This window comes from Tachypleus tridentatus, chromosome 10 (assembly GCF_004210375.1).
Source record: "Tachypleus tridentatus isolate NWPU-2018 chromosome 10, ASM421037v1, whole genome shotgun sequence".
In the NCBI taxonomy this organism is placed as follows: Eukaryota; Metazoa; Arthropoda; class Merostomata; order Xiphosura; family Limulidae; genus Tachypleus; species Tachypleus tridentatus.
In genome coordinates, this window is record NC_134834.1 from 186682615 (window position 1) to 186969899 (window position 287285).

The 287285-nt window shown below is 35.2% G+C and overlaps 5 protein-coding genes, 1 long non-coding RNA gene, 1 other non-coding gene and 2 pseudogenes across 11 annotated transcripts; 5 read left to right on the plus strand and 4 right to left on the minus strand.

Moving 5' to 3' along the window:
* The first annotated feature begins 388 nt into the window (after window positions 1-388).
* On the plus strand, window positions 389-64825 carry LOC143231141 (uncharacterized). The gene is made up of 3 exons (XM_076465778.1): window positions 389-928; window positions 63303-63476; window positions 64270-64825. Exons 1-3 carry the CDS (start codon window positions 481-483, stop codon window positions 64311-64313), a joined length of 666 nt encoding a protein of 221 aa, XP_076321893.1. The 5' UTR covers window positions 389-480; the 3' UTR covers window positions 64314-64825.
* LOC143231201 (U6 spliceosomal RNA) lies at window positions 39225-39317 on the minus strand (annotated as a pseudogene).
* TRNAY-GUA (transfer RNA tyrosine (anticodon GUA)) lies at window positions 39330-39415 on the minus strand. Its single transcript is given in 2 exon segments — window positions 39330-39365; window positions 39379-39415. It is a non-coding gene; the product is annotated as a tRNA-Tyr (tRNA).
* A 9038-nt stretch (window positions 64826-73863) lies between the features above and the next one.
* Window positions 73864-105523, minus strand: LOC143231144 (adipocyte plasma membrane-associated protein-like). 4 transcript variants are annotated; one of them, XM_076465782.1, is made up of 10 exons: window positions 105397-105523; window positions 105093-105236; window positions 95692-95807; window positions 83548-83637; window positions 80154-80282; window positions 79324-79498; window positions 76644-76778; window positions 75465-75738; window positions 74990-75175; window positions 73864-73998 (listed from the first exon to the last, which is right to left on the minus strand). In XM_076465782.1, exons 1-10 carry the CDS (start codon window positions 105399-105401, stop codon window positions 73948-73950), a joined length of 1305 nt encoding a protein of 434 aa, XP_076321897.1. In that variant the 5' UTR covers window positions 105402-105523; the 3' UTR covers window positions 73864-73947. The 4 variants fall into 4 exon arrangements, with proteins under 4 accessions (XP_076321897.1, XP_076321896.1, XP_076321899.1 ...); XM_076465781.1 differs by having other exon boundaries at window positions 105385-105522; XM_076465784.1 differs by lacking the exon at window positions 76644-76778 and having other exon boundaries at window positions 105385-105523.
* LOC143231145 (uncharacterized) lies at window positions 81845-125528 on the plus strand. The gene is made up of 2 exons (XR_013016795.1): window positions 81845-82043; window positions 125151-125528. It is a non-coding gene; the product is annotated as an uncharacterized LOC143231145 (long non-coding RNA).
* On the minus strand, window positions 125119-227959 carry LOC143231143 (ribosomal protein S6 kinase alpha-5-like; annotated as a pseudogene). Its single transcript, XR_013016794.1, has 16 exons — window positions 227730-227959; window positions 225049-225127; window positions 159274-159342; window positions 151254-151472; window positions 149620-149735; window positions 148703-148813; window positions 143405-143488; window positions 139171-139274; window positions 138572-138721; window positions 137638-137799; window positions 136052-136171; window positions 135075-135151; window positions 133325-133469; window positions 130685-130855; window positions 127719-127940; window positions 125119-126447 (listed from the first exon to the last, which is right to left on the minus strand). The product of XR_013016794.1 is annotated as a ribosomal protein S6 kinase alpha-5-like (transcript).
* LOC143231142 (uncharacterized) lies at window positions 187101-187886 on the plus strand. Its single transcript, XM_076465779.1, has 2 exons — window positions 187101-187331; window positions 187572-187886. Exons 1-2 carry the CDS (start codon window positions 187110-187112, stop codon window positions 187788-187790), a joined length of 441 nt encoding a protein of 146 aa, XP_076321894.1. The 5' UTR covers window positions 187101-187109; the 3' UTR covers window positions 187791-187886.
* Window positions 227960-232795: 4836 nt separating the features above from the next.
* Window positions 232796-246521, plus strand: LOC143231146 (delta-like protein D). Its single transcript, XM_076465785.1, has 4 exons — window positions 232796-234610; window positions 243552-243857; window positions 244877-244943; window positions 246339-246521. Exons 1-4 carry the CDS (start codon window positions 234524-234526, stop codon window positions 246518-246520), a joined length of 642 nt encoding a protein of 213 aa, XP_076321900.1. The 5' UTR covers window positions 232796-234523; the 3' UTR covers window position 246521.
* LOC143231147 (uncharacterized) lies at window positions 246521-258305 on the plus strand. Its single transcript, XM_076465786.1, has 6 exons — window positions 246521-246795; window positions 251118-251178; window positions 253521-253651; window positions 255293-255353; window positions 255670-255800; window positions 258123-258305. Exons 1-6 carry the CDS (start codon window positions 246711-246713, stop codon window positions 258170-258172), a joined length of 519 nt encoding a protein of 172 aa, XP_076321901.1. The 5' UTR covers window positions 246521-246710; the 3' UTR covers window positions 258173-258305.
* Window positions 258306-287285: the final 28980 nt, after the last annotated feature.

Sequence of the window (287285 nt, forward strand, 5' to 3'; positions counted from 1 at the left end):
ATAATCTTCTTAATCGAACTAGCCGCTAGGTGACTCTTATCCACAATCTATTCTATGGCGAACCCTTTCCAGCAAGCTTTCTCTATTCTAGTTGACTGTTTGTTTTTTGAATTTCGCGCAAAGCTACACAAGGGCTATCTGCGCTATTCTAGTTGAATATACTGCTACACAAACTTTAAGGTAAAATAACCAGTGGTTAATTCTTTTCCTATGCTTTAGAAATGGTTCACAATGGAACCGTGCATATCCCGTCTACTGGTTTTATATTTAGTATTTTTGGTTCTCCTTTTTGTTTCCAAGTTCTAGACTGGTTTTCTGAATAACCAATGACACGTTAGGATTGCAAGACTTGCATGGGGCTTGCGCCAAGTTCGACTGAAAGCTCCAACATCGATTCTATGCTCGTATGCGGCAGGTAGTTCGAAACATACCTGTGGACAAAAGTGCTCAGCTAGGTGGGCACAGAGGAGACAGAGTAGAATGTCTTCAGAGTCAGACCACCGAAGTCAAACGACAGAAAAATCTGTCAAAGAAGCACCAGAGATGCTAGAAGAGAAGAGAGGAGGGGTGGAGGTGGATGAAGAACATCCAAACTGTAAAGAACGTGCAACAAATGAGGCACAGTCCGATCCCGAGCTGACAAACACAAATAGAAACACAAGAAATGAAGAGCAAAGAATCTCGCCGACTGAGACAAATGTTAACAGAGGAATCGTTAACCAGGAACATACTGCAAATAATTATAGCCCAGTTAATATATCCAACGAACAGTTCAAAGCTATGGTTGATTTCTACGGCGGAAAACCATTTATCAAATACGAAATATCCGTACGGGAAAAACACGGCGTGTTCCGTAAAGCGGTTCCCCTGATGCCGGTGTCCTTATCTCTCTTATTATGTATGCTGAACGTCCTAACCCCCGGAATTGGTAAGTACTTTAAACCATATTTCAACTTTGTTTTATTGTATTCAAACTTAACCTGATAAGAATGGATGTCGTTATTTTAGGACGCAAGTTTAAGTTATTATAAATTACAAACTCACGAATGAACTGTTTTAAACTTTTCAGATTACGCTGACATTGCATTGTTTTAAAATAGAAAGGTTGGCAAAAACTTAGAATTGTTTATACCTTCGCGAATCACTGAACGTATTATATTTTGTTGATATCAGCATAATTGACTTGGCGTCACCGTTTCGTGCTCTGTTCCGTACCCGCCGTCTTAAAGTATTGCTTCTTTATAATCAGATAGAATTTTCATGTTTATGTAACGTCTCTAAAACTAAATGCAACAAAAACATAGCTGTGGCTTTTAATGGATCAATGTTGAATTTAACGGCGTTTTTTAAAACTTAACGGTGGAGTTTAGAACTAATTTGTCTACATTATCGGTACACTGTAAAAGTATCGTTTGTTCTTGGTATAAAAATACCGGATGACACCTGTATTTTACAAACAAAATATACTTTCAGAGTTGTAGTGGTTATTGTACTTCAGGTCATTTATTTTCAGTTGAATATTCTTTTTTACATAAACGAATCTTCAGATTTACGTTAAATCTCTATACAAACATAAACGTACATTTTTCGTTTCAGATTTCGTGTATCGTTGAAATAATCTGTAAAAATCACAGCAACATGTTCTCTCCGTTAACGTAATTGTAATTTAAATAAATGTATTAACGTTTTAACCAGAATTTAAGTAAACAGTGTTTAACGAGCATACTAGAATTTGCAGTGCAAACTGAATAAATTTTGACATTTTGAAAATAAGAAACAGAAAAACGACCTTTAGTCTATATATAATAATAAAAGATTTTATTTCAACCAACGTTCGCCATTGCGGCCTCATCAGGGCTAGTTGTACAAATTTCGCCATTTCAGCTTGCTTCTTCGAGGCTATTACTCAAACTTTTGCCACTACGACGTCATTAGGGTTAGTGGTACAACGGTTTCATCAGGACAACTTTTATTCCAACTTTAGTGTCAAAAGGTGATTTAAACGCAGATTGTTAGACATAAGAGGCTTTTTACTTTTGAATTTCGCGCAAAACTACACAAGAGATATCTGCGCTAGCCTTCCCTAATTTAGCAGTGTAAAACTAGAGGGAAGGCAGCTAGTCATCACCGCCCATCGCCAGTTCTTGGGTTACTCTTTTTACCAACGAATAGTGGGTTTGCCCGTAACACTATAACGCTTCCACGGCTGAAAGGGTGAGCTTTTTTTTTTTTTTTGTGATGGGGATTCGAGCCCGCGACCCTCAAATTGCAAGTCGATTACCCTAACCCCCTGGCCATGCCGGGCCATTTGCGTTGGTAACAAACTGATAAAAGAAAAAAAAAACTTATTGGTTAAAATACGGGCGAATCTTCAAAATACTTTTATAAAAATATAACAAAACGTTTCAGTGAAAACTCTTCTGGGTTTCTCTGAATAGTGCATGATTTCTCCAGGAAATTATTATAATAACGAAAGCACGAAGAACATTACAAAATAGTCGAGTTTCCTAGCAACGCAAGTACGTGAGTTTCCATTTGGAAATAATCTGTGCGAATTAAAATACAATTATAATTACCCATTCACTATGTGGTTACACGGTACTCGTCAACTAGTACGGTAACTTTTATATCTTTCATCTTTCAAGTAAAATCTCTATTGTTTCCTGATGCGTCTGAGTAATTTTAATATCTAAATTTGATTACAGATTATTCCATATGTTACGTTAAAGGTCAAAGGTCAAGTTTGTATTTTTTTTATTACATTTTAATTCGAATGTAGTCTTCTGGTGGTAACTTTTAGTCTATTCCTAACTGGCTGGTTCATCAAATAAACTTATTCCATCGACAAAAAGGCAATAAATACGGAAAATTTTGAACCTTTTTTTTTTTTTTGTCGAATAATACGAGTGGACTTGCAAAAACAACAGAACCGTACTGGTTTAAATTTGTTTATTACAGAAATTCTAGATTTACAGTTAGATAATTATATAGATCCAGACCTGGATTAATGAGGTTCATGCTATTTTAAGTTGATCCACGCCTTATGCAACACGTGGACTAAACGCCAAATCACAGACTTCAAATTTCAGACATAGCCATCTCTAATTTATAACTGCTGACTGGAAAGAAATTAATTTGTGAGCGGCTGTCTCCACCAGACTATACAAGGTTGACTTTTACGGAGATGATGTACTTATAGATGAAAGTGCAGAGCGTGTTAAGTGAACCTAGGACATTTCAGACGCAGCCCGATACGTGTAATTAGTAGAATATTGTTTAAAGCATTTGAAAAGGTAATTTTAATTATAAATCATCACAACAGTTCAAAAACATATAAACTTTAACTTAAAACCCTACTGACTGATACTTACGAACTATCGCTTAGATCGAAAAGCTTAGAAGCACGCCTATATTAAAAATGTATATTTCGGATACTGAAAAAGCCTACATCTAGGCCTAAAACATTTCTTAGATGACCAGTTTCGTTACAATTACAAATAAAAATATGTATTGTTGAATAATCATAGTATATAAAATTTAGAAATGATTACACTACAATATTTCATCAACCGAATAGCTTCACTGTTAACAGAATTATCGATTATAATTAATATATGGTCAGATTAGATCATTTAGATTAGGCCTAGATCGCTTAACAATAATATGTGCTACTGTCAAATAGCTTTTCTCTGAGAATAAACAAGTCGTCGAATTAATAATTCATCATCTGGATAAATTTAACTAGAGTATTAAATCTAAAAATTAACAGTTACTACTCAAAACATTTATTATACTACTATCTAGTCTCCAGGACCGCGTGAACTATTGGGTAACGTGCTCGGTCTATGACTATGCAGATCCATTATTTGCGTGTTGTTGCCACGAAAACGTGTTTCGCGCTTTTAGGCCTTTGGTGAGTTATAAGAGTGCAAGGCAACTCCCATTGTTTGATCAGTTAAGAGTAGCCCAACATTCAACGGTGGTTCCTCTTGACTAGTTGCTCTCTCTACTCTGTCAGTCCAAATTTTAGAACTGCTGTGCACAGATAGCCCTTGTGTAGCTTTGTGCGGAAATTCTGAAAACAGCAAAATATCATTCCTCGAAAAGAACTAGTAACCAATAAATTTGACCGTTTCGAGATTAATGTTAATCGGTAATCACCAGGAAATATCGCAGAGCCTTCTGCAATCTTAAGAACTTATAAATGAAACTAAGGAAAAATGTAATTTTGTATTAACCATACTATGTGTCTTATATCTAGCGCCAGCGACCGTCTAATACCGGGATGGTCGAGATACTTTTTATATCACCAGTTACTTGAACAACATCCGATTGGGTGTGACCTATATTAAGTTGGTGAACTGTAGTTTATACCAGTTTTACTTAAATCTATTTATACATCAAAATTAGATCAGTACCAACCAAAACACACATTTCGCATTGATTCTAAGATCTTGTTCATGATTCTTATATAGCATGGCACATATAGCTGATTGTGGCGCTATTGTTTAAACACATAAAACCACAAAAGAAAACTAAAAAAAAACAGGAACACGTAACAATACTTTAAATCACATTTCCTTCGAAAATCCTATAATTTATTGGTAGGCATCTTTAAAATATACTGAATTTTTCCTGTTTAGATACACCAAGGAAAAAAGCAAGCAGTCTCTAATAGTCCTCCTTGGAATATCTTAAACATGACAGCCAAAACATAACACCTAGATATATTTTCAGTTATCTTGTAGTTGTGCTGTACGTAGAGTTAAAGAGCACAAGTGTAAGTGAAGTAGATACATTCAATATCATAGACAAGCGTTTTCTTGTCGAAATGCTTTCACTGTTCTCATTCTATAATGCACGCTTCTCTGTCTATTAAGTTGAGGTTAGAAACTCCATAAAGATAGACTGTTCAATGAACAGAGAATTATACGAGACTACACATGCGTGGAATCGCACTATACGCATACGTGGAAGTATATATCGTATGGATAAACGCATGATAGCAACAGTAGTTTGTCGTTAATTAACTAAAGATTTATAGCTCTCAGCGATTAGTAACTCGGTAATTTTCGGTGCTGAAACAATAGTTAGTAATTCTGAAGTATTTTTATGAAGTGCTGAGAATCGTTTCTTAATTTATTGCCCGACCCCAGTGGCAAAGCAGTATATCTGCTGAGTTACAACGCTAGAATCTGGATTTCGATACCCGTGATGGGCAGAGCAAAGATATCCCATTGTGTTGCTTTGGACTTCAATAATATTAGAACTGATCTATTGAAAATTGTTAAGTTAATCTATTAAGAATTATTAGCAAATACGTTAAAATTTTATTATCTTAATTTATTAAGAATTATTAGTTCAAAAATATTTACTAATGAGGTTACAATTATTTTTTCTAATTCATTGTGAAATATAATTTTAAATGTGTTGAAAATTATTTATTAACTTTTTTTTTTTAATTAAGCACAAAGCTACACAGTAGGCTATCGGTGTTCTGCCCTCCAGAGATATTGAAACCTGGTTTTTAGCGGTGTATGTCCGCAGACATACTGTGCCTTTGGAAGGTAGGGGGCGATTATGAAGGAGTTGAGAAATATTTGTGTTACCCTTTTAGGGTTATTTAATTATTAATTTAGGTTTAACTCTGAACTTGTGTTATTGGATGTTCATAAGGCTTTGTTACTTCGTTATTAAACGATAGTCTAATACATACAAATAAATAAACAAAGATATAAGAAAGTCTTATTTTTTCAAAATTGAGTTAATTTCAAGTGTCAATTTTTAGTTACTTTCAGAAATTGTGAATGCAACTCGGTAAAAATCTGAAATTTGTCACTTTAAAAAAAGGCTATTTTATAGTGCTGCAGGCTATATTTTCAATGTTTTATTTTAGGGGTTAGCTAGAGGACGCACCAAATTAAAATATTCTACATGGTATCGTGAAATCTTAGAAACTTTGAAAAATATCTAGAAATGAAATATCATATATAAACATGAGTGTACTGATCCAGGGGCGTAGATTTTTTACACCCGATAGGGGGATGATTTTTACAACCACTTATGTGGACTGTTCAATTTACAAATTGGTAATCTCTGATTACGTGAACCTGGAATCTGTAAACACGCAGTCACAGAGTAATCTTGTTGCCACGATACTTCAAGGTTTCCATGTAGGTTTGTATAAGTGAAGTGTTGTGAACAGTTTTCAAAATGTTCATAGAATAAAGACAAATGTGCCACAAATTAACTGCCACATGAATTTGTTTCTGCACACTGCACAGTATAAAAGATGACCATTATACTTGACAAGATTACTAATAACTTTCATTGCATGAATTACGTTTTCAAATATTAATAAAATTAGTAATTACCCTTGATAAGTTTATATCTACTGAAAAACTGTTCATGTTGTTTGATAAAAATAATTAAAATGTTTTTGTGAACTCTTGAAAATTACACATCAATACAATGTAGCACATAATTATTCATACTTTTCATTGAAGTAAGATTCATTTAGTCCTCTAGTCTACATGTTCCCAAATGTAGACCTCCTTTGTGATGATTTGTTTATGAATTATTTCATAAGCTCTTCTATATTTATCTTGTCGACCTCATCTTTGTGAGTGTGACAAACTGCCACATGGTTGAGGCGGCACTGAGACATAGTTGACCTTAACCACGTCTTCAACCGTCTTAATGCAGAAAAGCTGCTTTCCCATTCGCTGTTGGATACTGGACATACAAGTTAAATTTTCATGAGAAGAAACACTTCACTAAACATCTGCTGGCTTGTTTCATGCATTTTACAGTAAGCATCCTTCGTACCTTTTAGAGATACTGCTTTTGTTGTTCCTTTGAACATGGGCAACTGAAACTCAAGCCGTTGTGCAGATAGATCTGGATAGAAGTTTATTACCGAGTTGTCAATCTTGCCAGATGTGATCATGTTCTCAAGTGCCAGACATTGCCTCAAGTCATTGTTGTCTGCATTGAATCTAGTGGTCAGATGTTCTATGACTGTGTCCCCAAATTCAAAATATTGGCTCCTGTAGTAATCTCTAGCTGTTGCAGAATGGTGTGCTGAGCCATCACCTGTGATCCTTCTGGGGTGTCTGCGAATGCGTGGTAGTTCAATAGGCACCAGATCTAGGGACGTTACCTTTTTTCAGCTTCATCAAATATCTTGTTGTAATTTTCCTCTGTTCGCAATACCCGCAATTGCTCAACTGTCATTGCAGATGTTTAAATCATGCCAGATACTGTCGCTGATTTTACTTGGAATGCATGGTTTAGTTCCTTTAATGCAGCTAATGGATCCTGAGCCATCAAAAATAAACATGCTCGCCCTCCCAGCCGTGGGGACGTTATAATGTGACGGTCAATCCCACTATTCGTTGGTAAAAGAGTAGCCCAAGAGTTGGCGGTGGGTGGTGATGACTAGCTGCCTTCCCTCTAGTTTTACACTGCTAAATTAGGGACGACTAGCACAGTTAGCCCTCAAGTAGCTTTGTGCGAAATTCCAAAATAAACAAACAAACTCGAACACAATCACAAGCTTCAACTGCATGTTGTATTATTAAATTAACCTTGTGTGCTCCACAGTGAAAAAACAAAGCTGACGGTTGCTTCTCTTTTATTTTTGCCTGACATCCACTGTACGCACCACTCATGTTAGCGGCTCCATCATAAGTTTGTGCTCTTAATCCTGACAGTGGTAAATTGAGTCTCGTCAGTACATCAAGTATAGTCGAGGATATTGTTTCACCAGTTGTATTGGAAACGCTGTATAAACCAAGAAATGTCTCATGGATGTCAAGATTCACATCTACATATTGTACACATATTGCTTCCTGTCCGGCACCTGTAACATCTTGAGTGCCATCAACCATTAATGCAAAGATTTTACTTTGCTGCACTTCGTGTGCTATGTTCCTCAGTATTTGATGGCTGAACATCTCCATTATTTCATTCTGAGCCTGGGGTGATGTGAATGTGGTTTTCTTTGACAAGTAGGCCGTCAACTCAGGATCTTCCTCTTCCAGGAGCTTCATTAACTGCAGGAAGTTCCCCTCTGTATCTGTATGTCCACGTAATGCTAAATCTTGACGCAGTAAGAAACGTAAACTTCTGAATATTTTTGCTAAACTTCCTTTGTATTCTTCCTGCTGCTGCCTTTTTCCATCATGTAGCTGGACAGTCACTGGAGTTACATCAAGTGAACCTTCTGGAGATATAGCGAATCTGTGCTGAGAGGAGGATTGGTGTTCGTTGAATTTCTGTTTTGTTTTTTTCCAGTTGCAAAAACCGGTTGATATGAAGGTATACTCCACTGGCCTCTCCAATTTCCCTGTAAAAAGGCCTCTATTTTCCACCTTGGCACAATGAAAGCATGTGACTTTTTGATTCAGCCATGGGATCTCATCAAACCACTTGCCCTGGAAGTTGATATTTTGAGATTTTGCTTTCTGTCGTGGTATTAGTTGTGCGTCTGGATGATATGGCTTTCCACACTGTATCTGTGGAGTGTCAGATTTTTCATTACTGCACAAACTTGTTTCACAACTATCTGGTGGTTCATGATGTGCAATAGTTGGACAAGCATTTTCAGACTCGTCCTCTGATGAACACGGTATTTTCTCTATATGGCAAGTTTCTATTCCTTTGCTTCAGGTTGTTGGATTATCTACATCTACATTGTCACTTGTAGTACTAGTAACTGGCTTGTAGAACTGTCTAATATCGGAAAGTTTCAGACGCTTGCTTGTCATAATTGGAATCTGTTTCCCAGATGACGCAACAGGCTAAAATACAGTCTTTATTGAAAAACTCTAACGTACAACGAACGAAGATAGAACAGAATGGAAGTAGGACTGAACTGTACAATGTATTTAAGTCGAACGCGCGAACCTCACAGTGACTAGCGAGCCGACTGACCGCCTGGGCATCGCTGGGACAATAATGTGTGCTAGTTACAACACAAGTAATTGTTTCTCGAAAAATACTTAAACAATCACAAATATATTATATTCCTGTTAAAGCTCATCAAACACGTTGTGATATAATGTCTATAAGCATGTCTATTAAATAAAAACACCTAAACAATAACTAACAATACAATTCAAGTAGAGGCTTCAGGCTGTTAAAGTCGCTCCTTTTGTGTTCTGATTATACAAGAAAATACAATATTTTAACTATCTATGATAAGAGAATATATTGTTCTTTTACCATAAAGCACCAGTACTTTATTAGATGGCGGTGATAATCTGAAATTTCGTAGATTAATGAGGGCCACAAACACAGCTCTAATGAGCCCTGTTGTAAAATCGAGGCTCAGACTAAAGGGAGCGGAGGGGGTGATGTAGAGCGCATCTGGATCCGAGCGGCCCGAACCTGTCGTTAACTGTACACTAAACGTACACTATGGTCAGCGACTTCGGCAGCTAAGGAGAATAAGGCGTTTGACAATAAAACCGACTAGACATGCATAAGAACAAATGGCATAGGAAAACCGCACAATATACACATAAGATTGATGCAGCTACAAGCTACAAATTGCCTGCCAGATCTAGATCACAGGTGTTTACACTTGGGAGTAATATCTTTAAATTTCATGCTCTGTTTAATCTGTTGTGATGAAAATTTTACTTTATCTTACACTACGTACAAGACGTAGGTAGATTCTGTGATAGTGCTTGCAAGCCTTGCATGTATACCTAAGCCTACTGACTGATAATTACGAACCATTGCTTTGATCGGTGGCCTGGCATGGCGAAGCGCGTAAGGCGTGCGACTCGTAATCTGAGGGTCGCGGGTTCGCGCCCGCGTCGCGCTAAACATGCTCGCCCTCCCAGCCGTGGGGGCGTATAATGTTACGGTCAATCCCACTATTCGTTGGTAAAAGAGTATCCCAAGAGTTGGCGGTGGGTGGTGATGACTAGCTGCCTTCCCTCTAGTCTTACACTGCTAAATTAGGGACGGCTAGCACAGATAGCCCTCGAGTAGCTTTGTGCGAAATTATAAAAAACAAACAAAAACAAGCTTTGATCGAAAAGCTTAGAAGCATGCTTATATTAAAGATGTAGATTTCGGCTACTGAAAAAGCCTACATCTAAGCCTAATTATGTAATTCGATTGGTAAGAACACGAGAATCACAAGAACAAACACACAATTTGTAGGCCTGTGATGCAATAAAACAATTCAACAGACCAAACTGTAGGGGGGATGATTGTATGCACAATACCCCCACTTAAAATGAAGGGGATGTATCCCCAACCCCCCAGGATCTACGCCCCTGTACTAAACAATTAGTAAGCTAACAGTGAAGTATTTGGATCAGTGTTAGTTTACTTGATTTGAGTAGCAGTTAAATTGTACAAGTAAAGTTATTCTGATGTTAGTCGTAGTTCCTTTAGCGAGGTATTTCTCTTTGAAATGTATTTTGTAGACATAGGCCTACAAGTACAACTGCGTACAAATGATAAAGACATCAAGCAACGTTAAGGAAGAAATAATAAAAAAAAAATTGTTTTCGTTACGTGGTCTTGACTGGACCTCTCATTATCACTAAATAACTTAAAAGATCCCGCCCAAATAAAGATCAACGATATACCAACCTTTGTAATAATACTCAGTTTTTATTTGCAGGAAAATGCGGTCATATTTTATTACCTAAATGCGCGTGCGCCCGAACCTCATTTCAAGATATGAAAGTATAGTTTAGCAGAAATTTTGTATAACATGTCAAAAGCTTATCAACGTTTTTCAACAAGTCTGACATTAGGTCGCAGAATATAATTATAGGTTTATTTACTATTTATCACAAGTATTAAGTACTGAAAAGTTTAAACTTAATGAATCTAAAGCAAAAAACGGATACAAATTACAGTATTAATTTATCTTTTTATCAGATATAGCCGTACTTTAAAAGGCTTAATTAATATTAGGCCTAAGACAAGTGAACTTGTAGATTTCTGTGACTGCGATTAGAACTTTTTTTTTTTTGTATTTAAATAAGTAATACTACGATAAAGATATTAATTTGATCCGTTGCTGTAATTTTTGGATTATCTAACATATTGGTCAAAAAATAAAAGTTGTTTGGGCATTTACACAATATTTACCTACCATTCTTACTCTGTTGTTCGATACAGTTGCCGAACTGGTTTGTTTTACTTTAATTATACGCACTGAGTGTTTACAGTTGTAAATAATACACTATGTTTGGGTTTTAATTTTTCACCTTTCATAAATTCTATACTAGTTAATTTACTTTAATTATCACATATATCGTATGTACGTGATATTTAGTTATTAAAAACCAAAATCAGTTAAGTAACTTAGTGTTGTATGTAAGTTCTAATGAATTACATAATAAGTTTGTTTCTATACTAAAACCTTGTTAAGTAACATACTGTTGTAAGTGAGTTCTAATAAATTACATAGTTAAGTAACATACTGTTGTAAGAAAGTTCTAATAAATTACATGGTAGTACGTCCCTATATCAAAACCTAGTTAAGTTGGATGAGAGTGTAATTAATAATCTCAAATACGACCAACCTGTTAAAGTTGAAGAAACAGGAGACATATTATACAACCAACGATGGCCAATATTTTTTTTTTATTTACATAATAAGTAATTATGAAGAAGACAGGCCTATGTTCTGTGGAAACGTATGGTATATTACATCAAAATAAATCACTTAATTATGCTTATAAATAATCGTTTCTCGACTTAGCGTATTCTGCTAACACCTAACATTAATTGTAAGTAGCGTAACATGGTCAGGGAGTTGGGGCGCTCGACTTGTAATCTGTGGATTGGAGATTCGAATCCCTATCACACCAAACATGCTAGCTCTTTCAGCGTTTCAAAGTGTTTTTCAATCTCGCGCAAAGCTACACGAGAGCTATCTGCGCTAGCCGTCCCTAATTTAGCAGAGTAAAACTACAGGGAAGGCGGCTAGTCTTCACCATCCACCGTCAACTCTTGGGCTACTCTTTTACCAACAAATAGTGGAATTGACCGTCACATTATAACGCCCCCACGGCTGAAAGGACGAGCATGTTTGGTGCGACAGGGATTCGAACCTGCGACCCGAAAATTGCGAGTCGAGCGCCTTAACCACCTGGCCATACCAGACCGTTACTTAGATGTGTTCAAATACACTGCGTGGCGTGAAATGATGGGTGTCCATGGACGATATCAGAGGACACTTATTAAAAGAGGAATATCATTATACAGGGTAGCCCGTAAGTCCCTACCCATCCATATGTTATTATCTTATATTCAATTACGCATGTATTATAAATTTGTTTCTTTTTTTCAGAGAAATATGGCCGATGTAAGCCCATTTACACTTGAAGAGCGTATTGTGACAAGTACGTGGGTACATGAGCGTAAGAATACTGGTGACACCCTAGATACATAAGATATATGGATGGGTAGGGACTTACGGGCCACCCTGCACTTATAAAGCAGAAATGTCCACATGTCCACAGCAGTAACGGTACAACCGAAAAAAAATGTATTAGCGACTGTTGTTTGTCTTTGCCTAGAAACCTGTGGTCTATAGTGCCATGTCAGGGGTGATCTTTCGTTTCGCCAGAAACAAAATTCAAGCGTTAAAAAGAATTTACTGCAAAATTCTTCCAACTGTAAGAAAGATTTGTTGTTGTTTTTTATTTCGCGCAAAGCTCCACGAGGACTATCTGCGCTAGCTGTTCCTAATTTACCAATATAAGACTAAAGAGAAGGCAGCTAGTCATTACCACCCACCGTAAACTCTTGGGCTCCTCTTTTACCAACGAATAGTGGGATTGACCGTAACTTTATAACGCCCCCACGGCTGAAATGGTGACCATGTTCGGTGTGACGGGGATTCGAACCCGCGACCTTGACATTACGAGTCGAGTGCCTTAACCACCTGTAACCACCTGCCATGCCGGGCCCTGTACGAAAAGGGCTTGTGATTGGTGTAAATTCGAGAAAGCAAGTGAAATGAAATATTTTTCTGGATGATAAAATGGGATTAAAAGAGATTATGGGGCGAGACAAGCAACATTTAAAGAGAGGACTTGAAGAAAGGATACTTCTTATGAGGAAGACTGGCATCAGGAGATGCAAGTGAGGAACAAAAAGACCTTGTTTCGTATGTTGATGGCAAGTCATCTACTCGTACATTACAACCTAATACAATACATCGCTTTACTGCCATAGTTTTACACTGAACAACACGTTTCCATCAGTTTAGTTTCTTAGGTTCTTTTGACAAACATTAAAAGACACAAATGGGAGAGCTCGCGCTGCCGTCAAAAGCGGAATAGTCAAGTATTTGATGTTGTTGTTTTCAATACCGTGCGTTTCAATCTTCGTTGAATGTGTGGCTTTGCATAACTTGAGACGCCTATAATGTGAAGTGATACTATCAGTTTGGATTTTTCTTTAAGTTCTACGTAGAGGGTGTCTCTCGACCAATAATTGGTTGCAATTATTTTCCTAATCCTTGTGTCTCCACCCGCCAAAGATGGATCATATGTTTCACACATAAAAAGATACAGCTATACGATGTTTCTGTCATTAATAAAAGTGTGGTATAGTAACTGTAGTCCTGTATTAAGACTGATACATCTGGTGTTACTACAGTCAGTGGTGTGCTGTATGGTAATCATAGTACTGTATTAAGACCGATACATCTGATGTTACTGCAGTCAATGGTGGGCTATATAGTAATTATAGTACTGTATGAAGACCGATACATCTAGTGCTACTAAAACCAGTGGTGTGGTATAGTAATTATAGTCGTGTATTAAGACCGATACATCTGGTGCTACTACAACAAGTAGTGCGGTATAGTAATTATAGTCTTTTATTAAGACCGATACGTCTGGTGCAACTAAAACCAGTGGTATGGTGTAGAATTATTGTTGTATATTAACACCGATTCATTTGGTGCTACTACAAAATGTGGTGTGGTACAGTAAGTATAGTCGTGTATTAAGACCGATACATCTGGTGTTACTACAACCAGTGGTGTGGCATAGTAATTATAGTCGTGTATTAAGACCGATACATCTGGTGTTACTACAACCAGTGGTGTGGCATAGTAATTATAGTCGTGTATTAAGACCGATACATCTGGTGTTACTACAACCAGTGGTGTGGCATAGTAATTATAGTCGTGTATTAAGACCGATACATCTGGTGTTACTACAACCAGTGGTGTGGCATAGTAATTATAGTCGTGTATTAAGACCGATACATCTGGTGCTACTAAAACCAGTGGTGTGGTATAGTAATTATAGTCGTGTATTAAGACCGATTCATCTGGTGCTACTACAACCAGTGGTGTGGTATAGTAATTATAGTCCTGTATTAAGACCGATACATTTGGTGTTACTACAACCAGTGGTGTGGTATAGTAATTATAGTCCTGTATTAAGACCGATACATCTGGTGTTACTACAACCAGTGGTGTGGTATAGTAATTATAGTCCTGTATTAAGACCGATACATCTGGTGTTACTACAACCAGGGGTGTGGTATAGTAATTATAGTCCTGTATTAAGACCGATACATCTGGTGTTACTACAACCAGTGGTGTGGTATAGTAATTATAGTCGTGTATTAAGACCGATACATCTGGTGTTACTACAACCAGTGGTGTTGTATAGTAATTATAGTCGTGTATTAAGACAGATACATCTGGTGCTACTAAAACCAGTGGTGTGGTATAGTAATTATAGTCGTGTATTAAGACAGATACATCTGGTGCTACTAAAACCAGTGGTGTGGTATAGTAATTATAGTCGTGTATTAAAACCGATACATTTGGTGCTACTACAAACAGTGGTGTGGTATAGTAATTATAGTCGTGTATTAAGATCGATACTTCTGGTGATACTACAACCAGTGGTGTGGTATAGTAATTATAGTCGTGTATTAAGACCGATTCATCTGGTGCTACTACAACCAGTGGTGTGGTATAGTAATTATAGTCCTGTATTAAGACCGATACATCTGGTGTTACTACAACCAGTGGTGTGGTATAGTAATTATAGTCCTGTATTAAGACCGATACATCTGGTGTTACTGCAACCAGTGGTGTGGTATAGTAATTATAGTCCTGTATTAAGACCGATACATCTGGTGTTACTACAACCAGTGGTGTGGTATAGTAATTATAGTCCTGTATTAAGACCGATACATCTGGTGTTACTACAACCAGTGGTGTAGTATAGTAATTATAGTCCTGTATTAAGACCGATACATCTGGTGTTACTACAACCAGTGATGTGGTATAGTAATTATAGTCGTGTATTAAGACCGATACATCTGGTGTTACTACAACCAGTGATGTGGTATAGTAATTATAGTCGTGTATTAAGACCGATACATCTGGTGTTACTACAACCAGTAGTGTGGTATAGTAAGTATAGTCGTGTATTAAGACCGATACATTTGGTGCTACTACAACCAGTGGTGTGGTATAGTAATTATAGTCGTGTATTAAGACCGATACATCTGGTGTTACTACAACCAGAGGTGTTGTATAGTAATTATAGTCGTGTATTAAGACAGATACATCTGGTGCTACTAAAACCAGTGGTGTGGTATAGTAATTATAGTCGTGTATTAAGACAGATACATCTGGTGCTACTAAAACCAGTGGTGTGGTATAGTAATTATAGTCGTGTATTAAGACAGATACATCTGGTGCTACTAAAACCAGTGATGTGGTATAGTAATTATAGTCGTGTATTAAGACCGATACATCTGGTGCTACTACAACCAGTGGTGTGGTATAGTAATTATAGTCGTGTATTAAGATCGATACATCTGGTGATACTACAACCAGTGGTGTGGTATAGTAATTATAGTCGTGTATTAAGACCGATTCATCTGGTGCTACTACAACCAGTGGTGTGGTATAGTAATTATAGTCCTGTATTAAGACCGATATATCTGGTGTTACTACAACCAGTGGTGTGGTATAGTAATTATAGTCCTGTATTAAGACCGATACATCTGGTGTTACTACAACCAGTGGTGTGGTATAGTAATTATAGTCCTGTATTAAGACCGATACATCTGGTGTTACTACAACCAGTGGTGTGGTATAGTAATTATAGTCCTGTATTAAGACCGATACATCTAGTGTTACTACAACCAGTGGTGTGGTATAGTAATTATAGTCCTGTATTAAGACCGATACATCTGGTGTTACTACAACCAGTGATGTGGTATAGTAATTATAGTCGTGTATTAAGACCGATACATCTGGTGTTACTACAACCAGTAGTGTGGTATAGTAAGTATAGTCGTGTATTAAGACCGATACATTTGGTGCTACTACAACCAGTGGTGTGGTATAGTAATTATAGTCGTGTATTAAGACCGATACATCTGGTGTTACTACAACAGGTGGTGTGGCATAGTAATTATAGTCCTGTATTAAGACCGATACATCTGGTGGTACTACAACCATTGATATTGCCCATTCCGATTGATTTTGCACCAATTCTTTGTGATTGGTGTTAGTACCCCTTGCTGAACCTTCGTGAAGACACATCAGTGTATGAAACACGAGTCTTTTTGTTCAATCTAGTGATATTTTAAATGTAGAAAAACAGAACTTCCATATCGCCTTTACAAATTACCCTTTTTCGTGTTAGTGTTTCTGATTTTGAACCTCAAAGGAAAAGCCTGAGAGGTAACCCAGTGGCGCTCAGAAATTGTTTCTCTTCAGCCCCGCAAGCGTTCAGAGGTTAGACCTAATTGAAGAGGTTCAATCTTGGTTTTTTTGGATGGGAGATCCGCGAGTCAGGAAGATCTGGAAAGGAGAAGTCGTTGCTCCTGGTACAGCTACATTTTACCTTTTGTTTAGGGCTTCTAGTGATGAAACCAGTGATTGAGCAGAGAGATCTAATTATAGAATCTTGCAGATTATAAGCTACAGATAGATTAAATATTGTGTTACAATTATAGAATCTTACAGATTGTAACTTACAGATTAAATACTGTGTTATAATTATAGGATCTGACAGGTTTGATTCATTTTAACTTTGGTTTATAAGTTACAGATTAAATATTGTTTTATAATTTTAGGAGCAAGTAATATGAAATAGCTACTATGTTATTTTGTCTGAATTTATTTCCATACATGTACTAGCAATCTGTTTTGTTTTTTTTAACTTTCACGCAAAGCTAATCGGGAAACAATCACACTTGTCGCCCCCAACCTGGATTTGTTTGTTTTTGAGTTTCACCCAAATTTCCACGAAGACTACCTGCACTAGCCGTCCCTAATTTGGCAGTGTAAGACTAGAGGGAAGACAGCTAGTCATCACCGCCCATCGCCAGTTCTTGGGCTACTCTTTTACCAACGAATAGTGGGATTGGCCGTCACACTATAATGCCACCACGGCTGCAAGGGCGAGCATGTTTGGTGTAACGGGGATTCGAACCTGTGACCTTCAGATTACGAGTCGAGTGCCTTAACCACCTGACCTTGCCGGGCTCACCCAACTTAGAGGAGATAGAATAGGGAGAAGGCAGTTAATTAGCACCTCTCACCTCTCACTTCCCATTGGTAAAATAGTAACCCCAAAGAAAAGTAATATTGATTGTAACATTATAACATCCCCAATGCTGAAAGTCCGATTATTTTGGATACAAGATATAGTGATTAGTGAAATGCTTAAATTTTGGAGGAGCCAATTTGGCATTCGTAAGAATTTCAAAATTACACAAAAAATTACGTGTTAACACTAAAAGTTTAAAATGATTGATGAAAGGGTGACGCTAATTACTAGATGTAAAAAGTAAGTTTTTATTGGGAATTGATTTCAATTTTAACTACGCACAGTAGAAAAGTAACTCGTATCTCTCAGTATATTTGATCAATTAGAAGATGGATTAATGGTTCGCAACTCGTTCTCGCAAGAAAATAACACCAACTCTTCATGGTTGTGGGTGCGTTATGAGAGAGACAGCAAAACCAAACTGTTTGATCGTACAAGAAATTATGGTTGGTGTTGTCAAATATCTGCTTTCTCTCTAGTCTATCAGTTGAAATTTAGGCACGACTATGTACAGATGACACTCCTGTAGTCTTCTGGAGGTATTCAATAAATAGTTGTTTGTTGTTTTTTGCTTTTTTGCATCAGACTCATTTGAGATATAAATATCGTTTGTTTAAGGGTCAAATGCAAGATACCCCCCACTTCCTTTACCTGTATCCACTGTGATATAACGGTACTTAACATATGACCTTTGATATAAGGATTAGAAAGGATTGATAATTTCGTGTTGAAGAAGAATATTAATGTTGCAGAAATCCTCCGAGGATATACGAAATCTTTAGAAGAGGCTGGAATATTTTATTCTCTGAAGTAACTACATTACCAACAAAAGGTGGTGTTAGGTTATATTAAAACTACACAGTGGGCTACCTGTACTGTGTTTAACCACGATTTGTAACGTTATAAGCCTCCAGCCAGTAGGGTAACGGTGATGTACATGTAAATATTAAACTATATGCTAAACAGTTGGTCTAATCGCAAGCACTATCTGTCTATTTACTTTTCTGTCTATCTGTATATCCCCTTAAGCAGGTAGTCTTGTGTCTATTCAAGTGTGATTTTTCTACATATTCATTAAAACACTTATTCATTTATCTCATTTATCTTGTGTCTATTATTACCTACTAGTTAGAGTACATAATCTTCGTAGGTCGTGTGGACTGTAAGAGAGTGTCTGTCAGTCTTTCACGAGAAACGTACATAACATTTTAGTGGCCAGAATCACTATTGTTTTCAAGTCGATATTTGGTTCGAGACCAAGCGCAATGTGAAGTTCTGTAGTTACACTATCCATAAATAAAACATGTTACTGGTGTTGAACATGAATCCGAAATATACGTGTAGGTATACATGATCGATATCTCAGTGTTTTTTATGCTAGGTTTTCGTAAACTAACGTTATATAACGTTGGTAGTTTTGAATGAAAACGGAGACGAGAGAATTATTGTAGATATATCGAGCTCGGAATGCAAACTGTATCAGTGATATTACTACTAAATTAATGACGTGGTTTTGACGTCATTTTGTATACCATTAAGTAGGTAAATTGCAACAGTGCAGAGAAATCGACGACACAGAAACAATCTAAGACACCTACCTTTAACATCCTCAACTACTTTGCTTGTGTTAAAGTTTATGACACTGATATCCAGTGTGTAGAATATTCACTTTGTGGTACTTATAGATTAAACTTTACGTGTTTTAACGCACTGGTTATTGAACTTTATGATGGTAATAATACATACAGAAAGTACCAAGATATACTGCAATGGCGCATGCGCATGTTTTGATTAGTCATCGAGTTAAAAAAAAATTAAAAGTGTATATTAGGTTTGAAAGAATGGATCTTGGCTGAAACATACGTCGCCAATTGTTTGAAAGAATCAATCTTGGCTGAAACATACGTCGCCAATTGTTTGAAAGAATCAATCTTGGCTGAAACATACGTCGCCAATTGTTTGAAAGAATCAATCTTGGCTGAAACATACGTAGCCAATTGTTTGAAAGAATCAATCTTGGCTGAAACATACGTAGCCAATTGTTTGAAAGATAACCAAAATGGAAATATATATTTTTAATCATTCACTTCTCCATGTTTGACTGTTTGCCAGTTTATCTTTCTGTGTATGAATATTTATCTGTCTATCATTATTTTCGTTTGCATGTCTGTTTATCTTCTGTTTGTTTTTCTATCTGCCATCCCATCTAAATAACTGTCTGTCTGTCAGTCAATCTACCTACATATCCGTCTATTTCTCGAAACAAATATAATGATCAAAGTGCGGAGAAAAACGTTTTTCGAGAATAATCGATTTTTGTCTCGTGACACTCCTCATCCAATAAAACGCTCATGAGAACAGTTTTACGGGGAGATAAATATTTGGTACCCCCATCACTTCAACTTGACGCTACTCAGTGAGCCTCTCATTTGTTTGTTTTTCTTATAGCAAAGCCACATCGGGCTATTTGCTGAGCCCACCGAGGGGAATCGAACCTCTAATTGGAGCGTTGTAAATCCGTAGACATACTGCTATACTAGCGGGGGTCGAGCTTCTCGAGTTCTAACACTGAACTTCGGGGTTTCATATAACGCGTCAAGCAGTTCCATGCTAAAACTAACAACGTTTTATAGAAATCCAATTTATAAGCAATATCTTATATTTCTTCTCGTTTAACCGAGTTCATAAACGTTGTTGTTACGTTTTTACACTGTTATACATTTACAATAGCTAAATAATCTATACATATAGCTGTCTCTTCCAGTGAATCGGCGGTAAATTAACTCCCTTACAACGCTAAATTTCGGAGTTCGATTCTTGCGATGAACAGAGTGCGACAGTCCACTGTGTGCTTTTGAACTAGGAGAACAATAGTTTACGGCTGTATTTTAACAATGGAAAACACTAGACGTTTCGTCGTAAAGCGATATACGAATTCTTTAACCAAAACTATAAACTTTCTTTCCTGAAACATCAAACGATAAACTTTGTAAAACAAGTATTAAAATACAGCAATATCTGATGTAAAAAATCCCTTTCATCAGCATAATGACAGTAATGATAATAAAAACTTACCGAGAAATGTACTTATCATAAAACACAGGTGGCGCAGTTGTTCGGAGTTCTTTCATGTATCCGTAACTTTTCCATGAATAATCAAACTCAAAACTATTATCAATATTTGGACGACACTAATATACATTTTTACATAGATGTAATAATAACGTTTAATAGTGCACAATAAATAAATTTAAAAGAAAACTACTGAGAGACTGTCTTATACACTTCACACATTTTCACGTTTTACTGCGTGTCCACGTACCCACTCCTCGTGACAGCATAGTGAGACGTTGAAATGTGTGAAGAGTTTTAATCTTTAAGTAGAGAAATTATTAATTAGAACAGTGTTAGTTGTATTTTGAGACTGGAATTATTTACTGTGTGCTATTTTGTTTTGTTTAATTTTGCGAAGTCTATCTGTGTTAGCCGTCCCTAATTTAGCAACGTAAGACTACAGGGAATGTAGCTAATCATCACCACCCACCACCGACTCTTGGGCTACTCTTGTACCAATGAATGGTGGGATTGATCGTAACATTATAACGCCCTCATGGCTGATAGGCCGAGAATTTTTTGTTGCGATGGGGATTCGAACCCGCGACTCTCAGATTACGAGTCGATCGCCTTAACCCACTTGGCCATGTCGGGCCTACTGTGTGCTATGGGACATTAGCTCTATTTCTTTGATACATCTGTGTTAATTAAGTTAACATAACAATTTTTCCACCTTGATAAATTTTGGTCTAACTGTACACGTTTAATAATATAATTGGTCCCCCGTTAGTACAGCGGTAAGTCTACGGATTTACAACGCTAAAATCAGGGGTTCGATTTCTCTCGGTGGGCTCAGCAGATTGTTCGATGTGGCTTTGCTATAAGAAAAACACACAATAATATAATTGGAACAATGTACATTTTGACCTAATATTTTAAGCCTTAACTGCATCACTAGGACAAAGACTAGGCAAGGCACTCGACTCATAATCTGAGGGACCACGGCTTGAATCTCCCTTCACATCAAACATGCTTACACTTTCAGCTGTCGGGGAGTTATAAGTTACGGTCAATTCCACTATTATTTGGTAAAAGAGTAGCCCAAGAGTTAGGATGGGTGGTGATGACTAGCTGCCTTCTCTCTAGACTTACACTTCAAAATTAGGGACGGCTAGCGCAGATAGCCTTCGTGTAGCTTTGCGCGAAATTCAAAAACAAACATAGATTAAGCCTGTATTAGTGATATTTTCAAAATCAGCGAAACATCAAAAGTACAATCGCAGATTTACATGAACGGAAAGCTTCTCCAGACTGCTACATCTGCAAAATGTTTAGGATTAACTTTCGATTCAAAACTTACCTGGACAAAACATGTAAATAACATAAAAACTAAAATTGGGCGACGAATAAACTATGCTAAGAGTCTAACTAGAAAAATCATGGAACAAAACCTGAAAACATCCTTAAAATATACAAAATATAGACTGTAATAGATTGCAGCTCCTGCATGGATTAACGTAAGTAAAAAACAACTGAAAACCAAACTACAATCATTACAGAATACATTAATTACAATAGCATATAGAGTACCCAAAAACACTTCCTCAAAGTTCATGCACAAACACTCTAATACACAAACAATACCAGATAGACTTCTACATAGTACAATAAAATATTTCGATAAAAATTGGAGAAAAAATGAGTTGTTATGCGAACTAGACAGGTACTGCATATATGATGAAGAGAGACCTAAGTACCTCTCCCTGATTAATCTATATATTAGATCATTAAGTTAAAATTAAGTATTAAAAAACAATAAAAAACCAATAAATAATAATAATAAATAATAAAAATATACATATATACTAGTACTAAAATAAAATAGGCCACCTATGTTCTAGACTTAGAAAATCTGAAAGAACAATATACATGGACATTGCCCTGAAAAGAGCCTGAGTTATGTTCATCACTCTGGCCCTCATGTATTTACTTTAAATATACTAATAAGTCCATTCTAACAATGAAAAGGAAGGAGGAAAACGTCTAGTGTACCTGACCATCCCGGGTATACAAATTTATATACCCAAATACCTAGAGAGAGAGAGAGAGAAGTCTAGTGTACCTGACCCTCCCGGGTATACAAATTTATATACCAAACACCTAGAGAGAGAGAGAGAGAAGTCTAGTGTACCTCACCCTCCCAGGTATACAAATTTATATACCCAAACACCTAGAGAGAGAGAAGTCTAGTGTACCTGACCCTCCCGGGTATACAAATTTATATACCCAAACACCTAGAGAGAGAGAAGTCTAGTGTACCTGACCCTCCCGGGTATACAAATTTATGTACCAAACACCAAGAGAGAGAGAGACTAGGCATGCCTTAGACGTTATCGACCCGGATCATTAATTCATTTTTAAGCCGTTGATGCGTTATAAAGTGACAGTCAAATCCTACTGCTTGGTGAAAAAAATGTAACTCGAGACTCGGCGGTAGACACTTTTGATTGCTGCTTTCTTTGTTACCTGTCGGGGCAAAATTAGACCTTCTATGTGAAGACAGCAACGGTATAATTGTGATCACACGAAGCTGACATTCCCTCGCTGGTACGGTCGTAAGTCTAAGTATTTACAACACTAAAATCAGGTGTTCGATTCCCCTCGGTGGACTCAGCAGATAGCCTGATGTGGCTTTGTTATAAAAAAAAAACACGTACACACACACACGAGACTGATAAAAGAGAGCACACACCTGGCACGCGTTTTTTCTTAATTTCAGGATATGACCAGCGTCCTGTCCGTCCAGTCGTAATCAATATTTTCTTAGATCGTTGTCGATGCTTCCTTCAAGTGGCTTTTCCGTCCATCAGTGTTCATACATATCAGTGTGTTGTTTAAGCACATATTTGTAGAATGGGAATATTTGAACTGTGCTCACTACAAGGATCGAAACCCATATTTTAGTGCTGTAAGTCCTAAAACTCGCCGCAAAACCGTGGAATGTAGATAAATGATATGGAGGAATAGCATTAATTACAAGCCCGGCATGGACAAGCGTGTTAAGGCGTGCGACTCGTAATCCGAGGGTCGCGGGTTCGCATCCCCGTCGCGCCAAATATGCTCGCCCTTTCAGCCGTGGGGGCGTTATAATGTGACGGTCAATCCCACTATTCGTTGGTAAAAGAGTAACCCAAGAGCTGGCGGTGGGTGGTGATGACTAGCTGCCTTCCCTCTGGTCTTACACTGCTAAATTAGGGACGGCTACCACAGATAGCCCTCTAGTAGCTTTGTGCGAAATTAAAAAAAACACACAAAAAATATTAATTACCCTCAAAATAAGGTAGAGATTTCTTGTTATCACCCACTTTCCATCCACCGCTCAATAGAAATGTCATATTCAGTATCGAAGACGATTTTATTTGTTGGAAGGTAATGTGTGCGACAATGTCATACTAATTTATAAGAATCTGGAAAAAATAATTTATTTGGTACTTTAATATCGGCATTGTACATTGAATATACTGACGATACACTGCACTCACTACTACTGTATCCAGACGTGATGATTGTTAGATCTTATAATAACCATTAACCAATAAACAACAGTTGACCCGTAGGAACAGATACTAATATTTGTCTTAGTGCATTAATTGACTATTTTGCCAGAAGTGTGACTTAACAGAATATTTTTTATACTTCAGCAGAGAATACGAAACACCAGTACAGTTGTGACGTAGATTATTGGAAATAAATACACACCATTATTTTGGTTACCATGTACACTTATTATTTTATTAATTAAAAGGCTTAAACGATTGGTCGTTTTAACAGACGTCTCAATACGTAAGGATTGGCACTGTGGTAGAATCCTAGACTGCGTAGCTTGCAAGGCGAGATCGAATCCTTGCGATACCCCAAACTATTAACAGAGCCTTAAGATGTGTGCGCGTTATAAGTGTGACAGTCAGTCCTTTAGCATGAATGAGGAAGGTAGGTTCCTTTTAACTGGCTGTCATCTCTCTGGCTCCTAGTTCAAGTGTAGAGATAGTGATAAAAAGGCTTCGTAATGAATACAAAAAGTGAATACATGTGTATATGTGAGTAAACAATGATTTTAGCCCCCCCCCCTCCAACACATAGACTAGAAATGTAGCGAGGGTTTTCACACTGGCCGGCAAAGCACAAAATAATACTTTACAACTAAAAACAAAATTAAATCTTTTCATTTTCTTTTGTCTACTAAAACCTTTGCGCATGTCTATAGTTTTCTCGGTATTCTGTCAGATGACAGTTCCCTGAACACGAACGCACCATATTGTCGTTCAAGCCAACTTGTGTATTCGTTTTTGTCCAACTCACGGTTCAATTTAACTAGCACCGCGTCAGTGAAAAGCTGGCCATTCTAATACAACAAAGGGCTAGATATTCGTCAAAAAATTATATAAAGAAGAAAAAATATTTGACAGAACAGCTGTGTGTCTTCCTGAACGTTGCTTGAACATACAAAAAGAGATAGAGTTTAACTACGGTGTTCTGAAGTTTATTTTTCTTCTACAACAAAAACGAAAAAAAAAAAAAACCCAAAACTCAATGAATAATTATGCTTCTAAGAGGACCTCCTTTACACTGGCAGTCAAAATAGTTTTCAGTAACACGTAATTAATCACTTCGTATATAATCAAATGTCACGACAGGTGGCTACACGGGCCGAACTAGACTTCTCTCACGTGCAGCGCGTTATTATTGTTTTTCTTTCAAAGTTACGATATTTTCTACCAAAACTCGGTATCAAAAATCACGACGAATGTTATTACGGGCTCTCAACACTCTGACAAAAGTAAGCACTTGCTGGATTTTATGTATTGGAGAGGGGGTCTGGTCCTCCCGTTTCGATGACTGTTTTAAGTATGCTCAATTTATTGAATATCATGTTGAGAAAATAATAAAACTATCGAAATATATTGTGTAGGGGCCTGAAGAAAATACTGTTTTTTCTCCAATGAAAATGGGGTTTTGGTCCTCCTTTCTCACAGTGTACACTTAATGTGTACAGTTTATATAATATTTGTATATTTAAGGCCTAATTTTAGCAAGTATAGTATTTCATAATATACGACTGTTTATCATATTTTAAGTCCTGTTGTTTTGATTTCAAATAAACTTGTTTGATATTGAATTTCTCGCAAAGCTACATGAGAGCAATCTGTGCTAGCCGTTCATAATTTATCAGTGTAAGATTAGAGGGAAGGCAGCTAGTCATCACCACCCACCGCCAATTCTTGGGCTATTCTTTTACCAACCAATAGTTGGATTGACCGTGACGTTATAACGCCCCCACGGCTGAAAGGGCGAACATGTTTGGTGTGACTGGGATTCCAACCTGCAACCCTCGGGTTACGAGTCAAGTGTCTTAACCACCTGGCCATGCCGGGGCCTTTCTAGTGAAAGGAATAAGGATTTTGCTTTAAAAAGTCCCCGTAGTAAAAAGTGCTAAAACATTAAAGAACTGTTTTATATCTTTGACATAAAAGAAAACCGAAATATACAATAAGCGCTTCATCTTCAGAAACTTGACTAGCTTCACTACCACCTCGTGATTTCTTTGTTATTCTAAAGTGAAACAAGCGACGAAGCAGGCTTAATCACCGTGAATGTGAGAACAATAGAAATGGAAATAACTAGACTTTGCCCCATTTTAATAAACTAGAATGACGTCATGAAATAAACCATTAAAAAAACAATAATGGTTCGTCCAAATATGGAAGTGAAGATGCAATTTGATAAATACTTCTAAATTATTGTAAAATATTATCATATAATTAAAAACGAAGTTTGAAAAAAAATCACTCCCCCCCGAAGTTCTTTACAATTTACCAACGAATATAACCTCTTTCTGTGAATGTCTAATCCTTGCTCGTATGCAGAGATTGCGTGAATGCTTGAAAGGTCAAAAGAACAATTATTTTAGATTTTGAATTTCGTGCAAAGCTACATGAGGACTATCAGCACTAGCTGTCCCTAATTTAGCAATTTAAGATTAGAAAATAGGTAGCTAGTCCCAATTCTTGGGATACTCTTTTACCAATGAATAGTGGATTGACTGTCACTCTATAACACCCCCACCGCTGAAAGGGCGAGCAAAGTTTGGTCTGACGGAGATTCGAACCTGCTACCCTCACATTACGAGTCGAGCACCCTAACCACCTGGCCATGTGGTTCCTAATAGTTTATATATGACGTGGCGAATTTAAATACGTAATAAGACGTTTAATATACAGTTTAGTGAACAAGGTGCTTCACTTGTACTGAATTAGCATAGTTTAACTTATAAATCTTACTAAACAGTGGTTATATATTAACAGAGTTTAGCTTACTAGAGCTTCCTAACTGATAAATCTTACTAAACAATGGTTATAAATTAACACAGTTTAATTTACTGAAGCTCCCTAACTGATAAATCTTACTAAACAGTGGTTATAAATAAACACAGTTTAGTTTACTGGAACTCCCTAACTGATAAATCTTACTAAACAGTGGTTATAAATTAACACAGTTTAGTTTACTGAAGCTCCCTAACTGATAAATCTTACTAAACAGTGGTTATAAATTAACACAGTTTAGTTTTACTGGGTTATAAATTAACACAGTAACTCCCTAATAAATCTTACTAAACAGTGGTTATAAATTAACACAGTTTAGTTTACTGAAGCTCCCTAACTGATAAATCTTACTAAACAGTGGTTATAAATTAACACAGTTTAGTTTACTAGAGCTCCCTAACTGATAAATCTTACTAAAAGTGGTTATAAATTAACACAGTTTAGCTTACTGGAGCTCCCTAACTGATAAATCTTACTAAACAGTGGTTATAAATTAACACAGTTTAGCTTCCTAGAGCTCCCTAACTGATAAATCTCACTAAACAGTGGTTATAAATTAACACAGTTTAGTTTACTGGAGCTCCTTAACTGATAAATCTTACTAAACAGTGGTTATAAATTAACACAGTTTAGTTTACTGGAGCTCCAGTGGTTATAAATTAACATAGTAACTGATAAATCTTACTAAACAGTGGTTATAAATTAACACAGTTTAGATTATTGGAGCTCCCTAACTGATAAATCTTACTAAACAGTGGTTATAAATTAACACAGTTTAGCTTCCTAACTGATAAATCTCCTAACTGATAAATCTTACTAAACAGTGGTTATAAATTAACACAGTTTAGTTTACTGGAGCTCCTTAACTGATAAATCTTACTAAACAGTGGTTATAAATTAACACAGTTTAGTTTACTGGAGCTCCCTAACTGATAAATCTTACTAAACAGTGGTTATAAATTAAAGTTTAGTTTACTGGAGCTCCCTAACTGATAAATCTTACTAAACAGTTGTTATAAATTATCATAGTTTTGTTTACTGGAGCTCCCTAACTGATAAATCTTACTAAACAGTGGTTATAAATTAACATAGTTCAGTTTACTAGAGTTCCCTAACTGATAAATCTTACTAAAAAGTGGTTATAAATTAACACAGTTTAGCTTCCTAGAGCTCCCTAACTGATAAATCTTACTAAACAGTGGTTATAAATTAACACAGTTTAGCTTACTAGAGCTCCCTAACTGATAAATCTTACTAAACAGTGGTTATAAATTAACACAGTTTAGATTACTGGAGCTCCCTAACTGATAAATCTTACTAAACAGTGGTTATAAATTAACCTAGTTTAGATTACTGGAGCTCCCTTACTGATAAATCTTAGCTCCAGTAATTGATCAGTTTTACTAAAGAGTGGTTATAAATTAACCTAGTTTAGATTACTGGAGCCATAATTGATCAGTTTTACTAAAGAGTGGTTATAAAAAAATTGTCTCGCCTATAAACACTTTCCCTACTGTCACCACTTTAAGAAAGTAGGAGGTAGTTTTACGTGTTATTGTAAGAAAAAAAAAAAAAAAAAGAGAGAGAATATGCCTGTAGGATATTCGCAAGTACGCCTCTCGAATACGCTCCACAGATAACAGGAGGTTCGTTCAGGAATTGTATTGCAAATTATCTCTGAATTCCAACTTTTAGTTGAAAAAAACAATGGGTTGGATACAGTGTGATAAATTGAAAAATTTGTTTTATTTTTTCCAAAATTTCAGTCATATATACATATCCACAATACTGCCCACGAGCACACTGTGTAATAGGTCTAAACTTATTTGAAAGCCGTAGGTTAGTCTTTTGGTTGAGTGAGCCTAAAAAAATCTGTCTGAGATCTGTTACAGACTGAAAGCGCTTGGATTATGTACTCGTTTCAACAAATGACATCTCTCTTAGTGCGCATGCGCTAATTACGTCCGTTATTGACATTCCCATACAAAATTATGGATAATGTATCCTCAAGGCATCATCTTTATCACCAGTGAATAAGATCGATGCGCGTGATACCATAGGGAGATGGTTAAGAATAGCAGATAACTGGGGCCGCGTTACTTGACCAAAATTCTATTTTATAAACAACAAACATCGCTAAAATCATGAATGCATGAAAACTTTTAAAGATTCTAAAATAACTTGAAAACGTTCACCTTACTAACTAAAGAAAGTACGAAATATCTATTTGCATACCAAAACGGCAACACTTTTTGAAATTTGAAAAGAATGATTTGCCCAAATTTTTCGATTTAGTCGATCGCTCTAAAACTAATTTCAACGAACGGGAAAATTTTCATTTGAAGGGAGTGGTACAAATAATCCCCTACCAACTCCATTGAAGATATCCTGCAATTCATCTTACTATAGCTGGCGTAGCATGTATGTCAATATCTATGTATGTATCCAAAACTCCTTCGTCATCTGTTGAATGGCACCACAAACAAAAATCCATAAAGAATTCATAAACTTTGGGTTTTCAATATTCAGACAATAGAAAAATAAACAACTGTGGTATTTATAATTACCATTTCTTTAAAACAAAATAATTTTCAAAATAACAACTTTCACTACGACTGTACGTGAGGGTTTGATTATATATTTACTGGTGTAATTTTTAAATGTGGTACCGACAAGCTGGAGAACTTTAAAATATCATTATTATTTCATGTCACTTTTAATATATAAAAATGTATGATTGTACATATATTAATATATCATTCCGCATACGCTGACGTAACGTAGTGTATGATACTACACACGTTTACATAATATATAATTCTTCGTACACTGACTCATGAAAAACAAATAAACCTTTTCTTCTCCATCGTTGGTCACAAACCAATTTGTTTTAGAGTAAAGCCACATCTGTTATGTCTACCGCAGGGATCGCACCCCTCATTTTAGCGGTGTAAGTGCGTAAACCTACCGCTGTCCCAGCAGAGTACATTATAAACTAGATCAGTAGTTTATCGCTTGGAATTACGTTATATTACATTTTTCATATGTATACTAAAATAACAAAACTTAAAGAAACCTAAATATTAAGGCACGTGTTAAGAGCATGCGCTCATGGACAACATACAAGGATCAACTTCAGCAAGTTCTGAAAATTTTCAGAAAAAGTCTGTCCTAAAATATACAAGCTATACATAGAAATCGTGCGATTGCTCTGGCTCTTTTGCTTTTCTTCATCGTCCAAAATGCTCACCCTTTCAGCCATCTGGCGTTCTAATATAACAGTCAATTCCATCTTTCGTTGGTAAAAAGAGTATTCCAATAATTGGTGGTTGGTGGTGCTCCCTAGCTTCCTTCATCTGTCTAGTCTATCGGTACTAAATTAAGGACGGTTTACGCTGTTAGTCCTCGAGAAACTTTTTGCGAAATTCAAAAACAAACACTTTTCTTTTTGTTAGTGCTGTAATGGCGAATGTCACAAGGGACAAAAATATATGTTAACCTATTCAATGTAATACAATCTGAGAACCCCATCATTAACGAACGCTTTAGAAACAAGTCGGTAATTTGATGATTAAGCGTCCTAAGCGATTATCCGTTAGAAATAACCTTTTCAATAATAGTTTATTTCCCGGTTCTTACCAGTGTCTAAGAGCTTCAACCAAGTTAAGAATGGAATGAAAAGTATTCATTAAATAACTTGTTTTGTTGCTAAGATACAAAACGGGCTATCTCTTCCCGTCTTCCCCGGAGGGTATCGGTTAACGTTATAAGCCCTCAGACTCGCCGCTGAACCGTAAGATCATAATTGTTAAAAATAACCTATCAACGGCAGAAACTAGTGTTCACTGACTTTTAAGTGTGTAACACGTACATATGTAAACAAGTTACGGCCAGGCGTGGACTAGTCGTAATTGTGCCCTGGTTGGGAATCTATGAATTGATAGTTCGTGTCCCGCACTTTGGGGTCGTGGATCAAATCCACACTATCCGGGCAGGTAAAAAGTTTCCATGAGCTGGTGGTGGGTGTTTCTGAAAAGGTCCACTTCCCCAAGCTTATCAGTTCAAAATTAACAAACACAAAACAAAAACTGTCAAGGTTTGATTGATACATCAATAATTCGGTGCCCATAGTCGTTATCAATCTAACAAGGCTTCAGTGGTACAACGATATGTCTGCGGACGTATACTGCTAGAAACCGGATTTCGATACCGGAGGTGGGAAGAGTTTTGTGCTTAATAACAAAAATTCAAACGAAAATCAAATATTCATGAACTGAAAACGATCATGGAACATTTGAAGAAGGAAAACTGTTTCTGTATTAGTAACCTTGCATCACTCCATGATTAGTTAAATATAGTTAAAAAGAAGGGGAAAACCTAAGCATACTATTAAGGGTCATCACATTTTTCAAAGGACAACTGAGTGCGTCCTTTTCAACCCTAATGTAAACAGAACAAATACACCCGGACAGCTGGATTTACTAACCTCACCGTCACACCAAACATGCTCACCTTTCAGCCGTGGGGGCATTATAATGAGATGGACAATCCGACTATTCGTTGGTAAAAGAGTAGCCATAGAAGAGCTGCATTCCATCTAGTCTTACACTGCTAAATTAGGAACGGCTAGTGAAGATAGCCCTCGTGCAGCTTTGCTCGAAATTCAAAACAAAAAAACATTTACTAACCTTATGATACATGTTCACTCCTGTACTTTGTACGACGAATTTTACTTTTAATGAAGTTGCTTTAGTTGCTTATAACATGAAACTATGGTAGGTACAAATCTCCAATGAAACAAATCTGATGGATAGAATCATATGTAACACAAGTACTAAACAAGAACAAACTAGTGAAAAAATTTGTTCGTTTTTTTAATTTTCGCGCAAAGCTACACGAGGGCTATTTGCACTAGTCGTCCTCAATTTATCAGTGTAAGACAGAAGGACGACAGATAGTCATCACAACCCACCGCCAACTCTTGGGCTACTCTTTTACCAACGAATAGTGAGATTGGCCGTTACTTTATAACGCGTCCATCCACAGCTGAGAGGACGAGCATGTTTGGTGCGACGGGAATTCGAACCCGCGATATGATACACAGAACAAAATGAAGTTAATCAACACCGCTCACCGCCAACTTTTAGGTTACTCTTTTACCGACAAACAGTGAGATTAACCGTCAAATTATACCTGTTCCCCCATTTGTAAGGGCGATCATTGTCGATGTCGGGATTTGAACTCGTGGCCTGCAGATGCTGGAGAGAGAAATAAACATAATTGTTTTTATTGCTGTATTTTTAACTAGTTCTTACACGCGACAAGGAAATAGATGTGTGAACTTAAATTTATTTTATATTATATTATGGAAATATTTTTTTAAAAATACCAGTTCAAAAAACTAACTTTAAAATTGATACTCGTGTAGACTTGCGAGTTGTGCAGTTTTTACCTTTAGAGTCAGATATTCTATTGAGCGCCATTTTGTTTTCTTTAGATAAGGTTTATTGATAAACTTTAGTTTTTCTTTTACATTTTCCCTTTTCTCTCACGGACAGGTAGTTAAGGCACTCGACTCGTAATCCGAGGGTCGGGGGTTCGAATCCCCATCACACCAAACATGATCGTCTTTTCAGCCACGGGCGCGTTATAATGTGACGATCAATCGTTGGTAAAAGAGTAGCCCAAGAGTTGGCGATGGGTGGTGATGACTAGCTGCCTTCCCTCTAGTCTTACACTGCTAAATTAGGGACGGCTAGCGCAGATAGCCCTCGAGTAGCTTTGTGCGAAATTCAAAAACAAACAAATGTCTGCGGACTTACACCGCTAGAAACCAGGTTTCAATATCCCTGGAGGGCAGAACACCGATAGCCTACTGTGTAGCTTTGCGCGAAATTAAAAAATGAACAAATCCCTTTATCTTTTGACTGATTTCAAATATTACTTTAGTTTCTTTTATAATTTAACATTTATAATTAGTTGTCTTTGAGGTGTAAAATTTAAATGTATGTTGAAATACTTTTTTAAAATGTATTAAAACAAAAACTGAGGACTGCTTTTTTGACTATCTTTTCACTACAGAAATGCGCCATGTAGTGGAACTACGTTTTAAATGCTTGGCCGCCAGACGCGGTAGTAAATACACCAGTCTGATTAGAGAAGGTGTTATATTGTTTTTAATAAGGGGAGATTGGAATGTTTTGAAAGGGCGTCAGTAAGTAAAACCCAGGGGTATAGGTCATCATCAATGAGTCAAGATGTTGAAGATGAGGCTTTCAAACTGGATGAACTTCCGAATGAATCACCTTTAATAATCTCTAAAAATATAAAAAACTTCCCCTCGGTGGACTCAGCAGATAGCCCGATGTGGCTCTTCTATAAGAAAACACAAACACACAAAAATAACTTTGAAATGATTAACCTATCCAGTTGACCTTAATTAGAACGAAAAAGTATTGTGAACTCACTGGACATCATAATCAACGTTTCGCGGGGTCCGAGATTTTTTCTTTTCAATTTCTGAGTACGGTTTAGAATAATATAACTTATTTTCAAAATTGTTTGTAATGTCATTGATCTAACTTTATTAGTTTCATCACGTGAAGCTGTTGTTGGTCATTTATTCTCCAAGTTTCAATTTAAAAACTGTTTGTTCGTTTCAAACAAACCCACACTGGGGTAGCTGCGGTTTCCATCACGGGGAATAGAACCCCGGTTTTAATGCTGTAAGTACGTAAACTCACCGCTGGTCCATTGGGAAACTAGAAGGTTTTTCAGAAAAAAAAAACTCTTGCGAGTACCATATTTCAGGATATCACGATACGTGTGTAATTGTGATTGGTTGTTTTGCATTAAATAGGTTCGTGCGCATCGTTTGTTGCAACGTCTGTTGTTTCCCTTGTTAACATTAGCTGCTATTACTACGAGATAACGTGCCAAAGTATGAACCTTCGCTTAAGCCTGATGTGATTTTACAGATATAATTAATCTTAAGGTTTACAATAACAAAAATACTTGAGTAAAATTACAACACAGTTTTTATAACACAGCCGATAGCTGAGGAGATAAATGTAAATGTTTTATTCAAGCATATTATTAAGCCTGAATTACTTACGTGCCAGTGGTGGGTTGAAAGCTGTGCGGAACACAGTATCAAATTAACCAAGACATAATTGCAACGGAAAAGCATGTTATGAAAACAGACCACGACAAGATGTGTAATGTACGTTTTCCTCCTTTTTATTTCACTATCCAAAAGAGTGTTCGAGTACGAATTTTATATTTTTCTCTGTATTAAGCCACTTTAAAAATGACTGGTCATTTACATGAATACCATATTACAAATATAGAAGGTTGCGTTAACAAAAATATATATATGTATTTATATTTAATAAGATTAAACCTAATCGTTATAAAAGAGCACAAGCTGTTCTATAACTTCTACAAATTCGCCCCAGTGACACAGCGGTATGGCTGGGGAGTCGCACCGCTAGAAACCGGGTTTCGATACCCACAATGGGCAGAGCAAGATAGCCCATTGCGTAGCTTTGTGCTTAATTCCAAACAATAACTTCCACAAATTCGCCCTAAGTGGCACAGCGGTATGTCTGGGGATTCGAACCGCTAGAAACCGGGTTTCGATACCCACAATGGGCAGAGCACAGATAGCCCATTGCATAGCTTTGTGCTTAATTCCAAACAATAACTTCTACAAATTCAACTACCAAGCTCAGTATGTTAGACGCAAATCTTATACCTTTCCAAAATTGATTCACCGATGTATCTTTTGAAATCTGAATTTAACTGTCAGTTAAATAGTTAATATTCATATCAGAAATCATCACATGCGACGAGATTTATTAGTTAGTTAAGGTGCGAATCCATTCCAATCAATCGACTTATCGACTGGCTAACCAGCAGAGGGTTACGCCCTCTCTTCAGCCAGGTAATATAATAAAGTGAAAATGATGATTATTTGTAAAGCACATGTAAATTGTTTGTTTGTTTTTTAATTTCGTGCAAAGCTACACGAGGGCTATCTGCGCTAGCCGTCCCTAATTTAGCAGTGTAAGACTAGAGGGAAGGCAGCTAGTCATCACCACCCACCGCCAACTCTTGAGTTATTCTTTTACCAACAAATAGTGGGATTGACCGTTACATTATAACGCCCGCACGGCTGAAAGAGCGAGCATGTTTGGTGCGAAGAGGTTTCGAACCCGCGACCCTCGGATTACGAGTCGAACGCCTTAACCCACCTGGCCGTGCTGGGCCAGCACGTGCAGAAGACTAAATTATATATGGCAAGAGGGTCGACAATGAATATTTCTTTTGTGTATCAATTTGCGTCACGTGTGGCCGTTTATTGTTTCTCTTCGTACTATTTTCTTACGTTGTTTTTGTCATGGTATATATAATTGCTGTCATTTTAATTTAAAGCCCTTGAAATGTAACATTTCCAAGAAACATGCATGTTAACCCGCTTTATTTTACACATTTACATGCTGATGTTTAAGTAACACTGTTTTTTTACACTGAGACTTAGAACTGACGGGTAAGTACCAACGCGTAAATTCTGTATATTAGAAATGGTGTGATTTTTGACGAATTATTTTCCTCACTAAAATCCACTGTTAGATTTCCTTATATCTGTTATTCCATCGAGTTATATCTTCAAGTTGTATAAGTAGGCAACAGGTAATCTGTCCAATTGAACTCGCATTGTAACATATCTCTGTTCTGAAGGTCTTAGCTGACATTGTTGACCAAAAACACTGGTTGACAGCTAATAGTTTAGACGCAGTGATATAAGCCTACTTCCTGTATGGTAAACTATATACTTCAGAAAAGTTATGTACTACCACTGATTTATGATAAGCTTAAGATAAGCGGTGTATTCTCACTAATCTACGATAAAATATGTGTTTAAGAAAAGCTGTATACTCCCATTGATCTACGATAAACTATATATTTAAGATATGTACTCTCATTGCTGTATGGTAAAATACAAACTTAAGGTAAGCGATGTAGTTCCATTATTATATGATAAATTATAAATTCTGTAACTTGAACGTTGGTAGGTTTTGATTCTGCAACATCTTTTCGATTACCTATTTCACACTTAATCCAACAATCTTAATCGTCTGCATTGTTTTTATACTTAATCCAAAAATTTTCATTGTCTACCTTTGTTGTCTACTTAATCCAACAATCTTAATCGTCTGCATTGTTTTTATATTTATTCCAGTAATTTTCATTGTCTTCCTTTGTTGTCTACTTAATCCAACAATCTTAATCGTCTGCATTGTTTTTATACTTAATCCAAGAATTTCATTGTCTAACTTTGTTGTCTACTTAATCCAACAAGCTTAATCGTCTCCGTTGTTTTATACTTAATCCAACAATCTTAAAGGTCTGCTTTTGTTCATATTTTCTTTCATTTTACGGCGAATGCAAATTTAGTTTGATATGCGCATATTTTTCGTTCTTGTATTCAAATGAACTTAATGTAATTGCTTTTGAAATTTGTTTTTTTCCCTTTTACCCATTTTTAAAACACATTCGTCTTGATTTACCGTGTATATAACATAAAACATGTAATTTTGTGTTTTTTTATACCTCGTCTTTTGTTGTAAAGACAGCCCTCTCGCTTTCGGTACGTAGTTATAGTCGTAAGTAGATATATACATGTAAGACACTGATGTATTATCATTTGAATAAATATATATGATATACTTATAGAAAAGCTCTTTCTAGAAAAATCAAAATGAAAGTAATTTACTTTATTGAATCGTGTGAACGACGTAACAATGTCTGATACCTATTAATAATATAAAACCCGTCTTATAAGAACTGGAAAATACAATAATGCAAGCTGCCATTTTATTATTTTACACAAAGTGTGAAAACACAAGTTCTTTGAAACGATATAGATGTGCCGAAAATCGCTTTCAACTCCAAAGTTATATAAAAGCTCAATAACTTGAAATACAAATTCTGTTAATGTGATAATACATAAACTAGCAGAGACCCGCAAAACATTTGCGTTTAAATGGTATATTTATTACAATATTACTTCTTTAAGTATAGGATTTATAGAGTAATACAAAAGAATTGTAATCACAGACACCAAAATCTCTAAGTACATTTATTTTAGGTCTAACCATATCTACATTAAGTACGGCCTAAATTTCTTAAAAAGATAAGCTAACACTTGATTTACGTACGTTGTTTGCTTTAGTTTAATTAGGTTTAATTTTTACGGTACTTAATACTATCAATAAATAAACTTATGATGTTATTCTATGAACTAACGTTAGACGTTTTGAAAAATTCTGAAAAGTCTTTAATATGATGTTGTACAAGATATATACAAAAATAGTATTGCATCCGCTTTTTGTTTACGTACAATAATCGTTGAAATCAAGTGCGCACGTAAGGTGTTCGCGCATTTTAAAAATAGACCAAAACCGAGTATTATTGTAACATATAAATACCTTAATTATTTATGTACATTTAAGACATTTAACGTTGCTCCGATTTATTCAATAAAGTTTTCTTACGGTAGAGGATGTTTCAAAATTTCCACCGCAGTGTTTGAATTCGCTTCATCTCATTCTTTGTAAACGAGCTAAGCCTACTCGTACGTGTACGCGTTAATTTGTTTTAGAGCACAACCACATTGAGCTATCTGTTGTGTCCTCCGCAAGGAATCGAACCCGGCATATTATGAGCATACACTTCTCTCTAATTACTAATCTCGTAATACCCCAAAAGACGGATAAGATAATAAATTCAATTTCAGTTTGCGAATTTTACAACATCCTGTACCATGCCTAAGTTTTCTTGAATAAAACTTTTAACTCTAAGCGTGCCTCGCGTGAAATTTTATTACTCTAGGATGAATAGGTTTAAGAAATAATAACTTTAAATGTGTGACTTCCTTTAAAATTATTATATTTTTAAAACGATTATAAAATATGCACATTTTCGCCTCTGTGACACAACTTTGTCAGACATAATTATTGAAATTTATGAAAATAAATAGACGAAATCGTGATATAAACTACGTTTGAACTAGGAGGGGTTAAATGCTCTCGATGGATAAAACAATGAGGGTTATTACACGGTTCTTTCAGTTTATTTAGCCCCACTAGTCCAGCGGTATGTCTCCGGATTTGCAACGCTAAAATCAGGGGTTCGATTACCCTCGGTGGGCTGAGAAGATAACCCGATGTGGCTTTGCAATATATAAAAAAAACACAAACACACAGTTTATTTATTTTAAAATATTTTAATATGCTGGATGTTTATAAATTTCTCTTTTAAAACCAAGTGACAGCATTAAATACGACTGCACGGTCTTTCATGTATGCCATCTACCAACTCATCGGTATGTCTAACGGCTTATAACACTTTGTGGGTATGTTGAAAATTTTGGTACCCAGGAGGGTTAGGTGCAAATGACCTATTCCTCCATCCCCAACTTTCATTTCAGTTATTACTATGTTGTAGTTGTAATGCTTAAAGACTAGAGTAATCCACAGTATTCCGGCCCTTTTCAGGGCAATGTCCATATATTGTCTTGAGTTTCCCTTTCTATTTTTTTTAAATCTATTTGTATAAAAATATTTATGAATTATGAATATTATACTAATTCTAAACGTCTACCGCATGGTGGCCTGCTTGATTTCTATTTCTTAAATATACATTCATGGGAGAGAGGTAGTTAGGACCACGTTCATCATGTATATGGATCACATAATAAATCGTTTTCATGCCAATTTTTATTAAAATAATTTAGTGCGTTATGCAAGAGTCTATCAGATACTGTCTCTATGTTTGCATACTAGTGTATAAATGTTGGTGAAATACTGCGGGCACATTATATGCTGATGTCGTGATTGAATTTTGTATTTTTTGTGGTTTGTTAATTGTTTTTTGTGTTATGTTTAACCAGACTGGACGCAGATATTCTATAATGGGTCTAACGTGTGTCTTGTAGATTCTTATTATATTATCAGGAGATGCACCTTGATTTTTACCCGATAGAGTTCTTGCGTAATTTGCTATTTTCCTTATTCTAGTCAGGATATTGTTACTATGCTGTATCCACGTAAATTTGGTATTGCGAGTTAATCCAAAAAAATTTAGCTGAGGTAGTAGTCTGTAAAAGTGATCCGTTCATGGAAAACTTCGGTGGATTAAAAAAAGTGTGGAAAGCTTCAAGAATTTGCTTTTCATGCTTGTGCAGGAGCCATGTTAACTTTCTCTGTATAAAACTGTTTACCACGAGAAACAAATAAAAACTAATTCCGACGAGGCGGATTTGAACCACCGACCTATGGATAACTACTGCTCGACTACAGTCCACCGCTCTACCAACTGAGCTATCGTCGGTTATACAATTTGCTGTATAATAAATAATTATTTGTTGTTATACAACATGCAATTGTCGTGGTGCCTAATGTTTGTTTGAATATGTGTCAAAATCACGGGTTTAGAATGTGATAGTATGATACAAGTGAAATAATTTTAGTTCACTTCTGAAATATAATTATCTATACTGTGTATACTATTTCATACGAAACGTCCCAAATTATTCACTTCAAGAGCATTTGGCATTTTCAACCTTGAAAAAGAGCACGTGGAACTTACTAAAATATGAACTAGCTAGCGCAGATAGCCCTCGTGTAGCTTAGCGCGAAATTCAAAAACAAAACAAAAGCAAATCCTTGCCCGTTGAAGCAGTCTCCAAACTTTGACATGTTTATTGACAGAATTCTCGTTGTCGGTAATTCCATACGTGTTTCTCGACAGAATAATTATATATAGTCACAACAGCTACACGTGTTTGTTAATAGAACCTTATAATGTCAATAGCCATGTTTGATTGTTAGCAGAATGTTACATTGTCAGTAACTACTCACACATCTGTCGATAGAACACTACAGCATTAATGATGACTTTGGACTACGCTTAAGATGGCGTTAAAAAGTACACATTTTTTAGCAGGTTGTTTAATTTTCGAAATAAAACCTATGCTCGGTGCATATTTGTGCGAAGAGAACGCAGTGCTATTGGTTGTTTTCTCTATTTTTCGCGTGAAACAAAACTTACAACCATAAAATCATTACTTCATATTAGCTGGGCTACCCGTACCATGGATAAGCTATGTAAATTCATGATTAATGAAAGGTTATCTTTGGACATGAAAATTTGTTCCCTTTATGTATAATTAAATAAAAAAATGCCCATAAAAACAACAAAACACAAAATCCGAACCGTAAATTTTCATGTATCTCCTCATGGACCCAATAAACATTCGTGCCAAATTTGGTGATCCATCAACAGGGGCAAAGTAGTGGTTTAAAAAAAACAAACCTTACGTAAGAACGCTTACGAAGGAAGATATAATGCACTGGCGCCATCTATACAAATATAATAGTACTGTCTGTTGTATGTCCGTGTAAATACTTCGCAGGGTGTGAATAGATCTGTGTGTAACGTATTCATGACGTCATATTTGCACCCTGAGAATATGGAGAAAAATAAAGTTTTCCGTGACGAAAATCGTGACCCCTATTGGAAATCTACATGTACACTGGATAAATATTTCGCGAAGTTGGAGATTGCACATCGCACAATAAAAACGCAAAAGTTCCATTACAGTATGATATCACACAGAATCAAAATGACTCTTATCTTTAAATAAACACACACACACTGTAACACTTTAATGTTAAAAACTAAGTATGTGTGTGTTTTATTTTAGCAAAACCACTGCAGCCTATCTGATGAGTCCACCGAGGGCAACTTTACCCCAGATTTTAGCGTTTGTCAATCCGTAAACTTACCGCTGTACCAGCGAGGTACATCTAGGTACAACCCTATTAAAGGAATTTTGATATTTTCAATAACTGTGCACGGGTTTATTAACTGTTTACTGTAGGATATATAACACATGTTATAACAACAAAACCAGCTATCACAAGTTGAGCGTTTTTTCTAATTACTTTATAATTGTGTTGTGATATTTATTTTAATATACCTCCCTCTTGGTAGTGTAATGGCTTGCAAAGTCCCATGGAAACCCGTAACCGAACCTTATAATATCATATCTCAAACACAGACTTAAATTTATATATTTATATATATATATAAAAGCCTAACAACTTGTTTACACGTCATTGCTCATATCTTATAGAGGCTCGAGCTCTTCTCACGCGAAGTGAACTACCAAAAGATAAAGAAACTAAGGTGGTTGGAAAATGTTTCAGACAGCAGAGAGAAAATTACTTTTATAAATTAGATGGAGTAAAACATTTTCTTTTATCGAACGTAATTAAGGCACTCATCGTGATTACTCGTTACTGAAGCAAAGATTTGTGCTCAACATGTTATTGTACTAGTGAATTATTATGCAAGAAATAATGAAGATAAATTATGTCGGTGGGACCTCAAGAAGTGTTCCCTCTTTGTTTTGTTTTAAATTTCGCCCAAAGCTACACGAGAGCTATCTGCGCTAGCCGTCCCTAATATAGCAATGTAAGACAACTAGTCATCACCGCCAACTCTTGGGCTACTCTTTTACCAACGAATTGTGGGATTGATCGTCACATTATAACGCCCCCACAGCTGAAAGAGAGAGCATGTTTGGTGCGGAGGGAATTCGAACCCGCGACCCTCAGATTACGAGTCGAACGCTTATACCCATCGGGCCAGAAGTGTCCCCAACGAGGTTTTGGTAAGATCCATAAAATTATACCCATCGGGCCAAAAGTGTCCCCAACGAGGTTTTGGTAAGATCCATAAAATTATACCCATCGGGCCAGAAGTGTCCCCAACGAGGTTTTGGTAAGATCCATACAATTATACCCATCGGGCTAGAAGTGTCCTCAACGAGGTTTTGGTAGCAGGAAAGATCTCAATTATTTTTAAATATTGTTTTTGTATGGTATTCCCATTTTCTTGTTACAGTCCTCAAAGTTTTATGCCTGTCCCCCAGTGGAACAACGAAAAGTCTGCAGATTCACAATGCTAGAATCCGGGTTTCAATACCCGTGGTGGGCAGAGCACAGATAACCCTAATATTATGTAGACTTATGCATAATATTGTAAAACAAACAAAGTTTGATTTCAGTAGCCTTTATTCGTCTGTATCTGTTTTGACTGGATTATTTTCACGAAGATAATTAACGTCTATTACAATCTTTTTTTAGCTTCTTGTAATTGTTGTTATTTTGGTCCTTGTAGACTAGGGAGGGTCAGGTTCACTGGGACCCCTTCCTCATGTCTGAACCATGGCTTGCTTGCAGATGAACATTTATGATGAGGGTTGGAGTACAGTGGACTTGTTTTGACCCCTTCCAGGGCAAATGTCCATGTGGGTAGCCGGGTAAACATTCTTATGCTGAGTTTATCATGGTTAATATTCTTTCCCTAAACGAACAGTTCGGTACGTACAAACAACACGTTTTACTCGTTCTAATACAAGAACATTTTTACATACAGTACCCTTTTTTAAATGTTTCTATATTAGTCCTAATCTTTTGTGGTTTGTTTTTCTTTCAAATATAGTATATGATGGCCTAATTAAATGTCTATTTGCAAAATAAAATTTAACAGGCTACTTAGGCTATCTTTCACCATGTACGTAATAGCAAATAAGTTCACGAGACAAATCGTTCTGTTGTTACTTTTCCTCAAAGTAATATAGAGAATTATACAACAGTATATAGGTTATAGTTTGTATATTTGTGTGGTTGCGAATAAACTTTGATGATGCGCTACGGGGGATTTTGAATGTCCCAGTAATTAGAGTTTTGTATTGATTCTAATTGATTTGTTTATGGATACTATGTTTAACCATGCAGGGCATACATATTTTATGATAGGTCGTATATATGTTTTGTATATTTTATAATATTCTTTAGTGAGGTTTCTTGGCTTTTGCCGGTTAGACTTCTTGTATAATTTGAGTATTTCCCAATTTTTGTTAATATATTATTTGTGTATTTCACACATGCCAGCTTTGGGTCGAATGTAAAGCCAAGAAATTTTGCCGTTTTTTTTTTTTTTATAATGTCTGTTTCTTTGGTTTGAACATGGCGCAAAACTACTTTTATTTATTTACTTAAATTAGAAGCGACGAATAAGAGGGAAGGCGACTAGTCAACACCACCCATCGCCAACTCTTGGGCTACTTCTTACGAACAAGTAGAGAGATCGAACGAGATAGTATAACGCTCGCACAGCCGAAAGGGCGAGCATATTCGGGCGGCAAGTCAAGCGACCTAACTACAGTGGCCTCTTTTACGGTTTGTATACGTCAATCAATGCAAAGCCGATGGCAGACTGTATGTCGTGATGTGTTTCTTCAGGCGACAGAGACAAGTAAATTAACTTCCTGCTGGTTCAGTGAAACAATCGTCATTAGCAAGACACGGAAAGGACGTATATATTTGGATAAAGTATATTAGTCTTATCCAACTTGTAGTTTGTTTTTTCATTTTTATATAAACCCTGAGCTCGGTGTGTAAAGGCTGTGGTGCCTTATGTAAGAAACTAAATTGCACCATATAACTATCGTTACATAGATTTGAAAACTACAATTTCCTTTTTTTTAATTACGAGACACGTGATTATAAAACATTTTGTGTAAATGCGCACATAAATATAACGCACGTAACGACAAATTTATAAAGGAAGGGAAATATCCCTTAACCTTATTTTAAACAACAGAGGTTTCTATGTCAGCCAGTATTGTTGGGTTTCTTAGTTACTATATATTATCGTCTTAACATTGTTGCTGAGTTTCTGCGTGACAGAGGACAACCTTTGTAACACTAGGTTTCTTACGTGATAGAGGACAGCCTTCGAACATTGTTATTGGGTGACTCTGCGTGACAGACGACAACATTCGTAACCTTGTTTCTGGGTTCTTGCGTGACAGAGGGCAACATTCGTAACATTTTTGTTGGGTTTCTGCGTGACAGAGGAAGACATTCGTAAACTTGTTGCTGGGTTTTTGCGTCACAGAGGAAAACCTTCGTAACATTGTTCTGGGTTTTTGCGTGACAGAGGAAATCCTTCGTAGCCTTGTTCTGGGTTTTTGCGTGACAGAGGAAAACCTTCGAAATCTTGTTACTGGGTTTTTGCGTGACAGAGGAAAACTTTCGTAACCTTGTTCTAGGTTGTTGCGTGACAAAGGAAAACTTTCGTAACCTTGCTGCTGGGTTTTTGCGTGACAGAGGAAACCTTTTGTAACCTAGTTCTGCTTAGTCGTCTGCTTGGACTATGAAATTTTCATTACATCAGTATCTCTCTCTCTTATGCGATTCATTTCAAGTTGAAATGAATTTTCAAAAAGAGGGCACTGCAAGCTTCATGTATATCATATATATTACATATACATAAAATGTTTGGCTTCAAACTTGAAATTAGTTTTTTTTCTCTAAAGTTTTTCACTCTACTCACTAGAGCTTTCTTGGAACTGCCATCCCATGAACAGTCACACCACAGAGGGCCTCTGGTTTAGAATATAGTTATTTACAATCCATGTGTCCACGGATGGATCAGCGGAAAGTATACGGACTTGCAGTGCTAAATTCCAGGGTTCGAGCTCCCCGTTGGACAAAGCACAGATAGCTTATCCTGTAATTTTACAATGAAACAATTCGTTACAAACGACAATGTGATATGGATGCTACTAGACATGTTTTTGAATGTAGTTCATTGACCACTCACGTTTCTGGTCGAATCTGTTTAAATATTCGAATATTCTAGCTCTAGGTACTGAAAGCAAGTTTCACAGATACATGATTTATGTGAAGTTGTTCGATTGATATCAATTGTTGTCATGGTTACAAGCTTCTACGATAATCAGAGTCTACTTACTATAAGTTACTATTTACTTATTACTAAGATAACTGGAGTACCAATCCTCTGTATGGAAATTATGTAAATTCATGATTAACGAAAGGTTATCTTAGGATACGAGAAGTTTCCTCACTTATACGTATTTGTAAAAAGTGCAAAAATGTCCACAAAAACAACAAACATAAAATACGAAACTACAAATGTGCAATGTATCTCCATATATACCCAAGAAACCTTCATCCTAGTTTGGTGAACATCTATCTACAGACGGCAAAGTAGTACAAAAAAAAAAACCCAAGAAAAAAAACGCAACACTGAAGATTTGTTTCTCTCCATGAACCCGATGAACCTCCACACCAAATTTGGGTGAAGATCAGTCCACATCCTCCAAACATTCTCGTCCTCTCAGCCGTGTGGGCGTTATAATGTGACGGTCAATCCTATTATTCGTTGGTAAAAGAGAAGCCCAAAGGTTGGCGATGGATGATGATGACCAGCTGCCTTCCCTCTGGTCTTACACTACTAAATTAGGGATGGCTAGCGCAGATAGCCCTCGTGTAGCTTTGCGCGAAATTCAAAACAAACAAACAACAGTACTAATATATTTACGTAGATATCAATTCATTGCTATACTTGGATAATCGTATAAGTTACTCACCAATAAAACCAGAGATTGTAGTGTTTTATCACTGTATTTCAGGCAGAGCGCAGATAGCCCTCGGGTAGCTTTGCACGAAATAAAAAAAAAAAAACATAAAACAGTTCAGGCAGTTCCCACAAGATATTATACAGTTTTGTCACTGTAGTTCAGGCAGTTCCCACAAAATATTATACAGTTTTGTCACTGTAGTTCAGGCAGTTCCCACAAGATATTATACAGTTTTGTCACTGTAGTTCAGGCAGTTCCCACAATATATTATACAGTTTTGTCACTGTAGTTCAGGCAGTTCCCACAAGATATTATACAGTTTTGTCACTGTAGTTCAGGCAGTTCCCACAAGATATTATACAGTTTTGTCACTGTAGTTCAGGCAGTTCCCACAACATATTATACAGTTTTGTCATTGTAGTTCAGGCAGTTCCTACAAGAGCTTATAGTGTTTTGTTACAGTAGTTCAGGCAGTTATTTAAACCTATCTTTTATTAAAGTATTATATTGTCCTAGAAAAAAAGAAAGAAAATAAACCGTAATCATAAGCTCTGTGTGTGTGTAACACGTGCACTCAGACAGGTTTTATTATAATAATACGCAGTAGCTGCCTTGTTCGTTCTATCCAGGAAGCAGTTCACTAATTACACTAAGTACAGAACTCTGTTTTAGCTAAATATTAATTTATTTGCTTCTCTTCAGGGTTTAATCTAATACGACTCTTTCACTCGACTCGGCTTATTATAGAGATAAGAAAAATGTTATTAAACAGTGGTGACTCAACGGATGAAACATCCGTAAAAATTATAGAATATTCAGAATAACTTAGAGGATAATAAAAGTGAAATAATCACGAGGTAGGTACAAATACAAATATGTCTAAAAATAGCTAGTCATGGTTCTCGATTTCAGTTATCGTGTCCCTTGTTTTCTGTTCATTGCAAACGTGAAGGTCTGCAGTCTCTGGTGCGGTGTAAAACATTTACTGCGCATACTCGAGATTTATTTATTTAGTTTTGGTCTAAATATGCAAAATACGTGGGATTAGGATGGTGATTTATCTATATCGTCACGTTTATAGTGGAATCGACGTGTTTAAGAATAGTTTCAGGTACATGTGCGAGACAGTTTGAGATTTTCAAACACAGTTATTCTTGGATAACCTTTAAAACAACATGAAACAGAAATATATAATTCGACAACATGTTAATCGGTTATTTCGGACATAGAACTTGGATATTTTATTCTTCCGTTACTCTACTGTTTTAAACTCCGAAGTTTAGATTTCACTATTACATTACGGATTTCATAAAATGGCGTATTGCCGTATTGAGTGTTACATCTAAAAGTTGAAACCTGAGATTTAAATATGAATAGTTATATGTAAATACCTATATGATGTAGGTTAACTGGCTGTATGTTTACCAAAGAATGATGCATATTTTCTGATTAATATATATAAATATATCTTTTACCAACAGGTGGCCTTAGAAATAATTTTTGAAACGCCGTTAATTCGTCGAGATATACTTTTCTATAACTTCGTTTAGTCAGAAATAATATGTTATGATAGCGTAAAACGACCTTTCATTCGGGTGTAAGCGCCCCACAGTGGTATGTCTGCTGACTGACAGCACAATAAACCAACTTGCAATTCCCATGGTGGGCAGAGCACAGATAGTCCATGGTGTAGCTTTGTGCTCAACTTGTTTATTTAAAGTTTATTTAATGCCATGTTACACTGTCATTTGATTCGATTAGAATTTAATATCTCACGTGGGTAATAAGAATAGCAATGTAACATGACATTTGTTTGTTTTTTGAATTACGCACAAAGCTACTTGAGGACTAACTGTGCTAGCCGTCCCTAATTTATCAGTGTAAGACTAGAGGGAAGGCACTTGTCATAACCACCCACCGCCAACTCTTTGGCTACTCTTACCAACGAATAGTGGGATTGACCGTCAAACTATAACGTCCCCACGGCTGAAAGGGCGAGCATGTTTGGCGCGACGGGGATACGAACCCGCGACCCTCAGATTACGAGTCGCACACCTTAACACGCTTGGCCATGCCGGGCTCCCGCACCATAAACACCTTGAATGTTTCGTGTAGTTACTGTTGCACTATTGTCTTTTTTTTAAACTCGTAAAACATTATATGCCTAATGTGCTCCTCAGGCACATCTATCTTCATAAAGTTTATTTGATTAATGATCTAACAACGTGGAGTTGAGTTAGTTTATTTTCTTTGTCTGAACATTTTTATACACGTCCTAGTACATATTTTAGTCATTAAAGCCTTCTACAAAGACAGAAATGATGAAACACTTTCTGTATTAAATTTTCGAACATTACTTATGATATGAGACCTAATATATGTTGTATATATATTAACAAATAACATTTAAGCAGAAAATACGTTATAGGTAAACGTCTTTGTCCTCCAGGAAATATTTTCGTTGGATAGTTTGAAATCGCACTTTAATCGAAATTGATTAAAACTGTACAAAACGTAAAACTTACAAAAAACTGCAGTTATTTGAACACGAAATCAAGAACTATTCCTATCTTTTCAGTTATTCATAGACAATGTGTGAATACAACAGATTAGTTAATGACAATGTATGAATACAACAGATTAGTTAATAAACAGAAATTAATTCGTTTAAAACAATAAGACTTTGCCCCTCCCAATGGCTCAGCGGTAAGTCTGCGGACTTATAACGCTAAAACCCGATTTCGATACCCGTGGTGGGCAGAGCACAAATAGCCCATCATGTAGCTTTGTGCTCAATTCAAAACAACAACAACAGTAAGACTTCGGTTCTAAATCAAGCAAGGTCCGTATTTTAACTACGCATCCACCCCTCCGCGAACAGTTATACTGTAATCGGTTACCATGGTGCGTTGTTAACTACAAGATCAACACAGGTGATTGTTTTGTTTGTTTGTTTGTTTGTTTTCTACGTTCTTCCCGACTATTATTATTAAATATAACTATAGCCATGTTTGGGCATCGTACTCATAAATATATAACTAATTATTTCTGAGAAATATTTTAAGAATATCAGAACTGATATCCGATGTTTTTAAATTGGGTAACGACCACACCCACACCTGGCCGAGAACGATGGGTGTGTGTGTGGGGGTGGTAATCAGGATGTTGTGGGTGGGAACAGTTGAGTTGCTGCCTTTTTTTAAAAAAAAAAAAGTATATTTGGTCAATTACCTATTGTTTTTCCATTAGTTTTTCCACTTGAAATTTGGTGAATAATTAGAAATACTGAGTGTCTTAACGCTTTTTTGGGCACTTGTTACCGTATCTGTGTCTCTTTACTTGTTACCGTAGCTGTTTCTCCTCACTTGTCACCGTAGCTGTGTCTCCTCACTGTACTGTGGCGCTAGTTATTATTGCCTTCTAAAAGTTTTTTTTATATTGTTTCCTTGATGACCATGCCTGCCTGACATGACCTGCTGGGTGATGCGCTCGACACTCAATTTCAGTTTCATGGGCTAACAAGATCGCCCTTTCAGCCGTAGGGGGTGTTGTAATGGGACGGTCAATCCTACTATTCGTTGGTAGAAGAGTAGCCCTAGAGTTATCGGTGAGTGGTGTTGACTAGCTGTCTTCCCTCTACTCTATCACTGCTAAATTAGGGACGACTAGTGCAGACATCCCTCTTATTTCAAAAAACAAACCAAGCCAAATCCTGACGACCTCAATTCCAACTACTTTGGAATAGTAACAGTAGTACTAACAAGTACGGTAACAGTATCAATTCATGGATGTTTTTATACTCGGGTGGCTGACCCAGTCCGTAACCATATAGAACGATTGTGAGTCGAGTGTCCTAGCCACCAGTCCACGCTAAGCCCAAATATCTGTTGTAATTCTGTTTATTAAGTAGGCGTGGACTAGTCTTTCTAACTACTGGAAACATATTCTGTGAGCTGCCCTCTAGAAAAGTACCAAAAGTAGATTAACGCTCCGTCAGTCCAATAGAGAAATAATTATTTGTTTATTGTGATCATATGAACATTTAAACTGACACGTAAGTTCCACCAACATTACTGACAATCCAAAATGTTTTACAGCTTTCTGTTAAAGATTATTTCCTATCTTGTAAAGGACTTGACCATGTTCTCAAAACTATTGGTTGTGTGAAAGATGTACAATTGTTTTAACATTAAATTACATGCACTTCTTAAATATGTATATTTTATCTTCATGTTCAACCTGTGGCCCTTCCTCCAGCGTCCTTTCCCGGTACAAATTTTATTTGTTATATAATGCAAAGCCGTATCCAATGGATTACATATTCTTTGTCCGTTGCGGGTGTCGAGCCTTGAATCCTACCATTATAAGACCTCAAGCTGATCACTGAGTCGTCAGAAGGACGCCAGTGTCTAATCATCTTTTAAAAGATATGAAAGTACTGAAAGCCCCTAAGCAGAGAAATGTGGTTGTTCGTCTGCACGTATATTTATTTATAGACATTTTGAATCAGAGTTAGGCCTACAATAAGTAGAGTATGAAGCACCGTGTAGTTTGATTAATAAGAAACTGATGAGGCTAAAAAACAATCAATATATATGTAACTTTTTTGCAACAGATTTTCCATACGCACATAATATTAAACGAGAAACTAGCAAACAAAATAATTTTTCTTTGAAAGCTGATGCCAAAAATACACGATTTATACGTTGGACGTTTTTGTGTTTGTTTGTTTGTTTGTGTGTGTGTGTGCAGAAGTCTTCAAATAAAATAAATACACTCGTGACATTCCTCGTCTCCAGAACAGCAGGTGGCGCTTGCTGAAATTTCGGAACACGACGTAAATCAATCCGTTCTTTTTTTCTTCTACTGGTTATATCGTTTTCGAACGTAAGTGATAACGTAGGTTTCTTTTCGACAGGCTGTCAAAACGCACGAAAATGTTTCACGTCGACAGATACAAAACGATTATTAATTAAACGAGAACTGACTGTAGCCGACGTACATTTTTTGCTGTAATGTCGTGTGTATGTGATAGAGATACTCTAAACACTCGGGAACAAAATTTAAAAGTAACAGGTGTTCATATAAGACCTATAACACCCAAACAACTAAAAGGTGAGTTTCCTCTGTCCCTCTTTCTCTCTCATTCTGTCATATTTTTGTTTTCATTTGCTCTCAGCGAATCTGCTCATGTTTGTTTTATTTATATAATGGTTATCCGTGCTTTGTTCGAACTCAAAATTTTTGCTGAGCAATTGGGGAACCTTATTGAGTCAATATCGGAAAAGTAAGGGAGAGAAAAGCACGATAAATGTACAAAACTTGTTAATCAAAACACGATGTGTTCCAGGGTTAACATCTGTTGCCTTTATATGATTATTATTATTTGTCCGTTTAACCCACAAAGATAAAAGTAGTTATTATGCAATCTGTAGTTCTTTGTCAATAACCCAAAATCGTTTAACACTGATAACGACGTAAAAAAAATACTTGGTCGACTGTTTAATGTCGTGAAAGTGTACAAGTTTGGGAACGCTTTGACGTGATTGGATATTAGTTCGGGGATGGTGAATATAGTTATTCAGGTCAGAGGGCAGCTATACGGTCTCTTATATCTGATGAAGTGTGGACGTCTTCATGAGAAGTCCTGCGATTCAGTTGATCTTTTAATTTAAAAAAAAACAACAACAAATATTTTGTAGTCTAGCCTAGAATTTCGCTCCCTTGTTGTTAAGGTCATGGCTAATTTGAAAATTGAAATAAACGCCAGTTAAATAACAGAATATTTGATAATGATATTCACATTTCACCAGATATTAAACTGTAAAGTAGCTATCTGTGTTTACCATCCTGTTAACGCGTGAATCTACTTCTAAATATACTCATTTTGATTCGTGGTAATTAGCACGCTAAGCCTAGCTTCTGTAGAAAAACGTTACAACATTAGATCCCTTTCTTGTTCCCAGAGTAAAACTAATAAATTGATAGTTTGGTTTATCTATTTGAACTATCTATTGTGTCCACCGCAGGGAATCGAATCCAGAATTGTAGAGTTATAGGTCGATAAGCTTACCGGGAGATGATCTGAAAGTTAAACATTATCTGTCATTTACAGAAATTTAAAAGTTAAGTCCCACGTTGCTATTTCTTTGTTTCATTAAAAAAAACACAAATAAACGCTAACACTAAATATAACAATATTTGGTTGTGTACCTCTCTCTCACTTACACACAATCTTGCCTCGCCACGAGTGCCATTTTCACGTAATAACTAAGAATTATTGAAATCAATACAAGTAATTAGAACAGCAAAGCCGAACTAGTTAAAGCTCGCTATTATTTTTCGAGATACAAGTTTTACATGGATCTGGGGTGAGATGAAGATATAGTAGCTTCTTTGACTGGAGAGGGCGTAATATCATCCATTATATCTTAAAACTAACATTTACAACAAAAATACTGTTAGAGTTCTGAAGTCCCGATATATATCACTAATCACAGACACATTTCACAATATCACAGACAGAGATATATCACTAATCTGATACAGCGAACGTGTATACAAATATACGCTGTAAAAAGAAACGTACAACGTTTTCTGCACACACCCCAGTCCTTCACAAAATATCCATAAATATTTCTTTAATTAAAATGTGTCAGATTTCTAGCGCATTTATTATTCAGTTCATCTCTCGATTACTACACGTGAGTGCAGCGAGCCTTTCTGACATACCATTGTTCAGTTTTTTTAATTAAAACCGACAGGAAATGTATCATCTCGTGCTAAAGTTGTTTCCTCGTATAGATTTAAGGAATCGAAAAGTTCGTGACCAAAATCGTGATTATACGTTAAAGATTTCTGTAATATACACACCACTCGTACACTCAGGTGTTACACATAAAGGAACATATACACACAATCTATACACAGACACATGCAACAACATGTAATAGTCAGTTCACTACTCTAGTTGGTAACAATGTTTTCGGTCGTAAACATTATAATAACAACTTGCCTTGTACATTATGCCTTGTACGATGCTTTACTCGTGCTACATTATTAAATATTAATACGAATATCAGTTGATTGACATGTTTGTCTCTTTTACAACTGTGTTATGAAACACAACATGATTTGCATATAAATACGCTAAAATACATTGATCTATTCAATTATAATTCACTCTGGCCTTCATTGTTAAGCTACAATCAGGTGAGATCAACAAACTATCATTAATAATTTCAACGATGTTTAACTGATGCTAAAAGTAGTTTAGAGTACGTTTAAGTAATAATAGTTTTTGGCTTATTCTGTAATTTTTTATTCAGTTTATAAAAGCATTTCAGCCGTTATTTCTTCACGACAGTCAGAAACCCTCTCCATTATTTGCTTTGGTTAAACATGTTAATCTGCTAGAGTACGGTTTTCATCTCTGCATACCTGTGAGTGTTTGTTTGTTTTGAATTTCGTGTAAAGCTACACGAGGGCTATCTACGCTAGCCGTCCCTAATTCAGTAGTGTAAAACTAGAGAGAAGGCAGATGGTCATTACCACTCACTGCGAACTCTTGAGCTATTCTTTTATCAACGAATAGTGCGATTGACCGTAACATTATGCCACTTCCATGGTTAAAAAAGCGAGCATGTTTGTTGAAACGGGCATTTGAACCTCGTTATGACATGACAGTCAATCCCAATATTCACTGGTAATAGAGTAACCCAAAACACGGCTGTGGATGGTGGTCACTAGCTGCCTTCCCTCTAGACTTACACTAATAAATTAGGGACGGCTAGCTCAGATAGCCCTCGTGAAGCTTTGCATCGATAATTGTCGTTGTTTAATGATCTTACTATATTCGAGTGTTTTTAACTTCAACATCTTCCAATAAAACACGTTTCTAACAGTATTAGTTCTGTTCTCTGAGCGTTCTACTGATTATATACACACACACCCACACATGGATAAAAGTTTCCATATAATTTTACACGCACAACTATAAACAATTTAATTACAAGTTTTAAAATAGCTACTTACACGAGATTAATAATTCCTGTAACAAACCTTAACCAGGCACATAGGTGCGCGTTTTCTTTATTTATGTGACAGCTATGTTTCTGCACGAAATAATTATTTATAAAATGTGTATAGGAATATCAGATTGTTCAGAATACCAGATTATACAGAATATCCAAACGTCAGATAAGTGCTATTTCACTATTCAATGTTTCACGTAATAGAATAAACATTATTTTGATTGGTTTTTGCTAAAATACGAGCAAGAACAATAGATGTGGCAGGAACCGAAGTTGAAATGACACAAAAAAATACAGTCACAATGTCTGCCGGGTACGGTCACCAGCATCCGGCAGATAACATCGATAATACAGTCACAATGTCTGCCGGGTACGGTCACCAGCATCCGGCAGATAACATCAATAATACAGTCACAATGTCTGCCGGGTACAGTCACCAGCATCCGGCAGATAACGTCAATAATACAATCACAGTGTCTTCCGAGTACAATCAAAAACGTCCGAAAATACAGTCACACTAACCGCCTTGTACAGTCACTAACGTCTGGTAGATGGTTTAAACTTTAGGCACCAGTTGTTAACCATTTTGTCCACATATTTAAGTGTTTCGTGGTTCAATACATAAACATTCTTTCAGTAGCCATGATCACATGGAGTGTGGAGTATTCAGTCGTCATGGTTACATAAGTGTTTTAGAGCAGTGCTCATAAACCGCACGCGAGCAACTGTTGAGTCATGAGCGATCTCGTTTTCTGCAGATAAAATTCGTGAGCTATTTGTATTTTTGACCTGCACTAGAGTTTCGAAACGAACAAGGTAAACGTGCAAACAAAACGATTCTGTCTGTAGACGCGACTCTCTGAGAAATACCACTATTTTGTTAAAAATGTCCGTCTTTATCGACGAAAACACGGATACTTGTAAAGAGTATCCCAAGAGGTGGCGGTGGAAATTGATGACTAACTACCTTCCCTCTAGTCTTACACTGCTCAGATAGCCCTCGTGCAGCTTTGTGCGCAATTCGAAAACAAATAAACCGACGAAAAACCACGTGCGCATACTGATTCAGGGCAATGTAATCATTTTATGTTTTAGTTTTCCGGTGTATCGATCGACAGCGTGAAGCATTTGTAGTTGATATATTATGTTTCTTTTGATCTAAGTTTGTTTGTTTTTAGTAAACGATAATTATGGGCCATTTAATTCGTACTGAGACGTTCGTTTTTTATTCACAATACAGCATTTTGGTGGCGAAACGTGTCCAAGTATATAATAATTACGCTTAATGAAATTCCTAATCACGAAAGCTATTACACATAAGAACTTGTGTGCAGTGATATTAATTATGGCAAATGGAACCCCCCCCCTCCTTCACGTTAATCTCATTTAGATGTTTGCCTCTGCTTGACTTGAAACGCCCCCTGTCATGGTTTTCCTTAATTCTACTCTTAGTTTATGCAACTTAAGTTATAGGTTTTATTCTTTCCTACTTTTAAAATGCCTTAATGAATATTTCGCGTGTCAAAAATTTGTTACAAGTGGACTTTTTCGACACTTTTTATTCGACACATGAAATCGATTTCCCTGTCCCAAAAAATCAATCTGTTTCAAAGGTTTTATTTAATTGTCACCATAGCTACCAATTTCTCCTGTTTTTTTTCCAATGTGTGTATCACGAATGAGATTGAGTTTCTATTATTTAGATTTTCTACCTAACTTTTCGAGTTTTCTTCCTCTCGCAACTAACACGACGTAATGTAGCCAATCAGCAGTACTCCAACGTCTGTCATCCACGATAAAGGATTGGTTGTAACTCTGATAATTCACCCACAGCTTAAAGTCGATTAAACCGCAAGAATTCAAAGCCAGCTCATCAGCCCCGAAAGCTGGAGCTCTACAACAGGGCCGCGCTCACGATGTTGAACTCATTGAAGAAACTTGTGGGTTTAAATGACGAAAAATTTGGTTTATAAGCACTGATTTAATTCCAATAATTGATTTGATCTGAACTTGAATGAATTACATTCATGTTCACATCTACCCAACTTTTTCTTTTCGAGACAGGTCCCGACCTTTCCTTCTTTCCACTGCTACCTTTGCCTCCACCCAAAAGACCATTTAGTGAGACATTCCCCACCCAAAAAGTCAAGAATAATAACGATAATTAAATTATTAAAATAATAATAATAAAAAAAAAACCACCACTTAATCCTAATAACAATCCACGAAAGGGGACGAAGAGGAACTACAAAGTTCCTGAACACCCCAGTTGGAGAGAGAACTCTTCGGATTTCTCTCTCTCTAAACTAAACCCCTGCCACGTTAGTTTAGTTTAGTTTAATAATTGATTTATTTAAAGAGATGATTTTGGAATATCAATAACTTATTAAAATGGCGTGTAACCAGCGAAAACGAAAATCATAAAAAAAAATACCCATCATTCTCTTATCCATAAACAAATTACTCTTGCTAATAATGCGTTGTGCAGTGGGTCAGGCGACCTAGTGGTTTTTGCATATCGTATCGTATCGAAAGGTTCAAACATTCGTCTTTCATTTCCAGCAATAGGCAAAACTTACAAATGACTGTCAATCCAACCATTTGGTTTGAGGAAAACTAAGATAACTATACCAGGCCGTTTAGCTAACAAGTGTATAAGGTTTGTTTTTTTTTAATTTTGGGCAAAGCTACACGAGAGTTGTCTGCGCCAGCTGTCCCTAATTTAGCAATGCAGTGTAAGACTAGAAGGTTTATTTGTTTGTTTTGGAATTTCGCGCAAAGCTACACGAGGGCTATCTGCGCTAACCGTCCATAATATACCAGTGTAAGAATAGAAGGAAGGCAGGTAATCATCACCACCCACCGCCAATTCTTGAGCTACTCTTTTACCAATGAATAGTAGAACTGATCACCGTCACATTAGAACGCCTCCAAGGCTGAAAGGGCGAGCATATTTGGTGTAATGGGGATTCGAACCCACGACCCTCAGATTACGAGTCGAGCACCCTAACTACCTGTCCATGCCGAAGTGCATAAGGTTCGAGTTCAAAATTATCAATAAATGATTATATGCATGTATGTTGACATTCATAAATGTAGAAATCGTGACTTTTATATTGTTTTAAAATCTCTAATGTAAGCAATAATCATACATGTGGTTATTAAGAGTGCTAAGTTGTTTTTTGTTTGTTTGTTTGTTTTTGTTAAGCAAAAGCTACACGATTGACTGTGTTTATTGTGCTTCCAACGGGTATCGAAACCCGTCTTTTTAGCATTGAAAGCTTTCAGACTTAGTTTTATTGTAATGCCTTATTTCGCACACTGTTAAATCTTAAATTCTGACTTTAGGAAAACATGTTCCGACTTGTTTACACACACCGTTCAATAAAGTTGGAGCTTATGGTTGTATAATATCGAATAACTTTGTTTTTAACTACTGAAAACTCACTGTTAAAAAATAATCAAAATATATCACCTGAAGCTATTCATTGTCTACATAAAATATGTAAGAGATTCCAGTAGTAATTAGTGGATTAATCTCAACATTGATTGAATTAGTTTACATTTTTGTTTGATCGATATCTTGCGGGAAATCTGTAACGAACTGAGTTATAGAGCCACGAGCAGTACTTTGCAAAGCGGTTAAAAATGATCTAATTCTAGATTATTCTTCAAATACTTTAAGGTCTTTCTTTGCACTGTGTATGTGTGTGTGTGTGTGAGAGAGAGAGAAACAGAAAACCACTGAATTAACTACTGATCATAAAGAATGAATGACAGATAACCCGTATGTGTTATTCTGAATGCCTTGAATTATTCAGATGTATCATATATCATTCATTATTGGAAATACGTCGAGAAACATGCTGCAGTTGGGTTGATACACCAGCCATTCAATAAATGTGTTACAAGCGGAGTGAAGATATTCATAGTTTCTCTTCCTTACACGAACGGTAACTAAGTCTGCATTATCTTACAAACATTATAAAACTGTTTTTAATGATCTGAAAAGCACAACCTCGTCAATTTTTGTTAAAGTAATCAAATTTCATCCAGCGCCTAAGAACAACAGACAGACAACCCTGCCTTCTAAGAAGCGTGCTAACTCTGAAACATAAAAATGTCTCTATAGCAACGTTTTATTGTGTTAACGAGACGTAAATACTGCACCTACTGGTTAGACATAGCCTTGAATCAAATAAGAAGGAAAAATGTAGAATAATTAGGTAGATTAGATAATTAAATATAGAGGAATATTACGGATTTTAAAATGTTTGGTGAACACAATTCTAAACGTAATTACTTAACTGGTAAAACTTTATAAAAGCTTGGACCTGAATGATATATAACAAAAACAATAACTAGACACGGATATATACTATATACTTTATATATATATAAAACATTACAGAAAACTCGCATCTATAACTATTATATATGTATTAATTTATCGTTCAACACGAATAGCTACAATATAAAACTATAAATTGAATGTCATTAACTTCTGTATAAAAATGTAACAAAACTTTAACATAGATAATTACTTATAAAACATTATAGTGTCCTAGCTTCTATTACAGTTTGTATAGCTCCATAAATCTACACTGATAATTTATGTACAACTAATGGATATTTAATCCATCATAATTTTATGAATGAATGTAGACTATAGTACAACTACATACATGTATTGTTACAGTTTTTCACGAATGTATAAGGTTGGAGTTGGTAATTAGTTAGAATTACGTGTTCATCTGTACACAGTTAAACTATCCGAGTTTCTGTCTCATACATATACATCTATTAAGAAATTATCCTAGTTTCCATTTCATCTTTACATAATTAAACTATCCCACTTTACGTGTTCATTTCTACACAGTTAAACTATTCCACTTTACATGTTCATCTGTACACAGTTAAACTATCCCACTTTACGTGTTCATCCTTACACAGTTAAACTATCCGAGTTTCCGTTTCATACAAATGCATCTATTAAGAAACTATCCTAGTTTCCATTTCATCTCTACACAATTAAACTATCCCACTTTACATGTTCATCTGTACACAGTTAAACTATCCCACTTTACGTGTTCATCCTTACACAGTTAAACTATCCGAGTTTCCGTTTCATACAAATGTTATTAAGAAACTATCCTAGTTTCCATTTCATCTCTACACAATTAAACTATCCCACTTTACATGTTCATCTGTACACAGTTAAACTATCCCACTTTACGTGTTCATTTCTACACAGTTAAACTATCCCACTTTACGTGTTCATTTCTACACAGTTAAACTATCCCACTTTACGTGTTCATTTCTACACAGTTAAACTATCCCACTTTACATGTTCATCTGTACACAGTTAAACTATCCCACTTTACATATTCATCTGTACACAGTTAAACTATCCTACTTTACGTATTCATCTGTACACAGTTAAACTATCCCACTTTACATGTTCATCTGTACACAGTTAAACTATCCCACTTTACATATTCATCTGTACACAGTTAAACTATCCTACTTTACATATTCATCTGTACACAGTTAAACTATCCTACTTTACGTGTTCATCCTTACACAGTTAAACTATCCCACTTTACATGTTCATCTGTACACAGTTAAACTATCCCACTTTACGTGTTCATCCGTACACAGTTAAACTATCCTACTTTACCGTTTCATACAACTTTACATGTATCTATTAAGAAACTATCCTAGTTTCCATTTCATCTCTACACAATTAAACTATCCTACTTTACGTGTTCGTCTATACGCAGTTAAACTATCCTACTTTACGTGTTCGTCTATACGCAGTTAAACTATCCTACTTTACGTGTTCATCTGTACACAGTTAAACTATCCTACTTTACGTGTTCATCTGTACACAGTTAAACTATCCCACTTTACATATTCATCTGTACACAGTTAAACTATCCTACTTTACGTGTTCATCTGTACACAGTTAAACTATCCTACTTTACGTGTTCATCTATACACAGTTAAACTATCCTACTTTACGTGTTCATCTGTACACAGTTAAACTATCCTACTTTACGTGTTCATCTGTACACAGTTAAACTATCCTACTTTACGTGTTCATCTGTACACAGTTAAACTATCCTACTTTACGTGTTCGTCTATACGCAGTTAAACTATTACTGATTGTAACCTCTTATAGAAAAAAATATTTTATTAACCGTAGCGTTGGTGCCACTGGAGATGGATTCACAGAAATGAGTAAAAGTTGAATGTAAAAATTTCTGCCCTGAAGGGATGGCAAATAAAAGCTTATTGATGCATATTATCGTTATAAATATTAAAATGACCTTTCAAAACTAATTAGTTTATTTATATGTGACTCTTCTTCCCCCATAAAAAATAAATAAATAAATTTTCAGGAGGAATCCTTGCTGGAGAATCAGTTCAAATTAAATAACTCATTTTGTATGTCATTAAATTACTTTCCTTGTCCTCTAATAATACTTATTTTGAATTTACTTATGTTTTTAAAATACCCCTCGAGGAAAATGTCTTGTCCTGAAAAGAACCATAAATTAAACCTTAATGATGTACGTCTTTTCCTACGTTGGTTGGCCCGGCATGGCCAAGCGTGTTAAGGCGTGCGACTCGTAATCCGAGGGTCGCGGGTTCGCATCCCCGTCGCGCCAAACATGCTCGCCCTTTCAGCCGTGTGAGCGTTATAATGTGACGGTCAATCCCACTATTCGTTGGTAAAAGAGTAGCCCAAAAGTTGGCGGTGGGAGGTGATGACTAGCTGCCTTCTCTCTCGTCTTACATTGCTAAATTAGGGACGGCTAGCGCAGATAGCCCTCGAGTAGCTTTGCGCCAAATTCAAAAACAAACGACAACAAAACATTCTAAGAATCTTCTAAGTGTTTTGCATACAGAAGCTTTCGTTCAGCTTGTAACTGGGAACATGAAATTTACAAGGAATGTACATTTGCAACGAGAATGTGAACTGTAATATGTCAGAAGTTGTTTTTTTACAATAAAATTACACTCATTTATGTATGCTTTACAAATATGCAAAATTTATCAAAAATTTGTCAAAAGCACGAAAAGCCGTATATATATGTATAAGGCTTTTTACGCTTTTGACTAGGTTTTTGATACCTTTTTCCCGTTTTCTAAAATTTATGTTCTAAATGCACAGTTGGAAGAATATTTACAGTTCTAAAAAAATCCAGTGTGTTTGTGTGTGTTTAATTATAGCAAAACCACACAAGGCTACCTGCTGAGTCCACCGAGGGGAAAACATCTTGTGAGGTTGAAGTTTCTGATTTTAGAAATGAGTAATGTTATTCCAAATGTGGAATAATATGAGGTCTCGGTGGGACTGGGGTCATTTTTACGGTCTTAAACGCTAAAATCCGAGGTTCGACTCCTCGTGATGAACACAGCAGATGGCTTCGCTATTAAACATACCCGTACGATTAATATGATACAGAAAAAATTGACATAGTTTCAAGTTTACTACTGGTAGTAAGACATTTAGTTCTAAATGTCACATTGATATAATTAATAATCTTAAAATTTGGTGTAATAGAAATAATATAATGCTCACCCTCCAAGCCGTGGGGGCGTTATAATGTTACGGTCAATCCCACTATTTGTTGGTAAAAGAGTAGCCCAAGAGTTGGCGATGGGTGGTGATGACTAGCTGCCTTCCCTCTAGTCTTACACTGCTAAATTAGGGACGGCTAGCGCAGATAGCCCTCGAGTAGCTTTGCGTGAAATTAAAAAAACAGACAAACAAACAAACCGACGCTGTCCTGTAAATATTATACGTTCTTTTTGTAGAGAAAACAAACAAACATACTTGATTCCAAAATAACTATCTTAGAGAGGGTTGGGTACGTGAACATAATCTTGAATACGCAAATCATTTAACAGCCATGGTCGCTATAAAAAGGCAGACGTTAAACTGATTGACAGTATGCCCTATCGTCAGATATAGTAGGACCAAACGTGACGACATGGACTGTAACTCGAGTAGCTTTGCGTGAAATTCATAAACAAACAAACAAACCGACGTTGGCCTGTAAATATCATACGTTATTTTTGTACAGAAAAACAAACAAACATACTTGATTGGGTACGTGAAAATAATCTTGAATACGCAAATCACTTAACAGCCATGGTCGCTATAAAAAGGCAGACGTTAAATTGATTAACAAGATGCCCAATCGTCAGATACAGTAGGACCAAACGTGACGACATGGACTGTAACGACGTGGTGAGGCTTCAAAATCGTTTTAATACAACCTACTGAACCAAGATAATCGGTTAACACATAATGTGGTAGTTCCATCAAAATGTTCTGTAAGCCTGTGTTCCATAAGATTAATATTCATACACCAGAAACATCTTTAAATGAAACGTAACATAAAACGTTTCGTATTTGTCTGAAACAAGTCACATTGGGTTCAGTAAATGTAAGCGACTGTAACAGATATTTCTGTAACGACACGAGATTAAGACAAAAAATGGAAAGTGAGTGATGGGGAAGAAACTCCATTGGATATCATTGAATAATTTTGATAATTTCATGTCTTATATTATGATTTTCCTGTTGGTTGTTCCGTAGTTTCTCAAAGTTATGTCTGCACGCTCACAACGTTACAAATCAGGTTTCGATGTGTGGTGGTCAAAATACAGGAAGCTCGCTGCATAGGTTTGCATTTAACAACAACCTACATCAACTGATCAAACGATTCAATAGTTCGTTTGTTTTAGAGCAAAACTGCGTTGGGCAATATACTATGTTTACCACGGGGAATCAAACCCTGGATTTTAACGTGGCAACAATGTAATTTCCGCAGTGCTGTACCTCACGTTAATGAAAGTGAATTTAATATTTTTCACTAGAAGAATTAAAGAGAAAATAATGTGTTCTCTCCTGGTATATTTGTAATATAAAGGAAGTAGAATTTTTTTAAAAAAATCACGTGAAACAATGGAGTATTTTACGGTTCTTTTACAAAGTTAAATATCTCGTGACATGTCAGGTGACGTGTCACGCTGCTACATAATTACGCAAGCAGAGAAACATCTGTTTGTCCAGGTTTTGTGTGTGTTCAAACCCCTGAACTACGTAGAAAATGTCCTTTTCTACGACTGTTCATGGTAGTTGTATACTTTATACAATGACGTAAATGGAACAATACCTATCACGCGAAGGTTATGTATATTAAATAGACGTAAACAAAGAAGGAAATGTTATATAACTGACAGGGAAATAGCACCTTCTCAATTGTCAATATTGTATATAAATAAATATTTATTTATACACACACAGACCTGAGTTGCCCGCGTGTCTGGTATTATGATTGTTGTAAAGAGCTTTGCTGACTGAATCAATTTCAATGTGAAATTCGCTAGACTTTTTAAATCAATAATTAATTGGAGAAACACTTCGAGTCTGGCAGCCATTTTCTTTCTTTCTTCGTGGAACCCACGCTAAACGGAAGTGATGTTTAATGCCGTGCGTAGCACGGGAACTTTGGTGACTGTCTCTCATTCATCAGACGTGCAAGACGAGCGAGGCCCACGTGCACCATTCTAACATTCCGTGAAGACAAGGAAACGGTTGTTGCGCGAGAACATTTGATATTTTAACAGAAGTAGAAGTGAAGGTTGTTGCTGATAGTGTAAAATGAATAGCGACTGACAGTTGTTTTTCTTTGGTTTTTAACAGGTACACTGTTAGCCGGCTGTACAATTGTTTGTGGCTGTAAAACAGAACACTCCAGTCGAGTGAAAGCCATATTCTATAACGTCCTAGCAGCTATTCTCCAGTTAATTTTGGCTCCGATTGTGATTGGATGGGTTTGGAGCATAATGTGGGGAATTACGTTCGTAAACATCAGTGGTAAGTTTTAATAAATATTATATCTGTGACGTAAGAAGTGGAAATTATATATACATACAATGCAGTGCATTTTAAAAAATTTTTGTAAAACATTTCATGTTAATGAGCTTTGGTTTATGGTTTGATAATTTTATGATTATAATACACACACACAAGACATACGTGTTAGTGAGAATCATATATGTAAACATTACATATAAAATTCAACATTAATTATATTCATGATTTTTTTCTGATATGTGTCAATGATAATTATATGATTGAGCATTACAAATAAGTTTAGTTGAAACCATATCCGCAAAAATTAGCGAAATTTACATCCATGAATATTAAAAATAAATTTCAATGATCATGTTTTTGCATTTTTCGCTCATAGATATGGATGTATAACTAACCTAAACTTTTAGAATCGCTGAACCTCATGAGATATTATTGGATTTATGGCCGAAAATGTTAACAACGAAAGCATCCAACTGATGTATTCTATTCCTTAGAAACAAGAGTTTAATAAATTTAATTATCTATAAATCAATACCGTGGTTTATTTCTAGTTTTGCTCTGAGTAGGTAGCTTGCTATGATTGGAAATTAATATTAATAAAAGCTATGTTTTAGTCATACAAAACTACCTATTATATTTCACGTATTGAGTGAAAGAAACCCAACTTAATGACTGTCACTAATCTCTTAAACAATCTGTATTTCAGGTTAATTATTCTTATAACGCAGCTCGAGCTTTCGTTTCTATTTAAATTTAATCCACTTTCTAAATTATTCATTTGTTATTCTTACAGTGACGAAGGAACTACAAGAGCCAATAGTAGCAGCTCCAGTCTAAATATTCCAACAACGTCCGAAACACAGCAAACAAGCAAAATCAGTTTAAATAACTACCAGCACGACACCTGGTGTATAGAATATAATACATCGTTTCATGAGTTTCCCTTCTTCTTTTCCTTTTCTTCAATATTTATATAAACTACAAGTCCCTCTATATATATATAGCCATACTGCTTTTTACATCTATTTACAACTTCCACCTCGAGCTGTTGAAACGTATCTGTTTAATTCTGACGTCATATCATGAAGGCAACAGAGAAGGGTGTAAAAATATAAAAGAATTGAGTGAAATATCGTGATAAAAAATAAATTAAACATATTCGAGTATCTGATGTCTGGTTTACATGTTAACTGCGCGCACGTATGATAGAACGCGTACACAGGTAAACCGACAATCACGTATGCGAACGACTACTTTGTTGTTTTAAACATATTTAATTTTTTTTGGGGGAGTGGGAGGTACCTTGTACTTAACAGTTTACTGCATTAATAAAATCATTGTTTATTAGACTCTGGCTCAAATTAATTTCTTTGCAATAAAGTAACAGTTTAAAACACAGTAATTATTCAACGTGTTTGTTGTTTGTTAAATTTTCGGATGTTAACTTTATTTTGTTTAATCACAAATGGGGTAAAATGCATATAATAATTTCTGTGACTAAACAATACGTGTTACAGATAGTTCGAAGAAAAGTGACATTGTTGGTTAAGAGGATGATATTTACAATTATTTAATGTTATCAGTACAATACTTTACAATAGAATTATATTATTTCTATTACACCAAATTTTAAGATTATTAATTATATCAATGTGACATTTAGAACTAAATGTCTTACTACCAGTAGTAAACTTGAAACTATGTCAATTTTTTCTGTATCATATTAATCGTACGCGTATGTTTAATAGCGAAGCCATCTGCTGTGTTCATCACGAGGAGTCGAACCTCGGATTTTAGCGTTGTAAGACCGTAAAAATGACCCCAGTCCCACCGAGACCTCATATTATTCGACATTTGGAATAACATTACTCATTTCTAAAATCAGAAACTTCAACCTCACAAGATGTTTTCCCCTCGGTGGACTCAGCAGATAGCCTTGTGTGGTTTTGCTATAATTAAACACACACAAACACACTGGATTTTTTTAGAACTGTAAATATTCTTCCAACTGTGCATTTAGAACATAAATTTTAGAAAACTGGAAAAAGGTATCAAAAACCTAGTCAAAAGCGTAAAAAGCCTTATACATATATATACGACTTTTCGTGCTTTTGACTAATTTTTGATAAATTTTGCATATTTGTAAAGCATACATAAATGAGTGTAATTTTATTGTAAAAAAACAACTTCTGACATATTACAGTTCACATTCTCGTTGCAAATGTACATTCCTTGTAAATTTCATGTTCCCAGTTACAAGCTGAACGAAAGCTTCTGTATGCAAAACACTTAGAAGATTCTTAGAATGTTTTGTTGTCGTTTGTTTTTGAATTTGGCGCAAAGCTACTCGAGGGCTATCTGCGCTAGTCGTCCCTAATTTAGCAATGTAAGACTAGAGAGAAGGCAGCTAGTCATCACTACCCACCGCCAACTTTTGGGCTACTTTTTTTACCAACGAATAGTGGGATTGACCGTCACATTATAACACCCACACGGCTGAAAGGGCGAGCATGTTTGGCGCGACGGGGATGCGATCCCGCAACCCTCAGATTACGAGTCGCACGCCTCAACACGCTTGGCCATGCCGGACCGATTCTTTGAACAAAAACAAATGGTATGTTTTGAGGCACTTTTTAAACCTTGCAGAGTAAAGAATTACATTTTCTATTAACCAGTTTCCATCTTACTATAGCGAAGCAATGGCGTGGCCGTCTATCTATTTATTTATGCGACTGAAATAATTAATAAATAGTACCATCCGTTTCTCTGAAATACATCCCAATGCCAGAAATAGCAAGAAATGCTTGTGAAATGTATCGTTATCTATTGAATTATAAAACAAACAAACATCCATAAAAAAATCGCACACTGTACTTTTTAAGATAAAGACAATTATAAAAGTATCGTTCGTTTGTTGCTGCTTTTTAGCGCAAAACTACACGAGAACTATCTGCGTTAGCTGTCCCTAATTTAGCAGTTTAAGACTAAAAGAAAGGCAGCTAGTCATCACAACCCACCGCCAACGCTTAGGCTACTCTTTTACCAATAACTTATGGGATTGACAGTCACATCACAACGCCCCCACGGCTGGGCATGTTTGATGCGACGAGGGTTCGAACCCGCGACCCTCAGATTACGAATCAAAAGCCTGGCCATGCCGGGCCGATTTTAAAAGTTATTACAATTTATTTGAGTCCATAGGCACAATGTGGCTTTGCTTTTAAGAACAAAAAGTTACCTAACCTAGATGTTTTCCTTTATACCAAGCCTTTCCTCCCTTGCTCTAATTTCGTATCTACGCCTCTGGGCTAAAATTATTTTCATAACAATCTTTGCGTTTTCGTACATACTCTGAACAGGAGTAAGAAGAATCTTGATTCTAAAAAATTATAATAGATAGAGGGCAGTAAGAACATGTATTTTATTATAATAGATAGAGGGTAGTAGGAACACGTGTTTTATTATAATATATTATAAATTATAATAGATAGAGGGCAGTAGGAACATGTGTGTTAAAGATTTATCTAATTTATATCTTTCTATAATAAGAGAGATGTCGTGGCAGTCTATGTGAACAAAATAAATACTGTAGCACCATCTGTTGTGCTAAAATACAATATTTCAATACCAAAAATGTTGATTGAGGCTTATCAGATGTCACGCCATCTATTAAATTACGTATGCATTTGCTCTGGTATTTCACTGTTACTGGTAGTTCCTAAACATCAGCTAACCTAAACCATCCTGTTACCGCTTCAAAAGTGTAAAATCTCTCTCATGAAAACAACTTCCCGCTGACTCTCCAGATAACAGTTACTTCTGATTCAGAGTAAATCATGTCATAATGCACTTTTAACACTTCTGATTCAGAGTAAATCATGTCATAATGCACTTTTAACACTTCTGATTTAGCTGTGAATTATATTTAAAGGAAAACTATAATTCATTTGAAACATAAGTGGACGTTGATTGGTTTGTTAAGCTACTGGTTACATATATAAGGTCATCCCATAAGTAATGCCGTTTATAACACTACGATTTAAAAGGTAGAAAAAAAGAACTCAACAACTTTAATTATTCTTGTATTTTTCCATCACTTTAAACAACAATCTGTCAACATCTCAACAGACTTTCAATACCACGCTTACAAAAATCAGGTGGTTTTGAGACAAAAAGGTACAAAGGCTATTTTTTAACTCATCCATAGAAGTAAACTGTTTTTCATTCAGATGATGTTGCAAGCTTCTGAAAAGACGGTAATCTGAAGGAGCAAGATCAGGAGAGTAAGGGGGTGTGGGGAAGTTTCTCCTAGCCAAGCTCTTTTAGTTTTATGGAAGTGATCCTAGCGATGTGAGGACGTGCATTGTCATGGTGGAAAACAACTCCTTTACGATTCACCAAAGTAGGTCTCTTTCTTCTTTTTTTTTAGTGCAGTGTTCAATTGATCGAGTTGTTGACAGTATCTCTTACCAGTGACTGTTTGGTTTGGTTGTAACAACTCAAAGTCTATTACACTACCTTTATCCCACCAAACACTAAGCAAAACCTTCCTAGGGTGGAGGTTCGCTTTTGGCTGTGATGTAGCTGGTTCTCCTTCACTAACCCACTGTCGGCGGCGCTTAATATTTTGATAGAGTACCCATTTCTCATCTCCGGTCACTAGGCGGTTTACAAACAAAGCCTGAAGTTCACGAGAGTGAAGGGATGTGTAGATGTCTTCTCATTCTCTCAGATTATCAGTTGACAACTCATGTGGTATCCATGTTCTCAACTTTGAAACTCAAGTTGTTGAAAATGTCGATGGACAGTAAAAGGAGATGAACTAAGCTTCTGGACTAATTCTTCAACAGTCACAGCACATACCTCCTCAAGTGTTGCTAGAAACAGGTCATTATCAAAATCAACAAGGCAGCCAGTGCGAGCTGCACCTGTCAAACTGCAGTCACCAATTCTAAATATATTGAACCATCTTTGACACTTTCTCTCATTCCAAGCACCATCTCTTGGACCATTCTAATCGAACAGTGGGACTTGACAGTCACTCTTATAACGCACCCATAGTTCAAAGTGCGAAGCGCAATTCTGCGGCAACGGTATGGGAGCCATGTACTCTCAGGAAAAAAAAAATGGTGTGATGGAGATATCGGGTTCGATATCGAGCAGAGTAAAAAAAAAAAGAAGAATTATCAGAGAAACTGGTTCTAACGGTCTTCATATAGAGTCTGAGAACAGGCATCGTTTGGATGGGGGAAGATTGTAGTAGTTGGAGTTGTTAAAAAAAAAGCCTAAGTGACAAGTGCTAATGGGTTAACCTTCTAGCTCAGTTGATCAAGTGTTTATGTTGAGATCTGTCTCATGTCTAGCACTGCTCACGGAGAACACAAAAATGAATTAACATAAGAATTCCTAAATTTGACTCTCAGGTTTCCTTTGATAAGCGTAGAAAGTAAATATCTGTTGTTGTTTTACTATGAACAAACTTTAAGTGTCATTGCCTGTATCATTTAAAGTTCTGGTACAGTTAAATAAAGACTAAGATATTAAGGTATATATCCAAAATTATTTATCACTATCTTCAACTAAGCATGGTAGTACTTAGTATGTAGAAATGAGCCGGGATAAAATGGCTGCCGCATACAACGTATTACTCTAAGATGCTTACAAATAACTGATACAGTTAAGTTAAAGCCTTATTTTAGCAACTGACATTATCGAATGTTTTTCAGCTTGTGAGAGTCAATCTCATTAAAGTGTTGCTAAATTGAAGAACTGGGAACCAACTGAAGAGGCAAAGAGTTGATCTTTCATTTTTTTTTCCAATGCTAGCCCCAAAAAAAAAAAAAAAAAAAAAGAAGCGGTGTGGAGATTTGCAATGCCTTCAGTAAAACTAAAGAACATGTTAACACTAGTTGGGAACAATCCGACACAAAACACTTTAGAGATTAGAATAACCAAAGAAATATATAATTCTGGTATAAAAAGACCATATTTTTACCTCTTAAATTACTAGCCAATAATAAATGAACATTAGATTACTGTAGCATACTCAATGCTTTGTACACTATACAATCGGTGTCTTTAGGGAGCCAACCCCTACGAAAAAGTAATAAAAAAAATCAGCACACATAGTATTGAGTTTTATTTACACACACAAACACATTCATAGAACACTAACTTTCAGTCAGGGAAGGAAAAAACGCCACAAAACAATCACAAAAACATTAAATGTAAACTCATGTAGTGCCAAAAAGAATGCAAACATTAATATGGGAATGCTACAGCTATACATTTTTCATATGTTATTTCCTTACTGTAGGTTCTTCAACATTATAACCAGTGATGATAATTGACCTATTGTAGCCAATCGTATAATACAATATCTACGTATGTTCGTGGAGAGACTAACCAAAACTATTAGAGTAATAACAACAGATATTAACAAACTATACAAATAAAACAGATGTTCACTTTTCAAATTACTTCAACGAAATTGTGAGAAACAAGTAATAAAATAAGTTTTTAAAAATGTGCAAATCTTACTTTTGATATAGAGATGACAATACATAAACGTATAGAAACGAACACACAAAAGGGTTAAGGCGCACGTTTGATAATCTGAGGGTCGCGGGTTCGAATCCCCATCACAAACATGCTCGCCCTTTCAGCCGTGGGGGCGTTATAATCCGACGATCAATCCCATTATTCGTTGGTAAAAGAGTAGCCCAAGACTTGGCAGTGATGACTAACTGCCTTCCCTCTAGTCTTACACTGCTAAATTAGGGACGGCTAGCGCAGATAGCCCTCGAGTAGCTTCGAAATTCTAAACAAACCCCACAAAACCTTACAAAAATCCCTACATGAATAGCCAAATATTTCCAAAAATAAATTATCTACATCTAAATACCAAATTCATGTCAGCTGCACGAATTCAGGTTTGAATGAAAGCATTTAATACTGAATAGAGATATATAATATTACAGAAGTTAATAATCATAAAAGACTGTCAGTAGTTATAGGCTATTTATGTAGTTTTTATGGCTTTTTATATTCATCCCTTTCTTGTTTGTCTAATTTATGACACTGCCATCTCTATATCTGACTAATAAACGTCGCGTGTATGTCACTATGTATGTATGTTACCAAAACTATAGCAAAGTCTTTAAAAATCAACATAATAATATTCATGCAGACGTGAAATATTGATTGTTTAAAAGACTTTTCTGTATTCTTATGGTGCGATTTAAGCTTTAAAAGCATCCGAAGAAAACTATTCAAGATGAAAAGATCAAAACAGTATGAATATGTTGTTTGTTCTTTCGTCAAGATATTAACAGAAACAACGAAGCTGAACAGTCTCTCAAGCAAGACGACGATATACTGAGAAAAATGTCGCAAACTGTAGATGAAAAGAACTACAGAATCGGAGGACTGAGGAAGTGGTTCCACTACTGAGCACAAGGTGGCGTTTCTGATACTCGGAATTAATTTTTGCAAATTTGTTTTTTAAAATTCACACACACATTAATAGATGTTCATTTCATATAATTTAATATTTCTCTCAGTTAGCAAAGAACGTAGGTATATGGTCGTTCACAGTGTTCCAGAAGAAAATCTCGTTTTGTTATTGTTGTTTTAAAACGTATGTTTCTTTATGCACTTTTATTCTCTGGTTATTGTAATTCATCAAATAACTCTACTACGGATTTTCGTGGAGGATTAGTCAAGTAAAAATAAGTGAAAACCTATTTAATGGTCACGGACGTCTTCGTAATTATATCCTAGCTGGCGTTTTAACCTTCTTAGGTGGGTTGGCCGTGGCATGGTTTGTGTGGATTATAGGATCAGAAAGTCGAGACGAGACATCGTCGAACACGCTTCGAAGTTCAACTTCCGTTACGAATGCATTACAGTAGTACCAGTCAATCTCACTATTCGGTTTCTCCAAGGTTCTTGTAGGGGAGGTAATGCTATTCGGTTGCATTTTCTCTGTTCGTTGAATTAAAATTTAGAATCTTAAAAGGTTCTAATGTTCTATTCGTTCAATCCACGTGCTCCTCACCCAGAAAATTCAAATTCCGATTCGTACCCTTCGTATGCAACATATTTTGTTTTGATTACTATTTAGTAACATTTAAACTAATTCATAACGGAAAACGCCTGTGGTAATAGCACTCAAATTCATTAGGGATATCCCATCTATCAGACAATATCCTAGCGTTGATGTTAAACTAACCAGCTATCATAGAATATCAGTTGAGGTTATGGAACCGAGTGCTTACAGCTATAAAGTCTCAACTCTTACGCCTGTTTACTGTCTCCAGTCAGTTGTGGGAAGGAAGCGAATAAGTTACCCTTCAAACGTTGAAGTTCTTGAAGCATAAATGAAACAGCCCTAAAACTTAACATGTGAAACTGAGCCTCCGCCTTACAAAATATATTAAACAGAACTACATAGTTCATACGAGGCCAACGTCGTCCTTTTCTCTTTAAAATCTATTGAAACATTAGCAGAATTACCCAGCGTTACCAGAGTTTTCGAAAAGAAAACGACTTGCCATATCCGGTTTTGCTGTTCCATATTTCCATAACACATACCGTGTGAATTTATGACAAAACACAAAAAATACAAAGACTTTAGTTTTGAAAATAACTTCCGGGCTTTTCTTTAAATAAGTGCTTCCTTATGGACGATGTTTTATTTTTTTACCCCCTTTACTATCAATAATCAATAGGCCCACATTCAAGTTATTGTTCCCCATTCAAGCATCCAACATGGAGTCGTACATGCGAGAAACATGGTGAAACCAGCTCAGGTCTCACTACTTTCCAAGTTTTCGTGGTAGGCCTGCGTTTCGTTCAAGCTTAAATTTCACTTCACTTCTTCTTTATGGGTATGTCGAGAATTTTATACCCAGGAGGGTCAGATCTCAATCCCTAACTTCAATTCTCAGCTACTACTGGGTTGTAATTGCATTGCTTGAGGACCAGAGTAACCCACACGTACTCCGGCCCTTTTCAGAGAAATGTCCGTATATTGTCTAGAATCTTAATATCACTGGAAACTGCAGGTGTTTGAATTCGAAGGGGAGATCGGTTAGTATTAATTGCGTACGTGGGATGAAATAACGTTCTCTCTTGTCGCTCTCGCAGATAATTTTATATCATAGGCTAGGCCTACCGTTTGCTTTTTCAGGCCATTGTAATTGCGCGTACATTTCTTTTGTGTACGAGGTTAAACTTATAATACCTCATTGTCAGTAGGCGTATCTAAATTTGTAACTAAATAGCTCTATCTATTCTAATGCAAACTGAAACTTACTAAACCATGTCAAGTCTGCGTAGGTTCATGACCATGTAAAACGCGTTTACGATAAAATTACTGGTTTGGCTAACACTAACAGATGATAGTAGGCGCATACTTCATCCAAAAATTGCCGTGATGATAGCGTGTCCTGCGCAACGAACGAAGCGTACAAACAAACCAGCAGACAAACTAACACAGATTTGGAAACTTATATACAGATAACACAAACACTGGCAAGCAGGGGCAAACACATCCACCTACATTTAGATTTTACATGCTGGTATACTGAATAAAGTTACCTGCTTCTTGTAAACGTAACTAACGACCTCTAACGAATTCATGAAGTATTTTCTATAATCGAAAGTTTATTTTTAAAATACGTTCGTATTTATTACAAAGAGAAACAAACTGTATGTAACTTATTTAATTGTCACTCTTTATATGCATTATTTTTTTAGTTTATTTATGAATAATAAAACGCTATCCATAAAATAATTACTATTATTACAGATTATCAAATACAATTTTATCAGAGACATTTTTTTTTTAAATTTCGCGCAAAGCTACTCGATGGCTATCTGCGTTAGCCGTCCCTAATTTAGCAGTGTAAGACTAGAGGAAAGGCCAACTCTTGGGCTACTCTTTTACCAACGAATAGTGAAATTGACCGTCACATTATAACGCCCCCACGGCTGGGAGGGCGAGCAGGATTCGAACCCGCGACCAGGTCTAAGTAGTAAGATTAAATATAATATCAATGGCGTATTTCAATATTTTCTGTTGTTCTGGGGCCTTGAAACTATGTGATGGACTCGCATGTATTTTAGTGCCTAAACAGATAATAAAAATGTGTTTAAAAAGCAATAATTGAAGTGTTGAAAATGTACATATTGGGATGAGAAAATATTTAAACACAGAATTTTGTTGTTGTTTTTTCTTGATGTTGCTCTTGAGAAATTTGTATTGAACATCGCTATCATTTTATTTATGGAATAATGTATGTAATTAAACAGAAATGTCACAAATATTAGCCGTTATATAAAACAATCACAATTAAACTGTAACATAATACACCACAGAATATAGTTTTAAAACCTTGGTTTATCAAGCATGTGGAAGTTTATTATACATGACGTATGCATACATACATACATACATATTAGACATTTATCTGCCAACGTGAGGGCCTCCGGTAATGAAAGACAGGTGTGCTGGACTCTGGAATGTTGCGGGATAAAAAAAAAAATTGAAACTCGAAATGGAATAATCAAGAGTATAAAAATATAAAACATCTGTATTCAAGTAAAATTCTTTAAAAAAACACTTTTTCTAGAATATTTTATATAAAACACTAATAAGTAACCGTGCATTCAATCAGAGATGTCGCTAGTTACCGGAAAGATTCGAGTTATAGGCCTCAAGATGCAGCGACTACTCAAATTAATGAAAACATAATTGTGGTATAATACGTACCTGGAGCACGAGCTACGTGTGATGACGTAACTGGTTGCAATACATTAGTTTAATAAATTTTGACCTTGGTTCGCTTTTCCTCGAAAAGTAAATTGTTCACCACGGACTTTCACTGATTGGTTAAAAGGGTAACATCATCTGATATAGCTAATAAATAATTATAATCTATTTATAAAGTGGTTTCACTATAAACTACCAATACACATTAAATATGAATAATAAAAAAGGCCTAAGTTATAATAGACCAACATTATTAGAGCAAAAATTCCTTTTGATTTCAGTTTCATACACACACAATATGTATATATCTGCTATTTCAACAATAACTCGACAGTGGGTTACAACAAGGACTTGTGCGAACTTTTTATACACAGTAAAACTCACATGTGTTGTAAATAAAACTTAACCAAAACTAAGTTTATGAGTTCTAACTAAAACTATATTCTAAAAGACAAACTAAAATTATGTTTGGGATTGACCACTAATTATAACGCCCCCACGGCTGAAAGGGCGAGCAGTTTGGTGCAACGGGGGATTCGAACGCGCGACCCTAAGATCACGAGTCGAACACCTTAACCCACCTGGCTACGCCTGGCATAAATTTAACGGAATACACATCTTTAATATTATAAATCGAAAAGTGTTATTTTAAGTGTTGTTGTATTTTTATTATTACTAAGGGTATTTTATTATACAACGGTTGTAGATATAGCACACTGAGAACTTAAAGCTTTACTCTAGCTATAAAATCATTGAAGTATGATCCGACGTAAAGATGGCCGTTATTTTCGGAAGCCTCAGTGGGAATGGGGATCCTGCCATCTGGGGAATGGAGACTTCGGTTTATGTTCCCTTTCCCATCCACTTCTATCACTAAGCCATGGTGAGAGGCCCAGTGAAACATGTAATGTAAGTGACATAACTGTAATAGAGAACAAATAATAAAAGTTAACAGCTGAGAACACGAAATGGGGTTAGAAAAATTAGCAACACGTGCACATTGAACAATGACTATGAATTACAGGTTAGTTTTTATTTATATTTAAAACAACATTTTAGCTAATTTCTCATACTGACTTTGATTATAAATAACAAACCACAAGTATACGTCGATAAGACTTTTTTATACTAATTTTTATTAGGCTACGGTCAGGTGTTAGTGGTGAATGACAATACTAAATGTTGGCGTCACAAAGAAAACGAACACTTACATTTTCACCAGTTTTTATTAAAAACTCAAGTGGCCAGATACTATGGAGCTGTTCCAGTATAGAACCGAGGAGGTGAGATGTTCTCACCACTAATTTCCTGAGAAAAGGATATTCAGAACTGATATCAACCAATGAGGGGCGCCCTCTACTTCTTACTCCAGTTAATGTTATCCAATAACCTTTACTCGTACTTGGTCGGATATTGTCAGGTTCTCCTGGGAGATTTTCGATAAAGATCTTCAGTTCGCCTTTGAATTCTCCTTTAAGGTAGTACCTTAAACAGGAAATACGAAAAAAACACCTTATATGCCTGTATTAACACACTGTACACTGAATATACTGCGGGTACTTGAACGACAGTGTTTACGAAGACTACACTTCTTGGATGAAAGTTAAAATTACACAGAGTGAACAATAAAAAACTCGCTCAATACAAAACAACAATACCGTACGTTACACAGAGTGAACAATAAAAAACTCGCTCAATACAAAACAACAATACCGTACGTTACACAGAGTGAACAATAAAAAACTCGCTCAATACAAAACAACAATACCGTACGTTACACAGAGTGAACAATAAAAAACTCGCTCAATACAAAACAACAATACCGTACGTTACACAGAGTGAACAATAAAAATCACTTAATACTTAGCATAACAACAACACCATAATACAGGGATACGTATTAGATTTCCTCAAGCCTTTAGGTGAGTATGGCTTAGTTAAATAAAAGGGTTATATTACAGGTAACGCAAATGAGCCTTATAAACAGTAAGCCTATGACAAATAGCAACAATAAAGAAAAATTTATTGAAAAAAATCACTTCTCATTTGTTAGCTAATTCCGATCTATAAATTACTGTATTGTAATATGACAGGTACTCGGGCATTGTTTGTTAATTCTGCTTGTCCTCCAAACAAAATCAGTTTAAAAACTTATCACGCGTTAGAAAATGGGTGAAAATGAAATTGTACAGTGGATTAAGAAAAAAACAACTGAAACCTTTAGTTACTAAATTAACCGTCTGAAAATAGTCTTAACTTAAAGTTTGGTCCAAGCAAAACACAAAACCTGGGAATATGTAACATCAGATCGACAACTAAAATGACTTTTCCAAGTAAGTTTATATAGAACATCAAACGAAATAACAATAAATAATACTTAATTCACCTACTTCATTATCCTAAACTTGCTCCATTCAGAAATCAGTAGATAACTACCATCATGAGACAGCTGTATGCCATTGGGAAAGTACATATTGTCCGCAATTACCGACGCTTGGTTTGTTGTAAGGTTGAAAGCTATTACCCTGAGTGTAAAACGATCGTTAGTAAAAATGTCACGAAATGCATTTTATTAACAAAAATAATTTTAAATTGTCGTTGGTTTATATAAAACTTTTAGAAAGCAAACTTTGTTGTTCGGTTATTTTTTAATTAAGAATACACAGAGGTCGAGTATGTCATATTAAATCGATTTTGAAGCTTCATAAACGTCGTAACGTCCAAGTCCTCGCGTATGGTCCTGCTCTGTCTTTCGATCGTGCATACTGACAATAGTCGGATAGCATAATTTCCACTGCAGTAGGTTCCGTCGTAAAGTTGTCCAATGTTAAAGCCTTTCACTTTCAGTCAAGTGTACGAGGGCGATAGCTTACGGAGGTACGATTAGTGAACCTGTACCCTGTTGGTCTCGTGCCAATGTTGAGACCCTTCGTGATTATATTGTGTGCTGTCGAATGGGACACGTGAATGGCATTTGTGTTCACGAATTCATCTGTTACAAAGTATTGCATACCACAGCTGGCGTGCAACTTGTTAGCCTTTTTTCTTCTTCTTTTTTTTTTTTTAATAGGTAGTTTTGATACCCCAAGATGATTCATATTCTTTGTTTTCCAAGTCCATTAAGTACACGAGAGATTTAAATCTTGGAAGTTCTAAATACCCCATCATGACATATCTTTTATGATCAGAATATATGCATGAGCATCTTGCGTCGTACAAGGCCGTTACTAAACCTTTCCTAAAAGGTGGTCAAACAATTTCGTAATATATGTAATTCATATATTCACCGTTCCACTGCAATTTTATATCGCTTGTTGTCATGTGGTTTGCTGATTTACATGTTCAAAATCAAGTGAATATAGCACACTCAATCTTGTATATTATCCCTGAAATTAAAAGAGCTACCTTATAAAAAATCAAGTAAACAAGGTAAGTTAGGAGGTAGAACAGATGAGTATCTTACCAATTTTGATACAAGTTTTGTTTTGATAGCCCCTCCTGGTGATATATTCGGGGCATAGCATTTCAACCACATAATTATACAAGTAATTCCAATGAGCTGCCCAACCGCAAGGTGCCGCTTCTTTTTAGTTCGAGCCCTCTGGTGGCAATTAAATATTTAAATTATGTTAATAATATATTAAAATCATTATGGCCAACTCTTTCCACCTTTAACCTGATTTATGTTGAAAACTGACAATCATAATACTATTCATATCCCAGTATGAAAAAAGTTTTCGCAAAGCCAAAGCCTTATTTAAAAAATTGTTCTCAAATCTTGGTATACAATTTACGACGGACCCGGCGTGGCCAGGTGGTTAATGCACTCGACTTGTAATCCGAGAATCGCGGGTTCGAATCTGTTACATCAAACAGGCTCGCTCTTTCAGCCGTGGGGATATTATAATGTGATGGTCAATCCCACTGTTCGTTGGTAAAAGAGTAGCCCAGGAGTTGGCGGTGGGTGGTGATGACTAACTGCCTTCCCTCTAGTCTTACACTGCTAAATTAGGGGCGGCTAGCGCAGATAGCCCTCATGTAGCCTTGCGCGGAATTTAAAAACAAAAAACTTACGAGCGACTTAAGGTCGCAGAAAGAAGCTTACATTGGCGTGCACAGTGGCTGAGTGGGCAAAAGCCCCTGCCTTCCTCCTCTTATGTCACAAAAATACTCCCCCCCCCCCTCAGTCATAAAACATTACCTTCAACTATTAAATTACGCGCCTGATTCCACGTCTTGCTTGCTGAGAGTTTGGACACACAAAGTTTCAGATTTAAAATAAATGACACGTAAGGCCCTGTAGGTCTTTACAATAAAAAAATTAGTTGTCATATGCTATTAAGTGTTAATACACAAGAATAAAATGTTTAGTGTTAGATTTTAGAAGTGTTTATAACACTAACTAAATATGAATGAAATATAATTCATTTACTTTTAATGAGTTTCTACCTTACGAGTAAGAGACAGATAGTCCACAGTCCTAATAGTCTCTTCTTATAGTGGAGAGAGAAGAAGTGGGGGGGGGGGATCTTGTCAGCGAAAATGGGTGAGACAAAATGGTATTCCTGTGTATTATTTCTAGGTTTTAACCAATCATAAAAATGTTTTTCTGTTTGGCACGTTCCACCAGAGTGCAACATTAAACGGTTAGGCCATAGAGAAGAAACTCTTTCTTTGGAAACACGACTAGAAAACAAAGCCTAACAAGCTGAGCACTGTGGTTATATGAACCTCAAAGTACTGTGAAGATATGAATTATAAAACGTAAAGTGTGATACTGAAAATGAGTACGTCTACGCGCATGCGCTATTCTTTTTAGGACCTGTTCTCGAAGCAGTTTACCACGTGCTTTCGACAAAGGTTAAAAACTCAGGTTTATTGAAATAAATTATAATACGTAACCTTTATAAAACCTGGCAGTAGGTCCTACAGTTCGATTCAAAGAACTTGGCAAGGCTCTTTCTGACATTCCATTTCTGTTAATTATCTTTAAGACATCTTTAGATGAGTCAACTTAAGACTTAACAATTTTAACAACTCTAGTGATAAACTCTAACTTTAGGTTCTCACCTTCCTGAGTTTTCATGTTCCAGACAGATGAATACGAGATCCCGAAGCGACCACCTGGTGGTAGAATCTGTAAAATAGATAATTCCTCCTTGTTCGTCGATCGCCAAATCATCAGGCATACTGACCGCCTTACCCTCAACAACGGTCAGTATCGGAAGTAATTGTTCCACAGCTCCTGTAAAACAGTCAATCCTTCGGTGACATCTTAATATTATCTATTTATTTTCAAAATATTAAATCAGCAAAAATACACGAGAAATCTAGAATTATTTTTACCGTAAAAACCAGTTTACATAAGACAAAGTTTTACCAGTTAAAAATGATTACTTAATGTAATAGTGGCAGGTTAGTAACAGACAAAATAAACGTCTTGTTGGAAAATCTAGACTTCAATAAAGTAGTTGAAAATAAAAAACTAATTATATAAGTAATTCATCCACGAAAAGCTAAGAAAAAAAAGGTAAAACTGTTGCTTATACTAAACAGTGTTGAGTACAGATATTAATATCTTATCTGTTTATATTTCTATAGTGTTAAAACGGTAAATATCCAAATTTAATGTTTATACTGTCCAAACATTTATGAAACCTAAAATGTTTGAATCTTATGCTTTCAACTTCAATATTATATCAGCTCTTCCAATTTCAACTGTACATTAAAGTGTTAATAATCTAATTGTTTAGAATATGCGCGTGCGCGTGTTATATAACGGAAATAAAGACAGAATCCTGAAAAGAAACTATGTAATAAATAAAAAGAAACAGTTTTAATAATTTTCTATTTGTTAAGTGAGTTAGTATTTAAATGATCACCTATTTTCCGTGTCCTACCTGTGGTAACATCTACTTTCAGTAATCCACAGAAGGCATCTGCTACATAAAGGTTTCCCTTGCTGTCAAATTTTAGGCCTAAGGGTCTTCCTCTGGAGTTCCAGGTCTTTTTATTTCTGTCTCTTGCAGCTAAATGGCAAACAAAAGAATGGATACAATACTTATATATAAATGGACGGATATAATACTTAAATAAAAGGACGGATATAATATTTACACAAACGGTTTGGTTTGAATTTCGCGCAAAGCTACACGAGGGCTATCTGCGCTAGCCGTCCCTAACTTTGCAACGTAAGACCAACAAACACCACCCACCGCCAACTCTTGGGCTATTTTTTTAACCAACAAATAGTAGGATTGACCGTAACATTATAATGTCCCCATGACTGAAAGCTATCTCTCCATGCATCAACATATGACTTGTTGATCCTGCGTCTATTTAACACTGCTCTTTGTTTATCTAATATTTAATGTTATAATACTACGAGTTTGAGCTAAAATTCAAGTTTTTTTTCCCATCATCTTGTACGTTAGTTAGTTTTTACACATTAGGCTAAAGCTGATGTTCCTAGTTTATTATTATTTCTTATATAAATTTTATGGTGTTCAATCCGCATCTTAAATTTATTTGTTTGATATTCAATCTTGTAAATACAAGTTTTTCTTTTAATTCTATTTTTATCTCTAATCTTTCCGATCGTGTATCTTATTGGTTTAAAAAGATAGAATAAAAATTCCGATATTCCTGTTACAATACTTTATAATTAACTGACTCGTTAAATCTGGAACGTAAGTTTATTTTTGGTGTTTTTTTCATAAATAGATCTTAAATGTGGTATTTTTAACCATTGTTAAACTACGTAATGGCCTCATCTATTTTGTTTAGTTCAAATCCTCTATCAATAACTACAAATTAAATTAATAATAATTCGATACATCTTTCTGTGTTTAACACATTTTTAAAAGACCTGTAAACGTGTAAAATTCAGATATTTTTGTTTTTATACGACAGGATTCTTTGCAAGAACTAACCAACATACAATATCATGGGAAAATAAAAACTAATTGTAAATCAATCTCGTAATAATATAGTATTAAATACTAGAACAAAACAATAGAATAAATGAAATATACAAGAAAGAAGTGATAAATAGAGACGAAGGACCAGTAAATCAGTATGTTGATACATGGCGAGATATAGACCAAGGAAACAGACTAGTAACAGTGAAGCAATGTGAAGTGGATTATTCTCAGATAAAAGTTTCAGTAAGAACAGGTAACTTGACATTGTGGTTAGTTTATCCCGGTCTGTTGATACAATAAATATATTCAGAAAACTGTGATGAAAACTTGTACAAAAAAGGGAAAAAAGATTTAATTACAATTTTAAAAATATTATTTTATTATTTAAATCCTTCCTCAGATATAGGTTTGAGTCTCTCCGACAGATCGTATTAGAATACAAGGGTGAAATCGACCCTTTCTGATAGAGGTTATTAAAATACAGTGGTAAAGTCGACCAGTTCTGACATAACATAAAAAAACAGGCGTGAAGTCAACAAACAGCTGCTTTCGAAACGTTCTCTATATTTTTCGTTGTTTGTATGATGGTTTACTGATAAGATAACTATTAGTTGTTCAGTTTCTTGTGAACGGAAGCCTAAAACATGTACAGAAAGGCTAATGAATACAGATGTGAATAACGTCGTTTCAGGCGTGTTCGTGGTGCTAACATCACCAGTTGTGGTGAAGTATATAGCTAACAAACCGTGGGCCTAACTTCAGCGATTCAACTAACTGGCAGTTACTTTGATGAAAATTAATTATCTAGAAGAATAATTAAACACCACGAGGTTCTCGAAGACTGAATTCGTCCTCCTCGAAGATAAGGTAGGGGTATAGTCGTGGTTGTGAATTCATATCTCATGTGGTTTGACTTGTTTATGTAACTACTAAGCGAACAACCTTGGATATGTGGTCTTAGAAGTTTCTAGTTGCTGTTCTAGGAATAGCTCTAAGCTTCGAGTCAGGTAATAACGCGAAAGTGCTCATATTCTATGATATGACGTCATGGGAGGCGGGGCGAAAGAGGAAATAAATAATTAGACTGAATGATAGATTATGGCACTCACAAAACAACAACCAAGCAGTGGATTCGTTACTGGGAAACGAAAGTTTAATAATGAAGATGAAAACGATTGAACGTTTCGGAATAACTTATTCCATCTTGAGCAAAACGATTTTCAGGTTTCGCTGACGGTGAAGTAAGTCATCCCGAAATGTTTGGTCAATGAATGGTCTTCACCTATGTTGACCTTTTTCGCCATTGATGAAAACGAAACAAAGCATTTTAATTGATCAAAAAGTTATTGTAAGATTTATTATTTGAATATTTAGTTTTTTTTATTCCATAAATAATGGGAGAGATTTCAAAGAATCGGTGGCCTTCAATATGAATATTACTGGCCAGGTGCGTGCGGGTCCGTTATCTGTGCACAAAACCACGGCAACTTCTGAATTCGCTACCATTCGCTTCAAAAGTTCTGAAACTAAGATCATTGAACAAAGTGTAAATATTCAATGTAGTGAATATTTTGTTCGGTTGTTACATAGCAAAAGATGAGGGCCTGTCACTTTGGTCGGTAAGGCACTCGATTCGCAATCTACTGGTTGCGGGTTTCAGTCGCAGCACATAACATACTTGCCCATTTCAAGATTGGTGTTATAATGTCACGGTCAATCCTATCGTTAATTAACTAAAGATTAGCCCAAAAGTTGATGATGGGTGGTATTGATTAGTACTGCTTTCCCTCTAGTCTATCTGTCGCTTTAAAATTAGAAATAACGCTCGAGTGTTTATGGATGAAATTGAAAAAAATAAACCAGCAAAAGATGTGGAAATGCCTTTCATTTTACTTGCGTTTCATTTTGTGTACTTTCGGAATTTTCACACAGAGCTAAACAAATGACTTTCAGCACATATCAGTCCCTAACTTTGAACTAGACTATACTAAAAGGTTGAAAGAAGAGCGGAGCTCGTGAGAGGTATTTCGTTTTAAATTTATCTGACCCCAAAAAAAAAAAAAAAAAGAGAGAGAGAAAGATTACAATTTAGAAAGAAAATCAACTTTAAAAAAATGGATAAGAATTGGAAGATAAAATAAAATTAGACAACAACAATAGTATCAATATTAATTTGAAGCAAGAAAACAGATGGGTGGAACAAGAAGGTAGCAAGTGAATTAGATTGGACTCTAGTAATGCATCCAAATTACGTCAACCACCAAGCCGCACCCAACTCCTGACTTTTAAATTATCCATGCTTTGCGAGGTTTATTTTTTCATGCTCGAATAAAAACAACCGATAAAAATATTCAAGTTTAAATAAACTTACCACAGTTTTTGCCAGTCCAAGTAACAAATCTAACGCTGTTCTCGTGAATTTCGAGGATTTGGCCATCAGATGTCCCAGTATAAGCTTTACCTAGAGATTGGAGTAATAAAAACGCACTTACAAATGTTGTACAATTTTAGTCAACGGGAGAACTTATATCAAAACCTACTTACTTATGCATGAAACTAAGTACATTTATAACAGAACGCTTTCGAAAATCTGCCCATGAAATTGTTTTTTTTTTATTCTACTAATATAGAAATGACAGATTTGTTTGTTCGTTTTTGAATTTCGCGCAAAGTTACATGAGGGCTATCTGAGCAAGCCGTCCCTAATTTAGCACTGTAAGACTAGAGGGAAGGCAGCTAGTTATCACCACCCACCGCCAACTCTTGGGCTACTCTTACCAACGAATAGTGGGATTGATCGAAGCATTATAACGCCCCCCACGGCTGAAAGGGCGAGCATGTTTGGTACGACTGGGATTCGAACCCGCGACCCTCAGATTACGAGTAGAACGCCTTAACACACCTGGCCATGCCGGGCCGTGACAGATTAACATAAACATTCGAATAAAACCAAAAGAGACCAACACATACGGAAACATTTACTAAAAACGAAACAATAACAAAAATATCCAGTGGCACAACGGCACGTCTGAGGACTTAGTGCGCTAGAAACAGGGTTTCGATACTCGTGGTGAACAGAGCACAAATAACCTGTTGTGTCACCCCATACTTGAGTGTTCGCGTTTTCTGACGGCAAAGCCACATCGGGCTATCTGCTGAGTCCAAGCTCCATATTTAACTTCAAAGCAAGAGAATTAATGAAGACATTCTAATTAAACCCGAACGACAAATATTTCCCGAGACGTCAAGTCATGCTTTGAAGTGTCACATTTCACGATACTAGTAGGAGTACTGTTTTTCTTACAAAAAAAAAAAAAAACGTGAACTGTACGTTAAGTAAGTTTTCCAAAATGCCAACTGTCTGAGGTGGGTTTGGATTTACCGTAGGTCAGGTTGAAGCAGTCAACTTCGCAATTGCGCCTAGGTACATTCCAACCTTAGAAACTAAAATATGTTTCGAAGACCTAGCCAGGAGGCTTGTGATACTTTCCACAGAAAACAAAAACAGCCAACAGAAAGAAGACAACATCGATAATTTTACTAACATCCAACAACCAAACTTCCTAGAAAAAAATTTACAGATTTATATTTTCCAGAAACACCAAAGAACAACATCTTAAACCATTTTTTTTCCAAAGAATTTTCTCACAAAACCATCAACATAATTTCACGCTAACTTGTGTCAGGCTAACGGATCTACTGACAAGTCACGGCTGAATATCTTTGACAGAAATGCAATAAAGTCTTAAGCTTAAGAAAATAATCTGCATTGTTTTTTCTCTTCTCTTACAGCCAGGTTTTATCAGACTTATAAACAGAAATAAGACCCGGATTTGCTTTTATAAGATGGATTAAAAACAGCATTTTTCGTAGCATATTTTATTTTGTTTACTTCAACGTTTACTTGCGACATTCAACAGCAAGAAAAACATCAAAACTTGAATGGCATAGTTTGTTGTTCTTTTTTTCCCTTCATTTGTAGTCAATAGTTTAACCTGTTCAGTGCCGTAGACTAGATAACTCGTCCAAGCCGATCGGTAACAGTGCTACAGACGAGTTAATTCGTTCTCAATAATACCCAACTTCAGCGCTAGATGTCAGCACCATATATGCATTTGACCTACTTACAAATTGTTTCACTTTCGATCCAAAATGGCGTCACGAAAAAGTTACAAAATGAAGAAGCATTAGAGTTGTATTTTTAACTTGGTTCGGAGTTGCCGTAGCAGCTGAAATACTTGGCAGTCAACAGGTTAAAGTTAATACATGAATATACCATCCTAAAGAACACAAAGAAAATGGCACAAGATCGAACAACGTGGGAAACTTTCTAACAAAACATGTAACAATAACGATTTAAGTTGGCCTTATTAATCTATAAAGAATATTTAAAATGTTGTTTAACAATAAGGACAATATTGAAAACTACAAACATAATGTTACTTGCCTGTTAATAACGTGCTAGACAGAGCGATCCAGAGAAATAAACATTCAGAAGTTAGAAAGTGGGGAAATTGACCCAACTTTTCACTCTATCTCGTGGAAATCAAACATCAGTTTTATTGAGAAAAATAAAAACTGCAACATTGCAGAAGTCCTTGAAAAACTAGAGAGCCTGAAAACTTAAGAAGTTTAAAAGCGAACCTTGACAAAGTTCTAAATGACAAAACCAAATATCGTGTCTCACCCCACTTGCCTCAAAGTGAATGTCAAAGTTCCCAACAAGTTCTTTCATTAAAAACACATTTAAACAGTGTTTGAATATTATAATAAAGCCACATCGGGCTATCTGCAAAGTTCACCGAGGGAAATCGAATCCCTGATTTTAGCGTTGTAAATCCGTAGACTTACTGTTGTATCAGCGGGGGACATTTAAAAGCCAGTTCAATCCGTACCTCATGGTTCTATTTAAACCATGGCTATAATAAACGAAGGACGTTTAAAACGGTCAAAGTATTTTACTCTCTCCCCCCCCCCGTTCTGAATGAAGTGAACGTTTGGTATCTATCCAAACATCACATACAAGATACGATAAATCAATCCCTCTAATACCTTCTATGTTAACTATAATAACGTAACTTGGAATACGAAAACAACCATCTGGCTCTATTGGTAAAAACTGATTCGCTTCTATCTACTGTCATGGCCATATAGTGCCTATCAGAGTACCAACACTAAATGTCCGATTTATATCACGGTAATCTTCATATGTAGTCTACGTAAAGTTAGTTCACCTAAATTAATAGTAAGAAAGGGTATAATAAAGGGGCGTGTGTAATGCATGATCAAGTGAAATGCTGCATTACTAATTCACGCGCATGCGCAATTGTAAAGTGGTCGTCAATTCTGAGCAAACCATAGTTCGTATATGAAATAAGGGCTGTAATTTGAGAGTCGCGGATTCGAATCCCCGTTACAACAAACTGTGCTCGCCCTTTCAGCCGTGGGGGTGTTATTATGTAAAAATCAATCCCACTGTTTGTTAATAAAAAAGAGTAGCCCAAGAATTAGAGATGGACGGTGACGACTAGCTGCCTTCCCTCTAGTCTCACACTACTAAAGCAGGGACGGCCAGCGCAGTTAGCCCTCGTGTAGTTTTGCGAGAAATTCAAAAAACAAACAAATCGTATGGAATTAATTATTAGGTAACGAGCGATTAAGACAAGATAGAATAATAATAATATGGCCGACTAGAGTTCAAATATGAAACTGATCATCTAACAAAGTTAGCTCGTGAACTTTAATTTCCAAGATCGTTCAAGAAACTCCTATAAGACACAGAAAAGTCCAAGTTGTTTGGAGGCAGCTTGAAATGGTGGTGAAAGAAACTTTGTAACAAATGAGCATCATTGGATACAAGTAGCTTACATAGTCGCAGTAGAGGTTACAGTATAAAATAAAAAGTTCACATGATCGGATGTTGCTTAAATAGTGGTTTCTCGTCATCCAATCAAGTTTTTATTGATACTGAAGTCTGGTACTCAGCATCTGGTACTATATAACACTATGTAACAGAAATTTTGTTCCTGTTTACTACTAGTTATTTCTTAATTGCTTATGTTGTAAAAGTACAGAAAATGGCCATTATTCCCTTCAAACTTTGCTTTTGTGACCTGGATAATGAAATTTAGAAATTAACCTCTTTTCTATGTAAAAACGGGTAAATTTGTACATTTTCATTTACATATGGTCTGAATAAAACATATGAATCAAGATTTACATGTATTTATACCAAAGTTACACAAAAATGTTTAGAAGTGAGTAGTTTCTCGAGATTTGTGACTATAATGTAAATCACTTTCACGTATCAGTCCCCAAATGTAGTCTCCCATCATGTTTTCGTCGTACGCTCCCAGGTCACATAAGCAAATTTTGAAGAGAAAAATTAGTCTTTTCTATTTACTTTAGGTATAAGCAATTGGGAAATAACACTTTCTGTCCAGGAAAAAGTAAACATTTTATTATATAGTGTTATTTACCGAAGCTTGTCTCTCGATGTTTGCAAGGTATTTTCCTCTATTTTGGTAGAAAAAGCCAAAAGTCTACAATGTATTGTTAATTTGCATCAAAATTACCGTTTTACTCGGCTACATGCAAGGAAACTCGTTACAATGACCCCTCGTGACGACTACGGCATCTCGTTTCACAGTTCTTTTGTGGCCATATTTAAAGAATTTGAGAGTAGTGTCACGACGAACGTTAACAAAAAAGTTCAAACTGGTTTGTAACAACTGAAAGTCCCATACTGAGACTCATGTACGTATTATCAACAAGTTACTCTGGATAAAAGTCAGTTAAATGTTAAAATCTTGATTTTCAATAGTATCTTACCCAAAGCCGATTCCCAGTATGCGTCAACGCTGATTGGTGTTAAACTTTTTTAACCGAGATTCCACTAAACGATCATTTTTATACGCGAAAAGCAGTTGGTTATATCATAGAAAAATGAAAAACATTACCTACGACATAATACGAGTTTCCGTTTAATGTAACAAAATTTCGGAAAAAATGCAATATGTTTGTTAGTTGGTAAGAACAGTCTCACCTAAACGAAATTCAATCCTAGGAATTCATATCTTAAAGAACAATACACTCGTAACAGCTTTAAGAAATAAACTGGATAAAGTAACTTTAACACATTGTTTGTCTGTATTCTTAAAATAAAATCACCTGACTAGAAGAACTGTTGGAAACATTCAAGGTCAGATCTATAACCTACTTAAGATGACATGATGTTCCAAGTTATCGAGGTTACCTGTGGCGTCAGGGGTGCCATTCTGAGACTACCTTTTTGGCAAATTTCAGAATGGCACACTGAGGTGTTTGTCTTATTTTTTAAATCATAAACAATTATGTAGGCCTATATATTTAATATATAACTTAAAGTTATTAGGTCCAGCAAAGTAGGCCTACAGTCCTGTCATCAACATATAAATCATAGAGTTACTCAGGAGAGTACAAAATACATGTATAGCGTCTATAATCTGTATTCACATATAATGGACAGTGTATGTTAAGATTCCCTGAATTTCAAGAATTAACTTCACAAATAAAGAGTGGGTAGCACCGTAGCAGGCTGGCAGCACCGTGGCACTAACCTAATGCCATTGGCGCCATCTATAGTGAATGATTCACTATAGATGGCGCCAATGGTACTGTGAATGTGACGTAAACAAACAGAAGTTGCGATAAACAATCATTCACTATGTCAAGTCTGAAAAAGCAAAAGACATTGCAAGGGTTCTTTAAACCTATTCATGAGGCTGAACCTGGTCAATCTGCTGCAGCCAATCAGGTTGACTCAAAATTGTCAACTGAATTGCCAGAGTCATCACCGTGGCCTTCTACCAGTCCTGCCACTACCATCTCAGGTCCAGTCTGGGACATTGGAATTACATTTCTGATGATGTCAGCATTGGTAAACAGGTAAGTCGACTCCTCATTATATTAATTTTGTATTAAACTTCATGCAAACACTGATGAGTTTTAGACTGAATATTCATTGCTGCTAGTGATCGTAGGCCTACAGCCACAGGATGTTAGGCCCGATCTGTGAAGTACAGCTCTAAGCCTTTCTCTTCAAGGTTATTGTACTCTCATAACAAACTTTCCTATGTGCAAAATAACTTAATTAGAACTATATCTTTCTGTCTCTTTTAAATAGACGCTGAAACCAAAAAATGCCTCCTTGAGAATGCCTGGAAGCCAGGGAGATATGCTTTCCCCCAGTGTGGTCCAAGAAAGCTGCGTTTTCAGCATCGTTGGCTTTCATCGTTCGTTCAGTGGAGATGACTACTCTATAGTCAACATGCAAATGGTGCTTTCTGCAAGTACTGCTGTCTTTTTGCTCCTGATGGTACTGGTGTTGGAAGCCAGAAATTGGGACAACTAGTGAAATTTCCATACACAAACTGGAAGAAGGCTGTTGAAGACTTCAAGGCACATGAATTGAAACAGTACCACCAAGACAGCAAAGAAAAAAGCTAACAATTTTCTACAGGTCGTAAACACAAGTTCATCTATGCACTTGCAGCTTGATGCAACTTACAAGCAAGAACCGGCAATATTTAATGCCTCTTATTGATACTGTATAGCTGTGTGAGAGACAGGGTTTAGCTTTGAGAGGAAAATATGATTCTGGTCCAATGTTTGTTGGTGAAACTAATCAATAATGATGGGAATTTTCGGGCAATTTTTCGTTACAGAGCAAAGGGTGATATCAAGCTTTCAGCGACCCTTAAGAGTACAAAGAGAAATGCTATGTATCTGAGTCCTCAAATTCAAAATGAAATCATCAATGCCTGTAATACTCATGTTCTTGATGCTTTGGTCAACAGGGTTAATGCTGCAAAGTGTTTCTCAATATTAGCTGATGAAACAACAGATATTTCAGGCATTGAACAGTTTTCGCTGTGTGTTAAATATTTGCATGCCAATGACAACTCTGTTGCAATGAGAGAAGATTTTTTGCAATTTATACCTGTTTATGATGTGACAGGCAGAAACTTGGCTGATGTTATCATAAGCAATCTGACAAAAATATGGTATTGACATGGCTTACCTGCGAGGAGAAGGATACGACGGTGCTGCCTCTATGAGTGGGAAATTCAATGGTGTCCAGAGACACATAACTGATAAATTCCCACTTGCATACAATGTACACTGCAGTGCCCATTCCCTAAACTTGGCAATTTCTGATGCTTGTAAAGAAGTTTCTGTGCGAAATTGCATGGGAGTAATTTCTAGCATTGAAAACTTTCTAAATACAACCAAACGAAAGCACGTTTTGGCTCTTTCGGTGGAGAATAAAGCAACTGAATCGAAAAAAATGTTTGAAAGGTCTCTGCCCCACCCGGTGGGTTGAGAGGCATGACTCAGTCACTGTCTTTCTAGAATTAATCCATGCAGTTACAGATGCCCTTGAGACCATATCAGGTTGGCAAGACAGAGATTCTGCCATGCAAGCCAATCAATTGTTGTGTTCTATAACACAGCCAGAATTCATCATCACTCTACTTACCATTGCTAAATTGTTTTCCTTTAGTTTACCTCTGTGCAACTTACCGCAGCAACAGAACACTGATTTAGGTGCTGCGATGCATCACGCAGAAATAGTGGTAGATTTAATCAACTCAGAAATAATACTGTGAATGAATTTAACAACATTTTCTGTGAGGCTCAAACTCTGTGTAGTGAACTTCAAATTGACATCATAATGCCAAGGCAGGCTAAAAGACAGATGTACCGTGTTAACCCACAAACCACTAGCCCTGAGGAATACTTTCGTATTGTTGTATTTGTATCATTTGTTGATCACTTTCTTTCACAAATATGTGACCGTCTGTCCAGTCACAAAACTCTCCTTACAAACTTCATGTGTCTACTACCATCAGGATCTACCACAGAACGGTCAGAACCTACAGCACAACAATGTGACCAAATTAAAGAGTTGGTCAATATATACAAGGCTGATATTGACAGCACTTCACTAGCTACAGTAGGTGAACTTAGGGTTTGGTACAAATCACTTGCAAAAAACAGACCAAAAAAAATGTCAAAGATGCATATGCAATGTGCAATACAGAAATGTTTCCAGTCATGTCTCGTCTGTTGAAAGTATATGCTACACTGCTTGTGTCAACGAGCTCAGTGGAGCGTTCGTTTTCAACTCTCAGAAGACTCAAAACGTATTTGAGAAATATCACCACTGAAGATTGATTAAATGAACAGGCCTCATTATACATTCACCGTGATATTAAAGTTGAACCAAACTGTGTTGTAGATGTCCTGGCAAGAACGAACTGGCGTTTGAGCCTTTCATAGATATTCGATTGTATTTCTCTAGTTCTGAAAAAACTTGCTGTATTAAAAGTGTTCAATCAGAAATTTGTATTTGACCATTTGTTGTGTGTGAAATTATCTGTCATGCAATCACGGATCCTTATGAAACTTCATAGGTGGCAACTGAACTTGTCTAAAAAGTTAGGGTCCATGGGTGTTATCCCCCAAACCCCCTCTTGGCTACGCCCCTGTGGGGCGTTATGAGATATAACAGCCAGCAGGTGGTACTACGTCCTCAACAGGGGAACCTTCAGAAAGATAAAAACTTAGAGCAAGAAGAAAGGTTTAGATACGAATTTAGAACAAGGAAAAAAGATGATTATTTATTATAAAAACTTGCCAATGTCTCATTTCATTTCAGACCCCCTGGTGTAACAAGTGGGATACTAAAGAAACTATTATAATGCTCCAGAAAACATCATGTAGCAACAAACTACAATCATCTCAGAAAGAACCAACTTTACTCTCGCTTACAAGTTACCTGCACGGAATTTTAGGCTTAATTCGCATACACTTTCATTCATGTTAGTACTAACTGAGGCTATCAGCAGGCCACACAGATGTTAGAGCTCACCAGCCCCGTCAGTGAACTACTTTAAAACTCCAGTACTCTCAGCAGGGCACTTCGTGAGACGCCATAGCGTAGGCTGCTATTGTAACTGGACAAACAACTTTCCCATGAAACTTAGGTTTTAGTTTAAAATACTGTGCAGTTTTACAGACACTCTTAACTACTTTGTTCGACGCTTTTGTTCTACACGTTAGCTTTCTTCAATGTATGCAGAATAAACAAGGGTTGTGGCGTAACAAATCTTACTGGTTTTACGAGTCCCATTAATGTTTCCTTAAGTTACTTGTTCAGCCAAGACTTGACGTTTACCACACCATCTCTGAAGGTCACTAGGAAATACTAATTCTGAATAAATTATTTGGTAATAGATGCCACGGGAAGAAACGAGAAATAAATTATCGCTAGGTGACATCTCGTGAGGAAAGTTTGTTTCTTTGACTCTCTTGTTTCCGTTCTCTCTCTCTCTCTCGCAACAGAACTTTGCAGAGTCGATGTCATAAGAAGCGAGAACCACCATAGCTCAGCGGTAAAACTACGGGCTCATAATTGGTTTCGATACGCATGGTAAATGGATGCAGCATTGTCTACATTTGTGGCAACAAAGAAGCAAAAACTGAAGAATGATTTTCGTAGAGTACGGTCGATCAAGGAAGTGGAAAGTTTGCACTTTCAAATTTCGTAAAATAAGGCTGGTTTGATTTAAATTTATGACGTTTTCTAATTAGAGCATGAATTTAGGCATTTACTTTGAAAGAGAACTAAACTCGATTGATCTACAGTACATATATCAAGTCCGCCGTATTTTTTGCTTAAAGGATGTTGCAAGGCACTTGAACATTGGCAGGACAAAAAGAGTTACAAAGCATACACGTATGATAACACTGCATAACAATTTTTTTGAAAAGTTTTGCTTCCTGAAAAGTTTTTGCTGATTGTGACAGGTACCGGCGTTGGTAAAAGAGTAGCCCAAGAGTTGGCGGTGGGTGGTGATGACTAGCTGCCTTCCCTCTAGTCTTACACTGCTAAATTAGGGACGGCTGGCACAGATAGCCCTCGAGTAGCTTTGTGCGAAATTCCAAAACAAACAAACAAACAAGTGACAGGTACCTGGTGGGTATGCACAAATATAGTTTTGGTTTTGCTTCATGACGTAGGAACTCTGAGAAATAGACAGTTAACTGTTTACCAGCAATAACATATTTAATTGCGTTTATGTTTTTAATACACTATTAAGTTCAACATAATTAAAAGTATTTTGCTCCTGATTTTCGTTTGTATTCAATGTCCGGCGCACCACGTTGCAGTGTCCAACAGTAGTCAGCAAGCATTGACGGATTCCAGTTGCCCTGATATCATTTCTCCATTGTAGCAATGTCCTGGTGAAACTGAAGATTTCGATGAAACGATACGTGATGGGCAAATTTGGATGTGATTTTCGTGATCAGCAGCCAAATATCTATAAGGAACACCCAACAGTGTTCAAGAAGTAAAAACTTTGTTGTGCAGTGTAACTTACGACTAGATCTCAAATAATTCTTGGTTCACGTTAAGGAAAAAAAAAACGCAAGCTACTACTAATATCAACCAGTTTAACCAGTAATGTACGGTGTTTTAAGATGTCATTTATTTACACAATAATCGCGTATTTATAGACGAGTGTGAAGAATACAGAGTATCGACGCTATAAAATTTATTATTGATTATTCAATTAGTTCTTATATTACTATTATTATAAATATCACTGATTCACAAGTTTATAAAGATGTAACCATCGAATTTACCATAGTATTTCCGAAGCTTGTTTGTTTTTGAGCTACACGAGGACTATCTGCGCTAGCCGTCCCTAATTCAGCAATGTAAGACTAAAGGGGGCCTGGCATGGCCAAGCGCGTAAGGCGTGCGACTCGTAATCCGAGGGTCGCGGGTTCGCGCCCGCGTCGCGCTAAAAACATGCTCGCCCTCCAAGCCGTGGGGGCGTTATAATGTACGGTCAATCCCACTATTCGTTGGTAGAAGAGTATCCCAAGAGTTGGCGGTGGGTGGTGATGACTAGCTGCTTTCCCTCTAGTCTTACACTACTAAATTAGGGACGGCTCGGTGCAGCGGGCTAACAACCTACTCACTTAAATACCTGTTGAAGAATCAGCAAGCGATTGCGCCCCTATGTTCCTTGATGGTGATAACTATCTAACTAACTAAGACTAAAGGGAAGGTAACTAGTCATTACCACCCACCGCCAACTCTTAGGCTACTCTTTTACTAACAAATAGTGGGATTGGCCGTCACTTTAGAATGCCCCCACGGCTAAAAGAGCGAGCATGTTTGGTGTAACGGGGATTCGAATCACCGACCCTCGGATTTAGAGTCAAGTGCCTTAACCACCAGACCATGCCAGGACCTTGTACAGGATTTCTTACAGATTATTTCCAAATGTGTTAAGTTTGTTACCCGATTGCAGGAAAAAGGGGCTTCACCTAGAAAACAGCAACAAAAACATTACTTCAAATTCCCTTGATAAAAGTGCAATGCATACCAACTGGAATGCGGAATACCAGCTGCAAACACCCGATTCAGTATAGAAACAGGTACCTTACGGTTGTAGTAAGTCAAAATCAACTTATAACTGTCGTTGTTTGTTGCTAAGTACAAAGCTACACAATGAGCTAGCTATCAGTGCTGTGTCATCCGTGTTTATCAAATAAACCCTGATTTTTAAAATTATAAGCCCGCAGACTTGTCCACGGGCCACCGGGTCACGACTGCTGCGTCCAAGTGTCCAAGGAATTTAACGGTGATCCCAAAATGGAATTTCGTACTGTTCTTTTCGTTATCGTCTAGAACTAAACGAAAATAATGTAAAAATCCAGTTGTGACTATTAAGCCTTTTAGATATGTACAGTAAGAGTACCTTTTCGTTTGATTAATCTTATTTAATTATATTAATAATTTTTAATTATTCAATTATAATTCTTTGTTTTTTTTTGTTTTTTTTTGCTGAAGGTTCAGCAAGGGGTACTAACACCAATCGCAAAGAATTGGTGCAAAATCAATCCGAATGGGCAATATCAATGGTTGTAGTAGCACCAGACGTATCGGTCTTAATACACGACTATAATTACTATACCACACCACTGGTTGTAGTAGAACCAGATGTATCAGTGTTAATACACGACTATAATTACTATACCACACCACTGGTTGTAGTAGAACCAGATGTATCGGTCTTAATACACGACTATAATTACTATACCACACCACTGTTTGTAGTAGAACCAGATGTATCGGTCTTAATACACGACTATTGTTTTTGTTTGTTTTTGAATTTCGTGCAGAGCTACACGAGGACTATCTGCGCTAGCCGTCCCTAATTTAGTAGTGTAAGACTAGAAGGAAGGCAGCTAGTCATCACCACCCACCGCCAAGCTACTCTTTTACCAATAAATAATTGGATTGACTGACACATTATAACGCCTCCACGGCTGAAAGGGCGAGCATGTTTGGTGCGACGGGGATTCGAACCCGGGACCCTCAGATAACAAGTCGAATTAACACAATACATGTATCCACTAACTATTTAGAACTAATAATACACAATTCTTTTACCGTTATAGAAGGCTATCGATTCTGGTCCTTGCAGCTTTCCAGTAAACAAGTGTTCTGCTTCGCTGAGTTTTTCGTTAATCGCCAGGGGGCCCTCAAACGAAGTTGGTAAGTTAACACTAGAATATATAAGAATCAGTCAAACATGTGCTGATCATTTACTGATGACTTTCATGAGAAACAAAAAGTTATATTTATATAGGCTATACTTACGATACATATTTACTCGTTGAATTACTACCTTAACATGCAAATCGATTTCTTTATATTTCTGGGGTCCGTGGGGTAAACTTACATGTTTTAACTGTTGTTGGGATCCTCTTCACAGCCACCAAGAAGCTAGTGAGGCTTCAAGGACGCATGAACTTCATCCAACATAACATGAATCAAATGACATTACATAAAAATATACTTGAATGCAGTTTTACCTTTTTCTTGGTTAGAAATCCAACTATGCAACTAATGGTACATATAAATTCTATACATCTATTAGGTTGAGGAATAATTCGTGAGCGTTTTTAAATAATTTCATTCAAGCATTACATGCAAGACTATACAATACTTCAATGCATGAACACATTACACCCAAAACATATGATACTTTATTTCATGTAATACCTAGGTATATAGTATGCATTGTTGTAAACGAAATTGCAAGAAATTAAATGCGAAAAGCAGATGGTGTCGAAAATGCTCGATTTTGTCCTCTTGACATTCCATTTAATGAGCTGAAAATGAAAGCAAAAATTAAAGACATATGAAAATCAAACACACCATCTATTAGAGCAAAAAATTATCTACCAAATGACATGAAATAATTTGCGAAAGCGTTTCATTTATGAATATATTTTGTTCACTTGAAAAAAACGCTCACGAATTATTCCTCAACCCAATAGTAAAACATTATTTCTCGTTTAACAGTAGGGTCTTGTTTAAACATTCGAAATATTTTATTGAATAATAAGTTGCCGTACTAACTGTAATACGTAAATTAAGTACTTAAATTAAACTTACAAATTACGTTTTCCTCTTCTGGTAAGAATACTTGTTGTTGTTGTATTTGGAGTGCAAAACTACACAATTATAGCGTTGTAGATCCGTAAACCACCACAAGAATTATTTTTCGTCTCCCTGATAAACTGTATAGTTTAATAATTTCAACATTAGCACCAGTTGTTGTCAGAGGGGCGAGAGCCCGACATGGCCAGGTGGTTAAGGCATTCGACTCGTAATCCCAGGGTCGCAAGTTCGAATCCCCGTCACACCAAACATGCTCGCTCTTTTAGCCGTGGGGGCATTCTAAAGTTACGGTCAATCCCACTATTCGTTGGTAAAAGAGGTCCCCAAGAGTTGGCGGTGAGTGGTGATGACTACCCTCTAGTCTTACACTGCTAAATTAGGGACGGCTAGCGCAGAAAACCCTCGTGTAGCTTCATGCAAAATTAAAAAAACAAATAAACAGAACGGTGAGAACTTGAATTCATTTGTGCTTACGTGGGTGTGAAGATACAAATGAGAACAGCAAACCGAATAAATAAAATTACACTTAAATAAAACAAAGAAAACAGGAGATCAAAATTGTGCGTTCTTAATTTTAGAGTAAAAATATCTGAAAAAAGAAAAACCAGAGAAACATTTTAATCCACATCGTTACTGTAAGTCATTAAGGAAAAAACGTGATACAACACAAGTTTGTAACCATCACAGAAGAACGACGATACGACCAGTTCTGGAAAGGACTAGAAGATATAAACCAATCAACACAGTTTATATGCCCCCTTTTATTTGATCAAAACGTACATAAATCACTTCACACATCAGTAAAATAAGGCCACAGTAACATATCCTCTGTTTAGAGTAGTTTTTAACGGAGTAAGTTCAGAAACATAACCACCGATAACTGGTATTTTACAACTTATTAATAAACAAGCCATTCACCTGAGTACCAACTCATAAGAACAAGATCAAGACATAGAAATCTCACTCTGTGAAATACCACTAAAGATACACATCAAAATAAGGTCACCAAGATCTATGTTTTCACATCATGGTGTTCTTACTGGTCGAATCTTTTGGTTATCTTGAGCATAGCCTACCTAAGGTAGTAAAACCTTAGGCGTAACCTATACATGGTACGTTTTGCAGCCAACAATACTTTTGAACTAAATTATTGTTATGAATCATGCTCTCGTATGTGGCTTTAATCTATCCATAAATACCAAGTGTATTTTTAATTAATCCCCAGGAAATCTGTCTCCTGTTGATTGGAAACACACAGAATATTACAATGGAAGTGACTGAACATCATTATATGCGATTATTTTAATACAAATGTTTATTGTTGTAATAACAACGACTAGCGCTCAACCGTAGCTTGTTTACTCGAGTGATAACTGACAAAAGTTCAACCTTACACCCTTTTCCTTGGTCCAATACATGGAAACTATTAACGTGTTAGAATGACATTAAACAATTTCAGTAACTCGGTCAAATCTGGTTCAGTAAATGATAACTAGTATTATTAGAAAACCAAGCTTTCTGTACTAAACTTCACTGAAAGATATTTGACCAGTAACTCATCTCCCTATGCTAGCATTAGAACATGAGAATTACACCGGAACTCAGGTGGGTGTCACGAGCTTGAAATGTTTGGGAATATCTGTAGTAATTGACTGCTTCGGGTAAGGGTAAAACACAGTAACATTTGGTCAAGTTATTACGTATTAATGAGACATCCAGGAATTAACACATCTTGAATTATTTATATGCGATATAGTAACAACTTATATCTCCCACTGACTCCAGTCTTATTATAAAGACGTACTCATAGCTTAAAAGTGCACGCGTGTGTGGGAGGGGTTGGGGAGAGAATTTGTAATATCGCATGGATTCGGATCCGAGTTGACAGCTTCGAAATCTGTATTCTACTAGAGGGCCAATTCGTGCCCAAGCAGTTTCTAAAATGATATACCAGATTAGGCCTAACACTAAACATATTAACAACTCCAAACTCAGATATTTACAGTTTTTCATAAATCTATTTTTTGTTTATTTCAACGATTGTACGCTCAGTATATTAATTAGTAAATGTTGTAACTTTGTGGGTGAGGCAATATGAACTTTTATTGTCCTACTCTCATGCAGCGCTATCTGAATTTCGTTTTCAAAGACTTATCCTTTTATTTCAGTTTATTTATCGTTATTTTAAGAAATTATTTGATAGTTATAATATTTACAGAAGTTTAATTTCCCATACTCAACGTCTTAACTAGCATTCCAATGCAAGAATCCTTGTTAAGAACACTTAGCTAAATACTTATTACAATGTTTGTTATTGTGTAAAAACTGTAAGCCTGTTCATGTTGACAATGTAGTTTTCAAATTTATTTTTTGTTTAAAAAACTAGGCTGCGTCAAGATGGACAAGTTAATGGATTTATATGAAAATTATTTGTGTGTGTGTGTGTGTGTGTGTGTGTGTGTTATAGCAGAGCCACATCGGGCTATCTGCAGAGTCTTTATATTTTTTGTACAAACCTTATTTGTGTAGGATTGAAACAGGCATTGCAAGTTCTGATACACTTGAGTTCCTCAAATAAAAACTCACGATTACCTCGCTTAGTAACTAAACTGTCAATTACTAACAAGTGATAAATAGTTGTTGTTTGTTTTTTTTAATATTAGATTTGCACATTAAACAGAGCATCTTCGAGGTCTTCAACCTTAAATACTGCAACAGAATTTTCTACACGACTCGACCAACTTTTTCTCGGTCTCGAGCGTTATTTACTGAAATGTTAATGCATTCTCTACTAAAGAACACTACGAAGATATTACGTCTTTAAATTACATCGAAAACAACATCTTAAGTCTACTTTGAAAGCTGCCATTTAAACGTGGAAACTTGACGAACTACCGCTACACGATAGGCCTCAAAATTGAGGTTTCTTTGCAGTTAAGCACAAAGCCACATAATGGGGAAAACTGTGCTCTGCCCACCACGGGTATCGAAACACGGTTTCTAGAGTTATGAGTCCTCTGTTCCACTGGGGAGGGGGGGGGCTGTAGACTTAAACCTGAAATGCTCTCATCATGCACCTCCGATTTCGATCCGTAACAGGCAAATTCGTTTGTTTATTAATTTCGCGCAAGCCTACACGAGGGCTATCTGCGCTAGCAGACCCTAATTTAGCAGTGTAAGACACAAGAGAAGGCAGCTAGTTATCACCACCCACTGCCAAATCTTGGGCTACTCTTATCAACGAACAGTGGGATTGACCATAACATTATAATGTCCCTACAACTTAAAGGGCAAGCATATTTCATGTCACGGGGATTCGAACCCGCGACTCTCAGATTACGAGTCAGGGTCTTAACCACTTGGCCATTGCTACAAAAATTCGAATATTGGGTATAAAAATACTCTCACAAACGATATTAAAGATTGGGCGGAAGTGAATATTCTTTAATATCGAAAGATCACGAGAAACTTATTAACAAAGTTTTCACTGCCGCCGAACTTTGAAACGTTAAACTGCTTCAACTTAAATTTAATTCTATCATCGAAGATAGCCCGAGGTTAGAGACTTGTGTCTCTTCACTCTTCTTACAAATATCTGATATTGATTCCTTTAAAAGGAGTAAGTACAAGGTGAAGCAGGAATTACCAGCCACAAAAAACTTAAGTGCACGATGAAAGAGGAATGAGTAGATGAAAACTAGATATAAATACTCAATGCTTTGCACACTATGCAATCGGTATCTTTAGGGAGACAACTCTTATATTGTATGAAGTGAAGAAGTTAAAAAATCCATACACATAATATTATTTATATTACACATATTCATAGTTAAGTTACTTTGAAAAACACTAAGATCTATTTAAATCGATGCTTTATTTTCAAAAGCTGCTTTTCAACTGGTATAAAGTTTATAAATGCTTAGTAGATGTTGTGTCAGTCTAGGCATACATTTGTCAATTGCCACGAATTATATATAGAGAGAGCTTAAGTACACACAGACTATACTTACTGTACTGTCAAACAAATCTCCATGACAATTTCCAGCTGCAGTTTAACATTTCACATCTCGAACTAATGCGATCAAATAGCCCATAGATACAGTAAATCATCGTAACCGTATCAGCTAGATACTAGCCATGTTTATTATCATTATAATAAATTTAGGCCCCATATAAAATAATCGTTTGTCTGTAGTTATGTATAAAAAGCCAGAAAAGATAAATAAAAAACTGGGAATTTAAATCCTACAAATATGGATAATAAAGTGGTAAGTAAACAAAGCTGGAGATACTGTAGACATTATTTACTTCAGCCACAAATCCACATTTTGACTCCGCCAAACGTGATTATAGCTAGCAGCGTGAAACCAAAATAGAGGTTTGTAACTTGAGTAAATAATGTCTACAGTATCTCTAGCCTTGTTTACTTACTATTTTTATAATCCATATTTGCAATTTTAAATTCCTAATTTTTAACTATTTTTGTATATATGGATGTGTGATGTTAGCATATAGTAATTAAAATTAACACTAAAGTTAATTAAAAAAAATATTTAATTATTTTGATTATAATTGATATATAATATGATATAGTGGGAGTGAGCGACCTTGCAGACGAACACAGTCAACAATTAGCGAAAAGCGTGCTGGGAAATAGCGCATGTGCTGAATATCTTCGAAGCCAAATATGTTTTACAGTTTTGCAAGTTATGTCCCATGTAGAATTATTACAATTAAAAATACACACAGAGAAAGTCTAGGGCTACGTGTCACTGTTTTCATTTTAATGGAAATTAAATGCAACACGAGTGATTTTTCGAATGGCAACCAATATGGCGTCTGGCGAAGAGCAGTTGTTCGGACGTCAGGCTTAGGAATTACCTTATACTTCAGTGTCTGTTGTAGGATTGATTCCGCCGTCCTTCGCTGCGTTCGTAAGTACGCGATTTATTTCCACGTATGTAACTAGGAAACAACACACACAGGTATGATGTTTCATATCGTAAAGCTCTGCGCGTTCCAATCATCGAATTTTCCTTTATTTTTAAGTACATACGAAGTTGAAGTTGTTAGACAAGCCACACAAAACAGATGGATGTTACACGAAGCCTTTGATTTGGAAAGGGCGACATACAAGGTTATAAAGACAAAAAAGAAAAATCATTACCTTGGTAGTAAACAATTAATCTATTTCTAAAAACGACCAATACCAATTTGTGTATGCAAAAAAGTACACAAAGTTTATTGTCATACCTATAAAACTAAAAGATAAAACACGATTTTCCGAGTTGAACTTAAACTAGTTTTTAACTTCTTTGCGTGACAATAGGGTTTTTCTGACCTTTTTTTTTTGATCTTCCGTCTTTGTAATGCTGGTTCAACGTTTCTTAAAAAAAAACGCGTAAATGGTGCGTGCTCATTTCGATCCGAGGCAAATTGAAGGGGTGGGAAGCCGGCAATGCTCGCGGCTCATTTCTCGAAGGGGTCCTAAAACACATTAGCATTCAAGATTGGTTTACTTTGAATTTCGCGCAAAGCTACACGAGGGCTATCTGCGCTAACCGTCCCTAATTTAGCAGTGTAAGACTAGAAGGAAAGTAGCTAGTCATCACCACCACCAACTGCCAATTATTGAGGTACTCTTTTTACCAACGAATAGTGGGATTGACCGTCACATTATAACGCCCCCACGTCTGAAAGAACGAGCATGTTTGGTGCTACGGGGATTCAAACCCGCGACCCTCAAATTACGAGTCGAACGCCTTAACCCACCTGGCCATGCCAGGCCAACACTGAAGAGTACTTACCAATTGGGTTTACTAACTAATGACTTTTTAGATCAAATTTATTTCTCCCTTGAACTGAATCGGATACTATATCATTAAATAGAGGATTTTTATTCAACAGCATGGCTTAAATTTCATTGCTATATTAATCCTTCGTGAATAATAATATAAATAATAAAGACTAAAAAAAAATTGCTCAAAGTTGAGTCGGAACAAAACCAGGCTAATCTAGTTCAATAGATTTTCACAAAGCCACGATTTCGTGGGGAACCTGCGCTATCCGTCCTCAATTTTGAAGTGGTAGACCAGACTAGAGGGAAGATTGCCAACACCACCCACCGCCAACTCTTGGGTGGCTCTTGTTTTTATTTGTTTGAAATTAAGCGCAAAGCTACACAATTGGCTATCTGTGGTCTGCCCACCCCGGGTATCAAAACCCGGTTTCTAGCGGCGCAAGTTCGCAGACATACCGTTGCACCACTGGGGAGGACGTATTCTTGTCAAACCGAATAATGGAATTATATATACACACACACACACACACAAATCGCTGCCCTCACCTTAGAATCTCAAATCGATTTCAAAAGGCACAGAAGTGTTTGATTGCCTTAAGAACCTGAGAAATCTCTTTTCATTCCTGGATTAAATATAGAACTATCACTTTTAACACGCGTAATCACTAGAACATGATCCATACATGGCTTATATGTAAAGTTCCCTTTCGGTTATGTACCAAAAATTATGGGAAGACATGTCCTCCTCAAGATATTCCTAAAATATTTGTATTAAGCTTAACCCTGAGAGTTCAACAGCCATATACGGGAAACTCAGACATAAGATGATTGTTTTTTTCAGTATATACATAACAATAATTTTATTTTAGTTTCTAGTTGTTTTTCTCTATATATACATCGGAAAATTAATATCGCCAGGGGACGTTTAAGTTTCCTTCCTTCTTGACAAAGTTAGCAAGTAGAATAAGACGTGCAATGACACGTGTCTAAAGGAGAGTCCAGCGTTATTTCATTTTAATAGTACTAAATACTTGTAAAAACGTAAATGTTCGAGTGGGACAAAAGTTCAAACGTTCACGACGCAAACAAAGCTAGCTCAACAGTTTAACAGTACGAATGCATATCAAAAGTCATGGTACATGTTTAGGACAGGTAACTTGCGTGGCATTGCAAGTCACTGGAAAACTGATACGCATTTTTAACTAACTTTCCTTTGTGGGCCCTACATAAAGATTCACAACAAAAGAAAAATATAACATTTTGACATGACGCACACCACTGCTGACGACGCTTTTCACATAATAGCTTATTTGGTAAGGTCTAGTATTGTGCAAAAAGCTTAGCAAGTAATAACAGTTAATTGTTATTTTGAATTTCGCGCAAAGCTACACGAGGGCTATCTACGCTAGCCGTCCCTAATTTAGTGGTGTAAGACTAGAGGGAAGGCAGCTAGTCATCACCACCCACCGCCAACTCTTGGGCTACTCTTTTACAAACCAATAGAGGGACTGACCGTCACCGAGCATGTTTTGGTGCGACCGGGATTCGAACTCGTGACCCTCGGATTACGAGTCGAACGCGTTAACCAACCTGGCCATGCCGGGCACAGTAATAATAGAAAGATAAAGATATATATAACGGGCTCACGATAAAAAACGTCAAAATAGATTGAAAATACTGCCACTGTTACTACACCAACTTACTGTCACGTTATTCTCAACCAGATATGGCGTCTACAGACCCAATAATGTGCACTCGGTACACTTGCATAGCACCCTCTCTCTCAGGCGTCTCCTCCCCCTCATTTTTACCCTAACAGCGTGTTTCCTGCTGAGAATGATTTAAGCCTTTTAATAATAATAATACAAAATTTGATCTGTTATCTAAGGCTGCATAAATATACATATCCGTCTTAGCTTAAGGAAAAAGATAAATGTCCCATAGTGCAACGCGCCCCCAAATCCTTTAATTTGACAATGGGTATGTTTACTTTACTGTACAATATCTGGTTATCATTCACCTTAAGGAAACACACACACACACTGGTTTTAATTAAGTTGCATCAAACTTTGTCTACAAATGAAAAGAAAAACATATTCAAAACATAACAGAAAAAAACATTTACGGTTCGTTTTCTATAGCTATTCAGTTTCTGATCTCTACTGAACAAACACCTTGCACACAATATGGAATAAATTCCTTCTGCTAATATTATTCTGTTTACCGTTCTGTAATAACTCGCATGCTATGCTTTAATGTTAAATTAGTAACATCTTTTTAACATGATCTCAAATATTTTCAGAGATAGGCACTTGAAATCGACGATGTTGTAATCACAACAAAAAACAACAGCTTGATACTGCTGAAACAGGAGTGCTTTAGTACGAAATTATTTGTGTGTGTTTTTCTTATAGCAAAGCCATATCAACCTATCTGCTGAACCCACCGAGGGGAATCGAACCCCTGATTTTAGCGTTGTAAATCCATAGACTTACCGCTGTACTGGCGGTCTATACGAAATTAAACTTTACTTAATATTTTAATATCGTACGTCAAAACGCTAAGGTCATCTTTTGTGCCTTACCTGTACGGTTGAGGGTCAAATTCGACGAGACCGGGATGATAGCCGATAAACAAAATTAGCAACACAACCAAACTAGAAGCCGTAACTACATGACGTAGCACGCTTCCTTCTAAAATCCCATAAACATGAGGGTATTTGACATTTCTGAAAATAAATTAAAAATTGTACATTTTAATATTACTGAAATGGATCAATATTAAAGCAATAAATGGCTTTTAAAATCATAACTAATGTTTAGCACATTTTACTTAATCTAAGAAAGGTTGCTATATTTAACGAAAACAAAATTAACCTATTCACACACGACATTGCCTTCTTCTTGCTTCCTACTAACTTTAAACTAGTCTGAGAGCAGCTTCTGTGCCTGCTATTTATTCAGCAAAGGAACCATTGTCGTCATATTGACGTCATATATCCAAACCAATAAGAACACACCTAACATAGAAGCACGAGAGAAAAAAGCGTGAATTTGCGGAGATGAAACAATGAGTTATTTACTAACATATGCTTAATCAGCCAAAGTAACCCAATTAAGAAAAAAAAGAGATATTCTATCTCTTCCTGTCTTGTCCATAAAAAAATAAAATTTTCAATTTCTCTAGATAAACGCTGTTCATTGTCCCAAACACCCAAAAACATTTATAAATGAACTATCGGTATCAAGTTCAAACTGCAAACGGTAGACTAAAATTTTGTTGAACAAAATATACTGGGGTTACTTTTGATTATTTTTAGTTCAGATTAAAAACTGTAGTCGAAAATACACCACGAAAGATATGAGAAAAATGTGTTCGACTGGTTGAACCAAACCTGAACTTTCACGCACAGAAACTGGTTTTGAGGTTCCGTGCAAGGCTAAACTTAAAAATCTTCACAGTAATACGAATACAAGCAAGTGCAACTAGCCACCTCCCTCGGACGAATATGAAACTTAGCACTACCAGCCAAACTAAAATGGCATAGATGCTAGTTGGTACGTTGTTTGTAGTTAACCGCAAAGCTACACAATGGGCTTTTTGTGCTTTGCTTACCACGGGTATGGGAGCTCGGTTTCTAGCGTAATAAGTCGTCAGATTTTCTGCTGTGCTAACTGGGGGAGAGAGAATTTCACCTCTCGTTAAGAGGGTCGTTTCGTGTATCATCCATCAATATTTCATCAATATTGTATCATGTATCAATATTTTTAATTTCGCGCAAAGCTACACGAGGGCTGTCTGCGCTAGCCATCTCTAATTTAGCAGTGTAAGACTAGAAGGAAGGCACTTAGACATCACCACCCACCGCCAACTCTTGGGCTACTCTTTTAGCAACGAATAGTGGGATTGAACGTCACATTAAACGCTCCACGGCTGAAAGGGCGAGCATGTTTGGGGTGACGGGGATTCGAGCCTGCGATTCTCAGATTATGAATCAAGTGTCTTCACCACGTGGCCTTGCTGGGCCACGTTTACTGTGTCACAATAAAAAAGATAACAACAAAAATATTTATTTTAATACCAGCATAGCACCAGTTTGTTTTTTTCTTAAATATGAATAACGGTTTGTAGGACATTTACCTCAGTCTAAATTCGCTATATCAGAACTCGCCCAGTGTTCCACTCCGGATTTGTACAAGTCTCTCAGATGCGATGCTGTAGGTTTCTTATGAATCTCCAAAGTTTATTGCTTTATGTGAACGAACATTCCACTTTTTCAGAGAAAAAAAAAAATCCCTGTGACGTCAGAGTATCTCGTTTTCTACTACACTTCTCGTGCGTACCCTAACGAGCGTTACGTTGCTGTGATGCTACCTTGCTTACAATTAATTTTAAAAAATAGTCCTTAATTTCAGCAAATCCAGAATGTTTCGAGCGTTAGTTATATAATTCTATTTAACTTTAAACATGAATTTATTCATTAGTTATGTAGTTTCTGGTTGCTATTTAAACTCCAATATATTTTTTTTTCAAGTTTTAGTGGAACTGTGCCAGAATTATGCAAAGATCTAATTATGTTCGGTTCCCTAAACAGTAACTATTGTTTGTTTGTTTTTTTGAATTTCGCACAAAGCTACTCGAGGGCTATCTGTGCTAACCGTCCCTAATTTAGCAGTGTAAGACTAGAGGGAAGGCAGCTAGTCATCACCACCCACCGCCAACTCTTGAGCTACTCTTTTACCAACGAATAGTGGGATTGACCGTCAAATTATAATGCCCCCACGGCTGGGAGGGCGAGCATGTTTGGCGCGACGCGGATGCGAACCCGCGACCCTCAGATTACGAGTCGCACGCCTTAACGCGCTTGGCCATGCCGGGTCCAAAACAGTAATTAATAACAAGAAGAAATCACACTCCGACTGCTTCCAAAATATCCAGTGTTTTCTGTTCACATGTGAATCTGACTTAAGATTATCAGGAACTGCGTTTAGAAGTATTAGAGCATTATTGCTGATTTAGTTAGGGATTGGAGTTAAAACGGGTCATATGTGCTTACATATGTCTAGGTGGAGGTACGAAAAAAATAATAAAAATACTCTTTCTGGACAGCTTCAAACAAGAGTGTTACACTTCAATAAGCCAAAAACATGTGATAGAAATCACTTCAACTGTTAACGTTTTTCCCCCTTTTTAATTAGCCCGTTGTAACTACAAAATAAAAGGCATATAAAAATAGCATTTTAAATCTATCCTTCGTCTTCCACAAGCCATTTCCCGAAATGTTTTTCGTGCAATACCAGAAGCTATCAGTTGGGATGGGCGATGAGAGACAAAAGAATCTTTGAAATGTTATTGAAATATGCAAAATAATACTTTAAAAGTTGTGATTTAACAAAATAAAAACAGTTGTCTTGATATTTTCACATATTTTAGGCCTAATGGTTTCTAATGCTTTTGCCACCTCTCGGCGTTTTTGTGAACAGAATTTACGTATAAAATGAAATACACAAGCGCCGAAAAGGTTTATTGTTCAGATACACACGGCGTAGTTTGTTTTAGGGTAATACCTGGGCCGTCATTTTTGACAAGCTGCACACTAGTGGTCTAGTGTGAATCAAAATTTAATTTAAAAGTAAAATATGGCCACATTACACAAAAGTATTGTGAAACAAAAGAACAAATAATGGAATAAAACGGTTCTAGTGGCAAGAACACATGCCACGAATATACCCGCCAATTTGTTTCTCTGCTTTTACATACTTCCCGCTCCATGCAGCTCCTGCATGGATCAATGTAAGTGTAAAACAAATTCAAACCAAACTCCAAACATTACAGAATACACTAATTACATCAGGATACAGAGTGCCTAAAACCACTTCATCAAAGTTCATACACAATTACTCAAATACACAAACAATACCAGATAGACTTCTACATAGTACAATAAAATATTTTGATAAAAATTGGCGAAAAAATGAGTTGTTATGCGAACTAGACAGGTATTACATATATAATGAAGAGAGACCTAAACATCTTTCTCCGTTAAATCTATACATTAGATCGTTAAGACAAAATCATTTAAAATAATAATAGTAGCACGAGAATACAGATAAAATAAAACAGGCCACCTACGTTCTAGACTTATTAATTAAAAATAATAATAATAATAAATAAATCAAATAACAATATAAATGGACATTGTCCTGAAAAGGACCTGACTAAATTTATGATATCACTCCAGCCATTCTGTATTTAAATCGAAATATATATTAATCTGGCCACTCCAACAAAGTCATGGAAGGAGGAAGAGGTCGAGTGTACCTGACCCTCCTGGGTATACACATAAATATAACCAAATACCAGAGAGAGAGAGAGAGTTACATGCTCGACTTAACTGACCGACAGAAATATATAATTTCAACTTCAGAGCTCGATGGTGTCACACAGAGGTAGTTATTCCATGACAGTAAACGTGCTTGCACTGTCGATCCGAAGATTCGAGGTTCACGACTCGCTTCTACATAAACGCTTTCTGCGTCACTTTATCGGCTTTGGTGCGATGCAAAAGGGACAGTTGAATCGAATTACGCGATTGGCTAGGCACAGGCACACGGGGACCGTGCTCCAGTTTTGATTCACAATGACCCGAATCTCTAGTTAATGTCTTGAAAAATCAGAACATAAAAAAAAACCATGACTGGTATCATACTGAAATGCCGAAAATTCCATAGTCCATGGGCATGAGTCCCGAAACTTTAAAGCACACAATAGCCCCTTTGGATCAGACAAGACTAGTTTAGAAAGTTATAGCGAGTGCCACTTGATAGTTACCTTTCCTCTAGTCCCACGGTATGCAACATGGTCGCCATTCGCCACATGAGGCGAAGTGACTATTGACTTGTGGCGAATTGGCGCTCTAGTTCTACCATCTAGACCCGGCATGGCTAAGCGTGTTAAGGCGTGCGACTCGTAATCTGAGGGTCGCAGGTTCGCATCCCCGTCGCGCCAAACATTCTCGCCCTTTCAGCCGTGGGGGCGTTATAATGTTATGGTCAATTCCACTATTCGTTGGTAAAAGAGTAGCCCAAGAGTTGGCGGTGGGTGGTGATGACTAGCTGCCTTCCCTCTAGTCTTACACTGCTAAATTAGGGACGGCTAGCACAGATAGCCCTCGTGTAGCTTTGCGCAAAATTCAAAAACAAACAAAACAAACATCTACATCACCCCTCACTGCCTGCAGACAGTTGTGAGAAGGTGACTGCTCTCCGAAGTAAAGAAAATAATAATTGAAATATAAAAATAAGAATAAAAAAAAATATGGTACTACCATTTGTAGGTAAGTAAGTTAAAAACTTGCCTCTTGAAGTTAGCATTCCAGCCCCCGTTATGGTAGAAAGGCACTAATTGGTAGTCCAGTAAACGAATTATATTAGTGAGCAAGCAGTCAATCTTTCTGAAGTATTCAATAAAAAATAATAAAATTACCCTAATCTGCTTGTATATTATGTACTGTATTTTCTTACTTGCAAAATTTCGATTAGGTTCGTAAACGTCATGGATGACTAGGTCTTGAAGATTTGTTTGCCAGTCATTCTAAAACTTGTATACTATTTAGTGTTATATATTTCTTTGTAAGGTGTACCACTACTTAGTGTTTTATGTTCCCATATAACACTAAGTAACAGTACATCCATTCTGTTCACTTGATCCTTACCAACTGAACCATAAATTTCAAGTGTTTCAAGTGAAATTATAACACAGTAATTTGCATAACGTTCCTACACGTTATTTGATTGTTATGGATTGGTACAAGAAACCTGAAGAAAATAAGCTCCCGATAAAGACACTTATGTTTGTGTTTTTTTCTAATGTACAATATTATCGTGGAACACCAGTAGGTGCATGACGCTAAAAATCGGTCTTCGATCCTCTTGGTGGGTAGGAACACAGATTGCCCACTGTGTATCTTTGCGTTTAACAACCAAATCAAATATTTGGAACATGTCTTCAAACCTTGAAACAAAGTAAGCGAAACGTCGTACCTAAAATTAACTCACTTGAAGAAGTGTTGTTCGCTGTTAAAAGGATCTTCAATTTCCCTAAAAATAGTCCACTAAAGACCTCATAACAGAAGATGTGTTTGAAAGTAGGGCAGAACTTTTATATATATGAAATGTAACTTTCATGCGAAGTTTGCGTCGATGTGACTTTAAACAAAAGAACTAAAATTTAACGAGTTCTAACAACATGTTTTGGGAAGTTAGGGCGCACACGTGGTCGTTTTTTGTAGACGTGCGACTGGAAACTAACAAACCCTTTTGTTATATCCACTTATCTTAACTGTAGAAGAAAAATGAAACATGTTAGGTAGCAGCTATAACAAGTGGAGCTTAGCAACATTTGTTACATTCACCTTGAACTGGGGTTTTATGGTTACTGTTGTTTCTTTGTTTGTTATATCTAAAAAGTGTTAGCGTTATTACTACAGTAATTAATTTTAAAAATAGTAACATAACTTTGTGTTTATCCACCATACAAAATATATATCCTCAGCACTTATGAGTTAGAAGCCTATCTTGTTGATGTATCACGCCTGAGCAACATTTGAGACTTAGAAAAACCTTCTATTGATGTATCACATACAAGTAACATTTGAGACTTAGAAAAACCTTCTATTGATGTACCACATACAAGTAACATTTGGCAGATAAAAGAATATTCTCTTGATGTACCACCCACAAGTAACATTTGAGAGTTAAAAGAACATTCTCTTGATGTACCACAGACAAGTAACATTTGAGTTAAAAAATGAACATTCGGTTAATGTACCACACAGAAGTAACATTTGAGAGTTAAAAGAACATTCTTTTGATGTACTACAGACGAGTAACATTTGAGAGTTAAAAGATGAACATTCGGTTAATGTACCACACAGAAGTAACATTGGAGAGTTAAAAGAACATTCTGTTTGTCTATGACACTTTACCGCTGATATAGGAATGCTGCAATTGGTTGTTTCGTTTTAAGATCTGCTACACGTATAGAAATTGTATTATTGGATATTATAAAAGTAACCATTATCATGTCAAGAAACCTTGAACAAAATAATTACGTCTCAAAATTTGTGCCTTTGTAAATGTAAATCACAAAGTATCCACTCGCTATGTAATAATACCCATTTTATCGCGATAGATTATTCATTATTAATGAGATTATTTTAATGCAAATAATACTACATGAACCGATAAGCGAAACATTATTTGGAGGAAATCAGGTAATGAAACATTTTTACGCGGTGAAAAATAAATAAATAGAGGTTTTACATAAATTCATCATTGTGTGAAAGTCATTATTCATACGTTTTTTGTTTGCAACGATATAGCTAATTATTAATATATTAGCTGGAGTACACGTCTCTTGAACGGAAGTTATGTAAATTCATGATTAATGAAAGATTATTTTAGGGCATTAAAAGTTGTTTCATTTATATGTGCTTGTAAAAAAACGCCCGTAGAAACTACAAAACATAAAATGTGAAACAGCAGATTTGCATGTATCTCGCCATGGACCCTACAAACCACAGTACCAAATTGTGAAGGTCTATTACCATGATCTATTGATGTTGTTAGGCCAGCTGTTTATATTGAATACTTTGATATACATGTTGATTTGTTATAAAAGTTTGTTTTTTATTCTTTAACTTTTTGATAACTTCTGTGATATATCAGCAAAATAATTAATTCAGAAATTATTTAGATTTAGATTTTTTTTTTCATGAGAAGTTTTACTTACTTGGTCTTAATATAAGTTATTGCACGTCACGTCCGTATTTTAGGCTTAACTATAAAACAAATAGTACTTTTATGTTCTCTTGTCGCAATGTGATAAGTTAAATATCATTTCATTTACATTTTAGTTGTTCAATGATCATCTAAGTTTTTTTGTTTTTTTTTTACATTGAGTTGCAGACAAAAACGAAATAAAAATTACAAAGGATATCATTAAAGTAGTGTTTCAGTTAAGCCTTATCTTTACGTTTATGTATTAGGACTAATGCTTAAATTGGACTATAAAAGACTAATGCTTACCTACTATTATTAACGTTAAGAGTCAGATAATATTTTGTTACTTTTCTATAAGTGGAACGCGTAGTATTTAAACTACGGAACTAAAGAAATGTGAACTGTAATTATTTTATTGAAAAAGTTACGTTTTTCACTTCATATAGTCTTCCATTCGTTGCGATTAAATGACGAAATCCATCCATCGTTAAAACTGAACTGCTCTTTTGACGTTCAGATTATAATGTTCGATTAATGTTTCCCATTATTTTCGTCAAACATTCAAATATGTAAGCAATAAGTTAGTGTAGAATTAATTTCTTTGTTGTAATTAGTTCTTAAATTACAAAATAATTTGTAGTAATTTTGCTATTCCAAAACTATTAAATTACATGTCAGATTAAAATAATCCTTCAAATATGTTAAATTTTAAACGCATACTTTAAACAAGTGATTAAATTAATGAAAATACAATTAACTGTAGCATGTAAATCATATTAGCAGTTTCTTCATTTCAACGCAGGCCCGGCATGGCCAGGTGGATTAAGGCGTTCGAGTCGTAATGTAAGAATCGCGGGTTCGAATCCCGGTCGCACCAACCATGCTTGCCCTTTCAGCCGTGGGGGCGTTATAATGGGACCGTCAATCCCACTATTCTTTGGTAAAAAAGTTGGCGGTAATGACTAGTTGCCTTCCCTCTAGTCTTACATTGCAAAATTAGGGACGGCTAGCGCAGATAACCCTCGTGTAACTTTGCGCGAAATTAAAAAAAACAAACAAGAAACACGGTAAGAAAGATCGACGGCGTTTAGCCAAATTTACGTGGCCTTTCCCGATGAACTTTCAAGGAGAAAATTATTGATTCACAATTCCAAGGGAAATTCAAAAATACTGACGATAGTTACACTGCCAGTGTTGTGTGTGTATGTATGTATATATATATATATATATATATATAAAGTGATAAAAAGAAAAATGATATTTTAATGTGAATAAAATTGTTATTACTTGATGTACAGGAAGGAATATTTACAGAATTTCTAAACACCCCTCATTTATGAGAGGATATATACTAATTTTTAATAACAGTACCTTGTATGCAGTGAGTTTATGCAGCTAATTTTTGTGGTTTGGTTTGAATTTCGCGCAAAGCTAGACGAAGACGATCTGTCCCTAATTTAGCAGTGTAAGACTATAGGGAAGGCAGCACTACCCACCGCCAACTCTTTTATAAACATTTAGTGGGACTATTTAAAACGGCTGAACAGGCGAGCATGTTTAGTGTGACAGGGACTCGAACCCGCGATCCTCAGATTTCCAATCGAGCGCCCTAACCACATGGCCACGCCGGGACTGACGTGTATGCGCGTGCGTATGTGAAGGAGGACAGTCAGAAAACAAAGCTCCTTTGTTATTAATGGTGGGTTAATAATAATAATGTTTGTTAATACAGATGAGCAATTCGACGATATTTAATCAATGGTTTAATCAAAGACTGTATAAAGATAGAAATTAATAGATGCAGAAAAGTTCACAGATTTCATTTGTTTCGTTTTGTCTCAACATATATATCACGGTACTAGAAACAATATGAAAAATGATCTTGTTTCCTGCTCTGGGCTATCTATGGGTAATCGAACCTGGATTTTAGAGTTATAAGTGTTTACAATAACCGCTGTCCAACCGGACCTTGAAAACTGATGGTATGCTGTTTTGGCTGTGTAGCATTGGTGTGACATGTGATGCTTGAAACAGCTACATCTTAAAAGGTCATGATGTACTTACAAAATCGAGGCGGTTACTGCTCTGACGAAATATGGTACTTTTTCAAGGTAAACGAGTGAAATTGTTTTCTCAGTTGAGTGCCTCGGGCTACATCGAAGCATGAACTTGCGTTACTGTTAATATATATATAGATGGCTGTAACGTTTTACTTAAAGAGTAAATTAAACCATGTGTAAAGGCTATTTACTTTTAATAGTACGAAACAATAGACTAGAGTGAAGGTAGCTAGGCAGCAGCAGCACATACCGCCGGACCGGCATGGCCAGGTGGTTAAGGCACTCAACTCATAATCCGAGGGTTCGAATCCCCGTCACACCAAACACGCTTGCCCTTTCAGCCGTGAGGCATTATAATGCTACAGTCAATCCCACTATTCGTTGATAAAAGAGTAGCCCAATTGTTGACGGTGGGTGATGATGACTAGCTGCCTTCCTTATAGCCTTACACTGCTAAAGTAGGGACGGCTAGCGCAGATATCCCTCGTGTAGCTTTGCGCGAAATTCCAAAACAAACTATCCTCTACCAAAGAAAAATTTTTTTTTAGTGAATATCGCTCTAAGTTACTAAAAAAGCGTATAGAAAACAATACATAGATGTTTAACCGATACAACTATACAGTGAATGGTATTCGATTTCCCTCGTTATGATTAAAGAGAATAAATGCGACTGATAGTTAATAATTAGCATGCAACTTAGTTGTGCTATAAATAACTTTTACTAAACATTTTTAAATTGTGTTCAACTATTTCAGGAAGACCTGCTTATCACATGATTATGGGTATTTATACCAGCACGAGAAAGGTAACCCAAATTAATTGAGGTGTGTAATTTTACTTCTGCCACCATCTTGTTTGAATGTTTTGATTTAGGGTTACGAATTTATAGAATATCCGCTGTTCAACCGGGAGACATTATATTCTGTAAAACAATGATCTACAACAGTAATTGGTGCAAGATACATACAGATATTCTACAGAATAATTGGAAAAACAATGGTGCTGAATTTCGCTGGTAGACTGAAATCTCAGAATACATGTGAACAACACAAAATGGTGGATTAGGATTAAGAGAGAAAAACTGTCACTCTTATAACTCAATAACAAATTTAAAGTGGTTTGTGAGTACTTTGTTTTATTGCGCTGGTTACAGTTCGGCTCGCTAGTTTCAAAACCCAGTCGATATCTTTACAATGTTATATAAATCAAAGTCGGGTCTATATAAACCCGAAACATAGCCGGTAGGTTAAGTAATTTAACTGTAGTAGGTTTATTTTGAATTTCGCGCAAAGCTACACGAGGGCTATCTGCGCTAGCCATACCTAATTTAATAGCGCAAGACTACAGGGAAGGCAGCTAGTCGTCACCCCCCACCACGAACTCTCTGGCTACTCGTTTACCAACGAATAGTAGGACTGACCGTAACATTATAACGCCCCGGCGGCTGAAAGAGCGAGCATGTTAGGTGTGACGGGGATTCGAACTCGCGACCCTCAGATTACGAGTCGAGTGCCTTAACCACCTGTATTAGAAATACTATGTAACGGATTATTTTTTACAAGTTGCAGAACCATAATGTACTCGTATTAGTAAAACTGGTGATCCGATAAAGAAAAAAAAAAGTACCCATGTTGTTAATTAAAATGGTTAAAAGATAAAGACAGTCACAGTCTATACCTTGTCATTTACTGTACAAGAACTTGAAAATTAAAAAGTTGTCACCTACATTTCATATGTACATATATCATAAAGCCTGAGAGTCAAACTCAATCGACTGTCTCTTTTTCAGGTATTTTCATAATACGGTTTCATTTAAAATACACCTGTTAAATGTGACAGGTTCGTAACTGAAGAGAGAGTTGTATTTGTAAGATTACATTATATACGAATAAATAAAACCCCCAGTCACTGAAAACAATTTATTACATACACGTCTGTACACGAGAGCTATGCATTAAGCACAGAGATACTGCTAGAGTAAACCTTATTATAATATTAAATATTACCAAGGAAAGAATTACGTATACATATATATATTTCACTTCATAAATTTTTTAACCCACCTTTTCTTTAAAGTATTCTGATATATGGAATATTTTTCACAATATATTATGCATTATTGTACTCCGTGAAAATGTTCATTTTCTTGAAAGAATTGTCATACCTCAAAACTACCAGCTGTAGTCATCATATGGTAAATATGTTGAGCTCACTGGAGAGGATATGTACATTACAGAAATTTAATTTGGCAAGAAATCTCAGGTTTTACTGTTAAATAAAACCAAGTTTTATCAATACCCGCATTCTTGTAACTCAGTATAATATTTTAGATCGATTAAACTGTGTCCACACTAGTGACATTTTAATAAATACGTAAAATTTTATTAGTCGTCTAAATAGGGCCTTATGCGTACTTGAAACAAAATTTCACCACAACCCTTTTAGACTAGTATTAGCAAAACATGATAATTGCAGTTTACTTTAAATATTGAGTTTCTCATTCTAATTTCAGGAACGAAAGGCAAGAATATTCACAATTAACTTCATAATTATTCAATATCAAAACTGTTTATAAATTCAAAACGTTAGTTTTTTTTTTCGATTCTCTACTTGGACTTTCGTCCTAACGTATAAAAACTACTATCATTAATTTTTCTGGAAATTCTTTCAATTTGTTAATTAAATAATCATGGTAAACTCTACATACCTACAAGTTTTAATTGTACAGTTTTCACTTTTGTGTTCACATAAAATGTTCAAAAACAAAATTTAAAATAAATAAAAACAAGTGACAAGAAAACATTTGCTTTAAAAATTCTTGAAATTACTCAAGCATCAATGAAGACTATTTAAATACATTAATTCTTGTAAATGAATATGTTTCCAACAATTCTCGAAAAAATTTGATCTGTACAGTTAGGCCTAAATGTCTGCTACACATTCGTAAGGGGTAAGTTAACATCAACGGCTAGAAATTTCAAGCGTGATATTGCACTTAATAATAGTCTTAAATATTTAGTTGTCACTATTTCATTTTACACTCTTAAGACTATACCACAATATTACATTTACTAGCAAAATTTTTATTGACAACGTTAATTTGTGATCCTTTGAGAGAGAACTACTCTGGGAAACGAGGATAAAAACCTTCCAAAGTTTGAAGACATTCAGTCACCTAGGCACAGGCCTAACTATCACAGTTGCTAGGCTCACATTGAACTGTAAACATCGACACAAATATATTTCAAAACAAGCATTCAAACTACGTTTAACATTTTTGGAGCCTACAACAAACTCAAATATACGCGCATATCCAAAAGCAAAACAGCATAAAATATTCAGATTTGTCAAGTGCTAGCTTTACCACTCAACGTACAAAGTAGTAACACAATAATATGTAAAGAATAAAGGGACAGAATTGGTAATGTCCTTATTTACTATAAACGATAACACATAATACAGTACAACTAATTCCATGTTTCACTTAATAATACAAAACCTCAAACGTTATATATGTATCAGATGCATTTTATCAAGGTGGTAGATAACACAATTTATAGACTATAATCATAAATACCGTACTTCGTTGAGCACATGAAGCTGTACAAATGTACTTACATGGCTTAATATGCATTTTTTTAAATCGGGGTTATAAATTAGGCTATTTGTACAAATAAATCTCCGTATAATGGGCTAAAAAAACTGAAATGTTGGGCACATTATCCGACAGTAGTTCTTCAAGTATTTAAGGGTTTTTGGTTTTTCAAATCTCAGATACCAAAATGTTGAAAAATCTTGCAAGGTACCCCATATTTTATCAGACATGCATATCAAATTTAATATCAAAAAGAAGAAAAATAACTTTAAAAAAATCTGACTTGACTTTTCATTTCCAGAAAATGTTTTTTTCGTTATCTGTGCTAGTAATTTCTAACACGTTTGTGTTTTGATCACTTATTGCCCTTCACACATAACAAAAGTCAAAATAATCTGGAGGGAAAACACATTTATAAAGGGTTAAATATAGCCTGATTGTATTAATGTATATACAAGTTTAGTTTTATTATTTGGATAAAACCTACTATTATTACAAAGATTTGGTTATAATAAAATTAGCATTTTTTTCCCTACTAGTCATGCATCCACAACGTGTCTTAGCGTTCTTTTTTGTTTTTTATATCGGGATAATAAATTACTATTCGTATAAATAAATCTGTATACTGAACTGAAAAATTCAGTATAACATATGTTATGTGTAATCTTTGAATAGCTAATGAAATTTGTAGTAAGTCACCAACTTACGAATCTTGCTTGTTTTTTTCAGTCTAAGTAAACAATCCATAACCTATCTCATCACGCCAGAGCACCTTTCCTGCTAGACTAGAAGAAATATTCAGCAATCTGTCCTTTAGCCTACTTCTCACTAGTTATTACATACATATATAAAATACTGAAGAAAAAATCTGTTGGAATGCTTTAGGGTTCTTCATAGTAGTAACTTTGTCCGGTAGGTGACTTTTTCTTATGATTGATTCTATTAGTTGTGTAGAAGTTACACTATTAACTTAATTTTATTTCACAGCTATAAAAGTCAATCATAAAAAACGATAGCAGTGAAAATAATGAGCTGGACTGAGAAAATATTACAATGCCCCAAAATTTCATCCAGTTTAAGTTTGTACTTATCTAAGAAACAAAAAATACTGAACACAAAACTCATCTCCAGTAAAATACATCCATACATATCTCAATCTACAGCAATCATATTCATAGAATTACTATTAAAATGGCACAGAAATCTTATATAATTTATATACTGCTGATTATTAATGTACTAATAATATAACAGACTTATGAATAAATTATATTATTTGTTTACAGTTTTATTTCTTATGCTAAAGTAATAAAGATGCCACATTAGTAGCAACAGCTGTATCTTATTATTATGGAATGTTTTAAATACAACCAAAGAAAAGCTGCAGTCCTTTTAATATGTATCCATATTCATGTCTAGCCTTTCACATATCTGAAAAACTATTTGAAATTAATATTTTTCTATTAAAAACAACAAACAAAAACTATTATACAGTGCACAGCATATATGAAAACATAATACTCTGTGATAAATGACTACAAAAAATTATCATATGGTGTACTCCAGTAAAACAGTGTAAAGTTTCTATGAATTACACTAATAGTGATAGCTGTCATCTTTCTGGCATCTTGTATTTACACATTTGCAAAAGAGATAAATGTATATTCATTCACTTGATATGAAACATTTCACAGTTTCTTCAAGTATGTTTATAAATCTCTATATACACACAAAAATGACAATCAATGTGCAGAAAGGCCATGTTTGTTTTCGTTGTTAGAGAATTGCCTGATTTGATCAATTAGTATTAAGCATAGGCTTAGTTCCCAATTCAGCTTCATTTTAAGTAGCTTGAGCATTAGATTAAACACAAGGAATGCTCCTGGAAAAGTTCACAAAAAGATACTATACCAACTTACAAAATTCATGAATACTGACTGTACAAAGTACACTCACTGTACTTCTAATACACCACACCACTAAGAAACAGATATGGGTGATGAAAAAAACAAAACTAAGCAGTAAACTGGTTAGGAGAACAGAATACTAGATATTAAAATAGCCAAACTACAAACTAAAATATAAGATATTCTAAAAAATCTCCTAACTACAGATATCCAATTACTACATGAAATTAAAATAAAACTTCCAACAAAGTTGGTTAATAATACAGCCATAAATATTTCCCTACAATGGATGTGTATTGGGAAATTAAAGTTGAAACACCGATCAACAAACCAGCCACATCAGTACATACATACATCAAGTATCATAAGGTCACTTATGTTGCTAGGGTGATCAAAATATTCTTTGTTAATAGCCAATCAATTAATTTTTATATAATATTTTCAGTTTCAATGATTACAACTTAAACTCCAAGTGATGAAAGAAACCCATTTTTTCACATAATTTATCACACAATATCATGTATGACAGAAACACAGTTGTGCTTTATAAACCCCTCTGTAACATCAATACAAAATCTTATGCAAATTTTACCTCTCTCTCTCTAATTACATTAAACTTCAGATGATGATAAATCTCAAAATGTTGCGTACGAACACTGAAATTGTATTCCTGTACAAGGTCACAAAAGAAGTAATAATTAATAACTATGTTATCAACAAACAGTGCATAATAAGTTAAATATAACTCACAAACATTTTTTATTATCATACTCCCAGACAGATTAAAGCATTTCTTGTAAGGAAGAAATTAAAAATACAGCAAATGCACCAAAAGCTCACTTTATGACAAACGAGGAAAACAGCTTATAAAACTTGTTACCAACTATATGATTGACTTATTTCTGTTTCATGTTACTTAACAGAAACCAAGTACTATTAAAACATACAATTAATTTTCTGAATTTCTATTCATGAACATATAGAACGGTTTCTAATGACCATATTCTGAAAGAACATGTTAACGGCACAACGTAAAAAAACAAAGAGAACAACGTTTCAACCTTCCTAGGTCATCTTCAGCTTAACAAAAAGACTTAGGAAGGTCAAAACATTGTTCTCTACTTATCAATAAAAGTATTAGTTCCCATACTAGCCGTTCTGAGATATCTTTTTATTTCAAGTGAGTTTCTCATCACCAAAAAAAGTACACTGTTTTATGGACTTTTTTCTTAATTTGGAAGTTTGGTTCATTTGTACCTGGTGTGCTTACTATGCCTGGAAACAACAAAAAATTGTGATGGTAAATGCTGAAAAACATGTTATCATCTGAAACTAAAACATTTTTTCTACAGAGTTTAAATATTTTCATAAGATTTTTATGGTTATACGAAGCTAGTGTAGTTTGAATTATGAGGATAGCTTCATATTTTTCATGAATTCACATTTATATTTACTCACACCCTTCTTACACATTTAATAATTAGTTAAACACATCGTAAACAGCAATATTAAAACATTTGTTTTGAACAAGTTTTTGTTATATATAAAATTATTATGCAAATAATAATGTAAAAGTTAGAAGGGGACTGCATCTACTTAAACCTGAAATTAAAGTTTTATTAATACAATAAAACACAAAAATGCTAACATTTGAGCCTAAAACATATTCATATTTGAAAAACGACTACTGTTCATTGCGTGAAAAATATGCAAAACTATTTTATTTAACATTATAATAGCCATTCTGAAAAACAAACTTCTAGAAATTGTTTAAGACATGCTTTTATAACAGCCAACAGGCAGTACTTTGGGTTGAATTAAACAACAGGAAATAGTTGTTCACGATACTGAACTAAACATTACAACACATGTGACTCAACAGATGCTCTCTGCATCATACCAGTCATTAAAATATTTGGAGTGAAGTGATAATGTATTTTGGTAACAAAGAAATGATGGGTTATCTGTCATGTACATATCATTGAATTAAAGATGAAGGTATCAAGAAACTGGCATTAGTCAACTTAGGAATCAAATGACTATACTTAGGACTTAACTATAGCAGAAGCTGAAAACCTATAACTATAGCAGAAGATGAAAACCTATAACAATACTAGTGGTTTGAATGTAACAAGTGCTTCTGATCACATGTGAACCAACAATAACAAAATATCTTTGTTAACATTCAATGATGTGTAACCTTCTTCTAATATTTGCATGCAGAGTTTGTAAGTATATCATTCCCACAAATTTTCAGTTTGGGTTTTATAAATATTGGTATTACAACAACAAAAATGCTTAAAACTTTCCCACAACCTTCAATTACATGTGTGCTTTGAGGCTGTAGCTTTATTGCTCAAGTCTTGTGTCGGCAGCCCATGGTTTTTCACTACATGAAGCTGGCTCCTGTGCACTGCACCGTCAACATTTAACAGAAAGATTGCATTGTACATTAGAAAAACAGTCTGCATACATAAAAGTTCCATTTAAATTTTTAGAGAGAATAGCTGATCACATAACATGACTGGATTTTCTTGCATGTCATTCTTGGCATGTACCATCAGACAGATCCTGAGCTGGTCGGTTACTTAGGGTGCAGTGTACGTTTCACGGCTGCTTTATTTCTTAGTAATTTGTTGCAACCCCTCAAAATTTTCTTATTCTCTGAAAGACTGCAGACTTCCCTGAATTAACCCACTAGAGTTCAGGTTCTGAGCAGAAAACTTGCACATCTGGACATTTTCACATTAAGTTTATTTGTAGTTTTTACATGTTTTGGCCTAACATATATCGTTCTTTAACTTTTATTTTCATTTATTACAGTCAGTAGCCACACAAAAGTTAGATTTCCTGACCTGATAATATAAAATTGGATTACAAGTAAAACAGAATGTATTTCACTACAAAAACCCACTCATACTGCTACTACTGACATTCAGCGTACCCTACTAGACAATTCAAAATATATTATGGTATTACATCAGATACTACTGATATTGCAATTACATACCTTTAAAATAAGTTATATTCAAATTAGTGCTAGAAAATTCAACATTATCTCATTAACAAATGCCTATATGACTGGATACTCAACTTGGTAAATAGTTTTATTTTCATGTGGGTAATTCTAGTTGTTAGACACATTTAAAATAACCAATAACAACCTGTGAGTGAGTGGATTATTGCTGGTTGACTTTCTTATTCATCACCAAACATACATAGTACACTGCTTAAAATACAAAGGAAAAGGTTTGGTGTACAGTGACATTAAAGCAGGCACAGGAGAAGAACTTGGCTGAGTATTAACAACCCTTTATAATTAGCATGGGTGAAGAGCTTGGCCACATATTAACAATCCTTTCATAATTAGCATGGGTGAAGAGCTTGGCCACATATTAACAATCCTTTCATAATTAGCATGGGTGAAGAGCTTGGCCACATATTAACAATCCTTTCATAATTAGCATGGGTGAAGAGCTTGGCCACATATTAACAACCCTTTCATAATTAGCATGGGTGAAGAGCTTGGCCACATATTAACAACCCTTTCATAATTAGCACGGGTGAAGAACTTGGCTATGTGTTAACAACCCTTTGATAATTAGCACGGGTGAAGAACTTGGCCACATATTAACAACCCTTTCACAGCATAAATGAAGAGCTTGGCCACATATTAACAATCCTTCCATAATTAGCATGGGTGAAGAACTTGGCCACATATTAACAACCCTTTCATAATTAGCACAAGTGAACAACTTGGCTACGTGTTAACAACCCTTTGATAATTAGCACAAGAACCCACATATTAACAACCCTTTCACAGCATAAATGAAGAGCTTGGCCACATATTAACAATCCTTCCATAATTAGCATGGGTGAAGAACTTGGCCACATATTAACAACCCTTTCATAATTAGCACAAGTGAGGAACTTGGCTATGTGTTAACAACCCTTTCATAATTAGCACAAGTGAGGAACTTGGCTATGTGTTAACAACCCTTTCATAATTAGCACAAGTGAAGAACTTGGCTATGTGTTAACAACCCTTTGATAATTAGCACGGGTGAAGAGCTTGATGCAGTATCAACAACCGTTTGATACTCAGCGTAGCCTTACTAGTGGTCGGCTAAGTATTCATAACCTGCTCTTAATCAGCATTGTCATGCTAGAACTTCAGTTCCAGAAATTTATTTTGTACCTATCAGACAACGTAGTCACAAAAAGTAGACTAGATCAGATCTATCCCACCAGTAGTTATTTCAATACAAAAACATGGCTCTGAGAATCCTCAAATCCAAGCAGAAATTCAGTTAAATTTTTTCTTTCTTTCTTTATACTAAAACTATAAGAAATAAAATTTACAAAATTAATCATTTAACAACACTTTGGACTTATAAGCTCCTATTATTTCTATTTCGACTTCTAAGAAGTTATTTTTAATCATATATTATACTCTAATAGTTAATTCTCTTTGCTATTTTAAGTAAATAATTACGACTAGTTATTCATAAAATATAAATCTTTTTCCAACGTATACATTCCATTTTTAAGAATAAACCATGGAATTTTTGTTGCTCTAGAAAATGTTCTAGACATAAAATAACAGTATTTAACAGAAGGGTTACTACATGTATAAACTTTTCACTCAGAGATCAAAGTTATTATATATCTAATTTTCTATTAAATTAACTGGAATTTCTCTGCATAATTAAATATGTTTGTTCCTGAACTTAAGTACTGGTTCCAAAATTCAGCTGTATAAATCTTATAATACAGTCATGAAAAAACACAAAAACCTCTTATGTGATAAAATATTTTTAAGAACTTGAGTTTATTTGAAATATTCTGGCCACTGACTTGTTTATACTAATAACAGATCCTAAATCATATCTAATGGAGCATACAGTTGTATATCACATTAACATACTCTATGACTGAAGAGACCGACGCAACTGAAAAAACTCTTTGAGCATTTCAGGATTACTAATTAGACTGGATTTTGCCATGTATTATTTTCATTGAGCAGCAGCATTAAAGGACAGACCTTCATAAAATTAACCAGGAAAAAGTGCTTGTGAAAATAGGTGTAAACCAAAGACACGCACCTTTAACATCCCAAAAACGAATTTCTTATTTCTTAAACTACTACAATGTATCATTATGTACTCAAGAAAAAAACAAATTTAGATGTTTAAGTATAGTTTTGTGTGTTATGTCTTCAGTATAGCATGAAATTGGATATATAGAAAACATTGTACTATTATGAAACAAACAATAAAGCTTCATTTTATATTTCAGACTGAAGGAACACCAGCAGATCTTATAATCATTAATAAAATTGAAATTTTCAAAAGTACAAGCTTCTAGAAGAACCTAAGTGATCTCCGTATGCTTTGTGTGTTCTAGGCAGGCACTGTTCAACTAGTAATGTACGTCAGGCTAGCATAAACGTGTTTGTGTTTCATTCAGTGGAAATCATATTAAAGAGTTGCAAGCACCTCTTTGGTTTCACAACAACTTTGATCAAAACTATGGACCCTTTATGTATTGACAATATGCTAATTAAACATAGAAAGGCACAAGGTGTAAGAGAAGAATAGAATAATATCTTTCACATAAAAAAATCATTTTACCATGATAATATATTTCTTTATATATATATATATATATATATATTACAGTTAAATAGTAAACTATTCTAAATCTTACACTAATCTATAACAATAGTTTTAAGACGGGGTCGTTTTGGTTGCTTATGGCTTGTATCTGTTGAACAAGCTTCCTTTTCTTCAAGAACAATACAGTCATCTTCACTCACTCTCTTTTGAGATTTTGCTTTAGACCTGGTTATTGGTCCATGGTTATTTAACACAATAGATCTGTCTTCATGTTTGCAAGCCCTCTTGGTTGGTACAAACTGTTGACCAAGATCTATATTTGAGTCTGCTTTGAAGGAAAACTGAGAGAGGTAAGCTGTCACTTTGGATTCTGGGTAAGTAAAGACACTATCAATGATGTTGACAGAATTGTCTCTATGAGGAACGAACCCATAAGATATAGTAGAGTCTGCCATCTTTGGGGGGGTGGACATATGGGTAGAAGTAGAGCTAGCATGAGGGCCATTTGTAAGAGAACCTTGGCTAGAGCTACTACTCAAAGAGCTTGTATGAATGTCAGTGGAACTTTTCTTTTGTCTTCTCCTTTGAGCTAGGGGAGCTGCAGAAACATCCAACAGATGAAACTCTTTACGAGAAGTGACACGAAAGGCATCAAATGTTGCTTTAAGGGCAGTGTCTGCAACACATGGCAAAGGTAATGAACTGAGTATGCCAGGTGCCATTAGTGGAGTGTCGGTTACATTGCAACGATTCTGTCTTAGAACCCACGCGTGTGCCCGAAGTTCACTCATGGTGAGCCGTTGTTGAGGATCTATAGTGAGAAGTCCTTTTATCACGTCCTTAGCCTGTTGAGAAACCACATTCCAAACAGGATCAGAAAAGGAAAACTCTCCTTCTTGGATTCGTTGCATGACTGCTGCAGCGCTTGCTTCTCGACTGTAGGACTGGAAAGGTGCCTTACCTGACAACATTGTATACTAAATAAAGGAAAAACAAATTATGCACAACAGAAGAAGTAAACAAGAAACTTTTATACAATAAATAAATCTAATAGAAGATGGATTAAAGAATTAGAACCAGTTAGAATGACGACCGCGTATTTTTAAAAGCAGCAAAATGTTAGTAAACTGACAAGGTTTATTTCAATAAAAGTAATGTAAAATTGAAAAATCATATGTTCCATGTCTTTGTTGTGTTAGATTATTAGTGAGGAGCAAGATTTCTTTAGTGTTTTAGTAATCTCACTGACAATCTCATAGATTCATGATCTCACATTTTAGGAAAAGACATTATGTTACAACAAAATAGTAAGCCTTACAGTTTCTGCATACACATAAAAGGTTTGAGAAGTCTTCAGTGGGAGAGAAGGTTAAAAAACCATTTAAAAATTGATTTCGAATAGATTGCTTAAAATTAAGTTAAACTATGTTCCAAAGACAAATTTATTTTTCAAAAAAAAAATCAAAAAAATCGAGCATTTAAGTATGATAGGTGTTTTGACTGAGTTAAAAACTTGTTAAATGGCATGACAAGATTAACAGTTTTAATACACATGACAAAAATTGTAAATAAACATTCCCATCCACATCTAAGAAATCCATTAATATCTTCAAATGAGACACATGTAAGAATTAGATTTAACTTTTGTCTGCTACAATCCACCCCCCCCCCAAGAGGCTTTCTATTTATAATATCAAAAGCCAACAACTGGGCTGAAAATGATAACAGCCAAAAGTTTGTTTTAAAATTCTGTTTATAAGCAGTTTAAAAAGTTATTGTTAAACTTTCAGATGTGTAAACTTAAAAATGCAGCGAAAAGAACAGGTCTAATATTGTATAATTCATGCTAGTCTTCAAGCATTATTAGACAAGCTTCTTAATTAGTGCTCGACAGATTATAAATCAGGTTCAGATAAATACAACCTTTTGATTAAAATGTTACTATCTCCTGTTTGTCACAAATGCAGTCTAGCATTATTTTTTATTACAACTTTAGGACCATTGGATATTAAGTTATCAACTTTTCAGCATGCATCAATGAAGCACAGAGAAAGGGTTTAACTACTTGGGTAGACAACAATTTTCAGCATTTAACTAGGTTACTTATAGGAATCATTTAACTGGTCAAATGCCAAACAACTGTGTTAATAAGCTAAACAAAAACATACATACTCACATCACAACAGCTATGCATTTAACATTTATAAAAAATGTGCACATCTCTTACATATGTCTATAGAAAACTTACCAAAATGACTCCAAGACTCCACAGGTCACAAGATTCATCGTATCCTACTCCAGTGCCACTAGAAGCTGATACTGCATGTTTTAAAACTTCTGGAGCAGCATAATTTAAAGTGAAACAAGGTGTCTGCATTGGCTGGTCACTGGTCAGTGGCTTGAGACAGGAAAACCCAAAGTCCACAATCTTAATTTCTGACTCATCACTTTGACTGGCAAGTAAGAGATTCTGCATTGGGATAGAAAAATTAATGTTTGTTATTTAGTCTTTAAATTTCTCAACACAGGCTTAGTCAGTTCAACTGACCATATGACATTTTTGTACTTATTTAAAGTTTTTATAGATTTAATACTTCTAACTTTCAATAATGTGTAGATATCTTCACAAAATTTACAAATATACAAAATATTGTTTTGAATAATCTGTGTACCAATTAATTTTCATATTATGATTAAAAACACCTTTCTTCATCTCAAAAATCTCACATTTCCTTTGTGTAATCCCTAAAGCTTCCTAAATGTATTTAACATATTTTATCTGTTATTTTCTTTATCCTATCTCCATACATGATTGGCCAATTTAACCAACCTTGTAACCACCACACAAATAAAATTTCTAAATTACCCTTTTTTCTTGTTTCTAGGATTACTTCAAATTGTAATATTAAACTAACATTTGTCTATCTTTAGTATCTTTACGCTCGTAACAGTATACATTTATTTATAATTAAATTTCATTGTTTTATTGGTCTTTGAACCATGTCTAACTACTACTCACATCGTTATAAGATGTAAATCACTTGGGGAAGGTAAGTAAATTACATTATCAATGGCCTACTTGCATGCATGCCATGTGAAGCATTTCTATTATATTTTCACATAACCTTGAGTTTTTATTGGTTATAGGTAATATACAATTAAATGTAAGACAGCTATTACCAAATACTTAAAGAGAGGATGTGACAGGTGGGTTTGTTAGGGAGGGGTGGTTGGTGATCTTCTATATTTGATAGTACTGTAACAGAACAAAATTAAAGGCCTATATTTGATAGTACTGTAACAGAACAAAATTAAAGGCCTATATTTGATAGTACTGTAACAGAACAAAATTAAAGGCCTATATTTGATAGTACTGTAACAGAACAAAATTAAAGGCCTATATTTGATAGTACTGTAACAGAACAAAATTAAAGGCCTATATTTGATAGTACTGTAACAGAACAAAATTAAAGGCTATAAAAATTGTTTTTTTAAGGCGATGATTTTATAGCAAGTAATTTATGTTTAATTTTGTATTTTTTTAACATATATTGGATTTGGATAAATAGAGAAGACAAGAAGCACAGAGAAAATGTGTCACACAAGGGAAAATTCAGGATTTTTTAAACTACTGCCTTGTAGAATTAAGAACTTATAACTTGTATGCTATTAAAATATAGATTATTAGCTAAGATTTGTATACTATACTAATTGGTATAACACAAAGTAATTTCATAAAATTTTGAATGTAAGATATTAAACTTGTGTCATGTGCAGTGGAGAATACCTGTGGCAAGAGGGTTAAATCTATATTACACAGAGAAAAATACCACTTTATAAAATAAAGCATACTAGACCATTTATAAATGTCTAGTCAACTAAAAAATCTTGAATATGAATATCTGCTGTCTAAAGGATATGGGTGAATAAGGATAGAGTTTTTACTGAAACATTTCTACCATGTATGTACTAAATGATAAGGCTGTATATAAAACCCAATTGTAAAACATCTGCCTATTCAGTCAATAACACATTTTCATAGCAAATAATTTACTACAAAACTTTTTATAATTACTAATGGACATATCTGTTCTATGGATAATAATTTGACAGTGTAAGGGAAAACTGGGCACTGCAGAAATAAAACACAAAACAGAAGACTTTTATCTTTAATATATATTTCACTGCTATTACTATTTCCTGTTGGTCTGTCATTTATGTTCTAGCAATCATTAAGCCCATGCAGTGCATTTGATTACCCATGGAAGGTAATTCAAAAATCTAAGCCTGTTAGGAAACTCCTCAAGTCAAGTTTTTTATTCTGGGCAGTTTTAAGTGATTCTTGGAACAAAATGGTGGAAGGAAGTAATGAAAAGATAAAAACAGCAAGCACAATGTATATATAGTAAGAATGTTGTTCTATACAATGACTTAACATCATATTCTAGATTTATATTTTCTTAGGGAAGTTTTTTTATACATCTAACTCATTTGCTCTTACTTCATCTTTTAAGTAACTATTTATAAACTTTAGTGGTTCAGTTTTAAGTTCCAGGTTGGTTATTACAGAAACTTTATTGTAATAAACAATAAGAATAAGGAGGCAGATCAAGGATTCTAACTTTGGTCATTCCACCTTTAACTCTGACATTATGTCTATCATAACTGAGCTGCAGGTCAATTCTATGGAAACTGACCACTGAATTTACTTACCGTTACAGAAAAAAACAAGGAAGCTACCTTTTTTTACATTTATCAAGCATGTGATAGATTTGTTTATATAAAACTATTTCTCCAAAATTTGCAGGATGGCAAACACATGATAAAATCAGAAATGTTACTGAATGAAGAATATCTAAACATTGAAAAAACAAAACATTCACGTGTTATTATTATTATAATGTAAACAAAATAAAGAGAAGACAGAAATGACTTAAAAACTACTGAAAGAAACTAGGTAGTTTTACAAAATCAGAGTAAAAAATAGAAAAGTAAGTTATAACGCAGTATATGCTGAGGATTCTCTTATCTGGTTTAAATCAACCAGGTTAACCTACATTTGAAGATTGTACTGATGATACAATCTGAACTCTTACAATATATAACTGTGTTCATTCACACAGATGCAAACCATTTATGACTTGTGCCAAGAGAAAAAAATGGATGACCACAAACACTTACTGGAAAATGTGTTAAAAAGTCACTATGGATTACCTCTGGTTTAAGATCCCTGTGAACCACACCTCGAGAATGTATAAAATCAACTGCAGAGACTAGCTTTTGGAAAATGTGACCTGCTTCGTTTTCAGTGAGCCTGGCCTTTTGACGAATTCTTTCTAACAACTCACCTCCTTTCAACAACTCGAGCACTACGTAAGTATGAACCTGAAAACAAAGTATCAAAATGTAATACGTACCATTTCTAATGTACAGACGTAGAATATATCTGTAACAGCATTGTGTTTTATTTGCATACATTTACATGTTTAAAGTGCACAACATTTCAGTCTCTGTACCAAGGTCAACATCTGGTTGTTTTAGTCTTTGTGCTAAGACCAACTGTGAACAACTGATTATTTCATTCTTTATACTATGGTCAACAAAAGTATCTGATGAACATTTCATCTTGGAGACCAAAGTGTCTATTCTTAAACTCCAAGACAGTGCAATGTATAAAATATTCAATGTCAACATATGTATTTAAAAGTACGTCTAAAAGAAAACTTTCTTCAATTTTTCATTTGCTAATCTTTTAAAACAAGACATATAGCTTATATGTAACATTTGAAAGCAGAAAGAAAACATAAAAATACTAATTCAGAATATTTAAACTATGAAAACAAATGGAAAGCTTACAGTTTGACATCACTAAATTACAACAAAATATGAAACATAATTTGACTGAAATATGTTTAAATGGAAAGATAAATCACAGGAAACAGCAACGAGACCTCATCATGCAAAAACTAATTATAAAACTTAATTTTACAAGATATCAAAAAAAGAATGGAATTGTTTGCTTGTTTACTTTGAATTTCGTGCAAAGCTACATGAAGGCTATCTGCTCTAGCTGTCCCTAATTTAGCAGTATAAAACTAGAGGGAAGGCAGCTATTCATCACCACCCAACTCCTCGGCTACTCTTTTACCAACGAATATTGGGATTGACCATCACATTATAACATCCCCACGGCTGAAAGGGGCGAGCATGATTGGTGAGATGGGAATTCGTACCCACGACCCTCAGATTATGAGTCAAACCACCTTAATCCACCTGGCCATGCCGGGCCTATGTCAGAAATACACTACAAGATCTGCACTTTTCTTTCATTCCATTGTTTCTAAACCTCAGAAATATGCAAACTGTCCTACAATTTTTCTAATATTTCTCAATACTAGATACATAATGAAACATGTTTTGTATTTCTTCACTAACTATTCCTAAAAAACCATTATATTTCCTGTTCTTTCATTCCAATATTTTCAAAATTTGCATAACAGTATAGAATGCATCCTGTTCTTTCATAAAATTGTTCCTAAACAGTACAAGCGTACTACAGAACAATAAGAATTTCAAACAGTTAGATCATATGTATGAAGCAGGAACCCCCTGCTGAAAAGATTCACAATTGAGGCTTAATCTGTTCTTTCTTTAAGAGTAGCTTTCATCAACAGTTCTATTGGAAAGTCTAATACAGGTATTCTTATTAACGTTATTATGATATTATTATTAACGTTATTATGATATTATTATTAAGAATACTTTGTGTTGTTAGTTTGATGCGTAGATTTTCAAAACTACTGATTGTATGATTCACATGTATACAAGGTTTACTAGATTTTTTTTTATTTTGACTTGCTTTCATTTACAGCTGTGTTTGATTCATTTACTTATATCAAATTTTAATTCATTATTGTACATTTATTATAAAAAATATTTTACACTGTTTAGTTAGTATACATATTCAAAACCAACCTAAACTATCTAAAATTCCCAAACATCTTGATACATTGGGATTATGGCCAAAACTGCTGTTCACAACAAAGGTACTGAACTATACATGCAAAAACGGCTCGTTTGGGTTGAGAATATATCTTACATAGAAGGTCGAAACGTTGTTCGCTCTTCTATGTAAAATATTTTCTCAACCCAAACGAGCCGTTTTTGCATATATATTTCTCTACAAGTGGGTTTTCTCGACATCAAAGGTACTGAACTGTTAAAACAATGCATTAATACCTTGATGAATGAAAATTTGAGAATGGTATATTTGAACAAATATATTTATTGCCCTTTTGATCTGACTAGACAAGTTGATTTAGGCAGAATGTTATATTAATGTTTCATTTCTTCATTATTGCCATTGTAATACAGAATATTAACTATTTTTCATGTTACTAATGCATTACTTTTATTAACTAAGAATATTTGAAAAATAATCTAGGTTTTAACTGAAATTTCAATTTGAAACCTTCTAGATTTGAACTATACATCGTTACATATGTAGACAGAATCTAAACAAAATTTAACTTGAGTACTTGAATTTCAAAAAGTTTGTTATATCTGAAATTTTTTACATTTAATTTCACACTTGACACTTAAGCAAAGACAACTGTTTAAGACAAAATATTTAAATAACTACACACAACTTCCTTAACTGTTACTAATTCACACCTAGAGCCACAAACTAAAATGAAGATTTTTTTTTTTAATTACAGAAGCATTTCTTTTGCACAGATAAAAATACACACACCAGAAACATTACAAACAGATTATATAAACAAGGTATGGTTTTGAAAAAAAACCTTTGCTATATCTTCTAAAAATGTTTCCAAATGATAAAGAATTACTTACTTCATCATAATGAACTTCGTGAAATTTGACTATGTTTGGATGACCTTGGCAGTATTGGAGTAACCTCACCTCTCTTGTACTGTCAACTTTCCTGCTAATAATCTTCACAGCATATTCAACACCTGTCTGTTTGTGAATACATTTTCTGCCAAAGAATTATTATAATACAAACTTTTAATATTCTGAGGTAAACCAATGAAATTCAAACAGGTATAATTAATCCAGATGGTTTATTTACACTTTAACAGGTAATGAAATAAATCACTGGATTGATTAAGAGTTCCTTTATCGTACCCAGGAAGGTCTTTTAGGTTTCTGTGTAGCAATATAAGTAACAACTGTGTTTCCTCTACATGCCAGCATAAGAAAAAAAACAAAACAAAACAGAACATGACCTTAACCTATCAAATTTCAGTATCCTTTCTAACGCCATCACTGATCTGGAATAACTGATTAAAGAAACCATCCAGATCAAACAACTTTCACCAACACTGAACAACATTCAGGTTTCACTTAAATTGCACATTTTTCTAATACATATAGTATTTTTTGTTAATAATTCAATTTTTATATTGTTGTAGCTTTTGTTAAATTACTTTCATTATAGCAATTTAAGGAATGACATAATTTTGTTTTTATTTTGCTTAAGATTCTGAAGATGGAAGCTGCTAAATTCCAAAACGTCTATTTGCATCCCCTCATGTTGCCATTTATCTTATTGTGAAACTTTGTTTTCTTCCAACCATGTCAATTACAAATATCCTGATACAACAATATTGAAATGAATTGCTATATTGATACCATATCTGTAATAAATGGGACTTTAAAATTAAAAACAGTACACTCTAAAATTTACTTCCTTTTGGAATGCAATCTCTGATATGTAATTCAAAAGTTTCAACTTTATAAACTGTCAAACCAAATTTTGTCAGCTTTACTAGAAGAGACTACTGGACCAAGGACTTCAACTGTAACATCCACAGAACAGACAGCTTACTGAAAAATTCAACATGTACACTACAAAGCACCATTACCCATTTTGATTACACCCATCTAATAAACAAGTGTAACAAAAAAAAATTCCCCAACCTGAACATGTCCAAAACTTTGATCCTAATGGCCTGATATCCACCCTAAATAAGTCTTAACTTCTCTCTTACATCACATAAACTGAACTTTGCCAATTTTCTTCACCCACTCAAATTGCTATACAGAAACCTAAAAGAACTTTTTAAGTACAATAATGAAAACTCTTGGTCATCACAAAAACAACAAGCTTTGCTCTTTCTACTTTAACACTTAGTTATTGCTAGCAATACAGAGAAATAACACACTTATTTTTGCTTAGATAACAAAATCATAAGATTTTATTTTTCCATGATCTGTATTTTATGTGGAAATGTTCTAAGAATAGGCTGCTCTACATCCTGTCAAAACCGTATAACATCTTCCAATTAAAAACAGCACACTTATAGTATTCTATTAAAGCCTTGCAGTTCATATGACCTAAAGTTTTGGATGTCAAAACTGTGATTTATGAATCAGTAAAATAGGTCTTATGGACACAGATACTTTTGACATGACACCAATGAAATATAGTATTAAATACAGAGCAATTAAAATTAGTGAAGGCATATTTTATGTACATTATCATAACAGAATAAACACATCAAAGAATTCCTTAGTACTTTATTTAAAAAAAACACTAAAAAACTTCTCAAATAGTACCTTTATTTAGTGTGAAACTCACCTACATACAGAAAAGCTACCATCTCCAAGAAGGCCTTCCTTAATAACTAGTTCGTATTTTTGGAAGAAAGTGGAGTTCTGTGGAAATCAGGAAGAAAAAAAGACCTGTCAGTTGACTAAAATTCTCCATTTGCAAAATGCTACTAAAAATGTTTTTTCTTCTGATGGTTTGCCATCTCTGTCTGGTAGAATCCAACAAAAGTAGTGAAAAATACAGGTGGACAAATAACTGACACATTACCCATAAACTTGTATATTAAACATATTACAGTAGCATATCTTGAAATTATAATATTCTCACATTCAAGATATAAATAGTAAAAACACAATTATTCATGTGATTTGTTATTAGTGATCATAAAACTATCAAAACATTTCAAATGTTTCAAGCCAATATGAAGCCAAGACAATTATGGAGTTACTCCAGTAAAATTAGAAGTGTGATGAATATTTCATAAATTATGACACATTTATGTAAACACTGTGTACATGTGGTTCTAACTCATTCTACAGTAGATGAACATACAGGATAGAATATAACATTAATGATAAATATACCTAATTTTAATTATACAAGTAACTTCTTAAAAACATTAATTAAGGCAGTTCATATACCATTGTTTTTAAAATAATAACAATGACAAGAGATAAACCGTTCTTCTCTTCTATAATAGTATAGAACAAGTATTTCTTGTTTTAGAGCACACTTGCTTTGAAACAAACAAAAAAAAAAAGCTCTTTCTTAGAACATCAAAACTACCAGCTGGCTAACACTAAGTTTGTTCTTCTTACACACCATGTTCTTACCTTGAACTTTGAAGCTAAAAGCAAAGAGGCACTGGGTTTGTTTTCTGATAGTGTAAAAATTAGTTATTATTGACTGTATTCTTACCCAGAACATTGCAGCTTGGAGCAGGGAGGCACTAGGTTTGTTTGCTGTTGACATACAAAATAAGTCATTACTGATTGTATGCTTACCTTAAACTTTGCAGCTAAGAGCAAGGAGGCACTAAGTTTGTTTTCTGTTGGTGTACAAAATAAGTCATCACTGATCATATTCTCAGTAAACATCACAGATGGAGCAATATAAGAATAACCCTGCAAACAACACAAGATTTGTAACACCTAAATCAATTTTCTCTAGTTTAAAATGGATGTGTTTTGTGAGCAAAGTGTGTAGTAAATTTAGGAATGTTAATTAAGAAGACCAGAAATAAACAACAACTAATTATCTACTGACATTTCAAAAACAAAATATTCCTTAAATTGAAAATAAATATTTTATAAAAAAAAGATATTCTTAACTAATACACACAAATTACAAATGAGTAAATAATGTGAAATATATACACCGAGAGATACGATAAAATTAATACCATTTATGAAACATTAAGATGACAGGTATGGAAACAAAATGATAAAAGTACAGTAGTAAATAAATTCAAATATATGTCATACAAGATATGTAATATTGAAGGTGAATAAACCTAAAAAATATTAAAAACCTCTATTTTTGATAAATGCAATCAGTAATACAGTAAGTAAATTCTAAGTTAAGTGGTATCCAAAGATGTTATAATAAATAACTTCTCTAAAGAACAGAAAGTTGTAATAAAACTATCTGTAAACAGAAACAGTTTTTACTAAGTATATTTTATCAACTGTCTTTCTTTTGAGACATTGATATGTTTCTAAAGCAAAAAACTTATTACATACAGGTTAAAAATTATATAACATAGAGTTAATGCACATGTTATTATCAGTTAATTTCCAAACACAAAAGTAATATAAACAGATTTAAAGTATTAAGAGAATATTTAAAAAATTTGGGGAAATAGCAACTTGATTTGTAGTAGTGCAATAATGAATTATATGTTATGTGATATAAAATGACATTAAATTCAAAATAGCTATTAAGTACATAACTGATTAATATTTTTAACCCAAACTGACTTTACTGCTCTTTGGTTATGTTTTAAATTCTTCATAATATTTAAAAAATAAAGCATTTTGTTACTTCATCAAATATCTTAATATTGTTTTTTCTACCAATAGTAGGCCTGGAGAAATTTAAAATAAAAGGAACTTCAAAGTTTTCACGTGATCTCTGCTACTCTAGCTGATATTTTGTTGGCATATAGTTATCCCTAATTTTAAACTAATGAACTAGTAAGAAAACCTGTAGTCATCAAAACTCACAGGCAACCTTTGGGCTAATTTGTTTGACAGATTAGTATAGCTTGGTCATTACTTTCAAAGTCTACCCACAGCCCCAAATGCAGAACATATTACTGCCAAACAGATTGCAGACCGTGAACCCTAAAGTCCATATATCACAGAGAAATTACAAATGTTCTTATTAAGGTTTATCTCTTATGTATGTATGTATGTATATATATTCTGCCTAATCAATTTTGTACGTCGAACTAGTTGTCTGTAGCTCTAAGAAATAAGAAAGATGTTTTATACTATGCAACACCTGAAAAATTCTTACACTTGTTTAATACAACTTTAAAATGTAGTTAAAATGGAAAATACTATAGAGAAAAGTGCTACAAATATACCTTGAATATTTTTTCTTCATTTGGAGGTATTATTGCTGGGGAGTCGGCAGCAACCATCGAAGTGAACTCCTCGGCAAAATTACTCACATCAAGTTCTCCACATATCTTGGGAACAAAAGGAGCAGAAATTTGCTTCTTTGAAAGCTTGTCCCAGTTCAAAACCTGTGGAAACAGTTAATAATTACAGTGATGTATATTAAGGTTATTCCTAAAGCACAAGTGAAACCAGCCTGTGAATCTATACACCCAGTGTGTGCTTGTTCTATTTAATTCACAGATATTCTTCAACAATTTATTATTTTTAATTATAAAATCAATATTAATGTTTTCTGAAGATTTATATTCTTTTCATTACCAAGAAAAATCCTATCTAATAATAATAATAAAAAAAAAGATATTCAGGCTATTAGTATTTAGTCTTTAGGACATATAAATAACTCAAACATTTTTAACCCTAAATCTTCAGTAAATAAACAAGTTCAAAACAAAGTTTTTGCCACAATTCAACAGCCACAGACTCTGCTATTTTAGTTGCATTAATGTATATTTATCATATGCTTCTAAAGGCTTCTAGTTTTAACACTTATCTATGGGAAGATAACTAATTTATTAAGATATGTAATAAAAAATAAGGCTGTTAACCTATGAAAGTCAGTGATAAACAATTTAACTTCAAGAACAATTATACATAATACACCAATATTTCAAGTCTTGTACATCTTCATTGAGATACAACTGATCTAGAATTAGATTTATAAATATTATTTAATAGAATAACATCCTGAAACAATGCATCATAAGCATTAGGCTTAGGCTTTTGGGGAACATCTAAGTTCATAAACTTATTCTACAAACACAGCTTAAGACCATGACACAGCTTTACAAAAAAAAAAAAAAAACATATTACACTCATGCAAAGAAAACCTCAACTAACCCTGAAGAACTTGTGTCTTTTGAGCTCCAAAGCATCCTCTGGTCCCCCTCCAAGTCGTTTTCTTGGATTTTAATCAATGTACGATATATAAAATCTTTAGCAGCTGCAGAAGCATGATCAGGCTGAGGTGGTTGTGAATGAAGTATTCTTCTGTAGTTGAAGTGATAAAATAAAATTTTAACTTTATCTGGACTTCATCAAATTTTATAGGCAAGAAAGAAAAACATATATTAAGTAAAAATGTATATTTTTACTTATGTTTTTCTATTTTTTCTTTATGCAGACTTACAGTTTATTTGTGTAATTCTACCACACACACTAAAAAAACAACAACATACTTTTAATGTAAGAAAGATCTAGTTAATTTTACATCAAAGTAAAAATAGAAAAAGAAAAAATTCTGCAATTAGTAAAATTACTCATTTTTAAACTTTATGTACAAAATGGCCTGTGACCAAATGACAGCAACCAAGATCATGATGCCTAACTTTATACAATTAAAAAACTGGGATTTTCTTTCATCATATAACACAGATAACTAGAGAAGAAAAAGTTTTATTAATATTAATAACTGAATTAGAAATTAACAATTTTCATACTTAGATATTTCTGATTGTGAGTTCTTGTCTCCCTGAGGTGTGAATGGTGAATTTCCAGTCAGAAGTTCGTAGAATAACACACCAACACTCCACCAGTCTACACTCTAATAAAAGTCAAGATATCAAGATGGTCACATGCATATTAAAAACAGTTCCCATTAAAAACAATCACCTATATTTCAAGAAGTACAAACTTTTATGTAAATGAATACAGGTTAGTAAACATACAAAATAATGAAGTAAAATTAAAACATTAATATGCAGCATATTATTTTGATGCACAAGACAACCAACCTTTATACAACTACAAGAAAAGAAACAGGTAATGATGAAATTTTCAGAAGATAGGTGACATCTTTGTTCTTATGAATCAAACTGGGGTTGAAAAATATGTCTGCTATTAATTTATAAATTTAACATTTCAATGAAACTATATTTCTTCCTAGTCTTCACTATAAAAATTTTAACAATGTTAAAAATAAACAAAATAAGTATTTGACATTTTATCACAATTAAGTTTTCTAATCATTCTAATAAACAATTTTAGCAGCAATAAAAAAAAGGCTACTCAGAATGGAATGTTTCTAGCATTAACTTCTCGAGGAACCAAGGTCAAGGAAGCTTCCACTAGTGAAAAAGATCTACAGACCTTATATTTTGTCTATCAATTTGTTTATACTGTAATATAAAACTATTTATAGAATTAACATGAAAAGGCTACCCTTCACATAAATTGGCTGGATTCTTGAATGTAGAGTTTCTGTGAATTAAAAGGACACCAAATATAATTTTTTTAATCAGACAGAATATGGAGAATAGTATTATAAAATAATGTAGATCAGTGTAGCTTTCTGTATTAATATAATGTAACTGATGGCTTTGCCTTGAATAGATAATCCTAAGTCAGCCTTAGCAATGTTGTAGGACTGAATCAAGGTGTAAATACCACTTCTGGATGTTACTTCTTACAGATAAACATTCACTTTTGTTGGCACAATCCAAGACAATAAACACGCAAGTCTTCTAAAACGAAGTATAGAAACCTTTTCCACAAAATCAAGTATCTTAAACTTTTGTTGAATATACTTGACAGTAACTTGACAAAGAATAGGCACAAATGGTAAACACTTTCAAGCTTTATTAAATTTTCATTGTGCCCACATAGGACCCTGAAGCATTTTAGTCCACTGGACTTAAATCTGGTAGCCAGGTTTTTATAGGTACTTTTTACTTCTCTTTACACACCTGAGAAGTTTGTGGTCAGTCCTACGTAAATTAAATGTTAAATGTTATCATTTCCAGATATTTATCTTGTCTATTACTGCACTATGTCTAATAATCTAACTTTCCACAGGAACAGAAAACAGTAGATTTTACACCACAATACACACTTAGTACCAGCTAGCAAGGTGGGTAAGAAACATCATATGTATATAAGAATAAAGATTACATAATAACAAGTAACAAACAATATCCTAATACAATTATTCAAATAAAACAACCCAATAAAAACGAAAAGCATCACACATGAAAGACACAAATAAAACTAACAAAGAAGCAATTTACTTTATTAGGAGTGGTCACTTTGATACAACTGGCTAAAGACGAATAGTGGCATTTTTTAGGTCCTAAAAACTGTGAACTTTGGGGTCTCTATGTGCCCTTATTTTGAAAATTTATATAGGGTAAATAAACAGAATGTTGTGGGTTCAAAGCTGTTCTGAATGTAGTGTAGTCATTATGTCACCGAGTACAACAAAGTACTCAATTCTTCCTAAGTCTACTCCATAATAAAATGGAATGGCATACCTTCCACAATTAATATGTAAACATTATCATCCACTTGCCAAAGGAAACTGAAGCTAAGCATGGGTTTATAGTGCCTTTAAGACACAGAAATAATAAACGTCTTAAGTAAATGTAAAAAGTTTAAAAATACAAGTATCCCCACTACACAATTTCTTACTTTTGAACTCATGTTTTACTAACACTCAAATTTGTTTACATATCATTCATTGCAGGAAAGGTCCAAATACTGCATCATATTCAGTAATTTTATTAAATTTTTCTCTGTTGCAACACTTGTTATAAAAACTGACCAAACACTCTAGATGAAATTTCTTGTTTAGAATGTAAAATGCATAGGAAGTGCCAACAGTAATTGGTGGAGTTAACTGTTTGTTTAATAGAAAAACAACACTGAACTACTTGCTGTGTCCATTGCAAGGAATCAAAGCCCAGATTTTAGCATTGAAGTCCATAGACTTACTGGTTTCATCACAGAAAAAAATTAATTGTAATATTCATTGATTTTTTTATTTATACTTTGTATGGCTCACAAGTTATAAGGAATCCAGTAACCAAGAATTTCACACACCCACAAACAACTCAGTACTCAAATAATCCATAATAATGAATTTAAAAAGCCAGTGCAATTTATATGTCCCCCCCAATCAGTAACTATAGGGTTGAATCTAGTATCCTGTATTTGTTTTATATGTATGATTCTTTTAGTTTAGACCTTGATAACTGAGCAGTTTTATTACACACATACATGTACACAAAAACAAATAAAAAAAATGTAATTATCATCAAACTCATGGTGGTGTGTTGTGCAGTTAAAACGACCTGCAGGACACAATGTGCATTATTAACATAGTTCAGCAAGTTCCAGCTGTAGCTTGGACTGTAGTAAACTAAACTATCATATATTTTTTGTGAATATTCTACATTGGAAACTTACTTCACATATCAAATTTCAGGGGAATCAATTAAGAAGTACAAGAGATATAAAACCTCCCAATTTTAATTGAATTTTTTCCCCATTGTTTCTTTGCACTGAAAGCATGGAAACTTTTACTCGATAAAAAAAAACGTATGTAACTTTTATTGATTTTTTTTTCCAATTTTGTACATAGATACAATGCCTTGCCAAAGTATTCATCAACCCCCAACTCCAAAATTCCACATTTTGATGTCACTTGAGCTTGCAATCATGAAACTTTCAAATGGGACTTTACATCTAGAATCTATCAACTCTTACAAACTGCTCAAATAAGACCAAAATGTTTGCACACACGAGCTATCAGTCGGAAATTTTTACTGCAGCTTCACCTAAAAGTGGACCCTCTTTTGTTTTGTTTTTTGTCTTTCAGATTAAAGACAACTAATTTAGAGCAGCAAAACTATAGAACTAAGTTTCTAACTCAAATTTTCAAAAGAATCATGTGGGTGAACAATTATTATTCGTCATTCAATGCCACATTTTTAAGCAAAAATTTGCTAAATTTTATAAAATTATCTTAATTAAAGAGCATTTAGCATCACATGATATTAGTTAAAGTAATTTGTGTAAATAAAGATCCTTTATACAGCTGTACCAAGTGCATGAAGGTAATGACAAAACACTGTTAATCTAGATTCCATGGCATTACTATAAAGCTATTAACATTATTAGAGATGAAAAAAATTACCATAATTATTTAAAGGATCTGATTGGTTCTATAAAGTATAGGTCTGTTTCAAATAATAAGGTTGCAATCCTAAAGCAAATTGTTGCTATTGAGTGCCACTTTCATATTTTGTGTGTATTAACAAAACATCACAATAGCCAATCAAAAACACTTTGCTTGTGAAGAAAACGTGTGGCCAAAAAAGGACTGATCACACATCTTTGGAGTGCATCTTCTTCATCAGGATTCAGTCCATGTTTTGGACCAGAGAGAGTCAGGTTCAGTATAAACCTATGCAACGTACTTTACACCTAACATTATCACCATAACACACATGCAAGTTAAAGGAATGAAATCAAAATTGGCAGTCAAACTGGTAGCTACACTTATAGCATCGATAATGATTTTGCAACAGACATTCACTTGTTAGCTAGGCCTCGTGGTTTGTTTGACTCACCATCATGTCTCTAGTTGAACTTCTAGTCTGCTGTGAAATTCTTATCAATGCTAAATGTAGCTACCAGTTTGGTTACCAATTTTGATTTCGATCCTTAAAGTCATACATTCAGTCCATTTTCGACCACACCTTTATTTATTCACAAATAAGGTGTTTTTGATGAGATTATATTTACATAACATTTTAATTTATGTACATGTTTGATATATTTTATTATGAAATAGTACTTGGAGATTTGAGTCCATCGAATTTAATGGTGTTCTATGTTTTACTTAGTTAAAGACAAAAGTTAAGAAAATAAAAAGGAGGCAAGAGTTTTACTTACAAAGTCATGACCACATCTTCCACCTTTCACAACTTCTGGGGCCATGTATTCTATTGTACCACAATACGAGTATGTTCTGTGAATCTAAACAGAGGTTTACAATGAATTTTTTAGCAAAACATCACCATTTATAAAACATAATACATCAGTTTACTCCTATGTATAAGCAGAATAAATGTAATCTGTTCATATTCTGGCACTGTGTAATTTTAAGTTGTCAAAGGGTAATACAGTAAATTAAGTTGGGCAGAGGTATTAAGCACATGTGTTTTCTTATAGCAAAGTCATATAGGGCTAGCTGCCGAGTCCAGTGAAGGGAATCAAACCCGTGATTTTAGCATTGTAAATCCATAGACTTACCACTGTACCAACGGGGACAGGTAATAAGTACAAATGAGTCAAGCCACTACTTATCAGGAAATTTGCCAAGAATTTGAGTTGGAGGTTGTAGAGGGCACTCAAAAGAAATAAAATTAATAAACACTTTTAAATATTATTTTATGTTCACTTGTACTTACTGAGATGGTATTATGTCTTATCCCAAAATAGCATGAAATAGAGAAAACAATAAAGAAAAAAAATTATCACATTTGTATTTTTTGCCCAAGTTTTTTCATGACATGGTTTTTCAAAGTTGGCAGCTGAAAATTTAATTGCCCAAAGCCAGCCAGTTTTTACTCCCTAGCTATAATGAATTCCACTACAGAAGTATAATTTTGCAAGTCAATAATGAAAAAAAACTCAAGTTTCAGTCATTCAACCTGAATAGACTCTCTTACCAGAACTGAAACTACACTGCTGAGTTTACTCCCATAATAGTTCTAAAACAAAATGATTGAAAATATTTAACATATGATAAATATGAATAGTTGACACACACACACTTTTAAACAACTAATCTTTACTGACAGTTTTTCCTTGTTGGCTTTGAACTCATGCTGTCAATAAAGCACAAGACTAAAAATTTCTGAATGTCCTATACACATTATAGAGTACTCATCTGTCTTCAGTTTTTCCTTTAGGAGTTTCACCGACCTTCATGTGTTGCCCTCTTCCAATCATCTCAGTTCTTTACCAGGTCTTCTACAATCCATTTCTTGTCTTCCTTAATTCTGTCCTTCCAATAGTTTACTGGCCTTCCTTGTCTTCTTTTACAAACTACTGGCATTTCTAATGCTCTCCTTATTGCCTGTTTTTCTCCTTTCCTCTTCACGTGACCAAGCCTCCTCAGTCTTCTTACTCTTACCTCTTCCTCAATTACATAAAGTCCTTATTTCTTCTCTTTTTTTCAGTGACACCCCTAATAGTCATCTCAGCATTTTCGTTTCTGCTCTTATCAACAAACTTTCTTTTTCAGAATCAAGTCTTGGTTCTGGTGAGAAGCAACATTCTAATCTGTCTTACACATTTTAGCTTTCAGCATCCTTAGTAAAACTTCTGTTTCAGGTGATTGTGGCAATTTCATCCTATTTCTTCCAACCCAACAGGGCTCCATACCTTACAATTTTTCCAAGTCCTCCTTCAGTTTTGAGTGTACTTCCCAAGTATTTAAAGTTTCTTGCAGAGAATGCATCACCCAACCATAATTCTCAACTCTATTACCTTCTTGCAGAGAATGTATCACCTAACCATAATTCTCAACTCTATCACCTTCTTGCAGAGAATGTATCACCTAACCATAATTCTCAACTCTATCACCTTCTTGCAGAGAATGCATCACCTAACCATAATTCTCAACTCTATCACCTTCTTGCAGAAAATGCATCACCTAACCATAATTCTCAACTCTATCACCTTCTTGCAGAAAATGCATCACCTAACTATAATGCTCAACTCAAGATTTTGAGCATTTTTAATGCTCAAAAAATTTCAATGAATACACAAACATTATCCAAAATTTACAGAAAACCTACTTAAAGCCATGTTGAACATGAAATACAAAGAACTACGACTTACAAAAACGAAAAATGAACCAAGACCATCAACTGGCATGCTGCATCAAACCAGAGATTTACAGACTTATACAACGAAACATAAACCAAATCAACACTAGGAATGATAGAGACAAAAAGATCTGCCACAACAAAAAACTAGAAAACCTAAGATGCAAACAACAGAAAAGACACCAATAAGACAAACTGTTGACTAACCTCATAATTAACAGATCTGACCGACAATTAAACACAGACGAGATACATCTAGTTAACAAAGGACTCAACTTTGCAATAACACCAAGGTATATTCCAACCTTAGAAATCAAAATATGCTTAGAAGATCTAGCCAGGAGACTTGTGATACTTTCCACAGAAAACAAAAACAACTGAAAACAACCAACAGAAAGAAGACTACTTAGACAATTTTATTGACATCCAACAGCCAAACTTCCCAGGAAAAATTAAAAATTTATATTTTCCAGAAACACCTGAAAATAACATATTGAATGATTTTTTCAAATAATTTTTTCACAAAACCATCAACATATTTTCACAAAACAAAAAGCTAAAAAACAATCTTACAAAAAGAGACATTAATTCCATTGAAAACCTAAAACAAGACAAAAACAAAAATTCTGAAAGCAGATAAAGGAAACGCTATAGTCATAATGAATACGAATGAATACATCAAAAAAATGAAGAACATCCTATCAGACACTAACAAATTTAAACCAATACACACAAATCTAACAAAGACACACGAAACACAACTGAACAAATTACTACTACAAATGAAAAAAGCCAACACAATTTCACAAACACTTTATTCCTATCTACGCAAAACCGACTCACGCACACCGCAAATACATAGCATCCCCAAACCTCATAAACCAGATTATCCATTACAACCAATACTGTCCACATATGAATCGTTTAATTACAATCTTGGTAAATACACAGCATGAGCTTTCTCCAAATATGTAACATCAGCCAGCTCATTCAAAGATCCTTTAATTTCAAGTTTAATCTTAATCAACTTAATCATAAAGCCTTAATGGCCAGTTTTGATGTTATATCCCTCTTCACAGAAGTTCCAACTGCTGAAGCTTGCAAGACAGCCTTAGAATTCTATATGAGATACTAATCCATCTATAGACATTCCCAGCAACCAATTAGCAACCCTCATAGAATTCACCATGATGGAGACAAATTTCATGTTCAACAACCACAACTATATACAAACAAATGGCCTGAGCATGGGGAACCCAGTATCACCAGTTCTAACCAATATTTTTATGACACAAGTTGAAACACAAGCAATTAACACAGTATTACATCCACACACTTAATTTTTTCAATCAAATTAATGCTATACATCCCAACATCAACTTCATATGTGAACAAGAAAAAGCAATCAAATATCATTTCTTAACCTCAAAATTACAAGAACCAATACACAATTTAAAACAAAAATCCACCAAAAAATCACCCATACTGGACTATACATTCTTTGGGACTAGGCACATGAAACAAAACAAAAACTCAACATTCTATCAAACCAAATAAACACAGCCATAAAACTATGCTCACCAGATAAAATTAACGATGAATTAGACAAAATAAAACAATACTTCATTAACATCAATAAGTTTCCTCCACAAACCGTAGAAAACATTATATGCATATACCTAGACAGAAAGCAAAATCAACCAACAAAAGTAAATATTTCTCACGGATCAAAAAATCACGAAACCATATACTGCTGCATACCATTTATTCCCGACATCAGCAGAAAAATAACCAACATTTGGCAAAAACTAGAAACAAAATATGACAATCCAGTTAATACCAAATTTATTCAAAAACCAGGCACAAAACTGAGGTCTATACTATGTAAAAACTACACTGACAAACACGACGCCAACATTATTTATAAAATACAGTGTGATAACTGCCACGACTTCTATATTGGAGAAACAAGTAGAAAAATGGAAACCAGATACAAAGCACATAAAAAGTCACCTTCACACGTTTTCGAAAACTGCAAGTCAAATAAACACAACATAACCATAGAAAACACTCAAATACTAAATAAAGAAATAAACATAAACAAATGCAAAATTAAAGAAGCCTTACTTATATAACAACTCAAGCCCAAAATAAACCAATACAAAGAAACACCTTTATACCTATATTAAAAATAATAAATAATAATAAAATAAATAATACAAAATTATTTACAAATATCTAGAGAATGTATCACACTCAACCATCTTTCAAACATGTGGTCAACTCTATCACCTTCTTTCAGAGAATGTATCACCTTACCATAATTCTCCATTCTATCACCTTCTTTCAGAGAATGTATCACCTAACCATAATTCTCCATTCTATCACCTTCTTTCAGAAAATGTATCACCTAACCATAATTCTCCGTTCTATCACCTTCTTGCAGAGAATACATCACCTAAGCATTATGGGATCTTAAATTAACTTTACTTTATCACTGTAATTTCTAGTTTATTAAAAGTTGCAACCTTGATGAAAAGTCAGTTTTGAGACATGGGAAAAGAAGATATTCCAAAAGAAACTACCTGTTTGAAATTAATTCCAAGATGTAAAATTTACTCAAACAGGCTTTGCTCTGAAATAATAAAAGCCATAATACCAATACTCTAAATGTAAGTACTTTGCTACACAGCCTAATTGACAAAAGTATCAAAAGAGAAAAAGAAATGAGACCAGCATTAATATTGTTAGGTCTAGGGTTGGCACTGTAGCAAAGAAATTCAGTGCTTCAAGTACTTAGGCACAAACAATAACTGACCGTCATCAAAAACAAAAGAAAATGGCAAATGTCATGTAAATTAAGAACTCTCACAATATTTAAGCAAGTTAGGAAACATCATTATATGATGGATATGTGAAGTCAGAGCTGAAAATCATTGACAATTGTATCATAAATAAAAAAAGTATGCAAGTCTCCAATAATGACAGAAATAGTTGTATCAGAAAGAATGGTATAGCAAAGGTAACAACATGACCATCAACGAGAACATCTAAATTAGGGCATGAAAGTAGAGCATATGTAAGATATCTTGAGGTGTTGTAGCCACATGGAAGATGGGAGAGTAAGAAATTATGAGTGACTCATGCTCTACAATGTACAAAGGACATTTTGAAAGTTTTGGTCATGTTCTGTTGAGACCAACAAGATTTCAATATTTCATAATGTTTTATTCATTACCCATTCAATCCATTTCGTCTTTTACCTTTTGAAAACTAGCATGTTTGTTCTTTCAAAATATTCAACAAATGTGTATTTGTCAAAATGAAAGTACATTAACTGTAGTGAATCACTTACTGTTTCATGAGGCAGAAATTCTTTACTAAGACCAAAATCGGTCAACACAACATGTCCTTGAGCGTCAAGAAGAATATTTTCCAGTTTGATGTCCCTATATATGATGCCAAGCTTGAAAGAGAGGTAGATGTCTTTTTAATTTTTTTTACTCATAAAAAATAATAAGTTGTTTTTTAACTGTATCATCTTTAGCTAGCATAATTGTCACAAAGTTAACACATACTGAACAATATAATGTATTTATAATGATCAAGACTACAACAGTATAGGTTACTCTGAACATTAATATTTCTTTGGTCTTTTAAATACAATTCATTCTCTATTTACACATTTTCTGCATTTTTTTTAACAGAACTGACCTCTTTAATTTTATACTAGGGAGTATCTACATCTGTTTTATTTTTAAAATTAAATTTTTAATCACTTTCAGTTATACAATGATTTAAATTTTAAAAATGTTTAAAAACAAACAATGTATAGTAGTTATAGAAATTAGATAACAGCTACAATCCACAAGGAGCTTTTTATAAAAGAAAAATAAATAAATAAAATTGATTACTACTGTTGTTTAGCACAAAGTTAAACAATACGCTGTTTGTTTTCTGCTCACTACAAGTCTTTAAAAATTATTTTAATGTCATAAACCTGAAGACTTACTGTTAGGACATTGGGAACAGCAAAAAGAAAAGAAACTTAAGTTTAATTATATAACTGATAGAATAAATCCTAGAGAAATATAATCTTGGAATGATGTCTCATAGCATCCACAAAAACTATCTACTTACAAAACAGTATACACCAGTAGAAAGTTTCTACATACAATTATCACAGAACATATAACCTTAAATACAGACCAACAGTATTTCCTGTTCAAATTATTATTAATATCTACAGAAATAAGTCTTAACACAACTTACTTGATGAAGATGTTCCAAAGCTAAAATAATCTCTCCAATGTAAAACCTAACTTCAGCTTCTATAAAATGCTGCCTCTGATACAAATGTGTGAACAAGTCACCCCCGCTCACATAATCTGGAAGCCATACAAGTAACGTATTAATTTCAAATCACCTGAACGACTTTCTGAGGTTCAAAACAAGCTTTAGACTGAGTTTTAGCACAACTCTTCCCTTTCTGTAAGGAAAAATATCTTAATGCTGACTGTTTGAGAGCAAAACCACATTAAACCATTGGGGACACTTGAACCCACAAAACCACATTAAACCACTGGGGATATTCAAACCCATAAAACTACATTATGCCACTGGGAACACTTGAACCCAGATTTTAACATGATGAGTCTGTAAACTTACCACTCTCCCACTGGGGATATGGGTCTAGGAGGTTCCCAAACTTGTAAAAAGAGTATTTACTCACTAATTTCAAATTAGTCAAACAAAGGTATATTTTTCTCCCTTTAAATCCTATTCAAAAATAAAACATTCTGCTGGTATTTTTATAATAAATTTGTACTCAAAATCATCTTTCATAAGATGATGGTATATACCAAAAACTAACAGTAAATAAAAAACTATGTAACATCATAACACATTAAATAATCAAAATAAAAACACTGTTGTGAATGTTATATAAAATAAAAACAACATCTCAACAGTTAAATTAATTAAAATCACCATCAATGTTGTTCATGTTTCAAAGTTTACATTAAATGTAGGTTATAAGCTAGCAATTGCTATGTTAGCTTAATTTACTTTCAACAGAATACGCGTAACTTTCAAATACATCACACAGAAAATACCTTGTTCATTTCCAGATTTTTTTATACTATTGATTTATAAAATTCTTTACAAAATATCAACTTTTTTTACTTGTATGCTATTTTTTTTTTCAAAAATAAATATTTTACCCCATTGAGAAATTATATATAAACATTAAGATACTAAAATTAAGAAAAAGGTTTTTCCACTTGTGGAACTTTGTTCTATCTACAAGATTCACAAACTTTTTGTTATAGTAAATTCAGTGTGAGAGTACTACATTATCACAGTGAAAACTTCTGTAAAATATTTTTAATACTTAATAATATTCCAAATTCAAAGATGTAGATGACAAAATCACTGGGATAATTCAACATTTGGCACAATGGCTCTGTTCACCTACAAGCCTGGTTTCATCTTTATTTGTTTACAAATGCTGTACTTGTAATGATAATACAAGTAAAGATTAAAACACTACTTATCTAAGCTTACACATTCAACATAACTAGTAGAAAGCAATGAGCCACGGTTTCTAATGTAGGTCACAATAAAATTGTGGGTCACTGGAGTCTAGAATTAAGTTCACGCAGTATAAAATGAGAAAAAAAAACAAAAAACGACCTGAACTGAATTCCTAATATTCAGCAAATCCTGGGCTTGAGAAAAATTCATAGGCAAGAAAATATGTGAGAAAATAAGAAGAAATTAATGTTCTTTACAACTAAAAACTGACAACATAATTCTTATTCTCAATTTACACTATCAGATGAGCATCGACTTAAACCTAACGTCAATAAATAATTCTAAAAATCTCAAATATTTAGTTAGCATACCAAGTATAAGGTGAAGTTTTGCATCTGTTTGGAAGGCATAATGTAGCGTGACAAGAAACGGAGATTGACGAATGGACTCCAGTACCTGTCGTTCCGTTTTGGTGTGTTCGAGTGTCTTTTGTTTCTGAACTATGGCTGCTTTCTTCAACACTTTCATAGCATATAACTTTTTGTGATCTTGGCCTCCCACTTTTCTGACTAGGAAAACTTTTCCATATGCTGTAACAATGAGAATTAATAAACCTTCTCTGATAAACTGTAACAGCAAAAACATCCTTCATAAGCCTATATTTGAAAATCAGCAAACATTATAATATCCTATTTCTTTACAGCTGAATATTACACGTAATAATAAACAATTAGTTTACGATGAATACACATAACTAAATAACAATATAAAAAATCTGAAATAAAACTTTTAAAATAAATTTGTCTTAAACTCCTTTTATAGACTGTCTCAAGAATCATTAAATCATGAATATGAAAAAAATATCTTTGGCACACAAAGTTTAACACTCAGTTTAAACACCTACTTCCTGATAAAATAAAAAACTGAATTATCTGATATGTGTACACCTAGCAAAAACTGACTGTAAACACTGGTGTCATCTTACATTTGAAACATGTCAAAACAGTTAGTATTGAAGTATGCTCCATTCTTTTAACTCATTTTAGTCATTAAAAGTCTAAAATAACCCATAATTATGCATTCTACTTGAAATTCACAGTTCATGCTGGAGACACCACACATGCACAAAGATAGAAAAGATTCTGACAAAATAGGTCAAACTTTTTGGACTTTTTTTCAAACTTAAAATCTTTTGTCTTCCTACTGTTAAAAAAGAACACAATTGTATCATAATTAATTAATTTGCTTTTGTCCATTATCTATAGAATTCTGAATTACTTCTAAATTAAAAATTTCAGAGACACTGAGAAACAAACCTAATCATTTGGTAAGTTTTAATAATCCAGTATTTTAGTCCTTAACAAAAGAAGAATAAATGGAAAGCCAAATATATACAGAGATTTTAATTTAGTAAACAATTACTTTTGAAAATTTTTCTAAACGTGTTATTTAATATTTAACAGAGCAACACCCAACAATGTTGTTAATGTTAATTAAATAATACCATTTCTAAGAGTTTAAGTGATTGTCAAGACAAATGTGAAACAGTACATCAACCAAAACTGCATCCACTGTATCTAGTGCAAGGTGGCCTTTTGTCCAATACCAAGGCTCCTCAGACCAGGTGGGATACAACAGACATTGTAATAGTTTAGGTACTGTTTATGTCACTGATTTTCAGTCATGTGCAAGGTGGTTTTAACTCTTATTTTACTGAATGTCTTCCAGTTACATTCACAATCAACTGAAGAGATCAGAAAACTTAAAACAGTAATTTTTACATAACTGCTGACCCTCCCATAGTGAAGTTGTGATGATGCTGGTTGACTTGTATAAAATTCCTCTCCATTACCAGTAGTAAACCAAATCACTACTGGGTCCATGTTGGAAATAGGCTCAGCTGCCTTCAAAATCATGTTCACAGTTTCCATCATCCTGTAAGTTTTAAACTCTATACTTTGGATCCATATAATCTGTTAAGTGGATGGGGGTGAAGACTGAATATCTCAGCAACAGAAAAACAGCTGTTTACAAGATCAACTATCACATTACTCTCCAGCAACAGAAAAACAGCTGTTTACAAGATCAATTGTCACATTACTCTCCAGCAACAGAAAAACAGGTGTTTACAAGATCAATTGTCACATTATGCTCCAGCAACAGAAAAAAACATCTGTTTACAAGATTAACTGTCACATTATACTCCAGCAACAGAAAAACACCTGTTTACAAGATTAACATAATAAAACATCTCATACAGAAATAGTTATTGCCTTTATAATAGTATGCAACATCAGCTGTGGCAGGACCAGAGTAACACTTGCTTTCAGTTGTGGTTAACTGGACACCCTGTAGGTCCATGTATATCTCACAGGTATTTGTTGCAAGAATTTTGTTAGATGCTTCCTCATTGGAATAACAGGGTGGAAGTGAATTCATTTACAAAATGCACACTCGCTGATCACCTTACAATTCGACTTTCTTCTTGAACAATGTCAGATCCCTCCAAGTGACACTGCAGTTCTTATGAAAACTCAGTAAAAATAATGCTGGGTGATCAGAGGAATGTGATAACTAATTAACTGTTGGACTCATTAATAGACTACATTCAACTTGTATGCTATTCTCACATAAAAAATCATGTTCTGGTTACTTGGATTTTGGAATAACTAAAGATAACAGCACTAACAAGAAACACTAATTTAAATTAGTTGATTATTTTAGCAACATTAACCCATGTAATACTTTCTCATAATAATCAATTGTATTAATCCATCAAGTTAATTACACAGATTTAAATACAACAATACATGATTCTAAATTTGAATTCACTTGAGACAGGTTGGTGGTCAGTTATCTGAAGTACAACATAGCTGTACATTCATATATTTAAAGAAAGGTATACATTTTGTTTTACATTTTTCTAAGTAATCAGCATTCAATCGCAGAGATTTCAATTACATGTACTCTAGGCCTGTAGCAAATTTTAGAAACCTCCTTCCTAAGAACAATGAAGAATACCTAAATAAAAAAAATACACTGTATTTCTCTAAAGCAAAGCAACATATAATTCTCAAGTAGCCTTAAGGCAGTCACAAATAAACTTTCCACATGTTCTAGCCTGTTGGTTGATAACACACAAGCATAAAGCAAATTAGGAAACAGAATTGTTTGGCTCAATATTTCCAAAAGGACTTGACAAATAAAACTAAAGTAATTTCATGGAGACTCAAAAAGAGGTGAAGAATGGAACACAATTCATAAAATGGAAAGAACAAGTTTTTTTTTTAAATTCACCAAAGAAAGGGTTCAAACTGTTGATGTTGTAGAATAACCAATTGCTTCATTGAAAACAGTCTAATTTTTACTCAGTTATTTTACTGCAGAAAAATTACAGTTTTGAAAATTTATAGTTGCATAATTTAATTGATTTTATAGACAAATATTTATTTGTTGTCATAATTGAAATATTCATAGATTACAAATGCCTTCTGTGTAACTTGAAATTATTATTGCAGAATCCATAACTATATAAAAAAATGTTTAATTTGTTGTTAATATATGTTGAAGTGTTATTCACTTGTTGAAATAAAGAGTTTGTTACATTTTTATTCTCTTGACATGTGTTTCTATTAAGTGTATGTCACAGAACTTTCTAGTGTAGATTTTAACTCTGAATATATTGCAAGCAATTTTGAAATGTTTCATTAACTACATTTACCCAATGTGCTATAACAATTTAAAATCACTTAATCCTTAACTCAGAATAATCACGAATTACACCAGCAAGCTTCAGAATTTAAACCATATAATTATTTGTTTAATTGACATGGAACAACTGTTTCATGTGTACTTTTGTACACTGGTAGAAATGTTGGTAAATGCATTATTCATACATTTAAATTTAAGACTATTTACAAGAACTAATAAAGTAAGTCGCAAAACCAATTGTGTCTAAGTAATCAATGAATTCATAAAATTTACTTTATAAAACGTACATAAATGTGCCTAACATCAAATTATATAGCAACATGAATACTCAGCATTCTTTAACTCAATATTAAATACACTTCAAACACAGAATAATCAAATTATAGTACAAATACCAGAGGTTTGTAAAAGGAAAAGTTGTCAAATTTTTCTTGTTTGATAGAGATGAAAATTCCACCAACTTCATTTCAAATTAGGAATAAACCAAAATGTTTTCTCAGTGTTATATAAACCACCTAGTTTGTTATGAAGTCGTTCACAGGATAAAAGTTAGTATCTCACGGATGCAATTAAACTTAAAACAACATTACAAATGGGTCATTTAAAAAACAATTGTATCTATAAACACGCCCTTTTAACTTATAATGACTTCACATTTTGTGAAAATGGTGATTTTATAAACCAGTAACGGGAAGGTAACAACATTTGAAAAGACGTACAAATTAAAAGAAACGTGAATTATTATACCAGTAGCCTGTATAATGATTTTCACAGTTTATATGCATACATTTTTTTTTTAAATAAACTAGCCTGATCTAGTTAAATTTGGTTAAATTTTATACAAAACTAACCTGGTCTAGTTAGGTTTGATTCAATTTTGTGCAAAGTTATTTGAGGACTATCTGTGCTAGCCATCTCTGATTTTAAAGTGATGGAATATATGGAAGATAACTAGTCAACACAGCCCACAACCAACTTGTGGGTTACTATAATAAAATACTGGAATCTGGCTGTCACTATTTTGATGCACACAAGACCCCAGTGTACAGAGTATGAATTTTTTGGCAGCAATAGGGTGCAAACCATAGAAAATCAGATCTGCAGTCAGAAATAATAACTATGCATTTGGTCCTAGTCCAATAAAATAAAAAAAATTAAATTGTGAACAGAAGACGACTAATACGATAACACACTTTAAAATTATTCTTGTAGTTCGCTGCTAAACTTTACAAATAATAAACTACAGAAGGTTAAGACTAACAAGTCTGTCTACTGACATTTCCTCAAATGTAACTCTGTTGATTTGAAAACGTGCATTTCAATATTTTTTCTATGTCTTATTTTGTAAATGTAGTAACAGTAGTAATCATCAGCTGTAAGAGAACTAAGACTTTCCATGGAAAACAGAAATTATTATCGTGCATTAGTATCACAACAACGAAACTCATCTCGCATATTTTATGGATCATGCAACATTTTACAAGTTTTTCCAACTGATAACACTCGCTTACAATTTTCCATAAAACTGGCATAGGTGTAGGAAGTGAATTAAAAGTGGGGGTGGAGTCTAAGGTTTATTTGGCCAAGTAAAGTAAGGGAATGTGTGCCACAGGTGTACCAATTACAGCCATGATATGGAGCTCAACTTATGGTCATGGAAGCTCCAGGATTTTGGATTTAATTCTATGCACTCTCCTGTTTTTCCTCAGAATAATTTTGAAACATTTTTACTTGGACATATTAAAAGGTGTGGGGGTAATCCCCCCCAAAGTTTTGTAAATCTGTTATAGTTATGGATTAATTAAGTTCAGTTTCTATTCTGTATTTTTCCCTATCTGTTGCTTTATCAAAAATATTATACATACATACATACATACACACATAATAAACAAATTCACATAATAAACTTATAATTTTCAAAAACAGGGTTTAACTTTAAGTAGCACTCTGAGATTTTAACAGATTTTGGAAGCAGAATGAATAAAGTTCCAGAATGAGCCAGTTCATTCTAGATTTAAAAGTCTATGTTGTGAAATGTTGCAATTTTTTTTCATGGAGAAATTTTCCACAAAATATTTCCTGTTTTCAAGTAGTTGAAAAAATTCAAAGTTAGTGTAAGTTAGGGTTCATATGTACATATACTTAATGACAACTTTTAAAAAATGGCCTACTTAGTTTAGAAAATTCAAATATAACTGAACTATATTCAGTTGTTTGGTTGGTTGATTTAGTGTTTTATGGCACAAAGAAACTAGGCTATCTGCACCAAACATCCGGTAAAAAGTTAAAATTAAAGTAAAATTATTAAAATTCATAAAAGGAAATTACGGTAAAACAAAACAAAGTTTTAAAAAAAAACAGCATAAAACCAATGTTTACATCTAGTCTACAGCAGTAAGAGAAAAACTACAGTAATACAAGTTGTAAAGTACGTTCTGTAGCATAACTGTAATTATCATAACTCACCAGGAAGAACTACAGGGTGTTTGAAAAGTCACTGTACACTTATATATTTATTAACAGACAAAACTGCACAGTGACTTTCTGAACACCCTGTATTTCCAAACAAAATTATAAACCATGTCACTGTTTCTTTTAGTAAAGGAGCTCAAGATTTTTAGCTACAAAACATTCAGGCCAAGTGAATGACTAGTGCTGTAAAAACATGAGAACATAATATAGGTGTGTGTACAAAGTGGTCCAAGGGAACAAGGACCACCCAAATGAAAGAAAAATTAAAAACTAACAACAATCATGCATGATATATCACCTGAGAAAAGAATATTACAAGGAACATTACACACATTTTCCAAAACAATATAATATGGCCCACCCAAATCCTCAGCTACACACATGCCTATAGGCAGGAACCTTGTTGTGCCTTCTATGCCCACCAGAAGTTACTAATGGTGCTACATAAAGAAATGCACGAGGAGAGAACCTAATCCGCTATGCCCACCAGGAATTACCAGAGGTACTGCACAAAAACAAACACACATTGTATGAACCACATTTGCTATGATCATCAAAAGTTACTGATGGTACTAAACAATGACAAATATGAGATAAGAACCTCATCTGCTATGCCCACTAGGAATGACTAGTGACATTGTATAAACATAAATGTGAGATTAAAGCTTTATCTTGTCTGCTTTGCTAATCAAAAGTGACTATAAACTTTGTACAAAAAGAGGAAGAAGAAATTTTTATTTTTCTTATCATGTTTGCCATTGTTATCATTTTTGACTAGCAACATCATACAAATATATACATGAAATTAAGTTTCTGTATGAAATACTGACCAGAATGACACTATGCAGATAGACTTGAAGACTAAGTCTCATTTTTATTGCTGTGCAGACTAGAATGACTTATGGCACCATGAAGAAAGATTTAAAACAGAAGTTTTATCTTGTTTAATCGCAGTAACTCTCAGATGCTCAATACAATGAGTACGTTATTAACCTCTTGAATTAGGGTATTCAGTAAATTTCTTTGCAGAATGTGATATATTCAGTATCACCAGAAGTAAGAAATATTAAATGTATATGTTTTACACAGAAAGAAAAAAACAAAACACTTTTACAGACAAAGTCAGTAATCACATTTATACATGCAAATACATTTAAGGTAAACAGAATGGTTTTCATATATGTAAAAATATATCACTGAGAATGGTTTTCATTATCCGAGGTCAGATTAGCTATACTTGACAAGGACAAATCTAACCTTATAATTTCACAGGACAAGAATCATGCTGTACAACTAGCTTTGCTTAGAACTATACTGCAATTATATTCTTTATAAATCCATCAAAACATCCAAGAATGCCTTATTGTCCATGTCAGTAGGCAAGGCCCAGTAACAGAAAATGAAAAAAACATAGCTTGTGATTTGTTAATCTTCAAGTAAAAACTAATATGTTAAACAACTGATTGGAATTATATCAATCAATTATTCAACAATTAGGCCAGGTGCAAAATTAAACCCATTGTGGGCTTAGCCTCTGAATGTGTAGGATTTCATACATAAGGGCAACTTTCAAAGAGTCCAAGGTTTGGTGCATTCCACTTACCTAGAACTTAAAACTAAGTTTTAAAACCAATACTACCATTTTAAACTTTTGTGTGAAGACAGATATAAGTATATTCTATGTTACATCATATACAAAAGCAGTCATCCTGACACTATATAAAATTAAACACACAGCAGATGTTGAGACTAACATACTATAACAGGTCATTTTGCTATATGTACTCAATATAGATCCCAAATCTTGTCAGTGTGTGACACCAACCATAAGTGTTTAAAATAATTATTTCATTGTACCTAAAAATCTTAGATCCGTAAACCTGAAATTAAAAGATTTCAAAAAGCTATTTGTATGTAGAAATTAATAAAAACATGAAACTTTAGAGTAAACACATTTTTTCTTATCATTAATGTAAGATAACAGAAATCACATTTCATTATGCACAAAATATATATCAATCAGTAATAACAGTTTCAAATCAAATTATTAATCAACTTATTTTGGAATCACTTCAGTTTTACATTTCTAGTAGAGTGAGTAATGGAATATGGCATTTCTAAAGTTTATATACTTGGATAAAAAAAAATTCATTTCTCACAATTTAAAGGAAAGATAAATAAAACAATAATAAAAACTTTAACACTTACCACCTTTTCCTAAAACTTTAAGAAGCTCAAAACTGGAAATATCCACTCTGCTGCTACCGCTCAAGTTCACTGTAGGTGGTAAAATTATCTTGTTTATGAACTGAAAGAACTCATTCAAGCACTAAAATCAACACTACCCAATCTTAACAAAGAAAAATTGTTGACCTGGAAAAATAATTCATCCACAGTGTTTTGGTTTCTTATAAACAATAACTCAGAATACAAGGGCACACATACTTCAAGCTGACAGCAATTTTAAATTCATCGCAATCATGGTTACAGATGTTGTTTTGAATCTAATAGCAGTTGCTGTTCAATTTCATCATGCAATGAAGATGAAAACATTTTTCCGAGATAAGTATCATCATTACATGTGTATTGGAACTATTATATGAAATTGTAATGAAAACAAAAACAGCCACGAGGTCTCTACGTGGATGTGGTTACATTGTCAAAGATTTAAATGCATTTAAGTCTAAGGAACAGGTTTGGAAATACTTTTTCATATGTAATTTTAGAAGTTCAGATATACTCTTTCAATAAGAACTTCAACTCCCATATAAAAATTTGGTCAAATCAATCAAAATCAATCTTGAAATTTTTCATCAAAAACAAACAAAAACTCTTCATATTTAAAAGTTTAAAAAAAAAAAAAGTAGTAAGGTTTAAAGTAAATATAGAAATAAACATCCCATAGTAGTCTAGCAATATTCATATCATACCTTGCTTTAACCACTTTTCAAGTTATGGAAAGTTATTACAAAATGACTATTCATTTTTTCTCTTGTGAATGAACACAAGTCATTTTACAATAACCTCCAGGTTAGCAAGTTTTAAAAAATTAAATAGTTTAATTAACCTTCTAACAGAGAAGAATGAAATTTTGAAACAATAAGTGATACAATATACAATCAAAAATTTCATGAACTGACCTAATCAACAAAGAACATTACAGGCAATAAAAAGATGATATAAATTACACCCAGAGGTTCACGACTTAACCTTTTGATCACAGTATTAAAACAGCATGTAAAATCAAGAATCTTTGTTTGAGACTTAAAATTACAACTCAATTAAGTCATAACTTTACCATTTTTTATTAAATAACAATGTATTTGAGAAACAATGGACGACATGGTAGTAATATCCAATAATTTACATTCAATATTTTTGTCAAATATTAAAGTTTGTTTAATTTGGAAAATTCACAAAAAAATATTGTTTGACAGTTTTGTGTTCACTGAAGGCTGCCTACATCTTGTTTACTGCCTTAACTTAGCATTTGACAAATTAATTAACAAAGTTAGCCACTACATCTGTATCTAAAGCAGTTTCTATCCAACTCTTAAGTCACTTCATAATGATGGGCTGTTTATATGAAAAAACAAAACATACTCTCATATGTTTTTTTTGTTATTTACTGAATTTAGTAAAATATATATATTTCAGATCAAGGTATCACAACCATTAGTTAAAATCTACTAAACTAGCTGTTTAACAACATAATGAATGATCCTAATCTAAGCCACTTGTAATACACTGAAGGAACAAATACTAACCTTCAAAATCCTTAAAACTGTAAGAAATGATTTAAAAACATATCCCATAATGCTTTGTTTTTTTTAATTTCATGCAAAGGTACACCAGGGCTACTCTTTTACCAATGAATAGTGGGACGTCATATTATAATACCCCCACAGCTGAAAGTGAGAGCATGTTTGGTGTGATGGGAAATCAAACCTGTGACCTCAGTTATGAATCTAACACCCTAACCACCTGGCCATCCCATAATGCTTCAAGTGAATAATATCTTTCTCAATCCTAATACCATAGCTTTAACTGTACAATCTTTTATTTATTTTATAAATGCAGCCTGGTTCTAAGCAAATTATTGATAACATATAAAAGTCATGAAATGTGTTTTTGATTATTTATACATTACTTTTGACAATTCTATTGCCATGAAAAAAAAAATGTCTAAAATAAATTCTTCAATCTGTTTCATTTCCACCTAGAATGAAAACCAATTGCTTTAATGTATGTAAGTCTTGTAATTATGTACATTTTACAGACAGACATGCAGAATTAATGGATATGGAACAGATGAGCATCTACTTTCTGGAACCTCCCGAGTTACCACTTTTGTTTTAATTATTTTCAAACTGGATGTTATTGTGTCATGTGCTTTCCAACCATCAGAAACATTAAAGAATGTGAGTGTATAATCACCTTTGTACATCTAACTTTTATCTCTTCAATAAAAAAACAACAAAAAACCCTATCCTACCCTGATTCAGTAAACTAAGAAAATCTATAATGCAATGAATCATATTTTAATTTCTAAACTTGGAGAATGACACGTTTTTTTTATCGTGAGATCACCAGAAACAGTAATACTTATTTGCTCTTGTTTTTTCTTCCCTATGTTTGTACTTCGAAAAACTAATTGGCATACAAGAATGGCTCTCTCTAGCGTCCTGTACAGACTCCTTCATTTAGCTGTTTTAGTATGATCGATTTTAGTTTTGAATTATTTATTCAACAATTTATTGTTGATTTAAAGAGTTTTGTGTATCAACAAATACGGTATCTGTATGAAAACTTGATTCGGTTTTAATATTATAAAATGCATACTGTTTCATGCATTTGACCTACGCAGGCAATGACCTGACACCGGCCATTCACCTGAGAGTTTATCACTCATGCGTTATATCGCTCCAAACATCCGTTCCAGCTCAGGCCTAACAACCAGCCTAAAATTATCAAATAATTAAGCTTGCCGGATACTCGATTGCACTTGTGAAACACAACGAAAATGTTTGATGTTATTTTTCATGCCTACCAAAAATTATAAGATAGGTTGCTAGTAATTTTAACCTGTTTTAAATTATTACAATAAAACATACAACTAGTAAATGCAAAATTTCAAAATTAAAAAAAAAGGAAAGCACTGAGTAATTATAAACTACTTAAATATGCTATGGTATTCATGTGGGCCCTTGACTACTGACTAGTGTATCTGTTAGCATTTCTTTAACCTCGATTTTCTTAACAGATTACACAAGCTCTAACCGAAAATAGGTTACGGCAAAAGTAGAGGTAAAGCGAGAATGGTGGCCTGGAAAATATTGATCCGAGTCCTGTAATACTAGGTTCACGGTAAATTCAACATTCGATACGAAATGTTTTCCAATAAAACCGCAAGCTTAGGTTACTAGTGAGAAAAGTTGCATCTTGTTGAGAAGTGGAAACCAGGAAATGTTTCATAACAATTCTGGTAACTCAATGGACCAACAGATGTCGGGTGATACCCGCACCTAACGTAGGCAGTCCTACTGTACACTACAAGCTTTATATTACATTTTGGATATCAGTTTTCACACTTTCAGCAACTATTTTAAAATATTCTTACCTGCTTGAACCATATTTTCAGAATAAGTTAACTAAATCTTCCAACTTCCTTTAATTATGCAAACGGATGCATCACAAAAAAAAAAACATATATTAGGCAGAGAACTTCTCAAGTGCTCTGCTGCATGCTAGGTGAGAAGGCTGGAACAATTGCTGCCGAGTCAGCCAGTACCGCCACGTGAACGAGCCAGCTGGTTCGTGGGCACAGCAGCTGACATCATTTGGGCTAATGCCACGCGCGCGCGCACGTTAGATAAACTACACCACGAACAGGGAGAAAAAGAGATGCAGTCGTGACAATAACAAGCCGTCCCAAAGCTGACTTCTATCTGTCGTCTGATACTGTTTTAAGGGGAAATTTAGTTCTGGACAAACGTTCACTGAATCAAAGACATTTAAAATCTAACCTCGACAAACCATCAACAGATGCCACTTAACACAATACCATAACGCTTAGATTACCGTTAAATAAGTAAATATCCCACAAGACTCATCATCACAATAATGTAATGGTTGCATTTTCTAACATTGCGACACAATTTCTGTAAACCATACACAGTCAACAAAAAGTACTTTTTATTCATTGGACCTGAACAGATTTATTTAAATATAACTCGTATAAGCACTGAAAGGCCATTTGGATTACGAATAATAGGGTCGATTTTTTTAAATTTCAAAATAAACCAACAAATAAAACTTAGTAACCATCCGAAAGCAGTCAAGTACACAACTAATTAACACATGCTTTAGTGTTGGATTTTTATATTAGTTCAAAGAAAAACGAAACAGTTATTAATACGAAATAAAATAGTATTACAAACAAATTAAGTCTTTCAGACGAAAAAACGTTACACAATCGTAGGTTTTCAACGAAGCAACAAAATCAATCCTTGGGACAAAAAGCACAACAAACTATAATCCTTTAAAAGAAACAAAATAATATAATTCTTCACATCAAACAAAATAAAACAATATAATAATGAATATGAAACAAAGCAACATACTCGTTAAAATGAAAGAACGTGATATGAAATGAAACAGTATATTTCAATCAAACAGAATAATACAATTAACGAAATACAACAAAAAGAGTATAATCCTTTAAATGAAACACAGTATAATACAATCCTTCGCATAAAACATACCCGTGAAATAAAGTTCTAGAATCCTTATCGTGCATAAACGAACTCAATAAACGTCCCTAGCTCAGTTATACTACAACGTAATCATGTTTAAAAGGTCAAGGTGTTTGTCCAGAAGTGAGTAGCCACCAAAAATTTTATGAAATCGTTGTACCATTTAATTACTTGAAACCTATTTATTTTGTTCAACGTCCTACATGTAAGAGGGCCTTGTTTTGTTGGAAGTGGTCGTATGGTCGAATGTTTATAGTGTGAAAAATAAAACATCTCAGGAGTGCAGACACCCGTAAAACTTTGTAATTTCTCTCTACTACTTACCTTTCGTGCAATACATTAACCCGATAAACGAACAATCCATTATATCTGAAAAGTCACTTTTATAATTAATACATGGGACAATAATTTTGAAAGGTCATAATAACAAATAGATTTGCATATTTATAACTGTCGAGACAGGAATTGAACAGACCAAACTTTGTGATAATAATGGCTTTAACTGCAAGTGTTGTTTTCAGATTCATCCTGGTACTCCAATTTCAGATTCAAAAATCAAAGGTGTGAAAAACAGCAATCCAAAATATTTTATCTCAAATAAGTCACTGTCCAGGACGCCTTTGGTTAAAGTAACTCGTGAGAGAAAATAGACCAGAAATGTTATTAAATCACGATTCTACTTTTCAATTTGAAATAGACAAAGTAACGGAAACATGGGGAGAGGGGGGGAAATGCAGTTAACGTGAATTCATCAAAAGTTTTGTTGACAAAGTAATATATTATTGCGCTCGTTTTAAATAATATCTAGTACAGTACGGGTGTTGTTGTCATTGTAGAAAACAAAATACTTTGTTTTAACCAACACTAGTTATCTTAAGCCGCTAATGGCTTATTTTATCCTCTCGCATCCCCGCTGGCTGAACGCTAAGTCTGAGGGCTTACAAACTAAATATTGGTTTTCAATACTGGCAGTGGGCATAGCACAGATAGTCCATTGTATAGGTTTGTGTTCAACAAACATAGTAAGTATTGATTCTTAGCCACCACAGTTGTTCAGCCGACACAACAATTAGTTTAACACTGTAGTAATATTTAGTCATTTTAGTACTTATCAGTAGTTTTCATAACTCATTAATTCTGTTTTTTTTTCAAAAGAAGTTCAGTGGAGAACTGCATTTTGTAATTTAATATTATGATTTATAAAAAGTCATATATTATTAATATTTATATTTCGCAACGAATTTCAATATAAATTACTAAAATGATAAAAAAAACGTGCTTCAGTGGTTTATGGAAAATTAATGTTTATACAAAGTGTCTACAGAAGTTCAAACTCGACCCATGGTTATGCGCACAACTTTTACGCACGTTGTTCGAATCTCGCGACGCTTTAAAAATGGTTGCTGCGCGTTATTCTTTGGGTGCAGTATTTTATTACGATATTGTTTGTGTATTAAGCTACACAACGAACCATCCGAGCTACCGAACCCCAAGCTGTAGTTATATTTGTCTGAGTTGAACGTCGCGCAACACTACACGAGAACTAGCTGTCCCTAATTTAGCAGTGTAAGGCTAGAAACCGCCAACTCTTGAGCTACTCTTTTACCAACGAAACACTGACCGTCACATAAAAACGCTCCCACGGCTGAAAGGGTGAATATGTTTGTTGTGATAGGGATTCGAACCCGCAACCCGCATTATAAGTCGAGCTTTTTAATTTTTTTTTTTTTTAATTTTCGAATCCCTCCATACGAGGCCTCATAATCTCACTAACCACCTGACCATGCTGGGGTTGTTGCAGTTATAAGCCTTCAAATACTTACAGCTGAGCCACTAGCACGAGGAAAACTAACAACAGGAGTAAAATAAACTGTTTACAGAACATTTTCCTTCTATCGGTATGAAACAAGGCGCATTTCTAGTCCTTAAGACTGGGAACACAATGTTGTGACGTTTTTACAAATATCCGACAATAACAACATTGGCTACATCTTAAAACAATAATTAGCTGAGCAACAAAATTCGCGACATAAATATTACAACAGCGACCTTTCTGTTACACTTCTCAATAATTATTTATACGATGTAGTATTTCTTTGCCCGGCACAATGTGTAACAGTTTTCCGTTCACACAACGACCAGTGCCCGACGTTCGTTGCCCTGAACGTGTGTAAAGTTCGGTATATTTACCCAAAAACGTTCGACGTATTGCTAACCACAGCAATTACTGGAGAGCAAAAACGTGATTATCACTACACGTGTTTAGTCTTTAAGAAGAAACTTTAATATCAAATGCGAACATAATAAATAAAATCACCATTCGTCATGTTAGAAAAAAAATCGGAGGTCCAAGAAGTCTCGATAGAAATGAATAAAAACCATTGACCTTGAAGACGAAAGGTATAACTTTCGAAAGCGCTCGTGTTATAATTTTTATTCATTTTTTACATAAAATAACCAAATATCTTTATAGACCCTCCCAAAAAAAAAAGTTACATTTTACTATTTCAAACGGCCTGAAACCGTTAAATTTCAATTTAACTAAGAAGTTAATTAAATCTTCATGCTATCAAATTTATATTTGTCACCAAGATTGGTAGTTTTCTTTATTAACACAAATATATTTTAATATATAAAAATAACATTATTTATAATAACGGTTATTTCTAATAGTTATTACAAATAATGATTTATATACAAATGTTTTTTTCAATCTTACAAACAATATCGAGTGTTCTAATCCGCTCTGGAACTGAATGTTTTCTTGACGTCTATTTCGAGTTAATAATGATACAGCTGACCTAGTGGATAGCTAAGCTAACGTTTCACTTTACACACGCGAGTTGTTTGTTGTTGTTTTTTTTTCATTGCTTAAGTTATTTAATATTTTCGTAGAAAACACTAACGTCCAAGATAAGCCCTATTCATTTGGAAACGACAGACATATGACCAGGAAAGTTTATAAATCTAGAACATTACAAACAGTTTAATTTCAGTGGAGGTTAATCCACTGTCGTTTCCCAATTAATAAGGGTTTATCCCAGTTATAACTTCGGAATCTTATCAGCAAAGTAACTGTATCAAATCAGCAATGTCTTTCCGCGTGTTGCGATGGTTTTGTAATCGTTAGGCGAGGTTTTTGAAATTTCAGTTGGTAACAATAACGGCGATCATTTTTTATTTACAGACACACATAGTAGATAGATTGTTGATTCTTACTCTCGAGAATCGTATGCAACTTTAGTGAACAGGCAGAAATTTCGTAACACACATTTAAGTTACATGTACAAGTTACATGTATTTCTAAATATATAACAGTGCATCCATCACAACAATCTATAATACCTGTCACGTAGTTTTGTAGTTTTTTTATGTGCTAATATCATTATAATTAATCAAGATCCACGACGTGTAAACTGATTTACGATATAAAATATCCAACAAAGTTATCACTGCTTGCTATCAGAGTATACTGATAGAACATATATCGTAAATGCACAGAGGGCAAAATATAGAGCTTTGGAAATTCTGGTGTACTCAAATACGAAGATAGTTCTAAAGCATTGTGAAATTCATTTTCACATTTTCCCTAGTAGAAACGACAGAAATAGTTAGATTTAAGGAAATTGTAAGTTTCGTATTAGTTAGAAGCATTCAGTGTTTCTCAACCCGCCGTCCGCGCATGTCCATCACGACCACCTTGCTGGTTTGTGGGATTTCACGAAAAACAAACAAGAGCAACAACAAAAACTGACTGAGTATTAATAAATAATAATAAATAAATTGTTACGGACTTTCGTTGTTTGAATACTAACGGTTCGCTACAGTCTTGGAAAGCAGTGAGCCGACCCCTGGTGTCGAAAAATTTGAGAAACGCCGACTCAGAAACTCTCCACCTTTTTGTAAATTTCATGTCATAGAAGTGCTCTATAAACAATACCAGGTTTAAAAATTATCGTGTTTGAAAACTGGAAAATTGAACCAAGCACACGAGCTGACTATGAGCTTAATTAACACAATCGTTTGTGAACTAAACACATGCACGTAATTAACACAGTCGTTTCTGAACTAAACACATGCACGCAATTAACACAGTCGTTTCTGAACTAAACACATGCATGTAAATAATCGTTATCAACATTTCGTTTACTGGGGTTCTTTCTTTCAAGTTTCAAATACTTTTTTTTTGTTTAACTCTAAGTAAACAATCACATTATTTAATATTCCACGCGGCTGTAACAAGAGATATTTCGGTTTTAAAACCAGTACCTAAACTTAGAGACTATGCCTGCAAATAACATGAAAGCAACTGTGGGTCTCTTGAATTAAATTTTCACAACTTTTAGAAGTGAAGTAGGAATTGGTTCTGACCCTCACTTCAAGAAAACCTCATCTTGCCAACAAACAGAACGCGGTTACGAACATGTACAAGCAAGCGAAAAAAAAGGAACAGTCTGTATATAGACAAACACACAAACCTATATTTAAAATAAGAAAAACAAGAGAAATGTTCTTCACCCAAAACGGTCTCAGGTAAAATTAAATTGTTTTAGAATTTTCGCACAAAGCTACGCAAAGGGCTATATTTGCACCGACTGGCAGACAAGTTTCATTTTTTTAATTTCGCGTAAAGCTACACGAAGGCTATCTTGACCTAGCCGTCCCGAATTTAGCATTGTAACAATAGAGGGAATGCAGCTAGTCGTCATCACCCACCGCCAACTTTTGCGCTACTCTTTTACCAACGAATAGTGAGTGGGTTGACTGTAACTTTATAACGACCCACGGTTGAAATGGCGAGCATGTTTGGTGTAACGGGATTCGAACCAGCGACCTTTTGACCTTTTATATAGTCAACTGTGACCAATGGAACAAGAATCAAATTCTCCTACCGACAGAGTGTATGTACTTTCTATATATACCAATACATTTAGTACAAAGTTGAGTCTTACACTTGAGAATCTTCTACAACTTACGTTAGCGATGGCCGTCTCACGCAAAAAAATGTTAATTGCAACTACAGATGAAAATAATAATAATAAAAAAGGATTTACAACGTGGGTAAACTAATCAAGGATTGTCCTAGATCTGTTGGTGGAATTTCCAGTGATTCATACTTCTTATAAGCTCACACTTTTAAACAGATTACACCCCCTCTAACCGTGGCTGAGCAATAATTCTGAAGTCTTATAACTCTAAAAATCTAGTTTCAGTATCAGTGGTGGGCTCAACACAGATAAGATTATTGTGTGGCTTTTTCTTTAACAAAAGTTAAGGAAATAGGCCTAGAATATCGGACGCAGTTCCCTGTATTATTTGTTGCCTGAGGTATAGACAACCTATACCTTATAGCTTGGAGATAAGAAGCGAATACACCCTTGCATTCCAATATTTCGCATAATTGTGTAATGAAAATAAAAAAACAACAACTGGCATATGACTTGAAACACAGGGTGAATATAAACCAACTTCTCCAGAACCAACCGCATATCAGTGCATCGCGTTAATAGGTTTTTAAACAGTAAACCAATACCCGTTCAGACTATTACGTAAAACTTCCAGGGCGTGAATTAGTTATTACATGTGAATCGCGAACGAAAGACGCAAAGATCTTAAGACTGTGAAATCTGGAAGGTGAGGAAAGCAACAATATAAGCACGTGATGTCACTATTACACATAGAAGCACGGACAGAACAAGGATTAACAGTCTTACAAGCATTAGAAACTTTATTGAAAAATTCGAGGAATAAAAATGATCGATCTTGTGATTTGTCACACTAGTCGCCCGACACTTTTTATTCTGCTTGCTGACACTACAAAGAAGTTACCTTTTTTCTTTGACAAAGCTTAAGGGGTGAGCTGGTTGTTAGTTGCCACCTGCCCCAACTTATAGAATCTATCCAGCCCTGATGACTGGGGACATGGGCCGATATCATTTGTCTGTGAGCGATACTAATAAATGCACGAGATTTTATAAGTGCGATAGTATGCTTGACTAAACAAGGCCAAAATGCGCGTGTCTCGCAGACCCAGGTGCGAGATAAGAGCAACGAGTTAACCCTGCGCTACATATATGACACTTGTATGTTCATATCTTCAAGGATTATTTTACTGACCGCAAGATGCCTAGTGGTATTTTGAGTTCTAGGACCAGGCCTGGCGCCAGAGACTGAATGAACGGAAAACACACGATCACTACTGAAATATTTTGAACCTCACACGTTACTTTAATTTAACACATTATAGCGCAATATATGTGTAGAAGAGCATTAAAACACATCTCATCTAACATACACACTAAACTGACCAAACTTTTACCAGGAGGTTTGTTGAGGCCTGGAGAAGAACAAACTTTAGTATACACCCTCCACCCAACTCCCTTCCGTAGCAGCGTTCTCACCTTGGGTTTCTAATGATTTACAGAATTGTTTGTTTGTTTCTTTTGGAATTTCGCGCAAAGCTACACGAGGGCTATCTGCGCTAGCCGTCCCTAATTTAGCAGTGTAAGACTAGAGGGAAGGCAGCTAGTCATTACCACCCATCGCCAGCTCTTAGGCTACTCTTTTACCAACGAATAATGGGATTGACCGTCACATTATAACGTCCCCAAGGCTGAAAGAGCAAGCACGTTTGGTGTGACGGGTATTCGAACCCGCGACCCTCGGATTACAAGTCGAACGCCTTAACCCACCTGGCCACACGATTTACAGAAAAAATATCTTATGCGCTGAACGACAAGTTTAGAAACCTCATGATTTGGTACAGCCACTCTTAATTCAGAACTACTAAACAGAGGGAGGGAAACCAGTCAGCAACACCCGCCGCCTATAAAACCAGGCACTCTTAGCTGAGCGGTGGGATTTATTGTCGATGTTACAACGCTCCACAACTGAAAATATAAAGCGTTGGCTGAACCTTGGATCTTTCGATCCGTAGCCCAGTATGCAAACCCTTACGCCATCCAAATAATTATTGCCGTTGAAGTTGTACAATAAACTATAAACATTTAACTTTACTCACTGTACCTTCATATTAATTGAATCACTTCATGCAGAAACTGTTGGCGTAAAATTACAGTTAGAAATATCCTGTAAAACAGTGTTCATCGTTAAGTATAAAACTACACAATGGGCTATTTGTGCTGCGCCCATCACACGAATACGACATATGAATTTTGAAGTTCTAAAAGTTATGCTATGAATTTCGCACAAAGCTACACGTGGGCTATCTGCGCTAGCTGTTCCTAATTTAGCAGTGAACGACTAGAGGGAAGGCAGCTAGTCATCATTACCCACCTTCGGATACTCTTTTACCAACGAATAGTGCGATTTACCGTAACATTATAATACTCCCACGGGTGAAAGGGTGGGTATGTTTATATGACGGGGATTGGAACCCGCGACCCAATGCGAGTCGGGTACCTAACCGCCTGGCCATGCCGAGGCGCCTGCACAAGATGAACAAGTCGAATGAACGTTAAATAATCCATTTGGAAAAAGGTTTTTTTATACATTGTACCCGTTACTTTACGAACTAATGAAGAACGAGCGAGCAGTGTTAACAATTTAATTTATTCGTTCATTTGTTGTTAAGCGCAAAACTGCACAACTATCGACTTGTACCTAACCACATGGACGGAACACAGACTCAAGGGGTTATAAAACCCTCAGCCTTAGCCTGAGCCTCTTGGTGTCGTAACAATTTTGAAACGATACAGTTTCAACCATGTATGTGAACGAAAACATACTTTCTAACGCAAACGATCAGAATGTTCGTTCTTATACTACATATGATCTGTACAGTAACCATGAGAAAATCCGTTCCTAATATGTATATTATACTATACTAGAATTCTTGCTTATATGATACTGAAGGGGGGAAACAAATTACGCAATGTGCAACCCCAACTTCGCGAAATTTTTTATCCTGTGTGCATGCAGATTTGCAATAGGGTCACATTTTTCCAGTTTTGCCTCCGTTTCCCGTTACGGAGAACGATATTTTTCTCCATTCTCAGGGTACAGATATGATGTCATGCACTGGCGTCACAGGTAATCAGCTACTATACATATAATACAATTTTCAAAACGTATTCCTCTCTAATTGCAGACATCAAATAATTCATAAAATACACATACTAGTCTCGAAAATTCTATTCCTGGAATTGCCGACGGTTTTTTTTTCCAATCCATTTTTCTAAATTACTTACCATATGTACCAAATGTACTTGGGGCTCCATGACTCCGTTGGTTACAGTGCTCGTAGTAGCACAAGTGTCAAACAAGACAAACAAAAAGAACATCAGTATTGCATAATTCCAATATTTACCACAGGAGTTTAAATGTATCTCATGACGGCTGGTATGGGTGTAAATACTTTTACTAATAAAGCAGAGTACAACGTTTCGACCTTCTTAAGTCATCTTCAGGTTAACAAAGAGAGAGTTTGCAACTGTTTCTGCAAGCCATTTAGTTCTTTATATTTCTAGTTTAACATGGCTTTTAGTAGTTTTATCTGTAATTATGGATAATGTTTGTACACTGATTAAAATTATTGAAGAGTTTTATCTTCACAAAATCAGGGATTAGTTGTTTTCCTTTCGGCACTGTCGGATGCTGTTGCAAACTCTCTCTTTGTCAACCTGAAGATGCCTTAAGAAGGTCGAACCGTTGTTCTCTGCTTTATTAACAAAAGTATTAATTCCCATACCAGCAGTTCTGAGAAACGTTTTTACTTCAAGTGAGTTTCTCGTCATCACTAACCACAGGAGTTTGTTTGTTGTTGAGCACAAAGATACACAAGGGATATCGAAACTCGCTTTTGGCTCAGCTACTCCGAGAGGATGCTGCTGGAGTCTCCTATGTGTATTTTGCACAAAATTCTCCTTTCGGTCAGTTCTTTACATTAAATGTTGCAGCACAGAAAATTCTAAGCTACTCCATAGGATGCAGGTAAGGGGTAAGTTTATGGATTTATGAGGCTAAAATTCGAGGTTCGAATCTACACGGTGGGTACCGCAAAAGGATTTAAAACAAACATATCCTAAATAAGTTGGATCCCACCGGTACTGAAAGGTATAAAGGAAGTCAATAACTTGAGGTTTAATTCACGAACTCGTAATAAAACTTCATTGTTGTACAATACAAGGGCAGTACTTTCCAAATATGAAAGTATGTTTAAATTTGTTGTTTATAATCAGTAAGATCCAACGATAAAAAGGATCGGTTTACTTGAAAACATTCCTAAATAAAACACCTGCTCGCTAAGGTATTGGGTGTTTTTCACTCATGTAAGGAATCGTTAATTATGAAAATCAGAAATCAGACGTTTAAGTCAAGCATGTTTACCACTAAGATGTGTGAGTCTTGTTTAAAGTGATGTCGAAACATATTAAATCGCGCAGAACTCCCAATTATTTTTATGATAAACTTACAAGAATATAGAAATTAAAATAAACGAGGAATTTTCAGTTTCCAATGAAGGAACTTAAAAAAAATCCCCTTTCTGTATTTAAAAAGTAGAGATTTTCCACTAAGACTTTAGACAATTTGTAATGTACTAGAATTATTGAAGTGCATCACAAAAACGGAACCTGTGATAAGTAATATACAAAAAACTTACCCATTTTATCAAGACAGCGGCCTCCCCTCCTTTCATTACAGCCTTCCTGAATCTCCCTTTTAAAAAATAGTAATAACAATACAAACTGTCTGCCAGACTTTGATTAATTGAAAGTTTGAATACACTATTTGGAAACAACCAGTTTAATTCCAGCGCCCTCTTCTGTCTACCTTTTCTTTTATTTAAACAGTACATAGTCACTTACCAATGAAAGTTCCGTGTCGCCTCAGGGTACGACGTTAGAAAGAAGTAAGGCTTAAAATTACCGTTGATGGTGACAAATAGCATTATTTGTTTATCCATTTTTAAAACTCATTTTCGATTCTGGGAACTTTTCATCAAAACTTGCTTCCATATAAACTTACTGTTCTCTAACAGCGCCTCAAACTACTTTAGGTGATTAATAGTTTCATTTTGAGATTACTAAGCGCTTATAAGTATTATTTTATTACAAGGTACAGCTTTACCAGTAAGGAAAATTAGTTTTAAAAGAGATACACGAACGATCGAAACGTTGTATCTGTTTTAAAAATAATTGTCCCTCATCTTAACACAAGATTTTATTTTAACCGTCACATAAGTTTGAATCAAAGCACGTTATCAGGTTGTTTAACGTTGATTTAGATACAAAAGCCTTATTTACCGTTAAAACTTATGTGTTTGGGAGAAAGTAAAAACAAGAAGGAATTTTCAATAGCCGCCGCACTTCAAATTATTTAAGGTAGGATTAAAGTAAATTAATCTACACCTTTTTCTCGTTTTAATTAGATATACTTTTGTGGGGCGCATGTATACCCCCAGTTACATTTTATTACTCATCAAGATATCTACCATCCAACCACCAAATTGAAATTCTATTACGCGTGATTAAAATAAATTAACCTATGAGACCTAGGATGTGTTCAAATACATCAATCGAATCCAAAACTGTAATTAGATCTCAAATTTATGAAATCGTTGAAATGAGCTAAAAGTTTGTACTTGGAAAAAAACAAGTGTACTCAGAGATTCTATGAGCCGTTATGCCGCGGCTGAAAAAAAAAAACCTTAAGTAAAGAATACGAAATAGTTTTAGGTGAAAGAAAAAGTGAAAAACCTACTTCCAGGAAAGATGATGTAAACAAGTACTTCACGCTAAATACATTTTGTTTTGTTTCTTCGTTCAATTTCGCGCAAAGCTACTCGAGAGCTATCTGCGCTATCCGTCCTTCCTTAATTTCGCAGTGTAAAACTAGAGGGAAGGCAGCTAGTCATCACCACCAACTGCTAACTCTTGGGTTACTCTTTTATCAACGAATAGTGGGATTGACTGTAACATCATAACGCCCAAATAAATAGTAGATTCTTTAGATATAGTGGGGTCACACAATTTCATTCTGTGTTCTTCATTATCATAAGAAATGAAAAAACATATCCTGAAATTATGTATTCTAAAGACGACCGGTATGGGTATTAAAACTTTAACTAAAATAAACTAGAGAGTAACGTTTCGGCCTTCTTGGGTCATATTCAGGTTAACATAGATAGTTTACAACAAGTTAACCTGAAAGTGACCTAAGAAGGTGGACACGTTGTTCTGTACTTTAATTAAAATGTTAATACCCATACCAGCCGTCTTGAGAGTACATTTTTACTTCATGTGGGTTTCTCGTGATCATGATTATCCCGAAATAAGTAATTTACACGTTTTAAATTCAATCAGTTCATCGGACCTACTACAAACTTAAACAAATTATGTATTGAAGTAAAATTCTGGGTCGTTAATTAAAAAACTTCAATGCAATTTCTATCATGAATGAAACTTTGTAGAATGAACGACAGCATTTTTAATCTGGAATACTCTGCCTAATCAATCTATCAAATAATTTCTATCCTGTTGTCTGTCCGTTAAGACACTCGACTCGTAATCCGAGGGTTCCAGGTTCGAATCCCCGTACCACCAAACATGCTCGCCTTTTCAGCCGTGGTGGCGTTATAATGTGACAGTCGTTCGTAAAAGAGTAGCTCAAGAGTTTTCGGTGGGTGGTGGTGATGACTAGCTGCTTTCCCTCTAGTCTTACACTGCTAAATTAGGAACGGCTAGTGCTGATAGCCCTCGTGTAGCTTTGCGCAAAATTCAAAACAAACAATCTATCCTGTCGTCATGTTGAGGGTCACCTTATTTTCAGCATTGCCAAGGTAGACACGTGGTGTCACAGTTCGTCTTATTACACCACACCCAAAACCAACAAGGTTAAGGTGACCTTGAACCTTTTATGTGCAAGAACGATATATTTTACAGCCTGTATTGTCACAACGATCGTATTTACTAACAAACGAACACAAAGGGGGATTTGGAAAAACTTCTGAGATAACGCAGCTTTTCCAGTGTTTCTTGTCGTTCGTTAGCATCATTCTTATCACGTAGAATTAAAAAATCAAACTAGGGCTGTTCAGATAAGACCTGAAAAGTGTAATTGTTCTTAGACTTACGAACCAAATAATTCATACTCGTGCAAGGACCGAGTTCAAATTTATAAAACATTACAGTAATATCCCCATACAAGTTAAGTAAATATTATATACAGTTATGTCTAATTTTTTACCCGAATTTTACGCGTAAATGCATCCAATGGAGCACGCCATTATGGAGTCAAAAATGAGCTTAACATGATTTGGCAGACGTTTATCACGTGACGTCTAATCACAACATACATGACAAACGTGGATATATTGTTCGACCAGTTTTCTTTCCTTTTTTTAAAAGAAATAACAACATACTATGATGAATTACTAAATCATGTTATGTCCAAGTACATAATGAACGGTTGTTTGTTTGTTTTTAATAAAAACGAAAATTTAATAAAACTTAGTAGCCTAAATGAAATAAATGATCAGACTGAAGTAATATCACCTGTATCAAATATTATTGTTCAGCTACGATTCTTGACCAAATATTATTACTCGGATATAAAAAAACTTCGACGGAATATTATTACTCGGATATAAAACTTCGACGGAATATTAACACTCGGATATAAAAAAAAAACTTCGACGGAATAGTACTCAGACATGATATTTACATAAAATATATACGAAACAGGTGTAATAGTTGAACTGGGCTATTTTTGCTACGCCCAGATGCGAAACTAAATTCAGATTTTGGCGCTGTCGAATAGAGGGGGGGGGGACTTTAACAATAGCTGCTCTTGATCCGAAAAAAACAAACAAACACCAAAAATACATGGGAATTTAACCCCAACTTTAGTATTGTTAAGTTGGGGAGGGGGGACTTTCTTGATCCCAAGCATGATTGCATTCTCGGTGTTTGGGTACGATATGTTCGTACCCTGGAGGGTCAGGTTCTCTTCGACCTCTTCCTCCTCCCCGTACTTATGTGGTCTTGCAGTATTTGATATTGATAGTTGCTTCATTTTTGGGTCAGAGTGAACTGAATATTTCTTCGACCCTTTTCAGTGCAATGTTCATGTATTGTGATACATATATGGGTATTATCAATGTCCATGTATTGTGATACATATATGGGTATTATCAATGTCCATGTATTGTGATACATATATGGGTATTATCAATGTCCATGTATTGTGATACATATATGGGTATTATCAATGTCCATGTATTGTGATACATATATGGGTATTATCAATGTCCATGTATTGTGATACATATATGGGTATTATTTTGCCCTATCAGCAAGATGTCAAAATTGTTGGTGGCACTTTTTTTTTAAATTCGTTATATATATACATTTTTTAATTATATATTTATTATTTATTCATTTATACATTTTTATTTATTTATGTTTTATTTTTCTATGTTTAAAATATATATTGAGGAGAGATGTTTAGGACTAACTTATTCATGTATGAGGTACCTATCTAGTAATTCGTTTTTCATCCAATTTTTATCGAAGTACGTTATTGTACTATGTAGGAGTTTATCTGGTATGGTTGGTATGTTCGAATATTTCATGATTGCACTGTTCTTGTACTATATACAAGTTTGAATTGATATTTTTAATGCAATATTATTTACATCCATGCAAACACTTGTCCAAGATGAATGCACACTACACAGGACTATGGGCAATATATTAAGATCCCCACACACTCACCGACACTCGTAATGCAGAATATGCGTCATTTATTTGCATGGGCAAAATACATTGATCAGGTGATGTGTAAAATAACAAATTATCGTAGAGACGTAATTATATCGTGTAAAAATACGAGTAAGAGCAACGACTTCTTGGACTCTCAAAGGGGCATGATAGTCAATGACTGTCTGGTAAGAACTTCGTCGTTTTTAACTTGCTGTTCAAAACCATTCATTTGCTTTCATAGTCTCTCAACAGTAGCATTTAGTGGAGTTTACGTGTATTACTAGGAAACATTATGAACATCAACCACTGGTAACCGACTGAAGAAATGGTGGTTTGCACAAGCTGATACGTGAAACACTAGCTATAGTTCGTATATGAATAGCATAACAAATCCGTTATAAACCCAAACCCGTTCAGAAATCACCCACCTCTGTTGTAAACCAAACACTGTACTTAACACTACTTACTGTGTTCAGTGGTATAAAGGCGTGGACAGGCCCGGATTAATCTCTCGAGGTGGGGAGAGCAAAGGTAAGATAAGGCAAGTGCCCCTATACATATATATAGTTATATGTCCATATGTGTTAGAGAACTACAGAAAGAGAAACAATACCTGCAAGTTGAACATTCCAAGTAGGAGCTAAGCCTTTTTTAATCGTGTGGAATGGCGAATAACATCGAGATTACGTTTGAACATTGTCGCCAATGAAAAGTACTTAACAATACACGAATAACTCTGGACTGAGAGAAACGCGTCGTCGGCAATTCATATGGTGAGTTTGTTTGTTGAAATTCTTGATGAGAAGAAACCCACTTGAAATAAAATTGTATCGACCTTCAGGTTGACCTGAAGATGACCTAGGAAGGCCGAAACGTTGTTCTCTGATTATCAGTGAAAGAGATAATTCCCATACCAGCCGTTCTGATTGTTGAACTATTATTACTCTACAGTACCTTCGTGCTTGAAAATCCCTTAGAACGTAGATTCACATTGTAGTGTTAAAATATAATAAGCCTAGCGTAACGTCTTATGAAAGTATAGTTAATTATAACGATGCCTCGCCAGCTGTAAATCAACAATAACAACAAAAAAGGTATTCACACCATAACAACTGTTATATTATCATTCTGTTGGACAAGAAATATTCTACAACAATCCAGCATGCTCGCATGGACTTCAGCCTCTTTTTGGGCTCATCACAGTCGCTAGATCTCAACCTAATTCAACAGTTACGTGACAAACTATGGCCGCATTCTTTAATATAACCCACAGAAGACCATAACCCACGACATGTGGGTTATAATAGATCAATGTTCAATTTTTATGTTTGTGGTCTGTGACTTGTCGAGATGTGAGGGCGTTAATTTTCATTAAGCACGTGACTTCAGCCAAGCAAAAGTCGTCTGGAAAGCAAAATGTTTCACTGAGGCTCATTTCAGACGTTTATCAAAACATCAGAATTAGTGTCATGTACAGGAGGGCTTGTAACAGGAATTACTGAGATAAGTTTTGTTAATAACAAGTGCTTGATTCCTGATGGATCACCCCTCTATCCCAAAGATTCGAGATTACAGTCCGGTTTTGTATTTCGTTTTTTATGTTGGTTTTCTAAAGCTGGAAACATCATAATCAACTATGATAGCGTCTCGCGCGAATGTCTTGAGAATTAGTTTTTGACCAATGAAGTCAACAACACTGATCCCCTTTAGCTCCAACAGAGCCCACGGTAATATTTATGATTTTACCTTCAGAACATCACGTCTAACACCTTCCCCCACATCATGGATTTTTTTATTCTAGAAGTTAAATTCTGTCAACAATAATGACGATGGTAGCAGCCGTCATGTAAACAAAGTGCCGAGTAACGTTTCTCTACTATACACCGTAAGAACACTTAGCGATAAGAGAAACAAAAAACCGAGAGGGCAAACGCAACTCCGTTAGTCATATCTGATAACAGTACAAAATGCAAGAGATAACCTCGAAAACTAAAAACACACTGTGACAGAATGAAGTGATAACATATAACTTACCAGTAATCCGTTACCTCATACGTAATTCTGTATGGAAACCGAAACATGTCAAATGGTGCATGCGTAGTATGATCTCGTGACGTCAGTAACTAGATGCACATAATACATCAGTATCCATATTATGTACTAACAAGTGCGTACATTTCGCTAAGCGCCAGGTTATAAGAGCTTATACGGCCTGGCATGGCCAAGCGCGTAAGGCGTGCGACTCGTAATCCGAGGACCGCGGGTTCGGGCCCGCGTCGCGCTAAAAATGCTCGCCCTCCCAGCCGTGGGGGTGTATAATGTGAGGGTCAATCCCACTATTCGTTGGTAAAAGAGTAGCCCAAGAGTTGGCGGTGGGTGGTGATGACTAGCTGCCTTCCCTCTAGTCTTACACTGCTAAATTAGGGACGGCTAGCACAGATAGCCCTCGAGTAGCTTTGTGCGAAATTCCAAAACAAACAAACAATAGCTTATGTTAACTCTTACGTGGACACGTATGTATCAATACTGTACACAAGGCAACACACACGTCTTCGTTATAGTAATGTAGAGAAGGAAGACACGTGACTGTACATGGGAATAACGTGACAGTACTACAAAGGGGGACAACATGAAGGTATTCGTGGTAGTACCGTGAGAGATACCGTACAAAATATATGTATTCGTGACAGTACTGTAAAAGGAAAAAAACATTTGTGTGTCTTAGACAGTACTGTACGGGGGAACAACATAAGCGTGTTCGTGACAGTACTCTAGAAGGGGGACACGTATGTGCCCGTAGCACGACCTACAAGGGGAGATACAAATGTGCCCATGGCACTTCTCTGTTGGGAACTGGACATGCACATACGCCCATGGTGTTGCTTCAGTAAGTTCATTCACCACACTTCAACGCCCATATTTTGAGTTGCAGTGTATTTTTATTATAAAGTATTTCAATACAAAAGTTAAACGTATTTTTATGTTAGTTCGTAATATATTACCGTGTTTCTCCGATAATAAGACCTACCCATAAAATAAGACCTAGTGTGATTTTTGGGGATAGTTTTAATATAAGCCCTACCCTTAAAATAAGCCCTAGTTAAGAGTGGCAGGAAGAGGAAAGAAATAAAAAAAATTAATTTATTAATTAGTTTAATAGTTAGTTAATTAGTTTGTTTAAGTATTAATCAGTTAGTTTAATAATAGTTTATTTTAAATGGTTAGTTTAATAGTTTTACTTTGTAACTTCATTTTTTTAATATATCAAAATAAGACATCCCCCGAAAATAAGCCCTAGTGTCATATTTTGGAGTGAAAATTAATATAAGCCCTGTCTTATTTTCGTAGAAACACGGTATATATAAGTGTATAATTATGAGTGGTAACAATGACAGAAAACAGTGTTCGTTCAGTACGTCAACAAACACTTGTCATCAGTTCAAATTAGTTTTATCAACAACTGTACGCCACTTTGCATAATACACAAGGTTAAAAAACACGAGTTCCCCACGAATTACCAAACAAGAACGTGCGTACAGTTGTTTTTCTTCCAGCATTTCCAGACAACAGTAAATTACGTAATCGACATCAGATGTTACGGGGTATCGTCTATCTACTAAGTTTTATGTAGTATGATACGGTAATAAAATAAAACTAAACAAGTAAGTTTATACTTCGAACGAAATTATTTCAGTGACGTGTTGACTGCATATATTAGTTTTTTTTTCTTTCTTTCTGTCGTTACAACACGAGCGGTTACGTCTTCACAAATTAAAAACAAGGGACTTGCGTAATACAGACAGTTGTTTTGAACGGAGTTTATAAAAACGCAAACATACTTTCCATTGCATCTAGAATAAAAGTCAGAAACTGGTCCTACAGACGTCTTTATCAGCTCTCACTGTGATATATATACACACACAGACGCATAAATACATATTTTTATTACAATGGAAAGTTATGCACAAATCTTTTAAGGCAATTGTTCATATTCATTCTTTGTTTCATACTAGAAAATTACACCCGGGAGTGCTAAGCCTAATATTTATCATGATAATAGAAAGTATTTATTAAACGTTTAAAAAATCATCAAAATTACATCAGTAACCTACACGTATAAACAAACAAGTAATTACTCGTTAATTTTTATATTTATCGTATTTCTGTTGTAATTATAAATACTGTTTGTTTTGAACATATAGATTAGCGATGGACAAGTTTTGATTATTCCGAGATGTTTAATAACTACTTTCTGTCATACGTACGTGTTGTGCTCCATCATAAAGTTACGTTTTCCGAAGAAAAAAAGAGTCGATTACTCATTATGACGAGAAACTTGAAGTAAAAATGAATTCTCAAGACGGCTGGTATGAGTATTAAAACTTTAATTAAAATAAAGTACAAAACAACGTTTCATCTTTAGGTTAACAAAGAGAATTTGAAACTGGGCACGTCTTATGTGAAAGAGTACAATATTGAAGGGGTCGTTGCAGTTAGATGTTAATTTATTAATTAATATACGTATAAAGGTGTTCATTTATATTGGTTAAATTTTGGTCGAAGGTCGAAACGTTGTTCTGTTCTTTATCTTAATTAACATTTTAATACCAACACTACCGATTCGATTACTATTATTCATCGATTGCCAACCTATCAATCAAAGCGAGCGTTAAACCAAATACTCCAAGACACATCAGCCCGGCATGGCTTAAGGTGGTTAAGGCATTCGACTCATAATCCGAGAGTCACGATTTCGAATCCTCGTCACACCAAACATGCTCGTCCTTTCAGCCATGGGGGCGTTATAATGGTCGATTAATCCTACTATTCGTTGGTAAAAAGATTAGCCCAAGAGCTGGTGGTGGGTGGCAATGACTAGTTACCTTCCCTCTAGCCTTACATTGCTAAATTAAGGACGGCTAGCGCAGATAGCCGTCGTGTAGCTTTGCGCGAAATTCAAAAACAAACCAATCTTAACACATCATTTTAAAAACTTAACTTTTTTCTTTATGGTTGATTATCTTTCAAACGATGCCTTCTTCAGGTCTGCACCTTTTAAAGTTACATGAAAAAAAAAAAAAAGATTAGAATAAAATCGCTCTCAACCTATTTTTATCTTCTAGCAGGTAACATTTACAAGCACGAAATTCAATGTCCGAATGACGGAGGTCGTTAGGAAATGTTCTTTCATGGGCACTATTTGTCAAAGGAAACGTGTTTGTTGTGTGTCTCTTCGTAGCTACCAAGTTGTCGTAATTACAATCATTAATACTTTCTGAAGGAATATAAGCCATTTAAAAAAAGAGAAATACAAAGTTACCAAAACGTTAATGAAGGCAATTTCGTGCAACAAATTGTCTAGACAAGTTTCCCAACGCTTTATACTGTCATTAAGCGATTACAATTTATATTTGAACGTTCTATTTGTTTTCGTGAACTCCCATGGATTGGGGCTGGTGGTTGAAAAAAGGTGGTACAGAAGCACTGACTGCACTTCTTCGATATACAACACCTGTAAAGAATCGTTAATGGGTGTCATTGTTGTTAACACGAAGGTTGGACAACTTAGCAAACTTTGTCAGCCCTAAACACATCACCAAGATGACTTTACAAAAGTCCTCATAAGTGAAAAAAAAATCTCCATATAGTCCAGCATTATAACCGATAATATTAATGAACTATAGAATATGGACTAGCTTATATTACTTAAGAGATTTTATGTAGAAAGCAATTAGCGATATATTATTAAATGTATCGAGCTGCAACACGTTTTACACGAATATATCTAGGGTACAACTATATCACATTTCCTACATTTCACTTCTGGGCCCGGTGGTTAAGGCACTCGACTCGTAATCTGAGGGTCGCGGGTTCGAATCCCCGTAACACCACACATGCTCACCCTTTCAGCCGTGGGGCGTTATAATGTGACGGTCAATCCCACTATTCGTTGGTAAGAGTAGCCCAAGAGTTCGCGGTGGGTAGTGATGACTAGCTGACTTCCCTCTAGTCTTACGCTGCTAAATTAGGGACGGCTAGAGCAGATAGCCCTCGTGTAGCTTTGCGCGAAATTAAAAAAACAACAACAACAACAATAATCCTACATATGTCATCCAAGTTTAGCGTAATTTAAATTACTGAATGCACAACACATTAAAACACATTTCACATGCATGTATCAGGACATAACTGATATGATAATACGCGTTTCTATATTTCACTTCCAAGATCAACGTGAATAAACAGTTACTTACATTTGTAGTTTATTTGGTTAAAACACCTACAGAAGAGAAACACCTAATTTACATCAACAAATAGTTCACTATAAAATAATGATTCTTTCTCTCGTTCTTCTGTTTTATTTATTATTGCAAATATATCAGCACGATTTTCGTTTAAAAAATGTCTCGGTAAGATAAACTAAAAATACAAGGCACATTTATCAAGAAAAGGTAAAAATGTATCGGTGATGGATTTCCATCCCGCGAGTCGATATTGAAAACTTGTTTGCTTTGTTTTTCCAATATTTAATTGATTAGTAATTTTTAGAACATGAACTGTTACGTATTATAATTTATCTCAGATTAGTCTCCGATTTATTATGTTATGTATGTTGCGCATTACGATTCCAAATAGCTGGAAATTTGGATTTAGAAAATCATTAAATGTTGATATGTTTCAAATTTATGATATTTGCCGACAAGATTGATACAAACAATTTTCTTTCTTAACATAAATATATTTTAATATACAAATAATAATACTATTGATAATAACGGTTATTTACAAATATTGGTTTATATACAAGAGTTTTACAAGCAAACTATACCAGGTCTTCTATCCAGTCTAGAACTGAATATTTCATCGACGGTTCAGGTCCACGAAGAGCAAGTTAACTGTGAGTTGATACTGCTACTCCTCGTTTAAGCTAGCTAGCTTGGTTGGCGTCACACCGATTACAAGCTTACTTTTTGTCGACGAAGATGTTTAATGTCCTCGTGGAAATAATAGCGTTCGAAGTTAATTCACTGAAGTTAAAAGGTTTGTAACGTTCGAAATCTATAAAGTTCCTGATCAAATTCTGTAGTTTTTTTAGAATTATAGTACACTGGCTGTAGCTAACTAATAATAATGTTTCTCGATGCGTCGGTTTTAAATACCAATCACGCGAGATTCTCGAACTTTCAACAATATTCGAAAACACGCAAGCGTTTTCGTAAAACATATATTGTTGATTTTTATTCTCAAGAATCTTCTACAAAGTTAGAGAACAGGCGGGACTTGCGCAATACACATCAGACGCATTGAGTTGAAACACACGAAGATATTAAAATAAATGCATAACAGTAAATTCGTTACAGAGCAAAAAAATGTGAAATGGGCAACGACTTTCTAATACAGCGTGACATTTGTGGAGAAAATCTTGGAAAAGTACATATACAAAAATAGTATAGTTGTAAAAGGTCAACCAGGCAGTTGCTGCCCATTTCACCTTTTTTTGTGAATCACGAAAGCTCTGCCTAAGACATCTACAAAAGAATTTATACAAATTACCTTAATTTGCGAAGCAATAAGTTTCCAGAGCATGGAAATGGCATCAGACGATTAAAGTTTTTTGTTTATTTTTTAGTAATCATAAAGCTACTCCCTAGGCTATCTGTGCTCTGCCCACCGCTGGCATCGAAACAAGAATTTAGCATTTTGTGATCGCAGGCTTATTACTTAGTCATCGAGGGATAGAAGATTCAATAAACCTCTTACAGGATGTTTCATTACATCCAAAATTTCATTAACACTAGGAAATAACCTATTTTTCAGGAAGTACGAAACACGTGATATCTGATAGAGTTGACGGCACGCCCCTCTCGTTCCAACACAAATTCACTGTAAGAGAGTGACAAAGATCCTGAATGACAACTTGTATTAACACAATACTTCATTCCTCTTCAACCTACTAACATTACTGAATGTGTAAACATTTTCGCGAACCGCTACGACGGCTTATTGTAAAATATTAACTGTTAGAGATAAATCTAGATCTCACCGGTTCGTACAAGTACAACCAAAAACATGCGCAGTGGCAGCTTTAATCCTCCCCCCCCCAAAAAAAAGAAGCAAACACTGTTATCGTAACTGAACGAGGAGGGGGGTCATTCCACTTTACTTTTTCCAAAGTCATGAACCGTGAATAAAATTTCGAATAGGTACGAAATTGTACAAAATAAAATTGAATAACGAAACAAAGTACTCAAACCGTTAAAAAATATTGTGTACACGACTCAAAAAATCAAGAAAATTACCCATTCAAAATGCAACCAAAACTATATTTTAAAACAGTAACTATACTTCAGATTTCAGTTAGCGAATGTGTGTGTGTGTGTGTTTTCTTATAGCAAAGCCACATCGTGGCTATCTGTTGAGACCACCACTTAGTAAACGAATTATTTCATTCGAAATATTCAAGATTATAATATCCGTACTGTAAAAGGGTGGATTTCATATCCACATTTCTTAACATGAACCTCATCTAATAATCATAACAATTGACATCTTTAACTGAACTCTTAAAAGAATACAATGACATCATTACAATAATTTACAACCATTAAAATACTAATAAGCTAAGCCTTGTTTCACATTACCACACAAACTTATAACCACAAAGCGTACTAATCACGTGAGAATATACCGACAGTTTTGTAAGTAATTTGCCAATAATCTGCTGTGACAGCATTATATAGTGCTGCAGTTAGGAAGATCCAAGGTTCAACTCGCGAAGCACCACTGAATACGCTCCCCGTACTTCTTTCATTTCTCGGCGTGCTATAAAAGCTATAATTAATTTCTCCATCATATTAAGAGATGCTTAACAGGCGGCGGGTGGTGTTGTGTATTCAACTTCTTGCTGGTCAGACGTTCTATTACAAGAATATGATTCAAGTGTCTGTACCAGACCTATTCTGTAGGAGAGTGATAAATATCCTGAATCAGGGGTGCAGCCAGAAATGGCCATGGGAGGGTTAGTTTGAGTGCTTGATGCAAGTGCCACTGGCGCGAAGCCATGCTAGGGGTGTCGGGAGCATGCCCCCTCTGGGAAATTGTTTAATAAAAACATAAAATAAAAGCCTGAATTAAGCATTCTGAGACCACCTTTTTGCAAGTTTCAGAATGGCACACTGAGGTGTTTGTCTCATTTTTTAAATCATAAACAAATATGTAGGCCTATATATTTAATATATAACTTAAAGTTATCAGGCCCAGAAAAGTAGGCCTACAGTCCTGTCACCAACATACAAATTATAGTCACTCAGGAGAGTACAAAATATATGTATTGTGTCTATAATCTGTATTCAAATATCATGGACAGTGTATGTTCAGATTCCCTGGATTTCAAGAATTAACTTCACAAATAAACAGTAGGTGGCACCGTGGCAGGCTGACAGCACCATTGTACTAACCTAGTACCATTGGCGCGATCTATAGTGAATGATTCACTATAGATGGCGCCAATTGTACTGTGAATGTGACGTAAACAAACAGAAGTTGCGATAAACAATCATTCACTATGTCAAGTCTGAAAAAGCAAAAGATATTGCAAGGGTTCTTTAAACCCATTCATGACGCTGAACCTGGTCAATCTGCTGCAGCCAATCAGGTTGAATCAGAATTGTCAACTGAATTGTCAGAGTCATCACCGTGGTCTTCTACCAGTGCTGCCACTACCACCTCAGGTCCAGTCTGGGACATTGGAAATTACATTTCTGATGATGTCAGCATTGGTAAACAGGTAAGTCGACTCCTCATTATATTAATTTTGTATTAAAATTCATGCAAACACTCTGATGAGTTTTAGACTGAATATTCATTGCTGCTAGTGATCGTAGGCCTACAGCCACAGGATGTTAGGCCCGCTCTGTGAAGTACAGCTCTAAGCCTTTCTCTTCAAGGTTATTGTACTCTCATAACAAACTTTCCTATGTGCAAAATAACTTAATTAGAACTATGTCTTTCTGTCTCTTTTAAATAGACGCTGAAACCAAAAAATGCCTCCTTGAGAATGCCTGGAAGCCAGGGAGATATGCTTTCCCCCAGTGTGGTCCAAGAAAGCTGCGTTTTCAGCATCGTTGGCTTTCAGAGTGGAGATGACTACTCTACAGTCAACATGCAAATGGTGCTTTCTGTAAGTACTGCTGTCTTTTTGCTCCTGATGGTACTGGTGTTGGAAGCCAGAAATTGGGACAACTAGTGAAATTTCCATACACAAACTGGAAGAAGGCTGTTGAAGACTTCAAGGCACATTAATTGAAACAGTACCACCAAGACAGCAAAGAAAAAGCTAACAATTTTCTACAGGTCGTAAACACAAGTTAATCTGTGCACTTGCAGCTTGATGCAACTTACAAGCAAGAACCGGCAATATGTAATGCCTATTATTGATACTGTATTGCTGTGTGAGAGACAGGGTTCAGCTTTGAGAGGAAAATATGATTCTGGTCCAATGTTTGTTGGTGAAACTAATGAGGAGCCCATCAATAATGATGAGAATTTTCGGGCAATTTTGCGCTACAGGCAAAGGGTAATGTCAAGCTTTCAGTAAACCTTAAGAGTACAAAGAGGAATGCTACGTATCTGAGTCCTCAAATTCAAAATGAAATCATCAATGTCTGTATACTCATGTTCTTGATGCTTTGGTCAACAGGGTTAGTGCTGCAAAGTGTTTCTCAATATTAGTTGATGAAACAGATATTTCAGGCATTGAACAGTTTTCGCTGTGTTAGATATTTGCCAGCCAATGACAACTCTGTTGCAATGAGAGAAGAGTTTTTACAATTTATACCTGTTTATGATGTGACAGGCAGAAACTTGGCTGATGTTATCATAACCAATCTGACATGGCTTACCTGCGAGGACAAGGGTACGACGGTGCTGCCTCTATGAGTGAGAAATTCATTGGTACCCAGAGACACATAACTGATAAATTCCCACTTGCACCCCATGTACACTGCAGTGCCCATTCCCTAAACTTGGCAATTTCTGATGCTTATAAAGAAGTTTCTGTGCGAAATTACATGGGAGTAATTTCCAGCATTGAAAACTTTCTCAATACACCCAAACGAAAGCACGTTTTGGCTATTTCGGTGAAGAATAAAGCACCTGAATCGAAAAAAGTTTGAAAGGTATCTGTCCCACCCGGTGGGTTGAGAGGCATGACTCAGTCATTGTCTTTCTAGAATTAATCCATGCAGTTGCAGATGCCCTTGAGACCATATCAAGTTGGCAAGACAGATATTCTGCCACGCAAGCCAATCAGTTGTTATGTTCTATAACACAGCCAGAATTCATCATCACTCTACTTACCATTGCTAAATTGTTCTCCTTTAGTTTACCTCTGTGTAACTTACTGCAGCAACAAAACATTGATTTAGGTGCTGCGATGCATCATGCAGAAATAGTGGAAGATTTAATCCACTCAGAAATAATACTGTGAATGAATTTAACAACATTTTCTGTGAGGCTCAAACTCTGTGTAGTGAGCTTCAAATTGACATCATTATGCCAAGGTAGGCTAAAAGACAGATGTATCGTGCTAACCCACAAATCACTAGCCCTGAGGAGTACTTTAGTATTGTTCTATTTGTACCATTTGTTGATCACTTTCTTTCACAAATATGTGACCGTCCGTCCAGTCACAAAACTCTCCTTACAAACTTCATGTGTCTACTACCATCAGGATCTATCACAGAACGGTCAGAACCTACAGCACAACAATGTGACCAAATTAAAGAGTTGGTCAATATATACAAGGCTGATATTGACAACACTTCACTAGCTACAGTAGGTGAACTTAGGGTTTGGTTCAAATCACTTGCGAACAACAGACCAAAAAATGTCATAGATGCATATGCAATGTGCAATACAGAAATGTTTCCAGTCATGTCTCGTCTGTTAAAAGTATTTGCTACACTGCTTGTGTCAACGAGCTCAGTGGAGCGTTCGTTTTCAACTCTCAGAAGACTCAAAACGTATTTGAGAAATACCACCACTGAAGATTGATTGAATGAACAGGCCTCATTATACATTCACCGAGATATTAAAGTTGAACCAAACTGTGTTGTAGATGTCCTGGCAAGAACGAACTGGCGTTTGAGCCTTTCATAGATATTCGATTGTATTTCTCTAGTTCTGAAACAACTTGCTGTATTAAAAGTGTTCAATCAGAAATATGTATTTGACCATTTGTTGTGTGTGAAATTATCTGTCATGCAATCACGGATCCTTATGAAACTTCATAGGTGGCAACTGAACTTGTCTAAAAAGTTTGGGTCCATGGGGGGGGGGGTTAACATCCAACCCTCCACCCTTTGGCTACGACTCGGTCCTGAATGTCAGCTTGCATCCGCACAGTACTTAAACCCATTATAATTACTGAACATATACACAATTTTAGGAACTAATAATGCGACCGATAGCAAAATATTAACCATTAAATCAGAGTTGCCTGACTTCTTGCTAATAGAAGATCACGTGATATTTTAAGTGCAAGCTCACGAGCTGAACACCAGTCATCCATGAAAACAAACAAGAACGTACAATGGTTATATTTAACTTTATTGGTACATAACAACAGATTAGTGCAGTGATAGGTAACGAACGTTAAAGAGCTAAGCCTCTTATAACAGAGCTAAAAACAAGCAATATTTTTAGCTACACTTTTATTCATTTATTTTTAACTGGTGGCGGGTGGGTCGATCGGAGCTGTCTGAGTTTCCTGTTAAATGTTACCACGTTGAGGAGTAGGAAGGGAGAACAGACTTACTTGCGTCTCTGCAATACACTAATTTTTTAACAGAATTTGTTTTTCTGAACTAGACATTATTTCACGGAAGAAGAAAAATGTGTATATGTTATACAAGCCGTGATATGAGGCTCAATTTAACACAAACGTACTATTGTTAGCCTTCAGTACGTATACGTACCTGTCAACCGATCAGAATGTTATATTAGTTTTTTCTAAAGTTTGGTTTCATTTTCACCAACACACTAAACGGCCTTGAGAAGGTGAAACATTTCAATCAGTGTTTTATGTCGCGAATATTACTGGTGCCATTTATCAGTTATTAAATCAATAGTCCAGAATGAAGGAAAAGTCGAAAATGCACCTTGACCTCATCAACGACCTAAAAACTCGGTACAAAAAATATACCCTAATTTCTCGATACACACATTAAAGTTTCAATTACGTCTGACAAAAAGAGACAGACCATTCAATTAGTGTGTAAATATCAAATATTTCACCCTATGTTTGTTTACATACTGTCCTCCAGTGGGATAGAGGTAGGTTTTCGGATTTATAACACTAAAATCAGGGGTTCGATTTTCTTCGGTGGACACAGAAGACAGTCCGATGTGGTTTTGCAATGATAAAATATACACAATGTGTTTGTTTTCAAAAGCAAACCCAGATTGGAATATCCATTATATCCACCGTTTGGGAATAGAACCCTGGATTTCAGCGTTGTAAATCCGTAAGCTTACCATCATCCCTCTTCCACTGAAGGACATGTCAGCAGTACAAGAAAACGTTAAGATATATTTTGTTTTTGAATTTCGCGAGGGCCATCTGCGCTAGCCGTCCCTAATTTATCAGTGTTAGGCTAGAGGGAAGGCAGCTTGTCATCACCACCTATCGCCAACTCTTGGGCTACTCTTTTATCAACGAATAGTGAGATTGACCGTAACATTATAACGCCCCGCACGAATGAAAAGGCGAGCATGTTTGGTGCGACGGGGATTCGAACCCGCAACCCTCAGATTACGCTCTAACCACCTGGCCATGCCGGGCCTAGGCTACTTTAAACTAGTCATTTCATTTCTGTCAGACTTTAATATCGTGTTATAATAAAGGCGTGCAGTAATAATTATATGTTCAAGTTTTATCTTCCTAGCTGACAAAGTATTTTATTTATCCGGAGATATGACACAAAAATAGATTTATCAACGATTTAGAGGGGGTCTCACCTTGTTTCTGTCAAAGCCAATGTATTATGTTTTGTAACACCTGTTCCATATTTAAATATGACGTTGTATATATAAATAGCCCTTAGTCACACTTAAGTTTATTGTATTCATCAACACGATGTATAACTTTTGACGGTTTCCTGGTTTCCTCGTTTATTGTCGGCTTAGTGATATTTCCCATAAGAGACCATACGATACAATAACTTTCATTTCTGTGAGCATAAAAAAGTGTGTATTTATAGAGAATTAAGAAAGCTATTTACCAGCGTTCCTAATTTTCAAATTAATGACTATAAGTATCACAACCAGTTAACAGATTCCTATCACCCACCATCCACGTTAAGGAATTGACTGCCACTCTCATAACGCAGTCACGGCTTAAAGTCTCTCTCTCTCTCCAAAGAAGCTAACAAACTGATTTCTTTCATAACGTTTATCCTATACTTATCTATGCTGTGTTTATTTGTTCGCAAACTCCTACAGTTTTAGAGCTAGCCTTGGCAGACAATCTCCGAATGAATGCTTTGGGGGTTGTCTTATCTGTATGACATAGGGAATGTGACACCAGTACCAAGGGGAGACAAAACTCACCTGGAAGAACACACAAGTATACTGTTAGTTTTCATGATCACCGAGATCGAATTTTGTGTTTCTGGCTCCCACTGGTGGTGTTATGTTTGAAACTGCGTTCATACTCCCCCCTTCACCTTCACAAGCTAATGGGTCTAATCGTGGGTGTCTTAACCGGATACGGATGGATACGGATCCTGTTGGGGTAGCTACAGAATAACTTTGGATAATATATCAATACACTGAAGCTTCTGCGAATCGTGAGGGGGTTTGTGAACCCCCGCAGCGGAACGAGTAATTATATGCTCATAACTGTAACACGATACACTTTAATTGCGTATATAGTGTTTGAACGACCCTTCGCAATGCACAACTACAACAGTGGTGCGACACGTAGAAGACGATACCAGGACATATTGTTATTTCGCTAAGCACGTTGAATATTGGCGTCCCGTTGCCTCAAAAACTTGCCCACAACCCCAGAGTTGGAGCACTGATCAGCTACTTCCCTTGACTTATAAACTCTGTTATTACAGTTTTGACAAATTCACATATTCTGAAAACTGTTTTATTCTTTCAAAATTTCAAAGAATAGTTCAACGTTTTGTAAGGCTTTAAAAAAGTACCATAACTTTCACATCATCGTTTCGTCACAGGACCTCAGGTCATTGTGTAGACCTGGGAAGGTCAGGTATTATTTCGACTTCGTCTTCCCTCCTGAACTATTATTTTTTAGACTCAATACATAAATTTGGTGATTTCACATTTCATTTGTTGTTTCTGGTACTTTTTCCTTTTGAGGGTCATGTTCATGAATTTCGTTATTTCTAGTGTTAGATAGTCTTGGGTTTTAGACCTACGTAGTTTTGGTTTTCAGGGTTTGTAGTATTGGGTTTACTAATAGCTGTATCATATATGGTACTAATGGTGTAGGGTCTTTTTTTGGTCATTTTGATTTTGTCACTTTTTATATTGAGTGATAAATTTAAAGAAAGGTTTTTCTGACTGCGTCTGTAATTAGGTTAACTGCTTGGTTATGACTTGTTTGGATTGAAATTGTATTTGCTTCATTTGTTTTGTGTTTCTTGATTTCCTGTTTGTGTGCATGCTGCCTGTGCGTATGTATAAGTTGTCGTCTATATATCTTAGTGGTACAGTAAGTAGTACGGGTGTTTTTCTCGAATTCTTGGTTCGTGTTTCACGTGGGTTTGAAATGCATCGTGTGTCACGATTCTGGTTTGGTTGGAATTTTGTGCGAAGCAACACCAGGGTTATTAGCACTAGCCGTCCCTAGTCTATCAGTGACATACTCAAGGGAATGCAACTAATCAACCCCATCCACCGCCAACTCTTTTATTGACGAATAGTGGAATTGACCGATACATTTTAATAACCCCACAGGATTCAAACCCGCGATTTCCAAATTACAAGTAGAGCACCTTAACTTACCAGGTCATGCCAGGTCTTCAATGCACGAATCAGAAAATCTTAACCCCAAACAACAAACTTTTCAATTACAACGAAATGCTGATATGTTCATTTGATCAAAAGTTAGTAAACACAAGACAAAACAAATTAAAGGGTTCCTCTTGGCATAAAATCCTGGGATCGCATATTCAAAATTGAGGATAAGTTACATTAAATATCCGCTAGATGGCAATTGGTTTTTTTTGAATGAGTAAAGTAGTCCATAACACAGCTGAGCCAATCATGTTCTTCTATTCTCAGAAAAAACAAATGCGTTCGTAAAAAAACAATTGCGTGTTATTATAACTTAAAACATCTCCTGGTGGCTAAAACTGATTTTTGAAATGCTAAAATTTAGGATTTAGACACAGAACAAGTTGTGTTTTGTTTTGTTTTGGAATTTCGCACAAAGCAACTCGAGGGCTATCTGTGCTAGCCGTCCCTAATTTAGCAGTGTAAGACTAGAGGGAAGGCAGCTAGTCATCACCACCCACCGCCAACTCTTGGGATACTCTTTTACCAACGAATAGTGGGATTGACCGTCACATTATAACGCCCCCACGGCTGGGAGGGCGAGCATGTTTTGGCGCGACTCGGGCGCGAACCCGCGACCCTCAGATTACGAAGCGCACGCCTTAACGCGCTAGGCCATGCCAGGCCCTAACAAGTTGTGTAAAACACACAAATAAACAAACATTACCTCAATATTAAGTGAGGATTTAAAAAGCGTTTATGTAAAACCGAAGGCAATATAATCGCAGGTCTGAAAGGGTTAACATATGATAAATTTCAATCAAGGACAAGGTATAAACATCACTACAGAACGAGTTTTATCTCACTGTAAAAAACAAGTGCAAGTTTCAAAAGAAAACATTTCAGAAAACAAAAGAAACACTGCCCTAGAATGGTGTATTAATTAGTACATGAAATATCTAATCATAATTTATAAAAAGGATACATTACATAAACAGGAGACAATGGTAGTTCATGTTTGTTCTGAATTAAACACAAAGCTACACAATGGACTATCTGTGCTCTGCCTACCACGGGTATCGAAACCCGGTTTCTAGCGTTGCGAGTCCGCAGACATACCGTTGTGCTACTGTAGAGTGATAAGTTATGAGAGACATTTGTCATCAAGTCTGATTCACATACTTGGTTTAACTGATCATACAAGGCTCAGGATTATCAGTATTTTGATTCGCGCAGTTTCTGAACCTACGTAGTGTCACATGGAAGAAACCAACGGACGTCCTTCACTTATCTATGTTCTAGTCGCATGCGACCTGCTTCATTAACATACAGACCTAAAAAGGCATACAATTTTTCAGATGTTTAATAATTTGACTGTAGACTCGTAGGTTCTGTTAACTTCATGTGTTTAACCATATGACTTTGGACTAGTAGGACCTGTTAAAATTCACATAAAATAAAACTGCTGTTGGTGAAGATAGGCAGCGCATACTATTGCGCAGCTCGGCATGACTCAGTGGTTAGTGTAACGCACTACGCTGCTTATCTGAAGGTCCAAGGTTTAAGATGCGATATGACATTCAAACACTTTTAGTCCTAAGAGCGTTATAACCGTCAATTCTATTATCCGGTTAATATCGACAGAAACAAAAAAAAAAAGCGGATGTTGGTTACTTATTACCCCTTCCCCTCTGGGTCACCAGTTGTAACTAAGGTCTAGCCAACACTGAATATTTTGGGGTCTTTTGGCTTAAGAGTTGCACGAAATGAAGTTCAGGCTTAAAATGGATTGTAATTAAAAGAGCAAGTAAAATAGTGTACAAGTTCACGAGCTCCTTAGAACCGCGCTCACCAAAAAGTGGATCTTGGGGGTCCACCATCCATGTCAGATCTAACAAATAAAAGTCACACTTTGGGGACATTATAAAAGAGACTCAAATTCGACTACTTGGTCTGACAATAATATATAAAGAGCTGACCTTAAATTCTGTTGACTAGCTGGTTTTGATTAAAATCGAGGGCGGTTAGCGTTGACAGCCCTTGGGTAGGTTCGAGCGAATATTCGAGAAACACACCCACAGAAACACAAACTATCTAGCTGAGAAAGAGAAAGTGGGACATATTTTTATGCTCCAATATTTTGAAAGTCATATGTAACTTTGGAATTAAAAAACCACGTGGAAGTGAACAATTATATCAATAAAACACATGATAATTACAGACAGTCTTAAATAAACTACATATCAAATACAATATTTTAACAACAGATTTTATGTGTTTGTGTATGTGTTTTTCTTACAGCAAAGTCACATCGGGCTACCACTTTGTTCACCAAGGGAAATCAAACCTGTGATTTTAGCGTTATAAATCCTTATACTTACCGCTGTTCCAGCATGAGGCTCACAGATTCTCTCTTACCGTCACTGTATCGGACAGCGGTAACTCTATGAACTTAAAACAGTAAAGTTCGGGATTCGATTTCCCGCGGTAGGCACAGCAGATAGCCTTGGTAACAATCGTGACTTTATTTAATATAGGACAGCTGGATGGAATTTGAAGTTCAAGTCCAGTTCTGTCATCTCACCCCAATAAGACTTTTTATTTTCAACTTTAACTTACGGATGTAGAGATCACTAAATGATAATTGTTTGGTTCGTTTATTGAATTTCGCGCAAAGCTACACGAGAGCTATCTGCGCTCGCCGTCCCTAATATAGCAGTGTAAGACTAGAGGTAAGGCAGCTAGTCATCCTCACCCACCGCCAACTCTCGGGCTACTCTTTTACCAACAAATAATGGGATTGACCGTAACATTATAACGCCCCCACGGCAGAAAGAGCGAGCATGTTTAGTGTGACGGGGATCCGAACCAGCGACCCTAGAGTTACGAGTCAAGTATCTTAACCACCTGGCCATGCCGGACCTCTGATGATAAATAAGTCTAAATATTGCGAACGAAAATTCAACCTTCAATAAAAATTCAAATTCATTCTTTTATTCAAATAGTCCGTTTAAAAACAACAACAAAATTGAATGTTCTATCATTTCCTAATACTATTCATTTTATTTGAAAATTAGTAATTATACCAAAGGTTGTTCAATTGTGTTATTTTTATACATTCGTTGAAGATGCAGTATATGAGACTCCAAAAAATAATATATTCAATAACACCATGTAATACAATTTTTACTTCTTCTTGTTCCTGGACAGAAAGTGTTATTTCCCAGTTGCTTATGTCTAAAGTAAATAGAAAAGACCTATGTTTCTCTTCAAACTTTGCTTTTGTGACCTGTGAACGTATAACGAAAACATGATAGAAGACTATATTTGGGGGCTGATACGTGAAACTGATATACGTTACAGTCGCAAATATCGAAAAACTACTCGCTTCTAAACATTTTTGTATAACTTTAGTATAAATGCATGCTAATCTTGATTCATATGTTGTTTTATTTAGACCTTATGTAAATGAAAGTGTGCAAATTTGCCCGTTTATACATAGAAAATAGGTTAATTTCTAAACTTCATTATCCAGGTCACAAAAGCAAAGTTTGAAGGGAATAATGGCCATTTTGTGTACTTTTACAACACAAGCAATTAAGAAATAACACGCACTATCCAAGAACAAAATTTGTGTTGCATAGTGGTATAGTCATGATTGACAGATGGTCCTATATGGCTTTGATACACATATGTATATGAATTGTTCACACGGTGTGAATACGCGTACAAACGACAACAGTTTGGCGTTACAGATCAGAACGATATTACCTCGCGCTGCGTAATATATATTTATAAACCTTATACCTGTTACAGGTAATGATTATGTAAGATTAGACTCTCTTTAAAAATACGCACACACGGAAGTAGGTTAAAAGAAGGTCTGAGGTTTTTCGTTGTTATTTAAAATTGAGATATTTACAGTAAAGTAGACCCAGGTTGAAAGACACAGATTATCTCATTGCGTGTACGAGTTGTAATGCCATCTTCTGTCACTTTTTTAAAAATATGTTTAGCTCGGAAACAAAACAAGGACAAACAGAAAAGAAAACTAAACGCATGGTTGCGATTTTCTCGATTGATATTTTAAAATACACAGCTCGTGGCAGTACAACTGAAGAATACAGATGGTGATACGAACAAAAGACAGATCTGAAACACACTTCGTTACACCCCTCCGGTTCGATACACATAACGAACTAAACAATACGAAAATGAAAATAATCTTCACTCGAGCGTTATTTATAATTCCCACGTTAGGCCTAAACAGCGTTATTAGTTCGCTAACTCAGGCGTTTTTTACACAATGTAATATAGCTCTTTTAATTGTAGTGTATCAAAAATAAGAAAAAATTAACTTTTATACGTGCTTATACAATGTAATAATGTTCTTTTAATTGTAGTGCATCAGAAAATAAGAAAAAATTAACTTTTATACTTACTTTTGTCTGCCATAACACAAACGAGCTGAAGGATTCTTGCACTTTTTAAAAACAATGCCTTCGTGAATGATGTATAGAAAATAAGCGCTGTTTAGACAGGAGTAAATTTTAAAAGGTTTATGGGAGAAAAAAACTGACAATTAACGTAATTTTAATTGTTTTTCTTAATACCATTTGGGACTCCATAGCAAAATAAATACACAGTATTTGTTGTTCATTTTGACGAAGTTAATGATTTCCTGATTAAAATTATTTATTTAACACTTCTCTAAACTGTTTTCATGGCTGTGGATAAGGGTAGTAAGGATCTAGGAGAGTCAATCAAACACGCCACCAATCACATAACAAAACCCTATCGCTCTCTCTCTTGTATGGATATTTGGGTATTGATATTTATCTACCCAAGAGGGTCAGGTTTCGTTAACCTCTTCCTCTTTCCTTTAAAGTTTGGTTTTGCAAATGTCAAGTGTATTTATATATGGAACACGAGGGCCAGAGTAACCCGCAATAACGAGGGCCCATTTCTTCTTTTTTTTTTAAATGTCGTGCAAAGTTATCCGCGCTAGCCGTCCTTAATTTAGCAGTGCAAGACTAGAAGAAAGGCAGCTAGTCATCACCACCCGCCGCCAACTCTTGGGCTACTCTTTTAGCAACGAATAGTGGGATTGACCGTAACTTTATAACGCCCCCACGGCTGAAAGGGCGAGCATGTTTGGTGCGACCGGGATCCGAACCCGCGACCCTCGGATTACGAGTCGAACGCCTTAACCCACCTGGCTACGCCCCTTTCAGGGCAATGCCCATACATTATTTACACATGCACTCGGTGCAAATAAAACATTTTCTCTTATAGTTTCATAGATTATTTGCATTTTCATTAGTTAGGTATTAATTATACAGCATTTACATAAAAAAACCCTTTCAATGTTTAGTAATTAACCCCTAAACTAATGTGGATTCTAGTCTATAGGTGGCCTGTTTTAAATTTATTTATTTAGAAAATATATATTCACTGGTGAAAGTTGTTTAGGTCTATCATCATTATGTATACAGTACCGGTCAAGTTCGCTCACTAGTTCATTTTTTACCAATTTTTGTCAAAATAATTTATTGTACAATATAGGAGTCTATCTGCTGTTGTTTCCATGTGTGCGTATTTATACATGAATTCAGATGATGTTGTTCTGGGTATAAGCTGTTGTGAGTATTGTATTTTGTATTGTTTGTAGTTTTGTTTGTACTAGTTTTTTGCTTACATTTATCTATGCAGGGGCTGCATATTCAATTACAGGTCTAATATACGTTTTATATATTTTTATGATGTTATCTGCTGTTGTTCCATTGTTTTCACCAGTTAGACTCCTAACATAGTTTGTTCTTCGCCAAATTTTGTTCTAATATTATTTATGTAAGTTTTGAATCAAACGTAACTCCTGAGAATTTTGCAGATGTAGCAGTCTGGAATAGTTCTCTATTCATATAGATCTCTGGTTGTGCTTTTTTATGTTTAGTTAACTTTGTGAATACTACAAGTTGTGTTTATTTTGATTCTGTATATTTTACAATATTCACTTATTCTGTTTAATTGTGGTTGTATGTTTGTGGCTGCTATCACTGGTGTTGGTGCACTTTTCCAGATTGCTACATCGTCTGCGAACTGTGATGATGAATATAATAGGGCTAACTACCCCTCCTTAAGGGGCACCAGCTTCTGGAGTGAAACACTCTGAAAAGGTCCCTTCAACATTAAATCTACATATTCTGTTTTCCAGAAAGTTAGATACCCAGCGATTAGTTCCCCGCGGTAGTCCCATTTTTGCATTAGGAACGGGAGACCGTAATGCCATAAAGTGTCGAATGCCTTCTCAATATGGAGAAAGCAAGCGACAGTGCATTCTCGTTTATTAAAACTATCAACAATTGCTTCGGTTAATCTGACTAAGTGGTCTGTTGTTTGTCTGAATTTTCTGAAACCATTTTGTTCTTCTGGTAATTTTGATGTTGTCTCCAGGAATGTGGAGAGTGTTACTGATTATTCTCTCTAGAATTTTGCCAACACAGCTGGTCAGGCTGATTGGTCGGTAGTTATTTAGGTTATTGGCGGGCTTTCCTTCTTTATGTAACATTAATATATTTTGTATGTTTCCAAGAAACCGGGATGTAACCAGAATATATTGACAGATTAAAAATTGCTGTGAGATGTTCAAATAATTTCAAAGTGATTTTTTTGACAGTATCTTGTCCCGGAGATTTATTTTTTCGTGTTAGTTATTGCTTCTACGAGTTCTTGTGCGGAAATTGTCTTTGTTAGCTTTGTGTATTCGTCTGTGTTGTTGATTTGATAGTTATTTGTTATGAAGTTGTTTACTTTGTTATAAAAGTAACGTTCATGTCTGGGTCGTCGTGTGTTGTAAACGTATTTTGAAGTTTTGATTGAATGTTTTGGTATTTTCTTTATTTATATGTGCTGTGGTATTATTGTGTTCTGGTGGCGAGTATTTTCTTGTTACTGTGTCTCTATTTGCGAGTCTTTTTAGGTGTGTGTGTTTTTTCATTAAGTTTGGTGCAGAAATCATCCAATTTTTCTTGTTTTAATAATTTAACTTCTGCTCTAATTTGGTTTCTTAGTTGGTTTATTTGTGTTTTTAATTCGCTATATCTTGTCTCCATGTATTGTCTTCCTAATTGGCGTCTGTGCTTAATTAGTGTTAACAGTTGTTTATGTGGTTTCCATGCATTATTTATAGTTTTATGTTGTTGTTTAGGTATTGTCTGATTTGCTGCGGTTTGAAGGCATTCCGTGATTATTTGACAGTAATTATCAATATATATTTTATTTTTAGCTGTTGTTATAATTTTGTTTGGTAATCGATGGTCTAATTGTTTTTATTATTCCTTCCAATTTGCTTTCTTGTAATCTAATTTTTCTTTTCTATATATTGTATTTTTATGGAGGGTGAGATCAAATACACACCGTATAGGTAAAGGATCGCTGCCTACATCTTTTCCCACATGAAATTTAACTAATTCTTGGCTCATGTTATACGAGCTTAGGCATACGTCTAGTATGTCACTGGTGTTGGTGGCGCGTGTCGTCATTCAGGAAGGCTTGTTGTGTTCATCTATGAATTGGAGAAGTCTTCCATTTGCTATTGTTGAATTGTATCCAAGGTCGATGTGTTTACTGTTTAAATTGCATTTTTATTGTAGGAAAAGATATTAATTAAATTTAAGTCTAATTGTTTCGTGGGTGAACAATAAATTCCTGCTATTGTGACGGTAGAACAATTATTTAACGGGATATCGGTTGTAATATGTTCGTTGTTGCTACTGATTTGAATTTCAGTAACTGAAAACCCTATCCTTACACATATTTATATCTAGGCCCGGCATGGCCAGGTGGGATAAGGCGTAAAACTCGTAATCTGAGAGTCGCGGGTTCGCATCCCCGTCGCACCAAACATGCTCGCCTTTTCAGCCGTGGGGGCGTTATAATGTGACGGTCAATCCCAGTATTCGTTGGTAAAAGAGTAGCCCAAGAGTTGGCGGTGGGTGGTGATGACTAGCTGCCTTCCCTCTAGTCTTACACTGCAAAATTAGGGACGGCTAGCGCAGATAGCCCTCGAGTAGCTTTGCACGAAATTAAAAAAAAAAACATATTTATATCGTTTGAAATTACCGCCGTAACCTTGAAAGTGTACGAGAGATAATCTTAGAAGATTTATTGGTTTGTTTTGAATTTCGCGCAAAGCTACACGAGGGCTGTCCGCGCTAGCTATCACTAATTTAGCAGTGTAAGACTAAAGGGAAGGCAGCTAGCTGATCATCACCACCCACCGCCAACTCTTGGGTCAATATTTTACCAACGAATAGTGGGATTGACCGTTACATTATAACACCCCCACGGCTGAAAGGGCGAGCATGTTTGGTGTAACGGGATTCAAACCCGCGACCCTCAGATTACGGGGATTCGGAAGATGTATTGACTGTTCGTTTGTTGTTAAGCGCAAAGCTACGCAAAGAGGCTATGCTGAATTCACCACGGGTATCTGAAAACGGGTTTTAGCGTTATGAGCCTTCAGAGTTGCCCCTAAGCTACTGGGAGTCAATATGTTGCCACTCGTAAACATAAGCGTTTATGGGATGGAGCCGAGAAATACCTCCCCAACCCCGCAATTTCAGAAGAAAATTTATTTGAATAATTTATTTTAAGAGCGTATTAGAAAATAATCCTATTTAAATGTAAAAGACAAAGAATTACACAAATAAGCCGTAATCAGTCCGAGCAACGCATTTAAACTACCAGGTGCACAGCCTGCAACGGTTGTCTCCACCTGGAATAAATTCTTCGGACGCTCACAGTAATAAAAACAATGATATATCTTTGTGAAGATTGGCTGTTATAAATATCCTGAGTAACTTGTTCTAGACTTTCACAACTGTTCTTGTTTTCTTTAGTTATAGCAAAAGGAAATAGTTGATTTTAAAAAAGTTCAAATAACGTTGCACGCTAGAAACGAGTTTTATTACATAACGTTTCCGCAATGTCAGATATTTCCAACAAAACAAAAATTGATGGACTGGGCAACAATGTACAAACTAGGTCGGGACCTCCTAACCCTATTACGCTCACGATAACAAATTGGCAATATAGGCCAATAACGTTTCTATATAGTAAAAGGTTCGGAACACAAACCGATGGTCCCACACGAAAGATTACTGAATACAGTTCAGATTTAATATAAAATTTGTAAAATATTGTGTTAACGAACATAGATGTAGCTTCTTTTCGTGATCCACTTCATCATTCGAATCAGGAGACCAAAACACAAAATGAAACACCGTTCCGGACTGTTCTGCCCCAGGTTAACCCCTGACGATGCTTCACAAACAGAGGAGTGAACATTACTTACTAATTCATGTTACCAATAACCACCCTACAATTCAGTTCACCAATGAAATTGGACTTTAACTTCTTACTTTCGTGGACATTAAATTCAAAGAAAAAAAAAAAGAAAGTTCATTACCAATGTTTATAGACGATACTTTAACACTTCCACCAGATGAGATTATATTCAACAATTCTAGAAAACAAACTATATTAAAACGTCTCCTTCATTATAACATTGAAATTATCTAATAAATGCCAAACTATTGAATTCATGAAAGGCTCAGCATGGCCAGATGGTTAGGGCGCTAGACTCACCCTGAGGGTCGCAGGTTCGAATCCCAGCCACACCAAACATGCTCGACCTTTCAACCTTGGGGGAGTTGTAATGTTACATTCAATCCCACTCTCCGTTGGTAAAAGAGTAGCCCAAGAGTTTGCGGTGGGTGGTGATGCCTAGCTGCCTTCCCTTACACTGCTAAATTATGGACAGCTAGCGCAGATAGTACTCGTGTAGCTTTGCGCGAAATTCACAAACAAAGAAATTCACAGAAAATCCTGATTACACTAACAATTTACTAAACTATTTTTACAAAGATCCTACACACGAAACACTACTTGAAGCCTGCATTTTCTAATTGTTAGCAGTGGTTTCACAGATTTTCAACTAGCGTTGCATCATCAAATTACAAAATTATATATGTACTATTCAGTTAATGTTAGCTTTAGTAATACATAGAGTAAAAATAATTTGTTATTATTAAAGTAAAATAGTTATTTATGGGACGGTTTATTTAAAATCATATGCGTTTACTGTTCGACATATGACACCAAAGCAGAAGATGATCGTTAGATATTAGGCTACAGTGATATTAGAAATTTCTTTATCGTGCTTACAAAAACTTTATAATTATAAAGAAAACGCAGATCCACTAGGTAATAAATAGACGTAATAAACGTTAATGCTTAAACGTGATACTCTTAAAACAAATTTGTTTTTTAAATTTCGTGCAAAGCTACTCTCAGGAGACTGCCTCCGATTTTGAAGTGATAGTAATGAAAAAGTCGACAATCAACGCCACCTACAGCCAACTCTTTTATCAATGAATAGTGAGACTGACCAAACGTTGTAACGACCTCCTGGTTGAAAAGTTTGGTAATAAGACTCGAATTCATAATTTGTAGGTTGCGAACCGAATACCCAAATCTCCAGACCTTCCATAATATAAAATAATTACACCTATACGTATTGTATTTTTCTCCACTAGGTACTGAAGTTTAATAACCACTAAAGATTCCTTCTCTACCATTACGGTGCACCTAATAATGGGTTCACTGTAGGACCAAAACTTTGTTATAGTACTTGAAATCAGAGCAACGTTTTCGTTAGAATACTTTCTATTTTTCACATTTTCTGCTAATAAAGTAGCCTTTCTTTACTACCATGATCTGAAATTGTAGCTTTATAAAATCTTATAACATATCAATGTTGCCATTGAATTTTATATTTTTTTTTACTTGTACTATGTTTACTTCTTATTGCACTCTATGTCAGCAAAACAGATGTGCGTTTTTGTCTTTAGTTACGAGCTTTCAAAGAAACTAAATTAAACATCAATCACGAGTAAGATCAGGTAATCTAGCTACCTACAAGACTGTATCGCAAATATTCGTTAGGCCTAGTAATTATGATAACATTTGTGTGTGGCTGCGTACGTTTTTGCCATATTTCTCATTATTAATCCACTGTAAATGTGGTACATTTATACACTGAAGTCTTACAGTTACAAGTATCCGTCATATAATAGTACCGGAATGTTGTGCGGTGAATAATGATAAATTCGACGGTAATTGAAGCATTAAAAAAAAAAAAAAACAGATGTAGAAATAAAAGAAAAATATTTATTAATACAACAACGTATGTAAATTACTGGGCATTGAACGGTTTTGGGAATTTTCAGTATAACTTTGAATAAAAGGGAATCCTCAATAGCCGTGGCACAACTCGAAATTCGTTTAGGCTGGATTATAGTAAATTAATCAATGAAACCTTTTTTTAATTTTTATTACCTATATTTTCGTGTGCCACCAACACCAAGCATGGGACGCGCGTATACCCGATTCAATTTTAACACTCATCAGGATCTCTACCAACCTACCCTTAAATTCACAGTCTTTTAAGCAGAATTAGATTATTGTGCGAGAAGTTAGACGTGGTTAAATATATCTATCAAAATGAGTTGACCTCCTGAGTCAGCTCAAGAACAGGATAAATAATAATGAAATAGTACTCCATGAAATTATACCAAGTTACACAATCTTTAAGTTTATACCAACGCCAACGATCATTCCCAATAAACAGCTCTTCTCACCTAAACTTGTATAGCTCGCTCCTTAAAATGAGCAAACCTCACACCAAGAAGAAGACACAGATAAAGGATTAAACAGTTATAATCTCTATGGAGTAATTATTATAGTACGTAAAGTTTAAAGCAAGTTTACGACTTTTGTTTACCAGGAAGACACCAACTTCACGTAAAACAGCTGCACGAAAGTTTAAGAAATCAAAAAAACCTGAACAAAGGTATGTTACATGTGAGTAATGTAAGGTTGGAATAAGTAATTATTTCAATATTGCGACACGAATTTCAAAAGAATGTTGTGTAAGAGAACACTTCATTAGGCCTAGCAAATTTCAGTTTCTCTATTGAATCACTTGTTCGAATTCAAGTTTTAACATTTTATGGCCTTAACTCAAAATCAATACAATGCTAAATAATTTTCATAAGTATAATTAACAGAGCAATTGACACCTAGAATTTTTACTAAAGCAATGTTGTTGTGTTTTTTTTTCCCACTAAAACAGTTAGTGGACAAAGTAGCGCATGCGTGTTATCCAGTAATAAAAATATATCGTGCCTGTGTACCTTTTCTAATATGATGTTTGTGCTAAGTAGTAATCGCAATAAATACGTATACATATATAAACATATATATATATATATATATATATATATTCCTGATAAAATATACGCCTGTATTATGACATACCGACTAACACAGCGGCGTTTTCAGCTCTTTACTTCAAAACATTCTCAACATTGTATGCAAAGTTGAAACACCTTAAAAACAAAAGCACTGAAACAAATAGTAAAGGAAACATAACAGATATTCAATACAACAAATAAATTATGGGCAAAATTTTTAAAATCATACAATTTACTAATAAAAAATATAAATAGTATAAAACATAACTCGGGAGTGTAGCGTATGGAAATATCTTCTCTCGCTCTAACCTAACAGTGTAAGAATAGAGGGAAAGCAACTAGTCATCACTATCTGCCGCAAACCCTTGGATTACTTTTTTTTAACCAACGAATTGTGTTACCTTATATTTATGTGGTGTTTTATCTAAGTTACGTACGTTATCCTGAAGGCCAGTATTTCAAACATGCACAAATAGGATAAATAACATAATAAGGTACGAATAAAACTAGTTAGGAAAACTAATTGAGAAATTATATTTTATAAACAATTTTCGCACACTATCATCTTATACTCAGCTCCGACGGTTTTGGTTTCGTTTTATTAATTAGTCCTAACAGGTCGATAAACAATCTAACAAATCACAATTACGTAGTTTCAGACAAGCAGTTTCTTGTCAGCGATATATAAAAATCCTGACTTTTTCTGAAGTAGCATTTATAAAATGTTAGATAATATGCATAATAAATTTTATAAAATGTTAGATAATATGTATAATAACATTTATAAAATGTTAGATAATATGTATAAATTTTATAAAATGTTAGATAATATGTATAATAAATTTTATAAAATGTTAAATAATATGTATAATAACATTTATAAAATGTTAGATATGTATAATAAATTTTATAAAATGTTAGATAATATGTATAATAACATTTATAAAATGTTAGATATGTATAATAAATTTTATAAAATGTTAGATATGTATAATAAATTTTATAAAATGTTAGATAATATGTATAATAAATTTTATAAAATGTTAGATAATATGTATAATAACATTTATAAAATGTTAGATATGTATAATAACATTTATAAAATGTTAGATATGTATAATAAATTTTATAAAATGTTAGATATGTATAATAAATTTTATAAAATGTTAGATAATATGTATAATAAATTTTATAAAATAATATGTTAGTTATAGATAATATGTATAATAAATTTTATTTTATAAAATGTTAGATAATATGTATAATAATAATTTTTATAAAATGTTAGATAATATGTATAATAGATAATATGTATAATAAATTTTATAAAATGTTAGATAATGTATAATAAATTTTATAAAATGTTAGATATGTATAATAAATTTTAAAATGTTAGATATATGTAATAAATTTTATAAAATGTTAGATATGTATAATAAATTTTATAAAATGTTAGATAATATATATAAAATGTTAGATATAATAAATTTTATAAAATGTTAGATATGTATATAAATTTTATAAAATGTTATAATATGTATAATAAATTTATAAAATGTTAGATAATATGTATAATAAATTTTATAAAATGTTAGATATGTATAATAAATTTTATAAAATGTTAGATATGTATAATAAATTTTATAAAATGTTAGATATATGTATAAAATGTTATAAAATGTTAGATAATATGTATAATAAATTGTATAAAATGTTAGATAATATGTATAATAAATTTTATAAAATGTTAGATAATATGTATAATAAATTTTATAAAATGTTAGATAATATGTATAATAAATTTTATAAAATGTTAGATAATATGTATAATAAATTTTATAAAATGTTAGATAATATGTATAATAAATTTTATAAAATGTTAGATATGTATAATAAATTTTATAAAATGTTAGATAATATGTATAATTCTTTTTTTAAGAATGCGTTTTTTATCTTATTTTGATATGCACATCGTCAACTATAATGTTACTTTACATTTAGTACATAAAATAATTGATACAGTTACATTCAATATTCCTACACCCTTGTTAGATATTATAAAATAATTTATACAGTTACATTCAATATTCCTAAACCCCTGTTAGAGATTATAAAATAATTGATACAGTTACATTCAATATTCCTACACCCCTGTTAGAGATTATAAAATGCTTTTTGGAAAATATTCTTTCTTTTTTTTTTTTACGACAGATTACACTATAAACACAATTCATTAAATGCTAACACTTGGATACAACAGGTGACTTCTGATTTCACGGTCTGCTGTCATCTAACGTACACCCACTCGTGACCTGTCATCCCACTGGACGAGACAATGAATCACCTGGAGGTAATATTTAACGGACAGCTTAGCCTTTCCGGCCACATGAACGTAGTGGAACAGGCATGCAATTGCGGTGGCGTGTTGGGAGAGATGGGGGCGAATCAGCTAGAATCGTAACTACAATTATAGGGGCATAATTGTAGGGAGCCACGTTATTTTTCATGGGGGGGGGGAGCGATATCTTTTGTACTTAAACCACTGCACGAACTCCATTAGAAGTTTCACGAGGAAGTAACGTCAGCTGTATAGGCACGAGAGCTACACATCTAGACAAGACTGGAAAAATACAACACACCCGTTGTATCATGGGAGATACTTAGCTATCCACATCAAAGGCCTATTCCACCTCCCAAACGTACAGCTACCTCATTAGGAAACGCTGGTGACTTGATAACATTACACCTGATTTTAGGTTATATATAAAAAAATAAAACTAAACCCAGAAGTCTGAGTGATTTTCTATGTTAACAATCTGCAGAAGAACCATTGTCTGTTGTATATGAATAATATAAATATATATATTTTTTCATGGTTTATTAAGCGCTGACTTTTCAGGATGTTACGTAAAGGCGCACACTGAACAGCTAGTGTTAAACGTAAGGCACTGCTGGCACTGAACGGAAGCAAACAAACAATCGCTCACTTTTCCTTTGCCAGTTTCAAGTAAGCACAAAGCTACACAATGAGTTCTCTGTGCCCTGCTGACTACGGGTATCAAAACCCGCTCTCTAGTGTTGTAAGTCCGCAGACATACCACTGTGCCACTGGGGAGGGGGCTCCTTTGCCAGATTACAGATTAATAATGTAATGCATACACATTAGGGTAAATATGATTTACTTTTTTATTGTCCATAGACTGTTTGGGACTGTTAAATTTTATACATCTATGGACGTTTTGCTTCTGTTTTACTTCACCGTGTAGCAACCTGAAGAAATTTAGGTAAGTGAATAATGTTATGAACATGAGTGTTTGTAGAATATATTCCAGATGGAGCAACCATCGCAGTGTACAGACCATTTGCCTTAAAGTCTTAATGCGATACCCTGGCTAATTATGGCTCGTTTAGGTAAGCCTAATTTCTTTATTTATGTTTAAGCAGTATTATTTTCAACTGCAATTACGGGTGGGTGGGTGGGTGGGTGGGGGGGCACACCACCAGTGCCTCATCATGCGGATGCCCGTTGTTGTGACATTTTGTCAAATTCATTATTCGATTCGTATCGCGTACAAACTATTTGATGATATTATGCATACGCATAAATGTACACAATCATTATATCTGAGACAGTTGAAAGTCCAACTTTTAAAAATTACACTAATCACGGCTATGGCACCCATCAGGGTCAAAACACTGATCCAACGCATAGATACACAATCCAATCGTAATATAATTTCAATCACTCAGCCCAAGTAACAATTATCGACTACGCAATGAACCAATGCATTACAGATCGTTAGCCAACTGGGCCATAACGGAGACACCCACACCAATAATCTGACACACTCTCCTGTAGTATTATTATTACAGTTTGCTTTATTCTTTTTATAGGCCCGGCATGGCCAGGTGGGTTAAAACGTTCGGTTCTTAACCCGAGGGTCGCGGGTTCGAATCTCCGTTGCACCACAAATGTATACGCCCTTTCAGCCGTGGGGGCATTATAATATTACGGTCAATCCTACTATTCGTTGGTCAAAGAGTAACCCAAGAGTTGGCGGTGGGTGGTGATGACTAGCTGCCTTCCCTCTAGCCTTACACTGCTAAATTAGGGGCGGCTAGCGCAGATAGCCCTAGTGTAGCTTTGCGCGAAATTAAAAACAAACTTTACTTTGATTATAACTGCAAACATATGAAAACCAATTTACATAAACCACTCCAAATTACTTATTTTCAGATAGCATTTGTTTTTTAATGATTTAGAATCTAAGAATATTATACAGTACTATCAGCACCATCATTGAGAAATATAAATCCTTCAAGACAGTTTGTAATTTTGTATGATGTATGGCTACGTTAAGTTTTTCAATATTTTACATTTTTCAATATAAGCACATTCAAGAGTAATTTCATTTTTAGACATCTTGAGAATTTTAAACAATATTTCAAAATTTAAGATATGTCAGATACTTGATTGAAGGAAATATATCTACTGGTGCAAAATTCAGCGCTTCGGTTTTATTCATATGACGTTTGTTTGTTCAACTGTAACATGTAAACATTATTTATTCAGACAATTATTCAGTAGTAACGTGCACAGAAAGTCTGACTGTCATATGTGCTTATAATGTTGTTACTGAGAGATGTTGAATATTTTATCAACTATAATATAACTATTACATACATGCTAATGTGGTAATCACCGAGCATATTTTTAACATTTGGGACTATACTGCACAGAAACGTGATGCTTGTGATAGGGTGGGCAGGGTTGGATTGGTTGGTTGGTTGGTTTGGTATTTGAAGACGTAGAGCAACTAGGCTATATGCGCCAAACATCTGTTAAAAAAGTTAAAGTAAAATTATTAAAATTCATAAAAGGAAATTAAGTAAAAACAAAACAAAGTTTAATTGTTCAATTAAAAACATAAATAACATTAAATGCAATTTTTACATCTAGTTTAGAGCAGTAAGAGAAAAACTACAGTAATATGAGTTGTAAAGTACTTTCTGTAGCATAATTGTAATTATCATAACTCTCCAGGATGACTAATGGGTAAGTTTAAAAATCAGCGTTAGTCACCTGGTAAGAGAAAAACTACAGTAATATAAGTTGTAAAGTACTTTCTGTAGCATAACTGTATTTATCATAACTCTCCAGGATGACTAATGGGTAAGTTTAAAAATCAGCGTTAGTCACCTGAAGTTGGTCTTTCCAGTCCTGATTTCGAGTTATTTGACGTTATGGCCATTTTCTAATTCCAAATTTAACTAAATGTACTTTGACTCTTAAAGAGAAACCACATTAAAAAGTTCTAATTTTTAAATTAAAAACTTAAATAATTAACGACCTTTAAAAAACTAAAAAACATTTCTAAGGTGGACAGTGTCACCATCACCAATAACTGTCTAACGTTATGGATAAACCTTGGGATAGAACATGTTTAAAATGGTGCCGTCGTTGAGAGTCGTAACGACGGCAAGACAGTAAAGTGTGGCTTACCGTGATCTGTGTGTTACATAGACAACACATTAGTACATCAGTCCCAGATAAAAGAAAACGATGAAAGCATCTTCAAGGCCGAGATCCTGGTAGAGCCATAGACCAGTGACCCATAGTCTAGTTTCGATCGAATAAGAGCACGATTTATCTTTAGCGTAGAGCATCGATCTGTTCCCAGATTGTTGGATGATAGGACACGGAAAATGACCAGTGCTCTTTTACATTTGACCCATAGCTACTTGATTGTGGTATAAAGGTCAGCTTACAGTCAAAGATGAGCCCCAAGGACTTTGTCTCAGGGACCACAGGCAGCATAACTTCACTAATACGGAGATCAGGATCAGGGTGAATACCCCGTTGGTGGCAAAAGTGCATGCAAAGTGTTTTAGAGAGAGAGAAGTTAAAGCCGTTTGCTGTGGTATACTTAATTAAATAGTTGAGGGCAGTCTGTAGCTGCCTCTCAATATACCGCATGTTCGACAACTGACACGAAATGTGAAAGTTGTTGACAAAGAGCCAGTTTGCAATAGTGAGAGGTAGTTGTTCAGTGATGGCATTAATCTTTATAATGAAAAGTGTGACACTCAAAACACAGCTCTGATGGACTCCAAATTTCTATAGAAAAGAACGGGAAAGTGTCGAACCCACAAACTTGGAATCGCCTGTCCATTAAAATAGTTTTACTAAAATTGGGCAAATGACCACGTGACCCATATAAATGGAGGTCTCGCAAAATGCCATACCTCCATGTTGTATCACAAGCCTTCTCAATGTCAAAGAATATTGATACTAGATGTTGTCATTTGAGAAATGCTTTTCTGATTGACGTTTCAAGTCGAATCAGGTGGTCCACCCTGGAGCGCTGTCGTCGGAACCCACACTGGGTTGTTTGATTCGAGGAACCAAACAAGACGAGCATTAACCATCCTCTCTAAGGTCTTACAGAGACAGATTGTCAAAGCAATTAGACGGTAGTTTAAAGAGCTCTTGGGATCCTTCCCAGGCTTAGAGAAAGACAGGACAATAGCCCAGCTCCAGGCATAAGGAAAAACATTCTTCTGCCAGATTCGGTTAAAAATAATTAGAAGAATAGCAAGAGAAGCAGGAGACAGATGGCGCAGCATGTCATAGTGTACATCATAAGGTCCAACAGATGTACTGTCAGACCGATAAAGGGCTAGTTTGAGTTCTACCAGTGTAAAGGGACGATTATTGTTAGAGACAATGAGCTCGAAGGGAAAGAGGTGATCGCTCTGCCAGTCTTGATGGCTTAGAAGGTGTGGAGCAAGAAGCAAAAGTGCTAGATATTCGGCAAAAGCTTTCACCTAGAGTATCGGTGATGCTCCGGGTATCAGCGACTTCCTGGCCATCAGAGAAAAAGATCGAGAGGGGGACAACATTATATTGCCCACTCACCTTTCGAATCATGTCCAGTATGATTTTGGAACTGGTGATAGAAGATATACCAGTTGTGAACTTAATCCAAGGTTCCTTCTGGCTTTGACGTCTTACCTACTGAGCATGTACACGGGCCTGCTGGAAGGCAAAGCAGTGCGAGAGTGTGTGATACCTACGAAAAGTATCCCAGGCCCGTTTTAGAGGCTTCCATGTCATGTGGCAGGCAGGATACTACTACGGAAGAGGATATCGTGGGAAAAGTATCGAGGTTTTAGGAATACATTGAGTAGCTGCTTGTACAATACAGTTAGTTACTGCTGTCACGCAGTCGTCTATTAATGGCTTACAGTCAATGGCAAAATCAAGTTCTGTAAGAACGGTGAAAGAGAGCCAGTTTGCTTGATCCAGCTTCCATCTGGACACGCGAGTTGGGTGGCATCGACAATGGCCAGTCCCTCTAAAAATTATAAGAAAATTATCACTGCCTCCTAGGTTATTGTCAACTCTCTATGAAAAATGGGAGAATAGTGAAGAGGAGCAAATTGAGAGATCAATATGAGTAAAGGACTGACTCGGTGCATGAAAATAAGTAGAACCAGCACTGAAAAGTGAAAGGTTGTGATCAGAAAGCATATGCTCTATAGAGTGACCTCTCCCATCAATATCAGCACTTCTCCAGAGGAGATGATGACCATTAAGGCCCCAAGATTAAAAAGGGAGACAGCAAATATTCAACGAGAGCATCAAGGTCTGATTGATCATATGTCTCTCCAGGCAGAGAGAACAAACAATGATGGTATGACCCAAGAAAACATGGATGCCTACGGCCTCCAAGGATATGTCGAGTGGCAAAGACAGGGTGGGCACATGCTGATCAAACAACAGTGCTACCCCTCTATGCACACGTCAATCACACAGCCTGTCATTTCGGTAGAAAGAAAACCGCCGAAAGGTGACTGTATCGGCAGGTTTCAAAAATGTTTCCTATAAGGAAAGACATACAGGATGGTAGGAAGCAATCAGTGCTTTGATGTCATCCAGATTAGAACGTAAACCTCGGCAGTTCCACTGTATAAAAGTGGCCATTTGTATTTATGTGTAGGTGAAATGGGTGGAGAGCCCTTCTGTTTACGTCCAAGTCTTTTTTTCTTTATTGTCTTTATTAAAGGGAGGTGTGTCGACCTTCATGGATCCTGCCCTGGATAGATTTGACAGGTCTTTGATGTTGGAAGAGGATTCCAGTGACTGAGGACGTGAATGAATGATAGTTTTGCATCTTGGGGTGGGAGAAGAAGATGTACCCGAGGAAATGCCTGTACCTGGAACTAAAGGAAATTGATCTTGGGGTTTGCTGGAATGAATGTTAGGGGCAGAGATGGTTATTGACAATGATTCAACTTTTTTAACCACTGAGGTCAAAAGACTTTTCATATGGTTTGAGAACGATTCTGTTGGAGGCACAGAGAGATCTGTCTGCACTCCCACTGTAGTAGTGGAATCAAGTGCAGCAGCATACATCCAAGATGAAGTGGTGGACAGCAATTTTCGAGCCTCAGGGTAAGTAATGTTTTGAACCGTCTTCAAATGCTGCACCTTTTTTTCTTCCAACCATTCAGGGCAAGAACGAAAGTAGGTCGGGTGAGAGCCATCGCAATTGATGCAATGAAGGTCTGTTTCACACTCAGAGGCATCATGGTCCTTGCCACTGCAATGAGCACACATCAAAAAGCCATGTGACATGTTCAAGTGACTGAACCGCTGACACTTGAAACATCTGAAAGGGTTTGGAATGTATGGCCATACCTTACAATTAAGATAACCTGCCTTGATGGTGGCAGGTGGACGTGGTGACGTAAATGTTAAAATGAGGACATTGCTCGGCATTATAATTCCATCTTTGCGAGTGGAGATACGCCTCACTGCAGGAACTCCTTGGGTGGAGAAACCAGCGAGAATCTCTGACTTGGGGATGTTCTTCAAATCCCTCTCGACAATAACTCCTCGTGACGAATTCAAAATAGCACAGGGAATAATCTCAATAAGTATATCCCCAATCGCCTTTGAATGAAAGAGGAGTTCCCTGTGTTGAGATGTGGATGTTTCCACCAATATGTCACCAGAACAAAGCTCTTTGACTCACTTTGGAGAGCTAGCAAGTCCTTGTAGTCCCCCTTCTGAATAAAAAAGGGAGACATTTGCCCTAAAGGTTTAGATCCCAGAGGAGGTAAACTGAAAGAACAGAACCTTCCCTGGGAGGTCCCCTCACCATGTACAGGAATCTACACCGAGGGGAAGAGTTGGAACAATATCTTGTTGTACCTAAATGGTAATAAAAACCAGGATTGCCATTGAAAATGATTGATGTGTATTATCAATTAAATCAGTAACAAGTCTGGAACAGAATCTTGTGTGGTAAAGAACTCCAATCACCACCATCACAAAGAGTAGAAAGATTGTTTGTTTGTTTGTTTTGGAATTTCGCACAAAGCTACTCGAGGGCTATCTGTACTAGCTGTCCCTAATTTAGCAGAGTAAGACTAGAGGGAAGGCAGCTAGTCATCACCACCCACCGCCAACTCTTGGGCTACTCTTTTACCAACGAATAGTGGGATTGACCGTAACATTATAACGCCCCCACGGCTGGGAGGGCGAGCATGTTTGGCGCGACTTGGGCGCGAACCTGCGACCCTCAGATTACAAAGCGGACGCCTTAACGCGCTAGGCCATGCCGAGCCAAGAGTAGAAAGAACAAAACAGTTTACTGACAACAAAATAACTCTTATGAAGAGAGCTACAGTTAAATATTTTCAGTATTGTGTCAGATAGTTCAATGCTTGAGCTTGGATGCCTTGACTTATGTAGTCCTAGAGATGAATGACCATAAACCCAAATAAGAACTCTGAGATCAAAAGAATTTATTGGTCACAGATAACTTAGAGCACAGATATAGGTTTTAATATATAAAAAAGAAAGTATGAAATCTGAAGTATTTAATGAAGTAGCATCCAATCACATAACTATGTTTCCCTGTTGTTGCTGAAAAAGAAAGGTCCACCTTTCGAAAGCCCTTGGTTTGAAGAGTTTTGTATTTTTGACTCTAAAAGTAAAATAGAGGGAAGATTGAAAATATTACACAAACCAAAAACTGCTCACAGTGATTAGAAAATTACAGATATTTCAAATGTTAAATAAACAATTATAAAAATAAACATTACAGAAACCAAAAGATATTTTCTACAATAATTAGAAACTTATAGCCATAAACAATGTATAATGTAATTAAAAGAAAAAGAAACATAACTTACACCACACATGTAATGAACCAGTGTAAGTGTAGATATCTTACATAGAGCCTTGCATGAAGGAAGGTTGGTTAGTTGTTTGGCATTTACTGGCACAAAGCAACTAGGCTATCTGTGCCATACAACTGGCAAAAAATAAAAGTAATGTTATGAAAGTACATACAAAGAAATCACGTTAAAACAAAACAAAGTATAATTTTTAAATAAAAAACTTAAGAGTTAAAAAGGACAACGTTCCTTAAAAAAAAACTGAGGTAGAGGGTGCCACCATCGCCAATGACACTGACCAACTTCATGGGTGAACCCAGGGTAAAAGATTGTCTAAAATGGTGCAGTTGTTCACAGTCATAATGATGGCATAACAGTAAAATGTGGGCTATTGTGACTTGAGCCCCACTAACTCTTCTTTCAATTTTTAAGAGAAAACAAATCAATGACAACTCAAAGATCATTTCCTTCCGTAACACTTTTCAGAATATTCTCATGTGCATTACCTTGTATTTATTATAATCAAAGGCCATCTGCCACTTATTTACCAAACTCACCAAATCCTTTTGTAAGGCAGTAGCATCCTCACAGCCAACAATGCCCAAGATCTTAAAGCACAACAAATATAATTTATTGACTATTCATTCATCTATATCACTGACGTAAATCAGAAAGAGCAAAGGTCCCAAGAGTGAGCCCTGAGGTACCACATTTATAACATTAATAAAGTTTGACTGAACTCCCATTTGTAACAACCCTCTGCTTTCTTTCATCTAGCCACTCTTCTTCCCAAATTGCTAACTTTATCCTGACACCTATAGATAATCTTTTACATGTCACCTAAATCATAATTTATACAATACGAAGGTATGATAAAATTGAATGTACAATTTGAGAAAATTAAGAAATTAGACTTAAATAAAAAAAAGATTATATAATAAATAACATATATAGGAGTGCCATTAATAACTTTCACAAATTCATACATTAATCCCTTTGTGTTGTGCCTAGTTTAAAGATAATTGTATTGAATATTTTACAAAAGGAAACAGTCAAAAATTGTTTCATAATTGAGGAAAACAAAGACAGCACTAACTTTCACATTTATTTCACTTATTATGATCATGGTGTCATCCAAACAGGCAACATTAGGTGCAATCATGATTATAATAAATGAAATATTTGTGAAATGTACTTTTGAACATATAATTCTGTAATTACAGTTTCACCACATACAAACATTAAGTGTATAAAAAACTGGTTTCTCATCTTTTATGCCAAACCAGGATAAGGGAAAATTCCCAATCCATTAGACCTTCAAACAACTGAAATCATCCTATGTTCAATAATAACAGTTATAAACAAATATATATTTATGGATTTCTTCAAACTTAAGAGGTGGGAATTTTCACAGTTGCACAACATGTGTTCTCTTCAAGAGTGATATTATAAACTTTCACAGTTGCACAACATGTGTTCTCTTCAAGAGTGATATTATAAACTTTCACTTATTTATGGTTTTTGTTAAGCCTATCTAAAACAGAGGTTTGATAGAATGCTGATTAATCATGGGTGCATAAATTGCATTATCACAAGGTAAAGAAATACAAGTGACCACAAAAATCCTTTCAGAAAAATCCAGAACATGACTTAATGGAAAATGAAAAAAAGTGAATTTACAGTTAAGACCTCTGATTAATGGAGTCTTATATTTTCTTCCTGAATTGTCTATATATTGACACCTTCAGTACGGCCCAACCTGAAACTAAGTCACATGAAAGTCCTAGTCCAGTATTCTACAACCCTAGATCATTTACATTAAATAATAATACCACACTTTCAAGTCACATGAATACATATATCAACAAATTGCCACCGCTATACGTATTAAGGTAAATCACCTCCAGAGCATACTAACTGGTGCAATTCTTTGTTCCACCCATTGAAGTGAGTATGACTTCACTCTAGGAGGAACTGACTCAGAATCACAATCAAGCCAGTATATGATATATTTGATAATCCTTGTAATACATAACCTCAATCTTGACTAGAGGATTAGCAGAAGTTCACTATCTACATCCTGTTCACAAAGATGCCAACTGAATACATGCAGGATTCCTGCAGGAAAAAAAAAAAGACAAAACACATGCACGTAAGTAAGGATATCTTTTTTTCAGTACTTGCAGAAAGGCAAAAAATGGAAGTTTTGTTTTCTTCTATCATACAGATTAGAGCTGGGCAATTAGGGATACTTTCTAATCAACTAACCAACATCTCCATTAAATCAACTACATTCAATTAATCAGTTAGTAGTGTTCCTGAAATTGTGATATGTACGAACAGGAAAGAAAATTGGAAGCAATTGGTTAAAAAAAAATGCTTTCCTGATAGTAAAGAGTCGAAAAATTAAAAATTAGAAATTAGAGGCTGGTGGCAAATGCTGTGAAACAGTTGCCTTATCTCTAGTCAACAGTTCATGAGGAAAAAAAATATGCCAGCAGATGTTCTGCCATGCAACCTTCCCTTTATACAGCTGTTTAAAATTAGTACCTCACATAGTTTTGTGCTTAGAAAACAGAAAATGATAATAACAATATTTCAATTACATGGACAGGTGGAATACTGAAAAACAGTGATTTTGATCAGTTTATTATTTTCATAACATTTGAATTAATTATAATTTTAATTAATTGATTGTTGGAATAATCTAAAACACTATCTACAAGGTTTCAAGTGCTTTTTAATTCACTATACAGTGGCATAAATTAATTTAGATATGTGGTTAACATTATGACATTGTGCCTGATTCATTATTCAGAGTTATCAAGTGAACCAACTGTTTAATAATTACATATATGTGCGCATTAAATATTTATTTTCTTTCTCGTTAGAAGTGAAATTGGAAAGAGAATCTGTGAGATTCTAATACAGAAAAAGAAAAAAACTTTAACATATACAATCTAAATCAGTAATAATCAGAAATGGTATCTGTGATTAATCAATTAGCTTATGTGACTCTAACTGACATAATCACTTTCCACACATAATTAAATTACACAGCTTTACTACAGATACACATAGTAAATGAATAAAAAAAAAAATTTAACATTACCAAGCTGAGAAAGCTTTCTTAGCTTTCAAACAGTCAAGACGCACATGTTGTTATTAAAGTTAAACCATTAGTCATAGCTGGAAACTATGGAATTTGGATTGTCGTGTAAGTTTATAAAAACATTACATTGTACACTGCTCACCCTCATATTGATTAAATAAATCAAACCACCCAAAAATTCACACCAAGCCCAATCACAAATTTATCTCACAATAGCCCATATGATGGTCAACAATGAGTATGGCAGTGAAAGGGGTGCAGTCCTGTAATTTCACAAATCTCAACAACAATAATGTTGTCATGGCAATGAAGTTCATTGGTTTATATGATGTAAGTGAGGGTATCATTTTCTTAAAACACTTGATCCACTCTTCAAAAATCCTTTTAAAGGAAATATATATCTGTATGAGTTCTGTTAGTACTCATTAAAATTTGCACATCAAAATTCAGGAGTTTTAATGTATGGCTCAATGGAAAGAAGTTAGAAAAACAAAATGATACATGCATACAGTCTTTCTAGAGCTCACCCACCCCCACCCAAGGCTCAGCAGTAGGTGTGAGAGCTTATAAGGCTAAACATTTGGTTTTAATACTCACAGTGGACACAGCACAGATATCTCTGTGTAGATTTGTATTTGAAATCAAATAAACAAGCAGTCTTTTTAGTGGTGTATAACTCTTCTCAATTTTTTTATAACAGAAATTAAACTGTATACATATGTAATTAAGAATTAGAAAGACTTGTGCTACACATTTATACACTACTAATGGTTCCACATTATTCAAGTACTCTGCAGTTTCTATTCAAGTACTCTGCAGTTTCTATTCAAGTACTCTACAGTTTCTATTCAAGTACTCTACAGTTTCAGTTTCTTTATGCACTCCACAGTTTTGGTTTCATTATGAACTCAACAGTTTCAATGTCTTTATACAGTTCAGTTTAAGTAACACATTCTTATCATTTCTTTATGCACTCCAGAGTTTTGGTTTCATTATGAACTCAACAGTTTCAATGTCTTTATACAGTTCAGTTTAAGTAACACATTCTTATCATTTCTTTATGCACTCCACAGTTTTGGTTTCATTATGAACTCAACAGTTTCAATGTCTTTATACAGTTCAGTTTAAGTAACACATTCTTATTATTTCTTTATGCACTCCACAGTTTTGGTTTCATTATGAACTCAACAGTTTCAATGTCTTTATACAGTTCAGTTTAAGTAACACATTCTTATCATTTCTTTATGCACTCCACAGTTTTGGTTTCATTATGAACTCAACAGTTTCAATGTCTTTATACAGTTCAGTTTAAGTAACACATTCACTGGCAGTGATAAAATATTACATTCTAATCTTTATAAATAACAACACAAAGAAAATACATTTAATTAACTATACACATTACCAGAAGTATTTCACTTTCGTTCTGTGTAGGTAACTTGCTTTAATTTGAAGTTGGTATTAACTTCTTTATATATTCCACAGTTTCAACTTCTTTATATACACAGTAGCTTCAGACTATTCACATACTCCACAGTTTAAGTTTCTTTTTACACATAATGCCTTCAGACTATTCATATACTTTACAGTTTAAGTTTCTTTTTACACATAATACCTTCAGACTATTCATATACTTTACAGTTTAAGTTTCTTTTTACACATAATACCTTCAGACTATTCACATACTTTACAGTTTAAGTTTCTTTTTACACATAATACCTTCAGACTATTCATATACTTTACAGTTTAAGTTTCTTTTTACACATAATACCTTCAGACTATTCACATACTTTACAGTTTAAGTTTCTTTTTACACATAATACCTTCAGACTATTCATATACTTTACAGTTTAAGTTTCTTTTTACATATAATACCTTTAGATTATTCACATACTCCACAGTTTAAGTTTCTTTTTACACATAATACCTTCAGACTATTCATATACTTTACAGTTTAAGTTTCTTTTTACATATAATACCTTTAGATTATTCACATACTCCACAGTTTAAGTTTCTTTTTACACAATACCTTCAGACTATTCACATACTTTACAGTTTAAGTTTCTTTTTACACATAATACCTTCAGACTATTCACATACTCCACAGTTTAAGTTTCTTTTTACACATAATACCTTCAGACTATTCACATACTCCACAGTTTAAGTTTCTTTTTACACATAATACCTTCAGACTATTCACATACTTTACAGTTTAAGTTTCTTTTTACACATAATACCTTCAGACTATTCATATACTTTACAGTTTAAGTTTCTTTTTACACATAATACCTTCAGACTATTCATATACTTTACAGTTTAAGTTTCTTTTTACACATAATACCTTCAGACTATTCATATACTTTACAGTTTAAGTTTCTTTTTACACATAATACCTTCAGACTATTCACATACTTTACAGTTTAAGTTTCTTTTTACATATAATACCTTTAGATTATTTACATACTCCACAGTTTAAGTTTCTTTTTACATATAATACCTTCAGACTATTCACATACTTTACAGTTTAAGTTTCTTTTTACATATAATACCTTTAGATTATTTACATACTTTACAGTTTAAGTTTCTTTTTACACATAATACCTTCAGACTATTCACATACTTTACAGTTTAAGTTTCTTTTTACATATAATACCTTCAGATTATTTACATACTCCACAGTTTAAGTTTCTTTTTACACATAATATCTTCAGACTATTCATATACTTTACAGTTTAAGTTTCTTTTTACATATAATACCTTTAGATTATTCAAATACTCCACAGTTTAAGTTTCTTTTTACACATAATACCTTCAGACTATTCATATACTTTACAGTTTAAGTTTCTTTTTACATATAATACCTTTAGATTATTCACATACTCCACAGTTTAAGTTTCTTTTTACACATAATACCTTCAGACTATTCACATACTCCACAGTTTAAGTTTCTTTTTACATATAATACCTTCAGATTATTTACATACTCCACAGTTTAAGTTTCTTTTTACATATAATACCTTCAGACTATTCACATACTTTACAGTTTAAGTTTCTTTTTACATATAATACCTTTAGATTATTTACATACTCCACAGTTTAAGTTTCTTTTTACATATAATACCTTTAGATTATTTACATACTCCACAGTTTAAGTTTCTTTTTACATATAATACCTTCAGACTATTCACATACTTTACAGTTTAAGTTTCTTTTTACATATAATACCTTTAGATTATTTACATACTCCACAGTTTAAGTTTCTTTTTACATATAATACCTTCAGACTATTCACATACTCCACAGTTTAAGTTTCTTTTTACATATAATACCTTCAGACTATTCACATACTTTACAGTTTAAGTTTCTTTTTACATATAATACCTTTAGACTATTCACATACTCCACAGTTTAAGTTTCTTTTTACACATAATACCTTCAGACTATTCACATACTCCACAGTTTAAGTTTCTTTTTACATATAATACCTTCAGACTATTCACATACTTTACAGTTTAAGTTTCTTTTTACATATAATACCTTTAGATTATTTACATACTCCACAGTTTAAGTTTCTTTTTACATATAATACCTTTAGATTATTTACATACTCCACAGTTTAAGTTTCTTTTTACATATAATACCTTCAGACTATTCACATACTTTACAGTTTAAGTTTCTTTTTACATATAATACCTTTAGATTATTTACATACTCCACAGTTTAAGTTTCTTTTTACATATAATACCTTCAGACTATTCACATACTTTACAGTTTAAGTTTCTTTTTACATATAATACCTTCAGACTATTCACATACTTTACAGTTTAAGTTTCTTTTTACAAATAATACCTTTAGATTATTTACATACTTTACAGTTTAAGTTTCTTTTTACACATAATACCTTCAGACTATTCACATACTTTACAGTTTAAGTTTCTTTTTACATATAATACCTTTAGATTATTTACATACTCCACAGTTTAAGTTTCTTTTTACATATAATACCTTCAGACTATTTACATACTCCACAGTTTAAGTTTCTTTTTACATATAATACCTTCAGACTATTCACATACTTTACAGTTTAAGTTTCTTTTTTCATATAATACCTTCAGACTATTCACATACTTTACAGTTTAAGTTTCTTTTTACATATAATACCTTCAGACTATTCACATACTTTACAGTTTAAGTTTCTTTTTACATATAATGCCTTCAGACTATTCACATACTTTACAGTTTAAGTTTCTTTTTACATATAATGCCTTCAGACTATTCACATACTTTACAGTTTAAGTTTCTTTTTACATATAATGCCTTCAGACTATTCACATACTTTACAGTTTAAGTTTCTTTTTACATATAATGCCTTCAGACTATTCACATACTTTACAGTTTAAGTTTCTTTTTACATACATATAATACCTTCAGACTATTCACATACTTCAGACTATTCACAGTTTAAGTTTCTTTTTTTACAGACTATAATACCTTCAGACTATTCACAGACTATCACAGTTTACAGTTTAAGTTTCTTTTTACACACACATAATACCTTCAGACTATTCATATACTACTCCACAGTTTAAGTTTCTTTTACACATAATACCTTCAGACTATTCACATACTCCACAGTTTAAGTTTCTTTTTACACATAATACCTTCAGACTATTCACATACTTTACAGTTTAAGTTTCTTTTTACATATAATACCTTTAGACTATTCACATACTCCACAGTTTAAGTTTCTTTTTACACATAATACCTTCAGACTATTCACATACTCCACAGTTTAAGTTTCTTTTTACATATAATACCTTCAGACTATTCACATACTCCACAGTTTAAGTTTCTTTTTACACATAATACCTTCAGACTATTCACATACTCCACAGTTTAAGTTTCTTTTTACATATAATACCTTCAGACTATTCACATACTCCACAGTTTAAGTTTCTTTTTACATATAATACCTTCAGACTATTCACATACTCCACAGTTTAAGTTTCTTTTTACACATAATACCTTCAGACTATTTACATACTCCACAGTTTAAGTTTCTTTTTACACATAATACCTTCAGACTATTCACATACTCCACAGTTTAAGTGTGATCTGAAATATTATTCTCCACATATTAAAAAAATCAAACTTTTTTTCATCTTTCATAGCCTGCCTCGAGACAACAACGTTAGTGATTTATCCGTGGTTAACTCATGATAGCCAAAAGCTGGTGGTTTTTCCAGCTATTTATGAACATCAGGAGTTGCATCTATATATTGCTGTTAAAACCAGCTGGGACTTCAAACATTGGTGGAAAAAAATTAAAACATCATACAATATGGGGAACAGTGAAAGTGTTAACAGTTTTACTTAGACAGAAAGGCTATCTTTAAAGAAGGTCAAAACGTTGTTCTTTGCTTTATTAGTAAAAGTGTTAATACCCGTACCAGCTGACCTGAGACATATTTTTACTTGAAGTAGGCTTCTTGTCATCACAGAGGTTAAGTTTCTTTACACTTCTATAAACTTTCAAAGGTTTAGAGTTTCTGCCATATTACCTATTTTACATCTTGATGTTTTTTCTAAATGGCAATATAACTGTGAAACCATATCACACAACCATTTTTATTCATCCTTCAACAAACAACTTCTCAAACTGTGAGCTCTTTGTTTTCCTAAGTACTATATAGAAACAAGAAACATTTTACAATATATGCAAAACTAAAGAAACATGAAATAACTAAGTAACATACCCACCACACATTGTGTTAAGATTTATATATCATTTTCTGATTACATTTAAACCCAATAATAATATTCAACTGTGAAATACAGAAGACAGATTGACATACCTGTATCATGCATGACTGAAATTAGTATCTTCCTTCTTTCTGTCGTTCTTTTGATCCTGCCAAACATCACAGCTGTCCTCTAAAACCATTATTTTTCATTGCTAAAATATGTGATAAACATTTCTCTTTCAGTATCCTAGATCATTCTTTACACATTTCACACAGATTTACTTAAATAATGTGATAAACATTTCTCTTTCAGTATCCTAGATCATTGTTTACGCATTTCACACTGTTCTACTTAACACTCCTACGAAAAGTGGGGCCTAATAGGCCCCAGAGCAACTTGAAAGGTTATTAATATTAGGCTAATAATTTTGTATTTAAATGAAACTGCCATTTAAATCCATAAATGAATGGATTAACGAGATTCCCACTGTCCCTATCTACTATCTAGCGAAACCACAGCCAGGGGAACGGGCTTGGAGAAATCAGGACTAGAAACGTCTTTTCGTAGGAGTGTTAACCAGTAGAACCATGTATCAAGTGCCATACAGTTCATAATGTTCATAAAACAAGCATAATAACCTAGAGATAAGTATCTTTATTCAATTTTATTATTTCACCTCTAGTTCATGTTGTAAAGAATACTTGTTAGCAAAACACACCATCAGTTACAGATATTTAACACTGTCACAGCTAGAGGAAGGAAGAGGATAGATTTTAAGGAAGAAATTGAGAGAAAACAAATACAGTTATTTTGACTATATAAACACTGTGCAGTGAAACTTTGGTGAAATTAACACCCAGAACGTAATAGATTCATCCTCTGTCTCTTTAATAATGAAAGATATTGTAACTACACATTTGTTTCCTTTGCTAATGAGCCTTTTATATGGGCACTTACTAACCACTAGGACAACAGCCTTCACCAATGTATGGACTACACAGTCCTTCTTTATGTATACAACATAGCATGAATTATTCCTAACAATAAATAATGACCCTTAATCAAAATTCCCTTTGTTTTAATAATAGTTTTATGTAATGACCTATTGTTAGTGCCAGTCTTAAGTTTGTCTGTTTTTGAATTTTGTGCAAAGCTACTTGAGGGCTATCTGTATTAGTCATCCCTAATTTAGCAATATAAGATTAGAGGAAAGGAAGCTAGTCATCACCACCCACCACCAACACTTGGGCTACTCTTTTATCAACAAATAATGGGATTGACCGTCACTTTGCAATAACCCCATGGCTGAAGGGTTGAGCATGTTTGGTGTGACAGGGATTTGAACCTGCGACCTTCAGATTACAAATCGAGTGTCTTAACCACCTGACCATGCCAGGCCTTGTATTAAGTGGTCTACCCTTTCTAGTTCTAGTTTTATATAGTTTACATTCCTAGTTTTGTGTAGTTTATCCTTGTTTTTAGTTTTATGTTGTCTTCATTTCTTTCAGTTCTGATTTTATATATATTAAACAATGAAGCTGAATGAAAGACATGGGGATTAGGAGCAAACCAAAAGAAACTTAAAACAGTAGTGCATATAAATCAAAACATTATTACATATTTTTGTTTATTAAAATTCTCATTGTCAGCAGGAAAAGAATCATAATGGATATGAAAATATAAAACTACACCAATGTGGACTTTATTAAGGTATATATAACTACATCAATGTGGACTTCATTAAGGCATATATAACTACATCAATGTGGACTTCATCAAGGTATATAAAACTACAAGAAGCATGGCCCAATCCTATAGCACAGCTGAAGAGCACATGTAAGATAACTCATGTTGTGAATCACTCAGAAAGAGCTGTACTTACTTGAGGAGCATGTTTAATACAAACCCTGAATCACTCAAAGTGAGCAAAAGTGTAAAGCTTTTGGGATCTATCCTAAAACTTATTAGTTTATATAATGAGATGGCATGGCTTTAATTAACTGATATCTTTAAAGTTACAGGACACAATTAAAATTCCTGGTCATAATGATACTGGAAAATTACAGGCTCATAAATTTTATTTCTACTTTTAAAAAAGTGGTATAACCACTGTCATAGATCAATAAAAATATTGTGAATGTTAACTTTTGATAATTCACAACATCTTTTTTCCAGAGAGATCTTCCTCCCTCAATTTCTTCTGAGGATTCATTTCTTCATTATTTTAGATTAGGACACTTAACTTCCATTTCATAAAGTGTCTATCAAATTAGTTTTTCAAAATGCCTTTTATTAAATATCAAAAAATATATCTTAGAAGGTTTTAAAGGAAGTTATAAAAATTAGAGAGTTAATATGAAGTCTTCATACTACATTCTACAGTAAGAAACAAAATCTAGTTATATACTAGAGGAGTTTTAAGTTTAAGAACTGACCACACCAAGTTGACACATATCAGTACAGTTGATAAATATGAAAACTTGTGTTATATATAATTAGTTCTGATATGAACTTGCAACTGTCGAGATTAATATAAATAATTAACAACGTTTTAATTTACATATTGTATTTAATCTCACTATTTAAAACTTTGTTTCGCTTCCGTTTCAACTATACACATTTTTCACGAGGATAAGTCGAATTACAAATAAACGAATGATCAGTATAACTAGTATAGTATACGTAATTATAAAAAAGGCTATTATGAGTATCATTATCATGTGTAAATTAATGTAATCTGGAAAAATTTTGTTGGCAGCTCCAAAGAATTGTACAACTTTAATTTAATTACCATTTTTAACACATGCGTCACCATTTGAAGTTCATTCCAGTTTCTACAAGATGTTACAGATGATATCATAGACTTCTGTTAAATATATACATTCAACTTCGTTACTTGGAATTATTCTGATTAAAATATAATTCGAAGAAACTTTCTACTAAGAACTAAATAATATATTACATATTCTGACTAGTTGATTTGAACAAGTATTGGCAATGTCTTGCAACATCTGTCTAGACGTATTTGCCTACTTCTCCATCTGGTGGTTAATAGTCGAACATATTATATAAAAACCATGTAAAAATAAATACATTCTCACTTGAACATCACCTCCAAGAAAAAATAAACAATACAAGAAAGAAAAATATCCATTTAGACTTCCAGCATGCAAGTATCGCTTTATTAATTATATATTTTCTGTTATTCGACACTTTTATATGTCATGAAAAACAGTTTGTAACGTTAAAACTCAGAAAGAAAGATGATATAATACGTAAAGACAGACTAACACGTTTACATTTTAGAACTTGAAATAAGATAATTGGTATTTAAATTCATCGTTTTATTTACAAATTAAAGCTCTTTATACTATCGTATTTATATGTGTATTTAAGTATTTATACAGAGCTGTATCATTCGTTTTAATTTCCCTTTTTCTAAAGGAAAAAAACTCAGGTACTTTTGGATTTAAAATTATGTTGGATGGAAAGTTTTTCTTTGTTTTGAATTTCGCGCAAAGCTACTCAAGGGCTATCTGCACTAGCCGTCCCTAATTTAGCAGTGTAAAGCTAAAGGGAAGGGAGCTAGTCATCACCACCCACCGCTAACTCTTGGGCTACTCTTTTACCAACGGATAGTGGGACTGACCGTCACAGTATAACGCTGAAAGGGCGAGCATATTTGGCGTGACGGGGATTCGAACCCGTAACCTTCAGATTATGAGTCGAATGCCTTAATCACCTGGCCATGCCGGACCCTGGATGGTAAAAAATAGTGTCGTTGCTTCAGAGCTTAAATTTAGAACAGTCGTCAAGAAGAGACGAGGTGTCACCCAGTGGCACATCGGTATGTCTGCCAAATTACAACGCTAGAAACTAGGTTTCAATACCCATGGTGGCCAGAGCACGGATAGCCTGCATTTTATTCAAATAGTCTTTTTTTCATTGAGAACAACAATTGCACCTACTTTATCCTGGTGGTATATAACATAAATATGCAGTCTGTTTTTTGACACCTCTACTAAATTTAAACAAGAAACAACATTGCATTAAATATCCGTAAGAAATAATTTTGTCACCAGCACTGTAGATAAAAATACATATAAATATTCTTTGTGTTCGCGCGGTTTATGGATATTACTAAAAATATACTATAAACTTCATATGTTCATTACGTAAGTTTTTCAATCTGATAATTACTTAAATCATATAACCCTAACTTCACGTTCGCATTCCTTGATCTACTGCCTTAGAAAACATGTTGTCAGAGGCAGATCAGCTTGTTTCTGAATCTGATCATATCCATCCCTATTTTTGAAGTAGGCTACCTCGATTGATGGGCTTTGATATTTCTCTTGTAACATACCCACGGCTTCAAAGTACTGAAGGCGTTTTCTCAGCAACAAGTTGCGATCATGATTATTTGTGTTCGCTAAGCCAGTCCCACTATTGAATGAGAATTGATAGTTGATGTCATTTCATATATTTTTATTATAACTCATGAGCTATTCTGAGTAATCATAAATTGGTGAGGTGATTGTGCTGACGATCTGATTTCCAAATAATTATCAACATGATTTTCTGCAGAAGGATTGCACTACATGGCCAGAAGTATGTGAACACCCCTTCTAATTAGTGGGTTCGGCTATTTCAGCCACAAACATTGTTAACAGGTGCATAAAATCAAGCATACAACCATGAAATCTCCATAGTCAAACACTGGCAGTAGAGTGGGTCGTATTGAAGAGCTCAGTGACTTTCAACATGGCACTGTCACAGGATGCCACCTTTCCAATAAGTCAGTCCGTCACATTTCTGCCCTGGTAGAGCTGCTCCGGTCAACTGTAAGTGCTGTTATTGTGAAGTGGAAACGTCTAAGAGCAACAACAGTTCAGCCACGAAGCGATAGGCTGCACAAGCTCACAGAACGAGACCGCCAAGTGCTGAAGCGCGTAAAAGCACTTGTTCACAGTTGCAACACTCATTACCGAGTTTCAAACTGCCTCTGGAAGCAACGTCAGCACAAGAACTGTTCATCGGGGGCTTCACGAAACGGGTTTTTATGGCCAAGCAGCCGCACACAAGCCTAAGACCACCATGCACAATGCCAAGAGTCGGCTGGAGTGGTGTAATGTACACCGCCATTGGACTCTGGAGCAGTGGAAACGCGTTCTCTGGAGTGATAAATCACGCTTCACTATCTGGCAGTCTGACGGTATTGCGGATGCCAAGAGAACGCTTCCTGCCTGAATACATAGTACTAACTGTAAAGTTTTGTGGAGGAGGAATAATAGTCTGGGACTGTTTTTCATGGTTTGGACTAGGATCTTTATTTACAGTGAAGAGAAATCTTAATGATACAGCATACAATGACATTCTAGAAAATTGTGTGCTTCCAACAGTTTGGAGAAGGCCCTTTTTTGTTTGATGTTGGTGTGGAATAACTTGACTGGTTTGCACAGAGCTCTGACATTAACCCCATCGAACACCTTTGGGGTGAATTGGAACGCCGACTGCGAGCCAGACATTTCCTCCCGACATCAGTGCCCAACCTCACTGATGCACTTGTGGCTGAATAGGAGCGAATCCCCGCAGTCATGTTTCAAAGTCTGGTGACAAGTCTTCCTAGAAGAATGGAGGCTGTTATAGCAGCAAAGGGGGACCAACTCCATATTAATGCCCATGGTTTTGGAAAGAGATGTTCAACAAGCACATAAAGGTATGATGGTCAGTTGTCCACATACTTTTGGCCATGTAGTATATGCTACATATTGTGCTGATTTGTGATTCTGCCAATAAAACAACTACTGAAGATATAGATTAATATCACTGTCTTCTGTTTGCTTGACGAGGCGCAAATAGCCTAGTTTCTTTGCGCCATAGAACGCCAAACCAACCAACCAATCGTTTGATGAGCACAGGTGAACAAATTGAGAAGAAATGTGTTCCACTGTAGTGGAATTGATTATAGTTGCGTATGTAGATAGGGGCTAGAGGGGCTCAGCCCCAGGGCTCACACAACCTTAAATCTGCAACTAATTGATTATTAACACAGAAATCGTCTAGAGAAGAAGTTTATGTTTTCTTATATCTGTATCAAATACATTTCTCGAAAAACTTTACTAGCGACACCTATACCTAACTACAAATATATTTTTTGTCATAATGTTCCTCAATCCTGGTGGTTCAGAGCTATATTTACAGGCTTCTAATGATGAAATTCAGTCATCCATTCGTCGTGGTAGACAAAGTGCAGACAACCCATCATTAAGTTTAGCTCTAAAACAACAACGTACTTTTAAGACAAGTTATATATTACTCTGTTTTAAACGGGATATTTTTATAAAGGTTTCTCAGTATATGTAATTAAACATAAGACTATTCAATTGAATATAAACAAATAACTTTTTCGAAAAAACAAATGGACCAACCATGAACATTTTCCACTCTTATGTCCAGAAAGCTGTTATCGGCGCACTGTGAAAACAAATTGATTTATAAATCGACAAACTTTTTAAATAACTGTTACCAAGGACTTTTGGCCCAGCATGGCCAGGTGTGTTAAGGCGTTCGACTCGTAATCTGAGGGTCGCGGGTTCGAATCCTCGTCGCACCACACATGCTCGCCCTTTCAGCCGTGGGAGCATTATAATGTGACGCTCAATCCAACTATTTGTTGGTAAAAGAGTAGCCAAAGAGTTGGCGGTGGGTGGTGATGACTACCTGCCTTCCCTCTAGCCTTACACTGCTAAATTAGGGACGGCTAGCACAGATAGCTCTCGTGTAGTTTTGCGCGAAATTAAAAAAAAAAACTCCTTTTTTTTCAGTTACTCAACCAAGTTCCTCAGCTGCAACATTTTAACATAAGTAACAATTCTCACCAACATTATACGAAATGTTTCTTTGTGTTTAAGCTTCACAATGTACCCACCTTTGAGATTAAACCTACAATTTTAGCGTTATAACTCATCAAACTCACCCAAAAATTCACAGGGTGGTGGAGTCTATATTTGTTTCGTGCATTTATGGCAAAACAACTGAGTCTATTTGTAGCGTACTTCATTTTGAACTACTAAACTACAGCGCACTACCAAACTATCACCACCAACGCTAAAGAAGTGATTGACACTTATATGTATGGTCAGTTAGAAGGGGATAGCAGGTGGGTCATTTGATCCAGGCTTCGTGCTCTAAAAAGGTCTCAAATTTGAACACTTGTTCTTTGTTGTTCGCGTTTGTTAAGTTTCGCGACTCGTTAATTGATATTAATAATATATGTTAAATAAACAATAATATTTTCATTATGTTTCACTCTTCTTTTGACCAAATGACTGTTTTATTTTGTTTATTATGCCATTATTTTTTAAATTACTGATTGTAGCCAGGGGTCTCAGAAGACAAAAGAGGATCGGGTCTCTCTGAACCCCTGAGAGGGTCTGCTTATAACACACCCACAGCTTAAAGTTTGATAGAGGACGAGATATTCTATGGTACCACACGGATTTTAAAAATCATACAATACGGGGGTGACGTGATATTAGACATATGACATAACGTACACTGTTTACAGTACTGGTAATATCAGCGTATTTGTAGTTCAGTGATTATCTTGGTACTTTTATTTTATTGACTTCAAAATCTAAAAAAAATAATAGCAATACGATGCAAAGACAAGCTGCCACATTCAAGGTTTGAAATAGAATAATTGTTATTATTCGTAAGTTCATTACATAAACATCTTTAGGCTGGTCATTATTTTAGTCAAATAGCACTAACGTTAAATTCGTGCAAATAAACATATCGTTTTACAAGTTATTTTGTGAGTAACGGATTTGTTTGTTGTTTCAGAATTTTCACTGGAAGCTACAAAAAGGGCCGCCTGCACACAACTATCATCTAGTTTTGAAGTTGTAGACCATGACGAAGAAGAGATAATCAGGTCAAATATTTCACAAGTAAAGAAGTGGTTCTCAGATAAACTATATTACAAGTAAAGAAGTGGTTCTCAGATAAACTATACCACAAGTAAATAAGTGGTTCTCAGATAAACTATACCACAAGTAAAGAAGTGGTTCTCAGATAATCTATACCACAAGTAAAGAAGTGGTTCTCAGATAAACTATACCACAAGTAAAGAAGTGGTTCTCAGATAATCTATACCACAAGCAAAGAAGTGCTTCTCAGATAATCTATACCACAAGTAAAGAAGTGGTTCTCAGATAAACTATACCACAAGTAAAGAAGTGGTTCTCAGATAATCTATACCACAAGTAAAGAAGTGGTTCTTGGATAAACTACACCACAAATAAAGAAGTGGTTCTCAGATAATCTATACCACAAGTAAAGAAGTGGTTCTTGGATAAACTACACCACAAATAAAGAAGTGGTTCTCAGATAAACTACACCACAAGTGAAGTAGTGGTTCTTGGATAAACTACACCAAAATAAAGAAGTGGTTCTCAGATAAACTACACCACAAGTGAAGTAGTTTTCAGTAAAAAGTGGTTCTCAGATAAACTATTAAACAAATAAATAAGTGGTTCTCAGGTAAAACATTCTATAAGTGAAGAAGCGGTTTTCAGATAAACTATTCCATGAATGAAAAAATGGTTCTCAGGTGAACTATTGCAATGAAGAAGTGGCCATCAGGAAGACGTTTGCACTATTTATAATCTTAATGAAGACTTGAAAGTTTTTGAGGAACTCTATATACCAATACTAATTCAGTCACAGCTCAGTTAAATTACATAATAATTTAATCAGAGGCCGGCTAAACCACACTATAAACCAGTAAGAAACCAATAAAATTCCATTGTAAACCAACCAGAAACAGTATTTTTCTATATGCAAAGTAACTGTTTTTCATAAAGTAAAAAAAGAAAAGACAATAAAAATACGGTCGTTGGCACGAGAAACACTCCACACAAACAGTTGAACGTGCTCTTAAAAACCATGTCCAGGAGGTGTTCGACCTGGACCTTGAAGGAGGAAATAATAAACCACCTTTATCTTCCACAGTTCGTTGAGCGCTTAAGATCGCTTCAGGCCCATTTAGGTCATTCTCAAAAACCTGATTCACTTAAGACAACTCTCCGTTTATCTCCAGCCTACAGGGGGCATCATAGGTGTTTTTTTTTTTAAGAAAACGTGTTGAAATCAGCTGGGGTAACCAGTTTCCAAACTAGTTTTATGTGGAATATTTTAACCTTAAAATCGCTAGCTATAATAATAAATAACGAAACTCTAAGTATATTTCTTATGAAGGATAATTAAAAATAAACGGATAAGAAGAACCGTGATAAAAGAATACTGCAACGGTCCCCGAGGCTTTTCTTAGAGTCTTTTGCCAGTTCTCGGTGTGAACCAATGAGATTAGTTTGCGTGTTAGAACGACTTTGTGTATGGCATGTTTTCTTATAACTTCAAGTTCTAAAAGCATTAAGCTTGCATTTTGTGACAAAGGGAAGTTGCTATAGAAACGATTTTGAAATTAGGGTAAGGCCAAGTGCGCGCAAACATCCTGTGCTTACTTCTAAGCCCTCTTGTGGTAAAATATAGCATATTGTGATTGATCCTTCAAGAAAAATGAAAAAATTTAAAAGCATCAAAGTGACATCTGTTAATAACAGAATGGTAACAGCTTTATTTATCGTCGGACTTCAGATATTTTTCGTAAGTGTTGATTTTGACGTATGTTCAATAACAGTTCCAATAAGTGAAGATTGTACAGAATTCAATTATATGATACGATAAGTTCCAAAACAAGATCCATGAATATATAATATGTCAGACTAGAAGTGTGTGTTTATACCTTTCGAAAGCAGAAGAATGGTATATATTTAACACTCATTATTTTGTGTTTATTGCAAACCCACTAAGGCTATATATCGCTGTCCCTAAATTTTAGCTACTGACCAGCCCTACCACAGAGGATTAACTGCCACACTTATAACGCATCCACAGCTTTAAGTGCGGGAAATATTTCGTGGTATCGCACGGATTCGAAAAGAAATTCAGAGCTCTAGCAGATGCCCAATTGCGCCCTCATGTCTTAACAAACGTGAATGTCATTTTGTACTGAAGATATGTGAAATTTTGAAGGTTACGGCTATTCTTTTAAGAACAGCGAGTTGTTGGTAAGTGTGGAATAGTTCCCCTCCGTCTTTTCTCTCCTATAGGCAACTCTGAGAAACTGAAATTAATAACTGTTTTATTTTGATAAATTTAATCAAGTTAGAACAGCGACTGGTTATAAAGTTATAACATAAAGAAACACAAGTGGTTTCAGGTACATTGTAGTTTGTTTAAGGAAAGTTTTAGTTTTAAAACACTGCTACGTTCTTTATATTATCCCATAGTGGTACAACGATATTTCCGGGGACTTACAACGCTAGAAACCGGGTTTTGATACACGAGGAGGGAAAAGCACATATAGCCTCTTGTGTAGCTTTGTGCTTAACTTCCAACAAACAAAATAACACGATATTTAACACTGCTCTCTCCATAACTTACTGTTATCTCGTAAAACAAACCTAACCAAATAATTATTTCGCTGTCCATAAAAATTCAAAACAGAGACATAATTATTGACGCTGCATTGTTAACAGTGATCGCTGAAGACCAGAAGAACGTAACCATTTTACTTTTAAGATAAATAGTACCAATTCTCACCACTACACTAGATGCCCTAGCCTCGCGTACAGCGTGTGTTCTTAGTGAAATACTGTTTAGACGTTTATAACGATTAAATAAACTCTCTAGCCAATAGAACACCGATTAAACCAAACCATGTGATAATATTACAACATATTTCAAGTTGAAGAAAAGACCAGATTTTCAGCTATTACACAACATTAAAGGTCACCAAAGAAACTTGTGATTCATCTAGGCTGTCCTATTTACTGAACTTAAAAAAAAAAACACGTGCTTCAAGACTAGCTTTTATCATTAAAATAATTATAAAGTTTTCCCTTAACTCCCTTAGATTAACTACATCCATCACTTCTTAAAGCAACTCATTCCAAAGGCCATCCACTCCGTTAGAAAAATAAAGCTATCTTAGCTGAAGATGACACGTACCTTGCCAGAATTTATATTTTTATCCCCTAATCTACCATTTTCAAGTATGAAAAACGATGATGCATCAATACTAGTAATTTTCTTAATAGTTTTAAACACCTCTGTCAGATATCCTCTAACTCTTCTTTTATCAAGATAAAACAAATTCAGACATCTGGACCCATTCTCACCTGATGATACCTCTTGTAGCTTTGCGCAAGATTCAAAACAAACAAACAAACGCTGCATACTTTTTCCATTCCAGGTATTACCCTACAACCCCTCCTCTGAACCTTTCCAACAGTCCAGCTTGTTATTTTAAAGCAAAACCCCACTGAGCTCTCTTCTGTGTTCACCGCGAGGAATCGAACCCCGGATTTTAGCTTTACCAGTTTGTAGATTTACAGCTGTCCCACCAGGCGACACAATTCTGAGATAAAAAGTCCAAAACTCGGCACGATAGCGAAGGATATTTTTTGGAAGCTGCTTGAAAAAAAACAACTTAGTATGCTTAGTATTTTTTTATTTATCTTTGAGAAACTATGTGATTTTTTATTTTAAAATCTACGAATATTCTGTTTTGGTGATCGCTCACGTGAGGTCGCAGCATTTGTTACTCAGTGCAGAACGAATATTTAAGAATGCCAAGTGAAAAATATAAAATACTTTGTATTCATATTTTTTGTTTGATAACGTAAGCCTTACGTATAACTTAGGGTTATAACAAACACTTCTCTTGATTTATACTTAGTCAAAAAAATCCAACACAATGAGATTTTGTGAGCGTGACAGTTATTATAAAGTTTTTTTTACAGTGGTTAAGGCGTGACTGAAAACACAGCATGAACTAGCTTTAATTTTTATCGAACACGAAATGTTGTGTAACATCCTTAACAGAATCTGTGTCTGGTACACAATGAGTTGTGTAATGTCTTTAACATAATCTACATCTGGTATACAATGTATTGTGTAATGACTTCAACAGAATCTACATCTGGTATACAATGTGTTGTGTAATGATCAGTGATGTCGATAAACAATTGTTGTGTAATATATTCAACATAATCTCATCTGGTATTGAAAAATATTTTACTTCACATAGAAGAGAATCTACATCTGTTTACAATGTTCTTCGGTCATCAACAGATTCACATACAATGTGTTGTGTAATGATCAGTGATGCGATGAACCACATGTTTGAAAGGGGTATGTGTAACGGCTGTGTGTTGAAATGTATTTTACGGTAGATGTTTGAATATACGTTTTTATTTATTTTATTGTATTAATATAGGTATAAAGTCGTTCCTTTATATTGGTTTATTTTGTGTTTAAGTTGTTGTATAAGTTGTAGATGTTTGAATATATAATTTTATTTATTTTATTGTATTAATATAGGTATAAAGTCGTTCCTTTATATTGGTTTATTTTGTGTTTAAGTTGTTGTATAAGTAAGGCTTCTTTAATTTTGCGTTTGTTTATGTTTGTTTCTTTATTTAGTATTTGAGGGTTTTCTATGGTTATGTTGTGTTTATTTGACTTGCAGTGTTCGAAAACGTGTGAAGGTGACTTTTTATGTTCTTTGAATCTGGTTTCCATTTTTCTACTTGTTTCTCCAATATAGAAGTCGTGGCAGTTATCACATTGTATTTTATAAATAATGTTAGTGTGGTGTTTGTCAGTGTAGTTTTTACATAGTATAGACCTCAGCTTTGTGCCTGGTTTTTGAATAAATTTGGTATTAACTGAAATGTCATATTTTGTTACTAATTTTTGCCAAATGTTGGTTATTTGTTTGCTGATGTCAGGAATATATGGTATACAGCAGTATATGGTTTCGTGGTTTTTTGATTCGTGAGCTGTATTTACTTTAGTTGGTTGATTTTGCTTTCTGTCTAGGTGTGTGCGTATAATGTTTTCTACGGTTTGTGGAGGAAACTTATTGATGTTGATGAAGTATTGTTTTATTTTGTCTAATTCATCGTTAATTTTATCTGGTGAGCATAGTTTTATGGCTGTGTTTATTTGGTTTCTTAGTATGTTGAGTTTTTGTTTTGTTTCATGTGCTGAGTCCCAAGGAATGTATAGTCCAGTATGGGTGATTTTTCGGTGGATTTCTGTTTTGAATTGTGTGTCAGTTCTTGTAATTTTGAGGTTAAGAAATGATATTTGATTGCTTTCTTCCTGTTCACATGTGAAGTTAATGTTGGGATGTACAGAGTTAATGTGATTGAAAAAATTAAGTATGTGTTCTGTAGATTTGAATCCCGCAACCGTGTCATCTACATATCTGTACCAGTATAGTGGTGGATGTAATGCTGTGTTAATTGCTTGTGTTTCAACTTGTGTCATAAAAATATTGGCTAGAACTGGTGATACTGGGTTGCCCATGCTTAGGCCATTTGTTTGTATATAGTTTTGGTTGTTGAACATGAAGTTTGTCTTTATCGTGGTGAATTCTATGAGGGTTGCTAACTGGTTACTGGGAATTTCTATAGTTGGGTTAGGGTCTCGGATATAGAGTTCTAAGGCTATCTTGCAGGCTTCAGTGGTTGGAACTTCTGTAAAGAGGGATATAACATTGAAACTGGCCATTAAGGCTTTATGATTAAGTTGATTAAGATTAAACTTGAAATTAAAGGATCTTTGAATGAGCTGGCTGATGTTACATATTTGGAGAATGCCCATGCTATGTATTTACCAAGATTGTAATTAAACGATTCATATGTGGACATTATTGGTCGTAATGGACAATCTGGTTTATGAGGTTTAGGGATGCCGTATATTTGCGGTGTGCGTGAGTCGGTTTTTCGTAGGTAGGAATAAAGTGTTTGTGAAATTGTGTTGGCTTTTTCATTTGTAGTAGTAATTTGTTCAGTTGTGTCTCGTGTGTCTTTGTTGGATTTGTGTGTATTGGTTTAAATTTGTTCGTGTCTGATAGGATGCTATTCATTTCTTGGATGTATTCATTCGTGTTCATTATGACTATAGCGTTACCTTTATCTGCTTTTAGAATTTTTATGTTTTTGTCTTGTTTTAGGTTTTTAATGGAATTAATGTCTCTTTTTGTAAGATTGTTTTTTAGTTTTCTGTTTTGTGAAATTATGTTGATGGTTTTGTGAGAAAATTCTTTAAAAAATCGTTTAAGATGTTTTTTAGGTGTTTCTGGAAAATATAAATTTGTAATTTTTCCTGGGAAGTTTGGCTGTTGGATGTCAATAAAATTATCTAAGTTATCTTCTTTCTGTTGGTTGTTTCCTTGTTTTTCTTCTCCGTAGAAAGTATCACAAGTCTCCTGGCTAGGTCTTCTAAACATGTTTTGATTTCTATGGTTGGAATGTACCTAGGTGCTATTGCGAAGTTTGAGTCCTTTGTTAAGTAGAGGTATCTCGTCTGTGTTTAATTGACGGTCGGATCTGTTAATTATGACGTTAGTCAACGGTTTGTCGTTTTGGTGTCTTTTTTGTTGTTTGCATCTTAGTTTTTCTAGTTTTTTGTTGCGGCAGATCGTTTTGTCTCTGTCGTTCTTAGTATTGATTTGGTTTATGTTTCGTTGTATAAGTCCGTAAATCTCTGGTTTAATGCAACATGCCAGTTGATGGTCTAGGTTCATTTATTGTTTTTGTAAGTCATGTAGTTCTTTGTATTTTGTGTTCAACATGGCTTTAAGTAGTTTTTTCTGTAAATTTTGGATAATGTTTGTGTATGTATTAAAATTTTTTGAAAGTTTTACCTTTACAAAATTAGGGGTTAGTTGTTCTTTTCTACATTGTTGAATAAATTAATTATTCAAATAAATAAAATAATTATATATTCAAACATCTAATACCGCCCTATGCATTTCGACACACAGTTACACAACCCCTTTCAAACATGTGGTCAGCTTCCGGTCAGTTACCTCTTTCTTTGTGAACCTGACGATGACCGAAGAAGGTCGAAACGTTGTTCGCTCTTCTATGTAAAATATTTTCTCAATCCAAACGAGCCGTTTTTGCATATAAAAATGTTGTGTAATGACTTTAACATAATCTATCTGCTATACAATCTGTTGTGTAACGTCTTTAACAGAATCTATGTCTGCTATACAATATGTTGTGTACTGTCTTTAACAGAATCTATGTCTGGTACACAATGAGTTGTGTAACGTCTTTAACATAATCTATCTGATATACAATGTATTGTGTAATGTCTTCAACATAATCTATGTGTGCTATACATTGTGTTGTGTAACGTCTTTAACATAATCTATGTGTGCTATACAATGTGTTGTGTGACGTCTTTAACATAATCTATGTGTGCTATACAATGTGTTGTGTAACGTCTTTAACAGAATCTATGTCTGCTATACACTCTGTTGTGTACTATCTTTAACATAATCTATCTGGTACACAATGTGTTGTGTAATGACTTTAACATAATCTGTGTCTGCCATACAATGTGTTGTGTAACGTCTTAACATAATCTAAGACTGATATACAATGTGTTGTGTAACGTCTTTAACATAATCTAAGACTGATATACAGTGTGTTGTGTAACGTCTTTAACATAATCTAAGACTGATATACAGTTATTACAATTATGTTAACATTGTTAACAGGTGCATAAAATCAAGCTTACAGCCATGCGATATTCACAGACAAACATTGGCATTAGAATGGGTCGTACTGAAGAGTTCAGTGACTTTCAATGTGGCACTGTCATAAGATGCCAACTTTCCAACAAGTCAGTCCGTCACATTTCTTCCCTGCTAGAGTTGCTCCGGTCAACTGTAAGTGTTGTTATTGTGAAGTGGAAACGTCTAAGAACAACAACAGCTCAGCTACGAAGCGGTAGGCCACATAGGCTCCCAGAACGGAACCGCCGAATGCTGAAGCGCGTAAAAATCGTCTACTTACAGTTGCAACACTCACTACCGAGTTTCAAACTGCCTCTTTAAGCAATGTTAGCACAAGAACTATTTGTCAGGAACTTCGTGAAATGGGTTTCCATGGCCAACCAACCGTACACAAGTCTAAGATCACTACGCGCAATGTCAAGCGTCGGCTGGAGTGGTGTGATATATATCGCCATTGAACTCTGGAGTAGTGGAAACACGTTCTCTGGAGTGATGAATCACACTTTACTATCTGGCAGCCTGACAGTTTGGCAGATGCCAGGAGAACGCTACTTGCCTGAATGCACAGTGCCAAGTGTAAAGTTTTGTGAAGGAGGAATAATGGTTTGGGCTAGGATCTTTAGTTCCAGTGAAGGGAAATTTTAATGCTACAGCATACAATGACATTCTAGAGAATTGTGTTTCCAACTTTGTGGCAACAGTTTGGGAAAGGCCCTTTTTTGTTTCAGCATCACAATTCCCCCGTGCACAAAGCGAGGTCCATAAAGACATGGTTTGCCGAGGTTGGTGTGGAAGAACTTGACTGACCTGCACAGAGTCCTGACCTCAATCCCATCGAACACCTTTTTGATGAACCAGAACGCCGACTGCGAGTCAGTCATCAGTGCCCAATCTCACTGATGCTCTTGTGGCTGAATAGGAGTGAATCCCCGCACCCATGTTCCAAAGTCTAGTAAAAAGCTTTCCCAGAAGAGTGGAGGCTGTTATAGAAGCAAAGGAGGGACCAACTTCGTATCAATGCCTATGGTTTTGGAATGAAATGTTCAACAAGCACATATGAGTGTGATGGTCGGTTGTCCATATACTTTTGGCCACGTAGTGTATATGTACTTTAATGATGGGTCTTGTTTGACCTTCAGTTTAAGTATAGAATAACTTCACTCTCTCACCTAGAACTTTGAAAGAAACGTTCAGGACGTTTAACCGTCGATTGATAGCGTAAAATTTTCAACTACTGGCACCAGGTTGTGAGAGATCTAAGTGAACCCACACTATCGTTTAAGGGTTATATTCTGACTGTTTTCAACAAAACTTTTGAATGCGCTTATCTACCTGCTAGATACAACTACCCGAGAAAGATTATACAACATTACGTTAAACAGCTGTCGATTTAGATTTCTTTCTTTTTTTCTCGAGCACAAAACCTCAGAATGAATTATCTCCGCGGTGTCAAACATGAGTATCGTAACTCTTCATATGCCTTCAGACTTATCTCTGAACCACCAAAGGGCTGTGTTTAGATGACACGCCCTCTTTTTTGTGGAGTCAAACTATTTTATCTTTCGTCAGACAATTTCTTTAACCACTGTTTGACAAGAGTAGCTCACGAGCTCGCGATGGGTGGTATAATATATATTTTATTCAGCTCATGAAGTTAAATGTAGGAACGGGTAGAGCATATAGGTAGCCCTTATTCAGCCCATGAAGTTAAATGTAGGAACGGCTAGAGCAGATAGGTAGCCCTTGATTAACGCTACACGAATATCCAAAACTACCACTCGATGTATTCAGAGGACATTGTTTAGATAAAACGAACAGCTCTTGTGACGTTCAATGAATGGTTGGTCATTCATCAGAGGAGATAAAAAATAAACAGTACTTTGTATTTAACTAGTTTTTATATTTACCTATGAAAACCACTTCATTTGTTTTAAGGATAAATAATCATAGACCATTGCAGTAATAATAATTTAATATTAAAATGTAAATTACGATTTGAATAACTGTTTTAAATTTTTATTAAAGTGTTTTGATTTATCATGTTATAATATGTATTTATTGAGAGTTGTATGAAACGATTTAGTTTGAACTTTGTCAGAACGTACTAACTGTCACAACGAAGAATAATCTCACTCACATCAGTACAGCAGTCAGACTGTACAATAAAATACATTACTACAGCAGTCAGACTGTACAATAAAATACATTACTACAGCAGTCAGACTGTACAATAAAATACATTACTACAGCAGTCAGACTGTACTATAAAATACATTACTACAGCAGTCAGACTATACAATAAAATACATTACTACAGCAGTCAGACTATACAATCAGATGCATTAGGTTCTATACACAAATATTGTTACAGCAGTCAGACTGTACAATGAGATGCATTAGGTTCTATACACAAATATTGTTACAGCAGTCAGACTGTACAATCAAATACATTAGGTTCTATACACAAATATTATTACAGCAGTCAGACTGTACAATCAGATGCATTAGGTTCTATACACAAATATTATTACAGCAGTCAGACTGTACAATCAGATGCATTAGGTTCTATACACAAATATTATTACAGCAGTCAGACTGTACAATCAGATGCATTAGGTTCTATACACAAATATTATTACAGCAGTCAGACTGTACAATCAAATATGTAGGTTCTATACACATATATTATTACAGCAGTCAGACTGTACAATCAAATATGTAGGTTCTATATACATATATTATTACAGCAGTCAGACTGTATCATCAAATACATTAGGTTACATACACAACGATCACTTCAACAGTCAGACTGTACGATACGAATACACTAGGTTTTTATATCGAACGGTTGTAAGAAAGTCAAAACGTAAAACATAAATTCATTACTTGAACGTTCGACAACTGTTTTTGAATGTTTGTGAATTCATTACCTTCGGAATACAGGTTGAAGCACCGGGAGTGTTTGTGTTAAGATTTACCAGCTTCTCCAATCCCGACCACACAGCTGCTGATGGTGAATGTTGTGGAGATCGCCTGGGAAACAAATGTGAAGCTGACTGTAACACGTTCTTTCGGGTCTGTGTGACACACGTGTCAAGAAAAATTCCCAGTTACGAATCTTCACGTCGGCTTGATTTCAACACGCCGTGCACTATTGGTGTGTCAGTTACTGATATTATACACAGAAGTGGCTCAGATATGGAATACCATCTTCCTGTGTTAAACTTTACTTTTGATTTTTCCTGGCCGGTAGGTAAAGTTTTTATACTAAAAGAAAAATACAAAAGGTCAAAAGGAGACAGAAACAACTGAATAATTACACTTTGGAACATGAGAAATCTGAATTTTTTTTCCCATTGCTGGATGATCTTTGACACTAGTGGTTAGAAGTTCATGTCTATTTTAAATGTTCTAGTTATCTGTTTAAATGTTTGTTGGTAGATTTTAATCACATTAGCGTACATTACCGACGCGAATGTTTAATCTTTTGTTATTGTTTTCCAAGAGATTTGCTTATTGGTTTACGTAACATAATGTAGCTAGTATCTTGTAACAGCAGCGAATCATACATATCTGTTAAGACGTTGGTGTTTATATCAGCATATTTAATCCGGTAGGAAACGCCTTTGACGTTAGAGTTGAAAACCTTGTTATGACTTGTATATCAGGACGGCTGGTATGGGTATTAACACTTTTACTATTAAAGCAGAGAACAACGTGTCGACCTTCTTAGGTCATCTTTAGGTTAACAAAGAGAGAGTTTGCAATGGTCGGTTGAAGATGACCTAAGAAGGTCGAAACGTCATTCTCTGCTTTAATAGTAAAAGTGTTAATACCCATACCAGCTGTTCTGAGATATATTTTTACTTCAAGTGGGTTTCTTGCCATTACAACTGCCATGTCTTGTTCAACTCTGATATGGTAATGTTAGTATTTATTATATTGTGTTCAACTTTGAGGTATTTAAGGTGATATTTCCACACCTTGTTCTTGCCTGATCTAGTTATGGTTATATTTCCATTGAAATAACAAACTTTTGTACATTTCAGGACTAGTTTTCATTGAAACAACCATGTACTTTTCGTATGTTTCAGGGTCAGTTTTCTGAAACAATCACGTAGCTCTTGTATATTTCAGGGTCAGTTTTCTGAAAGAATCTTGTACCTTTCGTATGTTTCAGGGTCAGTTTTTATTGAAACAACCATGTAACTTTTTTATATTTTAAGACCAGTTTTCTGAAACAATCACGTAGCTTTTGTATATTTCAGGGCCAGTTTACATTGATTGTCGAAGCTTGGCACTCTACAAACAGCACAAGTCCACTAGCAGAAGAAGGTAAAAGTGTTGGATTCTTTGATAAGCTGAGCTTGATTCATTATGTGTTCACATTTGTAAAAATGCTGACGTTAAAAAAGCAACGTATTAGTATCATTTAAAGGTGATATCGGCTTACAGTAGTTGTTTTTGTGGTATACACCTCAATCTAAGGTTAGTTTGTGTTACGTCTACGGACTTACAAGGTTCAAATGAGAGGATTCGATTCCCCTCGAATGACATAGCAGATAGCTCAATGTGGTTTTGCTCTAAATACAAACACTTATTAAAAAGCTTAAAAGTAACTTAGAATCAGGTTTTCGCTAGATCTTGTAGTGGAAACGGATAGGGACACAGGGGACATATGTTCACAACATTTGAAACAGTAATTAAATGCCCCCTTTAAATGAAGAATAGACACTGTTTGAAAACTCCAATTCATATTTGTGCTCCTCCGCGCGTGATTAAAGGAGAAATTTACGCTGGTGGGAAAAGCAGGAAAACAGAATATGTTCTGAGAAGACTAAGAGAAAACGTAGCCTTGTTTGTGACAGTTAAAGATATATTAAGGTATTTCATATTTTGGTGTTAGTTATAAGCTGATGAAAAGTTTACGATTATTTTAAACTAAATCAGTATTATATAGAAACTATTCTACACAAACATATCCTCGGCACCTACAATTTCCGTGTTCTTATGTCAGTGTAAATCACCATTTTAAGTTTATATTGGTCTTGATTGGCTTGAATGTCGCGCAAAGCTACACGAGAGCTATCTGCGCTAGCCGTCCCCAATTTAGCAGTGTAAGACGAGATGGAAGGCATCTAGACATTACCACCCATCGCCAACTCTTGGGCTACTCTTTTTGCCAACAAATAGTGGGATTGATCGTCACATTTATAACGCCCCCACAGTTGAAAGGGCAAGCATGTTTGGTGCGAAGGGGACTCAAACCCGAGACTCTCATATTACGAGTCGAGCGCCTTAACCGCCTGGCCATGCCGGGCCTAATAGTTATGAATTACTGTTATCGGATTAGTTAAGAATCATCTGATTAGCTACACATTACCTATTATCTGAATTGGTTATATTGGTTACAGGCTAATAACAGAATTGCATTGGTTACTCTGTTTATTATTATTTACAAATTATATATTCTCTGATTTACTATATTTTTCATAGAGCGGTTTATTCGGGTTTTTCAATTTATTGTTGGATTAATTTTCATTTACAATAATATATAATTTACAAATTATATACTCTCTGATTTACTATATTTTTCATAGAGCGGTTTATTCGGGTTTTTCAATTTATTGTTGGATTTAGTTATCTTGTGACAAAACTAAAGTGATTGCGCTATATTCCACATTATACGATTTAGGCTCTGATATATAAACATTTTTCATGTATTTGTAGCCATTGGTAGTGGACGAATCATCATGCGTCATGAGAAACAACGCCATCTAGAAATAGGAGACGACTGGCAGGATGAACAAATGACATCTGAAAGAGGGACTCTTCTTAAATATTCCTATCGAGTTAGATGCGCAGAAGGATTTGCGGGGAACAACTGCACAGTTCGCTGCACCAGTCCCTAACCATACGGAAGCTAGGTTCGACTGTTTACCTTCAGGCAGAATAAAATGTCGGAAAGGGTGGGTTGGCGAGAGGTGTAATACTCCTCTATGTCTTGATGGGTGTCACCCAACCCACGGGTACTGTGAGAAGCCCGGTGAGTGTCACTGTCGACTAGGGTGGACTGGTGACACGTGCTCAACGTGTGTCCCGATGTTTGGCTGTTTACATGGTAATTGCAACCAATCTTTCGAATGTAACTGTGAAGAAGGATGGGACGGATTCTTCTGTGACCAGCGTGAGTCTTTTGTTGATCCGCTAGATACATTGACAATATTTCATACTCGTGGAGAAGCACGTATTCGAACCCAGCTCCTAAACCCAAAGTTCTACAACAGGGCCAACCCGCTTCCTTACATGGGGGTAATATTTTTGCTGAGACAAATTTAGACTGTGTACCATTTTAAGTGTGGCTGGTCAAAAATTTCTGTAGTACTCAGAGATCTGAGTCACAGTCCAAAGTAAAGGAAGGTATTAACCTTAATTTTTAACTTTACATTTTCACAGGAAGGGGGCTTCGAAAATTTTAAAACGTATTGATAAAATAAGATTTAAAAAGCACTGTTGGACTCATTAAATAACTAGCCATCGTTCACGTGAAAACACGAAGAATTATTTGTGAATACGTTACTACAGCGGACTTATACTGCTAGAAACCGGGTTTCGATAGCCGTGGTGAGCAGAGCACAGATAGTCCTTTATGTAGCTTTATGCTTAAATACAAACAAACAAGCACATGGTGGTGAACGAGAAATCCGACAGCAATATCTTATTTATTTCATTTTTAATTAACCCTTTCATTCCATTTCTGAAAGAAATGTATCAGCTCATAGCTCCCCATTAGGGTGCGTCGGCGGATAAAGGATAAAAATTAAAATGTCCCAATTTTTTTGCTCAGTTGCTCAGTTGTGCCACTGCATGAGAAAAGAACATAGACAAAGTTTCATTTCAATCGCGAAGTATTTAGGGGTCGCGCATTCCTCGCAAAGTTCACTATTTTCCTTAAATTTACCCTACATTACATTGTTAATGGTAATTAAATTATTTAAAGAAATTATTTAATATTTATTGATTATACAATTAGCAAAAATATAAAAACTTGAAAGAAAAATTTATTTAAATAAAGTTTTATCTTGCCTGCCCCCTGCCCCCTTCGCATTATGTTCGCCGATGTTCTTCTGCCACCTGAATCATATACTGAAATTGATCTTCGTTCTTGGTGCGGCCCTTTGATGTAAACTGTTGAATTAAAGCCACTCCTCTTTCAGCTGCGTCATTTGTCACAAAAAGTTTCTTTACTCTGTCCTTTCCTTGTTTGTACTCTTCGGAGGCGCTCCACTCTTTCGGTGGTAATGATAAAAATGCGCAACTAATATCCAGATGGTAGAAATTTTTCTTCGTTGCCGAGGTAAAAAAATCTGGAAGTTTTCTGGAAACAGCATTGCTTGCAGCATCAACTGTTAAACGTGGAGTTGGCCCAGGAGATCCTCTCACGGTATTCATATTTGAAACCATCTTGAGTTTGTCGCTATTCGTTACACCGTCATCAAAGAGCGCAAGCCCAACTGCAACCTCAGATAAATACCATAAATGCCGATTCATTGCCTTTGTACCAACTTCCTTAATCATATGATTTTCATGCAATGCAAGTTCCTTGAGTAGTGTAAGGTCCCTTCGAGCTGCCACGGAAGCATCCTTAGCTGTAAACCATGAGAGCAAGTAATGTTTAGTTATAAAGACACACAAATCGCCAAGTTTGCTGCAGAAATGTGCGTCAAATGAAACACGAGATGAAGCAGGCCGTGGTTGCAGTCTACCAAACTCCTCTTGGAACATCCAAATTTTTAGAGAATATATTGCTCGAGCCATCCATCGTGCACGATGTACAGCACCAGAAGTACGGAAAGAAACTGAAGAACGTCCGTGTGGAAGAGATCCAAGAAAAATGACAGCTAATTCCAAGAGCTCTTTATAATCGTCCCGTGGTTGATGAGATTGAAGGAGATTCTGACAAAATTGAATAATATCATCCTTCCAAGGCTGTATTCGGAGTGGCATTGCTTCTACTGCTGTTATGTACTTAGTTTTATTAATTTTAGGCCAACAATCTCTAAAGTTTAAAAACAAAGTAATATCTGGACTTTTTGATGTCTCTATCACGAGAGTAGAGAATACAGCGCTCAGAAGAATCTCCAAAATGTGATGTCTACAGGTAAGATGCAAGAGCTCACGTTCAAGTAACATTTCAATCCTCAGACAGACGCCAGATTTGGATCCTGTATTGGTCGCCGTGGTGTCAAAGCAAAGCGATCTAATTCTGTCTTTTACATTCCATTCTACTAAAACTGATCCGATCTCAGAAGCTACTGAATTTGCATCCCCACTATCAATCTTGGGCACTGAAAGAATCTTCTCTACACCTTCACCTGAAACTAAAATTGCCAAACGTTCGATCTTCTCTCTGCCAACCAAGTCAGGCATCAGCTTACCATCCCAATGTAATGTCAAAGGAACGTTTGGAGGAAAACTTTCCTTCAATTCAGCTGCTAGAAGAGTACGGTTAGTAATTCGTTTCCTCCTTATGGAACTTGGGCTAATGGCAAGATCCTCAATATTATGTCCAGTATGAGCTGCAAAAAGGAAGCAAAATTTGCGCGGCTTTTCGGTCACTGATCTGGGTTCTGTCTAAAGCCGAAGCTAGCCTTTCACTAATGCCAACTTTTCGTTTGGTTCCGGAAGCACGTTGTTATTTTGTGCGCATTGTGCAACCCCTAAATATTAATGTATTGGATTGATTTTTACGCTAGCATATTTTTTTCATTTAATGGAATCAAATTAAAAGCGAGCGACTGAGTGTCACAACTTTTTGTTTTTTGACGCAACCTACTCCCCATGCACGACAAAGAATCCGGGTGATTCCGGCCAGAAAAATTGTAAAGGTATTGTTTATCTTTCAAATTCGAATTCTTCACACAAAAATAACAATGTTGATTATAAACAACATGGACAGAAATTAAACACATATTTTTGTCTCTAAAATGTTTATATCTAAGTCTTACGAGTGTTTCTATCCTTTTTTTAAATAGTATTCACCCGCAAGTAAATATACTCTTCAAAAAAAGAAACGCAAAAGGCAAAATATGAGACAAATTGTTAGCAAGTGTACTCCGGGTAGTTCTGTATGACATGTGTGAAACTTTGCACATTCACTGCTTAACATCCAAAGTCTGCAAAGGCGAAGTTCACGCTCACTAGGTGAAGTTTAACGTCACTCAACGTCAATAACGAGTATGCCCCCCGTGAGCATCAATAACTGCTTGGCATCTCCTGCCCATGGAAGCGATGAGATGACGAATCACATCCTGTGGAATGACTGTCCATTCAGCCTGCAAAGCTCCTGCAAGCTGAGGTAGAGTCTGCAGTTGAGGTTGTCGCCATCGCAGACGTCGGTCCAACTCGTCCCAAAGATGTTCGATGGGGTTTAAATCTGGTGATCTGGAGGGCCAGGGAAGAACGTTCATGTTGTGGTATCTCAAGAAGACAGTGGTGAGTCGGGCTGTGTGAGGACGGGCATTGTCACGTTGAAAAACGTCGTTGACGTTCACCATGATGGGTTGCACATGGGGCCTAAGAATCTCGTCGACGGTTGCGTACGGTCTGATCGGAAATCCTACGCAGCCCTGGTATGGTTGAGGCAGTAGACGTCGCAGTGGTGGTCCTATCCCGAAGGTGACGTAACTGAATGTTGCGATCTTGTGCGGGCGTGGACGGTCACGAGTTGATCCATGTTGTTGGTGACGATTCCATAGCCTTGTGAAGGTGCTTGGGTTGACATTCACAGCTCTGGCAACATCTGATCGAGATTCGCCTTCTTCCAAGCTACCAATGGCGTTGTTGCGTTGTGCTTCAGTCAGCCTTGGCGTAACTGTATTGCGTGTCGGTGGATTAACATTGAGCTATGGAAACCGAGAACCCATCACTTTTATAGGGATTTTGCACATGTTGCACTTGCAGAACATGTAGATCTCTTAAACAAATTTTTTGGACACGCATGCGTTTTGGCGAAAAATCCTCCGTTTTCAAAGTGCACAACTTTTATTGTCATTTTGGTCTGACAATCAGTGCCTTAACACGTGTAACGTCACATACTTTGAGCTTGTAACGTTATTACATATATTTCTCTTTAAAATAACAAAAATATCCCTTTTGCATTTCTTGTTTTGAAGAGTATAGTGTTCTTTGTTTGTAATTAAGCAGAACGTCGCACAATGGGCTATCTATGCTCTGCCCACGACGGATATCGAGACTCGGTTTCTAACACTGTAACTGCGCAGACATACCACTGTTTCACTGTGAGTGTTGGGAGGAGGTAAATAGCAGATGAATTATACTTTTCAACCTCGCATATTCCAAAACTTTTTCTTATAACACTTAAATCACTTCCATAAAGTTTTTTTTTCTGTTAAAAGTGTCTTATGAACGCATAAACACCTCTTGTGACGATTTATTTTCACATAATCGTTTACGTTGTAATATATGTTTGTTTTTTTGTTATTCCAGCTATGTGCAAGAAAGGGTGTCATCCCACGAGAGGATACTGTAACTACCCTGGGGAGTGCAGGTTAGTGCACAACGTCGGTAGGTTTATTGACTTAGAAAACAAATTTAAAAACTGTCATTGTGTTTGAGTCTTTCTAGGGAGTCTTAATAGGGTGAGGTGCCACCGTTGCACAGCCACATTGCGTCACTAACTTCGTGGCGCCACCAAGTGGTCAGCTGTGTACACTATAAGGAAATCAAGGGTTCTTACATCAAGATTGCGGCACTTAGATTTATAGATCCCAGCCACTCCATGATCCCGGGACGTTTCACTGATTGATGTGGAGTTGGTCTTCGGCTTGCTTCATTTTTATCGGCGGACAACAGACTTCTCCACTTCCTTTTTTGCCGCCTTTGCCTCAATATCCTTTCACACCCATCATTCTCATACTGCTCTACCTCCCTTCATTGCCTCAAACAAGCCAAATTAAAATGTAGAGAAACCCCCACGTACAGATAAATAATCTTCCGCGAGCAGGGACGAAGAGGAACTACAGCGTTCCTGAACACCCCTGGTGGAGAGAAAATTCCTCAGACTTCTCTCTCTCTAAACTCAGCCCCTGCCAAGGTTTTGTTTCGTTTAACAAGATAACCATTTCAACTTACTTGTGTCAGTTTTTTACTGGAAGCAATGCCACACGAACGATCTAAATGGCATCTTGTTTTGTCCTACTGTAATGTTTAATCACTTTACAGACAATAATAAGGTTCTCTTCGTACCATCACTGTGTCACACAGCGGTAACTCTACGAACTTACATCAGTAAAGTTCGGGATTCGATTTCCCTCGGTAGGCACAGCAGATAGCCCTGGTAATAATTGTAAGCGACTTTATTTAACGGGCCGGCCTGGCATGGCTAAGCGCGTAAGGCGTGCGACTCGAAATCCGAGGTGTCGCGGGTTCGCGCCCGCGTCGCGCTAAACATGCTCGCCCTCCCAGCCGTGGGAGCGTATAATGTGACGGTCAATCCCACTATTCGTTGGTAAAAGAGTAGCCCAAGAGTTGGTGGTGGGTGGTGATGACTAGCTGCCTTCCCTCTAGTCTTACACTAGAGCCACAACAGTGTAAGTTTGTTACAAACCAAGTATGGTTTGGAGGCCCATACCAGTTTCCTTCTCTGTAAACGGCCATTTTGAATTATTATTAAGAACCAGGAGGAATATTTGTGCTTTGCTTACAGGATGTTGTTGTGGTTATGATATTTTATATTTGAAAGTGCAAAGTTTATCAAATGTAAACGCTGTGCTATGTATCTAAGGTAATTAATCCAGTTAAAGTAGCCAGTGTAGACTACTCACGCATGAGGATAGTGTTCTGAACAAATATTATGGCCGTGCGAGGTTGAACCTAAGTAGGTTAAGCCCATTTCAAAATATGCAACAATCACCAAACACCTCTAGTACAAAAGTTATTTGAGCCAAATGGGTCTGATGAAAATAACACACTGATCGACTTCTCCAGTAAGAGACGCCATATCTGGATATCGAGTACAAGTGTTAAACTAGACAGAACGACTAGTACTGTTAGTGCCCAAAAATGAAATGAAGAAATTAACACACCTTAATGTATAAACAGTGCTGACTGAGTCGAATGCGTGACAGATGACAGGTCTGTTCTACCTCTGCAATACGTAGTGCTATCCACACCCACCCTTCCCAAACTTACCTAATACTATCTACACCCACCCTTTTTAAATTTACGTAATGCTATGTACTCCCACTTTTCTTAAACTTACGTAATGTTATCTACACCCACCCACACACCCTAAACTTACGTATTACGATTTACACCCATCATTTCTGAAATTAAGTATTACCATCTACACCTATCATTTCTAAAATTACATATTACTATCTACACCTATTGTATCTAAACTTATGTAATGCTATCTACACCCACTCTTCCGAAACCCAAGTTTTAAAAAAGTTTAAAAAGCTTCCCGAGTACGCACACACATTACTCTTTTAATTTCATAGATATTCAATGATGGCCACCAGATGACAGCACAATTCACTAAAGTAGAAGAGTGGCGCCCCTCTCGTTAAATCTCTGGTTTTTTTAAGCATGGTTAATAGTTGAATCGTTGTCTCAAAATATCTTCAGTAAATATTTCGATTAATTTATCGCACATTTAAGAGAGACTATTTATTTCCTTAAACGAATTAAATATTAGTTACGAGTAGACTAAACACATTGAAAAATAATACTGTTGCTAAGGTAACAGTAACAGATCATGTGATGCTATCATTTGGTGATTTTTAAATAACACATAAATGTATAACCATCATTAAACTAATACACAAATATATATATATATATATATATTACGTTCTCTTTTGATTTTGCTTTATTTTCTCTGCAAAGGTGTCGAATCGGTTGGAAAGGGGGAATGTGCAACACGTGTAGGACTCTGCCTGGCTGTGCACATGGTTACTGCAACAAGCCGTTAGAATGTGTTTGCGAGGCAGGGTGGATGGGAATTTTTTGCAACTTACGTGAGTAAATAGAAACAACACACATAAATTATTATTGCAACGTTATTTGTAAATACTGGTTGAACATATTAGATATCTGTATGTGTAAGGTTTAATTCCAGTACAAAGTGACTAGATAATGCCTAATTCTAGAGCAGTGCCTCTGGGAGAAAACCGATCTTTAGTGTCCCTTACTAAGCAAAGTTCAGAGCTAAATAACCTTATTTGTGTGTTTATATAAAAAAATAATGAAGTGTAAGTACATGTTTTGCTAAAACAAAATGTGTCAGAACGGCGTTACAACTGAAATTAAATTAATATAATTCCTTTGTTATCCCTTTTTGATCCTCGGGGCCACAGCGGGATATCTGGGGATACACTGCTTAAAACCTGGTACATTGTGTAGCTTTGTGCTTAATTCTAAACAAACAAGTATCTCCTTTGGCTCATTTATATGTTGTTGCATTTTTTTAAATATCACTTTCACGGCATATCGAAGTGAATCTGAAAACTGTTTGGTGTCGCTAAGTTGTGTTTCTGGAGTATCTCGATATAGGGCGTTTTAGTTTCAATTTTTATCTCTTCACTTTTGATGAGGTATCTATGGTTACTTAATGGTAATAGTTGGTCACTATTCTTATTTGTCAATGATAAGTGGTATGGTTTCTCCAAGGGTATCGAAACCTGGATTTTAGTGTTACAAGCCTTTAGGCTTACGCTGAGCCACTGAAGACACAACTCAAATAACATAATTTAGTAACTGTGGCCTGTATCAAAATAATCGTTGAGTATAGAAACTTTGCTGATGTACTCAGTTGAGCAGATTATTACTGGAATAACTAGAAAATATCAAATAAACAAAACACTTGTTTTCACTTTAATTGAGAATTGCCCTAAAAACATTGGCCCGAATACCACAATGTCTAAACGTTTTTTCATGGATAATCAAGTTGGATACCTGAAGTAAATCAATATTTAATATATTTGTTTAAAGTTCCTAGAAATGTTGTTCCACTGTGAGACAAGGGTGAGTCAATGCTCAAGTCCGGGGTTCGACTCCCTGCTATGGACACAACAGTTAGCTCAGTGTGGCCTTGCCCTAAAATAAACCACAACAACCTGATAACATCGATAAGTAGAAGGCTGTTAAGTTAAAAAAAATGTTATTTACTACAAGAGATGTGTAAAGGCTGGATTTAAACTTTCGTCTATACTTCATCTTTTCTATTTATCCAGTTGCAAATGAATATAAACCTCTTGTTGTCTTAGCATAAAGGTACACACTGGGCTATCTGTGTTCTATCTACGAGAAAAAATCAAATCCCGGATTTTAGTATTGTCTAAGTCTGTAAACCTATCCGTGACCCATAGGAGGGACCTTATATAAGCGTCTTTACCAGTAACTAAATATTTAATACAGTTTATTTTAACTGTTTGAAAAAATAAGATAAACTTGCATTTTCTATCTTCGTCATCCGAAAATGTCTCTAATATGAATTCTCAGTCAATCCGACGAAAACAAACACAAATACCATGGACAAATGATACATATTTAAGACTTAAAATCTACAGTGACACTTTGAACATATTGAATGATAGCTTTAAATTATTCCATTATTTTGTTTTTGAGCATGTACTAATTTGTTGACTTTCTATTTTCAGCTGTTTGTCGTGAAGGCTGTGATGTTGAAAACGGCTACTGTACTAAGCCTAACGAGTGCAGGTACGATTTCTAACTAACTTTAAATTTGTTATTAACATCGTGGTTTCTAAAACGTACAGATCTGCAACAGAACATTTTAATATTCTAAAAATATTATATTCACTGCTAAACTAGGGACTGCTAGCTTAGATTAGCCCTAGTGTAGCTTTCAAACAAATTACGGCAAATATGGATTCCTACGGTAACGAATGGTATCAAAATTAGGGCTAATCCACTTGTTCTGATAAAACAAAACATATATCTATAAAACCTATTGAGTGATTTAAATAAAAACAAAGGTTAATATTTATTTTATTTCATTCTTTTTTCCCTACAGATGTCGCGTAGGATGGCAAGGAGAAAAGTGTGATGAGTGTTTTCCTTATCCAGGGTGTCAGAATGGTCACTGTGTCCGTCCGTGGGAATGTATTTGTGAACCAGGATGGAAAGGCTTTTTGTGTGACGAGAGTAAGTTACATTGTAGTTGATTATTAAACTTAGGAGACAGATTATAAAGAAGTTTCTTAATGCGTTATACTGGACGTACATCAGTAATGAGGCAGAATTTATGGAAATTTTTAATCACATTTGGGACTAAATAAGTCGTCAAAATAAACAAAGATCCTGGAAGATAAGGTCGATAAATTATGCAAGGCTTAAAAGTCGAGACTGTGTATATATTTCTACGAAACATACGTTTCGTTAGACAACAGTTTCTGGTCATAATATAACCAGCTGCAGTATTAGTTTATTTGGCTCCAAATCGCAGCCTGCGCTGATTGTGCTCGAGGTCCTATTGATCATTTTGAATTAGCCCTAAACCGTACTGATGCAGCCATCGGAATTATATGTTCTTTTCAAACACCAATATAATATCCGAGTCACACACACAAAGAACACAAACACATAAACATTATCGTGACTAATTCCAATAATAATTACTGAATATTTTCATGTATTAAATTAATATTTTTTTCTTAACGTTTACATTGCGTGTTGTGTTTAATAATTAACAAAACCGAGAGAAAATATAAAATAAATAAGTACCAGAGTTAGCTGGAAAGTCAACTGTTAAACGATGCATTCATTGATATAAACAAGAGGGAATATACAATAGTCGCGGCTGTAAGTAGATTTCAAATCGGTCAAGAGATAGAGCTAAATGTTTGTACTTAATACAAACAAAACTCGGAGCCATTCCATAAGCCCCTGTGCCGTAGCTAAAAATATACTGTAAAGATTATGCAGGTTCCTATGCGAGCATAAGAATCACTATAAGGCATAAGAAATTCGTGTCAATATGAAATGGAGGCCACAAAAGTTTAATGTAATAGTATGCAAGTCATACGGAAGTTAAAGACTGGAAGTTAGGAGAATGGTTTTAAACTATGAATCGTCTTACATTTACTAACAGTCTATCTTGTCTCGTACAGAATTCACTGTAAGGCTATTTGAACAATGACATGGAAACTCCATTACAAGATGGCGGCGAAATCTAGTAGCTTTCTACCCTCTTCTTTAAACACACGATTCCATTAATGATGGTAGGCTTAAGCCCATCAGCCTCTGCTTATAACGTCCTGGTAAAAAACAGTCTTCAAATCTGTTTCAAGAAATTAAATGAAAAATTCGACAGGGCCTTCAAGTATGATTTAGTAATAATTATGTCACACATGGCTCCCGCTACTTAAAAAGAGAATGGTAGATATGACTTTGATTTCAGATATTGATATAATACGGTTAGTTCCCATTTGTGTCTACCATTCACCATAGATTGTAAAGAATGATTGGTATTAATTTATTGTATGTTGTACAGAGAGCTGAGTATGTTATATTAGACGATTTGTTTCGAATGCATACCAACAAGTCACGTGACAAATGCAGCCAAATTAAAGTTGCGGTGGAACAGGATGTATCAGAATTACAGTTTAACATTGTTTGACGTTTCTCAATTAGAGTAATGCTACCGAAAAGCTGACAGTTTTGGGGAAGAGTATGTGATAGTCCCTTCCGACGTAAATTATTCATATACTCGGGTCATAAAGATGTCAGATCTGGAATTTAGATTTTCCAAGAAGGAAATATCTTTTGTATTTAACGACATTGGAAAATGAAGGAATATGGATCGTTCAGAAAGAGACCTACAACAAGTCGACCCCAGTTATGGTAATTAAAGTGCATTGTTTTGTACCAGGTGAAAAACACAATAACCCAAGAGTAAGTAGAAAAGGCTATCCACGTGTCCCTTAAAGGAATTTCCTCAGGAAATGAGGCCATCATGGATGGGATTACCAACATGAGGCTCCCAGTTGGACATTCTGTTCAACCTTTGCATACCTCAGGTAGCTGGACAATATAAATTATATTCATATTATTCCATACAAAGACATAAGCCATCCGTTTATTTCTGTGCGAGCATATTCTCGAAGTGGATTATGGGAACTTATTGTCTTCTTACACTAGACTGGTTATAGAAAGCATTCATAGTGGAGGCGTGTGCTTTGGGCGTGAGAGACTTATGATAGAGCCTTTTGCAATGGAACTACGCTACAGGACTATTGTCAATATGCACAGCTGTAAGAAAGAGCATGACCTGAAATAAATACATAGACTGTAAGGACGCGGTAAAATCGTTTTAATAGAATTAATCCAACCTCAGTAATTCCTTAATGAGTAGGCTGTAGTTATCTTTTACAGACATTATTATAATTATGTACGAACTTATCGAGATCTAAGAGTTTAATTTTCTTTTAGCAGACAAATACAAAACAACAATTTCTCTTTAAACAGAATTAAACTTCTGTGATAAAGAAAACCCTTGTCAGAATGGAAGCAAGTGAGTCAGCAAGACCAAAGAAGATGACCAGTATTTGTGCGTTTGCCCTGGTGGTTTTACTGGGAAACAATGTGAAAATCGAAAGTAACTCTAAAATATCTTTCCGTGTCTCAAAATAAAAAAATTTTATCCATAAACGAGTCAGCTCATTTGAAACAGTTTTTACAAGAAACACATTGAGTCATTTCCTTTTCATCAGGTGATGGAAACCTCAAACTCTAGTTGTGCTACGGAAGTTTAATTTATCGGTATTGTCGAGTGCCTTGACCACCTGGCCATGCCGGGGCCTGTCTTGAAAGAAAAGAATAACTTAGGTGTGTTAGTGATGGTTTCAAATTTGTGATTTTTTAAAAAAATAGAATTTCTTGAAGGGTGAGAACCCCCTAAAATATGTAAAGTAAACAAATGTTTTAGTTCTTATTAAACACTTGAAAAACGTCATTATAATATGTCTATGTTGATAAGGCTATCAATTTAAATGCCGCCCCTCCCTCCTTGTATCCGCTTTTTGCATAATTGAAAATATTTTTCATTTTTACGCCAACGGTAAACATTATAAGATAGAATATGTTTATGTTTTATTATGTAGTTTTTAAGTGAGTCATTCAGTGCTTATTTTACGATTTCTGATAAACGTAAAATGAGATGTCCTATTCAGAGCTGGTTCTATATTCTTTTCACTACTATTTAAACTTGTGGAGAAAATCAGAGTAGATTTAAGGTTAGTTGACGTCATATAACACAATAACGTGTCTCAGTAACGTTGGTCGATTTAATAAAACTGTCTTCATTTAGGAAATGTTGACTGTAATATATAAACGTTTGAATTTATTAAAATATGCATACAGTTTCTCGATCTTTTAATTGATTGATCGATACCTAAGAAGCTCAATTTTATGTTTCAGTGTTTGCGCTTCAGATGGCAGCACAAACAATGTTTCAAACTGTGTTGTCAGCCACTCGTGTCCTTCCTTGCACCCAGTAATAAGTTATTAAATATTCAATAAACATTATTTACTTTTCTAAAGAAAGTATACATCACAAGTACTGCGCTACCAATACTTCTAGAGATAGAATGTACATATATTATTCAATAAATAATGTAAACAAATATATTTAGAGAAAATATATTGTTATTACCTTAATGATTTGTCTTAAAACGAAAAAAGAAATTGATTAGAATATATACAATTTTAAGACAGCTTAAAAATCCTTTTAGGTTTCCGTGTCTAGTGCTAGAGAGAAACTTTGTACATTAGGGAAGAAGAAATACCGTGAGGACAATCTAAGTTTTAGTGATTCTATAAACCAGGTTTATAGAAATCACAGTTGGGGGAAGTACCGTGTGAACAGAATGGAACATTAAAAGAAAGCTGCATTATTTGTAATTCACTGTTTAAATTGTTGTAGAACTTGTTCTGGGTAAGTATTTATGTAATACTAATATTTAAAATCAAAAATTAATATATATCTAGTAACAAACGCAAATACTGATGTTGGTGTTACAAACCAGTAGATGAAAACACGTGGTAAAGAAAGTTTCCAACGTCATAGCAACAAGAGTTAAAAGTTACAAAATAAATGTTTTCTCCAATGGATGTCTATTTCAGCTCTTTATTTACTATTTTATTGAAAAGGACGTGATCTGATCACATAACCTTATATGTTATGCACTTAAAGTCCTGGGAGTATAGACAGAAAACAAAGTACTTTTCTTGTAAACGGCGAGCTAATAATAATTATTATACTGTAATAAATGGGACACGATTTAATTTTTTGTTATTTAATTTATGCTGTCATTTTGATTAACTTATTGGCTTGCAATACAGAAGAAAAATATTCTGGACATATTTAATCATACATTTGTACATTAATTTGAGATTATTAAAACTATTTATGGACAACATTGGGGAGGGGGGAATCCCATTGTTTAGGGGTACAACGATACCCTTGATACGTAGCAAGGTATTTTCAAAGTGGGCTAACCCCCGTCAATGTGTCTTTTCCGCCATACAAGTGTGTATCGCTAAAAAGCTGCCTTTCTCTTGGCTCTGCTCATTGAATGGAGAAGACGCCTTAACATTCAGCTTCTAAACACAGCTGTTTTGTTCATCGGGATGTACAAATAACTGAACCTTAGGTTTATTATTTGTTTATGAATAATCGAAAACTACGTTTGCTGACAATGAGGACTGATTATAGATTATACCAGTCAACTATATGACAATTTTCAATTATAAATGAGATTTACACTTGTTTCCCTACACGACGCATCAAAGCGTGACGTAAATCTTAATCTTATCCAATAAGAAGCCAAGCCACCTATCCATCGGCAGCCAAAGGAACAGAATTTCGCAATTCAGTAACAACTTATACCGATGAATTCCTGCCCTACCAAAACGTGTAAAGCACAACAAGCGTCACCATAAAACAAAACCTTTCACATTATAACAAAACACTATAAACCCGCACTCTCTAACTCAAGATATACCAAATACTCCAACCGCACTATTTGATGTATTATATTACCCTCCAATAAAACAGTAGTGCTGTTTTATCACTTACACAAAGGAAGTAGGATTCCTTTCCTTAATACGCGGTGTAAAACTTGCCTTTCATTAAATAAAACATTTGTTTTAAAGAGATTGCTTCTCTTTGCTGCACGTGTAAGTCCACATACAATATTTTATTTTTCTATTTATCGAGGAGATTTTCAATAGGCATCAATAGATTTGTCTGTACCATGACGAGTAGAATTTTACCAAAGGGCAGTTTAATAAAATCTGGGAAGATCGATATGGTTGAACAGAAACCAGCCAAAACTTCAGGTAATAACGTTGGTTCTCTCGTGAATCTTTCGTACCAAAACTATAATGTGAATGTTAGAAGGAAACAAGTACTTAAGTATTGGTTTAAATTTAGTATATACTTCACCAAGCACTTACTTTAAAATAAGATAAATAGAAATTACCTGTCAGTTATATTTATCATAAGATATTAATATTAGACTAAAATTTTATGGCAATTATAATTAATTATAATCATGGTTTTACGTCTCGATAATTGTTGTAGTAACAAGTGACTATATGGTGTTTCAACCATTGCTTTGTTTGCAGTATCGTAGTCGATAAGTTGAGCTCTGGTATTGAGCCAAACGCACTTTCTACGATGGATATGGTGAGCAAAGTGTATTTGAAATACTATTATACACTCTTAATAATGTAGTCCAAAAAACATAGTACATATAACACTAATATTTTATGATAATTATAATTCATTACAACGTTTTAAAAAGGTGTTCACACCAAAAAATCAAAGTTCCTAAAATTGAAGGTAGTGTTTTTCTCCCTAACATCTCGAAGTGTGTAATATGAATATGTACTACTGGTGGTAACAAGCTGCAAGATATACTACTGGTGGTAGCAACCGGTAAGATATACCACTGGTGATAACAACCGGTAAGATATACTACTAGTGATAGCAACCTGCAAGATATACTACTGGTGGTAACAACCTGCAAGATATACTACTGGTGGTAACAACCTGCAAGATATACTACTGGTGGTAGCAACCTGCAAGATATACTACTGTGGTGACAACCTGCAAGATATACTACTAGTGATAGCAACCTGCAAGATATACTACTGGTGGTAGCAACCTGCAAAATATACTGTATATGGTGACAACCTACAAGATATACTACTAGTGGTAGCAACCTGCAAGATATACTACTGGTGGTAACAACCTGCAAGATATACTGTATATGGTGACAACCTACAAGATATACTACTGGTGGTAGCAACCTGCAAGATATACCACTGGTGATAGCAACCGGTAAAATATACTGTATATGGTGACAACCAACAAGATATACTACTGGTGGTAGCAACCTGCAAGATATACTACTGGTGGTAACAACCTGCAAGATATACCACTGGTGATAGCAACCGGTAAGATATACTGTATCTAGTAACAACTTACAAGATACACTGCCGATATACAAGATACACTACTGGTGGTGGCAACCTACAGGAGATATTACTGGTAGTGATAACCTACAAAGTACACTACTTCTAATGCTAAGTAAGTCAGTACTTATGGCTTAAGACACAAAATATAGTAGTGATGGTTTACATTTAATAGTGTCAGTAAGGACACCTTACATTGTGTATTGTCGGTAGTGATATTAACATCATGTACTCTCTAGTGATACTAACATCATGTACTGTCTAGTGATACTAACATCATGTACTGTCCAGTGATACTAACATCGTGTACTCTCTAGTGATATTTACATCATGTACTGTCGGTAGTGATATTAACATCATGTACTCTCTAGTGATACTAACAGCATGTACTGTCGGTAGTGATATTAACAGCATGTACTGTCGGTAGTGATATTAACATCATGTACTGTCGGTAGTGATATTAACATCATGTACTGTCGGTAGTGATATTAACATCATGTCCTGTCCAGTGATACTAACATCATGTACTGTCGGTAGTGACATTTACATCATGTACTGTCGGTAGTGATATTAACATCATGTACTGTCTAGTGATACTAACATCATGTACTCTCTAGTGATATTTACATCATGTACTGTCGGTAGTGATATTAACATCATGTACTCTCTAGTGATACTAACATCATGTACTGTCGGTAGTGATATTTACATCATGTACTGTCTAGTGATACTAACATCATGTACTGTCCAGTGATACTAACATCATGTACTCTCTAGTGATATTTACATCATGTACTGTCGGTAGTGATATTAACATCATGTACTCTCTAGTGATACTAACATCATGTACTGTCGGTAGTGATATTAACATCATGTACTGTCCAGTGATACAAACATCATGTACTCTCGGTAGTGATACTAACATCATGTACTCTCGGTAGTGATACTAACATCATGTACTCTCTAGTGATATTTACATCATGTACTGTCGGTAGTGATATTAACATCATGTACTGTCGGTAGTGATACTAACATCATGTACTCTCTAGTGATATTTACATCATGTACTGTCGGTAGTGATATTAACATCATGTACTCTCTAGTGATACTAACATCATGTACTGTCGGTAGTTATACTTTACATCATCTACTGTCTGCAGTGATACCTTACATCATGTACTCTCTAGTGATACTAACATCATGTACTGTCGGTAGTTATACTTTACATCATCTACTGTCTGCAGTGATACCTTACATCATGTACTGTCTAGTGATACTAGCGTCATGTACTGTGGCTAGTGATACCTTATATCATGTACTGTCTACTGATACATTACATCATGTACTGTCAGTAGTGATACTAACATCATGTACTGTCAGTAGTGATACCTAACATCATGTACTATCAGTAGTGATTCTAGCATCATGTACTATCAGTAGTGATACCTTATATTATGTACTGTCAGTAGTGATACCTTACATTATGTACTGTCAGTAGTGATACCTTACATCATGTACTATCAGTAGTGATACCTTACATTATGTACTGTCAGTAATGATACCTTACATCATGTACTGTCAGTAGTGATACCCTACATGATGTACTCTCGGTAGTGATACTAGCATTATGTACTGTCGGTAGTGATACCTTACATTATGTACTGTCGGTAGTAATTCTAGCATCATGTACTATCAGTAGTGATACCTTACATTATGTACTGTCAGTAATGATACCTTACATCATGTACTGTCAGTAGTGATACCTTACATTATGTACTGTCAGTAGTGATACCTTACATCATGTACTATCAGTAGTGATACCTTACATTATGTACTGTCAGTAGTGATACCTTACATTATGTACTGTCAGTAGTGATACCTTACATCATGTACTGTCAGTAGTGATACCCTACATGATGTACTCTCAGTAGTGATACTAGCATTATGTACTGTCAGTAGTGATACCTTACATTATGTACTGTCAGTAGTAATTCTAGCATCATGTACTATCAGTAGTGATACCTTACATTATGTACTGTCAGTAGTGATACCTTACATCATGTACTATCAGTAGTGATACCTTACATTATGTACTGTCAGTAGTGATACCTTACATCATGTACTATCAGTAGTGATACCTTACATTATGTACTGTCAGTAGTGATACCTTACATCATGTACTGTCAGTAGTGATACCCTACATGATGTACTCTCAGTAGTGATACTAGCATCATGTACTGTCAGTAGTGATACCTTACATTATATACATTAGAGTCAGTAGTGATTCTAGCATCATATACTGTTGGTAATTATTACATTTTATTAGTAATGGCGATAAACTTGCTGGTTATCAAAATAAGACACTCAGACAACCTTCAAACTGAAACGAATTTAACTTTCATGTGAAGAAATGTAAAGATACGTCATAGTTTTATTATGGACACTTCTTACCTTCCACACCCATAATTCGTTATCCCCGTGAAAACCAGAACTGAAACTTCAATTAATATTCTAATCATGGCTTGTGGAAATTATTTGAGAGAACAGTCTGTGTTTTATCATATTGATACATCGGGTGATTGAACTATAAGCCCTTATTTTCTCTGACGGGCGTGTTATACAACCTATTTAATATATTTTACAACTCTGTGCGGCCTGATAATCATACAAAGTAGAAATTTAATATAGATCATGTATAACATTTAATTTTATTTCATCATCTACTATTACAACATTTAAAAGAAGTCCCGATGGATCTTCAATATTTGTTGATCGATCTACTTCAGATAAAAAACAAAAGATCAAAGAGTTTCAAAAATAATCGAAATAACCATTCGAAATTGAAGTCAGGTTAGAAATACTGAATTTTTCGACTTTGACATTTTCCCGGATAATATGCATCTGTTAAAGTATGAGACAATAAGATCACGTGCATCTGGTTTCATTCCGTCCATTATTGACCCCCAAACACGTATTTCTTTGCATCATATTATGATATCCAAGAATAACTTTTATCTTAAAAGCTTCCCAGCGTGAGATTAGCGGTAAGTTTATAGACTAACGTCGTTAAAGTCTAGAGTTAGATTCCCCGTAGTAAACAGAACGCACGTAGCGTGTTGTATAGCTTTGGACTGAAACAAATCGTGCCCATATTAGTTAACTGTGTATGTATTTCAGTTTCAAAAGACGGTAAAGTTATTTATTAATGTTTACAAAAATAGCGAAACTCATGGCCCTACAATAACGTGAACCACAAATGAAAGTTTAACATATGTAGTTAATTCACTTCGCATTCCTGAACTGTTTATTATAAGTTTATATTAATAACAGTTGAACAGTACTATATCGTCGTGGGTAGACTTATGACTGGGGGACGTATAAGAAGCTTTGCTGAAAAAGAGTATCATAAAACTAGTTTGTTAAACATTGAAGAGCAAGTGGGAAGGGAACATTACAAAGAAAGAGGTCTTCAATATTTTCTATGGAATCAGATAAAATGCCACAATAGACATTTTAGAACAACAATGGGCTTTCAAACTACAGTCAAATTCATTTAAAAGCAGCGCCCTCATCGTGAAAGTAAAAATGTGGATACAAAAAATTACAGAAAACACAACATCTCAAAAGGCATCGCGAATCATTCAGGAAGAGTATATATGTGAAGAATTATTGGCTGGAGAAAATTTATGCACATAATTTCACTAATTGAATATTTAAGTTCATTACAATCAAGATTTTAGTGGAAACACCTGGGTAAACTTTTTCCATCCAACATAGTGTGAACGTCGCCATTACGAGTCGTTCTTCTATGAAATTCGTTATTCGCTAAGTATTTTAGTGTTAAAAACGAAACATTCCCTTAACAGTATTAAATAAACCGTTAGGTGCGTCTCAACTTTAAATAATGTTTTACAGATCAGCACTCACGATTTATGTTTAGGTAAAGTTTGTTATTAAATATTTGCATTTCTGTTTCCCGTGAATATTTATGAAAATCACGTTTAACACGAACTACCACGCAGTCAAGAACTAAATTTCTTTAGTCTTTTAAATGTACGATAATCATTATTACGCATGCGCAAATACTCCGTTGTCCCGTACTGAAAGGATAAGGGTGACAAGTGTCTTTACGCAAAGTCTTTGATTGTATAAAATTTAAGTTAAAGATCTTATAAGGTATAACATAATATGTTAGGAACAAAGCTCAATTAACGTGACGTCTTAGGAAAGTGTTACCATTGGCATACATTCTTGCGTACGTATATATTGTTGTGTTTTCACATTGCTCTGTACTGACATTACCGTATGCTTATGTTCTCGCCTTCATCAGAGGTTGTGTACTTATATTACTGAGTAGAAACTTAGTTGTGTGTCTCTGTATTACTACTGTACGTATATGGTTTTATGCTTCTATTGCTATGTGCTTACACCGATGATTATAAAATGTTCTCAGTAAACGTACTTATTTAAGGTATTTAATATTGAATAATAAACAGAATAGTATGCTTACCAACTATTCGTTGGTTTTTGTCTCTTGATACGCTGTTTAAAATATTTATGTTGATCAAAAATATGAACACGATTTTTTCAAAGAACAATATTTTTACCTACCACAAGCACCCTTATCTCCCCACCGAATGTTTAATTTCAAATACCTGAGCGCCCCCTTAAAAGTACAACGATCAAAGTTAAAAATAAAGTCAACATTTATAGGAAATTATAAAAAAAATATATTTATAGGTTGAAAAATTGATTAGTAAGTTAGGTCTTTGATTAGACTGAGTTTAATAACTACCAAGTGATTTGCACGGTAGCTAACTCACGATGTGTAAAATTAAGTGAATATTTGTTTGATTGTTTTGAATTTCGCGCAATGTTACACGAGGGCTATCTGCGTCTAGCCGACCCTAATTTAGCAACTCTCGGGCTACACTTTTACCAACGAATAGTGGGATTCATTATGACATTATAACGCCTTCAGAGCTGAAAGGGCGAGTATGTTTGATGTTTAACTGAGGGTAAAATGCGATATTTTCCTACTAGAAAGATCTAGCAAATACTGAGTTATAAAATATAGCGATGAAAAAACGAAAATTCCACGAAAAATTACACAAGTAGTTTTGTAAATCCATTTGCGGCGTGGCATGGCCAAGCGTGTTAAGGCGTGCGACTCGTAATCTAAGGGTCGCGGATTCGCGACGGGCGCCATACATGCTCGCTCTTTCAGCCGTGTGGGCGTTATAATGTTACAGTCAATCCCACTATTTGTTGGTAAAAGAGTAGCCCAAAAGTTGGCGGTGGGTGGTGATCACTAGCTGCCTTCCCTCTAGTCTTACACTGCTAAATAAGGGACGGGTAGCACAGATAGCCCTCGAGTAGCTTTATGCGAAATTCAAAACAAACAAACAAACAAACAAAAGGAAAGGTTTGGATAAATCTCAAAACTATTTAGGACCTCGTGAACTGGAATAAGTTTTCATCTATTTTTACTTAACAAAACACATTGGATTACAATTACACATTGGTAGCAACAAGAAATGGAGCTGACGAAAATATCTCTTTCCTTTACGTCAAGGAATGACACGTGCTTGTCTGTGAGAGAAAGCCCTAGAGACACTCTTACCACCATTTTTGTGCCTTTTTTTTAATGGTGAAGATCTATTTTTAACCCTCACCCCATCATTATATTAAACTATGTCGAATTGCATACCGTTACTAAAGAAAGTGAGGTCTTGGCCTTCGAAAATCCACTTTAGCAATCGATAAATTATTTACAGCCGGTGTACTAAACATAATATTGATACATACAGCTGTTATTTGTAATTACTTCGTACGTGCATATTACAGTGTAAACGTATTTACATAAATGCCAAAAATACATACATTTTTGCAGGTCTCCCCTTTTGTTTTTCTGGTATGTATAAAACTGTCAGCAAATTGAACCAATCACCAAGTGACACCAAAATAGCTACACATAAAATACTATATTTAATTGTTATTCATTTTTTTACTATGGACTCTTTGTATCACCAAACTTGTAAATATAAGTGTGAGTAGATTTCTCTCACTATAACACATAGCATTGTGAGACACAAATAACATCAGTGTGTCTCATCTCATCCTTACAAACTATCGTCTCTGCCATTATGCCACCACACGCCCTTTCTTTTCTACACCTTATCATTTTGTAATGTTCATCTTGATTACATGGTGGACTTGTGACTCACTTTTCTGTGATTACAAGGTGAACTAGTGACTCACTTTTCTGTTATTCCATGGTGAATTTGTGACTCACTTTTCTGTGATTACAAGGTGAACTAGTGACTCACTTTTCTGTGATTACAAGGTGAACTAGTGACTCACTTTTCTGTTATTCCATGGTGAATTTGTGACTCACTTTTCTGTGATTACAAGGTGAACTAGTGACTCACTTTTCTGTTATTCCATGGTGAATTTGTGACTCACTTTTCTGTGATTACAAGGTGAACTAGTGACTCACTTTTCTGTGATTACAAGGTGAACTAGTGATTCACTTTTCTATGATTACAAGGTGAACTAGTGACTCACTTTTTTGTGATTACAAGGTGAACTAGTGACTCACTTTTCTGTTATTCCATGGTGAATTTGTGACTCACTTTTCTGTTATTGCATGATGAACTAGTGACTCACTTTTCTATGATTACAAGGTGAACTAGTGACTCACTTTTCTATGATTACAAGGTGAACTAGTGACTCACTTTTCTATTATTGCATGGTGAATTTGTGACTCACTTTTCTGTTATTACAAGATAAACTGGTGACTCACTTTTATGTGATTACAAGATGAACATGTGACTCACTTTTCTATGATTACAAGGTGAACTAGTGACTCACTTTTCTGTGATTACATGGTGAACTAGTGACTCACTTTTCTGTGATTACAAGGTGAACTAGTGACTCACTTTTCTATGATTACAAGGTGAACTTGTGACTCACTTTTCTGTTATTACATGGTAAACTTGTGACTCACTTTCATGTGATTACAAGATAAACTGGTGACTCACTTTTATGTGATTACAAGATGAACATGTGACTCACTTTTCTATGATTACAAGGTGAACTAGTGACTCACTTTTCTGTTATTGCATGGTGAATTTGTGACTCACTTTTCTGTTATTACAAGGTAAACTGGTGACTCACTTTTCTGTGATTATATGGTTTAGCATGTGATTGCGTTGTCGTCTAACGGCTGAGTTTATTATATTCAACACCTAATTTCATGACAAGATAATGTTTGAGCCTACTTTGTTTAACACGTGTTTCCATATGGAGAAAGTGATAACTGAAGGAGATAAACTATTGAAGATATAGAACATTAACAACGTTTTGGAAACGGATATTAAGTTAAATGCTGGTTTCTTGTGACTACCAACGTTGTTCACCAACAATAGCCACACGGTAGAGCCACCTACACACGTACAAAATTAATCTGCTCAGACTGGGTTTGTAAAATACCCCTGAAACTTCATCAGGGGATGTAGGACTTGCTTATTCCGAAACAAAACAAAAACTGATAAAAGACATGAAAATGAAGAATTTTAAAATAATGCATTTACTCGAAAATATGTCGTCTTTCTTCTCTCCAGATGAATGAAAACATTCCCACATCAGGGTACCAACGATATCAGTGGGTTCTAAAACCGTATCTTAAATCAAACAAGACTGATACCATGATAACCAAAGATAATCACCCGTGGTGGGCAGAGGACAAATAACCCATTGTATAGTTTTGTGCTTGATTACAAGCAAACATAGAAACCTAAAACAACCCAGGGGATAAAACAACATTTACTTTCCATATCAGTGACCAGGCGATAAACAAGATTTTAAAAGTGTCGAAGTCTCACAAGCTTCCAGTCGCTCTTTAATTTAAATCAACGACTGTTCTTTTGAGTAAGGAGGTCGAATCACACACACCGGTGACGTCCATCCGACGCGTCTAAAGTGGATTTCTTTTCTTTTTCTTTTGCTTTTGGTCTGCTAGGAGATCATAAATGCACAGTATATCGGTTTCTGGAAAAGTGAGTTAGTGGGAGAAAACAACATCAGTATGGCTTTTTTTCCGGAACAAGCCTGATCTTATGTAAACAACACTACAGAGCTTTGAAATTATTTTAACCAGAAGAAATACAGAGATCATAAACACGAGACAAATACTCTCCTCACTGTTTGTACAATCATCAGGTAAACTACTCTCCTTATTGTTTGTACAATCATCAGGTAAAATACTCCACTTGTTGTTTGTACAATCATCAGGTAAAATACTCCACTTGTTGTTTGTACAATGATCAGGTAAAATACTCTCCTCATTGTTTGTACAATCATCAGGTAAAATACTCTCCTCATTGTTTGTACAATCATCAGGTAAAATACTCTCCTCATTTGTTGTACAATCATCAGGTAAAATACTCTCCTCATTGTTTGTACAATCATCAGGTAAAATACTCTCCTCATTTGTTGTACAATCATCAGGTAAAATACTCTCCTCATTGGTTGTACAATCATCAGGTAAAATACTCTCCTCATTGTTTGTACAATCATCAGGTAAAATACTCTCCTCATTGTTTGTACAATCATCAGGTAAAATACTCTCCTCATTGGTTGTACAATCATCAGGTAAAATAATCTCCTCATTGTTTGTACAATCATCAGGTAAAATAATCTCCTCATTGTTTGTACAATCATCAGGTAAAATACTCTCCTCATTGGTTGTACAATCATCAGGTAAAATACTCTTCTCGTTGTTTATACAATCATCAAATACATTACTCTCCGTTGTACTGAAGAACTCTAGAAGTAACATTACTGATATGTAGGCTTCACTTGGTTTAAAGAATAATTTTGTTGTTACAAATATGAAATTGATATCACTTCCAGATACGAACGCAGGAATCGTTTTCTTTATATCGCAAACAGCTCTCTCGAAAATGCGTGGTTAAATAAAGACAAATATGATACAAATATTTATTTAAAGTGTTATGGTACCAGCATACTTTTTTTGTATCTCAGACAAGTAGCTCTTTAGACTGACAATTCTATATAAATAAATATCTTTGACTGAACGATTTTGACTAAAGTGATATGAATGATGGCGCTTACTTTGTTTTATCAGAGATAACTCTTTAGGTAGACAAGTCTGTAAGCCTACACTTCAAAATACAAATTCGAGATGAAGCCTTCAAACATATACTTGGGGTATAATATATTTATTTCTGTACAACGTTTCGTTTCTAACAATAAGACATGATCAATCTCGTTCTATAATTGTTCTTCCTGATCATGTCTCACTGTTAGAAATGAAACGTTGTACAAAAATAAAGTACATGTTTTAAGGCTTCATGTTCTTCGTACGTTATGTGGGCACTTCAGTTGGTAAATCCAAGTTAGAACATCTATTGTGATTAAAACAGCGAGGAGAGGCTCGGCATGACCAGGTGGTTGTGGCACTTGACTCGTACTCTGAGAGTCGCGCGTTCGAATACTTGTCACACCAAATATGCTCGCCCTTTCAGCTGTGGGGGGTTATAAAGTGACGATCAATCCCATTATTCGTTGATAAAAGAGTAGCTCAAGAGTTGGTGGTAAACTAAGGGTCGCGGGTTCGAATCCCCGTCACACCAAACGTGTTTGCCCTCTCAGCCGTGGGGGCGTTATAATGTGACGGTCAACCCCACTAATCGTTGGTAAAAGAGTAGTCCAAGAGTTGGCGGTGAGTGGTGATGACTAGCTGCCTTTCCTCTAGTCTTACACTGCTAAACTAGGAACGGCTAGCGCAGATAGCCCTCGTGTAGCTTTGCGCGAAATTCAAAAACAAACAAAACAAACTTTACAATCCCCCTTCACAAAAAAGGTATAATAGAAAATAGATAAGTATATACACAAACTTGCATATGCATACACACAATATACGTAGCGACAAGAGAATAAATCGAACGCAGCGTATTACTCACACAAGTTTCGTAAGTTATTGCTCGTAATTAATATCAAAATAATGTAAAGCTGTAAGTTCGCGCACAACTTTCTTTCCCCACATATCTGGGAATGCGCAGATGGTTTGATTGGAAAACAGAATATAGTTCTAGTCAGGTTTGACCAGCGAATGTTCCTAACTTAGAAAATCTATCACGAGCCAAAGTAATGTGGAATCATGCAGCGTCATACAAATATTAATAATATGTTCGATTTATTTCCCTAGCCGTCATGAGGACCCTCGTAGTTTATACAGCAAAGTATGTTTGATGGCAACAGCAAATAGAAACACAAATAAAAAGTCTGCAAAAACTGGTTTGTAAGAAATCGTATGAGGTGAAAACGAACTATCCTAAATTTGTTTGTGTGATCTTAGACTTAAGTGTCCTCAGTTGTTTTTATTTTTAAGTAATGAAAGTGGAATAGTACTGATATAATTAGTGTACAATATTTATTTGTTTCGTATAAACAATAAACAAAACTTGTTTTTATTCTATTTTTACACGAAAAAAAGAAGACAAATATGGAAAGATAAAACCATCGAGGAGTTGATCAACAGGAAGTGACGTGGATAATCAACAGGAAGTAACGCAAATATGGGAAGACCAAGCCAGTTTTACCTTGTTAGACTAGTTTCACTCTTCTATCTAGTGTGTTTAAACAACGTATCAAGGATCAAACACAGAGATACAAATCCCAAATTATAAAGTGAACTTTCGGTTGTCTTCTGTCACGTGTTTACAGAAGTAACTTTCTAAATTTTAAAATGAGGTTTCCTGAACTTTTGAAATTTTACTTTTCACGTTTAAGTTTTGCATGACATTTAGAATGTTTCATATCTTTTAAAGATGATACAATGCTTAGCAGCAAAACAAATGTTTTTCTCCAACCATATACACTCACAAACTACTAAAATAATTTAGGCTATATATATATATTTAGTTAAAAATAGGTTAAGTCACGAAGAATAGAGCTATATATATATCTTTATTTATTTATTTAAAAAATAGGTCAAGTCATGAAGAATAGAGTGTACGATACTGTTCCGTAATTTTGTACCCTTAGTGGCATAAGTAGTTTTAAACCTCATGTGTCGTAACTTGCTCTATACACCTGGCAGAATAATTCCTTTTGAACCCTTTAAGTTTTTATCCATGGAAGTACACACAACACGTTTTGACTCGCTGAAAGCTATTTCGTTTCCTTTTTTGTTTTCCTGGGAGTTTTTGTCTCTTTCTCTGAATGCGTATCTCGTTTCGTCCCAGTGGAGTTATAACTCATTTTATATTACTGAATGTTCTAAATCGTTTTTGCCCTGGGCTCGCTTTTTGGAATAGAATCAGTCAAGCATCTGTGCAAACTGTATTATTACCTGAAACTCAGTAAATAATACAAACCACAAAATAGAAAATAAACCTAACGTTGCTTAACCGATGGCAACGATCATATGAAAGCTTATGTTCTAATTCAATATATAACACTTCTTACAAGATTCAACAAATTTGAATAGACTTGAATTTATTATTTTTCTTTTGAAGGAAACACGAAATAACAAATTACATGCACAACACAACAGACAGAGCAAAGATAGTAAATCATGAGTAAAGTAAATAAAAAAATGCCCCACCTGTTGTTAACATCAGGAACTATATACAGTATGGGGAAGAAATATTTATACTAGATATTCTACACGTTTGACGCAGATCATAAACCTATACGACCTACACCAACTCCAAGTGATAAATCCTGAAGTAGTAGGGAAGTTGATTCTCTAGTGAAATGAAGGAAACATTTATTTTTATCGAATGGGGCTGTATGTTATGAAATAAAAAATAACTCAATCCAAATTTTATCACTACTTAACTTCCTATTACAACCAATAAATATCAGTTTACACTTGTTTTAATTTCTTTATAATTGCGCTCTGAGCTTGGCTTTGTTAAAAAAAGTTATTCATAAATGGAATTTTATAATGAAATTAAAATTTGTGACATCAACTACAAGAATATTGCCATCCATCTACCTCCAGATCAACTAGAGAACCCCAAACTTCCATACAGTCCTTATTGTTTTTGTAGATTTTAATTTTAGAAGACTGCTATCCATCTGCCTCCATGTCAACTGGAGAACCCCAAACTTCCATACAGTCCTTATTGTTCTTGTAGATTTTAATTTTAGAAGACTGCTATCCATCTACCTCCACGTCAACTAGAGAACCCCAAACTTCCATACAGTCCTTATTGTTCTTGTAGATTTTAATTTTAGAAGACTGCTATCCATCTACCTCCACGTCAACTAGAGAACCCCAAACTTCCATACAGTCCTAATTGTTCTTGTAGATTCTAATTTTAGAAGACTGCTATCCCTCTACCTCCACTTCACCTGGAGAACCCCAAACTTCCACCCAATTTTGTATTATTCGTAGACTTTAATTTTACGCCACGATTTTTATTATGCACAAGAACCAGTTTAGAACAGTTGCTGCTGTCAGGAGCTTCTAACGAACCTTGCTATGTTGCCATATAGAAAAAACAGGACCGACAAATTTGTTTTCTAACACTTGAATGCTCCTCTAATTGTTTTTTCAACTCAATCAAATATTTTTACCTGACAAATAAGCCCGGTATGTCCAAGTGGTTAAGGTACTCGACTCGTAATCCAAGGGTCGTGGATACGAATCCCCGTCACACCAAACATACTTGCCCTTTCAGTCGTGGGAGCATTATAATATGACGGTCAATCCCACTATTCGTTGCTAAAACAGTAGCCCAAGAGTTGGCGGTGAATGGTGATGAATGCCTTCCCTCTAGTTTTACACTGATAAATTAGGGACAGCTAGCGCAGGTAGCCCTCGAGACAAACATAAAGATTACATGGAAAACACACACGTTCTGCGTTGAATTCTATTATTCTAACTGTATTTATTAATTCTATTATTATTAGAGACTTACACTTCAGTCGAAAAGCGGTAACCAGCTGATATAAGCAACTAATTTGAAATATTAAATGTTTCATGATCACAGCTACAACTGTTAGAAAGTAATTAAAGCTATCAGAAAGTATTGTTACGTATCTACAGTTATAACCTTCAGAAAATGTGGTTATAAACCACTGTTAACAAAGTCACGGTAGAAATAAGCAAGTTAATTTTTTTCCAGACTCCAGGTTAACTTAGTGACTAAAAGACAGTTAAAAATTAACAAGACATAGACTGTGTCATTTAGTTTTCTTTTATCTTCACATCCGGAAGAAATTTTTTATAACCCGATAACAGTACTCTTTCATAAAACTCGCAAATTTTACAAGTCCTTATACAAAATATTAGCTGCAAAAGGCATATAATGGTTCTCTTTCTTTGTTTTACCAAACCTGAATATTTTTTGAATACTTTCATCACAAAATAATAGAGAAATAGTTTTAATCATTTCTAATAAGACTAAAAGCTCTTTGATCACGTAAGATTCAGCTGAACGGTACCTTTGGCTGAGATATTCAAAGAACGAGGTAATAAATGTCAAATTTTCTAGATATTTCTCAAAATATTTTAATACTAGCGAATAAGATGAGAAACAATAATAACATCATGACTAGACTCGTGAACGCTGCCTCAGAGGAACGTACTGTTCGATTCAATTCTCTATGTTAAGAAAAACAACAACATCAATTTCTTCTCTCTACGAAATGTACAGAATTTGAAATTTCCCAAGTTTCGCTTTATGATGCGGAATTCAAATTCTACATCTAAGAGAAACGCTTTACGGCTGTAATAAAGCACATAATGAGCTCCTATTATGTCCAACTCTGCGTTTCGTGTCGTTTGTAAAGCAATTATTTAAAGAAAGGTTAGTGGCTTTTTATCGAAAGTAGAACTTGTGTTGACGTGGAATGTTTTAGAGAAATGAGGTAAAGATTTTGTTTTTGCATCTGAATACAGAATTTAATTTTAAAATTTCACAGCTCTGAAATTCTAAAAAAAGAAGCTATAATTACGAAGCCTCCTTTTGTGAGATACAGTTAAATGATTACTCTTTTCTTTCTTTTAAGATGCGTTAAGCTGAAGATACCGACAGGAAAAGAGGTACAAGTTATTCGTCGCTAGTCGTTGAAATAAAATATAATTTCTTTGCTCTTAAGTGCAAAGTTACATGATAGACCATGTGTGATTTGGCCATACCAGGTATCGAAACTATGATGGACCATGTTTGATTTGGCCATATCAGTTATCGAAATCATGATGGACCATATGTGATTTGACCATACCAGGTATCGAAACCATGATGGACCATGTGTGAGTTGGCCATACTAGGCATCGAAACTATGATGGACCATGTTTGATTTGGCCATATCAGTCATAGAAATCATGATGGACCATGTGTGATTTGGCCATACCAGGTATCGAAACCATGATGGACCATATGTGAGTTGGCCATACCAGGCATCGAAACTATGATGGACCATGTTTGATTTGGCTATATCAGTCATCGAAATCATGATGGACCATGTGTGATTTGGCCATACCAGGTATCGAAACTATGATGGACCATGTTTGATTTGGCCATACCAGTTATCGAAACCATAATGGACCATGTGTGATTTGGCCATACCAGGTATCGAAACCATGATGGACCATGATTTACTATTATGAGAATATATTTGTTGAAAACTACACAAACTAAGTTATTTTTACCTTAACTTACAGATATATATGATTTAATTAGCATAAATAGTCCTGAAATAAATAATGTTATTAACGCTATTTATCCAGTAGAATTAGAAATTGAAAATACTTCAATATATAATACAGAAATACATTATTTATATTTAGAAATTAAAATAATTGACAAGGATATCAATGTAAATATTTATGGTTTACCATTTTTGAATAGTAATGTACTATACCATTCTATTATGAGTATCATAACTTTACAATTATTCAGATATTGTAAAATATATAATAAATTATAATATTTTATCAGTAATGTTGAAATACTGATACAGAAATTAATAGTTAATGAATTTATTAAAGAAACTTTATATAAAATTATGAAGCTATTCTGTAACAAATATAAGAATGTTTTAAATAAATATAAAGAAATAGAAATTAGAGAAATTTTACTAAAATTTTTTAATAATATCTATTTATTTATGAATAAGGTCATTTAACAACTTGGCACTACTTTATGCGGATGTACACCTTATCCCATATAAAGGCTTGTTTGGAGCATGATAATCACAGTAGTCTAAATAAATGGGTGGTGGTTAGGAGCTATACTAGTTTATTTAGATAACAGGATGGGACTCTTTATAGTAGTATAATTTGTTTACTGGGCTACCAATTACTGTCTTTTTACCATAATGGAGGCTGTAATGCCAACTTCAAGAGGTAAATTTTTAACTTACCCCCAAATGGTAGTACCTTATTTTTCTTATTCTTATTTTTATTATTCAATTCTTTTTTCTTTACTTTGGAGAGGGCCTGGCATGGCCAAGCGCGTAAGGCGTGTGACTCGTAATCCGAGGGTCGCGGGTTCGCGCCCGCGTCGCGCTAAACATGCTCGCCCTCCCAGCCATGGGGGCGTATAATGTGACGGTCAATCCCACTATTCGTTGGTAAAAGAGTAGCCCAAGAGTTGGCGGTGGGTGGTGATGACTAGTTGCCTTCCCTCTAGTCTTACACTGCTAAATTAGGGACGGCTAGCACAGATAGCCCTCGAGTAGCTTTGTGCGAAATTCCAAAACAAACAAACAAATACTTTGGAGAACAGTCACCTTCCCACAGCTGTCTGCAGGCAGTGAAGGGTTATGTGGATGTGGGACGTTGTGGGCTTGAGTACCCATATCGCACTCTCGTAATTCCTATTTCTATATATGTTGCTTCTATTTTATTTCATTTTTTATGTAAGACTGGCGAATGAAGAGTAATACTGATAGATGGTGTATCCCCACCGCAGTATGGGTCCTACGTCATCAGTCACCTCCAACATCTAGGGTACATTTTATATTCTACCTTATAGCTTGAACCCTCGAATCTTTTTTAAATTGTGCAGCGTTTTTGTTTATTTTTTAATTTATTTTTGTTTCGGTTTGTTTTTAGGTTATAACAAACTAATACAATTAGTCAGAGGTTTGTATCTGCAACCTTTCTTTCTGATTTTCTTTACTTCATCAGTATTGATTTTCTTTAAATATATATATACAGTTAACAATACGAGATTACTTTGGTGAAAGTCATACTACTAACTGATCTTTGAATTATGTAGACACAAGTAACTCAGTGTTAATCATGTAATAAATAACCCTTGTCATGTTACTTCAGTATTATACATGTAATAAATAACCCTTGTCAAGAACTTCAGTATCACTCTTCTGCATGCGAAATTTACTAATAAAGATTAAGTCCGACAGGTATCGTATCCCTACCGTTATTTAGATCATACTTCTGTAAATACCTCTTCTACTAAGATACATTTTAACTTTCTTATACTATATAGTCCTCCAGTGGAATGTCTTCATCTTATAACACTAGAAACCCGTAGTAAGTAGATCACAGACAACTCAGTATGTAGCTTTATGCTTAATTGCAAACAAACTTGTTTTATAATGCTGTAAAAGTCAACTCAAAGGGCTATTCTTTTACCTATTTTTAATTTAAATGTTTAGATTAACTTGCCTGTTATGTGATATATAAAAACACATCTGGTGATACAAAACCATCTAAATAAAAACAGTTTGGTAAAAAAGAGAAGTTCGGATTTTGTTATACACATATATATATTTATAAGTTCTTGTTGTTACGTTAAAGAATTAAATACTTTTTACTGAAAACGAAAATCATGAAAATACATGGAAAATAAAAGTTAACTCGCGTTGAAATTATATTATCTCTTTGTTCTGCTTAATAGAATAGCTTAAAGAAAGTAAGATCACGAATCGCGCAATCTGAGGGCCGTAGGTTCGATTCCTCGATACACCAAATATGCTCGTTCTTTCAATCGTGAGGGCGTTATAAGTAACGATCAATCCCATTTGCTGTTGGTGATAGAATAGTCCAAGAGTTCGCGGTGGGTGGTGATGACTAGCTACCTTCCCTCTAGTCTTACAGTGCTGAATTAGGGATGCCGAGCGCAAACAGCCCTCGTGTAGCTTTACGCGAAATTCAAAACAAACAAACCGAGAATCTCATTTACCACGCCATCTAGTGGTACAGCGGTAATTCTGTGGACTCACAATTAGGTTTCGATGCCCGAGGTGAGCAGAGCACAGATAGCCCTTTGTGCAGTTTTGTGCTTAACAACGCAAACATTATCCGCTACAATGTAACAATTAGCAGGTCTCTAACCTTGCCCTCTAATAAATTTGATACAAGTTCAATTTTACCAATTCTATAGCGTCATCTTAAGGATTTTTGCACTACGTGGTTCGTTTGTAGACGTTGCTACAAGTCGATCTTTGAAGCAGCTTTCCAGTTATTACCAGCTTAACTTTAATGAATTCTAGTGTAAGACTAGAAGTAAAGGCAGCTAGTCATCACCACCCACCGCCAACTCTCGGGATAATTTTTTAGCAACAAATAGTGGGATTGACCGTCACTTATAACACCCCTACGACTGAAAGGTCGATCATTTTTGGTGCGACCGGGGTTCGAAGCCGGTAGGACAACAAAATATGTACTGATTTAGAGTAACGTAAAGACAGTGTGATGTAGGTGCTCCAAACTCCAGGTTGTACAAACAAGTACAGAAACCTCAGAGGAGCGACTAACTAGCTCCACGGAGGTACAGGGAACAGCATGAATTATTCATAGGGTTTTCTGAGGACGGAAGCTGTGATAGTGAAATCAGGTGCTAGACAGTACAGTGTTGTACAAGGATCTGTATGTAGAGTAAAGTAATGCAAAATAACTTTGTTATTGCACAAGACGCCAGTATGAAGTGTGCCGAAATGAAACATGAAACATTTACATTTCAACTAAACTTCTGCTTCAAAGAGAACTTAAGAAGAAACAGAAGTCAGCAGTTTGATCAATTTTTAATAACTGATTACCTCAATGACTCGTTGTTATTCCTGGGATTCGTGGAAGAACCATTAAGAAATAGTCATTTGCGAATCTTCGTTTTTATTATTTTTGCCCCTGGTGAGACAGCGGGTGAAGCTACGGACTTACAACTCCATAATTCGGGATTTGACACCCCGCAGTGCACCCAACAGATAGCCCGGTATGGCTTTGTCTTATAAAAACAAACTTTTTTCATAATTTTAAGAACCACATCTTAACCCATATACCATTTAAATAACTTCTCTTCCTTCCATTAAAGTTTTCAGTATGTCTTAACCTTCAGTGACAAAAATTATATGGTGTATACACATGTATACACACTCATATTTGCGCTTTCTGCATATTCAGTTTTGAAATTATCGTAACAGTTGACCCTCGACTCGTAACCCAAGGGTCGCGGGTTCGAATCCCCGTTACACCAAACATGCTCGCCCTTTCAGCCGTGGGGCGTTATAATGTTACGGTCAATTCCACTATTTGTTGGTAAAAGAGTAGCCCAAAAGTTGGCGGTGGGTGGTGATGACTATCTGCCTTACACTGCTAAATTAGAGACGGCTAGCGCAGATAGTCTTCGTTTAGCTTTGCGTGAAAATCAAAACAAACCAAACCAGTAATACTTGGATAATTTCTTATTTTGTTCTATAGATGGCAGCATAAAGTCCCTAAACGTTTCGAATGGTTTGAGCTTTCTGGTAGCTCAGTGGTAAGTTTGGTAGTTCATTAATGCTACAGTTCAAAGTTCGATGTTTAACAACGCAGATATCCCACTGTACAGCTTTCTACTTGAAACAAAACAATGGTGCAAACACTGTAACCTCGTAGGAGGTGGAAACTTCGTTTATAATGCATTGTTAAATGAAATCCCAACGAGCACTATATTTAGTATTGCATAAACGTAGTGTTTATAACACCAGTCAATCCAAGCAGACATCTCCAAGTGGAAAAGTAACTGCTGGTAATTAACATGTCTTGTTGCTGTAAGTGAGACGGTAAATTTAATTTTCGCTTTCATTTCTGACTTCGTGTTTTCCATGTCTTCGTCATTATGTTTGTTTCATTATACGTCTTCATTCCTAATATTTTATTTTAGCATAGAAAAATTTTAGACCATTCTGTGATCGAGTTAATTTTGTAACCTTGCAAAGAAAATTAGATAAATGTTATTTCCTAGGCCTACTTGTAGTCGAGTTATTTTGGTATCCTTGCAGGGAAGGCCTGGCATGGCCTAGCGCGTTAAGGCGTGCGCTTCGTAATCTGAGGGTCGCGGGTTCGCGCCCGAGTCGCGCCAAACATGCTCGCCCTCCCAGCCGTGGGGGCGTTATTATGTCACGGTCAATCCCACTATTCGTTGGTAAAAGAGTAGCCCAAGAGTTGGCGGTGGGTGGCGATGACTAGCTGCCTTCCCTCTAGTCTTACACTGCTAAATTAGGGACGGCTAGCACAGATAGCCCTCGAGTAGCTTTGTGCGAATTTCCAAAAACAAACAAACAAACCTTGCAGGGAAAAATTAGATGGATGTTATTTCCTAGGCCTACTTGTAGTCGAGTTATTTTGGTATCCTTGCAGGGAAAATTAGATAAATGTTATTTCCTAGGCCTACTTGTAGTCGAGTTATTTTGGTATCCTTGCAGTGAAAAATAGAAAGATGTTAGTTAAACAAACTATTCAACAAGTAAATAAAAATATTATATTTAATCTGGTTTGAAATGCTTAAGAATCGGTTTGAATGTTAGGCTTGAAAATTCCAGGTTGGTGGGAGGAAGGAAGAGAGTAGAATGAAACTGTATATTTGCAACTTTTTCTAAGCCTTGATAACGACTTCAGAGCTTGTAAGCAGCATGTTTACTTCTCTACTGACGAGTCTGTTTGAAACAGTTAAGACATTTTACTGGTTAATTAAATAACAAAAACAAAAACTCGGACACAGGCCACTCGAGTTACAATATTTATTTCGAAGTTAAAAGTCACCCAATCACGTATCTTACTCGTACGCTGAATTACATATATCAACTTACACGAACTAAAATCGAATTGTTGTAAACGAACACCAGATACAAAGAGAAACTTAGTTTCGAGAGAGGCCACATAGGAGCTTCGTCAAACTATAACAAGTTCTCTGATTAAACAAGATATATATATACAAGAGTATCACCCCTATTCCCACCTACGCCCACTATGTCTTTTCGAATATCGATCTCGTCCCGCCCTCAGGAAATTAATTTCATGGCGAGAACTGCCGTAAATCACGAAAGACGATATCGCAATAAACATATTCGAATCGATGCCATATATACGTAATATTACGACAGCTAAGAACAAATGAAGCTAAAACAAAAAAAGTAGAAGAATGGAATCGTGGCGCGACCTATCGGAAAGCAGCTAAGCCTTATTTCCATCCATTGAAATTAAAGATTTTTTTTCCATACTTTAGCAAGGATATTTTGTTATTCAATGCCACCAGTTTCAATTAAATATTGAACTGGTTCAGGCAAAAATAAAACTTTAAATAGCATACTGTAAAAATCGCGTTTATATCCTTTTTCTAGACCTATCTGTCTTCCTGGTTGACTTCTTCTGTCAGGATGTTATTGGAAAAGTAATAGAAGCTTAAGTCGCGGCTTTTCGGGAAATTGTAATGCCCGTTGTATCTGCTATATAAACACGTATTTCCGAAGTATTCGACAGAAACTTGCATGTAACCTGAACTGAGTTTTCCATCTTAAGTATAAAATATATATGAGTAAGATGTTCTGTGTAATATAAACTCATTACAAATTTTATGACATGGTTCCGTGCAACTGAAAAATTAATACTTTTTATATTTTTTGGCAAAGAAAGTAAATTATTTCTGTCTTTTTTACAACGTAAAATAAATATAAAGAAATTATAAAGTTATAATATTTTTACCATTTTGCAGAATAAACTTAGGTCGTTTTAAAAACGAAAGTGTGAAATGAATTTAATGGTTTCTTAAAAGTGAGCCCGGCATGGCCAGGTGGTTCAGGCACTCGACTCATAATCCGAGGGTCGTGGGTTCGAATCCCCGTCGCACTAACGATGCTCGCCCTTTCAGCCGTGGGGACGTTATAATGTAACGGTCAATTCCACGATTCATTGGTAAAAGAGTAGCCCAAGAGTTGGAGGTGGATGGCGATGACTAGTTGCCTTCCCTCTAGTCTTACACTTCTAAATTAGGGACGGCTAGCGCAGATAGCCCTATACGAGATGATCACGTACAAACTGGATACAACTGTGATCATCATTCTTAATGGGGGTTGCGTGCTCTACCTTTTCAAAAAGACCACATTAATGGAGAGCATGGACACCACTTACAACAACCATTTAATGGTAGTCATTGAAACTTTAAGAAAGAATATTTGTTATAGCAATATAGCACTTTAGATGTGTCCCAGATATTGTTAGGTATTAGGTTGTCAGTTTTCCGATAGAATCGAACATTCTTTTCCACAAAACACAAGCCGTGAGAAGGATTCCAATTGTGTCACGTATCGATTTTCCACATTCCAGTGCCGAATAATTTCTTCTCATTTAGGGATCTCGTAAACACGTCAGGATTGTTAAACTACCAACCCGATGCATCCTTTATTGCAAACAGTGGCGTAGATTTTTTACACCCGATGGGAGGAATGATTTTGCAAATTGAACAGTCCACATAAGTGTGCTGGTAATCTTTGATTACATTAACCTGAAAGCTGTAAACACATGCAGTTACAGAGTAATCTTGTTGCCACGATACTTGCATGTATACCTGAGCCTACTGACTGATACTTACGAACTATCGCTTAGATCGAAAAGCTTAGAAGCACGCCTATATTAAAGATGTACATTTCGGCTACTGAAAAAGCCTACATCTAGACCTAATTATGTAATTCGATTGGTAAGAACACGAGAATCACAAGAACAAACACACAATTTGTAGGCCTGTGATGCAATAAAACAATTCAACAGACCACACTGTAGGGGGGATGATTGTATGCACAATATCCCCCACTTAAAATGAAGGGGGATGTATCCCCAACCCCCCAGGATCTACGCCCCTGTTTGCAGAACATGTTAATAGGTTACATTATAATGTTCAAGACGTTTAGTCGATTAATGTACTCGTCACTAGTTGTAGGAACACATTAAATTATCTTAAAATATACTTATATTGAAAATTATAACATTTTGAAATGTATACATATTAGCGGGTCTGAAGTTTTTTGTCGTACGTTTCAAATAAATCAATTTTCTGAAGAAACCCGCAACATGGAAAATCGCTTTACATCTCATAGAATAAATCAAGCTACAGAATGTATTTCTGGATTTTTTTTTCCTCCCGTGCACGCGACATCTAAGCAGCTAAGACTGCATATGCTCCTTATCGGATTTACAGACTTGGGGAAAGAATGGAGCTGAACGACTTAGAAGAAATTGATTTCGCCAGACAACTGGAACCAAAGAGGATCAAGTTGAAATCAGAGCAGCTGTTAACAAGAGTACACAAAAAATGTTCTATAAAGATAAAGTAGTCTTCTTGTCACGTGGACTTTCTGACATGTGAGGCTGAATCCTGTTGGCTTAGCCTACACGTGTGACGTAGGAGGTTGAATCCTATTGGCTTAGCCTATACGTAAACAGTGTAATCCTTCTGCTGGTAACGATATTTAGGATGTTATTGGGATAAGTGGAAACAATCTCTCTGCAATTTTTATAAGACAATTTGGAGGATATTCAGTGCATCAGCAATATTAAGAAAGAAAAAAAAGGAAAATGAGGTTTGAGTGGGACAACGTTTGACTTTACTTACGTCATAATACCACGAAAGCTCATTCTTTGATTGCTTGTTTTGAATTTTGGGCAAAGCTACACGAGGGCTAGCTGAGCTAGCAGTTCCTACTTCATGCTGGGCCAGCTCTTGACTCTGGTAATGGTTCGTGTTGAACGTGATTTTCATAAATATTCACGGGAAACAGAAATGCAAATGTTTTACACGCCTTGTTTTCAACAATAATTTACACCTTTGTTTCGTAGGTAAAGAAATGCAGCCACCCATTTCAGAGTGGAGCGTTCTAACTACCTGGCCATGCCGGACCACTCATTCTCTGAAACAGATTAAGGGCATGCAGTGTTCATTCTGCAGAGTATGAATCTAACATTTATCTACAGTATGTTAAGAAAGAATGTTATGTAAAGACCGTTTTTAATAAGGAAATCTCGATCACGGCCTTTCTTTCTCCATTTCTGTCAGTCTGTTTTATCGCCCCTCTCTGTATGTGACAGTGTGATTATAATAGCTCATTTACACTAAAATAATAATATGATTAAATGTAATTTCGTCAGCGTGTGCTTTGTATAAGTCGAGGTTAACGTCGTGATAATTCTATTTCGTATACTCACCGCTACGTGGCTTCACTCAATTTATTTGTTTTGAATTTCGCGCAAAGCTACACGCGGGCTATCTGCGCTGGCCGTCCCTAATTTAGCAGTGTAATACTCGAGGGAAGGCAGCTAGTCATCACCACCCACCGCCAGTTCTTGGGCTACTCTTTTAGCAACGAATAGTAGGATTGGCCGTTACATTATAATGTTCCTACGACTGAAAGAGCGATCATGTTTGTGATGAGGATCACAAAGCCATACAGTGGGCCATCTGTGCTGTGCCCATCCAGTTTTTAGCGGTCTGTATCAGTGCTGCGGGAGAGAGAGGGCTTTTCTCATTAAAGTCGTATTCTTCGTTGAAGAAACGTTATTTGAAAAGTTCCAATAGGGAAACCACTGAGTCTCTAATAGCTTTGACGTTCCTCTAACCCTAAAAGTCTATAAACAAGACAGGTTTGAATGCATTATTAAGATTAGACTGTAGACTACAATATAAAGTATAAAAAAATAAAACAGTTCTCAGACATTATGCTCTATCATTTAAGGCTCGTCCCACCCCGACATGTAATGAACCATTATGTCACTAAAAGAGAACTCTTTCTTTTTTTCTCCACGGTTTTATCTCAACTGAGGTCAGCGAACTTTGTCTCTCTCTCTCTCTTTTTTTTTTTTGTTACCTTATTTTTGGCGCTTAATGGCCGTCCTTTGTTTTAAAATTGTAACTAGAAGGTAAGAGGTTAGTCAGCACAAACCACTACTAAAAGGTAAGCGGCTAGTCAACACACACCACTGCCAGCTCCTGAGCTACTCCTGTCTGGCATGATAATAAGATTTGACTGTCCATCTTACAGCGCACCTACGGCCACAAAGTGAGGTGAACAATTTCATTTTCACTTCTACCCGTAACGGGTCGCGAACCACGGAACCTCAGCTGTACATCCCACGTTCGGCTCTTGCAAGAAGGAAGTTGATAGATTATTAAAATACATTTGTCTTTAATTCATCTTCCACTGAATTATATTTTGAAGAAATCCGTCAAACAAACTCGGTCATTTGTGAGATGTTCCTAACAAGTAGAAACGTAACACGTAAATAATAGAAACAAATCGGAAACATCTCTCTGTTTAAAAACAATTAAACTTCATGTTACTTGAAAGCTTGGTTTTATTTTACTTCCTCAACGTTGGTTTGATGCTTAGTTTTTATTTGATTTTATCTGTTTTTAATTAAGTCTCATTTTATAAAAAAAGTTAAGATAGAAAAGACAGACTGTTGTAATTCTAATTAAAGTGTTAAATCTTTTGTTTAAGAATAAAATAACCAGTTTGTAAGACTTTGTAGAGCTATGTTAAAGTCTGTGATCTTAAGATGTTATTCCTCATCATTCAAATTAATATAATTAAAGTTATTTCTAAAACATCTAAATGATACAAACCAATTAAGTTCTATTTAGGCCCGGCATGGTCAGTTAGTTAAGGCGTTCGACTCATAATCAGAGGGTCGCGAGTTTGACTTTCCTTCACAGCAAACATGTTTGCCCATTCAGCCGCGTTGGCGTTATAATGTGACGGTCAATCCCACTATTCGTTGGTAAAAGAGTAGCGCAAGAGTTGGTGGTAAACTGAGGGTCGCGGGTTCGAATCCCCGTCACACCAAACATGTTTGCCCTTTCAGCCGCGGGGGCGTTATAATGTTACAGTCAA

Excerpts from the sequence above, each read along its gene's own strand:
- LOC143231141 (XM_076465778.1), top strand. The coding sequence starts at position 481 with ATGTCTTCAGAGTCAGACCACCGAAGTCAAACGACAGAAAAATCTGTC. Across the intron at positions 929-63,302 it reads CGTCCTAACCCCCGGAATTG|GTACACTGTTAGCCGGCTGT; the intron begins GTAAGTACTTTA and ends GGTTTTTAACAG. Across the intron at positions 63,477-64,269 it reads TACGTTCGTAAACATCAGTG|TGACGAAGGAACTACAAGAG; the intron begins GTAAGTTTTAAT and ends TTATTCTTACAG.
- LOC143231142 (XM_076465779.1), top strand. The coding sequence starts at position 187,110 with ATGTCAAGTCTGAAAAAGCAAAAGATATTGCAAGGGTTCTTTAAACCC. Across the intron at positions 187,332-187,571 it reads ATGTCAGCATTGGTAAACAG|ACGCTGAAACCAAAAAATGC; the intron begins GTAAGTCGACTC and ends TCTTTTAAATAG.
- LOC143231144 (XM_076465781.1), bottom strand. Across the intron at positions 75,176-75,464 it reads TAATAAAAACTGGTGAAAAT|TTATGTCACTTACATTACAT; the intron begins GTAAGTGTTCGT and ends TCTCTATTACAG. Across the intron at positions 73,999-74,989 it reads TCAATGATTTTATAGCTAGA|AGTCCAGCACACCTGTCTTT; the intron begins GTAAAGCTTTAA and ends GCAACATTCCAG.
- LOC143231147 (XM_076465786.1), top strand. The coding sequence starts at position 246,711 with ATGTTTGGCTGTTTACATGGTAATTGCAACCAATCTTTCGAATGTAAC. Across the intron at positions 253,652-255,292 it reads GGGAATTTTTTGCAACTTAC|CTGTTTGTCGTGAAGGCTGT; the intron begins GTGAGTAAATAG and ends TTCTATTTTCAG. Across the intron at positions 255,354-255,669 it reads ACTAAGCCTAACGAGTGCAG|ATGTCGCGTAGGATGGCAAG; the intron begins GTACGATTTCTA and ends TTTTCCCTACAG.
- LOC143231146 (XM_076465785.1), top strand. The coding sequence starts at position 234,524 with ATGAAAAAATTTAAAAGCATCAAAGTGACATCTGTTAATAACAGAATG. Across the intron at positions 243,858-244,876 it reads CTTTTGATTTTTCCTGGCCG|GGCCAGTTTACATTGATTGT; the intron begins GTAGGTAAAGTT and ends TGTATATTTCAG. Across the intron at positions 244,944-246,338 it reads AAGTCCACTAGCAGAAGAAG|CCATTGGTAGTGGACGAATC; the intron begins GTAAAAGTGTTG and ends ATGTATTTGTAG.